At 38.0% G+C, this 288,358-nt stretch overlaps 2 protein-coding genes across 2 annotated transcripts; one reads left to right on the top strand and one right to left on the bottom strand.

The window, feature by feature from the left end:
- Positions 1–55,733: 55,733 nt before the first annotated feature.
- KCTD16 (potassium channel tetramerization domain containing 16) lies at positions 55,734–244,569 on the bottom strand. Its single transcript, XM_026696114.2, has 3 exons — positions 244,005–244,569; positions 242,615–243,754; positions 55,734–58,835 (listed from the first exon to the last, which is right to left on the bottom strand). The coding sequence occupies exons 2-3, from the start codon at positions 243,444–243,446 to the stop codon at positions 58,384–58,386; spliced, it is 1,284 nt and encodes a 427-aa protein (XP_026551899.1). The 5' UTR covers positions 243,447–243,754; positions 244,005–244,569; the 3' UTR covers positions 55,734–58,383.
- Positions 244,570–256,711: 12,142 nt separating this feature from the next.
- YIPF5 (Yip1 domain family member 5) lies at positions 256,712–263,867 on the top strand. Its single transcript, XM_026696417.2, has 6 exons — positions 256,712–256,794; positions 258,023–258,138; positions 259,302–259,474; positions 260,098–260,243; positions 261,600–261,781; positions 262,863–263,867. Exons 2-6 carry the CDS (start codon positions 258,029–258,031, stop codon positions 263,023–263,025), a joined length of 774 nt encoding a protein of 257 aa, XP_026552202.1. The 5' UTR covers positions 256,712–256,794; positions 258,023–258,028; the 3' UTR covers positions 263,026–263,867.
- Positions 263,868–288,358: the final 24,491 nt, after the last annotated feature.

Raw genomic sequence — 288,358 nt, 5'->3', positions numbered from 1 at the left:
TTTAAGACTTGTGGACTTCAACTCCCAGAATTTCTGAGCTAACATGACTGGAGAAGGAATTCTGGAAGTTAAAGTCCACATGTCTTAAAGCTGTCAAGTTTGAAGACCTCTGATCTAAAACATATTCAGGTCTTTAATCCTTTATGATAGGCAACTTCTAAACTCCCAGATTATCAGGTTCTTTTTATTGAAGTGATCTAGAGTGACCATTTCCTGTTAGACCTAGTGGGATGGGAAGAAACAACCAGGGAGAAATGATCCAACAAATAGCCTAGCCCCATGCCACGGAGGGCTTTATAGATGACAACCAAAACCTGGAGGTCCATCTGGAAGTACACTAGAATCTCTCAGTGCAGCTCTTAGAACAGAGATGTAACATGGAAATACTAAAGTAAGCTCATAACTGACAGGGCTGCTGTATTCTGAGCCAGTGGCAGCTTCCAGATGTTCATCAAGGACAGGCCCATGGAGACCATGCAGAAATCCATTTAGGAAGTGACTAAAGCATGATGACTGTAAGTAGTGCATCAGAGTCCAGCAAGGGGTTAAACTGGTGCACAAAATGTAGTCCCCTGCTCTGAAAAGCCTTTTTGCTTTCAGATCAAAAGTATCATACAGCTGCTTTAAGCGATATATCTCAAAATCATCAAGTGGCACAATTGAAAGCAAATAACAACTCTGGGAGGGAGATTTTCTGTGTGTAAATGGTGTCACATCAGAAAGCGAGAAAGCACAGTTTTTCTTACAACTACAACTAGTACCAGTACCAAAACCTAGGGAAGGGATGGTTATCAAAACTTAAGTTGCAACTTCTCCTTCTAATCAAGTTCTGTTCCTGATATGAAAACAGCCATTTAATTTTCTTGGCAATATATAAACATCATTTGACAGTGCCTTTGGGGAAAATCTGTCAGCTTCCCAGTTCATAGAAATCTACGCTTTTGTTGTTGTAGTGGTGGTTGTAGTTGTTGTGGTTGATTAGCTTATTTTTAACTTCCACATTTTAAAAAATGCGTGTATTTTTATAATACATTGAATATAATACAAGTTTGGTATATTTCCCCAGAAAACAAGAAGACATGAAACACATATGAAGCCAAGCATTATGGCTCAAAACAACAACCAGAATCAGACCTCCTTAATGAATTATGACACCACAGTCTTAAGAAATAAGGAACTTCATCTAAAAATTAGCTGCAGTTAGTTCGAAACTAATCAGATTTATCAGCTATGAGTAAAACAAACTTCTTTCATTTTAATTGTTCCTGACCATGGTTCCTTTTAGTAGTAGTCCTCATGAACAGCCATTTATTTAGTGACTAATTGAAAAAAGTGACACATACCTGTAACTTTTGATCAACTGAGCATCTTCTTGGTCACATGATTCAAAATTTGGGCACTTGGTGGCCACCCCAAAGAGGAGGACTCAGCTGGACTAAGATTTGTGCAGGAGTGAAGAAAGAGGTGGATAACATCTGAGCCGGGACACTTGGGCGAAACAACTAACCAAAAGTACCCTGGGATTAAGGTAACATTGAACTTTTAAGAAAAGAAAAGTGAGCGGCGGAAATACAAAGGGACAGGAAAAAAATAAGAAAATAATTTTGACAGCTAAGTGGGGCTTCGAACTGGGAAAGGAAGAAGCCGGAACTAAAGACTTAATTAAATTGGACTAAAATATTTTGGGAATAAAAAGGCATAAAATAAAGCTGGATTTAAGATTGTCAAAAAATAATAATAAAATTTACAAATTGGAGACTGGATTGTGCTGGAATATTGAGGTTCGAAAAACCCTAAATAATAAAATAGGGGGGAAAAGTGAGAACTTTGTATAACGGAGAGTGCCATCTTCTGACAAATAACTTAAACAAAAGGGAAATCATCCTGTTTCTGTATGAATTTATGTTGATATAATGTTAAAGAAATATTGAAACAAAGTAAGAATTTTAGAAAGTGAAAGCGGAACCAGAATAAAAAAAGAAGCAAGGAAAGACTGCCTGTGGGATTGATTGATGTTTTAGGTATAGACCCTGGGTTGGAACAATTGAGAACTTTAGAAAACTTGAAGAAGAAAGAAGGAAAGTAAAAGTGTTTTTTCTGGACTTCAATGATTATAAAATATAAGAGTGTGTAATGATGATATTTCTTTGGGAATTAAGAATGGAACTTAAAAATATGAGAGAATCACTACAGGAAAGAGGTGAATCACTTTCCTCTGTGTTAGAAGAAATGGAAAGGGTGATTGAAGAACAAGAAGAAAGAACTTCAGAGGAGGAGGAGTCGACTCAAGGAGAAGCCATTTTAAATAGACAATTAACATAAAGAACACTACAAAGATGAGGGGAAAGAAGGAAGGCTAAAAAGTTGACATTTAAGAAAATAATTAAAAAGGGGAATACCTGTGAAATCAGGAGAGGTAGAAAGGCACAGCAGAAAAGGGAAAAGGAAGAGATCAAGAAAGAGAGGGATACAAAAAGGAATGAGAAAAGATATGGGAAAAAGTGGGGGAGGAGAGGCAGTAAGAAACAGGTGCAGGAAATAAAGAAACACGGAAATAGTAAATGATGAAAAGAAATGGTTTTTTCAGAGATAATGGTTGATGTTACAAGGGGTAACAAGAATATATTTGCAATTAAAAAGTACTTAGAAAATAGGGTAATATAGATTATTAATGGAGGGATACATACTGATAACTCTTATTAGATGAATATACATTTTTATTTTTATCTTTAAAAGAAAAGTTAAGGTCTATTGAAGAAATTGTAATAATTGAAATGAAAGTGAAGATGTTTAAAAATGAGGTCAATATCAGTGACCAGGAATTAAATAGTCAATCTTTCCCTTTTATTTTTTTTGAAATTAGAAATAAAATTAGGGGGAGGGGGAAATATAATGCGGAATCCAAATGAAAAGATGTAATGATTATTATTGTAACTACTTAAAAATAAAGGTTCATTGGGAATTAAGATGAGGGAATAAAGGTATATTTTAATCACTGAGATGTCACACTCAAAGCAGTAAAAGGGGGGAAACCTATGCTTGTTTCTTTTTCTTTTGTGTTAAAACTTGTATTAATCTAGAATTTATAGAAAGAATGTGTGATGGAAAGAAAATATGACAGATTAAAGAACTATTTAAATTAATAAGCTAATACGGACTATTAAAAGGAAGGAGAGACATTGGTAACATTTTTTTAAATTAGGCAAACATATATTGTTTTTTGTTTTTTAAAAATATCAAAGGTTTATATTTGAAATAATTGAAATGAAACAAAAGGATGTTTGGATTGAGATTAATCTAAGAGACTAGGATTAAATTGCTTGTTTCTCTCCTTACTGAAAGTTTGGAATGGAAAAAGTAATAATAGAATTAAGTATGCATATATGAATGTATAACTATTGTCATAATTGTATGTAAAAGTGATGACCCGGAAATATGTTGTCCACTAAAAAGAGCTTTTTGTTTTTATGTGAAAAACTGAATAAAATTTGTTTTTTAAAAAAAATTGGGCACTTGGCAACTGGAATGTGTACACCTAGATAGTTTCAACATCCTGGGTTCTTGTGCTCAAGGTACTTTGTCACTTGTATACTTACGATTTATACTGACTGTTTCCTAGTATGATTTGATTGCTTATTGTACCCTATGACTATCATTAAGTGTTGTACCTTATGATTCTTGACTCCTGACAAATGTATCTTTTCTTTTATGTACACTGAGAGTATATGCACCAAGACAAATTCCTTGTGTGTGCAACCACACTTGGCCAATAAAGTATTCTAATTCTAATTCTCACCATCTGAAATCTTTCCAGCAGCCCCTGATAAACAAAGTCAACAGCGGAAACCAGATTTGCTTAATGACTGCATGATTCATCTATCAACTGTAGTGATTTGCTTAACAACCATGGGAAAAAAAAGTTGTAAAATTGAGCATGACTCACTTAATTATGCCTTGTTTAGCCGTGGGAGTTCAGGTCCCAATTGTGCTCATCAATGGAAGACTTCTTGTACTTACACTTGGACTCGCTTCTGAGTGGACTCTTATTCCACAAAGTCTAAACTGAAAGAAGATTAACAGCATTTCAAAATACTCTGCTAGGAAAGAAAGATATAATTCATTAGGTTCCCCTCCCCCCAAGGTTGCCATGGTTTGTGCAACACCATCTGGCTTAATAAATGACATCCCTAGACAGTAGGCATTTTGCTAGAAGGGCATATCTGGCTCTCACTACCCAGTAGATGGCCTACTTCTTATTGAGAAATTTCCTGGAGTTAAGGCATGTGTCTTGAAAAGGAGAAAAGGTGAAATTAAAGCACAATTTGCAACCATATTGGCTATTGCTAAGAGAACCGGGGAAGGCAGGACATTTTTAAGGAAATAATTCAGTTCCATTGCTTGGTGATCCTTGCTAGTTTTCACTCCCTAACAAGAAAAACTATGCCAAAAAAAGAGAAGATAAGCTTTTTCTATTTTTTTGTTCCCTGAGTAGGGTGATTGCTGAATATCTTATCTCCCATGTCCTAACTCATTCTTCCCCAAGGTACTGCATGCTAGGAATTCTGGGAGTTGTAGTTGACACATCTGAACCTTACCAGGTTCTAAACTCTTGTGTGTCATTTTCCCCCGTCTGGTAGCTACTCACAATGTCATTGCAGCTGAAATTAATATAGAAATCTTATAATTTATTTTATATATAAACTATAGCATAACATTTCATTGCCAGTGTTTTATCAAATCCATTTTTTAAAAAATCCAGACACTTAACTGTTTGATTTATAAAAGTTGTGCCCTGTGCTAAATTTAATGCATAGGGTAGCTTTGTTTATATATTATTCAATATGTATATGCGAGAGAGATAACATGCTAAATGTATCTGAAAGAAATACCATGTTTCACTCAACAATTCATCTTCAAAATAGGAAGATTGACTTACAGCTGCAGAAGTGTAGTAAGGGTGGGAGTGATTATTTTTCCTGTCTAATCTTCTTCTCTTTTTTGTAGGAGGAATCATCATAAATTCAGCAGTAAAGATGGTATGTATATATTGATTAAGTGTTTATATATGTGTATGCATTTAGATAGATTAATATTGGTTACATTTCAGTTCCAGATACTATAACTGTGTATATTGAAGAAAACTAAAGATGAAAAATTGTTGCTCTCTCCATGCTGGTACCTTTCCATGTTACTGTCTTTTCCATATGTACAAATCTATTCCAAGAGCAAAGAGTCATGTATAGCACCAAAACAGGAGCCAGGACAATTCCTAATTAATCATATCCTCTGTTCTCAGAACTGGCAGCATGCATTTATTTACCAGTGCTCTGATTTCATAGAGAGGCGTAAATTCCTGCAGGGAAACAAATCATCTAAATAAATGATGAATAAATGATATCACTCTCAACTGCTTCCTATTGAAATACTTCTTTCCTGGAAGGAGTTTCCAAAGGAAAGGTGAAAGGTGGATGGGCTGGTTTGTCAAGGAACCAATCAGTGGGCTTTAAAGGGAATTAAGACTGGAGTAAAACTGTAAGTACAAGGTGTGAGAAGCAAAAAGGGACTAATAATAGAAACATCCATAGCACTTAGACTTATATACTGCTTCATAGTGCTTTACGGCCCTCTCCAAGCAGTTACAGAGTCAACAATCTGGGTCCTCTTTTTACTGATCTCAGAAAGATGGAAGGCTGAGTCAACCTTGAGCCAGTGAGAATCAAATTGCTGACAGTAGGCAGAATTAGTCTGCAATACTGCATTCTAACCACTGCGCCACCATGGATCATAAACTTCTGCTAGAAGATGGTGATACTATAGTGCAGGGGTCTCCAACCTTGGCAACTTTAAGACTTGTGAACTTCAACTCCCAGAATTCCTCAGCCAGCAAAGCCACTTTGGGAGTTGAAGTCCACAAGTCTTAAAGTTGCCAAGGTTGGAGACCTCTGTTATAGTGCAATATATGCAATGTGCATCTGCATGGTCATGATGTAAATGACATTATTTTCATCATTTGCAGAATGATATCATTAAGTGTGCTGCTTCATTATCCTCTCACATAATGCAAGTGACTCTTTTTTGAACATTGACATGAGATGGGCAAAGTATGTACGCTGAGGCTTGGTTGAACAAATCAATAGTGATTATCCCACTTGGTATACTAGTGCATTTATAGTAGGCTACTGCAAATCTCTGGTTGACCACTAGAGGGCATAAAAAACATTCTGAAAATCTCTTTGCTACCATCTAACAATTGCTAGAATTTTTGCAGCCCAGATATGGCAGCTCCAATGTAAAAGGAGACCCAGCACATAAACTCTTTTTGTCAATAGCCAGAAGAAATTGCAACATCCATTTTAGGATGTTGTATTCCAGTCTACATTTTAGATGGAGCAAAGTGGACAGATTCTACTCTTGCCCCAAATATCTGCATACAGTAGAAGCAAAGCTTCTCTGTATTTACTAGATAATTTCTATATATAATATCATCCTTCCAGAAAGAAAGATCCATAATAGAAGGAAATTATGAAGAGGCAATGCTAAGTGTAGAAATGCACCATTGTAAGCTTCTCTGCCTAATATTATTAAGGATGTGTGGGGTATCACTAAAATAATTCAGACAACAGCCTCATAGATGTGACTTATGTATAACTTTGAAATACATCCAAAATCCTCCTTCATGGAATAATATAAATAGATAGTTTACACACCTTGCTTTGCCCTAAATTGTCAATATAAATCCTAATCCTGAGCCCTAGCTAGGTAGCAACACATGACTGCGGCTTATTTTGCAAAACTCATGGTTAATGCTTGGATTGGAGGAAACCAGAAAAACTCACAACAAATAGAAAGATCTCAAGTATCCATTATTACCAAATTTGCCTATCTCATCCTTGTATTTGAAGTGTTATATAGTTATATGAATAGTTTGCATGGCTTGGAGCAAGACAATAGAGAAAAGATTGCCTCACCATCCCATAATATAACATTCCAGAGTTATACAGTGAACTAAACAACATTTAGCTTCAGAATGCAATGCAAAAATGTACTTTTGTACACACACACACACACACACACACACACACCCCCTTGCGGATTAATTAATATAAGAACTAGGATTATAGAAAGAAAACAGATTAAAAAGAGATTAGACAAATTCTACCCTTTACTGCATCTGATCCCCTAGTTCAAATAGCCCTTGTAGCAAGATGCAAAAGAGCTTGAAAGACAGAGATTGAGTGGATGTCATAATAATAAGATGACCACAAGATCTGGCAAGGACTAACAGCAAGAAAGTTGAAAGAGAGAGAAGGGCTAATTCTGGCTGCATTAGACCAGAGTTGAAAAGACAATACCAGAATCATACACCACCTTTGCAAAGAAGCTAAAGAAACAATGGATCATCCAATTGACTGTTGCAAAAGATGGCACCAACTGATTACAAAGAAAGTAGCAATAATGGTACATTGGTGTATTTGCCAGAAATATGGTACCATTTTCCTGTAAGGAAGAACTGGTAGGATCATAAAATCGATAAAGTAATGGAAAATGAAGAAGCTAAAGTACTCTGTATTTTTAGAATTCAAGCACTTAACACCACAGACTTAACAATTTAGTTTTAAGAAAGATAGAAATATCTAGATAGGGAATACTATTATCTGGAGACAATAGAATACAAGAGAAAGAACTGGAGAAAATTACAGAATACAAAGACTTGAATAAGAACTAGAACAACTATAGTAAAAGAAAGCAGATGTAGTAACAATAGTAATAGATGTCTTGGGTGCAATTCAAAACAACCAAAGCACCACCTGAACATCATTGGCATTGACAAATTCACCAGTCAATTGCAAAAGGCAGCTTTACACGGAATGGCTTATATCCTGCAACAATACTGCTAACACCATCAAATACCAACACCTGCCTATCTCAGATCCTTGGGAAGAACTCGATAGGTAGGCAAAAATACCAAATCCAGTCCGTATATCTGGCTGACTTTGCAACGAATCATAATAGCAATAGCACATTATATATAGCTTCATAATGCTTTACAGCCATCTCTAAGCAGTTTACAGAGTCAGCATATTGCCCCAACAATTTTATCCACCTTGAGTCAACCTTGAGCTTGGTGGATTTGAACTTCCAAATTACAGGCAACCAACAGTCAGCAGAAGTAGCCTGCTGTTCTGCACTCTAACCACTGCACCACTGAGGCTAACAACAACAAGAAGTAATAGTCAGGTTAGTCTAGTTGACAGTTTGGTAAATTTCCATATGGGGATTGGGACAGATTACAGATCACGTAGTGGAATTTATTTTCAGTGTGTAAAATGGCAATTGTTGGCCCTGTCTGATATATAGCTGATTCATCTCTTAAGAATCAGGACCAATAAACAAGAACATAAAATAAATAAATAAAATCCCTTTTAGCTTAAATGAGCACAAAGCTATATAATCAATTATCTGTTTTATTGTATATGCTGTGAACAAAGTCAATAAATTGAAAATACCACGGTAACAAGTTTGCTTAGTTCAATTTTTCTCATCCACTTAAGTAGGTTCAGCTCAATAAAGATACAGTTACATACCATTTGGAACACTGCAGCAAATTTCACAAGAATCCTTAGCAATAAACAAGGGATAATTTCCTTTCACTGCCTTCCACAAAAATTGTGCATGTACCATTCAGGACTGGCATTTTTGGGAGCCCTGCTGAATAAAAAAATCGCATTCTGATAAACATTTCAGAAACTGGCATTGAAAAGATTTGTACTCTGAAGGTCCTGCAAACTGTTATCAAGGGAACAGCATAAATCCTACATTTGTCAGATTAATATGGAAAAACTAACACAACAGATAGTAATTCCATAAATCATATTGTACTTCTCTGAATTGGAAAAAGAGCTATACCCAAGAAAAATTAGAAGGGCTTTACTGTACAGTAAAGGACTACAGAGTACAATTTATTGTATTTAGATTATTGTGAATGTTCTATCTATATAATAGATTGTTGTGAATGTTCTAAATCAGAAATAGCATGCACAGTTTAACATCACACAATGGATATTTCAGATGTTGCCTCAAGTGACAATCCAACACCAAGCTTTGAAAACCACTACCAGTAGTCCTTGACTTACAAGAGTTTGTTTAGTGACCATTAAAAACCAGAGCAGAAAAAATGTTGCATTTTTCACATTTAGGACTGTTACAGTATCCCCATGGTCAAGTGATCAAAATTTGGGTGCTTGAACATATTCTCAGGTTTATGACCGTTGCTGTATCCACCTTTTGCGGCCTCTTGACAAGCAAAGTCAGATTCACTTAACAGCCCTGTTACTAACTTAACAATTTCAATGGTTCACTTAACAACTGTGGCAAGAAAGGTCTCACTGAGCAGCACTCATTTAGAAATTTGGACTCCCTTGTGGTAGTAAATCAAGGACCACCTGTAGTAATTTTAATAAAATAAATGTGCTAGAAGCCTATAAATATGGGGAAAACATATGAATTGATAATGCTATCTTTGAAACTTGAAAACTGCTGGAGAAAAATATAGAATTTCTCTGCCTGGCACTACTAGTCTAGATGATGTGGAGCAGGATATGTGAGGTTGTGATAGCACTTCAGTCGCATATGTATCATACAGTTCAGTGGAAGAGAGCATTAGCGCAAGAGCCTTGAGGATTCTGTGGGAATATGTGCAATCATTGCCTCTTACACTTATTCTGCTAAGATATGTTGGATCATCTCAGTGGTGGGATTCAATTTTTTTTACTACCAGTTCTGTGGGTGTAGCTTGGTAGGCATGGCAGGGGAAGGATACTATAAAATCTCCAGTCAGAGATGGTATTTGCTGGTTCTCTGAACTACTCAAAATTTCCGCTACCGGTTCTCCAGAACTGGTCAGAATCTGCTGAATATCACCTCTAGATTATCTGCTGTCAAGCATTGCTTATAGTGACTATTGGTTCCCACATCAGGTACATTTCCAAATGAAGTTGCTATAAAATAATGTCCAATTACATAGTGAAATAAATTATAACAAATTATAACCTATGAATAAAAGGAAGACAAACAAGTAACAGACATAGAAAGTGCGTAAACATTCCTTAATTTTCTACTAAACTAGATCCATTATCCTTAGTTAGGACAGCTATGAAACATGGCAGTAGAGATTATAACCTCTGATAATTCTATCATATCCCAAAGATTCCAGGGAAGAAAAAACTGTTTTATGTTATTTAACCAGTTCTTATTCTTCTATCAGTCTCCAAATGCCAAACAGGAAAATAGGAAGTCCCTGAATCAGTGTGTCAGAACTTCCACCTCACGCCGGTACCAGTCTGTCTTGAACAATGGGAAGTGGATGAGAGGGAGGGGAAGTGCTTAGGAATGGGAAGTGAAAGTTAGACAAATGATGGTACCTCTCCAAATCAGTGTTTCAAGGTCACCTCATGATGAGAAGAACGCAGCTGTGAGCCAGCCTACAATCAGAGTGGCCATTTCAAAAACATTTCCTTGGAGATTGATTGGATGATGGGGGAGCAGCAATGGGAAGAGCCTCAGGAGAAAATTTTCCCTTCGGGATTTTGGCACATGAATTTCAGTTCTGGTTTTGCTTGACTTGACTTCTAATATTTTTTGCAACAAATGGAGCTAAGGATCATTTTTACTTAGAAGTGCAAGCTGAGGCAGGGCTCACACTGTACATAGTAAACAAATAAATTTACAGTAAGTTCCCAATGTCAAAGAGAAAAACGACTATTTTTTAACTTCTCCATCTATAACATGAATGACTTAGCAACAATTATTTTAAGTAACTAACCAAATACTGTATATGCAGTTTATTTTACATTTGTCTTGTCCAATGAAGAGCAAGGCTCATAGCTGCTGAGCCTTGCTCTTCATATTACCATTCTCCATCTACCATCTACACCAATACAAATTGTTGCCACCAGCTGCTCTTCTAAGAAGCATAAGTCTACCTAAAATTGTGGGAGCATATGCTCATTTGGGGGACAGTGAGATTTCACAACACTGATGCAGCTCAATTCTCAGTGCCAAAAGTACTGAAAAATTGATTTGTTGCCAAAGCAGTTTGAAAGGAAGTGCAGTAGAACCTCTGGTCATGAACGCTTCTGAACATGATCAAATCGGGTGACGACCAAAAATTTCAGAAAACTTTTGCATCTAGTCGCAAACAAATATTCGGGTGGTGATCAAACACAGCCACGGCAATTTGCTCTTCCATGCCAATTTTCCCTTCCACGGCATATTTTTTTTTTATGTGCATGTGCATTCAGTCTCACTTCTGGTCACAACCAAATCGGGTTGCGACCAAAGTCATGGAATGGATTACGGTCATGACCGAGGTTCTACTGTGTAAGGAAAGAGAATTTAATTGTCCTGGAAGAGCAGCCCTTTTCCTTCCTTTCTACTCTTATTCCTTAGAAAATCCAGTACAAATTCCAGGAGGCAGTGTTACTGTGTTAGATGAACCATTGTACTAATCTATTTTAATATGTTTTTGGCAAACTCCAAGCAAGAAAGGAACGCTAAGGTCCAAAGGGGTTGTTTAACGCTACTCTTGCTCCATATGTGATGTTAATGGACTGGGGCCATGCCATACAAGCAGAAATTTACTTAAGATAAATCTGAACTTGTTCTTAGGAATATTGAAAAGCCAGATTTTTTTCCTGGGTTGCTCCAGGGAGCTAATGGAGACTGCATAAAAAGAAAGATCAATTTAAAACTTACATCAAAACTTTATTGTTGTGGTCCAAGGCTGGTACTACATATAAAATTAAGACTAAGCTGCAACAGGGCAAGAATAGTGCAGAATGCACTAGAGGCATAAGCACTATGTGTAAACCCTGTAAAACTATGCAAAACAGAACAATGACATAACCAACTTAAAAACAAGTTAAGAACATGAAATCTTGAGGCATAAATTAGCTGAATTTAGGTGTCAATCTAGGGAAGGGATAATTAATAAAATATATTTTGGTTTTTGGAACCAGATTTCTTTATTGGTTAGCATAGATCAAATTCCATCTTTCAAATGGAATTTCAGAAACTCTCTAAAACTGAATATTAAAAGTAAAATAAAGTCCCTAGTATAACTATGCCAATCAAGCAGAATAGATTTCTGTCAACTAATATATAACTGACTGGCTAGCAGATATTCAACACTAATGTTAACTTCCACTTGCTAAGGCTTGATCAAATGGTTGTTATGCCTCTATATTTAATGTGTTAAATATAGTCAAATTTATGAAATATCATTAATTCTGTGTATGTCTGTATGCCTGATTCAACAGAGTACTGCACCGTAACAGATTATGTGAGAAAAATAATAACACCTGAACAATTACATAAAATTGAGTGTATATAAGTGGCAGGAATGTACATTATATTTACAGTATTTCTATATGTTACTAAGATCCAATAAATTTCTACATGGTCATTTGTGCAGATGGGGGCTGCTATAAAAAATTCAAAACTTTTTTAAAAAAACCAAAAATTGCTTATTTTACTTATGACAACCCTCAAATAGAGTAGAATATCCCACAACAAATGAATTATTTTTCTATAAAACTTATTCACATGTCAACTTTTATTCTCCCCCCTATGCTTTTTGTACCTAAAATAAAGAGCAAAACCCAGTATAGATTCTTAAAACACTTTTTAATTCAGATCACAAAGCTCTTCAAAGTAACATTTTGGAGCCCATTTAAAGCAAGCTTTGGTTACAGCCATTGTTACAGGCAAACATTTCTAAGTCACAGCTAAAACTAATTGTTGTGACAAATTCTGGCTTCCAGTACATCTGGAAGCGTGTAGCATCCTGTAAGCGCACATTGTGTTTAGGTTTTACTCAATATAGAATCCAATTGACCCCTTGTCATTGGGGGTGTCCTTTATCACAGCATCAGAAAGTGAGCAGAATAACAATACTAGCTATTAGAATGCATACCAGGCTGATTGCACTGATGTAGTAGTTCAATTTTTTGCTCCGACAAAGTTGTTTTACAAGCTGGGCATTCCTGATAACAAGAGTCAATTAAGGCATCCAATTCTTTGATGTAGACAAACTAAGCAACGACATGGAAGATAATGTGTTGAGATTAAAAGCATCATAGGCAAAATAAAAGAGAATTTCCTCTTTTTATTTTATATTTAAACTCAGTTGCTCCATATATTAATGTTACTATTATAGCAAGCAAATTGTTTGTTAACAAGCTAGTCACTTTCCTAAATGAACACATTTCCCTGGCTAAATATTCCTATGCTATTTATTATATATTCCACTTTGTATCCCATTATAATACTTGCATTTGCATTCAATACAACAAATGGTTTTCTATTTTGCAGGTGTGGAAATGAAGATAGTTAGGTCCTTCTATTATTTTTATATTTAAACAATAACTGTTAGAAATTCTGCACAGGAATTTCTACAAGAATAAAGACTGCTAAATGTTCCAAGCCATTCAAAGATTGTGAGGGATTTAGCTGTCTAAGTTCTATAATTTGGAATAATTTTTGGAACTTGTAACTGCAGTTGCTTCCCCTATTCCATGATGTTTTAAACTGGCTTGGAATTATACCTTGAATTCTTATGTGTAGAAATAAGTCCTACTAAACCAAGATATACTTTTCATTGTATTTTCAGCTCAGGATTCCAGAACTGTAGGCTATATTTTTTAATATGTTAGGTTTCTAGGGTTTATTTAAGGATAAACCCTAAGGTGCTGCCTGCTGGATGCTATTCACAAAATTAGGAAATGTTTGACTTGGTGTTTAGCTCTGAGAAGGGAACTTAGGTACAAACAGTCACTTTCTGTAAGCCACACTGATTTTTCAATGAAAGGTCTGCTTTCCAGTTTGATCTGCCATGAAGGATAGAATAGTCGTCTTAGTGGATGCAGGATTGAAGGAAAAATTCATTTGGTGTGACCTATTTTTGAATTTACCCAGTTTGTGCTTTATATGCTGGAATGAGTTTGTGTATTTAAATTCTTGAAAAAATATTAGGCATGATTCACAAGACAAATGCGAATATTCAGAAAAGATGTAGAAAGAAATGCACTAGGGAAATGGATGCAGGAAATGAAGTGTTTCTGGGAAAATTGGCAATAAATGAGTCCTTAGGAAGACTGGTTACAAAAGTGTAAATATAAAAGAAATGTTTATTCCAAAATATTGATCAATTTCCAGAGACAATCTAATCTGATATAGATCAGATTTGAGACAGGACTGGAGACTACTGTAAGTAGTCTTTCATAGACAGTAACAACATATTTAGGTCTCACACATAACACTGTGGAAAGCTATGAAAAAATTACCTGGATTATTCATAAAAATGAACAATCTTTCTTTTTATCTACAAACAAATCCATAAAACAAGTTTGTCTCACTTGGTAACCCAATTACAATATCCTAGAAATAATAGATGAGTGATGAAATACAATTTGCTTCCTTGTTTTATGCTGTGCTCATGCTGGATTGTGTATTCCACAATGGAATATATGTGAGTCTGCAAAGAATAGGGCCCAGGTGTCAAACTCGCCATGTCACGTTGCTGTCACATGACATTTTGTGACATTTTTCTCTTTGCAGAGCTGAGGTGGCATTGGACTGCACGTGACACAACTGGCCCACCAGTTAGGGTTGACACCCCTGGAATAGGGTTTGAGTCATGCCTTACAGGGGATACAGAGTGAGATTCATTTCAAGCTATTCAACTACATATTGGCAAAAAAAATCAGAAAATAAAATACAGGCTGAATAGTCAAGACCTTGTTGATGATCCAGACTCTGTCAAGGACCTTGGAGTACTCATCTCAAATGACCTAAGTGCTAGAGCCCATTTTAACTACATAGCCAAAAAGGCATTAAGAGTTGTTAACCTAATCTTACGTAGCTTTTTCTCTGGTAATATTACACTACTAACTAGAGCATATAAAACATTTGCTAGACCAATACTCGAATACAGCTCATCAGTCTGGAACCCACATTATGTATCTAATATTAACACAGTTGAGAAAGTCCAGAAATATTTCACAAGAAGAGTTCTCCACTCCTCTACTCATTGCAGAATACCTTATGCCACCAGACTTGAAATTCTAGACCTAGAAAACCTAGAACTATGCCGCCTTCGGTCCGATCTAAGTATAGTATATAAAATCATACGTTGCAATGTCCTACCTATCCATGAATACTTCAGCTTCAACCATAACAATACAAGAGCAAACAATAGATACAAATTCGAGGTTAATCGCACCAAACTTGATTGCAGGAAATACGACTTCAGCAACAGAGTGGTCAATGTCTGGAATACTCTACCTGACTCTGTGGTTTCTTCCCCAAACCCCAAAAGCTTTAACCTTAGACTGTCTACTATTAACCTCACCCCTTTCCTAAGAGGTCTGTAGGGGGTGTGCATAAGCGCACCAACGTGCCTACCATCCCTGTCCTATTGTTTCTTTTATTTTTCTTATATGTATCCATGTATTCATAACTATATTTTTACTTATACCTATTACCTTGTAAGCAATTGACAAATCAAATCAAATAAATAAATAAAATAAATAAACATATTTCTTTCTATCCCTTGACAAGTTTGGATGTATAAGGCTAGTGATTAAATGGGATACTTTTGGTATGCGTGAAATATTCCTGCTAGTCATATCTTTAAGTAATATACCCAAGTGGATTGTGACATTTTCTGTGAAGTGTATCATAGGTTAATTTATATCAATACCATTTGATTCATAGAGTGGATAAGATGCCATTTCTGTGAGACTGTTAAGAAAATAATGCTGTCCTTAGCTCTAGATTCATTCATTCAATCATTCATTCATTCATTCATTCATTCATTCATTCATCCATTCTTCATCACCTCCTTAAACCATAGTGTTAAGTTTGAGCAATGAGAGGCTGAACCAGAGCATGAGTGCAACAGTACTTTATTTTACAAATAAAGGGCTGACCGTGCTTACCAAGCCTGGAACTGGCTCGCAGCAATCAGCAGCCAGTTGGACCCCGCAGCCTGCTTTTATAGCTGGCTGCTGGGGAGAACTGACCAATGGGAATGGGGGAATAACGCCCACACAAAGTGAGTGGACCTGAGTGAGAACTCCTTGAGTCCTCAGGACATAACACCCCTTCCCCCAGATGCGAACACGCATAGTCCTTGAGGTAGATGGGGGTTTGTGTTGGCGCCCGGAGGCGGCGCAACTCGGGAACATTGTCTGACTGTTCGGTATCAGTCTGTGACGGTTGAGCTGGCATAGTGTCGCCAACACTCTCTCTGGACTGGGCATCCTCGGAAACCACCGGGTTGGTTTCTGAGTCAAACTCTCGTGGGTTGGATCCGGTTGATCAACTCTCTGGGCGCTGTTGTCCGAGTTTGGGCTGACCGGAGCGACCGCTGGCGCAGACTGGTCACTGGGTGCGGTGTGGCTGTGTGGCGGATGGGGCGGTTCCCCTTCGACTGGAGACTCTGGATTCTTGTTTTGCGAGGTTGCTGAGGCGCCTTCTGAGTTGGTCTATGTGTCTCCTCCAGACGCGACCATCCTCCAGCCTGACTCTATATGATCTCGGCCCGGTGACGCGATGACTTCGCCCGGAATCCAAAGTGGGTCCCCAGCGAAATTCCTTGCGAATATCGGCTCCTGTAACATAAAATGTCTAACCCCGAAGTGGAGCGAGGGGAGAGTCAGGGCAGTATTGTGGGTGCAGTCTATCTAATACAGTCCTCAGGCGCCGGCCCATCAGAAGTTCCGCTGGGGACTTATTGGTGACTGCACAGGGGTTGAGTGCTGGCTCATCAGGAACCGTGAGAGTTTGTGGTGCCAGTCATCTCTGCCAAACCTAGCGAGGGCCTCTTTGGTGGTCCTGACGGCCCTTTCAGCCAACCCATTACTCGCAGGGTGAAATGGGGCTGTGAAAATGTGGCGAATGCCTAGGTTGGCTGCAAAACGGCTGAATTCTACTGATGCGAACTGTGGGCCATTATCGGAGACCAAGGAGTCGGGTAGTCCATGGGTAACGAACAGGCGCGTTAACACGTTGGTGATTGCTAGTGTGGTGGTCGTGGATAGCTGCGCCACGTCTATCCACTTGGAATAAGCGTCCACGACCACTAGGAACATCTTTCCATGCACGGGGCCGGCCAGATCGATATGGATTCTAGACCAAGGGCGCGCTGGCGCTCTCCCACCTGGTAGGGGTGGCGATGGGAGGAGCAGGACGGGATTCCTGGCAAATGCTGCAGGAACTTACCCAATTGACAATGTCCTCGTCTAGACCTGGCCACCACACGTAGCTGCGTGCCAACGCCTTCATTCTCACAATGCCGGGTGTCCTCGTGCAACGCCTCCAGGACTCGGGTGCAGCGAGGTCGGAATGATCACTCGAGTGCCCCACAGTAGACAACCCTGCAAACTGGACAGCTCCTGCATGCGAGTCTTAAAGGGTGCGAATTTGTTATCAACATTGCCTCCCGGCCACCCCCTCCTCACCCAGTCGAGCACCTGGGCGGCGTTTGGTCTGCTTGGTTTTGGCGGCGATGTCAAGGGCGGTGATGGGCAGGTCCAACTGGGTGATTTCAAAAATGGCATTGACAGGAGCTGGGTCTTCAGCCGAGCGGGTAAGGGGCAGCGACTGAGCGCGTCAGCGTGGGATAGAGTTTTGCCCGGGCGGTGGATAAGTTTGTATGAGTAGGCCGCTAGGAAAAGCGTCCACCTTGTCATCCGAGGGAGAGGACTTGAGGTGTCTGTTTGTCGCCGGCCAGTAGGCCCAGGAGGGGCTTATGGTCGGTGACCAGTTCAAGAAGTGGCCAAAAAGGAATTAGTGAAACTTTTTCACGGCTGCAACAGCTGCTAGGGCTTCCTTGTCTATTTGGCTGTAATTTCGCTCCGTGGCCGAGAGCGTCCTGGAGAAAAGGCGATGGGGCCTCGGCGCCATTGGCGAGTCGGTGACTAAGGACCGCCCCAATTCCAAAGGGGATGCGTCTGCTGCCAGTACTAAAGGAAGGTTGGGGTCGAATTGGATGAGCACTGCCTCTGACGTAAGTAGTGATTTGACGGCGTTAAACGCCTGGTCTTCTTTGTGCCCCAGTGCCACGGTGACTTTTTGTCTAGTAATCTGTGTAGGGGTTCGGCTACTGAGGCTTTATGGGGCAAAAAGGATGCATAAAAGTTTAGGAGTCCCAAGAAAGCTTGTAGCTCCGTTTTGGAGGTCGGTGTGGGAGCTTCGTGGATCGCCCTGACCTTGGACTCCAGGGGTGAATGCCTGAGGCGTCAATTTTATAACCCAGAAAGTCCACCTGTCTAGTGGCAATGGCGCATTTTTCTTTTTTTAACTTGAGGCCATGCTGTCTGAACCTCTCTAACACTGCTCGCACTCTCTGGAAGAGTTGGGGTCTGTCCCTGGCCGAGACCAAGATGTCGTCAAGTAGGGTACTACACCAGGGAGGCCCTGTAAAATCCGCTCCATGAGGATTGAAAAATACCCGGGCAACACTTACGCCAAATTGGAGACGCTTGCATCGGAAGGCACCCCTGTGAGTGACGATGGTCTGAAGTTCGCTGTTTGGTTATCAACAGGAACTGTTGATATGCTTGAGACATGTCCAATTTAGCAAAAATACTGCCCGGTTCGAATGTGTGCAATAAGTGCTGAATGACGGGCACGGGTGGCGCTAACTTGTAAATATTTATTGATTGTTGTCTTGTAGTCCGAGCAAATTCTCAGGCTACCATCTTTTTGAGGGTGTGACAATGGGCGTCTCCCACTTGGCGAAATCTGTTGGCTCAATGACCCCTTGTTTTAGTAGTTTATCCAATTCAGCGTCTAGTTTTGGTCGAATAGCAAATGGAACTCTACGTGGTTTTAATCTGATTGGGACTGCCTGGGGTCAATGGTGAACGAGATGGGGTTCCATTATAACACCCCAGCTCCTCGCTGAACACATCTGCGTAGTCAGCGAATAAGAGTCAGTGTCTGAGGTTGAGACAGCATGGACTCCTGTTAACCCTAGGCCGAGGTGGGGAAACCAATCGAGCCCCAATAAGGTGGGTAGATTGCCGTTAACTACCACTAGAGGTAGGTGGCCTTTAAAAGCTCTAAAACTGACAAAGAACTTGCCTCTGCCGATCACGGGAATGGCCTTCCCCTGGTAGTCCTTCAGACCGAACTGGCATCTCTGAAGCCGGGTAGTAGATAGGCTGGGGTGGAGTCTCTTGAGGTGTTCCACGAGATTATTGAGGCGCTGACCCTGTGTCAACCTCCATGTGGCACGGTTTACCTTCTAGGGAAACGGAGAGAGAAATTTTACTAACAGAGTGGCAAGTACGCCTGGCAAGGCGGTGCGTGCGACAGTTTAATACTTGCCTCTGTGGTCCCGAGTGCGAGGATGGGGTCTTTGTGCAGCGCTTTGGGGGCTTGGCAGACTCTGCGCAATGTGCCCCCTCTTATGGCAGTTGTTGCAAGCGGCTCCTTTAAACTTGCAGGTGGCCCTTTGATGTGATCCCCACAGGCTAGGCACAGGGTGATGTGCTTGGGTGGACCGGTGTATTCTTGTTTGGCCCCTACCTGCGACCGTCTGTCATTGGTGAGGCGATGGACATCGTTCCCATCGTTGTGGCCTTCCCTCCGCTTCCACCTCTTCGGAATGGACTGGGAACGCTGCTAGCTTGGCGCTTGGGCCCTGAATTTCGGTGGCTGAGTTTGTTGCTAGCTCGGCTGCTAGGGCCTCCTCTACCGCTTGCGCGAGGTTGAGGTCTTTTTAGCTAGCAGTCGCCTCTGTAGGTTGAGATCCTTGACCCCACAAACCAATTGATCGAGGAGCATGTCCTCCAGGTATGTTCCAAACCCGCAGTGCAGGGCTGCTGTTCTGAGGGCGGCCATATATTGGTTGATGGTCTCCTTACTTGATTGCTTCCTCATTCGAACGTGAACCTCCTGGCGATTTGTGAAGGCCTGGGAGCGTAGTGGTTTGTGAGGATCTCAAGCAACTCGGACCACGGGCGTTTTTAATTCTCTCGGCGCCACGAGTGCTGCAGCGGTATCGTAAACGGTGGCTCCGCAGTAGATTAGGAAATAGGATTTTTCCGATGCTCTCCCGCATCCGACAGGCCGACCGCATCGATGTAATGATTGAAACGGTTCTTATACGATTCCCACTTCTCTTCGTCTGGTTTAAACGCGGGAATACTGGATTGGAACCCATGGTGCTGGAACGGCTGGGCTACCTGCGGAGAAATCTCTCTGGGACTACGAACGCTCGTGAGTTACTAGTGATATCAGCTCTGGAGAGGTTTTTGCTACCTCTCTTTCTCTCTCTCTGGGTTACCACGTTGGCTGCTAGCCGTTGGAGATGTCTTGATTCGCGCCAAAAAGTGGGCGTTAGTGACTCTCTACAGCGCTGTGCTGTGATTCCTACTGGCTCGAAATTCAAATGACACCCGTTTGAATTTCGCGCCAAATGCAGAGCGGCTGCGGCTCGCAGCGCTTCACTTTCCCCGTAGCGAGGCTAACAAGCGGCTACAGAGCGCTTCTAACTATTTGACTCAGACCGCTTTCTCTGGCTGCGGATCTGCGTTGCTCTTTTGATCGCTCGTTTCGTTAGCTGACCGCTCTCTCTGGCTGCGGATCAGCGTTTCCCTTGTTGCCAGCCGATCGCTCTCTCTGGGCTGTAGATCGGTGGCTAGTGACTCAGCGGTTGCAAGGTGCTTCTGGTAGCCATCCCACCTTCGTCGCCAGTGTTAAGTTTGAGCAATGAGAGGCTGAACCAGAGCATGAGTGCAACAGTACTTTATTTTACAAATAAAGGGCTGACCGTGCTTACCAAGCCTGGAACTGGCTCGCAGCAATCAGCAGCCAGTTGGACCCCGCAGCCTGCTTTTATAGCTGGCTGCTGGGGAGAACTGACCAATGGGAATGGGGGAATAACGCCCACACAAAGTGAGTGGACCTGAGTGAGAACTCCTTGAGTCCTCAGGACATAACACATAGTAATCTACAAACCACTATTAGCACTCTCCTGTTTTCAGATATTCTGTGTTTTTACATCTTTATATGAATCATTAAATGACTATGAGTATTCTTCTTTATACTGCTACTCTATTGCAAGGGCGTAGCACAAAAGTTCTTGCTGAGAATTGTAGGCATTATTTTACAATGCAGAATGATCTATTGTAGTATATACAGAGCATCTAGCTTGCTCCATCTCTGATGGCAGAAAGCATAACCTTTCATTGGTTGTGTTAAATTTGCCACCCTTATATATCAGTTTAGACAAGTCTGGTTACTGTATACATCTGATAACATGACTTGCAGATCACAAAAACTTTTAATAACATTTATTAGTCAGTAAAGGAGCCAGCAGACTTCCTGATTTTTGTCTCCATAGATCAACAAGACTTTTTTCCTATAATCATTTATACCTGCTCATTAGTTTAAGGAGCCTCTTTTTCTGGTGATAATTTGTAGCTCCTATAATAAATGTTGCCAACAGTTTTAGTATCCACTACAGCATTAGTTGTTGACAAATTCTTTAAAAAGAGATTTACTATTATTGCCCACTGATTTCCCTTCTGGTTCTTTTGTGATGGGAAATTATTCGGTACATCGGTCGCATAGATCACATGGAAACATGCTTTAGGGATATAAACAGGAAATAGATCTCCAAGGAAAGAGTAGGTGTCCCCGAGTTGAGATCAAGGCACTTCAAGATTTCTAACTAAATGTACCAATTTATCAGCTCTGACAAAAATTAAATAGTTAGTAGGCTTAAATTAGAAATATGAAAAACCTCTCAGTAGGAGGCATGGAAACTATTTTTAAATTGCATAAATGTTTCTGTGTAAGTCACTAGGAGTTGAGCTTAACTTGCTTATTATTATTACTTTTTTGATGGATCTGAAAAAATGCTCAGACCAGGCTTGCAGCCTGTTCCCATTAGTTATATTTTTATTCAAAATTACAGTCTGCACAACAGATCCACGGTAATTCCACTGTATCTTTTTGGAAGCAAAAAATAAATCAAATCGCTTTCAGCAATCTATCAATCAGAATGACCTTGAAATGACTTATATTCAGACAGCTCATCATAGCTTCCTGAGGAGCAATTTCTCAGCAAGATAAAATTAGCTTCATACGGATGAAAAACAAACAAACCAAAAGGTGTTGTTGCTTTTTGTTGTTGTAGAATTATTACTTGAGTCAAAATTGACTGCAATGGATTAATTTGAAAACCAGCATTAATATAAGAAATATGATGGCTGACATAGCTTCACATTAAGAAAACTTTTTAAAGAATGTTTACATGAACCTTTAGACAATGCACATTAACTCTGTATCATGTAATTTCAAGTTAAGAATGTGCTAGACTAAACAAGTTTAGAATTCCTGAAAAAAACATTAGATAGACTCATGAAGAACAAGGTTCTTGGTGACTGTTTGCTATATCTATAATATGCCAGAATCATAAGCAAAATACATAAGTTGTGCTAAATCATAAGCAAAATATATAAGCTGTGATGAAACAAGAGTAAGGTATTTTCATACTGTACTTCATGTCAGGTGCAAGCAACCAGATCCACATATGTTGAGTTCAAGCTAACTATTTTGTGTGCTGCCTATAATACAGGGATCTCTTAAGACTGCTTGCCTTCCCTTAAGAAGAGATAAATAAGGTTCTATAGAGCTTGGGGGAGGGGTGTCAGTTCCAGATCTCTTGAGGCTGTGCAATGATTCAAGATTAATGTATAGCTTGACTCCTCCTCCTCCTCCTCCTCTTGCCTGACTGAGCATTCCTCATCATCTAGGAATTTCCATGATCATTCGGTCACTATGCATGTCTTATTATGGATCACACCAAACAACTGCACTAAATCTCCTGATTCCCTTAGGACCTTTTGGCAATAAAGATTGTTTGATAATATACAAATAATGGAAATCCCAAGGAAAAAAAATTAAGGCTTAATTATGGGCCTGAATCTGTTCAGATCACATTGAGAGCAAGGAAGAGGGACAGAATATTTGTTAGATTTTGCTATTGAAATTAGACCAAAGAGCAAACTCAATCAGATACACACCTGTCTAAGTACACATTCAGTCACATTGGTTCAATTCATTGAATAACTTTATTGAGTTTGTCTAGTCAATTCAAAGACATGAAGTGAAGAAGTCTTTTTCAAAGCAATTCAAATTAGAATATTGTGCAGGTCTTTTAATAGGTCACTAATTTTCATTTAAGATAAATATGCAGTATATAAAGGGAGGTACCTAGAAGAAAATACATATTAGGACAGTTACAAAAATTCCACAGAAAAGTTGCTGCTAGAATTGCAGAAAATTGACATAAAATCTGGAAGATAACAAATTTGAGAGTGAGGAAGCATTAAAAGAAATTACAGAAAAATATACAAAATAGTTGATTTTGAATATGTACCAAAATGTTTCCCAGTGTTTTCCTCCCAATATATTAATAGTATCAATTCTAGAATTTTCAAGCCAGACACCTTGAGTGATGTGAACCTGGGAAGATCACAGTCAGATCTTCTTGAGTGGCCTTCAACATATCAAAAGTTAGTCGGATTATCTCCATGATTTTCCAAAAGTTCAGTATTATTATTCTTGTCTTCAACAATATTTCACTTCTCCAGAGAAGGTTTCAATGACATGTTTATTTAACTTGGACATAGCTCTGCTAAGATTATGGAATCTCCATAGCATGTTTAAATAGTTTTATGATATGAGATAGTGCTTCTAGTTGGAAGAGAATATTGTTGTTCTTTTTAAGGAAAAGCAATTGAGAAAGTATAAAAACAGCATAATCTATTTGTGCCAATTTGCTTCCAAGAAATGCTTATGTTTATATATTAGTGGATGATATCAAAGAGAGTATTGTAACGTATGTAATGATAGCCTTTTCATATCATTTTTGTTTTCAGTACTGCATATCTTTATTATTCATATCAATCTGTCTTTTAAATCATCTTTCTCAGACTTCCAAGTTTAAATTTTCTTCATTATCATTATCGAACTAGATGAATAATTGGCACATCTGTTCATGAAGTGGTATATTATCTGTTTTGATGAGATTTGAGATGAAAAGTAGGGAGATCTTAAATACAGAGAAGACAAAGGCACACAGTTTTAAATACAATCACAAATTCACAAGTGACTTTGCTAACTTGTGATTTTTCATAGCACAGCATGGAATAATTATTAACCAATAATTTGAGCTCAACTACATAAAAGACAACTGTGCTGCAAAATCTCAGAGAAATCAATGGGCAACTGATGAAATAGAATAAATTGCATTTATCATGTAATCAATGTGAAATATATTCAAAAGTAGCATATAAAATATGGGGATTTTTCCTCACTGATTCTTCTTTTTTTTTTCTTCCCACCATATTCTCACAACTGCAGGGTCTGCTTTTCAGATCATTGAACACCACTTTGCATGGTCAGCTGCATCTCCAGGATGCAGGCCCACAGCTTGCATATCTTTGGTGATGCTGTTTTGCCATCTGTGTTTTGGGCATCTGTGAGGTTGCTGGCCATTGACTTCTAGTTGGTAGGCAGTCTTGGCAACAGCAGAAGATGCTGCTCTCAGGACATGCCCATACCAGCAGAGCCGGCCTTCTCTCATCTTCTCTATAATTGGTGCCGCACCCAAATGTTGAATGGTGTCATTTGTGATGTGGTCAAGAAGGGAGATGCCTAATATCCAACAGAGCATTTGCATTTCCATGGAATGGAGATAGTTTTTGGTCCCTGTTGCTGCTGCCCAGCATTCAGTGCCATACAGGGTGGATGGTTGTTTTGTCTTGTTTTCCACTGATGAAAAATTATTAACCACTGCACTTTCATTTGTCATGGGTGTTGGCTGTTATTTAACAAAGTAGTAAAATAAAGGTGACTCTACCTTAAATAAGTTCCCTAAGAAAATGGCTTTTTCAGACAAGTTCTCCATATCTACACTGATATTGCTATGGAGAACTGAACTGAACAAACAAGCTTTGCCATCAGACTTGGATAAGGATTAGGCATAGCCTTTCTTTACTAAAACAAGTGTTTCCTCTCCCTAAGCCTTTTATGTAGGGAGCACTTTACAAATGCTCCTGCTACTGTATAAACTTTATGAAATTTAGAAACTTTGGAATTTTTCTTTCTGCTTTGCAGCTGTTCCGATCTTCTGAACAGCATTCAACAGTCAAAGTGACAGGTTCTGCAGAGTTAAGGTTTAAAGGTTGAAGAAAATACACCCTTCACCTCCCTGTTTTTGAAGTTAAATTCCTATGAAGGATATCGTTACATAGCTAGAATTACAGGGCAATCCTACATGTGTTTAAATAAATGGCACTTCATTGAATGTATCTAGGACTACAGCTTTTATTCATTCATTTATTGACTCCCTCCATATGCTAAACAGTAATCTAACTCTTTATCCCAACCAGATTGAATTAATAAAATACACCATTTAGACAGAGCTTTCCACTTCATCATCCGATGGATCTGGAAGAAATTAATAAAGCTCTCTGCTCGAATTACAGCTTTCTCCTTAAATAGGGATGATAATACAAAGCAAGATTAGCTACGTCAAGCCCACTAACCAGCCTTTTGCAAATCAAGAACTCTAATATGATTCGCAGTTTGTATGTTGGGATATTGCACATGTGGGAGAGCCTCATGGTTGCCATAGTGACTATGACATTCTCAAGCAAAATCTGATGAGTGTTCTTATCTGAGATGCTCAGCCGTGCTTTGCTAAATGATCAGGAAGTCTTGTAATAGAATAGGAGTAGCAAAACAACTGAATGTCCTAAATACTATGACAGTGACAGCTACAGAGAAGATGTCATTGTACCAGAAAGTCTGACTGTCAATCAGGTTAAAGGTCGAATGTGTACCATTCAACTGCCCTGTCTGGCAAGGTAAATAAATGGGCTTTAGAAAAGTGCAATATATATAGAAGAGGAGGAGAAGGAAGAGGGAGGAAGATGACCTGTAATGTCTATATCATATATCTATTTCTATATCTCTCCTATATCTCTATATATCTATATCTCCCTATATCTATATTTCTATATTTCTCCTTTTCGTATCTCCTTTCCTTCACCATTGAAAAGTAGGTTTAAAACCAGGGCATAAAATCCAATAGAAGATATAAAATCATATGCAATCCTATGCATTGGTCTTTGATACTAATTGTGCTGATAATTTTATATTTCTCCTAATTTTCCACCCATAAAAGCCTAAAATCATAGATATAATGGAAAGTACACCCATTTCTGATTCCCAACATTTGAGAGTTTTATAAGAAAAAAATCTCTTCTGCTGCACCACTTCCTGAAATGTTCGTACAACATGCAATGTTCTAAGATCACTTGGCATTGCAGAAAGTATTTGTGAAAAATAAGGTTTTTGTAAAAGAGTGTATCATTTTTATTATGTGTAAAAAAAAGAATATTGAAGACCTCTTGGCCTCCTTTTAAAAATCATTAATGAATGCAACCCTTTTGGCTCTGTGACAGCTTTTCCTTAACCAAAGTACTATTATTTACACTTCATGATGGTAGAGTTCCACCTACATTCAAATTGAGACTTCAGATTTATTTTTTACTTCTAACATAGAGATTGTTTGGAAACATTTGACTCAAAATGTGCCCAAGCCGCTTAGCTTTACCCACTTCCCTTGTTTTGATGTTGGGAGTTTAATTTGATCTCCTCATCCTCTCAGCTCATATTTTTACTAGGCAATTGGAGCATCTGTCCTAGGATGGTGGAAGGAGACATGCCTCCCTGCCCAAATTTTGCATGCTACAGATTTTCCAAGATGGATGGCTTTTGACATACTTTGTGGGCAATCCTAAAGATGCCCAAGTCTGGAAGGAGCCCTGACCTGAGGTAGGTTGATGCCATTTAAACTGCTTCATTCAGGTGATTTGAGTGGCCTCTTCACTTTGGAAAAGCAAACTGCATCAATCTCACAATCTGAACTGCATCACTGCAGCAAAATGACTTTGATTCTCACTGAGCTAATTTACACATTTTGAACCAATTTTACAGGATACCTTCGTGGGTAAAAATATAAATATTTCCTTGAAATAGTACCATAAAGTGGTGCTATCTAACATCTAATCAGAAGATATTCAAAACCATCACACTTGCCAGCAATTCAATTGCATGTACAAAATCTTTACAGAGGTTAAAGTAAAAAAAGTCAACCTTCTGATTTAATTGCAGCTGAATTTGCAAGAACCAGGAATGAAAAAAAAAAATTGTAGCCAGCAACTAAGATTAAAAGAAAAAAAACTCAGATGATAAAGCTGCTCTTCCTGAAATCATGACTGTCAGAGTTGATTACATAGAGAGAGGCAGTTTCTAGGATACAGAGACACTCAGTTATGCAAAGTGAGTCCTATTTGTAGTACGGATATTCTTAGCCATTCAATCTTCACAAATATATCTCCATATTGTATATTTTCCTCTTCTGTAGTTGTAGAATAAAGACAAAAATGAAAATTGATTATGAAGTTAGAAAGTCCATACAGAGAGTGGTAAGGACAGGCGAGAAGATTATAGGAAGCTTGACTTCCTGTTATTCAGGATACTGCTGAGTGCTACGTGCTTATAGCTCAAAGCATTGTTAGTGACCTACATAGGATCTCTTTCTTTTGCTCCCCTCTAGGAGGAGGTTTGATGTATTTCTAGCAGGACTACTAGATTCTGTAACAGCTTTGATCCCTATGCCATCCATCTGGTAAACTCGTAAGATTTGTAAATAATTTTGTATTTATTTATTCTGTCATGCTTATGTTATGAAAGTGGTGACCCTTTGAGAGCTGTAGGCAACAAAATTTCTTTTTAACGTATGCCAGTTAGTGTACATTCAAAGTGACAATAAAGTTATTTCTAAGTCTAATAGTTTCAAATTGTTTCTGTAAATATAAGAGGAAAAAAAATCACATTTGTGAATAAAAACATGGAAAATGTACTGTGATAAAAGACTGGAAAGTTCAAGTTTCAGGTGTGATCTATTATTGCCAAGCAATATTATTATTAGGGTTTTCAATTTATTTCTCCCTTTTAAATTACAGACAGATATGTCTTCATTCCATACCTCATCTATTTTCTATCTCTATTCTATTTATACATCTGTAAATTTTCTGTCCTTTTGTTGATTAACAAAAGTCCAGTAAAAAGTAACAAAAATATCTAACAACGTAAGTATATAATCTCCCTTTACATTTAGTTTAAATCCCTGTCATCTCTCTCTTAGCAATTAAACATTATAAAATAATATTGACAAAATCACCATCAACCAACTGCAAAAGGCAGTTTTACTTGGAACTGCTTACATCCTGAGACAATACTTTTAATACCATCAAACAATATCTGCTTATCAGATGGATTCAATGGGTGGATAAAAAGGCCAAATCTGGTATAAACATCTGGCTGAATGGTGCAACCATTCATAATAGTAATAATAACATTGAAAACTATTAAAGCTACTATAAATAAAAAAATCTTATTTTTATATCCAAAAATGATATTATAAATATTTCAAAAAAATATTACAATCCATAGAACATTTTCAAAACAGAAATTATCCAATCCAGGCAACCATTAAACATTACCAAAGATAGCACCTCATTATTTAATCACAGTCAAATAAACTAGTTATGTAGTTTTTTTTCCTTCTGCCTCCTAGCCACCCATAAATCCTATAGATAAGAATCTAACTCCCATTTTTTTAAAAAAATCTCTTTGCCTTTTCTCTTGAAGTTCTTATCATCTTTTTCCAAGCCCATTTGTTCTTTCCATGAAGTAGCTCCAATAAATTTAAACTATTTTAATTTTAAAGGGTAGCCCACAATGCTCTTTGGGTACAGTATTTGTATACTTTATTAGTTTTTAAAATGATCATCCAATTCTACTTGTTGATCCAATATTTCCATCTGTGTCTTTTTAAAGTCCATCTTAGAGTCCATTTTGGTTATCTTCAGAGAAGTTGCTCATCTTCAGTAACATTTATTTCCAGTAAAGAGTTAAAAAGCTTTCTTTTAAATAGATTGAAGGGAAGCTTACTCATTCATTTGCAGACTTATAATTCTGAACCTTTTTCAATCTTAAAGAGGCAGGAAAATGTAAATTCTGAAGTTGCTAAAAATATTTATTTTATTTTATTTTGATTTGTCAATCGCTTCCAAGATAATAGGTATAAGTATAAACATAGTTATGGATACATATGAGAAAAATAAAAAGAAATAATAGGACAGGGATGGTAGGCATGTTGGTGCACTTATGCACACCCCCTACAGACCTCTTAGGAAAGGGGTGAGGTCAATAGTAGACAGTCTAAGGTTAAAGTTTTTGGGGTTTGGGGAAGAAACCTTTTGGGGTTTGGGGAAGAAAATATAGGTTTGGTTAAGCCTTGAGTCCATGCAGTCATTTATAGCTCAGACCACAATGAATCCATGACCCCTAGCTGATCGCAAGAAGCTGCAAAAATGACAGTGTCTGCTGTTTACAAAAATCAGCTGTCTGAAGTAAATATGGGCCTTTTCCAGAACTCCTTTTCTTCCAAAGAGAATTTCAGCACTCTGAATCTCACATGCAGGTGGCTTTTGGACTGAAATGTCACTGAAATCCATGCAGAGTACAGAAAATGTGAGCAATAGCTTGTCTCGCCTCACTGGAAGTCTGAATGAAAATCATTTTCTTAATCCATTTTAATCCGGCTTCAAGTCTGGTTTTTCTACAGAAATGCCCTGTGGGATGGAATTTCCTAAAAGACAAAGAAACATGGGAATACAACCTTCCTTATTTATTTATTTTTATTCTTTCACTTTTGACACCATACATTATATTCTAGATAAACTCTGTGGGCTGGAAAGTTGGAGGTACAGAATTATATTATAGTGATTCTGCTCTTTCTAAATGGTTGGTTTCAGAAGATAATGCTGGGGAATTATTGATTTTCCCCAGAGCACTTGTATTGTGGAGCTCTTCAAAACTCTAATTTAGCCCTTATACTTTTGACTATCTACATGAAACTAATGCAAGAAATTTTATGAAGATAAAGCATGTCATAGGCATCTGCTGAGGTGAGGAGTGCAATGTGTGCATGTATATGCCTTCAAGTCAGTGTTGACTCCAGGAGAGGGCCAGGAATAATCCCAGCAAAATTCTTGGCAAGATTTTTCAGGTTTTTCCATTGCCTTCTTCCTAGGGCTGAGAAAGAGTAGGTGGCCCAAGTACATCCATATATGGCTTTCATGTCTAATGCAGAACTAGAACTCACTATCTCCCGGATTCTAGCCAGATTCTTCAACTGCTACAACAAAACGGAAGAGTGCAGAGAGGCGTTCATGCATTATAATGCTGTCCAATATGCATGTTGTGGTTTATCAACTGATTAGTCAGAGGAAATGGGGAGAAGGTTGCCTGGGTTACCATCAGGGCCTGCGGAAGGTTCTGAGGAGCAGGACTCAGAGCCAGGTGCAGAGCAGGGCCCAGCTACTCAGGTGGAAAGATAACTGTTTGGGGGGCCTGAGCTGAGGAAGGGGGCCTATCCCAGATACGCGTATGTGCAGAAAAGTGCAGAAAGGAGAGCAACGTAGGGTTGAGGGTCAGCTATCCATTAAAAGGAGATGTTAATAATCCCCTAGATGGCTGAGATCTAAGGAGGAGGTGTGGTTGTTGGAGACAACCGTTCATGCTCCAGAAGAATTCCCTCCAGTGGATTACTCCTTGTCACTATCCAGGTTTGTGTTGGGATTGAAGTGCTAATTGAAGCTTTCTGTGGGGAACTCGGAGACTGCTATGGCTTGCGAATCGCATAAGGATGTGTGACCTGGAGCTTTGTCAGTGACTGCTGTGCATTCCTGCTTTTCTAAATAAAAAGGGCTTTCTCCTCACGAGTAGTCTGTTGACTGGGCTCATGAAGGCTGGGTCAGAACAATTCAGGTGGAAATAGGGAGATCAGATCTGTGTCCTGTCAGACCACATTTTGTCTTTTTTTCATCACTGCACTTTGTAATGGGTACTTTCATAGGTGACTCTCAGTCCTGTTCTTCCTTTTCATGAAACTACAGATTTGTTAATTTTGACTCTGTGCCAGTACTGGGCTAATTTTCAATAAAGTAGTCTAATGAGGGGGAAAAGGATTCTTGTCACTCATTTTCTTCCCTTGTGCTGCACAATATGCTTCTTTCCACACTGGTCTGATGCTCCCATAAGCCCTGAAATGCTGAAAAGAGGCAACCATTAAATAAAAAAACAGTTCATTTATGTATTTAATGTCTATACTGCCCATCTTATCTAAGTAGTATTGCTCCCTCAAGTATTGCTCCCCCTCAACATCTGACATCCACAACTAGGAACAACTAGGACTGATTCACTGTAAACCTGAGATTCCTGGTCCTGTGAGTGTTCTTGGCTGCAAATAAGTCAGGCCTTGCACAGAATCAATGCACCCCTGTCCAGCTGTGCTTTAGGAACCCTCCAAATTTGGGGTTTTCCTTCCTGCTACTATTTCAAATTCTATTTGTCACTGCATATTCTCAAAAATGCAATAAAGACAAATATAAAAATGTAAAGAAACTATTCCACACAAAGAAAGTAAGCCTCTTAAATTGCTGGGCAAATTTACTAAACAAAAACACCAAAATATTGGAGAAAAAAAGGTTGTCCTAGAAATCCCCCCCACTCCCCAGAATTGGAACTTACCTGTATCTATTCCTTCTAAGTTCACTCAAAAGTTTGATAGTGGTTTTTTTGTTGTTGTTTGGGTCTGAAATAAAGCAAATGATCTATATGATAATGTTTTGTTCTATCTTTTGAGCAAAGCATGAAAAGAGCAATTGAGGCCACCCATTTCATAGGTCGTACATTAAGACTCCATGGAAATGTGTCTGCTTTCACATTGCTAAAATCAAGCAAATCCATTATTGATATGGTATGATGTTAGTAGAATTTTGTTAGTAAAGCTTCAGAACATTTTAATAAAAAATTGAGAGGCCTAAAGGCAACTTTTGCAAAGTAGTATAAAACAATATTAATTTTTCTGCAAATACATATACCTTTTGGCCTGAGAGAAAATATGAAGGCACAGCTTTAATCATGCTAAATCTCATTTCGAAAATCAATCCCAAATCAAGGAATCTGATTTATGATTTCTTCAAAACAAACAAAAGAAAGCAGCAGATCATTTATTCCTTTGAAAGTTTGGTTTATTTTCCAACAATGCAAAATGGCAGTTGTTATACACATATGTGGAGATAGTTGGCACCAGTTTTTAAAGTATTCATACAATTCTAGGGGGGGATTGCTTTTTTAATAACTTGAAAAGAAGATGCACTTGAATGGATTTTTTGTTTGTGTGTTGGTTTCTTTTAAAATTCTAAGAATTATTTTGATTACAAATATGATAGATTATGCATAATAGCTTTTACATTAAATCAGTGTTTATCACACTTGGCAAGTTCAAGATACGTGGAATTCTACCCCCAGAATTTCCGAGCCAGCATGCTTCAATTTTGAGAGTTAAACTATACATATTTTAAAGTTGAAAGTTTGAAAAAAAATGCTGCATTAACTAATTCATTTACATTTTCTTACCTCCATTACAAGGAGGTATTATTACAAGGAGGTGCTTTGTATGTCCTCCCAATGTTCAAAGCCCTTCTTTTAAGAATGTGTACAGTCCTTCCATCCAGAGGCCCCTATCTACCAGAGGAACAACTATTATGGTTAAATTGATATGCCCAAATAATTCATAAAGAACATTTGTTTGTTTGTTTGTTTATAAAAATTATATGGTCCCCCAATTTACTCACAGTAAGTCTGGGTGACTTGCAGAAATTAAACCCCAATAAAAACCCAGTAACTCCCACTCTCCTGGCAACAACCATCAAACCAACTCTTGGTGGGCTCCATATCACCCTGGGGTCCCCAGGCCCACTGACAAAACATGTCTTCTGGGCACCAATCTTATTTACAGAAGGATGAGGGAGGGAGTCACCTATGAGAAGGCCCTCCTTGTAGGTGGCACTAGATGAATCTCTTTAAGAGAAGGACACACTCTCTGTCCCCATTTTGGTGGGTCGGGGTGCCTGGGAAAAGATGGTCCTGCAACAGGGGAGATACAGTGCAATGGAGAGGGTTATATGATTGTTTTATAATTTCAGCTTACCTTTCTTCATTCCCCATTTGTAAAATAAAAGAACAAATGCAAAAAGGAGAGAAATCTAACAATTAATGTTGGTATTTTCATTTCTTTTTCCAATCAACATGCACCTCTCTTAAACAAAATCTAAATGTGTGGCAGCTTCATTGATCTTTCTGTTTTGGGGTTTTGCTGATGGGGACAATTACCCTCTGTTATTTTTCTCAATGGTTAAGCTGATTGACCAGTGGAAAAAATAAAGGAGTCTCAGCAGCTGCATACAAGGTCCAGTGTCCCATATTGATGGCCCATCTGTTGAGCTATATATAGATTGCTGATCAGAGAGTAAGAAAGCAACAGCTGCTGGTGAATAGCTTTGAGTTTATGAGGGAAAGAGAAAGTTCATATACAAGAAAACATTCCAGTGCAAGCTGCCAGCCACTTGTCTGATTTGGATGTGTATATTTTAAAAAGGCAGGTTTAAATATGGCTCCTATTAGCATTGTTATGATCGCCATGGCTAAATTTTCATGTTCTGAATGTTTGTAGTCTTTGAATAAAGAAAGATTCTAGATATTATGAATGATTTTTGCTGAATTACTATGCTGGGAGTTAAACCCCTCTGGGAGATAGGAGGTGGCATTCAGCCATACAATTAGTTTTATCTAGTTCAGACTTATCTCCTCCCTTTTCCTTCCTTCCTTCCTTCCTTCCTTCCTTCCTTCCTTCCTTCCTTCCTTCCTTCCTTCCTTCCCCCTTCCTTCCTTCCCCCCTTCCTTCCTTCCTTCCTTCCTTCCTTCCTCCCTCCCTCCCACCCTGCCTCCCTCCCTTCCTTCTTGCCTTCCTGACTTTCAGCTTTCCTTCTTTCCTTCCAACCTGCCCACCTGCCTGCCTTCCCATAAGGATGTTCTCTGTTACTGAGCCAAATTCATTGTGGTGTATTCATTTTGAAATGCACACTTAACTGAAGATGCCATAATGCAAGTAATAATGCAATAAGAAATGCAATGACATGGTAAAAACATAATCAACAAGAGAATTCAAGATGCTATTTATGTCAATTGATCTAAATCTAGCATGGGAGCTCCCAGTTCTGCTCTTATTTTGAAACCAACACTCATTCTCTTTGCCATGCTGGTTTTGCAATATCCATTACAATTCATCCTGAATTGAACTGAACCAGAAAATTCCAATGAGAAGAACAGGGATTGTTTTAAAAGTGAAACGTATATTCATATCTAGTGTGCTCAGAACTGTTTAATATTTAAGTTTCTATAAAGCTATATTTTATATGTAGTCCTTTATTATTAGCAGGCCTTCCCAGGGGCTACATAATATAGAAAACATGTTTCTGAGGTGAAAAGGAAAATTCATGAATAGAGAAAGTGGTCTATCATTTGAGATCTCCTTATTGTAGCAGCTGAAATTTCTCTTTTTATCACTTTTCTGTCAATTGAGAAAAACAGGATGTTGGATCAAGGGAAGACTTGGTCACAGGGTCCAGAAAAGCCCCTTTCAATTTCCTTATGTTTCCAGACAAGGCCTAGAAAATAAATCACATCTCTCTACTGGACATTTACACTACATTTTATATCCTGATTGCATGGATTTTATCTTTCCTTGATTCACTCTTTTCTGGTCCTCTTAGAGTCACTTTTTCTAGAAGATCCAAAGAAACGTAAGATCCATTCCTCAAAGGCAGGAAACTTCTGAAAAAGGAAGGTTAGGGTTAAGTTGTTAATTACCAAAGCCTGTCATTTTGCATTCTTTCCAATAATACATTCATTTGCCATCTAAATTGTATAACCCAGATGAACACTTAGAGAATTAATATTTTCAATTACTGTAATGATTCTTTGATGGTGCCATTTTTTACAAACTTATCTTGAAGCCTAGTTGTCATACTGATGAAGTTAAATTAAACTATATTTTATTTGATCCAATGAATTTTAAAGATGTTATCAGTACCCAACAATACGCAAGTAAGATTATATACTTATATGGTTTGGCACATTGCTTCAATGTGTTTGATCCTTCACCATTTATGCAGCTAATGGAAACTTTTGACTGATTGCAACTAGCTTTAGAATTTTCATTTTTATATGCCGAACCATTTTTTCCAATCTTTTTATCTCTAGAAGTGTGAAGATTGCAACTACAGAAAAACATCAGGAATATGCTGTATTGGGAGGAAGTTGTGTTAAGAAGAAACACTTCTGAACATGGAAATTACATATAACTGTACTACTTGTATCTCTGTATCATAAATATTTCTGGAAACGTGGAGATTTTATTCTCTTAGATTGACCATTGAAAACAAATTTCATAAATTGTTCTTGGAACATGAATTTCTGTATAATCTATGAGAAGCTGAGGCAATCCCACTTTCAAGTATTGTAAATGCTCAGTCCTTCTTGAACCAATGTCATCTTTTCTTTTTATACAAACACATACTTACACACATACTGTAATGTAGGTATGGGACTAACAATGGGAATATTTGAAAGACTAAGAATAATTGTATGCAACTGTATTTCCTTTTCACAAACGCACGCACACACACACACATATGTAAATGAATGTTGTTTTGTAAATAATTTTTCCAAATGTGAACTTAACTTTGGAGTGAATATGCATATATGTGTGTATATTTATATATACATGTCTACAAATAAACCTTGGGAAGTTTACTAAAAGTTATACACAAAATTATTTCCAGGTGGAAAAAATATCCAATCTGTCCACCATTCTTTGGTGACAACCGTAAATCAAGACATCAATGAAATCCAAGAGTTAACTGTGTGCAAAAAGTTACTTGCATGACATCATGGTAACCTTGGATCCTTTTTGGCCTATGGTTACATTTACACTTACTTGCTAAACTGAGTTGTGCTATTTCAAATAGAACAATGTCCCATCATCCAAAAAGATTTAAAATGGAAATTTGGAAGAACATTTTATTATGTATTTTTCACCCACATAAGTTTTCTTGCTTTAGTCATTGCCATCTCTTTGATGGTTCAGTAGTTCTATTATGAAACATATGACATTTACAATGAAGAAGCTTGTTTTCACTTCGTCAGCAAACCAGAAAGTAATGGAAATACTTGCGCTAAATTTAAATATGTGTAAATTGTCACCTTTTTGCCTACTATATCTTGATATTTCACATATATATTTTAATGATCAGCCAGCTAGATACCCATGGTTTTAGCTGTGCCTGATAAAATTACCAAAAACTTTTCTTTGAATCTGCTGTGGATGAGTAATAGTTGGAAATGACACAATACTCTTCATGGACTTTAGTGCCCTGCTATCATGCAAATTATAAAAAGAGGTAGATCATCCAGAACAAATTCTGAAGATATTTCTAAAGGAAATCAGCTCATCCCAGTGGGGCAGAACTTACTTCAATGTAAAAAAAAAGTATGTAGGATTTCACTATCAACTTTTTTGTACTTGATTTTGAAAAAGAACATGTGTTAATAGAATGCATAATGTGACTTCTTGAATTATGGCAGTTTTAAGCAAATATAGATCTGGTTTTTTTAATGGATATTATATCCCTTTGTTTTCCATAGTTTTCAACTGAATAAATATAGAAGTTACATTTAAAATGTGAAAACTTTGGGGACTTTATTTGCTTGATAGCATTTTATTACTTCTTCCTCTCTCTTATCTGTAAGCCACAACTTTTGTTCTTCACTAGCAACAGAGAGCAAAGAAAGGAGCAAAAGTGTTTATATTCTTCTACTCAGAAGTTTCCATCTCCATATAATAGATGTTCAGATAACTCTTCATTATCAAGGACAGGCAACTATGATATCTTATAACAGAGTTCTATCATTCTGACAATGAGTTAAACAAGTGGTTGGTATGTTTATTAATAGCTCCAGAATGCAATTCATGTGTCTATGAAGAAGAGTCTGTTTATCCATTTATTCACTTAGGAGAAAATATGAATGACTCAAAAGAATACTTAAAAGAAATCAAGTTTATTGTAGAGCATTTATTTACATCTGGGCAGAGGTAAGCTCTCAAACCTCTAAGCATAATCTTTGAAAAATCTTTCAGGACCAGTTCCTTGCCTAACCTATGGTCACAAGCCACAGTCATCCCCATCTTCAAAAAGGGAGACCCTTGCCTAGTTGAAAATTACAGACCAATCTCCTTATGCTGCGTCACCTGTAAAGTCATGGAATCAATTATTAACCAATCCATCATCCTCCACTTAGAGACAAACAACCTACTCTCCAATAAACAATTTGGTTTCAGAAAAAAACTATCCTGTAATCTGCAACTCTTACACTGCAAAAACATATGGACTACACAACTTGATCAGGGCAAAACAATAGATGCAATCTACATAGACTTCTGTAAAGCCTTTGATTTAGTGGTACATGACAAACTACTCCTAAAAATAAAATCCTATGGTATCTCTGGACAACTGCATAACTGGATAGAAGCATTCCTGTCAAACAGACAACAAATGGTCAAAATTGGGAGCGTCCTATCAAATTCTGTACCTGTCAATAGTGGTGTCCCCAAGGCAGTGTTCTAGGACCAACTCTCTTCATACTCTACATAAATGACCTCTGTGATCATATTAAGAGCAACTGTGTTCTTTTCGCTGATGATGTAAAGCTGTTCAATACCACAGACAATACTGCTACCCTTCAGAAAGATCTTGACTGTGTATCAGAATGGTCAAACAAATGGCAACTTCAAATCTCAACAAATAAATGCTCTGTCTTACATATTGGCAAAAAAAAAATCCGAAAATAAAATACAAGCTGAATAGTCAAGATCTTGTTGATGATCCAAGCTCTGTAAAGGACCTTGGAATACTCACCTCTAATGATCTAAGTGCTAGAGCCCACTGCAACTACATAGCCAAAAAGGCATTAAGAGTTGTTAACCTAATCTTACGTAGCTTTTTCTCTGGTAATATCACACTACTAACTAGAGCATACAAAACATTTGCTAGACCAATACTCGAATACAGCTCATCAGTCTGGAACCCACAGTACGTATCTGATATTAAAACTGTTGAGAAAGTCCAGAAATATTTCACAAGAAGAGTTCTCCACTCCTCTACTCATTGCAGAATACCTTATGCCACCAGACTTGAAATTCTAGAACTAGAAAACCTTGAATTACGCCGTCTTCGGTCTGATTTAAGCATGGTATATAAAATCATACATTGCAATGTCCTACCTGTCAATGAATACTTCAGCTTCAACCATAACAACACAAGAGCACACAACAGATACAAACTCAAGGTTAACCGCACCAAGCTTGATTGCAGGAAATACGACTTCAGCAACAGAGTGGTCAATGTCTGGAATACTCTACCCGACTCTATAGTTTCTTCGCCAAACCCCAAAAACTTTAACCTTAGACTGTCTACTATTGACCTCACCCCTTTCCTAAGAGGTCTGTAGGGGGCGTGCATAAGCGCACCAACGTGCCTATCGTCCCTGTCCTATTGTTTCTTTTATTTTTATTTTATTTTTCTTATATGTACCCATTTCATGTATTCATAACTATGTATACACTTATACTTATTATCTTGTAAACAATTGACAAATAAATAAAATAAAATAAATAAATAAAATAAGCTAGATATTCCATATTTTTTTGTAAGGCAACCTGGAATTGGACACCGAAACACCAATTCAGAAACATGCTATGATTTAATATCAGCCTGTCTTTTCTTTGGCAAGATTGACAGAATATGGAAGTGGCTGCTAAGAGTGACCCAGCAGTACATCTATGGACATTGAATATGTTACATTCTGTCAAATTGCTGGTTCTGTGCAGATTATCATTATAAAGGTTTCTGTTTTGCTTTAGAACTGAGGGTGGAAATGGTGTGGAGAGCAGAAGAAGGCTGAGAATTGCTTCTGCTGGCATGGAGATTTACAGGTCTGATCTTGTGTTGGAAAATAGCATGTGTCAGCTTCCATGTAACTAATGCAAATGACATGCTGGAAGAGGAAGTGCAACCTTCGATTTTGCTAAATATTGCTACAAGGCAGCACAACATAACAGTTTATGTTAGCAACAGCAATAGACTTAGACTTATATACCACTTCACAGTGCTTTACATCCCTCTCTAGGCAATTTACAGAGTCAGCATATTGCCCCCAACTGTTTAGCTCCTCATTTTACCAACTCAGAAGGATGGAAGGCTGAGTCAACCTTGCGCCAGTCAGCATCAAACTGCTGGCAGTGACCAGTATTAGCCTGTAATACTGCATTCTAACCACTGCACCACCATGGCTATTCAGCTATAGCTAGGGAAGGTATGGAGCTGCAAGGTCTTCAAGACACTCGCAACATCTATTACATTTATAAAACCTCTATGGGTTGGGATCTGGATAATTTTTGAGCACTTGTTCCAACTAGAATCTGCCTGCGCAATACATGTAAAAACAGACTGCCTAATGGCCTTGAGGGGGAGGAATGCCCTGTTTATTGCGATGTCCAATTGCAGGAATCAAGGTTTCTTTGTGGACAATCCCTTTCAATGCAGCAGACTGGCTCTCAACACAAGATGATATGATAGTCTTATTTCATTCAGAGGAGTTAGAGGCTGAGGGTCCAGATCTAACAGGTTATTGGCTCTAGAATTCAGTGAACAAGCAGATTTCTGAGGCTGTCTCAGCTGGCAATCAACAAGAGAAGATGTAGGGGCAGAAGGAGTTAGCTAGCAAACATCCTGGTCCTGAATGACCACCCACCCTGAAGAAATGTTGGGAGCTCCAGATGACTGAACAGAAGAGATCTATTTGGCTTCTTGAGAAGCAAGGGTGCAAAAATGCCTGTTTGGGTTATATTGGAGCCACTGCCTATAGCCAAAGCCTCTTGTTAGGAAGAACCACTGACCTCAGATTTATTAGTTTGCGTTCTTGGCTCTACAGTCTGGACTGGCTAATTAATTTCCTTGCTAATTGAATTTCTAGGCTGTCACAGATTATGCCTATGCCTCTGAACCCTTCTTCATTTTGAATTGAACTTGCTAATCATGCAGCTCTCAGACAAGATCTTGCTCTCCTGTGTACATTTTGTAGCTTTTGCACACCTTCACACATACTAAAACTGTGTGCAGTGGTGGGATTTAATTTTTTTACTACTGGTTCTGTGGGCATGGCTTGGTAGGCATGGCAGGGGAAGGATACTGGAAAAGCTCAATTCCCTCCCCACTCCTGGGGGAAGGTTACTGCAAAATCTCATTCCCTCCCCACCCATTCTCCTGTGCAGGGCGACAAACGAAGACCCAGCTGATTAGCTGGGACTCAGGAGGCAGAGAATAGATGGAGGTGGGGCCAGTCAAAGGTGGTATTTGCCAGTTCTCTGAACTACTCAAAATTTCCTCTACCAGTTCTCCAGAACTGGCCAGAACCTGCTGAATACCACCTCTGTCTGAGTGTCTTATATGTAACTTCTTACTACTACCTGTAAACTAATTGATTTCTGTGTATGTGCAATCATGTTATTGAATTAATGCAGCCAATCCGGATAAATCTGTCCCATATTAAGTACCCTGTGAAGTAAACCATGGCTAATCTGCAGAAACCTGAAAGAGATTGCTAGTTTCAGAGAAATATTGAGTTCTTATATGAACTTAATTTAGTGTTTTATAACTTAATAATACTCCTAAAAGTGTTCATCTAACCAGCTCATTATATTATTTGAATTGTTCAGATCTCTAGAGAAAAACAGAATAAGTCAAATAAGGTCAAATTATGAGCACAATGGAAACTATTCAAATATTTTCCTTCTTTTCACATGAAATCCACATTTTTGTGCCCAAATAGCTCCTTGGCTGTTTCAATAGTTTGTACAGACATTACATTTTGCTTTGTTTTTTTTATTTTTGTCTTCTTTTATGGAAAATTGTTTGGAAGCTGTAGATACATACCTAAAACTGATTTGGCTTCTGTTGCAGTGGGGCAGTGAGGGACCAGGTTTACTAGGCTTTGAGTCATAAATTGTGGTTCCTGGATAAATTTGATTCTCTACTCCTGCGATTGTTGGCATGATTATGTCTGAAATGTTATTGGGTAGTGATATTTTAAACTCAGTTGGTATTAATGCCATCCATCCAAGGTCTAGCACTTTGCCATTGTCCAGCACTTCAGCAGTTCTCTTCTGTCCCCTCTATTTATCCTGGAGCTGCCATATCCAAGTTCACGTGATGCTGCTCCAATGGCACATTTAAAAATTTTCTGTTGCTTCCAGGACACATCTGCTTCAAACAGAAAATTTGATGAATGGGGAAAAAATCAATTCCTCTGGTATTTGGCCCTAAGACATTCTTGTATCTTTCTTCCTTCATGATGTGAGGATACAAGATATTTCATATAGTGTCCTAAGATTACATGTCTTTAGCATTGCTGGAGACCTTTTGAAAGTCTCTCAACCCTCTGCTTCCTCAGCATGGCCCAATATCTCCTTTAAACAGAATAAACTTTAAACTTGTCCATTCTAAAGGCTCAATATGATGTCTACGTGCAGGTGTACCTACCTTCACTGTCTGTGATATTGTTTGGGGATGGGGGGAGGCAGGTATTGGTCAGCTGGCTTTTAATCAACATGATTACTTTGTTTGGTTTGATAGAAGCTAATAGTACTACGGGCACTAGCGAGATAGAAATTACTGCAGTTAATTCTTTGAGCCACAGGAGTATAAAAGATCATGAAGAATACATATGCAGTCAGCGAAGGGATGAAGAACAGCCAAATGGCCAAATAATTCTTGGCATTATAGATATAGGTTTGTTAGTGGCCAGGGATTCCCTTCACATTTGAGAGGACTGAGAATCAAAATAATAAGGGTTGATAAGTTCAGCTACAAATGTCCAAGGAAAGAATCCTAAATCCGTGCAATAAATTGCCCATATCTATCTGCCAACCTCACTGCAATTTCAATTATGATGAATCACAGGTGATTTTTGCTCAATCCATTGGTTTTGTTTTATCTTCCTTGTATAAGTTTCGCTGTCCAATGACTGAACAACCTACTTAAGATGTGGCCAGAGTGTAAGGTTGTTTTTTTTTAATGTCTGGTTGTTACATTAGTTTATCTTTTAGATATCTCTATGAAAATCCTCAATTGCATTTGTGAGTGGACAACCATATAAATTGAATGAATGAATTATTGCCATCTTCATTCCTTTTAGAACATTAATTTTCATATGCATTTACCTAATGTATGCAATGATCCAAATAAATTTCTCTAATATAACGGATTTTGCACTGTTCCCCTCTGGGGATTGATGCACAGATTTTCCCCCAATATATAAATAATTTCTAAATTGGCAAAAATGAGTCATCAAATTTGGAAAACTATGAATATATAGTTGTACTTTAATTCCTTTATAGGTCCAGGAAGTAAAAACAATATAAATATCTCGTAAATGTAACTCAATTATTTCAGTTTTTTCTAGCTGTGAAATCACAATTAAAGAATAAAAAAAATGTATAACAGCTGGTAGATCCATAGATAAATCTTAAATTGAAAGCCGTAGGCAATGAAGGCCAAACAAACTCATATTTTCATAAGACAAATTTCAAACATTGTTTTATATCCTGAAACTGATTTAATAAATATATTGTAGTAATATAGATTTGAATCTTGTTTTATTGCCTAACAGGCTGTCCCTAATTAATTTATATTTATGGATTGTTCCATTCTTATTTCTATCTAAATCTACTTTCAGAAGAGTATTGATTGGAACTGAGTTTGTTCGTAGTGTGTCACTTTTATTTCCCATTTTCTGTTCATATTTTGATTTTTTTTTAAATGAAGACAGGTTTTTTTTTACCTAACAATAGATGGTAACCTTTCTTTATTAAGTCATCATTTCTCTTTCTTCCAAGAAAAAAAATATATTTTAATTTCGTAGCTTTAAGTTATTGAAAGGCTGTATTGAGCTTTTGGTAACATGGACATTTTAATTGAATAAAATAAACAGTAATCATTTGAAAGGTAGATATCTACTGAAAAGGTTTAAATGAGTCCTAGTGAATTATATCAGATATTAAAGTAACTTTAGTATGTGTGAAGCAAGTAACTTACTCCATATATTTTCATTTCATATTACAGTACTGGTCCCTTGTTGTTCCTTGTGGCATTCAATTCTAATCCACCTAATAGCCTGAATTTTGTGTCAAGTTGAATTTAAAATTATGATCACATTCCTCAGAATGCTTTTTCTTTTTTAGCCTTGATTCACATTCTTTTGGCAATAACATTCTTCCCCTTGGAAATAACAAAGGGGAATGTAGTTCATCTTTTTTATATGATTTTTGGCAATAACATTTTTTTGGTAATAAATAACAGTGTTCAGTATTCAAACTACAGCCTGCAGAAACAATGCAATGCAAAGGACTTTCTACCTTAAAAAATTCACCGAGCTTTCCTTTTCAGCACTGCAAACCTGCCTGCAGGAGTTGTGAATTTCAGTCTACTGTAGCAATATGCATTTCAGAAAAGCTAAGCACTAAATTGAAATCACAACGTCCTGTGAAAATGAAAGTGTTTGCAGTTGAAGTGCTCTCTAACAGTGTGCATAGGCTACACAGTACAAATGAAATGAAGGGGTCAATTTGATAGATCGACAATATGATCGATCTCTTCTGACATGCCAAAGTGAAGTTTATCACTACCAACTTGGTTAAAAAAAATCATTAGATTTAGCAAGAGGATTTAGTTTGGGTTTGACCGCTGGAAGCCCTTCCAACTCTATCCCATTTTCATCAAGTAAATAAGCATTGCTGTCATGTTTGAATATATTCTTAGCAATCTAACTTCAAGATGTTTGTATAATATATACAGTGGAGGTTTAGTTAGCAGGGTAAGAAATCTATGTAAAAATAGAAAGCTAGTGCAGTGTGATATAGTAATTAAGGCCCTGGACATTCATTACTCTCCACTCAGTTGTAAACACAATCAAATTACCCAAGAATTATCTATTGATTTGCTTCTCTAAAATCTTTCCAGGAAAGCCATTCATATTCAACATAGTTTGGAACTAGAATAGTCTACTGTTCATCTCATTAGAAGTCCTTTTGCATCCACCCTTAACATATGACCACAGTGAAAAGAAACAGAAAGCATTTTAGTTCTACAAATCTATTTCCTCTTCTTTATTTTGTGATGAGTGGAAGTATAGTCATCTAACTCAATCTTCAAAAAGAATAATCAGATTCTATCTATTGCTTGACGCAATGAGATTTCCTTTTTTCTATATAGTCTTTTGATTTTCTTTGCAGAAAGTCATAGTCTTGTTTTACTGGCCTACAAAGGCCAAGAAAACCACCAAGAGATCTATCTCATTTTAGTTTCCTTATCATAACCTTTTTTCTAGTAATCTTGGAAAACAAGTCCAACTTTAATGTTGAAAAACAGCAATAATGAAGCTGTAGGAGAATTGTCCAAGAAACAATAAAGAATGTCTTGATTTATAGCAGACATCTGAATAATCCCCTTGTATTATCCGCCTTACCCTATTCCTACTCTGTTTAATTCACTTTTCCTTCTGAACTAAATATGAGTTTGATAACATTTCATTTACTCTCTAATACAGTTCAACTTTCAATGTGTCCATTAAATATCACTCTTACATCTCCTTTTCCCATCAATGTGTTCCTATGAGGCTGATCTTTTCCAACTCTTTTACTTTAGGACAAATACAGTATATCCTGGTCTAACTTACTTGCTACCTAAATAATCTGAACAATCTATTATAGTAATAAACAGTGTGTTATTTACTCTAAACCTTCCATTGAGCACCATAGCTCTTTATCAGAGATCCTCAATTACTACTATGTCTCCTCCTTTACTCACATATACCAATACACATGTGTATCCCGAACATTGACTTTGGGGATTTACATATGAACTGGTATATGTGAGTAAAAAAAAAGAGACATAGTAATAGTTAGATATGAGATATAAATGGAATTATGTTCATTTGAGAGAGATTCCATTTGCACAACTTATATCTATGTGGCCACAATCAGAGCATAGCCTTTCAACTAAAATAAATGGTTGGTTGTTCAGCTGTGTTCAAAACCATTCGGTGGTAGTTGCCTATGTGAACATGTCCATCAGATCCTTCTCTGAGAACAGAGCTCTGATGCAATACATCACTGAGATGTCCTTTCAGAAGATACATGAGATGATCTTTGTTCCAGTAATGAAATATATGGCAAGTTGCAACTTGTAGTTCTCTAGTTTCATAATATTGTTGCTGTCATTAAAGTACCATAGCAGCAATAGTGTCTCTTTTTAATAGCTCACTGGTGGCTTTTTTTTCCATATTGAGTGATTCAAAAGAGAAAATAGCATTTCTCCCTCACTGGTGGAAGAACATTTTACATCAGTATGTGGTTATAACTAGGAAATTTATCAAGTTAATGGTCTAGTACATTATATATTCTACTTCCTTTGTGGAACTTTTTTGCTCAAGATTTTGTCAGTGACAAGGAAATACAAAAGTCAAAAGCCACATTCTTTTTTTTTTTACTTAATACAATTTAAAATAAAAACAATGACTGTTACATTTGTCAGAGTCATAGCAGTTTTTTATGTATATTTTCTATTCACACACTGCAGAATATTGCCAAGTAACCTCACCGGGGAGACTGACAACATGTAAGTACATGCATTCATGTAAGATCATATTGAATGAAGTCTATACTGCATTAAAACATTCATTTTTAAACACCTTCCAGTATAATCGATCCATTTTAAAACTTTTCTTCTTCTTCCCCCCCCCCCCCCAATGTTGGTGTTTTGAGTTCATTCAACTTTTTTCTTTAAATCCACAAGTACACAAAAAATAACCTGTAAACAGTTTTGACATGACACTTATATACAAAGTGAACCACGTAAGAAAAAAAGTTAGAGGTAATTCAGTGGGTATCACTTGATACAGAGCAAAGTGCAACAGATCTACTCAGCCCATCAAATCCATGAATTGAAGTGCTCACAGGAGGTTGGGGAGAGGGGAAAATTCATAACATGAGCAAGGCCCCGTATAGATCACAATATCACAGAAGTCACAAAATAAACATCAATTCCTGTGTCCACTGTGAAAATATTGCACTGTATATGCATTTTTGTATTTGTGTATAAATACCTACGTAGGAAATATCAGTCACTAGTATATGATTAGAGAGCATTCTGAATTTTTTTTTTTAATGAAAAGATTCATATTCTTTTTTTCTTTACCATGTGAAACGCTTTCACAACTTACCCCAAAATCTACTACTTTGGATGAACTGTATCAGTAGAAATGCCAATTGGATGTATGAGGAAAATTGAACATTGAAAATAACAATTCTAAAGATCCATTCCTTCTTGTACTGTAAGTTAACACTTACTCTGCTCTTTACAATTCATTCTAAATTTTTATACAGATCTAATACAGACAATCCAAATTTCCATCCTTTCAGTGGCCCATAATTAGCACAACCTGATGACACTTGCTCTTTTTTGTTTGTTTGCTTTTTAAAAAAATTATGATATCTATCATCCCTTATCTGATTTTATGAGAATTTGAAATAAATTGAGATGTGTTTACCCCAAAAGTGATTGTATATATGATTGAAAACATCCAGAAAACTTCGTTACTGGAATGTTAAGCTGTGAGAGATTGCTTATGCTATCAGTCTGATACCATGAAATATCTCTGGTTTAAATCCAAGTGAATACAGTAGGAGTTAACCCTAATTAGAGATTCTTAAGATTGGACTATGAAGGACACATCTGCATTTCATAATTTAACCAATAGTCATCAAAGTCTACATTATGATAATAAACTGTCAGCATACTTATAGAGTTTATCTTGCTGATAAAGTAGAAAATGCCATGTACAAAAATTAAAAGTTCAAAATTGATTTCAACAGCACCATCATAATTCATGCTAAATTTAGGAAGATTCATTTCCATCTAAAATGAAACCTCACTTTTAACAAATTTCACTTGGTATTTCTCAGCTATCAGTTTGACTTCCCTCAAAATTCTTCATATTCTTTTCCTGAACAGTAGCACTCATTTTATTGTGAATTATAATTGCTTTGAACTCAAGTGGCAATTGTACTCTCACATTTATCAGTCTTTCCTATAGCATAAAGGGTTTCTTCACCAGCCTAGTTTCTTGTTAGAATGACAAGAGCTATAGAGAAGAAATGAGAGTTATTTGTAGATCGTATGACAATTTGTACAAGTAATCTATGGCTTCTGAATAGTCTAATTCAGTGTTGCTCAATGTTGGCAACTTTAAGATGTATGGACTTCAGTTCCCAGAATTCCTCAGCCAGCATGGAGAATAGTCAATGTTCTAACCTGGTCTATGCCTTCACTGATTTAATCCTTCAATGTAGTAAAAACTTGGAGTAGTTCAGTTAGGATTCTTTGAATTGGTCTGAATCTGCCACAAAACTTCATTTTAAGTAGCACTTCATAATAACCCTACAAATAAATATTCTAGTGGTAGCTTCACAAAATAGAGCTGCATATTCATGACTGACAATGGGAACTATTAAGAAAGAGTTAAAAATAGAAAGAAAAAGAGACATTTGAAAGAGAGAAAGAAAAAGAGAGGCATTGGAAAGAATAGAGATCACCATCACACTGGGCTTGTATTTCCTCTTATTTTTCTTGCTTTCTTAACCAAATTGTTTAATTCAGTGAAAAAAGCATACAGCAATTTAGCCTGGCTTTACTGAATTTCACCATCACATTCAAAACTGTTCTCTGATACTTTTAATAAAAATAAAATATAACAAACTCTTAAATAATGTCTCTTATTCAGAAGGATGAACGTATAACAGCTGGGTGTAAAAAATTACATGCTGCTTACCAGCCTTCTCTTAGTAATGTTGAATAAAATCTTGATGAATGCTGAGAAGCCTGCTAGATTACAGTTTACCAGAGAAGATTGACAGCAGTAGATCCAGCTTCTACTTTCTTTCCTGAATTAGATGTTTGAAAAAGATGTATCAGAATGCTAAGCTGGTAGTTGGATTGTACTAGCATAAATCTGAGCCTGCAGTTTTCCAGATCACAAGTTTGTACAATTCTCCTAAACTCAACCTTCTCTCTTAGGTAGCCTTTCTCTAATATTGGCAATGTGCAAAGGAACCAGTTACAATTTTTTTTTATCACAAAATAAAGAACTGACTTATGTTCTTGTTGGCAGATTTTTTTTATCACAGAATAAACAACTGACTTATGCAATGAATTCTTGTTATTTTGTTTGTCAAAACAAATTGATAATACCTGTCATGGAAAGCATCTCCAGAAGATGGCTGTTTTAATCCAACATAATTGGCTGCCTGAACACACACATGTACATCAAGAGTCAGTTGGCATAGAAGTAATAGAAAATCAATCAATCAAAATGTGATGCAGAAATTGGCAAGAATTTTGTGTTGTGTACAAAACAAAATGTTGAATATTTATGAATTGAATAAAAAAAATGTAGGAATGTATAACTGATCAATCTTTGTATCTTAGCTCTTAATTTATACATTTTATTTTATTTCATTTTATTATGTTATTTCCTGTGTAAATAAATAAATATGAATGAGGATTTCTCTCTCTCTCTCTCTCTCTCTCTGTCTCTCTCTCTCTCTCTTTCTCTCTCTCTCTTCTTCTCAAAAGTCCTTTAACTTTAATACTATAATGCAATAAATAAATTGATAGCTAAGTACAGCGCTTTCTGTGGAATCTGTACAGGCAGATGCCTATTTCATTTATTTGTCAGTTTAGAAGTGAGAGGTCATAGAGCTGGGATTTCAGCAGACAAATGAAAGCAAGTGCAGTAGAAAGCAAACCTAATCAGATTTTCCTATTACTTATCAAAGTGCAGCAGTACATTTTTCCAGTGTAGAGATTTATAACAATATTCTTTTTAATCATGATTTACAAATACACATTTGCTTTTTGAAAACTAAACAAGGAAAGATCCATTTGGAAATTGAAATAATTTTTTAAAAGTTGTTATTTTTACTCCTCCGGATCCAAGTGAGCATTATGTGGAAAATAACAACAACATAACCTTAAAAAAAAAGAAAGAAAACTGATTTCTTTCTATCATACCAAAAATCAAATGGACTCCTTTCTAACTACTTTATCACTTGGACATACGTTTTACTAAGATGGCATCTTCATTTACTTCACCCAGAATGTAGCTGAAGCTTAAGCAGAACTATTTAAAATTACAGGAGGAAAAATAGATCAATCTTTTAATATGCTTTCCTAACATTAAATTGGGAGATTGGGGATAAGCTAAAACAGCACTGTTCATGGTCTGATGATATAAGACAGCCTCTCCCAAGCTGGATCACTCATGGCCTTTGGTAGGCAAGTTTAACAATTCTGGGAAGTGTATTCTCAATGCATACGGAAAGCACTAAGTTAGAAAAGGTTGACATAAGGCAAGCACTGGCATTTTCAACTATGTCCAAAGTTCCTAGCAACCTACAAAAACTAGATATTTCTTTGGATATGGTTATCAGGTATATTAAATTATAGATTATACTGAAAAACATATGAGCATCTTTCCACTTGCAGAAAAGGGCTTTCTCTTGTTCTTTTCTCTCTTGTGATTTCATTATCGCTTTTCCTCTGTAGGACTGGCATTTTATATTGTGAGTAAGAAGTCACAAATCTGGAACTGATTTGAGAGCTAGAGGGAGAAGATGGGTGACACTATATGTGTAGTTGCTTTATAACAATTATTATTGCAAAGTGCTGTTATTGCTTGGTTTTTCCACAGCTTGAGAACTAATGGAAGGTTCCAGAGAAGCAGTCCCAAAACAAAATTTGGGCTATCAATTACATCCTGTCTGCTTCATCATAATCCTATGATTATCATAAAGCTATAGTGACCTTCCTAAACTGAATGATTTTCCATTTCCAACAGTCTAATAATTCATGCTGTCTTATATTTATGGGAATTTAAGCTCTACATATCTGGGGAGCATCAGGGTCAGGAAGACCAAGTTACAATATAGGAAAGGATCTGATTATTACATTATTATTATAACTACTTATTATGTAATATATATAAACATATGCATATTATAGCCAATCATTTGATTGAAGATGTTCAATTAGCATGGGTTTTATATACATTTTATCAAGTCATCTATGGAGATTTCATTTCAACCCAATTATTTATTTCCACACAGGTTTTTTTGCCTGTAAGGGTTTACCTGTCTTTTTGCTCCAATGAATAAATATTACATTAATGAACCTTATCTGAAGAAATTCCAATAGAGCTCAAAGAAAGCATGAAGTTCTGTTTGCATGAGCTATATTTTCCCTATATAGATTGCATAATGCTGAATATGCAAACATACAACATACATCCTGTATACATAAGTCCCATGTTAAAATGAGAAAACTATTAGCTTAGTTTATAGCTGATTGAAAACTTAAACCAATTTCACAATTATAAATCAGTCATATGAACCATAAATAAAATTACCATGTGGAATGTGCACATTTCCAAATGTTACAGTGCACTTCATCTATTAAATATTATATTAAATAAATTTTGGATAAAATGAATATATTCATTAAAATAATGTTCAGACCTCCATTTTATCAGGGATAATTGTTTGCATAATCTGTGAATTTTAGGTAAACTGCAAACAAAACGCATGTTTGGAGAAACGAACAACAATATTTAAATCTGTTACAGCACATTTTTTTAAAAAAATAATATTTTCAAATTTGATAAATAGGGCTTTAGAGTTTTGCAGAAGTGAGGATCTATGAAATGCTGAAACTCTCACCCATCCCTAACACACACATTTGAACTTATACATTAAACTTTAATGTATACGTTTAAACTTTAAGATCATTTGGTACAGGACAATAACTATTTCATCTAAAGTTGGGGGAAAAGACCCCATAAATCAAGTCAGTCACAATCTATTTCATGGAGCTTCTTTTTTTTCCTATGGATATGAATAACTTTACTATCTTGTGTAAATGAAACCCAGTTCTGCTCAACTACAGGAAAAAAAAAAGACTCAGTTCTTGCTGGATAATATATCATAACACAATATCCTGTAAGCTTGTCTGGTTTTTTTTTTTAAACTATAAGAAGAATTTTGCTCTAGGTGAGATTTCAGTGTTTCAGCCATAACAAGGTTCAGAAAAAGAGAAATAGTCTGTGCCTCATTGACAATCCAATATATGAAGTGTAAAATAAATCCCTTCGGAAGCGTTGCTGAGTGTAATAACCACACATTCATTTTTCTATATAATTTGCTATTAAGATAAATTAATGCTAAAATGTTTTCTTCGAGGCATGCAACGGAGAGAACTGGGACCAGATAATTCTAAAAATGACTGATTCTTGTCAAGAACTTTTCATAATAGATTGGGCTAATTTCTTAGTTTCTGTTATTCTTCAATGTCTACTGCTGAGGAGAACCACAGTTTCTTCAAAATGGGAGGATTAAAGAGAGCCCTGCTCTCTTTAATAATCAAAAATCACCTTATATACACTTCTTATTCCAGTTTAGAACCTGGTTCAGATCTGTTTAATATAATATTTGCCAAAAATTAGAAAGAAGGAGGGCAACAACAAGAAAAAACTGTGTTCAACCTCAGGTGAAATGGGAACTGGCTCAGAATTTTATTAGAAGTCAGCATAATCCAGTAAATGCAGTAAATTAACCATATGGACAAAAATTCAAAGTTGAATAAGATGTTCATCAAAGATGTGGGAAATTATGGTTCAGTGCAGTCAGCCAGATGTTGAGGTTGGATTTGGCATTTTTGTCTACCTATTGAGTCCTTTCCAAAGACCCGGAGTAGGCAAATGGTATTACAGATATCATCACAGTATGTAAACTGTGCCAATAAAGTTGCCTTCTTGCAATTGACCGATGGTAATTTTGTCAAAGCCAATGGAATTCAAGTGGTGCTCCAAATGTTTTGGGATTACACACAAGGCACATATCACTATTAATATATATTTGCTTTATTTTGCCACAGTCATTTTCTACTTCTATTTGTGGGTCTTTGTATTTTGTAATTTTATTCAGTTCTTTCTTTTCTATTCTTCTCTCTCCAGGCACTGCCATGTGCACTATCTAGACTTTTTTCTGTTTCTTATCAACAGTTGTTAAGTCTGGGTATCAGGTATTTGTATGCTCAAATTCTAAAGTCCCACTTGAATTCTTGCTTGCAGGCAAATTATATTTCTTGCAGATCTTCCAATGAATAATTGTTGCTACGTTGCCTTGCTGTTTGTTTGTAGTCCATTAATAATGGGATGATTTGCAGAAACTAACTAGGTGGTCTACTGTTCCTACAGCATTTTTGCTCTCTGTTGTTGTCTTCTCAGTTCTTGTAGGCATTTGTTCTTGAGGTGCAGCCAGAATAGGCTCCTCTAAGAGCAATTTTCCTGCTCTTAGCCATTACTGTTATCTCCTTGGCCTACCAGCTTTTTAATATACTGGCATGTAATACTTTTCCTTGCCATGTCTCTTTTTCATTCTTCATTTGGTCTTTTTTTAGGGCAATTTGGTCTTTCCAGTACTCAGTAAGCCTTCGTAGTGTACTAACTTCATTGTACCATATGACTATTATTAAGTGTTCTACCTTATGATTCTTGATGAACATATTTTTTCTTTTATGTACACTGAGAGCATATGCACCAAGACGAATTCCTTATGTGTCCAATCACACTTGGCCAATAAAGAATTCTATTCTATTCTATTCTATTCAATACGATTCGATTCAATTCACGTTGGTGCATCTTCTTCACTTTTCTTCAGATATTTTCCAATGCACTCTTTCTACTTTTTCAATTGTCTGGTGCACTTGCAACATTCCATACCCACCTATTTTCCTTAGCAAGTAGAGTCAGAATAACAGAATAACAGAGTTGGAAGGGACCTTGGAGGTCTTCTAGTCTAACCCCCTACTCAAGCAGGAGAACCTATGGTTGTCCAATCTCTTCTTAAAAACCTCCAGTAATGAAGCACCCACAACTTCTGAAGTCAAACTGTTCCGCTGGTTGATTGTTCTCACCGTTAGGAAGTTTCTCTTTAGGTTCGTTCTCTCATTGATTAATTTCTATCCATTGGAAACTATTCTGTCAACATTGCTGCATGTCTGAAGGGCATGATTCATTGTCATTATTTTTCTGGTCTTTGTATTCAGGACTTTTAGTTGTGTTTGACTCCAATCCTCTAGTCCAGCTCTGTATCTAATGGTTAAAATTGCCCAGCTGTTAATTGCCTCAATGATAGTTCTTTCGTGGAGTTTGGGCTTTAAGAACTGATTCTCTCTAATGACCTATTATTATTATTGTTATTGTTGTTTGTATAGAGGGCAGTGACAGTAGGAGTGTAGCAGACTTGCGCTTTACGGAGACTGCTCTTTTAGAAAAATGCTTTAGACCAGGTGAATCTAAGTGTGCCTAAATGCCTGTGGATAGGTCCAAACCCCATAGCAGTCAATTAGATTTATTCCATTATAAGACTTGTTTATAGACTTCATTAGAAATGGGTTCCTGTGGGTTTGAGCATTGATCATTAAGACAAGGGCACAGTTTGCTACTTTGACCTTATATCCCAGCAGCCAAGATTAATTAGAGGGGGAAATCCAATACTGCCCCTCCCCAGTCCAAACTTCTTAATGACCTCTTAAGCTCAAATATTAATGAGACAAATATGAAACGTGACTATGTAGATGTCAAATCTCAGTTTGTTACTAAAAGTTTTGGGCACTTGTTCATGGCTACTGTTTTGGGACAATTCAACTGCCCTCTTTCCATTTGCAAACTAACCTTTTATTGATTTCTTTGCATAGCTTTCAGGACTTCCATATGCTTATTTTTAAGCAATTTATTTCTTATTCTTGCTTGCTGTTTATGTTGGTATTGATTTTGTGAGCCACTTTGAGTCCACAATGGGAGATGTGGATGTGGAATATAAGCTTTTGAAAACATAGCATTTCATTTATCTATTTCACTTATTTCCCCATCCCAAATAGTAAATACCAATACTAATGGTTTTAGTTTTCTGATTGCTCCCATTTCCAGTTTAAATTTTAATAACTTTATATTTTAAATGTATTTTTTTTAGTTTTATAACCTGATGAGTTTACAAGGAAATGTGTGTGTGTGTGCACAGATTGCACATCTGAATTTTTCCTGTATTGTTATACAATGATTGCATTCTTTCTTCTCTGATAATACATAAACTGCATTCTTTAAAAATGACCTTAAAAGGTATGTTATGATGCATTTTTTTCCTATCATATTGATATCAAGACAAACTTTCTTGGCATGCCTTTTATTCTAATGTTACTCTATTAGTCATGGCCAATAAATGCTAACATTAGTTTAGCTTAACTCCTTCCTTTATTGGGCAGGGTCATATAATAGAATCTCCCAATGATGCAGACCCCTGCAAGTTGCAGATAAGCATGTAAAGACCTTCAACCAAAATAACACCAACAAAAACAATAAAAACAATAATGAGAACATCATTTCAACAATGGTGAGTGATCCAATGTAGATAGTATAATTCACTATTGAAGAAATAGCAGTATTGTAGAACTACAGTCCTCAATAGCCCTCCAGGATAGCTAACAACAGAGAATGCTGACAGCCTTAAATCAGCAACATCCAAGATCAGCAATGTGGCCATCTTTGGATAATAGTATTAGATTATGAGACCCAGATTCAAATCTCCCTTTGCGTGGCCTTCTTCTCCTAGCTTACCAAAGGATATAGGGAGATGGAAGAATCATGAATGTTACAAATGATAGGAAATATAGTCTTTACTATAATATTTAGATGTAACTTGTTGGTATTGAATCGTGGTAAGATTTTTCCACTTTGAAACCTTTGTATGTCTGTGTATGCATTCACATGAGTGCATCTCCCAGTAGTGCAAGAGAAGTTGAGAAGGCTCACAGGAAAAGCTGTTTAATTCAGCTGTTCTTAACAGCACTGTCTTTTAGAACTTTACCTGGACAAACATATCCACTGAATTCAATTGGATTTAGTTTCCAGTGGTTTGCCACGGTTAATGTATCAACTATAGGAATATAGCTGTATTCTATATACAGAAAAGCGACTATAGTTGAGTGAAAGGCAGGTATGATCTAGCTAATTATCCTTTCAGACTGTCTCATAATCTTCCCTTCATCAATAATTTACCTGCCAAACTGTGGAAGAAAAATTGTACTTACAGAGCCAGAAGACATGGCTTAAGCCCTGCTCAAAATAATTTATAAACCTATATAGTTTAAATTAGCATTGTAGACATTCCATAGAAAAAAAAATTATATGATGAAAGATATTGTCCAAAGTATAGATGATAATATACCTTAGAGCAGGGGCGTCCAACCTTGGCAACTTTAAGACTTGTGGACTTCAACTCCCAGAATTCCTCAGCCAGCAAAGCTGGCTGAGGAATTCTGGGAGTTGAAGTCCACAAGTCTTAAAGTTGCCAAGGTTGGACGCCCCTGCCTTAGAGCTTCCAGACAGATTTGAGAGGGGTGTGTGGATTCCAGAATGCCTGGACTTAATTTAATTCATGTATCCCCCTGTTAATTAAATCAATATAAATTCAATGTCTCTGGTATGAATATATAACTTTTTTAACATGTTGTTAAAAATGTTGCTAATGCTAAATATTGCTTAATATGAGTGCTTCCACAAAATTACAAGAAATGAGAGGGAGTGAGGGGGAGGAGGAGGGAGAGAGGGAGAGGAAGGGACTTAATTTATGACAGAGCTCAAGACGGGGTTTCCCCAAAATGTGGAAAGTAATTCCCGCTAGCTATGAAACTCACTGGTTTATCTCAGAATAGGATATTATCATATTCTTACCTCATAGTATCAGCTTTTTTAAAAACAAATGTGAGATAAAATAGCTAATAACAACAATTACCAGAACAAACTGATCTTAAAAGTAAATCTATTCAATTCCATGGGACGATTTAAATTTGATTGATTTCACTGGTGTAAGCAGAGAATGACTTCATATGTATCTTATCCTATCAGTATTATTATTCAAAACTGTATTTATGTCATAAAATTATTGATGAGCAGACAAAATAACAGTTATTTGTAGCCATACGATACCCTTTATATTTCCGTGAAGAAATTTCTACTTTATCTGGTACTTAGATGAGAGTCAGCTGTGTAATATTTGAGCTTTCAACCCTGTTCTCACAGGGGAGTTCCTTCCTAAAATCACACCCACTTCCACAAAAGAAATATGATTAGTATCTTTGTCTCCTTCGTTAAATGCTCTGGATGCAGAAGATGCTCATTAATGAACTTTGTCTCCTTCAAGGGAATTTCTAGAGTGCCAAGCAGGCTGTTTCCATTAGCTGAGTGCATGTGGACTCTTTTCAATTTTTAATTTCATCTTCAGATGCAGGCAGCCAGAGTGCTATGTTGCCTGTCACTGAGACAATCAATTTCCTGCAAACCACAATGCAAAATGCATCTTGTAATGTTAGGCATGTGATTTCTTCTAATGGCATCTGTTTTGAAGGGAACTGAGAGCCCGCATTTCCCAGTTTAGGGTTTTGTTTTTGTTTTTTTACTGCAAGGCCTGACAAATTTATACAAATCAAAACTTAGTTGTTCGATTCTTGCTCCAGAAAGAGAAGGAAAAGAATCCACGTCCTCCTATTCAGTAATCTGCCTTCTTTTTCATTTTTTTTAAAAAAATCACCTTTATATATATAATATATGAGAAGCCTATGTTGAAAGGAAAACATAGCTAGCCAAAAGAGCCTACAATTTATAGGAATGCTAGCCACTGAAACACGCCAATAAAATACAATCATTGGGCACAAGGGGTACCACTCTTTTATCTTTACCTGATATGCCAATGGGTAGGAGGTAAAAGATCTCCTGCTTAATTTCTGTATGCATATTCACTTTCTATTACAAACAGGACAGGGACTAGCAAAAACCAGTTGGCAATTCAGAAAACACATAGATCACATCTGTATATATTTAGAATTCCCACTAATTTCTTTTCAGCCATTGCCCCCCCCCCGCCAATGAATCCCAACCGAGTTTTAAATTTCTCTGAATTTTTCAATTTTGATCTGAGCTTGTAGAAAAACAGCTAAAGGAAAAACAGGGAAAAACTCATTATGATTGCACAGAAATATTCAATTTCTGCATGCAGGTTTCAACTGAGTGCAGAGGCATCCAGCAGAAGCCATAGGTGGTCCCTTTAAACTTTAATGATAATTTTGAATGTGAGAAAAAGGGAAATTAGTAAATACTTGAGGAAGGGAACACCATATTAACTCTACATGATTTTACTTAACTATAAAGAAATCCAATTTGGTCTGGTTCTCCCCATTCCTATTCCAAAGGACCAAAGGCTGAGCATGACTTTCAACAAGGAAACATAATTGTGATCACCTGCCTGCAGCTGGATTGCACCTGTGCTTTTTCAGATGTTTTTAAGCTGACAGACGCCTATGGCCAGAGATGTTCATGGTATGCAGACAAAGCAAATTCAGATGTATCCCCAGGTAGCAACAACAGAGTGCTCTCATACATACAAAAATTAAAATATCCAAAAGAACAATTCAGCCATCAAAAAAGAACAGACCAAGATAAATTGGCCGCCAAAGGATTGTAGTCAATATTTTTCAGAGAAAGCACAGTTAAAAGGTAAAAACAGTGTCAGAGAGACAGACAAGTATACATAGCCTCTCCTAGTGTAAACTGGAACGACAATTTCTTAATTTCAGAATTCTTGGCCTCTGCCTATCCTGGCCATGGATAAATAATGTTTTTAAAAGATTTCAGGAATGCATGCAGCTTAAAAAATCATCACCTGCCAGGATTCTGCCTTGTTTTACCTCTCTAATAGATTGGTGCTGCCATAAATCATAGTGTAAATGATCTTTAGCATTTGATTTCAATGTGCAGGTGGCACTGCAAGCATTTGATGTATGTTAACAGCCTAACAAATGAATGCATTGTTATTCCTCTTATCTCATTTACATGGAGCTAGAATTGCTTTGGTGAAATAGGCAAATTAGGCAGGACATAGCAATGGGTTCTTTATGTGTGAATTAAGTTATTATTATTCTTTCTCCTCATCCTATTTCTAAAGATGCACAGGTGATTTTCCTTGGTGAAACCCCATTCCTATAGATGATATTTTCGTAAAAGTTCAGATTGCCAGGGATGTTTTCGTTCTGGAAACCTGTCTGGGATTTTGATTTTGAGAAAATCCTGGATGCATTTTTCTAATTCTTCCTCAATTGAGAGCTTTTCTTTCGCTGCTTTTTTTTTGCTAGAGTTGGATTCTCTAGAGCCAGAAGTTAGAGTTCGGAGCAGGTCACTTTTCCTCCGGATTTCAGACTGCTGAAGGAGCTGCACAGGACCTTTCTTGATTGGTCGATCCAGAGTCTGTATATTGGATTGGCGAGTGACTGGGCCACAGATGACAGTCTCTTGAGGGGAGCTGGCTTCTGATTGGCTGTCACAGCTAGAGGTGGAGAGTTCATTGCAGGATGTCCCACTTTCGCCTTCTTTATCACCTTTGCCATTTTTGCAACAGCAGTCACAGTGTGAGGATGACCATCGTGATGGTTCACCTGGGAGGACAAACAAAGGGAACTTAGACTTGCCAAGAAACAGCCATAAAATGCAGCTTTTCTTCTTTTTTTTAAACCAATTAACACATTTGGATTATATAGAATTGAGTTCACCTAGGATTTTAGAAGCAAGATAAATATAAGCAGTGAAAGAAATAGTTGGCAATGAAAGTTCAGAAGTGTTGGAAACAGGAATAAAGAATTATCTGGAGGGCTAGAGAAATTGGTTCATTCATCTTATTCTGGAATACGGCAGATGGCTTTCAAGTTTTACAAAAGTTTGTATCAGATTAGTACAGAAAGTCAGAAACTTTGGACAATAAGCAACCAAAGGACTTTTTTTTCACTGATATCATTTCACTTCATACTAATATTTTCACTAGTAATATTTATTAATGCCTATAGTGGTATGTCAGATTTAAGATAAAGACTGCAATTCTACAAGGGAAGTTCTTAGTGTTTTACAAGAACTATGTATGCAAGTATTACATACAAGTTCCATTTCACTCAACAGAGCTTGCACATAGATAATCATGCACACAACTGTAGTCAGAAGCCCTAAACAGAACTGTGAGGTTTTGTTAGCAACGTTAAAAGCAAAGTATAAATAAAAACATTCATTTCCTGCAATTTCTATGGATTACCAGCATAACTATATTTCCTTCTGAAAGAAACATTAAATTAATTGTGGATTTAAATATCATCTATCATTAAACAACATTTTCATTTCCCAACATGTAAGGGTCATAAACATCACACAGATTAAGCCAAAATTAATTCCAGTTGTTGAATATTGAGGACAATTAGGGCACAGGGTTGATAAATGAAAATTGAGGAAGGTGAGATCACTTTGCATACAAAGGCCATTTCAATCGTTCTGTTAGATTCAGTGTGATTTACACAAGCAAGCAAACAAACAATCCAGAATCAGATATTGTTGGGAAAGTGCACCTTTAACTACTAAAAAGTAGAAAATGGGTTCAATCCACTCCCTAGTATCAGTTTTTATTTTTTTATATGTAAGATTTTTTACACGGAGGAGGAATATGCTGGGGCTCTATTTAGTAAAGGAACAAATATGCTTCTCATCTTTTGGTGTTACAGTTGTATCCTTTGTTGCATGCAGCCACTGAAAGTGTTGTCTCAGTTTCTAGAGGCCATTTTTTTTTTATCAAAATGCAATACACACACACATGTGCACATACATACAGATGTATATAATTTTACCTAGCCTTTCCATCCATTGGACATTTTTAAACAGTTGAGAAATAAAATAAAATAAAACATAAGCAATTAAAAAGGCATATCATTAGTTGTACAAGTTGTACAACTGATCATTCTGTTTAACCTAAGTAACTAATTTATCCAGTCAGAGCAATACAAAATGTAAGCTTCATTTGTATGGATAAAGAAGGGTGAAATCCATCACCATGGTTGTATTATAGAACCACAAGAACAGCTTTTATACACCCACAGTGTACCCTCCCAAAGGTCCCCCAAGTCTTCACAGCAGATGGTAAGAGTGTATTCAGAGCTTGTAGAAGCAGAAAGTTTGATGATGCAAGTCAAATTTCACTTTTGTGATATCAAATTCAACTTTGGCCTCTTAAATTAAGAGTGTTAAAAACTTGTCAACACTTAACAGTTTATTTCTATCTTTTCTAGCGTAAATGCCCTTCATTCACTGAATTTTATTCCATAGTAAGGGAAGTAACATAGGAGTGTTCTCCTACAGTGAAAACTTTTATTTGGGGGGCGGGGGAATGTAAAAGGCTCAGGAATGTAAAATTTCTACTTGTTGTCTTTGTATATGTTTATATAAAAAGGATGGAGAAATGAAAAAAAGGAACAATAACTGCATCACTGTCTGTGCTCTGGACGCCATGCTGTCTTCCTACTGGTTCCAGTGTCTGCCTTTTGCTTAGCTATAAAGTGGGGTACCTATTGACCCAAAGTTTTATGTGGGCGGTTGCATGGAATTTCCAGGAGATATAGAACACTTTAATCCATTTTAAATCACTGTGCTTCTATGGGCCAACAGTGTGGTCCTGTTACTATTTTTTCACATGCATATATTGTAAATCTAAAGAGGATTTACAATAATTATTTTGAATTATTTAAAAGCACATGGAAAGCCTTGGCATACAATCAATTCTAAGTATCTTGTTCTGCAGAATGAATGAATGATTTCAAGTATCCATATCACTTTTCATATTTTGGAGATATTTTACACTAGAAGCTACTTGCACGTATTAAGTATATACATTATAAAAAAAACAAGTCAGGTTTATTATTATTCTTTGTCTCTTGATCATGCCTATCCCATCTCTTCTCTTAAAAAGCCAACCTTACAGGAGAAAAAGCTGACTTTTTAACTTTCTGTTCATGTATTTATTAAACATGCAAACAAACAATCACTCCCTTCCCACTAATACTTTTTCTGGTTCTCTGTGCCTGTGACACCTGTTAACAAAATATCCATCATTTACAAAAAATAGGTGGAAAACAACTTCTCTTGCTACTCATTTTTTCTTATTTACAATGAAGGAAACTGACAGTCTGTGAATTGCATTGCTAATTTAATTGATATACTTATTTTGAAACTCCTTCACTTTATGGTCTAGAAGAAAAGTCAATACTAGTTAAATTGGATTTTTAATTTTTTTTAAAAAAAATAAATCTTCCACTTGTGGAAGAGATATTACATAGAGAAGCGTAGTTAAAAGTAGACCATAGAAATTTTTGAAAAACATATTTATCAGCCTTATTGATTCACAGATCCTTAGTTCAAAGATGATATTTTTACTTAGTTCCAGCAGGAGAAACCTACCACTATTTAGTTTTTACTTGCAAAAAACGAACTGATTTAGAACATCAGGTAAGATTTGTTTCAGAAAGCAACCAATAAGAAGGACATTATTATTTCAGGAGAAAATAACATTAGAGCTGGATGTGATCAGGTTTTTGACAGATAAAAAGCAGATTTAAAAAAAATATCTGTTCTGGTTCTTGGGAATCTCACACTCCACAAATCTATAATGGGATAGAATGAATTTTATTCATTCTATCAACATTCTATCATTCTATCACAACATAAAGCCAAAGATTTTTAATTTAGCTGCTTCCAAACACACATTACAAGCCTAGAAAGCTTTACAAAAATCATTTCTTTATGAACCAGTTTCTAGAATCAACCTTCCCAGGTAGGCTAAAAATAAAAAAGAGCTGATGTCCAGATCCTGGCTGACCAATTACCTCAAGGAAGCATCAGGAATTTCAGAGGGCTAAGTAGAATTCCTCTGTTTGGTCCTTGGGAAGCAAAGTTGTGAAGTCCTTTAACTGAACTGAACTATACCAGTTGTTAAACTATATTAGAGCAGACACCAGTAGCTGCCCTCTTTTGTGGAACAGCTCCACCTTGGGGTTCCTAGGTTCCTTGTTCCTATGTCCTTGATGCCAGCTTGCATCTTAACCTTGGTTCTTGGACTCCTTGATTAATGGCAGTTTCCTTGGCTACTGCATTTTTCTTGTAGATACATTTATACCTCTAATCCTGTGCTGTTTTGGACTAAAGTCCAACTGACTAGCTCTCCCACAAGACTTACTGCTTTGTAAAGCTTTCTGGAACTTGTGTGCATTTGCACAAACCAGGCATCTGCCAGCCTTGGGCGTGACTGTTTGTTACCAGTACATTTTTGTGAATCAATGTGTACAATGGGATGACCTGAACTGAAGTAAGCTTTGCAAATGAGTTCTCTAGGTTTTTTTTTTTTTTAAAGGAGCCAAACATTCAGACTGCTTTCATCCTGTAGCTTGAAATGGTTTGTTGTTCCATCACTCAGTCCCTTCCAACATTTTGTGACACAATTGACATAATTTTAACTTGATTATGGCCTAAATCCTTCACAACATAAAGCCGAAGAATCATTTCATTCCAATGTGATCAGCCTATCTCATCAGCCTGGCAGAAGGGGCACGCTGCAGATCTCACTCATCAAAGAATTTCAGTCAGTGAGATCTAGAAGGAGCATCTATTCTTCCATGGCCTCTACTCTATGAATATTGCCATGCCTATGGTAAGATCTGCCACCCTTTTGGCCTTCCAAAAGGGCATTAAAACCTGGCTCTGCCAATTAGCCTGGGTTTGCTCAGTAATGGAGGCAGTTGGTGAATTAACTGGAAAGGGGCTACCCTTATACTGATCTTGCCTTTTATTTTCTTGCTTTTGTGTTTCAAAACAATTGCAATAGCACTTAGACTTATCTACTACTTCACAGTGCTTTACAGCCCTCTCTTAGCAGTTTACAGATTCAGCGTATTGGCCTAAACAATCTGGGTCCTCATTTGACTGACCTTGGAAAGATGAAGGGCTGAGTCAACCTTGAGCCAGTCAAGATCGAACTCCTGAACTGCTGGAAATCGGTAGTTAGCAGAATTAGCCTGCAATGCTGCATTCTAACCACTGCACCACCATGGCTCTTTCATGCTTTTAAATATTTTTTACATTTATGATATTTAATTGGAAGTCACCCAGAGTTGCTTTTCAAAGTGAGATGGCAACATGTATTTGTTTGCTTGTTTGTTTGTTTGTTTAGCTATCAAATTTTGAAACAGCTCATTTCCCTCACAGAGGATGAACAATTTAATTAATAAATAATAGATAGATAGATAATCTTTTAACAGAGTAACAAAAATAATGTTAATCTGATAAAAAATTATCTGTTAATATCTGTTTCTTTGTGTAATTGTAAATACATGCTTATGTCATCTGGGAATAGTATCTTGCTACATTGCTTTTTGCAAACCTTTTTTAAAATGGCGTCCAGCTTTTTTAAGCATCACTGTCTTGCCATGCCTCTATTGGTCTTTCAGTGAGACGTCTGATTCTATTTCACCTAGTATCAAATGATTACCTTCTGATTCTGTTGAACGCAGGGTCTGATTTTGTTCCCAATGATTGTAGCTGTGGTGCAGATAACCATCCTCCCTCCCGGCACTTCACTAACTGCTGATTGGCAGTTCTGGGAAATCATTAGTGCACTTGGAAGTTACTTTCAGCAGAAGAAAAAGAGGCGCTATCCAGCTGATTGGGAGGATGCCAGAGAGCACCATCTCACTGGAGAAAGAGAGCTTTCTCAGCGAGGCAGTGCAAATTCCCCAAAGCCTCCAATTAGCTCTCAGGGATGTGAGATGAAAGTGGACTTCCTTAGGAGGAGGCTATTTCCCAATGGTGAAGAAGCCCAGCAGAAGCAAGGCTGGGAGTGTGTCACACTCTTCCAATGTTTTGAGAAAGGGAGCCATGCAAACCTTGTAACAGGGAATGCTGTCAATAAAGAAAGCCAATGATATGAAGCCAAAGCCTCACAAAACCTGATTGTGCAAATAGTTTATTCTGGCATTTATTTCATTGTTCAGTTTCATTCAATTTCTTTTTGGTGGGATAAGCATAATGGTGAAACAGTCTTTTCCTCTTTCTTTCACTATAAAATATTTTAGCTGCATATCATAGATTCAATGATGCAACATATGATTTCTATGTATGTAGTTGCATTGCTTTCTTTATCTTATTAGATTCCCACATGCTAAATTCCATATCTTTTTTAGTTCTTTTTACTGCGCATTGTCAAACTAGACAATGACAGTCACATGTACAGTAACAGATTTTCCATTCAGAGATTAAATCCTTTTAAGCTCAAAAGTAAACAAAACAATTTGATTAAGATTCTTTTTTGTTTCGGTCAGTGTTGCTGTAGATCTATGAAATTTTCAGATTTCATAAATAATATAAAAAGGGAGCTACACACATCACTGCTTATGTAGGCCAAGTAAGTGATCTATGTATAATCAGAGCATGAACTCCCACATCACCCACAAGTGAGAGGGAAATGATTTCCTACAGCACGACTCTGTGTATGGACTATAGAGCAACAGAGCTATGAACACTTGAAAGGAAGCCTTTGATTTGACTAAGCTTTGATCAAATCACCCCATTGAATCATGAATTGAAAGTGGGGAATAGCAAGTTGAATCAGAGCTTTGCAAATCTGATGGCACTCCAGCTGCTTCTGGATTTGTCACTAACATTACAGGATGCTGGTGAATCACTGAGGGGATTGAAGGTGTGGTCAGATTCTTTGACACAGACATGAATAGCCAGCCAATGCATTTTAGCACCTCATTAAACTGGCTATCAGGGCAATTTTGGGGTGGAAGGCTAACACTGGGTTGTGCTTCATTTATTTTCCCAGCTGTCAAATTCTTTAATAAGGCCAGCTATAAAACTCTAACTTTGATGTCTTTTGTGCTAATGGAATCTTACTTTGCTGAGCTGGTCTTGGAAATAGAACTCAAAAGTGCAACTCAACTCTGAACATGGGCTCAAGGTTTCTGCACAATTGGACAGTTTTCAGTCTCTTGACAATCAATGAATGGGTGCCAAACCAATGCTCATCAGCACTGACCCAAATGTTTACTTTTCCTGTGCCAGCTTATTTCTTTGTGGCTTTGTGTAACTTACTCCACCATTTTTCTTCTGTATAATGAGCCACAAACCCCAACAATACCAGAACCTGCCCTTGATGTGGGGTCATTTCTAGAAGAAGCCAAGCTTTGCCAACCAACCTGAAAAAAAAAACGAAGGAGCAGATGCTGGAAAACTAAAATAAATACCACGCAAATACAAGTCAATCAACTTTATCAGGAGCTGGCTTTTACCAGTGTGTCTTGCTTATTTTGCAGTAAAATCTTCCACTGTGTTCAACAGATTTACTCTCAAGTAAATGGGCATTCTATAATTTCCTGTTTTAATTGATTATAGAATTTTTTGAATTTATATAGCTACACATCTCAACCACTAGGAGTCTCACAATACAAAAAACATAAAAATATAGGCTATTACAGAAACATTACAACATAGGTCCTTGAAATCTACCTTCCAGGCAGAGAATTTAGACTAGGATCCTTCAGCATTGAAAATTCCCTGAAGGACTTTGGACCAGTCGCCTTCAGTTTAACTTACTTCGTAGGATAACTGTTGGGGGAAAATGGAGGAATAATAGAGTTGGAAGGACCTTGGAGATCTTTTAATCCAAACCCCTGCACAAGCAGGAAACCCTACACCATTCCAGACAAATGACTGTCCAGTCTCAGGAAACTAATGCTACATAAACTTCTTGAATCTTTCAAAGAAAGGCAGGATATAAAACTTATTACTGAACTAAACAAACAGGCTCTGATCCACACTGGGATCACTGAACACAGGAAAGGAAAGTTTAATATTTCTCAGTATAGGTGTTTGCCTCTTGTAATGCCTCCATAGTTCCATCAGTTTAAAAGAGAGGAAAGAAATCCAAATGAAAGTTAATGGAGGCTTTTTTCCCTGCAAAACCAAATAGAAAGGCTGTATCAGGAGTGAAAAGGCCGAGAAGAAAAGTTTTAATCCAAACTGAAGGCCCTGTATGGACTGTGTACATTTTGTGAGGCGGTGGTTCATCTTTGATTCTTGCAAAGTGGCTTGATCCTTCAAGTACACAACATAGAAGGTGCAGAAAGGTTGGGAATAGACTTGGAGAGTGAGCGTTTTAATTCCTGATCAACTAGAGATACTCTAACTCCGCAGCCCCCAACTTTTTGGGCACCGGGGACTGGTTCTATGGAGAGAGGGTTTTCTACAAGTCGGAGGGGGTGCAGTTTCACGTACTGCCTGCATCCTATGGATGGGCCTTTGCTTGTTTGCGCGGCCAGGTTTCTGGCCTGCTGCAGACTGGCGCCAGTCCACTGACTGGGGGTTAGGGACCCCTGCTCTAAATGTTTGCTCAGTATATAGCTGCCAAAGTTAAGCGAAGCCACCTCCATGCATAGTCCTCCTTGCATCTTCAAAGTCACATTGAAAACCATTCTAAGCAAAAAGCCTCTGTAGGCAGAACAAGAGAGCCACAAGTAACTCATGAGAAGCAAAACAATAATAGAAAAGATAACAAAGTTTTGCAGAACAATGACAATGCAAGCTTTGTGGGGTTTTTTAAATGGATGTAAAATTCTGAAAATCCGCAATGATTTTGAAGAAGCTGCAACTCTCCACACACTTATTTGAGAAGATAGGAGGGAAAATCCACCAAACTCAAAGAATACTTTGAGATAAATTTGCATATTTTCCCCCTTGTTTCTAGATGACTTGAATTTCATGTGAGTGATATTTTTTTCCTTTTCTTACTACTGTTGCCATGTGAAATTCATCACTTATGCCATGACAACCTCATTATAAGATAACTAAGTGAGTTAACTAGGATCACATATTAAGGAAACTTCAAGGAAGGGAATAAAGCAAAAGAAATAATGAATAATAATGTATGAAAAGGGTCAATTTAACTGCAAATCACAGAAACTGGAAGTGCAAACAGTAGTTAAATGAGTAGCACTCTCCCCATTTATCAAAAATCTCCATGATAGAATGCTTCCGTGTTAGTAACATGCTGTCAGGCCTATTTTTAAATAGTATTCATGCTCCCTCCCCTTATTTTGTCAAAGACCTTATTACCATACTGAAAATATAAAAGCAACTATATTCTTTGAAAAAAACTGAACAATAACCTGAAGGGAAATATTTCCACTGTAGGCTTCTTTTCATTACTATGTGCAACAACATGAAAACCAAATCTTGTTTACAAGGTCTTAATTGGCTTATTATTTATTTAAAGCACTTATATCCTATTTTTCACTGGGAAGAGCAGGTTACAGGTTAATAGGAACAAACAAAGTGGCAACCTATAACTTAGGCCAGACTCAGAAACAAATGCCATAGAGGCTGGGACTGCATTTATTATAAAAGCTTTAGCAGGTCTTAATGTGCTTTCCTTCTCCCTCCTTATGAACTAGGGAGAGGTTTTCTCAAACTAGTTTTTTGGATCAGGCTCAAGCTCTGCTTATCTGACTTGATAGTTATTCATCCTTCTGTCCTTGGAGGTCATTTCCTCTGTACTTTACACAAAAGATGCCATTGGACCAGTGATGGGATTCAAAAATGTTTACTACCGGTTCTGTGGGTGTGGCTTGGTGGGCGTGGCAGGGGAAGGATACTGTAAAATCTCCAGTCAGAGGTGGTATTTACCGGTTCTCTGAACTACTCAAAAGTTCTGCTACCAGTTCTCTGGAACTGGTCAGCGCCTCCTAAATACCATTTCTGCATTTGACTTGTGAAATGATTTCCTGGATATTAGAGTCAAGTACATTAGAATTACTATGGGTAAATGTCTATGAAGATTCTTAGTCATCCAGGTCATGGTTGTCCCAAAGGTGCTTATTTCAAGAGACAACTGGACTTTCTAGTTTTTCTTTGAAGACATTTCATTTCTCATGCAAGAAGCTTCTTGGATGAGAAGCAAAACATCTTCAAAGAAAAAACAGAAAGTCCAGTTCCTTCTTGAAAAAAGCACCTTTGGGTTTACTATGGGTAGCTTAAAATAACAGCTGCAGAAGCAGTTTAATACTGGGGTGAGCTGCTAATCCCTGAAGAATACTCTCAAGATGAAGAGATAATCTTTCCATATTCAGTTGTTACTACCAGTCAAGCTAGGAGAAGGCAATAACCTCATGAGCCTTATGCTGATTAGATTTGATGATCAAACAACAGGAATCCCATTGTCCATTAAAATTAATGATCCAGTAAAAAGTGTGGTAAAAACAAATCAAATAACTCTTAGGGCTATATTTAATGGATTTTATGATCTCGTTTTACTAACTTTCATATACTGCCTTCTGTGAAAAGTATCAATTTATCTGAACAGTTCAAGATATTAAATGATACTTTGGATAAACCTGTATGCAAAGTTTAGGTTGGTTTCATGTTTCCCTCAAGATCAATGAAGATGAAAGTGTGTCCATCCATATCCATACCTCAAATAATCAGTCAGATATTTAAATTAGCATATTGTATTGACATTTGACACCCAGTGACCCTGCACCAAAAAGCTGCCATTTGTGCCTTAGCTGTGGTGGTGCAGTGTTTAGAATGCAGTACTGCAGGCTATTTCTGCTGCCTGCAATTTGGCAGATCGAATCTCACCAGACTTCTGAGATTGGTAAAATGAGGACCCAGATTGTTGGGGGCAATTACTCTGTAAACCGCTTAGAGAGGGCTATAAAAGCACTGTGATATAAGTATATAAGTCTAAGTGCTATTGCTATTGCTTAGGGTTGACAATAAGCCGATCAATGGCTGATTCCTAATATTTGGGGACAGAGTTGTGGAAAAGTCCATTGAAGATGAAAAGGTGGGGAGCTGACTCATGAGTAACAACAACTAACATTGGACTTCAAAGTTGTACTCCATCTGAGAATGCAGTGTCTTTGAAATAAAGACATAGAGAAATTTTGCAAGTGCGTTCCTTCCTTAGCCAAGGGCTAAGAAAATTTTTTCCCACACATTGTTGCACCCTACCCCATTCAACCATCATAAGAGACTGCAGAGAGCAATCCTTTTCCTTCATGAATAAATAACTTCCTCACTTTATAACATTCTGTACTGCAAAAGGGGCAGTCAGTTTCATTGGGCAATGAACATCAATTAGCAAATGCACTCTGCCGTTCATGGGCATGGAAAGCTATGCTCTCTTAGGGAAGACCTGCACTTTCTGCATGGCCCATCGCCAGGACAGGCCACTCACTAACTTATGAGGGCAGGTGACACTGTCCTCCTTCCATTCCTAGCACACTGCAAATGCGTCACATTCTTGTGTTTTCTAGCTCCAATTCATACTGCTTTGTTTTAACCCAATCCATCATAAGACCTTCAGAGTTGTTGGTCCCCAACATTTCATTATATTCCAGCAGCAATCCCAGTTACAATGGCTGCACTGCCCGGTACACCTTCTCCCTTCTAGCACACCTATTTCACACTAGGCTGCTCTCTCCTCTCTATATTTTTAAGTAATGTTACAGTTGACCCAGCAAAAAAACTCTTGTCTATGGCCTATCCTGAACCCATAATCACTCAACCGTCACATCACCCATTTTCCCACAGATTGAATAAAATACCTTCCTCTTACTTTTCACTTACCTGCCAACACCTACTTAAAAGATTGCCTTCCTTTACTTTTAAGTTGCAATGCAGACACATTGTTATTTTATTTCCATAAAGCTGAAAAGTTCTTCGTCATGTCAAAACTCCTACAGAGGAACCTTGAAACAAAAGAACAATCTGTGGGGTCCTTGCGGCTCTCTGAGTTTGGTTGCCTTGCACACATTTTGTTACCAAACTAGGCAACACCACCAGTACAATCTGTTCCCTTTGATTTCATTATTTGATTATTGAGCTTTGATTAGTGTAGCATTGTGATGGTTCCACCGGGGGAAGGGAGCAAGTGAATCTTCCTTGGTGTCAAGAGAGATAACGTGGGAAGGGGATGAAGGCATCCATGTATGAAAATATCTGAAAAAGCAAGAGTAAGGCATGGGGACTAGTGAGGAAGAAGCAACCCTTAGAGAGAAAAAGGCATGGGTGAGAAGGTCAAGAAGCCAAAGACCAATCAATAAGGTCTTGGAAGTAGTTGTAGTGTGAGCACCAGATTGCCACCCTCCTAAAAAGGACTAGTTCTGAAGTTGACTTAAGAAACACATGGGAATAGCAAATGAGACAAGTCACTTAAATTGTGGCATGGAATTGCCCTAATTCTCTGTGCATAAAGAGAAAATGACCATTTTTGATGGCCGGTTCCTTTAGAACAGGGGTCTTCAAACTTGACAGCTTTAAGACTTGTGGACTTCAATTCCCAGAATTCCTCCTCCAGTCATGTTAGCTCAGGATTTCTGGGAGTTGAAGTCCACAAGTCTTAAACTTGCCAAGTTTGAAGACTCTTGCTTTAGAAAGAGAGCAGACTAGAAAAGCTGATCTTTCTCTTCATACTATCTCCCTAAGTGCCCCATGATGTGACGCTTCAGGAAGAGTGTTACAATGGGAGAGGATAAAAATGCTAGGAGCTTCATGCAAATTTATAGTCTGATTCCCTAGCTCAAAGTTTTGGTAATTACAGGTAGGGCCTGTACAATTGAGCCCAATATTTCTCTTGCTAAATGAGACAGTTGTTAAGTGAGTTTTGCCCCATTTTATGACCTTTCTGGCTGCAGTTGTTAAATGAATCACTGTACTTGGTAAGTTAGTAACACAGTTGTAAAGTGAATCTGGCTCCCCTCCCTTGACTTTGCTTGTCAGAAGATTGCAAAAGGTGATCATAGGATCCTGGGACACCACAACTGTCATAAATACAAGTCAGCTTCCAAGCATCTAAATTTCAATCACATGACCATGGAGGTCTTACAATGGTCATAAGTGTGAAAAACAGCCATAAGTCACTTTTTTCGGTACCCTTGTAACTTCAAACAGTCAGTAAATGAACTGTTGTAAGTCAAGGACTACCTGTACTGTACTACTTTTCTTTCATGTTGGTAGATTTAAGTCAGGGTGGTCCTTTTGTTGGTGGTAGTAGAAATAAGTATGGGCTTCATCTGGCCTCTAAGTGGTGTACCAGGATCCATACTCCAAAGAATATACGCAACCAGGACCAAGTAATGGATGGAAATAACTACGATTAAGTTTAGTTAGTTTCAATATAATTCATATTTAATTTAATGCAATTTGATATTACTGCTCTCTATGCCTTTCATGATTTTGTCCTTTCGTTACATTAAAAGTAGAGTTTCAGGCTGGACACATCTGACTTAAGTTCATAGCTATCAAACAACTAAGGATTCTTGTAGCTGTTTACTGAAATGATTTTAGTTGCTACTTAACTTCTACGGATGCTCAACTCGATCAAGCCTGCTAAAAGAGACAACAACCCAGCGATAATAGCCAGGGATGGGCTTCAAAGATTTTAGCAAAGGGGTCTCTGCCTGGTTGCTGGGTGGGCATGGCCATGGTGGGCGTGGCCTGGTTGACCTCCTGCACCACGGGATGGGGTGTTTTTGCCCTCCCGGGGCTTCAGAGGTTCTCTGGAAGCCAGAAACAGGACCATTTCCAGCCTCCCTGAACTTCCGGGAGGCCCATTTTTCACCCTCCCCAAGCCTCTGAATCCAAAACAGGCCACGTGGGGACGCCTGGGAGGGGAGGGGTGGGTGGGATCAGCCAGGAGTGGGATGTAGAGGTTCTCAGAACTGCACAGAATTTTAGCTAGGGTCCCTCCTGAACCCCTCCAAACCCCCCAGAAGCCCACCCCTGACAATAGCTTAGTGACAAATGGCAAAGCAATTTAGATGTTGTCCTATAAAAACTAAGGAAGAGGATTTCCTTGATGAAGATATGAAGATACCATTCCCTAAACCAAAGAGATTAAAATGTTTTTTTTTAAAGTTCAGAGCAATGAAATAACCCAAGGAAGCAACTTAGGCAGGCACCTCCCTAATTCAGTAGACTATAAGAAAGAGATGCAATACAGACTTGTAACATTCTGTTATTATAGACACTTTAAAAACAAGTACTTTTAGCCTTCCTGCAGAGCTGGTTTCTTGGTCCATCCAGTGGGGCTGACATTTTCCCTCAGAGATTTCCCATCTATTTTTCTGTTTAGCTTTTTCAAATATATAACCATCCATCCATCCATCCTACCCTGGAAAGTGATGGTAGCACAATTTTCAGAAGTCTCAGCTAGCAAGACCAGTAATGAGTTGCTGGAAATTGTAGCTTAGTCACTTGGGAAAAGTTATACCCTCCACCCCCTGCTGTAAAACATGAGCAGTAAAAGCTTAACAGCAGCTGAAATAGTTCACCAACATATTTTTCTACCACAATAATCACTGTAGTATGAGTGCTGTATTTATTCTGGCTTTATACATGACCAAGTTGCCAGTAGAAAAAATATCAACTCAGAACAATGGCAAACAAACCACAAGTGTTCATATTTTTTTCCCTCTGGAAAAAGGCACCTCTCTAGGGTGAGATGGGTGTCTATATAAATGAAAAAGGCAGGCAGGCAGGCAACACTTTTCAGACACACTCTGATAAAAATATTCAAAGTACTAATAAGCAGGGATTTTACCTATATAAATCAAGGTCCCAATTATTTCAGCAGCTGAAATAATCCATTTGTTAAGTTTATTACATTTACATTTATAGATTTCAGTATGGTTGTATACAAGTCATCTATTAGTCTCAGGATGACCTTGTTTTTTCATCTCACTTTCATCTTTAAGTGCTGCCCATCCTGAGCAGTAAATATACCCTTCTTATTTTTTGTGCAACGTTGTATTTTCCTTTCCCTTTTAATGTTCCACTTTGCAGTTCAGAATTGCTATGCTGGTGGAGTGGAAAGACACACAAGTTCTCTGAAAGAAAAAAAAAATTGCAGATGTCCTCAAATGAACTCTATTTTGTTAGAAAATGCAGACTTCTTTTTCTCTCATGAGGAGAATAAGACCATTTTGTGGTTCGCTGAGTATATGGCATGAACATTTGTTGTTGCCACTGGAGTGAGTTACAAATGTTTATCACTACAGTCAGAGCTGGAGGGTTCGAGATAAAAAGTGCCATCCAGAATAGCCATTTGTTAAAAGCCATAGAAAGTCGACATTTTGCAAATCAGCTCATAAGACAAGGTGTAGGCATCATAGTAGGGAAATTCTTCCTCACTTATCAAATCTCTTGATACCTGCCATTCCTCACAGGTCTATTACTAGATTTGTGATATAAAGCACAAAATTCAGGTCAACCATTTCATCTTGCTAGCATAATGGCAGAGAAAATAAGGCAATTGCCAATTGATATATGGAGACCATCCTGCCTAAGGGTATCTTGGCTGCTGAAAATGTGTTTCTGAGTCTTCAACAATGCCTTGGAAATGTATTGGGACTGGCAAGGCTGTATAATTGCTTAAATACTAGAATCTCCAGTTGGATGACACGCAGGAATGACTAGGTCAGAACCAGCCTATATCTGTATTTCTAAAGGTAGTTTGTGAAAGAACAATGGGTGGACATGAATGGAAAATAATAGGTTTAAAAGGTTTATTCTGCCTTCACCCACCCCAAAAAGGGGTGTTTTGAATAAACAAAAAAATTATCCAGATAAAGTGGAGGAATTTGGGATTTTCTAGTTCTATAATTAGACTGAGATTTTAAAAAGAAAAAGAGAAAGAGCATGTGAGTGTCTAGAGAATAAGCTGTAAATTTAGAACAATATGTGCATACAAATGTTTACTGATTGTATATTACTGATATGAAACCCACATATTTTTAATTTGCTATTTTCATGCTTCTGATGCCTCAGTGAATTTCTAATTAGGCACTCTTAATCCCCTCATAATTGTCTAGTGTGGAAAAAGAAAAAAAACAGTCATTAATATTTCTCTCATATTAGTCAATAGGAGGAGGCACATTAGTCACTTCAGAGAGACCTCTGAATCACAGTAGTCCCAATTCAAATTGAAGTGAGTTTGTTCTTTCAAAACAACAGCCTGAATTTTATTCAGTACTCAGATCAGTATTCAGTACTCATATCTACAGGTATATCTTTTGGCCACTTATAAAGGGATGTAGGATAATGGCAAATTGGAAAAGCGTTTAAACTCAAAATACAGAATTTTGTCCTGTATATAAGATGTTGTTATAGAGTGAGGAATATGAATCTAAAAATTAATATATTAAACTCAATATAATGGTAATGGGCAGAGAAAATAGAGTATATGAGTGCAGGTAATAAATAAATGATGACAAATTAGGGCAAGTAGATGACATTGTGTATGTTGATACAATACTTATTTTAAATGGGAAAATGGGAGGCAGAAAATTTAACGTCTTGCAACAGTTGTAGAAAAATAATGGGAAGCATGTGATTTGTTATGGGGAATGAATTTTTGCCTAAGTAAGCTAAATATGCCTTCCTATTTTGCTTTAAATATAAAAATGAGTGGTCCCTAGGACAGAAATGTGTTAAAGTGATTTGCTAATGAAAATGGAGAATAAATGAAGACTGATTAGAAAAGGAACTATATGAAGGAAGAATGAATAGATTAGAGGAAGCAGAAATCATTGTTGGATGGAGTTGATGGGTTCCTTAAAACAAGCGCAAAAGAAACTGAGAATGGATCTGGCAGAAACAAACATGGTTTGCAATGACAAACAATTATGGAAAATATGGTGATGTTGAGGGACAACATGGTGGCTCAGTGTGCTTGACTTGTCAGCTAGAAAGTTGACAGCTCAAGTTAATGACAGGGTGAGTTCCCATCCTTGCCAATCTAGCAGTTCAAAGGCATGCAAATGAAAGTAAATAAATATGTACCACTTCAGTGGGGAAGGTAAGAGTGCTCCATGATGTCACGCTGGCCACACGACCACAGAAATGTCTTCAGACAGGACTGGCTCAATGGCTTTGAAAGGGAGATGAGCACCACTCCCTTTAGTCGGCTATGACTAGCAGAGTAAAATCTACTGCCTGACCTTTACCCTTACAGTGATGTTGAAGCAAACTGGATTTATTTAATTTCCTCTCCCCACCCCCCACCCTCATCTCCTGCTTTAATTTCTTTTGCTTATTGTTCCTTAGGTTTTTTTTTTTCTTAGCTTTTATCCTGAAAAGAAATACTGTGATGTGTGTGTGTGTTTGAAAATTCCCACATGATTTTATTTATATCCCATCATTAAATGCCAACAGGGACACCTGTTGCAATTGTGAAATAGTTGTATTAAACCAAACATTGCAGTTTGGTTACCTCATGCAACTAACTCCTCTTCCAGTAGAAAATAAAATGTACCATAATGGCCCTTGGAACTAATCTAAGTAAAATGATGATCTGAAATAGCCAAAGCACTAATTGTGCCCATTTTGTACAAGATAAATTATTAGGTCTCATAGAGAATTTATAAGAAAATAAGGAAGAAAATTAAAGCTCTTCAATACTGCCCTCATAAGGCCTGTACAGCTTTTATTCTCTTTGTTTTCATCTGATTAAAGATCCATTGTTATTTTAAATTATGCAGGAACTTCTGCCCCCACAGCTTTGAGATATTATTTGAGTGTCAAGATTTTCCCACAAAAGTTTTATGCAGCAAGAACTAGTTTATTCTAAATACGTTGCACTAATTTCCGCACATTCACTTGCTTTTTTAAGAGTAAATATTTTTCAGAATAATCAACAACTTAAGTTCCCTGCAGTGTTGATTCTTTTCCATGAAAGAGCAAGTAAAAGAAATGAAGAAAATGAATAAAGAGAAACATCCATGTTGCATCTGAGTAAAGGCAAGCATGGTATAGATTAAGACTCATATTGCACATATTGATTTTAACCCCAATCAGAATACAATATGGAGTTTAAGATTTGGTGATATTTTCATCTGGTTTTGGGTATTAAAAATTCCAATTTCTGAAATAAAAGAAAGAATTGAAATTTTTGCCTCCAGCTCATTTTACAATCTCACTATATCACTGCTATATGCCTGTCCCTGTAAAAAGTCTAAGGAAAAAAAAGATATATACCTCAAATATACACATATAGAAAGAAATTGCTTTTATTTGCTATACATAATAAATCAGAGTAACCAGTGTGGATTAATGAATCCAAAGTATGAAAGTATGCCATTATTTTTCTATTTTACTATTAAGTCTCAAAGGATAAATGATAAATGATAGCATCTTTCATATAAGCAGATAGCTCTGCTTGGGAACATCCTACCATTAAAATTTGACTCAAAGAGAGAGAGAACTCCTATCAATGCCTTAGTTTATAATGAGAAAATGTTCAAATGACATATTAGACCACCCATAAATTAGGTTCTACTCTATGGTATGTCCAAAACAGTTCTTCAAATTTGCATTGCAATACACAGGCCATAATTAAGGTCTTCTCAGCAATACTTAGGCAACACTTTGCTTCTTTAGTTAAGAAGCAGAGATATTCTGTACTTTACCATGTTATTAGAGTTAGTACAATATTTCAATGGTAAGGATGCACTCTAGGGCAGGGGTGTCAAACTTGCATTGTCATGTTACATATCACAATTTTTCCCTCCTTTGCTAAACTGGGTGTGGGCATGGCCAGCCATGTGACACATCTCGCCTGTGGCCCATGAGTTTGACAGCCCTGCTCTAGGGTAATTTTCCCTGAGGTTTTCTACAATTTCTTGAGAAACATTTGGTTATTTCCATATTTTCTTACTTGTGAAGATTTTTTTTAAAATACGAAGGAGACTTTTCTTTGAGATAGGGCAGGAAAGACATTAGAAATTAACTTCTTCAGCATATTTTTCCCTGATGGGAACATGGGATTATAATTTCCATTATGGACATTTCCACCAGCTTTGTCTCTTTTTCCAGCTTCGTGTTAAAACACCAGTCATTGATGGAAACCACCATGGGCTGAGAAAGAAATGGCTTTCAAATTTAACATATTGTAGGACTAACAATAGGCAAGGTGGACTATCCATGATTGTAGCCTCCTCCAGTGTACTGTTTTCTGATGTTCTAGCAGAAGATGTTTAATTCTCTCCTCCTTTATCTTTCCCACATTCTACTCCCTCTCACAAACTGTGTGACGTAAATAAGAAATACTACATAAGAAGGCTAAACTTCAAGTGCAAAATCTCAGTGCCTTGTTTAGCCTCAAAATCTGATGCTGTACTGTCAAAGTGGCAATTCACGTGAGCTTTGCCATATTATTATCATGCTGATGTTCGTGTGAATCCAATTTTCAGAACAAAGGACTTCCAGGACTAAATCATATTTCAGTCTCAAGGGGCTTAGTTTATTTTCAGGCAGAAAACAGCATGCCACATGTTTAATATAGAAACTGCACTTTTTGTTTTCTCATTATGAAGAGGCACAGAGAACTGTCTTCTAAAAGAGAGTAGAATGCACTATACCTTAAAATAAAAAATAAATAGCAACCTGTTCTCTGTGTAAACTCTACAAAGAGAATCCGAAATTCTGTCAGAATCTGAGGATTTGTTCTCATGGCCCATGAATGTCAGGGGAGACATAATTAAAAAGTGAATTAATTGTCTAAATAGAAAATAGAAAATGGGCATGTTGAATGAGCAGATGAAGAAGACATGTACTAGAATGACTGCATCATAGGAAGTTTTTATACCCTATTTAAACTTTTGAAAGGGTTTTCTTGGGAGAAGTAATGCCCCTTTACAATCATCTACATGAATTTTGCCTATATTTGTCATGAGACACTATGATTTTTAGAAACACATTTTATTAATATAGGTCAGTGAACAATTTAAAAGTTTAAGGAAAAATATGAATTTCTGAAAAATGTCTTCATGTATTACGGTATTTTAGGTTTCACTTTGTTGTACACCCCCAGATGCCATAGATTTGAGTGGTTACACTCAGAGCCATAAAACTGGAGTGCCTAACAAATGTAGTAGATATGCTTAACCTTTTTGCTTTGTTGTGTTGTAAAACAGTGGTTCTCAACCTGTGGTCTGTTTATCCCTGGGGAGGAGGGTGCAATGTCATCACAGGAGGTCTGTGAAGGCCTGAAGAAATGTTATGCTCTAAATCTTGAGTTAAGTCTTGGTGTCCATGGGTCAAAGCCACAAATGGTATTTAAAGAGGGTCCGTGGTGAAGAAAAGGTTGAGAACCACTGGTGTAGAATTTTAGGAAGGAAAATGCAGCAGAGCACTTACACTGATTCAAGGGACCTGGCTGAAAGAGTCACAAAGATTCCCACAAAGTCACAAAGATTCCCAACTTTGTGACTCTTTCACAATGAACCCTACTCATTCATTATGATACTAAATACCAGAGCTACCTCACTCTAGATTTAAGAAAAGGATTTACAGAACTTAGTGTCGAACTGCCTATACTTTTTAATCAGATGCATTAATAGCTGGTTTAAGTTTCACTTTGTCCCTCTCAAAGCTAAACCGCTTCTTCCATCTATCTTCCACCATATCTGCATTCTGCTACATGCATTGCAGAGGTGATATTCAGCAGGTTCTGACCAGTTCTGGAGAACTGGTAGCGGAACTTTTGAGTAGTTCAGAGAACTGGCAAATACCACCTCTGACTGGAGATTTTACAGTATCCTTCCCCTGTCACGCCCACCAAGCCACGCCCACAGAACCGGTAGTAAAAAAAAACAATGAATCTCACCACTGATGCATTGGTCCTCCAGTGTATTTCCTCTTTGATGAATCTTCTCCCAGACCTCATTCTCAAACATTTTAAAGACTTCCTTTCTCTCAGGAAGCCATAGGCCAGCAGTCTCCAATCTTTCTGGCAACAGGGACTGGTTTCATGGAAAACATTTTTTCTACATATCAGGTAGAGGAGGAGTACCATGCACAACTTAGATTCTGTGCATGTGTAGATGAAGCTTCACTCACTTGCCTACTGCTTGCATGGCCCAGTTCGTAATAGGCCACAGACTGGGACCGATCTGTGGCCCAGGTGCTGGGGACCCCTAGGCTTTTAGCAGTAGAGAAATCCACTTTAGGAGTACAAGGAGTCATCGTTCTCTTCATCAGCTGGCCATGTTTGTTACAACATTCTAGTCAGTCAAGTTATAGTAGCCTTTCAGCTCTCTGCTAATACTTCCATTACTAAGCTGCTTATCTGAGAATATCTTCTGTTGTTAACAATGTCACTTTGGGTGTTTAAGTCTCCTTCCTTTCTTCCTGCCCCTTCCTTCTCCTTTTAGTGAGATTCCAATATCTTTCCCCAGGTATTTAGAAGCAACACAGAGCTCACAAGGCTTCTTTGTGCATCTGCATGAATGCAGGGATATGTGAAGAGCCAGCAAGAATCTAGGATGGAGAGTAGTCTCATCATGGAGAGTGTTGGCTACTGATGAATGCTCTCCCTGAGTCCAGAGCCCGATTAGTGACAGTTTTATCTTTGTGGTTGAAAGCTATTAACTTTCACTGTGCTGGAACGGAGAAAACAATTTCACACATTAACAGAGCTAGATTGCCCACTGATGATGTTAGCAAAGCAAACCATAAATCAAGACATAAACATTTGTCCCAATTTTCAGAGTCCTTAAAATTCAGGGCCAACCACTGCATGAATGAAACAGTGTATTAGTTGCATTGGGGGCAGAAAGTATTTAAAACAGAAGCTACACTTAGATGGCAGCCTTCATTAATTCTGGACCAGCCTCTCTAAAACTTATGGAACTAAACCATGATAAAAACCTTGTTAAAAGATTGCATAACAAGTATTAAAAATTGTGCAATGAAACAAGGGGACAACGTATCTATTTTAGACATGGATTTACATCCATGGGTTTTGTCAAATATAGTTTCAAATGTTACTAAGTCAGCCTTTAGAGGTTTGTTAAAGAAGCAGGTAACTTTCTGGAAATAGACTCTACCTGTGAAAACAAATTTGACAGGTTGTTGCAACAGAGGGCAATTTGGGGTAGTCATCTATGACCAGAGCACCTGTGATTATTAAGGAAAAGTTATTTGTAGATTTCAGGAAAGTTGCCCTTCTAATTAATAAGATTACAAGCTTAACTTGATCTTTAAACTGATGTGATAAGAACGTATTAGGGTTTTTTTGTAGATGTAAAAACTCATATTGTGAAATTCGTGCATCTATGAGTCAGCCACTCTTTGTTCAGAGATAAAACAACACAAACTTTTTTCATTGAACCATACAGCCTCATGGGTACTGCTGCTGTCATCGTAGCTGTTATTTTAAAGCTTGTTAGCGCAGTTCTTTTTGGATTTCTGAGATACATATTTCCTCTATGTTCTGTATTACATTTCCATAAGCATTAAGAACCAAATAAATATTTATGAAGCATTAAATTTCCATCCATATAAATAAAAAGCTCATTGCACGTTATTGCTCTTATTCCCTCTCTTGCAAGACAATCACACATGTACCCTGAGAAGAAATATGTATATATTAACCCCAAACCTTCAAAGGGTAGAAAATCATTTCACTTGCAGTATACACATTAAAAACCCTCAAAGATCACCTGATGCTCTTGATTGCAAAAATAGAAAAAGTATTTCCATTTAGAAATAGAAGTACACATTCTGTATTTCCTATTCATGCCTGAGTGATTTGTCAATTAGGTTGCTGTTGGAGGTGTGTGCACGTTAGATGTTACATCTCAGACAGTGTCAATTGGGTAGTGTAAGAATACAATCTGACAGCTTTGTACACACATTAATGTCACAGAACTTTTTCTGTTCATTTGTATGCCTAGAAATGTTGGAAGAAGCCTTTAAATGAATCAGTCCATTGATCCATCTAGTCCAGTTTTACTAAATCTGTCTGGCAACAATTTTTCAACCTTCCAGATGATGCCATTTGGGAAATTCTGCACAGAAACTTAAGTGCTCCACCACTCTACTGTTTATTTTATGGTGAGGTGCTAAGCAGCGGATTTTCAGATAGCCCACCCTAAAACGCACAATTTAGAACAGACAAAATCTTTGAATTAGCCCTAGATCAAGCTGGCTATATGGAATTTATGGAACACATTCTTTTGGTATAGATTTTGGCCATTTAACCTTAACAAAATATCTTTAGTCAACAATTTAGTTTCCAGGATAAGTGCAAACTCAAAGAAGAAGTGCTAGCATCTTAATGAATACTATGAATTCAGTTGTTAAAAAAAAAAAAAAACCTTGAAGAAGAATGGAGAATTAAGTCAATTCATGAGATTTTTCCTTACTTTCTCTACTAGTGAGAATAAAACCTTACAGCCATAATCCTCTTTTTTCTTTGTCACCATTTTTTTCTGGACTTCAATAATGGCTCCTGCTACTGCATAAGAATCATACATTGTATTAACATGTAGTTATCATGGGTTAAACATAGCTTATTATAAGGACCTAGCCAATTGTGGCTTAAGTAGCAAAATATGGATAAACAGCGTAGTTACAAAACCATATCTGGTTTCAGATCAGCATGATTCAGAATTCTAAATATTGTATATTTGAGCAATATAGCTAAGTGGGTATATTTCAATTGGACTGTCAACTAGAATTATGTTTCTAAACCTCAGGAATTTTACAATGGGTGGGCTTCAATATGCTGGCTGGTAGAGTTCTTGGAGTTGAACTCCATCCATCTTGAAGCTAATGAAGTTGATAAACATTAAGCTAGAATATGAAACTGTGTACAGTAGGAATAGCCAGTGACAAAAATGGATGTGGGAAGGAATCCTATTGGATCTTTTGAGTATGGAATCCTTCTGAAGCATCTGCGAGTACAAGATTGGAGACAATGTATTTCTGTCATCCTCCTCCTTTATGTTTTTATTTATATTAAACTTTTAAAAGGTACTAAAGTGGCTAAGGCACCAGACTGGAAACCAGGCAATTTTGTAGTTCTAGTTCCATCCTAGACATGAAACCTGGCTGGGTCATTTGGGACAATTACTCTCTCTCAACCTAATCTATCTCACAGAAGTCTTGTGAAGAAAATAGGAGGAGGGAGGAGCATTAGGTTTGCTTGCCACCTTGAGTTAGTTATAAAAAAAAACAATCAAGGTGAGATAAAATCTAAAAACAAAAATCACCTTTCACAATTTTGTTTTAAGAAGCTTTTGTGTTGCCCCCCACCCCCCATCTCCCCCCAGGAAGCTTTTTATAATAAACCTGCCAATCTTTAGGGAGGCAGAGCAAGAAAAGTGCACAATATTCTAAATACAAATATACCAAGCATCTTATGACAGCAAGGTTTTATTTTCTGTTGGGTAGCTTGATGTCTTTATATGTAAAACATTATATATAATGTAACATTTGGGAAAATGTTAAATGCATTTTCATTTTCAAGTCTATTCTGTTTTGGCATGACATATTATATTGTTTAGCAGTTGATAGGTCCCAGAGTTGCTGAAGACATAATTAAAAAGAAATAGGAGATTTTGCAAAATGTAAGAGTTGTTTTTCTCCTGTATGAGGAGCTCTGCCAAAAAAAGAGCAAGGCACATCACCAAAAGAGGACAAAAGGACAAACTGATTCATATTTATAGCTACAGATATCTATAAATATTTTTTCCGAAAGGAAGAGAGGAACTACGATCAAGTTACATTCTCTTGTTATGTGTGTATGTGAAATATAGATGGGCATCTATTGTGGGTTTTTTTTTTACATCTGGATTTTAATAGAACACAACTGTGAATAAAGGACGGTCCTCTGCAAATGGTATCCCTCTTTCTCTATCTAGGAAGGCCATTTTCAGAGAGTATGATAAAATGATTGTATTCTTAGCAAAATCTTTATCAGGATTAAGCAGTATCAGGTCTCCATCCATTTGGAAGCTATGCTGGCATTACAGGAAGCCTTACGGCCAATTTTTCCAACTTTTTTTAAAAATTGTTGAGGAGGATTAAGGATAGCAATAGGAGCACTTGTCCTTTCTGAGGACTTCATTTAACAAAGCATCCAAACACAGATGCTACCAAGTGTCAGAAGACCAAAATGGTCAAATTTCATCAGTATTATTTGGAACCATGGGGGTAGATTTTTTTGGGGGGAGGGGAGATATTAAAATTTAGCTTCCTAAAATCATCACACTTCATTTCTCTTATTTTTACAAAGAAATAAATATCCATAGGCTTCTAACTATTAAAAAAATAGTAGACACAACATACCTTAGGATCATGGGTTTCCTTTCCTGTTCCATATCCATAATCAGAGCAAAAATCCATTCAATAGTGAAGTATAATAAATCATAAATAAAGTGGCTAAATGTTCACTTCATATCACTGAAAGTCAGCCAGAAAGCCAAAGATAAAAAAAATAATCTACATAAGCACTGTAAGTACCTTCAAATTTGCATTTGCTGGATTTTCTGCCAGTGTTGTATTTTTATAGGAATCTGCTACGTATCTTCAAATCTCCAGATTGGAAGAGAAAAGAGTGCTTTTGGAGTGCCAGCAGCCAAGTACCACCTGACATTAACCTTTAAACTAAATATGTCTTTTGCCAAGACCATTCTGAAGTTGTAAAAAGCAGCTGTAGCGAAAGATGCAGCTGCTTTAAGCAGTTGAGCAGCAGTCTTGAGCATTCTGAAGTATCTTTTCCCCTTAAATCCAAAGGATTGCATAGCTTAGATCTTTTTTTATTCTCGCTTGAATTTAATACGGAACATGTCTAATACATATGCACATGCTACTCTGCCTTTCTCCTAGATTCCCATAACCTGCTACAGATCCCATTAGTCAAGGAATTTTGGCTGGTGGAGTCCAGCAGAAGAGTCTTTTCTGCCATGGTTCCTGCTCTTTGGAACATTATGTCCCCAGAGTGGCCCACCCTTCTTAGCTTCCATAAGGATTTGAAGACCTTCTGCCAGTTAGCCTGGGACCCCATGGGAAATGACTTACGGATTAAGAGGAAGACCCTACCGCTTCCCATGTGCATTCTACTCCATTCCCCCCATCTTTTAGCAATAGCACTTAGACATATATATCGCTTCATCATGCTTTACAGCCCTCTCTAAGCAGTTTACAGCATATTGCCCCCAACAATCCGTATCCCCATTTTACTGACCTCGGAAGGGTGGAAGGATGAGTCAACCTTGAGCTGGTGAGGATTGAACTCCTGGCTGTGGGCAGAATTAGCTTGCATTCTAACCACTGTGCCACTCGGCTTTTATGTGGAAATTATTGCTACTATGATTATTTATTGCTTCAATGTTTTATTATCTTTTAATGTTTGTTGGAAGACAAACAAACAAACAAATAAAATCAACTTTAGTAGGGGAGGGGGTTTCTAAAATAAGTCACCTTCTTTCAGGTTTGAAAGCTGAAAGAGTAAGGCATTTAATAGGATGAGAGATTCATATAGTAAATAAAAAATGGATTGCCATTAGGCCTGAAGGTAAGGTAATGCCAGTTCGGTGGCAATTTGATTTAGATCACTCATGTATACACAATGCTTCAAACAGCCTCTTATATCCACACCTGAATTAAACAGCATATGATTGATGATAGAAGAAGAACTAATTGGTGGTTTAATAAATATACTCTAACTTGATAATATAGCCAGATATATCAGCAGAAAATGCCCCTCTCTAAGAAAAATTATTAAGATAAAACACAGGCACAATGACAAATGCCAAGGAAGTAATTGGCTATAGCATCAGCACTAGCAGTAAATGGGCAGAGTGTAGATTTATTTGCTTCCCAGTATAGGAAGCTCTAAGTAAAATCTAGAAGACAAATGAAACCAAGAGAGAAAGGACAGGCTCTTTTCAATCCTTAAAGGCTGATGGTACAATTGTATTCTTGTATATTTCAGACCTTTTATTGGAGTTCATCTCCCAAGTACGTACAGCCTTCTCTAACTCCACCACATTTTCCTCATTCCATACCAAAGGACAAACTCTGTTAGTAGTTTCATGTAGATGTGAAAAGGAGAGGACAGAAGGCCTTTGCAATGATCCCACTATACAATTTTCTCAAACCAATGACTGGAACCACCTACCAGTACATAAACTAATAGAGGTGGAAGGGACTTAGGAGGCCTTCTAGTCCCACCTCCTGCTCAAGCAGGAGGCCTTATAACATTTCAAACAAATGGCTATCCAGTCTTTTTTTGAAAGCCCCCAGTGATGGAGCCCTCACAACTTCTGAAGGCAATCTATTCCATTGGTGGATTCCTCTCACCATTTGGAAATTTCTCCTCAGTTCTAGATTGCTTCTCTCCTTGGTTAGTTCCCCCTTGGTTAGTTCCCCCTAATAGGGAATCCTTGGTGCTCTCTGAGCTTAGAGTCCAGAACACCAAGAATCCCCCATTTTCACCCTGAGCTACAAATATTCTCCTCTATCAGTGACAATTACTAAACTGAACCAATGCAAAATAGTGCTGTCAAATCCCCACCTTTATGGGTTACCATGATTGATGGTACTGAATAGTACAGAGATGTCTAAAAGGATCTAAATAGCTACCAGCTTCCAAATAGAAACATCCAGGGATCTTTAAGGTATACCAAACCAGGAAACAAGGACTACTGGAGTAGACTTAATGTTTTAACAGCGGGATAATAAGGGAAGCTTATTGTCAGAATTTGTCTTTGCCCTTGCTTATAACTACAGAATCAAGGTGGGGTTCTTTTGAGTCTCTTTGTCATATTCCCTCCTTTCCCAGGGCTGAGATGTAATTTACTACCTGTTATCTGCTAACATGTCTTATATACAGGGATGTGATCTGTCTGGTATAACTACTGGTTCTGTTGCTCTGCGTCGTGTGCTCATGTGCTCGCACTTGTCTTGACAGCTGAGCAGCGCTGCGTGCAAGTGCGCAGCAGTTGGAAAAGCCCTTTTTTCCTGCTTTTTCAACCGCAGCTGTGTCGCACAAAGCAGCTGCGGTTGAAAACGCAGGAAATAAAGGTCAGATAAGAGCCTGGGAGGGTGAGTGGGCAAAAACAGCAGCAGACATAGAACCGGTTCTATGTATGCTCTCTGTTTGCTGCTTTTCATAGCAACCAGTTCTACAGAAGTGGACAGAATTGGTAGAATCCCACCCCTGTTGTATATCTTTCCCAACTTTATTATTATTTCACCAAAGGGGCAATGTAGTTTCTATTCCATGCATAGTCTTGAAAGGGACTAGCCAATCTTCTTTATCTAGTGCATTTCACAACTAATGTCCTACCATTGTCTCCACAATCTCACCCAGAAGCAGCAGGTTAAAAATGAGGTAGTAGCTGGCCAATATTTTTGGATTCAGGAAAAGTATCTTCAGAGGGGGCCCCTCACCTTTCCTTTCAGGAAGCCATTATTTCCCCCCCATCTCCAAATATTGCCAACTGTCTTGATTGCACTCACTCATAGCAGTCCAAAGGAAACAGCTGAGGTGTGGGTCCAAACCATGTGTGGTAGAAATCATGTGTGGTCTATCCACTTTCTTAGATCTACAAGCAAAAAGCAAATGGAATTGCCCAGATCACTTCTTCAGATCCTACCCATGCTGAATCCATTAAATAAATTTGAATATCATTGGTAAAATACTATGAAAATAATTAATAGTAGCCTGTAAGTCTTGTCAGACTTTCCCAGGAAAGTTTGCATAACTTCAAATAGAGCATTAGGTAATGTTCTATCAATGAAATAAAAGTGAAAAATATTTATGCTTTCTACTCATCAGAGTAGGCTTGAATATGAGTCAGATTCACATTCAATGAATCACTTCATTTCTATCATTTCATTTTCCAGACATCCTCAGGATAAAGGTCAGTTATGGCAAATTGAAACAGTGTTCTGGTTGCTTCATATTCCAAAATTTGGTCAGGCTGTCAGAGTAATAATCTGACGAATTTCCTGGGAAAATCCCTAGGATTTGCCAAAATTCATGCAGATCTGTACGATAAAGGGCAGATTATTTTAATTGGCCTTACCTCAATATATCTCTATACAAGACGACTCATCTGTATCAGGAAATGATGCAATCACAACAAAAGATTAATAACAATGTGCTTTTTCTTTTGATCACAAGCTCTAACCTCCAGGAGGAAAAAATATAATGTAAAATTTCTCATCACTCAGATATTATCTGGAACAAGGCTATGGAGGCCATGGGCTTCTTTGTCCCATCTCACTCTAGGCTATAGAGATTAAAATCCCCAACTTCAGGAGTTGGTGGGATTCCATCATTGGCCTCGCAATGAAATCCAGGAGGTCAGGAAGGGCAAAGCAAGATCTTCAATATAACTTTCAAATACAAATACTCACATCCTGTCCCCTATGGAACAAATCCCCTAGACTCACCTGAGACACTTCATGGGATTATCACCCCCCTGCCTCCCCAGATTTAGTTATGATTGCTGAGACTTAAAACCAAAGACAGAAATTAACAGAAAGGGACATGTCCCTATCATTATTCAGATAGATTTTTTTCAACACTATTTATTAAAAAAAATCAATATATGAAAAGAGTGTAATTTCCTTAGGTCTTCCTGATGCATGCTTTTCCATCTGTAACTTCAGTTACTAAGTACGGACTGTGGGAACTTCCATATATGCTCAGCTTTTTTTTTCAAAAATTTTATTGATTTTTAAAAAACAAACATAAACAAACAAAACACAAAACATGAAAACATAAAACATCTTTTTTTTGAAAGCAGCTTGATCGCAGGTTACATCTCTTCGTACAGACACAAGTTCAAGTTCATGCTCATTTTTATATACCATTCCATATCTTATTACCATTCTACATTTTCTATATAGCTTCTCCCCTTTTTTAACTCTCTTAATTCTATTTTATTTATTTCATCTCAATTTAAATCATTATACTGATATCCTTTGTCTGTCCTGTTTCAGCTGTCTATTATCTTTTCTCATTAAAACAAAATTTCTCCTGTAATCACTGATTGGAGTATGGCGCCTTTATATCTTTCCCCTAAATTTATAACACTTAATATAATACATAACTTTCATTCGGATTCTGCTTAGTACATTCTAAAGCTACACACTATATTTTAAGAAAAGAAGTAATTATAAATGTATAATATAATTAAAACAACAATCCATACCAGTTCAACTCTATCGTTAAAATTAATATTCATTTAAATCTTAAACATTTTACACATTACTTTTCAAATAGGTATCGTGCTTCTATGGGAACACTTATAAATTTTGCATAGTTACTTCCCTCCCATTTCACTTATATTTTAAAACATTGTGTAATTAAAATGTTCCCATTCCTTCCTAATTCAATTCTCTCATTTATTTCATTTTATTTATTTTGTTCAAAAAAGTTTCACTAAATTACACTGAGTATTTTATCCCTTTTTAAATCATTGTTCCAATTTTCTAACATTTCTAATACAAGTATAACAATACAATTTTATGTACCTTTGCAGAGTCTCATTTTCAGTTATATTTTTACCCATTATCTCTGAATAAATCCTGTTTCTTTACATCTTGGTCCAAATCTTTGTAGCTTCTCTTCCCTTCCTCCCTCCCTTGTTTCTTCACTCTACCTTTTTTACCCCCTTGTCTCTCCGCCTCCATTTCCTTCTTCTGTGTTCCCCTTTTCTGTTGCTTTCAAAAAAATATATCCACTTTTCACCTTATTTTTCCCTTTTTTGGTTGTTTTTTAGGTCTTAAGTTCTCCATTCTCTTTCCCCCCTTTCCCCTTTCTTCCCCAGATAAAGTTACTTGTTCATTAAACTTGTTACTTGTTGCACAGTCTTTTCTTGTAGTTTCTCACAGGTACAGATCGCTATTTCTAAGAAATGAAAAATGGAGCCAAAAGAGCTCTTCCCTTCTTGTTCCTCTTCTTTATATTTTTTAAATTCCATTTTCAGTTCATCCACAAGTGATGCCATTGTAAAAAAAAATTAAACAACCACCCAATTGTTTTTAATCATTCAAATATAATTTCCAGAAGTCCCAAAATCACCAAACAATCCAAACACATACAAGCTGTTTCATTTAACACTTTCTTCTTTTTTTCATTTTCTCTTCCTGGGGTTACTATTTAGTTACAAAGTTCCAGTTAAAATGTATCTTTTAGAAGTCTTATTACAATTTAACTTTAGATTCTTTTAAATTACAAGCAGCCTCCTCCAGCCAAATCTTGCTCTTATTCTTTTCCTCTCCCTTCCCACTTACAGCAAAAAGAAGTTTTTTAAGTGTTCAGAAATCTTTATTGTCCCCTTGGCATTTAATCCAGTTTAATTACCTGTTGGTGCCAAAGTGGATTTTTCCGATTTCTCATTCATCTGCTGTCAATGTAAGGAAGGAGAGTGAGAAAAAAAAAAACTTTCCCTTTTCACTTTCATTCACTGCTTCCGAATCTTCTTTGGGAGCTATGTATCTTTTATAAGATTTAAATTCCAGGGTACCTCAGTTGTTGCTTCTTATCTTGGTCAGCCAAAACTTTCACTTCTTAGCTTCCTCCTGCACTTTTTTTTCCAGCTGAGTGCTTCTGTGAGGCGGCCATTTCTGACTGCCACTCTTACTGCCTTCGGGAAAGGGAGTTTAGCCAGCTGGGGAGGAAAGATGCAGCTTCCCTCGACCCTGCTGGGATCTCCCCCCTCTTCGCACACCTCTACAGGGTGGCTTAGCCCCAAAGCCAAGTGTCTTGGGACGCTCCAGCGGCGAGCCCAGGCAGAAACCGCACACGATCACGGATTCCTGCCTGCCGCCGAAGCCCTACAAACCGGAACTCCATATATGCTCAGCTTTATTGTATTCCCATGATATTATTTTCCCTGGACAGCTGAGCCAATTGGAAAAGATGACTTTAATGTGCGACTTCCATTTTATGTCTATGTATTTGACATTATGTTTCCCAAATGAAACTCAATCTTTTTTCTTCCTTCCAAAAAAAAAAAAAAACAGTTTTCATCTTTCAACTCTCTCCTTAAAATTACCTTTTCTTTCCTCCATCTCATATTATTGATTTTCTTAGGGGTTGCCTGTACAGTCTCATTTCCATAGAAGTCTGTCACTCAAAATGCCATCAGATATCAATGGAGACTCCTCAACCTGCCACTTTCTTTCTGCCACTGATTCTGTCTGATTAGCACTCTAGCCTACGATTTCTTTGTCCTACCTTTTTTTCCATCAGTGTTCAACAATTCTTGAGAGAAACTCTGGGATATATCATCACCCAGCTCTTTTTTTCAACTACTACAAACTTCTCTTTATTTTCCTCTCATCTTTCGATAACTTCTTTTGGCAGGAAAATGTTAGAGGCAGTTTGAACTTTGCACAAATTAAGGTATTCTCTAGCCTGAGGAAGAGATTTCAATTTTTATTTAGGTACGAAGAATATAAATGTCAAAAGACACAGGTTAAATTATGCACTATCTTGAAAAGTAAAAGTATGTATTATATACATATGTGCATTTTGATTACATATGGATATATGCGCACTTACGCCCACAAACATGAACATACACAAGTTTGAGGTGACATGAGATTAAATCCATATCTTTATTCATCAATTTTGAAAATATCTACTTCTGGTTAATGAGTAGATGAAAAGAGTTCAATAGAATATACCATTTCAGGCATCATCTTTATTCATATTTATAATTCCAGGCACCGTTACTGTAAATTATAACTGCAATTTGGAAAGGAACAATTGGGATTTTATTCCCGAAATTGCACTTATAGTACAATCCTTTTCTATTAGAGCAGCATTTGGTTAATTCTGAAGCAGCACATCACTTCTTTGGCTTTACTTATAGAGCATTCAATACTTACTACAACTACTGTTCTTGCAAATAAAGAAATGACTCTGTGCTTTTCTGGGCATTTAAAAACGGCCCCACTGGAACTTTATGGCTTTTTAAAATCAAACTATAGGCTTTTTCCTATAAATAATTATGTTTCACACTTCTTATGAAGATAACATTACTCTAGGAGTCTTAGTCTATAAAATGTCTCATAGTTCAAGGCTGCTATATGGTTAAACATCCACTTTTCATTTATATAGCATGTGTTGCAGTAAAATTAAAGACAGCCTCATTTCAAGCTCAGCACCTTTTTCTGACAACAGTGTGGAGACAGTTTTCCCATGCCTTTTGGAGAAAAAATGCAACTCAATTTCCCACTTCCCAATGTAGCCCACAACTCTTGGATTTATTGGTGGTCTCCTTTTCAAGTGCAAACTCACTCTAAATTACAAAATAGTGTTAATGACAAAGAAGTAAATTTTAATTGGACATCAGAAAAAAAAATTTAAGAGCAGACATATCAAACAATGGCCTGAGGAAATGGTAAATTCTCCACAGAAGTAGTTTAAACAGTGATTGGATGGCCATCTATCAGAGAGACAGGTCTAAAGCAGTAGTCCTGTATTATGATTACTACTACTTCCTGTAGTAGTCACTAATAGATTTAATAGAGATATATAATCTAAGGATATATAAACTAATAGAGATATAATCTAAGGTGCTGAGTTTAATCTAAAACACTCTGTCACATTGCCATCACATGACATTTCGCAATGTTTTTCCCATTCATGGAGTTGGGGTGGGCTTGTGCCGCCAGTTTGACACCCCCGATCTAAAAGATCTATAAGTTTTAACCTTATAAGCCACGAAGCATCTCTGAGTTGTGATAGAGTAAAATGCAGAAATTTGCAGTGGATTAGAAAGGCAGAAAATAAATAAATAAATAAATTGACATCTCTTTCCAACACTTACATTCTATCATTCTGAGTCTACTGAAAATAATAATTAATTTAAATTTATTTCATATACATTTCTCTATCCCACTAAGCTTTACCCATTTGAATTAGCCAGTTGTAGCAAATATCTCTTGGCTGCTAGAGGAGAAATTAGCTGCAGTTGGCAGATCTGAGAAGACAGGTGTGTCCTTGATCTTCCACAGTAATATGATGTATGTTGCTGTTTACAAAGGAGATGAATTATCCCTTGCACATCTGGAGCATGCTATAGTTTCAATAGAGAAACTAAATAAAACAGATTTTGGTAATAAAAGTCTTCTAAAAATAAATATAAGGAAAAAATCATGATTTGTTTTTCCAGAAGACTGGTATAAAGTTAAATATTTCCCTAACTTCATATAAAGCAGTGATAAATCTATAGTCTGTTTTAGAACTTTTCATAATAATGTGAGAGCAGTATATACAATGCAACCAAGTGAAGATCACACGTTCTCCTTGGCCCGTCATCAGGAATTTCCTGGGTGGAAGAATGGATGGCTTCCTCCTTTTCCTTCGCCCTCTCCCAACCCATTAAAAATGAAGTCCACACTTGTGTTTTCAATTTAAAATGGCTTCTATTTTACCTGAATTGTTTCATGCCCCTCAGATCAGATTGTCTCCAGTGTTTCATTTCATTCTAATAGCATTCTAAGCTTTTATTGGTTGTGGTATTTGATTAAGGGACTGGAGACTAAAAACATATGAAGAACTGTTGCAGGAATTGGGTATGGCCAGTCTAGAGAAAAGAAGGACTAGGGGTGACATAATAGTGGTATAGCTGCCACAAAAAAAGATAGGTTAACTTATTTTTCCAAAGCACCAGAAGGCAAGACAAGAAACAACGGATGGAAACTAATCAAGGAGAGAAGCAAACTAGAATTAAGAAGAAACTTCTAACAATGAAGACAATTAATCAGTGGAACAGCTTGCCTTCAGAAATTGTGGGTCCTTCATCACTGGAGATTTTTAAGAAAAGACTGGACAGCCACCTATCTGAAATGGTATACAGTCTCTTGGTTGAGTAGGGGTTGGACTAGAAGACCTCCAAGGTCCCTTCCAGCTCTATTCTGATTTATTGATATGTTCTCTCTCCTCTGGTACAAACATTTTATCCTAGGCCATTTCTGTTCTCTATAATTTTAAATAGCTTTTAGTTCATTGGGCAAGGACCCACGAAGTCAATGAACTTTCCTCAACCCTAGATGCTCATTATCTATTCAACATCTCACATCTTCTACTGGGCAGTCTTTCAAGATCTAATTAGTCTGGGTAAAGCAAGCTTCTTTTTGTTTTTGACCTCTTTCCATAGTACTGCAAAGGTTCCGTTCCTTTCTCATTATGTTTAAAACATCTTTCAGTCATAAGGTAAGGACACTGTTTCTTTGCCATGCAAGGTTCCCATGGAACTGTAGAGGAAGGTAGGAACCGAACAACGGCCTGGTTTTTTTTTTTCTGTTATTTTGATTACTGTGGCATCAGAGTTCCAGGAAGGGGAAAGAAGAAAAAGAAAAGGTCTGCATTAGTATCAGAGAAGATAATATAGGAAGGAAGCGTGAAGGCATCCATGTGTGCAGCACAAACATCTGGGAAAGCAAAGGAAAGATATAGAAGATTAGCGAAGAATGACAAAGGTCTTAGAAGGAAAGCATAGCTTTTGCTAAACTGGTCCACACAGAAGCCAAACAGGGAGTCATGCCTTCTCTTCATGGATTGGAAGCCGAGGTGGTATTCAGCAGGTTCTGACAATTCTGGAGAACCAATCGCGGAAATTTTGAGTACTTCAGAGAACCAGCAAATACCACCTCTGACTGGAGATTTTATAGTATCCTTTCCCTGCCACGCCCACCAAGCCACGCCCACAGAACCAGTAGTAAAAAAAATTAAATCCCACCACTGATTGGAAGGTTAAGAAATGGGGGAAAGACCAATCAGTTCTGGAGTTAGCAGTAAATTAGACTCAACATCTGCCTTTCCCCATTACCAATCCATTGCATTTTGGACTGGAATTTCTGACAGGGATTTAAAAACCATTGGAAGCAGGCCAGGAGGAAAGCAGCTTAGACTGCAAGGCAAAAATAAAATAAGTTCCTACTCTGAAGTTGCTGGAGCATAGATGGGACATTGAGCTTATTGTTTCAATTGTGTATTATGTCTGTTGTAGAGCAAATAATTTTCCATTTCCTGCCCCCTCACAAGCCATTCTACACTTCACAACTGTATCTAATAATAAAAGGAAATATGGCTTGATACTCTCCAGTGGTGGGATTCAAAAATTTTTACTACCGGTTCTGTGGGCATGGCTTGGTGGGCGTGGCATGGCTTGGTGGGTGTGACTTGGTGGGCATGGCAGGGGAAGGTTACTGCAAACTCCCCACCCCACCCCACTAAACCTGCTTTCCAGGTCCGTTCTCCTGTGCATGGCAACCAAAGAAGACCCAGCCAATCTGCTGGGACTTGGGAGGAGGTAGAGAATAGATGGGGGTGAGGCCAGTCAGAAGTGGTACTCCAAACTACTCAAAATTTCCACTACTGGTTCTCCAAACTACTCAAAATTTCCACTACCAGTTCTCCAAACTACTCAAAATTTCCGCTAACGGTTCTCCAGAAGTGGTCAGAACCTGCTGAATACCACCTCTGATACTCTCTTGTAGAAAAAGATGTATACTGTTCTCGACGTACGACCACATCTGAGCCCAAAATTTCTGTTACTAAGTGAGACATTTGTTAAGTGAGCTTTGCCCCCCTTTTACAATGTTCCTTGCCACAATTGTTCACTGCAGTTGTTAAAGTAGTAACTCAGTTGTTAAGTAAATCTGGCTTCCCCATTGACTTTGCTTGACAGAAGATTTTATGATGGTTGAAGTATCCCGGGGTCATGGCAAAAAAGGATCCCATGGCCCTGGGACACTGCAACCATCATAAATATATGTCAGTTGTCAAGTGTTTGAATTTTACACGGCCACAGAGATGCTGCAATGGCTGTGAAAAATGACCCAAAGTCACTTTTTTTCAGTGCTGTTGTAACTTCAAACAAGTCATTACATAAACTGTTGTAAGTCGAGGACTACATGCATTTTCAAACTGATAAATGCAATACAATGGAACGGCAGTACTAGCATCAGGCTATGCAACTGTTTATTTCATTGCCTTTGCCATACTGCATGCAATATGAGGAAAAAAATCACTCTAAAAACCCACAATAATAATGATAGCCTCATAAATAGTATCAATTACATACAACTCTTGTAACATCTTGACTGAACCACAGTTCATTTGAGCCATTGGTGTCTCTCATTTTCCAATCTCAAATGCTCCTTGAAAGAGCCAAGGGCTTAATAAGTTGCCAAATGTCAAGTTCCTAACCTCTTGACCAGGAACTAGAAGCATTAGAGAATTAAAATCAAAGAGGTTGTTAATGATAAAAGTGATAAGAGACTGCCAAAGATCAAGAAAGAGAAGAAAGCATACCGGATGTCAGAACAAGTCATTGCTAAAAAGAAAAGGCAAAGGCAAAAAAAAAGGACAAATATCTAAGAAAGAAGTTCAACAAAGAATTTCAGAGGAATGCTAGAAGGGACAAGAACAATGTTATTACAATAACAACCTGTAAAAAAACATGGAAGAAAAACAAGGGAGGTCTTCTAAAAGATCTCTCATATCAGAAGGAGATTCCAACCTTAAAATTGTATGCCAAAGGATGTCAATAAATCGACTTAAACATTCTATATAATAAAGATGTCAACATCCAAGATAGTTTGGAAGATATTCCCTGTTTGTAACAATCTTTAGTACTAGAAGATAGAGTAGCATTCTGGTCATTAAAAAACCAGAAAGCTACAGGAATTCATGGACTACCTGTAGATTTATGGCAAGCAGCGGAATAAAAATAAGAAAATGTTCTAACCAAGCTATACCAGCAAATCTGGAGAACCATACAATGACCGACAGAGTAAAAGAGTTCGACCTACATACAAATATGAAAATATGAGCCTTAAGAGAATGTGCACACTATAATATAGTAACCTAAATTTTACATGCCTCAAAATTAATGCTGACAGTCATCCAGTGCACTTTCCTCCATGGAAAGTGAAATGCCAGATGTTCAAGCTGCCTTTCGAAAAGACTGAGAAATATGAAACATTATTGCTGAAGCATGCTGAATAATTGAGGAAGCCAAAGAATACCAAAAAGAAATCAGCATATGTTTCATTGATTATAGAAAGGCCTTCAATTATGTTGATCATGTCAAGCTTATAGAATGTCCTTTAAAAAGTGGGAATTCTGGAACATTTCACTATATAGAGGTCAAGAAATCACAAATGGACAAAACGTGGAGAAACAGACTAGCAGTAGAGTGGGAGAGGGTTCACATGCTCCCCTTAATCATTGAGCCTATGTGTGGAATATATATTAAGGGAAGCTAGATTGAAAGAAGGTGATTTTCATATTAGAGGAAAAAACATCAATAACCTTTCCTGTGCTGATAACAGTACTCTGATAGCTGAAAATGCAAAGGGACTGCAGGCTCTAGTAATGGAAGTCAACAAGCACAATGAAAAATTTATACTAAGATTAAATATTAAAAAAACAAAAACAAATTAAAGACAACAGATGCAGCAGCCAGCCTTCGAACTTGACAGTAAAGGAATCAACAGTGCCGCAGAGCAGCACTTGGTAGAGCACCCATGAAGTCCTTGGAGAGATATTCAGATGTTGGAATGTGTCTACACCTATAAAGATCAGAATTGTGCAGGCAATGGTTCTTCCTATGATCCTTTATGGAAACAAAATACCTATCAAGAGTGAAACTTTGGCAGCTATGAGCCTCATTGTTTCTACTTGCCATTAGAGGAAGGAGAGGGGGAGAGATGTTGGTTATGAATGAGTTAACTAGGGAAGCAAAACTTCTACAGCTCCACTGAAGCATATGAGAGTTTAGAAACTTTTCAGGGATGTCTTAGGAGGTATGCGACTGAGGCATAACAAAGGCATTTACTTGATCTATGCGGAAGCCTGGGGGATTGGCTGGGAAAGTCATTGTTTAATACTATGAACTAGAGCTTGAGGATCTCAGAGTTAGTTTTACCTTGATATTACAACACCGTGTATTCAATAAACAGTAAGCTTTTCAGAAACGAAATGGTCCTGGACTTTGATTTGGATACTAAAGTTGGATGTTGACAATACCACTCTATGGATGGTGGAAAAAATTCCTTAGAGTGTACTGGATAGCCAAGAAAATAAACAAAGGGGTCATTGAACAAATCAAATCAACTCAGAATTCTCACTTAAGGCACAAATGACCAGGTTGATTTGTGTGAAAATCTAGCTGTCTGAAAAAGGCTCTAATGCTAGAAAAGGTGAAAGGAAAAAAGGAAAAGAATGACCAGCAGTAAGGTGGATGATTTAATTACAATGGTAAAGGGTGCATAGATGGAAAACTAAGGTAAAACAACAGATCTTTCTGGAGAAATTCTATGTGGTCACTAAGAGTCAAACTGACCTGAATGCACATAATCATTCAATCAAAATATCAGGCCCGAGGAAGCCTGCCTTATATCTGGAGCTAGAGAATTTCATAGGAGAGAAATCCCCATAGAAAATGCCCCTCCTGTTAGGATACATCTTGTGCAAGAAAGCCTAGTGAGGACAGATTCTAGTTGAAGTCAGTTGTCTTACAAATACTACAGGAAGCAAGATATGAGAGATATAGCTGATAACCAATGCTTGAATTGCCCCTGGCAACAAATTGGCAACCAAAGCATTTCCTACAATACAGTATTGAAGTTATATACTTGGTACTGCTAGTTAGTAGTTGGCCAGGTAGACTTTATACCAGCTGCAGTTCTGGGTGTTCTTTTTTTTTTTTTGAAACAAATTTTATTGATTTTAACAAGAAACAAACAAGACAAAACATCATTAAACACTAAAAACATAAAACCGCTTTCCATCATAGATCTTTACAAAGCAGGTAACAGTAACACATTATTTTATATCGCATTTTTCTGATTTATCTCATTTCGATGTAGACCCATAAATTCCCTTTAACAGATTTCACATTATTTCTCTTTACTCTTATTCAATAACGTTTCTTTTCTAGTTTATCTGCTATTCAATCATCACACTTATATTTTCCTCTGACTTATTTTTGTTTTTGTTTTTTAAAAAAAACAAATTTTGCTAGCTTTACAAAACATACAAAACATACAGTCAAGGCATATTAACATAAAGAATCTTTCTGGAAGAACCAATAAAATGTGCCAAATGTAATATGTGCATTTACATTATCTGCTCATCTTCATATCCTATCCCAATTTCTCCTTTTCATTCTGTTGTCCAGATTATATTTCTTACTAATCAAAATTTTTGCCTTTAAAAAAAAACAATAGACAAAACATACATAACATAGAACATTAAAAAAAGGGGGGGGCAGTCCCACATACAGCATATTGTCCTAGTCCAACTATGAAGTAACAAGCACAGAGGTAACTGCTACTGGCGCTTCCCACTCCAGGAATTATTACAATTGCTGGAATTGCCATTTTGTCTGATGAGCCTTTAGAAACATGTTTACATTTTTTTTTTTTTTTTGGATTTAGAAATGACAGATTTCACTGATCTTGACAAAAGCATAATATAAGTACTCCTGGTTAGCAGGGTTGTTTCCTTTTAAACTATGATCGTTACTTTTCAAAATACGAATGTTTTGCATATATCAATGCACACAGTACTCTCTTCATTGAATTTCACTGCCTTAATGTTTCTTCACATTCGGGTTTATCTGCCTCGCTTCCTATAACCTCTCCATGGGCTCCCTTTTCCAAATTTATCTGAATATAAAATAAAAGGTAATATGCATATGCATCTCCCTCACTTTTTATTTTTATATGCACCACTGTTTGCAAACATATGTCCCAGAATGCATGTCTTTATTGCACTTTCCCCCTTAATTTTCATAATTAATGAATTAACTAATTATGAGTGCAATACATTTTGCCAAATTGGCATATCGTTTCTTACTGAACTGCATTACAATATTCTCCCAGGCCTTGAACTAGACTCTTGATTGAGCCCTTGAGTCCCTGTAGGATATTTTGTTGAGAGAAGGTAAATAGAAAGAGATCTTCTGAACACCTATTATTAATCTTTTTTTAGGTAAGACAATTAGAGTTATCTGGAGTTGGACTGCTTTTAAATTGTATCATTAAAAAATTAGCTATAGATATAGATTTATAGATAGAGATAGACATGTAGATATAGTTATAGATGAGAGGGGGGGAAGGAGGGAGGGAGGGAGAGGGAGAGATCAATGTGTGAAAATTGTATCCCACTATGAATATTAGATCAATACATGAAAATCACAATAGTGTATGTTAAAATATTACTTTTAAAAAGTTTGCCCTACCCTTAGCCTATACACTTTTTGCTATAAAGACTGCTAGAAGATACCTAGATATATATTAATGACCAAGTTTTGCTGCTGGTGGGATTGTATCATGTTATTTCTCAGTCTAAATTATTAACATGTTTCATCTTCATGTATCATACCTAAGATGTATGTATTGATTAAATATTCTTGTCAAGTAATTATTAGCAAAATATATTGACTTGATATTTTTTAGCACTTCAAATGTTTCAGATCACCCTGAACTTTGCTTACAGTGCAAAAGAAGCATCCCTACTCTTCAATTAAAACATTAGAAAAGCCACTTTTTGCTTCAAGCTCAGGCATGGAAAGACACTGTGAAAATAGAAGACATCAAAGACTTCAGTCTTCAATAGAAGTCTTCAGATCTCAAGCATCAACTAGTATTTTCACTGCCTCAAGTTATTTATAAAGAAACAGTAAAGGCAGGATAAATGGATGGATGGATGAATGAATGAAAAATAAATAAATAAATAAATAAATAAATGTACAAATCAAAGAGAAATATGAACCTACCATTTTGATATTTGCAAATCTTTTAGTGTCAATTCATCCCTCTGTGTCTTCTTGTATGCTTTCTCCCCTTATAGTACAGTGGTACCTTGGTACTTACCATTTATTGATTCCGGGACGATTACCAAAAACTATGAGTAGCAAACAATTTTTGCCCTTAAGAAATAACATACTAAGTCAAAAGTCAGCAAGTTGACAAGTTCCAGCTTATGCACTGAGTACCAGGACAAAGCTTTTGTATCAAAATGAGTTATGTACTAAATTCAATGAGTTTCAAAGCAGTTAAGTACCAAGGTACCACGAGGTAAACATAAATAAACTGGAATAAAAACTCCAGGGCAAGGAGAGTTCATTAAACCATTAGAATGGTTTTTAAAGGGTTAAAATAACAGCACAAGTTTACTTTCTGCGAGGTGTTGTTGTTTTTTCCCCCAGACAGTGCTGCAGCAAAGGAACAAACATATGAACTCACCATTCCTTAGGGAAAAAAAGCAAACAAACAAACAGACTGTTTTTCCCTCAAGGTTTCAGCACTGGGTTTTCTAAAATTTGGAAGCCGTGAGGAGCTTCCAACTCATTTCATGCTTTATTTTGGGGGTTGGGGACAGATAAAAGAGTAAAAGAAAAAAAATGTATTTTCCAAAATAATCGAACGAGGCTTCCCAATCTTTATCCCTTCAAATCATTGCCCATCATCTCCAAACAACATGGCTTACAGATCATGCTGTGTGATGAAGTCTTTAATGCAACAGGGATGGAGAATGTCAGGTGGGAAAGGCTGAGTTAAATGGGATACCAGCCAGGCATCTTCTTCTTTGCTTGACCGAATGGAGGAAGAGAAGAATGTCCTTCCCATTGAAGACAATTCTTTAAAACAATTCTTTAAAAGACAGAATTTCTATTAATTTTCCCTTAAAACAACTCCCTATTTCCACATCATATGAGAGTAGGGGGTTGGACTAGATAACCTCCAAGGTCCCTTCCAACTCTGTTATTCTGTAAGAGTCTCTTGCTTGAGCTGGGGGGTTGGACTAGATGACCTCCGAGATGCCTACCAGCTCTATTATTCTGTAATTCCGAATAACAAAATGTGCATATTTAGGATGCATTCTTGAACATTTCTGCCTGAGAGTTAACCCTACAGTATTTAGAAGGATTTATTTCTAAGAAAGCAACCGTAAATGTAAACCAAATGTTCATTTTTCAAGCATGGGAAAAGGGACGTCACGAGTAAGTTAAATGTTAAGAGTAAAATAATAAATATATTGGCATTTTTTTCCTTTATCACAACCCAAATCAGCAAATCTGAAGATGCTAGGATTTTATTTTATTTTTGTCAGTGAGCTTTGGATAATTAGTCCTATGAGATAGCAATTAAACACAGTGTTGAAAAATGCTTAAAGGTATCATTCATTTACTCATTTTATAAATGTGTTAGATTTATGCCAACTATCCGCTAGAAGCAAAAGGCATACATAACACTTTGTGTCTAAGTTTTCTTCCCAGCAGCTACTCAAGTTGGCCTCAGAGATGCTCAAGGTCACCCTGTGAGTTTCTACAGCTGACAGTGGACTTCAAATTGGGATCTCTCCATCCAAGACCTTAACCATTGTGATCACACTGTGGCTTTAAGACCTGGAGGGAGAAGAATCCAGAGAACCCCTGAAAGGGGGCGGGGTGGGGGGGGAATACTATCACTGAAGGAGATGGCAAGGTTAAAAAAAAGTGAAAAATAAATGAAGAATAAATAAATATTTATTTATTACAATTTTATTCAAACTTTTCTTCTGTAGACCTTAAGGTGCCACGCCTAATGACTTTAAGGTGCCACGCCTTTCTGTACTTATAACAATCTTTTTGAAATTGAATAAACTAATTTAAAAGAAAATCAATCCGGTAGATATGGCAGAGGGAGACCCATTCGTATCAATTGCTGTAGCCTTTAGACTTATATGCCGCTTCATAGTGCTTTACAGCCCTCTCTGAAAGTTTACAGAGTCAGCATATTGCTCCCAACAATCTGGCTCCTCATTTTACTGACCTCAGATGGATGGAACACAGAATCAACCTTGATCCAGTGAGAATCGAATTGCTGGCAATCGGCAGAAATTAGCCTGCAATACTGCATTCTAACCACTGTGCCACCACATTTCATTTAACACTAAAATGAGACCAACCTTGCCTTATTATCAGGGCCACATCTTCATGAGTGGGAGGGGGGAGAAATTTTTTAAATAGAGTCTTCCCAGGCACACAAAGGAGAGAACGTCCTTTAGGGTAGTGCTACACTGTGTGCACCACAATATAAGCCCAGGTACTGTGAGTTCTAGTTCTGCCTTAGGCACAAAGCCAGCTGGATGATCTTGAGCCAGTCCCATTCTCTCCTAGTCCTAGAAAGATGGCAAAGGTAAACCACTTCCAAAAAAGGCTGCCAAGAAAACTTCAGTGGGCAGTTGCAAGAAGTCAGTGTTGACATACATGCACAATTTTCCTCCTCTCACTGCTGTACCCATGCCCATAACCAAATAGCTGATCTGCATATGGGCAGCAGCATCCTATTTCCAGATCTGCCACCAATCTGGTTCCTCTGGCACAGAGATGGTATTCAGCAGGTTCTTACCAGTTCTGAAAAGCTGGTAAGTGGAAATTTTGAGTAGTTCAGAGAACCGTCAAATAACCCCCTCTGACTGGCCCCACCCACATCTATTCTCTGCCTCCTGGGTCTCAGCTGATCGGCTGGATCTTCTTTTGATGCCCTGCACAGGAGAACGAAGCTGGAAAGCAGGTTAGTGGGGTGGGGAGGGAATGGGGATTTTGCAGTATCTTTCTCCTGGAGTGGGCTGGGAATAGAGATTTTGCAGTATCTTTCCACTGCTATGCCCACCAAGCCAAGCCCACCAAGCAACACCACAAACATCAAGCCACGCCCACAGAACCAGTAGTAAACATTTTTGAATCCTACCACTGCTCTGGCAGTACCCTTTTATTGCTTGCAACACACACACACACACACACACACACACACACACACACACACTCCATTGCATTGATATTAATCACTTCTACAGTTTATGGACTAAACTGGGACATTAACAATTACAGATCTTTAAAAAAATGTCCTATTGGCTTCATTGGATTTAAGATGAAAATTGATTCATCAAAATATTATATTTTGAGCCTTCTAAACATCCCTAAGAATGTACTTGAAAGGATGGAATCAGATTTTCTTTGTTGGTGATATAAAAATTACCAAATTTCAAGATATTTTACAACTACCATTTACTTAGAAATTGTGAAATATTATTTGATATTTTATGGATATGCCATATGTATAATTTGTAAACTCTTCTTATCATTTCATTTTTTATCTGGTTGTTTTTTATTTGTATGTTTTTCTTTTTTTTCAATTTTTCTGGTCTTTTTTTGTAATGTGTTGAAATAAATAAGTAAGCAACCATAAATAAATAAAATCAACCCAGATGCAGCCAGGTTTAATAGGGATTATCATAAATTATTCTGAAAACCTAATATAACAATGATGCTAATTATTTTTCAACAGATTCATTCCAATCTGCATGATTCTTAATCACAAAGAATTAAGAAATTAATACAAAGGGGCTATGGACACTTCTACTTATTTGTGTGCTGATAAAATATTTGAAAAAATCCAAAGATTTTAAAATTCTATTTAGATAGGATAATATCCACAGGGTTTCCTAAACAGTGTACAAGTTTAACTGATTTCTAAAATATATTGGGTAGGATGCAAAAGAAAAAAAATGTTCTGTTAACATATTTGTACTCTTACTTTTGCTATTTAGTCACCTGCAAAATAATCTACACCCAAACAATGCTATCTTGAGAAAACAGCAAATAAAAACATTAGAACAATGATCCAAAATCACAGTGAGTCAGCAACCCACCTCATTTCCAAAATGTGTCAACAGGAGCGTTCTTGCTCCCAAATAACACATAAAATTATAACACCATGATTTTGCCTTTTTGTGAATTCAGTTCACACCAGCCTCCATAAATGAAACATCCAGATGGTGACTCCCGTACACATCTATTCAGTGTCTCGTGCTGAAAAATATAATCAGAGCTACAAGAAATGTCCTAGGGGAGAACATATACCTGCCTCTCTTTCCACCTGTTTGTTTATCACTTGCTTCCTGGATCAGTGTATATGTGTGGGATGTGCATATGTGTGTATGTGTATGGAGATATCTGGGTATTCCACTAACTCACTCCAGAGAACCTCTTAGGTGATTTATTGTAAAAAAAAAAAAAAAGCAACAGGTATTATTCAACACAAAGCATAATAACAAACAGGTTAAAGGGAGATGTAGATTCAAAGACATGTACACACACACACACACACACACACACACACACACACACTGTTAGATAGTGGGTTGATTGGAGAGACAGAGGCAGGTCTGCAACAACAACAAGCAATAACCCAGCAACAGTCTGTCTGACAGCTCGCCCTTTTATAGGGAGCTGTCAGATGGCTCAGCCAATGAGAACAAACTATTTTCCCGCCTTGGTGGTGGACCTGAGTGAAGCCTTCATTCCTGGCTTCACTCCTTCACTTGAATATGCAATACACACACACACATACACACAGAAAGAGTGAGAGAGATCTTTAAAACAAATAGTCATGTGGATGACATGTGTTTTACTACAACCTATTTTGAGACTCCCTGAATCTTATCATATAATCTTGCCTAGTCTAATTTCAACTTACACTTACTGATATCCTAAATGTACCTTTAAAAACACCAAATACAAGTAGTACTCGACTACAGGTAGTACTCGACTTATCACGGTTTATTTGGTGACCGTTCAAAGTTACGATGACACTGAAAAAAGTGACTTATGACTTTCATGCTTACAGCCCTTTCTGCACTCCCCTGATCACGTGATCAAAATTCAGATGCTTAGCAACTGGCTCACATTTATTGTCAGGATTCCAACGGTTACTCCAATTAAATCATGAGCCTCGAGCCACACTCCCAAAACTAAAAAAGATTTATTTGAAGGTAACGTTCTACATCCGGCATTTACCTGGGCACAGCCAACTCTGAGATATCTAATTCACTGTCACCCTTGATCCTGCTTTCCCCCCACCACCCACCCCTCTGGGTGCATCATCCAATGAAAAACGTCCATAGCCAAGAGTCATCAATCATTCTCTCCAATTAGATTTTTGCATGGCAGAAGCTTCAGTCATTTAATCAGTTTTTGAAGAAAATATGAATGGAATGTATTTTTGATTCCACACTGCCGTTTGTTCCCCCCCCTTCTTTCTGTTGTCAACTATAAAACGTGCGTACAAAATGTTTTATGAGTTGACATTTATGATGATTGCGGTGTCCCAGAGTCATGTGATCACCTTTTGCAACCTCTGGCAAGCAAAGTATAACGGGGAAGGCTGATTCACACAACAACCGTGTTAGTAACATAACTGCAGTGATTCACTTAACAATGGTGGCTAGAAAGTTCATAAAATATGGGCAAAACTCACTTAACAAATGTCTCACTTAGCAACACAAATTTTGGGCTTCGTTGTGGTCATATGTCGAGGACTGCTTGCACAAATACACCACAGCTGTGATTGAGGTGAGTGACAGGCAGAGATATAAAAGAAAGGAATGCCATTTTTGCCAAACATCTCCACTTGACGACACAAAAGGAAGGGAGTGGGAAAGACAATATCCAACTCTTGCTATGGTCTCTGCTGTTTTGAACCGTTGTGCCAAGGCATGGTGGAATATGTTCAAAGCAGCATCAATGCTAAAAGGTTAGTAGGGGAACAATGTACGTAATCCTCAACTTACAGCCATTCATTTAGTGGCCGGTTGAAGGTTCAACCCCACAGAAAAAAAGTCACTTATGACCGGTTCTTGTACTTGCAATCTCCCCACAGTCAAGTGATCAAAATTTGGATGCTTGGTACCCAGCATAGATTTGCAAGAATTGCAGCATCCCACATGTGCATCATTGATAAACTTCCAGGTGACTTCCAACAAGGAAAATCAATGGGGGAGGGGAAGCTGGAATCACTTAATGGCTGCATGATTCACTTAACAACTGCAGTGATTCGCTTAACCACCGTGGCAAAATGGGGTCATAAAATCAAGCATGATTCACTTAACAATGACCTTGCTTGGCAACAAAAAATGGATGTTGTGAAAAGCCGAAGCCTAATCTATCATTGCTTCTTATGTTCGTATCCTTCTCCTAATTCAGGGATCGGCAAAGGTTCTTACTGGTGTTCCCAGAACTCTGCAAGCCTTCTCAATAATGAAATAAAATGAAATTGCTTAAGATGTTGGCATCTTGTAAAAAGCACATGACGTTTTCCAAATACCATAAGAGGCTGCGATTTGATGGTTTTAAACTATGCGGCCAGAAAAAAATACCTATATGTCATTCAAAGTATGAAAGAATTGGATCCATATTTTCTGCTTGGCTACTATTACTCTATGCTCAGCCAGGCTCTTTATTCCTTTGTTGTTTTTCTTCCCAATTGATGGGCAAATAATCTTGAGGGGTGGGAAAGGATAATTCCATCAAATGTTCCAAATCCCCTTTGGAAAGCATCAAAGAACAAGTAAATGCTGGGGCTCTGCAAAGCTTTGATTCAAACTGATGCTTTAAACTAAATCAGATACCTTTGGATCTCAATAGATGGTTGCATATACACCATTTATCAAATTAAATCAACAAGCTGAACCCAATCAGTCTGAATTGGCAAGCTAAATTGAACTGATTTGGCTCATCTGACTGAATCAAGACTTGTTGCATTGAATCAATCCTTGCAATTGAGATTTGGAGGACATGTGGCAGAGGTCTGTGAGATTCTTGAAAATTCACTTTGGTTCTGCAGATGTACCAAGCTGAAATTCTTTTGTCATCAAATCTTGGCAGCAAGCATTCTACCAGTGCAGAGAAAGGTTTAATCTCTGCTTACCTTCTGATCATAGCAATCTGGCACTCAGACTTCTTTTTTTACTTACTTTAGCATTTTACATCTCGTCACTTGAAAATCTTACAATGCTCACGATAAGTCTTCAGATTTCAAAGCTGTAGTTGAGAGCAAAGTGACTCATACTGTGTGCATATCAACCTGCCATCATGCCAAATAGCATCCTAAACAATATACAGTTTGGGAGTATTCCCATTTAGAACTCTTCATTCCTTTTCGATGCAGATAATTTGCATAACATTAGCAGGTCAAGCAACACTAAAATGAAATAGATAATTCAACAGTAGCATGCCTGCCATTATCATGATACATGAGTGACAGAAAAGAGACACTCTGTAAGTAGTTGGAAGTTCCATCTGGCCAGGAATGGCTGTAATCAGTGGCACAATGAAAGGACAGAAAGTTGCAGGTCAGACCGAAAATAAGTTTCCCTTGTTCCGCATCTGCAAGAAAGGGCATCTGCCAATCATTCCTTCTAGAGGCAGGCTTGCCCAAATTTCCAACCACAAGCAAAGCCATGTTTTTGTAAGTTTTTTTTAACATCAACATCAAAATGAATCAGCCTGTTATGCAGTTTTAAACAAATGTGAGGATGAGAAGCAAGCTGTTGCAAATTGGTTCTTCAGAATATTAATATGAAATGAAATGCAGCAAACTCCAGCAAAATAAAGATGTGCACTCACTCCATGCTAGCACTGTCTGTTTGTTTAAACCATTATGAGATGGCTACCCCACTCATTCCTACAGTTCTGAGTGGCTAATGACACACAGCAGAACAATAATATGCAATGCACAAGAGCCCACTAAAAATAACATTTTTTTGTATTCAAACCACACTGGTCAGGCTCCCACCCCCAATGCCCGAGGAAAGAGTCAGGTTTTTAAGGTCTTCCTCAAGACTAATAGGATTGTGCCATTTGGGTCTTGTGGACAATGCTGTTCCAGAGGGCACATGCCACTACAGAAAAGTATGCAAAAGGTTGCATACTTACTTTTAAGCCTTGACCTATTTCTTAATAAACATAGATAGGGCCAGCTGGAAGATTTAAATATAGATAATCCTATTTTGCCTTGCTTTACTTTGTTACATTTAGTCCATTTTTCTTCTCTTCTGACTTCCTTTTTCCCAGAGGTCTCCTGCTCCGCTTCAGTTTAAATTAGAAAGCCTTTAGAAAGTGAGAGCACTATATTAGAGAGAGAATTGTACAGAAGAGACCCTAGAATGAAGAAGGCATTCATGTAGCAAGTCTCCCTTGGGACATGTTTTGAGGGAGCTAAGTCAAAGAAATAGTGGATCATCTGATGAGATGAGCATGCAAACTATCAAATCCAAGCCCTTCAGAACTATGAACTCTCTTTTCATCAGCATGACAAAGCAAGTTGTTTTAATTTTCATACCAAAGATAACTACAGCGGAGAAAAAAGAAGCAGTCCAATTACAGAGATACTGAAAAGACCACAGAGGCATATAGTTTAGTGTTGGGTTTCATAGGATTCCTATGAGAGAAATGTTCTTTCAACTTACTAGTCATGTCACAAAAGAAAGAATTATTCAGACTGACTACATTTCCTGAGTCTTTTGAAGCACAATGACATATAAGTATTTGTAAAACAATAAACGATAAAATATTACTTTTCTTGGATCGCCATTTTATTGGAAAAGTTGAAGCTGGTTTGAATCCCTTTATTTGCACATATACATATATGCAATGAGCACCTATTTACTCATGTAATTATTTGTAATAAATGAATAGCAAGAAGATTCCATAATCTGACAAATAGTCCTGAAAACAAACTGTAGCTCGGTCATCAATATCCTTTTCCATGATGGATTCTTCCAACTGAAATTCCATAATTTCAGGCTGGTTCTGCCGACACAGGAGTGCTTTTTCTTCAGCTGATCTGCATGTCTGGATGATCAAATATCACAGCTAAATGCTCTTATTCGTTCAGAGTACTTTCTTTGAAATACGAAGTTTCTGCAAGCCCTCTATTCATATCTTCAGTCATAAGCTATCACTTTTAAAATGACAGAATGGCAACAAGTGCAATGATGCACATTCAAGCATGTATCAACAGCCTCATCTTATAAAGGGCATTTGATGAAAAGCCATTTCTTTATCCAGGGAGCTTTTCCGGCTTAGGATCATCTCCGTTCTGTTGTTCAGATTCTTTCCTTGTATTGTCCCAAGTAGCTTTGTTGCTCTGAAAGAAACTATATACTTTGAACCACTAGATGTCACCAATGTTCACCAATCTACAGAATTGGTATAACAAAATGGGTCAGCTGAATTTGCGTTGCTAAGCTTTACTCTTTTCATCAAACAATCGTGGTGATTAAATCAAATAAGGGTTTGTTTGCTTTTACCAACTTACCACTCTCGATGTATAATATTTTTAATAATAAGTATCTAAGCAAATCTACCTACATCACTTTCCCAGACATTGCTTTCTCTAAGGAGCTTCAGAAATATATTTGGTTAACGTATGTTCTCACTTTGGGCTTTGCATTGTGAAATAAGATAAATAAGATAGAAGTATCTAGAAACACTTCTCAAATTCCTCATTAATCTAGTCTATGTTTCTTTGAGGGCATAAGCGCAGTTAACTTGGAAAGCAGGGCATGCATAAGCGTACCAGCGTGCCTACCGTCCCTGTCCTATTGTTTATTTTATTTTTCTTATATGTATCCATGTATTCATAACTATGTTTTTACTTATATCTTGTAAGCAATTGACAAACCAAATAAAAAATAAAATAAAACAAAACAACACCTGGGAAGAAGATGTTGCTAGCAATTTGATGTGCAATGAACCTAGATCACATTTTTAACAGGATCAAACAAGTGCTAATAATTATGCTTTTTAGTCTGCTGAAGTCTTGGTGTTTATATTTCAATCGATCATAATGTTTGTGCTGCCATGCATTAAATGTATAACTACATCTGTATCCTTGAACTTTAGGGAATAGACATGTTATTTTTAAAGACAACAGAGGATTTGCTTGAGGCTTTCTGAAGTTCTTTAGGATTCTAACAGTTAATAGAGGCTCTCCCATCTCATCTTAATATTACATCCGGGCCATGGTAGGTATGTATATAGCTTAAAAGAGATACTGTGGAGAACATTTCATGCCTTTTTTTTTTTTTTTGTAGTCTTCCAGAGTAGATCTTTATCTGTGCCTTTTCTTTTTCCTTTTTTTCAGAAAAAAATATATGGACCCACTTCCAAACAAGAGCATATTGCTGCAGCCACTCTTTATTTTTATTTTGTAAGAATAGGCCAGAGGCATTGTTCGAAATACATATAATGCTGGTAGTTGGCACTTTCCTTTGTAGGGGTTTTTTTTGGGTTTTTTTGGCTGTCAAGTCAGTGTTGACTCCAGGCAACTGCCTGCACTAGTCCCTGCTGATTTTTTTGGCAAGATTTTGGAAATGCCTTGCCAGTGCCTTTTTCTTATGACTTACAGAGAGAATGACTGGCCCAAGGTCATGTAGCTGGCTCCATGCCTAAGATGGAACTAGAACTCACAGTCCTCTAGTTTCTAGACTGGTGCCCTAATCACAACACTAAATTGGTTCTCTGGGAGCATATACCAACTTTTTATTTAAAAACAAAGCAAAGTAAGGAAGATTCCTTCTCTTTCTGAAGCTCCCATGTACAACAAATCTGCTCCAGACAATTTGGTAGGTTTTGTTTTTGTTTTGAGAATAGATTAGGAAGTTAAGAAGTTGTATGGAGGACTACAACAAGAAAGAAAAGAAGGAATGTGAAATTGGGGAAATATGTACTGTATAAGATAGGATTTGACTCAATGATGTTTTATTCAGACATTGTAAGGATGTGCTGATCTGCCGCACACAGTAGAACTTCTTTCTGATTCAACACATGGGATCCCACTACAAGTTTTCATCTTTTCTTCAAAGACAATCTGATATTTTCATATCTGAATCAGTAGTTAGCAAAGTAAGATGTGTGGTTACCAAACAGCTTAATTTTATTCCTAAGAGATGGTTATAGGAACATAGAAAGGTGCATTATGGTTAAGGCAAACTATTGGCCCATTAAGTCATGTACATAAATTTTAGACAGAAGATTGTCTAGCCCTACTTGGAAATGTCAATTTTGACTCCAAGTTCTCCTACATGAAAAGCCATATACTCCAAAACACAGAAACCTAGAAAGTTAAGTAAAATGTGCACAAAATATACTGATTCCATTTAGTAGGTGTGCCCTTTATGAAAACAGCATAGAAAGCGGAGCCACTTGAAAACTTCTCATGTTTAAAAAACCAGGAATGTGGTTTTAATAATGTTTTTGTTCAAAGACAATATAGGTGACACATTCTTTATTGACCTGTTTCCTTGCTCCAGAGGAAAACTACCTGACTTATCAGTACTGCCAAACTCACTGATTGGGTTAATGATGCAATTCTCTAAGGAATGCTGGTTACAACAACTTTATACAGCATGTATTGAAGTAACTGTAACTCTACAACCATTATGAAAGCTGCAACCAGCACAGATGAGAGAGTGCTTTAAAAAAGGGGTCAAGATAGTGGCTGGGATTGTACAACAAAGCCACACCCCTTTTAGCTGTGTGCATTAATGAGCATGATTTTGATCCTGATTGTTTCACCCTAACTATCCCAATAACCAGTTAGAAAGCTATTCAGACCTTTTATTAAAGTCAGTCTTATTTTCATATCCTTTTTGTTTCACTTTATTGTTCTTAATCATTTTGATTTTTCACAAAACCTTATCTACACACCATGAACATGCTAGATCATCATCATCATCTTTTGACGGCCCCATAATCCCTTGCTGGGTAGAGTCTGGGCAACTGAATGGAGCTAGCAGAGTATTTTAATGGCCGGATGCCTTTTCTGTCACTGATGCAGAATTTTGTTCAGCAGATGTATTCTCAGTGTGCCCAGAGAGAGAAATATCTGCCTTTACCTAGGATCAAACTCACTGCCTCTTGATTGTGAGGCGAGAGCTCTACCTCTAGGCCACCCCACCACTCCACCAGGAACATATTAGATGTGGTAGAATATATTGTTCAAGAAGTCCCAATACTGGCTGCTGACCAATAATTAGGATCTTTGAAAAGGAAGTTTTATAAAACTGTCCTTAAGTGTTTCTGAAGAAGACATGGAATAGCTAACCTCAACGATGCAAAAGAACAAGGAAAAAAAAAAGCTGGACTTTGGCTGAATTGAAAATGTTGAAAATCCTAAACTGGCTTTTAATTTTTTAAAGTCAATGTTCTCAAAATACTAACTTGGAACTGCAAATAGAAAATCGCAAATTTTGTTCAGAACTTCCAAGACCTTTTCTCTGATAGGAAGGGGTGGGATTCTACCTGTTCAGACCAGTTCGATAGAACCAGTTGTTACAATTCTGCGCAGTTCAGAGAACCAGCAAATTGCACCACTGGCTGGCCCCTCTCCTCCCCTCCCCACCCAGTCACTCCTTACCTGGCATACATGCCATCAAACTTGCCTGCATTTGGTAAGTTGCTATTTTTCCTTCTCCCGCCACCCCCTTGACCATCAGCTGTTTTGCTGTGCCAGGAGAATGAGATTAGCTAGAAAGCAGGAAATCCTTGGATTTCTTGATTTCTAGCTAATCTAAAAGCAGAGCTGAACCTTCCTTAGGACTGGAGCTAAAGGAGTCATGTAAAAGGGAAGGCTTTGGTTTTATTAGCCATGATGTCTGCAGCTGGTCCAATGAAAAACTGTACAAAAAAAGATGGTTTGCATCCATCAAAGAAAGGGACTGAGTTACTTGGCATTAAATTCACAGATTTCCTGGATAAACATTTAAACTGAACAACGGGGACAGAGAATCAATGGATTCAGAACATTTCTATCCCCAGCAACCTAAAACTAATAAGGATGGCAGTGCATGCAAAATAGATGTTTGTGCAGGTAAGATTACCAACCTTGATGCCAACCAAAACCAAGCATTTAATAGTGAGTGCCATACCATGTGCACTAATCAAACAGGTGGCAAGAAAGTAGGGGCAGGCAGGCACAACACAGGTTATGGAGACAGTAAACACAGTGTCAGACATAAAGATCTCAAGTGCCTATATACAAATGTACAAAGTCTGGGGAACAAACAGGGTGAACTCGAACTACGAATACATGAAGGTAAATATGATATAGTTGGAATAACAGAAACTTGGTGGGATGAAACCCATGACTGGAACATACTGGTAGAAGGATACAAACTATTCAAAAAAAAAAAAAAAAACCAGACCCCATAAAAGAGGAGGTGGAGTTGCACTCTATGTAAAGGACCACTATATTGCTACAGAAATGCATGAAACCAAAGATGAAAACCTCCTCGAATGCATACGGGTCAATATAAAAGTAGAAAAGAATGACATGGCCATAGGTGTATATTATAGGCCACCCAATCAAGCAGAAAAAATAGATGTCCTTTTTGCCAGCCAACTAACAAACATATGCAGAAAACAAACAACAATAGTAATGGGAGACTTCAATTCTCCTGATATCAATTGGAAAACTAATTCTGCACCAAGTGAGAAATCAAATAAGTTCCTAACCAACCTAGCTGACAACTTTGTTGTCCAAAAGGTAGAGGGTGAAACTAGAGGGACAGCCATACTGGGCTTAATTCTTACAAACAGAGAAGAAGTGATAGAGGGAGTTCAAATTGCAGGAACCTTGGGTGAGAGTGACCGTGTCATACTAGAATTCAACATAACACAAACACAAGCAACAAAACATAATGACACCAGAGTCTTGGATTTTAAAAGAGCTGATTTCAATAAACTCAGAGAGAACTTGGGAAAGATTCCATGGATGAAAATCCTAAAGGGGAAAATAACTCAAGAATCTTGGGAAACTCTAAAAAGTATGATCATAGAAGCCCAGACCAGCACAATACCACTGAGAAAGAAAAACAAGAAATCCAAGAAGAAACTTTGTGCATGGCTGCACAAAGATCTCTCTGGCAAGTTGAAAGAAAAAAAGGACAAGTACAAAAAATGGAAAGAAGGACATACAACTAAGGAAGAATATCAGCAGATAGCCAGAATCTGCAAAGACGAAGTCAGGATAGCAAAGGCTCAGAACGAACAAAGACTTGCAACAAAAGTCAAAGATAATAAAAAAAGTTTCTTCCAACATATAAATAACAAGAAAAAAATCAAGGAAACAGTTGGTCCACTAAAGAGAGAAGATGGCAAGGAAGTAACAGACAACAGAGAGAAAGCAGAACTGCTTAACTTATTCTTTGCATCCGTCTTCATGCAAAAAGAAACTATAGCTCAACCCATCAAAAATATAACTCTAAAAGACAGACCAGAAATAAAAGTTAAAATAACTTAAAAAATAGTAAGATAACACCTGTGTGATCTTGATGAAAACTAATTGCCGGGGCCTGATGGATTACATCCCAAAGTTTTAAAGGAGCTGGCAGAGGTAATCTCAGAACCACTGCACCATATCTTTCAATAATCCTGGAGCACCAGCGAACTACCAGAGGACTGGAAAAGAGCTGATGTGGTTCCCATCTTCAAAAAAGGAAAAAAAATAAACTAAGTTATAGTTAGTTGTAAGTTGTCCTAAGTTGTATTAACAGAGGGATACAATCAAGATCAAGGGAAGTACTAATACCACTCTTTAAAGCCTTAGTAAGACCACACCTACAGTACTGCATCCAGTTTTGTTCACCACATTATAAAAAAGATGTTGAGACTCTAGAAAAAGTACAGAGAAGAGCAACCAGGATGATTAGGGGACTGGAGGCTAAAACATACAACAAACGGTTGCAGGAACTGGGCTTGGCTAGTCTAGTGAAGAGAAGGACCAGGGAAAACTTGATAGCAGTCTTCCAATATTTGAGGGGCTGCCAGAGGGAGGAAGGGGTCAAGCTATTTTCTAAAGCGCCTATAGGCCAGAGAAGGAATAATGGATGGAAACTGAACAAGGAGACATTTAACCTGGAAATAAGGAGAAACTTTCTAACAGTGAGAACAATCAACCAATGGAACAGCTTGCTCTCAGAAATTGTGGGAGCGTCATCACTTGAGACTTTCAAGAAGAGATTAGACTGCCGTTTGTCAGAAATAGTGTAGCTTGGGCGGGGGGTTGGACTAGATGACCTACAAGGTCCCTTCCAACTCTGATTATCTGTTTGATCTGTTTGATTTTTCAGTGTAAACTCAGGTAGCAGATTGCAGAATGGTAGATCTCTGAGTGAATCTGTGATTCTGTGAGCAACTCAGTCTGCCTTCCTGTTTTGCCTGTTTTGGGGTAAAAGTTGCTTTTTAAAAAATAAAAAAAAATTCAATATTTACATAAATATTTATAATATTTACATACAAGCCATGCCCAAATTGGGCCATGCCCACAGAACTGGTTGTTAAGAAATTTGAATCTCACCCCTGCTGATAGGTTAGTTTCAAACTCATTTTTTAAAAGCAGCAGGGGGGAAAGGAGTGAAAAGGGTTCATTAATAGATGTTTCAGTTTAACGGGGCAAGGTTAGCTTTAAAAATCTAGATATCTCCTTTCTTAAGCCTAGATGAGTGAGATTGAAACATTTCTGGATGCACTTATCAAGTTCTGAACGGTAGGGAAGAAGAAAAGGCAGGTACAAAAGTTCTACAGCTAAATGAATGGAAGGTTGCTACTTGAGTGGAGAAAAGAAAGCAAAACTTTGTTCTCAAGAGAGGATATGCAGCCATAGCAAGCAATTTTGAACATTTCTTTCTTAGCAATTAAGACAGTCCTTGGATGACTCTTTTTTCCCCCTGGACATGGAACTTCATTAGGTTGCTAGGTATTAGAGAACCTGGGAATACCTATTTGCCAAGAAGCAATGCTTACTTTCTCCATTTATTAAAAAGAAATCTAAAAATAAATTTTAAGAAGCTCGCTAATTTGACTGTGCTATTCTGTATGCTTATATTTGTGGATAGGCAGAGATTTGACAGATTTGATATTTTCATTAATAGCAGTTATATGGAAATGAAAATTTCACCTCTTTGCTAAAGCTAAAATTTGTAAATAAAATAAAAGTTTAATTAATCGTATAAAATCTGTTTAAATAGTATTAAAATTTTCCAGCAACCTAAACTTTACACCTTAATATACTGTAATATAAAATATATAAAACAAACCCCAGCAACCAATGTTTTCTGTCTAATTGTGATTTCTTGAGCCTATGATAATTAAGAATATCACACATTACAACCCTAACCACTTGTTATCTATGAGATCTATAACTGCTTTTGGCCAAATATGTTCACAAAATCTCATCAAACTGTGTTGGCATGGATGAAAGAGAGAAAGTGCGCATTTCTGTCTTCTTTGGATGTAGCCTTCAGCGAAAGTAGATGATATATAAAGAGATTGAGAATGTTATATGTTGATAATATGATTGCACCATCATTTACTGTAGAATACATCAAATGTGCGTGTTAATTCACCACAACATTCCCAAGTGATTCTTCTAATCACAAGCAGCCTTCTATAAATGTTAACTTTAGAGATGACAGGAGTTAAACAGGCTGTTATCATGTGATAACACAATGTCACAATGATGGAGTTACAGTGGGAAAAAGTGATCACAGAAAATATTCTTGGAGGAAATAATGGCTGGCTGTCATTAAGAACATAACAGCTGTCACCAGCTCTACTGGGTAATTGCAGACATGCACAAGATGGGATTTCAAATTAATCTGGGCCGTTCAGATGCGGATCCTCCTAATACTTCAAAATAGCACAAAAGCAAATATCCTTGGATGAGTTGGATGAAGGTCAATTACAGCTTGGAATTTAAGATTATTTCCTTTTCCAAAGCGCTTATAGGGACATCAAATAATGAATATTAACAACACCCAAGCCAAAACTGCATTATCCTGTCCTTCCAATGGCTGAAAGTACCTGGATAGAATTGCATTCTGAGAAATGTTGATCAATCTATAGCACAGGCAAGACTAGAATCAAGGGCTGATCTTGCACCTGAAGGTAAATACTGTGGGATGGGTTTGCTTTTGAGGCTGTATGAAGCTGAATTCAAAAATAGCAACCTGTCAGCAACATTGCCAACAATTCAACCAAGCATAATTATTAGGATTTGTAGAGAATGACCATGATTTCACAGTCCTACGAGACCAATAATTTTGTGGCAAAGAAAGGAATGGAAGTATTGCATAAATGTTGCGTGTCCTCAACACGCACACATTAGTCTTCAGGTAAACTTGATATTTTCCTCCCATTTGATCCAAAGTAATCATGAAAGAGTAGATTAGATGGAGGGGGAAGGGGGAAATTTCCCCCAAAAGTCACTAATATCTGAGACAATATAGTCTTTTCACAAGAAAGCATGTTCTAACATTATTCATTTGAGGCTGTTAAAGGAAAAATGGAATTTTGAACAACCAGACATGTTGTAGGAAATTCAAGCATAACCACAAATGTTTGTGTTCATTTTTAAAGCCATGCATGACTTCAGATTGAAAGGTACGAACGATCTGTTGGTTCCATGTCCAACCTACATGTCCATTAATACACATCTTTTACTGTTCCCTCTGGTGGTTTTCAGCTTCCCTGCAGTCTTTTCCACATTCTGTTAGATCTTCAGAGGAGATATTGCCTCCACAAGTTGTAAATGCTCCAACACTGGAACTTTTAAAGAAGAGATTGCACAACTATTTCTCTGAAATGGTATAGGGTTTTCTACTTAAGCATAGGGTTGAACTTGAAGACCTCCAAGGTTCCTTCCAACTCTGTTTATTCTATTCTATTCTATTCTATTCTATTCTATTCTATTCTATTCTATTCTATTCTATTCTATTCTATAGTGTGAAGAAAATATTACAAGTAGATCTCAACTTACAATCACAGTTGAGCTCAAAATTTATGTTGCTATGTGGTGTGGTTAGCTGACAGCAGGTGCAGACAGCTGAGGAAAGCGAGGACTCAGATGATGGGCCAGGACCATTAGGGAGTGGGCTGCTGCCTTCAGAGATTGTGGGGGCTGGCAACAGTCATGAGGAGGTTCCCAAGGAGCCTGTGGAAAGTGTGCATGTGTGCAGGATTGCTTGCAGGAAAGAGCAGCTGCAACAGCATGGGCAACTCGGGAGTACGGCTGCAAGGTAATGGTCCCTCCTTGAAGAAGATAAAAGGCAGCTGTGAAGCAAATGTTCTTTGCAGGAAGCGAAGACATTTTGAAACTCAGCCTCATGGACATTACAGTATCTTAAATTGGTATTTGAAGACTCTTGTGTTGTGAAATATTTCTTATCTGTGATTCTTGGCAGTCTCGTACAGTTTTGGCAAGGTTTGTGGATATCAAAGTTAGTTAGTTTGCAGCAGCCTTTTAACCTGGGATTCGTAAGACTCATTCAAAAGTTTCTGTTCCCTTTGGTTATTGTTTGTCTTATTGGAAAAGGGTTTGGGTCAGAACATTATGTGAGAAATTTGTAAAGTGAGTCTTACCTATTTTATGACTTTTCTTGCCACACTTGTTAAGTGAATCCCTGCAGTTGTTAATTTAGTAACACTAAAGTTGTTAAGTGAATCTGATTTCCCTACTGACTTTGCTTGTGAGAAGGTTGCAGAAGGTGATCACACCGCATACTGCAGCTGTCATAAATGTGAATCAGTTGTCAAGCATCCAAATGTAAATCATGTGCCCAGGGGGATTCTGCAATGGTCATAAGTGTGAGAATGTCCATAAGTAACTTTTTTCAATGCCTTTGTAACTTCAAACAGTCAGTAAGCGAACTGTTGTAACTGTATACTACCTGTATAGTGCAGGTTCAAATATGAACAAAAACGTTGAGTCTTCCCTAATGCTAAAATTAAAGTATCAATTCAGAGCTATTTGGGTGATTTATTTATTGATTTGATTTGATTTGATTTGATTTGATTTGTCAATTGCTTACAAGGTAACAGGTATAAGTATAAACACGAATAAGAATACAGGAAATAGGTATGAATAAATGGGGACAATAGGACAGGGATGGTAGGCATAATTGTTCACTTATGTATGTCCCTTATAGACGTCTTAGGAATGGGGTGAGGTCAATAGTGGATAGTTTAATGTTAAAGGAGTTGGGAGGCTGGAGGATGTAACAACAGAGTCAGGTAGTGCATTCCAGGCATTGACCACTCTGTTGCTGAAGTCGTACTTTCTGCAATCAAGTTTGGAGTGGTTTACATTGAGTTTGTATCTGTTGTGTGCTCTTGTATTGTTGAGGTTGAAGCTGAAGTAGTCATCGACTGGTAGGACATTGATTCTTGAGCATGATTTTTTAAAACTATTTCTTAACCTATCTTTGAATAAAAATCTAGATGTGTGGTCATTAGGAGCTGAAAAAGATTTGATGGCATACATCAATCAATTTTTTAATATATCCTATTGCTTATATTGCTTATATTACTATCAGATTTCTATCCCGACTCGATATAGTGCACATACTGATTGTTACACTCTATTTTCTCCACCTGAAGGAAGATGTCCTGAGACAGAAAATGACTGGCCCAAAATCACCCCAAGAAATACTTGAGTTATGCCATCACCTGGATTCAAATGGGAGCAGGCAAATTGGAAGGCTCATGTCCTGGCACATCATACCAATCACCACTTGCTTAAACCAAATTACAATCTTCCTTTCTTCTTGGATTCTACACAGCCCTAATAGGAACCACCTCCATGAGAGAGGTCAAAAATGCACAAGTCATTGCCTTTTCTGACCGTTTCTCCACGGCAATGAAGCCCCCATATCAAGTGTGGGCTTTGCCAATGCTAAAGATGCATGCTTTATCCCAATACCACCAGCCTTGAAGAATTGTTTCCAGTTCTAGAAGATTCAACAGGCATCAATTTTACAGGAAGGTCAAAGTGCATAAGCTGGACCTCTTAGATAATACCCATCAAAGAACCAATACTTTATGTCAGGTCTTCAAATTTCTGGAAGAAAATTTAGTAGCCATGCAGGAGATCAGTCTCTTCACGCCAAATATTTAATTAATCAAATGAAATTCCATTTCATGGATGCTTGCATTGCTGCTATGATAAGTGTTAAACCGATGACCAATACATTATCCAATGCTGCCTAAGACAAAGCAATCATTTGTCTCCATCAGAGTCAAGCATATTGAGTAGCTAAGAATGATTTCTGCACAGGCTTGTAACATATGATGCATTGCACTTTCCCCACACAACCCAAAGGATTTATGGCCACAGGATCCATTCTTTATCCAATAAGCCAGAAAAGTTTGGATTTCATCCAATATGACAGAATAACAGAGTTGGAAGGGACCTTGGAGGTCTTCTAGTCCAACCCCCTGCTCAAGCACGAGACCCTATACCACTTCGGACAAATGGTTGTGCAATCCCTTCTTTAAAAAAACCCTCTAATGTTGGAACACCCACAACTTCTGAAGGCAATTAGTTCCACTGATTAACTGTCATCACTGAAATAACATCACTGAAATGTATCACTGAAATATTGTGTCTTAAAACACAAACTCTTCACTGTGCTTTTTTTATTTGCGTTCTATTTCAAATATTGAGGCAAAAGACTCCTATTTATTGAAAGTTGGCTGAGGAATGCTTCACAAAGGAATGCTTCTATCTTCCTCTATTTAAAAAAAGAGAAACAGATTTCTAACATGCATGAATCTAAAATTTTTAAAAAGTTGCATTTGATTCCTATTTAAATTACTGGCATTAAATTAAGAACTTCTTGGCAGTCCTTCCTCATTGATTTGATAGGATCTACTTTCAATTAACATAGTGTAAACTGAGGTCCATGTCTTGGTCTCATCTTTTCTATACACTGTAGGTAATATATTTTGGGGTGGGTGGGTTCATATACACTTGTAATTCATTTGAATATCACTGCTTAAAATAGTTGCTGTGACCTTAGCCCAGAAACAGTAGAATTAATATGCATGCAATTATTTACTTCTAATCCATAAGGTTGTTGAAATTGTTAAATTAATCTGTCAAAACATTTTGAGCAGTTCTACACTGCTATATAAATGCTGAAAATTTGTAACGCTAGAAATACAATTTTATGATTGTGTGTATAATCATTTTTGTTGTTTGATTTTTATTTGATGTATGCTGTCTGGAGTGGCGGACTAGGCACTTTCAGTAGCTATATATTTTTTTCTAAATAAATACTCTTCCAAATGAATAATTATTCAAAAATCCATGAAAATATGTAATAATGATCAGTTCATTATTCCAGATCAATTCTAAGGCATTTAGTCAATCAGCATAAATTCAACCAATAGTTTCCTGCATGTAAAATTGAGGAGCAGATCCTTTTTATGGAAAATAGGTTAGTAGACTAATACATTAACTGCTTGTGTAAAGCTCTGCATATACTTCACACATTTCATGGATGGCCAACAAGAATGCCCATTCTTCATTCTGCTTGGATTAAGAGAGATCAGCCATCACCACCCATAAAATCTGAGAGGAAAAGAGATTACATTGGTATAGCAAAATCCATTTGTACATGTGGGTTATAGGTAATCCTCAATTTATGAGCAAAATTGGGGCTAGAATTTTGGTTGATACACAAGTCATCATCTGACTAAACCCAATTTTATGACAATTTTTAGCATGTTCTTTAACTGTACCACTGTGGTTGTTAAGTGAATAATATGGTCACTAAGTGAATCACAAGTTTGTTAAACAAATATGGCTTCCCCATTGTCTTTGTCTTCAGAAGCCATCTGGGAAGGTCAATTATCATGATCACCTGATCACAGAGGAAGTGCAATGGTAATAAGTTCACTTTTTTCAGTGTTATCATAACTTTAAACTATAGTCAAACCAATATTCATAAATCAAGGATTACCTGTGCCAGCAATGTCAAAGGCTTTGACATTGGCTTTGAGAGTTGTTTGAACTGACTAGTAAAAGGCTAAGTAATTAAAGACATATAGGTAGTCCTTGACTTACAACAGTTTGTCTAGTGACCATTCAAAGTTACAACTGAAAAATGTAAATTACGACCCTTTTTCACAGTTACAACCTTGGCAGAATCCCCATAATCAATATTCAGATGCTGGGTAACTGGCTCATACTTATGACAGTGGTTGTGTCCCAAGATCACATGATCCACTTTTGCAACCTTCTCCCAAGCAAATGGAAAAGCTAGATGGGGAAACCAGATTCACTTAACAACTGAGTTACTAACTTATCAACTGCAGTGATTCACTTAACAACTGTGGCAAGAAAGTTTGTAAAATGGGGCAAAACACAGCAACTGGCAGTTCAAACTGCCCCTTTATTTCTCCAAATTTCCCCAAATGCTCCCACGTTTCTGGCAAGTCTCAGAACAAAGTGATGACAAATACCCACACACAATCTCAAGCAGCCTCTTGCTGCAAATAGTCCAGCCCAATGCTGTGAACACCATGGCTGCACAGCAATAAATCCAGCAGGGCAAAGTGAAGAGTCCAGGAAGCAAGGGAACACAGCAAGTAATCCAGAAATCTAGAAAGAATGCAAGGAATCCAGGAAAGTTCAAACGTTGGCACTCAACACTCCAGGAATTCAGTGTTTGTTCCCAACAAATGCCCCTCCCCACAGCATCTCCTTAGTCCCCAGGTGTGCCTTGTGAAGGAGGGGACGTTCTCCTACCAAGTAGCTGATTCAGTCTGCACTGTTCTCGCCTTCTCTCCACTCTCTGTGCTCATGGATCAGGAGGGGGTGGTCCTTGCTCATTGCCTGAGCTCTGTCTCTCATTTTCATGGCTTAGCCTCTCTTGATCATCCTGCCCCTGTTCCTCCCTGCCTACAAGCCATCTTAATCCTGAAAGGTCTTGGCTGACTGGCTCTGCTCTTCTCCATTTTCCCAAGCCAACGATGCTGCTCCCTTTACATAGCCTGTTACTGTGAAGGTGTGTGCTACATTTGCTTTTCTACACTAAGAGTCTAGATAGGGTGAGGGCTTGAAAACACCAGGATGTGGCTCAATGGCTCAGAATCAAGATCACGTGAAGTGATAGTACCACGTTAGAATGCCTTGGTAAGACCACACTTGGAATACTGCATCCTGTTCTGGTCACCATGATTTTGTGGGTGCTCCAGTACTGGAGGATTTTAAGAAGAGATTGGACAACCGTGTGTTTGAAATCCTGCCTGAGCAAAGGGGTTGGACTAGAACACATCCAAGGTCCCTTCCAGCTCTGTTATTTTATTATTCAGTTGCCATCAGCAGCTACAACACTAGCTTGTGAGTAAAATTCTGAGTGAATGTATGAATGCACAAGGGCAGAGGAGGGCACGCAGCTTTTCTGCCTGGCTGCAGAGTATCCAAAGCACAGGCAACAATCCAAACTTCATCCCCTCAGATTCTAACTAATAAAATCATTTTTATTTTTTATGTGGTGATTTTTACCCATATGCATCACTGCATACTTTCCCACAAATGTTTGAAAAGTACCACATGTTGGTCCCAAATTGGCCCCTTTATACTATCTGGCTCAATAATATATTGTGATAGACATTCTGGAAAATATTCTATTAAAAGCTGAATATCCTGGAGGGTTTTCAGTGCTTGACATCGTCTTATTTGTGTTGGCTGATTTCTAATTGTGCTATTTTCTTTTATGCTTTTATGTATGATGGGTAACATGATATTGATTGCTAAATTAAATTACATTATTATGTTAGGGGGCTGGTATTGTTTGTTCTTTCTGTGGATATTGTAATATTGTACTGTTGATCTTTAAAATTGTAAGTCTGTATGGAATTGATACCATATAAAAAGCAAATAATCTTTGAACTTGTAATCCTTTCCCAGTAGCTCAATTTAGGTATTTTTCTTCAGCTACAAACTCCCAGATTAAACCTTAAATAAAGATTAATGTAATCCCATAAATATTAGTCGAGGGATAGTCTGTATCCTATCCTGTATCCTGAAAACTGACCTCAGTTATTGCAACCAAGTCATTATCCCTAACCTGCTATTTGTCCTTTTCTATTTCATCTTCCTCAACTAATCAATATTACAGATAAAGAATCCTTTGCCATATATTTGGTTTTCACTGGGTTTCTTTTACCAGGCGAGAACGGATTAACCACTTGAGGCTATATATTGGCGTCTTATGTCACCTTCTCTTTCTACCAAAAGAGCCTAGGTGGTAATTCAACAGAGCAGATGCAACGAACTGCTAATTAGTTTTAGCAAATAACACAAAGACATTTTCTAGGGGGCCGGGAAAGCTCCCTTAGCGCTCTCTCCACACATTTTCATTAAGGATTTGAAAAGTACATTTTTAAAAAGGAGAGTGAGAAAGTAAGTATTTATCTACTTGGGAAAACCCATGACACGATTTATCATTTATTTGATGAAAATGCAACATGGAAACTCTAAAACGGAATTGAAGCAATGGCTATGAGTTCACGCCAATAGTAAAATATTTGACACTGAAGGTTATTGGGACAGCGAACGGTGTTCTCTAATTATAGTAATGCAATAGATTACTATTTGGGCAATCATCCCAGAAGGAATCCTTTTCAATGCTTATATTGAAGATATATCACCACTGAAAGTTTGTTGCTGAGCGCTACCAGTGCAAATGGAAGGACTCCCTTGTGATAAATCTGTTCTGATTGAACAGAGAAGAAATGCTCAAGCCTCTACTACTTTCCCCTTTGATTGCATCTAGTATTTGTTTGTACGTTTGTTGAATTCGTTGGTTAAAATTTTTTGCCACCTAGGCAGCTTACAATAATCAAAAGGAAGAAAAATGAGTGCAAACAGAAGCAAGCTAATAGAAAAATAAAAGAAACAATGACAAAGGAAAACAACAAGAATAAATACATCAACATGGTAACCCTAAAAGATGGGTGGGTGGAGAGCAAAGAGCAAGGGGTGGGGGAAGGGTAGAGTCTGCCATCCATCTAGCAGCCACCTCCAGTATGGAACTCCATTTGGTCCCCAAACCAACTGGCCGAGTCAGGTTCTCAGGCTCTTGCGGAAATGTGATCACATAGCATGTGATTATTCCCACACAATCTTATGTTGCCTTATTCCAACTGTTTGGTACTCGAGGAGCACAGGAGAATGAAAATATGCTGCAGAGGAACCAAATCCTTCAGCCTGAGTGAGAGGGGAGCACTCCAAAAAGTCCTTGGGCTTCAAAGAGATGGGGAGATTTATACAGCTGCTACTTAAATGATGATGATGAACCAAGGCCACCGTGGGTAGCCTTGTGCTTTGACCTAGTTTAGGAGCACTTCTGAAGAGAATTAATGGATATGGATGAAGCAATCATGGAAAAGATCCAGAGCATTTCCAAATCCAAAGGAATCCAAAGCTGCAATCATTGGAACTTAACTTCCCAATGTCCTATATTGGATCCCAGAAACATGTTAATCTGAATCTTGTTCAATATACAATAATATGAAAGGGTGGAAAATCTATGTTCTTTTTCTTTCCTGTTCTGTATCTTTTTGGCAAAATGTCTGAAGAGAGCCTAAAAGGCTACAGCTAATAAATATATGCATAAGTGGTTCCATTTCTTGCAATTGGAGGCCTTTTTTTTCTTTTTGGTTCAGCTAAAGGTCAACATGTATCCTTCTAAATTCAGGATGCATTCACTATACTCTATCTAAAAAACCAGGAATATCATCCAAAAGGAATAAACATTGCTCCACAGGGTTAAGTGGAGACTTTCTGCATATTTAGAGCTCATGTGCCTCTTTGGTATACAAATTATATGCCTGTATAATTCTCTACACAATATATTGATGTACAGATCCAACCTTCTGTCTTTCGCTTCTGCCTCATTCAATATCAATTTTCAGCTTCAGTTTTCTCCTTTTCCTGGATAAGAAGTTGATAGCTTAAAATGTTTCTGGGCATGTATCTAGGATTCAAAGATCACAGCTCCTCACTTAGCTGGCTGTGAGCCTATTAGCTAAGTACAACATTCTGCATTCATCTTGATACAGCAAGATGTAATTTCATGACTGTTACTAGGTTTGCATCAGTTAGCCACTGGTGTTTAAGAGATCAGGTCACTATTCACAGCAGTGGTGGTATTCTACTGCTTCGGCCTGGTTCTGCCAACCCGGTAGCACCAATGAGCAGTGGAAACCAAACCGGTTTTCTCTGCCACTCTGCTGTTGGGCCCACCTGCCCTCCTGGGCTCCTAGTGCCACGCAGCAGCTGCTGAAGCAACAGGGAGAGTGCAGGATTGCAGGAGGTGAATCGGAAAGCCTCTGCACCTGCACAAATGCCTCTGCGCCTGCACAAAGTGCGTATTTGGCATGCATGCTCACTCAAAGTGTGTGCATGTGCGCAAAGCGTGCCCACCAAGCCTCGTCCACCGAACTGGTGGTAAAAATCTTTGAATCCCACCACTGATTCACAGGCTGATTTCTAAGTTATTAGAAATTATTGTTCCTTTATTTATCATCTGTGTCTGGCTGCCTATCTCACAAGACACGATACTGGGCAGCATACAACACTCAGTAAAACAACAACGTAAAAAGCCCTCATTTTTAAAAATGCAAAAAGTGATTAAAAATGAAACAGTATAACAGATTAAAATATACAAACCACATGAAGAGTCTACAAAGATCAACCCCAATGGAGCCATCGAAGAATGTATCTAGTTCCCTAAATGTAATCAGATTATGAGGAAGTGATAATAGGAATAGAGCTAATATGACTTCAGGGAGGAGAAGAATGTTCCATAGAGTAGGTGCCAGAGCCAATAAGGCCTGCCTCCTGGGACCCACCAAATATAGGTCCCTGGCAGATGGTACCTGCAAGATGCCTTCTCTGCCTGATCTCATAGAATGGGCTGATGTAATCAGGGAGACATATTCCTGGTTCCATGCTATGAAGACTGAAACCAGCATCCTTGCATTGGACCTAGTAGCAGACTGAAAGCCAATGTAGTTTGTGAAAAGAGGCATAATATGTGCTCTTGTGGAGCACAAATAATTACCCATGGCTCTGCATTCTGCACCAGCTGAAGCTTTCAGATATTCTTCAAGAGAAGCACCATTATAGTAGTCTAATATGAAAGGATTGAACAAAGCTTTTCAGTTCAGGAAAGAGCACAATTGGTGCACAATATGAGCTGTGCAAAGGCCCTTCTAGCCATGAGTATTACCTGCTCTTCAAACAGGAGTTGTGATCTAGAAAGCCCCAGATTGTATGTCAATTATGTCTGGGGCAGTGCCAATCCATTCAACACTGAAAATGTTTTTATAATTCTAGAACCGGTAGGACCCAAAATCCAAAGCCACTCAATCCTGCCAAGGTTCAATTCAAGTTTGATGCCCCTCTCCTGAAGAATAATGGTATTGCTTAATTCACCAAGGGTAGAGATGGGTATTTTGATGATATGGTTGATTATCATCAACATGTGCCACCCCATGACAGAGGAGCTTATCAGTAGCCTCATGTAGATGTTGAACAGGAGAAGGGAAAGCACCAAACCCTGCAGCACCCCAAATAGGTGGAGCCAAAGGTAGGGCCTTTCCTATCTAATCACCACCAACCAAAATCGATTTTGAAAAAAGGAAAAAAAGCAGCACAGTATTGCGCAGCCTACCTCCAATCCTCTGAACTAATCTAGAATGATACCATAGTCAATGGTATTGAAAGACACCAAGAAGTCAAGAACAGCAAGAATAGATGAACAACCTCTATCCTGCCCAGATGACAAATCATCCAAAAGTGAGACCAATGCTGTTCCCATCCTATACCCGGGTCTGACTCCTGACTGGGAAGGAACCAAATAATCCCACTTCATCCAAGGTCCACTGAAGCTGTTGTGGAATTTCATTCTCAACCACCTTCCTCAAAAATTGGAGGTTAGACACTAGATGAAAATTGTTCAATATGATGGGGGCGCAATAATGGTTTCTTGAGAAGAGCATGAACCAAGACCTTTTTAAGAGATAAAGAAAAAAAACATAGTAAAATAAATTTTTTAAAAAGGGATAAAGAAATCACATTTCCTTTGGCTTTTATTTGTAATATAAGTCCTGAACCAGCTTAAGATATTCAGTTTAATATTATTCATCTTCCAACTTTTGATGCACAGTTTAATACTGTTTTGGCTAGAGGGAGAGGGAGAGATAATCCATTATTTTCCATTATTCTTCTGTAACTTTCAATGGAAGTAGTATAAATCAAGACACTTTCAAACTGAACTGGATCCATCAAGTTTCCTTGTCAATATTATGGAAGTAGTTTGCCACTGCCTTTTTTCTGAGAAATGCACATGCATATATACAAAAGTTACACTTCTCAGTCTAACTTACAGTTTTGCAGTTCCCAAGTAGTCATCTCTTAAATGCTGTTCCAACTTGACTCTGCTTATCTTTTTAAATCAACCAAGATTAGTTAAGTGCTACCACCTGTTGATGCTACATAGCCCAGAATATGCCATTTGACTGAGATTACTGTACTTTCAGGAAAAGTATTGTATAATGAAGAATGGTTTTTATCTCCCTGGTGTGGTTTGAAAGTTGTCTGAGATTTCAGACTTCTAACAAATACTAGAATGTTACTGATATCATCAGTAGGATATGCATACTGGTTTGGTAATTTGAAATGGGAAAATCCCTAGACTAGACAGATGGATAATCATGTTTCTGGAAGCTGATAAGCCCATCATACTGCAAGAATCCAGAGGGGGATACAAATAATGAAATGTTCATCATTAACTTTATATGCATACTTCATCCCTTTTGTATTTGCATCACGACATTGCAGACAAATATGCAATAGGCGCAAATTGCATCATAATGACACAATGTGAATTTTGACATTTTTCACAAGACTACAGTCTGCTGTGGACACTCCTGATCATAGCATCTGCTATTGAAGCTTCCAAAAAAGAAAACTCTAACCTGCGAAATGGGCATTTAAGATGCAGTATGGATTTAAGGCACTAATCTGATTATTGTGAACCTGTCCTTGGGCTCGGAGAAAGTTGTTTGCATTACCTTGAAATATATTATAGATAACCTTCTAAAATATGAAATTACTAAATGTGTTCTCTTTGGAAGCCATGATTTAATCCTAATGATCCAGAGCAGTGTTGGGATTCAAAAAAAATTTGCTACTGGTTCTATGGGTGTGGCTTGGTGGGCATGGCAGGGGAAGGATACTGTAAATCCTCAGTCAGAAGTGGTATTTGCTGGTTCTCTGAACTACTTAAGATTTCCACTATTGCTTCTCTAGAACTGGTCAGAACCTGCTAAATACCACCTCTGATCCAGAGATAGAAGCCCTGGTATAATAGATTGATGCAAGTAACACCAATCAGCATTGATGAAGGACTCCATCTAGAGAACACAATTCCTGTAATTATATCTAGTTGCTTTTGAAGAAAGAAGTCTTCTCTGCAAATAATTATAAAGCAATTTCTTGCTGGTTTTCATTTTACTGGGTTTTTACTCAAGGCATGCCAATTATAGTCGAATTATAAGGCATGGTTTTTTGAGCATTCCAAACTGTTCTAACAAGCAATAAATTATAGAGCTGCTATTACCCCAATTATGTAATCAGACAAGCAGAAATATGCACTGCAAGTTTAATTACATATTAATAAAGGCAATAATACTTGCCATTAAAACGAAAGGGGTAAAAAACTACCAAAGTTTTTCTTCATCATGAGAGCATACTTATGTGCCGAGGTGAAAGCTCTTCTCCTTCTCATTCTTTGGGTTTTGGGGCAGGAAAAATCATCCTGCCTAGGAATTCTTGAAGTTGAAATCCATCGTATTTGAATATCATGAGATTGTGGAAGAATAATCTTTGGGACATGCAACAGCTTTCAGGATCCTCAAAGAAGCTCTGATTGGGCTATGAGAAAATAAATGAGAAAATAAATAATGTTCTATATTCTATGGATAAAAATTGCTTTGCAGCTTTTTTGCATGACATCTATTTTTCATTTCCACAAATCCAGCCAGCTGGGTCTTTCATTCAAGCCTTGCAGGTGCACTCAGACTAAATCAGATTTCTCTCTTATGCACTTTCCCTCCTATTTCTCTATGAAAATTAATTGACTGGCTTCCAAAAGAAGCAATCAAAATGGATTATTAATTTCTGATGCACATTCAAGTAGAATTTCCCTGTAAAGTGTTTAAAAGGTGCTGAGTCAACCTTTTTCTTAGCAAAAGAAAGGCACTGGGAACAATTTTGGAGGAAGGGGCAACATTAAAAGTGACTTAAAGGTACAGGTCAGAATTTCCAGGTTGCATCAGTTTGGTTCAGCTTGCCCAATGAATACTAAATCCTATTGAAATCAGCAAAAGTGATTCTGAGTAACTCAGTCTCCCTACCATTGTAAATAAGTTCCGGACATTTTGATTCTACAAAGAATCAAAACATTTCTAGATAAGAGTTCGTAGGGCATGCAAATATAAACTAATGGGTATCCATAACATACAGAGCTAAGGATCATCCTCAAGATGCCAAACCCTTTTGATATGCCATACCTTAATCCCTTTGCACAAAACACATTGAAATTGGCCAATAAAGGTCTTAGGGTAGGGAGAGACCATGTAAATAAATTCTCCTTCACTGGATAAACAATCCACAATAACTTGCCTTAGTAAGGTGACGGAGCTAGGTCTTCCTTACAAATTCTTGGTGCACCCCTATAGGATTGGTTGAGCCTATTTCATGTATTGCATTATGGCAGTAGAGTTAGTCATTTTGTGTCTCCAAATCAGGAGATTAGAAACCTTTATGTTGTGTTCACTTTTGTTCAGCCTTTGACCTATAGCTGGTTCTGCTTCCCTCTATTCTACCTTATTTCCTAGCTGCCATGGTACACATCTAAATCAGGGCTCTTAGATGATGCCTCCCAGGCAGGGGTGGGATTCAAATTTTCTAACAACCAGTTCTGTGGGCATGGCTTAGTTGGTGGGAGTGGCTTGGTGGTCATGTGACTGGGTGGCCATGCCTTGGTTGTCATGTTATTGGCTGGGCGTGGCCAACTCAATATCACTCACATCGAGGCACACATCTCCTTGCCTGGCCTTTCATGACTGTGGGGATGCTGCAACAGCCGTAAGTGTGAAAAATGGTCATAAGTCACTTTTTTCAGTGCCATTGTAACTTTGAATGGTCACTCCACACAAGCAAAGTACCAGCAAAGGAGGAAAAAATAACTCAATAGAAGTTCCTGAGACAAGAAGTCTAGTCCTGCCAAGAATGTAATAAGGGTTAACGGAGAGGCAGTTTCTGTAAGCAACACCAGAATGTTTCCTTCCTGCCTTCCTTACAGGATTAGGCCAGTAATTTCTTCTAACAACCAGTTCTCCGAACTGCTTAGAATGTTAACAACTGGTTCTAGCGAATAGGTGCAAACTGGTAGAATCCCACCCCTGCTCCCAGGCAGGAATGGGTGAATCTGTCCAGTTTTATTTTATTCATTTTTTAATATTTGATTTCATTTCATTTTTCAAACATGAAGTGTATGCCGTTCCTTTTCTGCCTCAATAAATCAGTTTGAGGATTTCTTTCTCTCTCTTTTTTTAACCATCAGAAAAATTATTAGACCTTTTTGTGTGTACTTCTCTTGTTATGTAAAATAGGTATAATCTTTGCCTCCTCCATTCACATTTTCGTGGGTTTTGTGCACATTTTCTCCAATGTATGTATATTTATACAGACCTTTTGTCCCAGAAACATTTGTATCTATTTGTAAATTAATTGTAAATTGTGCAGAACAATTTACAGTAGGCCGTTGCACAGTCAATCACTCAAAAAGACACAGCCAAATTGATTGGCAATTGGTAGTAAGAATTTTCTAAGGTGTTTGGAAAAATTAAATGAAATCTTGCAGCAGGAGGCCTCTGAGGGCCATATCCTTCTAATCCCCTCCTTTGAATTCCCTTTACAGAAATATTATCACTCTGACACAAAAAGCATATTAGTATGATTTTGAAGTCATTTTTTCACATTTGAAGGAAATGTCTAACCCTGACACATTTTTACTCATATGAAATGAGTAAAAATGCAATTTAGAATGTATAGAGGGAGCCATTTTGTATCAAACTTCTGTCTGGCAACTCATAAAGCACAGTTTAGTCACAGTCTAACAACTAGATAATTTATTATAATCAAGAACAGCCCTTCATATTGTTCATCTGCAAATAGTGGCAAAATGAAAATATGTGGAGCTCTGATTGATGTTACACACCATTATTACATTGTTGCTATGAAACTATTTTTTACGTTGTTTTGTACCAGAAATGTAAACAACTAAACCAGTTTGGTCTATCGGTTAAGGCACCAGGCTAGAAATCAGGAAACCATAAGTTCTACTCCTGCCTTAGGAATGAAAACTGATTGGGTGACTTTGGGCCAGTCGCTCTCTCTCAGCCCAACTCATCTCACTGGTCTGTTGTTATGGGGAAAAATAAGTTTCTTTGTTGTCCTGCCTGCCTTCTGAAAAAACTTTCCACCAGAAATTATGCAACTGCCACCCTGATCATGTTCAGAAAATTATTGGAAACATAATTATTGTCCTAGTCCTTAGGAAAAGGTGGATGCCAAGTTACTACACAACATTTTATTTGTTAATCAGTTGTTTTCTCCCAGACAGCAATGATTTTTGGTTTTGTTATTTGTTATTTTGCTTTTCAACTGCCCAGAATCTTGTATAAACAAACAAACACATTTTCACCATAGACCTGGATGAAAAGACAACAATGTGCATTCAAGCATATAATTAAAATTCTATATACTGTTGGTGACATAATAGAGCCATAAGAATGTTTTCAATGGATCATAATTATGAGGAGTTTTATTATAATGATCTTTTTTTAAAAAAAATCAGTAATGGTCTAGATAAGTACAAGAATTACATTTTTGATGGAAGTTTTTTTTTATCAGTTAATTTATCTATAAATATTCAGCTGCCAGTTATCAAGATGAAAACCAGCATGGTTCCTTATTTGTTTATAGCTTTTGTATTTAAAACTGTTTCAAATTATCTGCAGCACAGTTCTTAAAACAGTATAAATATCAACCATATTATGTTAATTTAAAGTTGTTGTTTTTTATCTGCCTTCCAGGAAGTGAAGTTGATCTATGATTAAGTCCTTCCTCCAATGTGAACTCTGCAAGATCTCTGTGAATTAGGCTAAGTTTCCTTCAGTGAGATTGCCTTTTGGAGTAGGATTCTCCTGATCGCAGTCAATACTGTCACACTCTGTGGCTACTGTATACATAAGATATATTTTGCACTTACGTGTGTCCTGCAAAACAATACAAATCAGATTAAAGCATCTACCTTTGGATCAATATTAGATTCGATGAGTGTTTCTTTCTCCACAAAAATTAACAAGAAGACTCCATTGCTGTTGTTTTTAAATCACTAACTTTGTCCAATTCAAAAAGAGAATAAATAAAAAGGAAATTCCCAATCTGGATATTATAGCAATCTGCTATTATGCAAAGAACTTCAAGACCAAGTAGTCTCAGGTAGCATAAGTAATGACCAGGAACAATATGGATACTGTAGTCCCATATATAGAGTTATCAAGTTGTTTGATACATATTTGGGGAAACTGCATCTTGATTTCAAAAGGAATGATTTTATGTGCTAACAAGCCAAAGGAATGAAGGAAACCTTTTTGGAATTAAACTTATGGAATTTGTTGAGAGAAGTAGAAGTCCAATGTTCTGGAAGCAATTGCCCCAACAAAATGTACTGTATGTATGAAAGGGTCAGGATGAAATCACCCATAGCCTAAAACAATGTCCATCCTGATCATTTACCCTAGCCTAGGGCCATGCTTTATTCCATTTTGGATTGTCAAGCTTCTCCTGGGTCACTCCTTTGATTTGGAAAAAAAAGAAAGAAATTTAAGCTGCACAAAAATGTATCCTGAAGTATGATTGACATGTCTACAACAGCCAGGTGATATCCCCCTCCTCACTTTGTGGTGTCAGATTTTTATACTACATAGTCTAGATATAAACAAATCAATTTGAAAGAGATTAGGATTCCATCCAAAGATGGTCTTGAATTCTTGCCTTAATTATGAGTTGTTATTGCTTAAAAACAGCACTTTAAAAATGCATTTTCTACAGATGTATACTGTGCAGTTCTTTGCTGACTCAGGGAACACTGTAACAACAAAGATACAGCCAAGAATATCCAATTTATTTTTGTAGTTGCTGGCAAAGATAACATCTACATCCAGTAGCAGGAAACATAGCTTCCCATTCCTGCTGCTGAGTGAGACTGACAATGGCGGCAAAACAATGTAAACATTTCTTTGCAATTCAAAGACTGATGAAAAAATTGAAAACTTTCAACAGATGATGGCAAAACAGGAGGAGAGACTCCAAAAAATTGAGGAGAAAGATAAACAAAGAGATGAGACAATTGGAAATATTGTTAGCAAATTAACAATGGTGCAACAAGATATAACTGGGATGTTGAAGTGGGAGATGGATAGGTCAGAATTTTATCTCAGATTTCAAAATATTGAGGAAGAAAAAGGACAGGATTTGGCGGCTGTAATGATAGAAATTCTGGCTGGAGCCTTGGAGATAACAGAGGAAAAGATGATGGACGGAGTAGATGAGATATATCGTGTTTTTACAAGATATGCAATGAGGAATAAGCTACCAAGGGAGATCCATGTCAGATTTACTAAGAAGACTATTAAAACACAAATATTACAAGTCGCAAGAGATAAGGGGCTGAAATATAAAGGTAAAGAGATTATGGTTTTAAAACAAGTCCCCAGAAGAGTGAGAGAGATGAGAAGAGAATATCGATTCTTGACCAAAAAATTATTGGAAAAAGACGTGAATTATAGACGGTTGATCCCAGAAGGATTAATGTTTATATGGCAAGAACAGAGACACAGAATCGACTCAATTGAGAAAGCAGAAATATTCCACAACAAATTTTTTGGAAGAAGAGAAATAGAGACAGAAAAAGAAACCTTTGCAATTGAGCCTCAAGAAGACCAGATGAGATCGGGGAAGGAAGAAGGTGCGGTAGGTGGACAAATGGAGACCAAAGAACAACGTGAAGTAAGATCCACAAGAACTGTTAGACCTAAATATAAAACATAACCATGGAGAAAAAAAATTGATTTCTATGAATATAAATGGATTGAACTCAGCTATTAAAAGAAGAAAAATCTTTCATAAATTAGTTAAAATTTGATATAATTTGCCTACAAGAAGTACATATTAAAAAACAACATCAACGATTATTGGTAAGACCAAAACTGGGGAAAATTTTTACTTCCTTGACTAACTGTAAGAAAAGAGGAGTGGTCCTGTATATTAAAGAAACTATTGTAGCAAAATTGATTTATACTGATGAAGATGGAAGAGTATTAATGGTTGAAATAGTGGATAACAATATAAAAATATTACTTGTTGCAATCTATGCTCCGAACGATAAACAAGAAGAATTTTATAAAAAGTTACATATGAAATTAATTGGACTGGACCATGTCAATATAATTATGATGGGAGATCTTAATGGAATTGTAGATAATAAATTGGACTATACAGCGACAGCATTAAAACAAAATAGAAAGACTCTCCCTAAATCCTTTTTAAAATGGTAGATAAATTAAATTTAAAAGATATATGGAGAGAAAGAAATGGTAAAACGCAGCAATATACTTTTTATTCAAATAGACATTTATCATGGTCCAGAATAGATATGATTTGGACCTCATCAGAACTAATATCTAACATTCAAGAAATAATATAGAAACGGGTATATGGGCAGACCATAACCCTATGACAATTAAATGGAAAGGACAAAGAAGAAGATCTAGATGGACATTAAATAACGCTATCTTAAAGGAAAAAGACTTTACACAATGGATGGACAAAGAATTGGCCTTCTTTTTCATTAAAAATAAAAAAGAAGATACTTCAATGCAGAATGTTTGGGATACAATGAAGGCATATGCGAGAGGATTAATAATGGACTATACAAAGAAAAAAAATATTAGGAAGAGGCAAACTATTAAAGCTTTAGAAGATGATTATAAAAAACTGGAAAAGAATTGCAGAATATGCCACAGAAAAAAGATATTAAATTCAAAATGGATATAATTAAACATAAGATGGGTCAGGCGGAGAAAGAGGAGTTGGCACAAAAAATTAGAAGTGCTAAACAGAACTATTTTGAAGATGCAAATAAACCAGGTAGGTGGCTAGCATACAAATTGAGAAAGGAGAAAGAATCTAGGAGAATAGTACAGTTAATAGATGATAAAGGTCAAATTTGTTATGGTAATAAGGAGAAAAAGATAATTATTCAAGACTTTTATGGACAATTATATAAACAGGAGGATTTTGATGAGGAAAGAATTAAGCTTTATCTACAAAATGCTAACCTACCCAAGATACCTGAAGAGACTGAAAAAATGTTAGAAAGTACCATAACAATGATGGAACTAACGTAAGCACTTAATAGGCAGAATAATGGAAAAGCACCAGGCCCAGATGGGCTCCCGGCAGAATTTTATAAAACATTACAAGAATCGTTGAGCACTCCATTGTTAGAAGTTATGAATGAAGCCATGTTAAATAAGAAAATACCTAAAACATGTTCAGAAGCTTATATCACACTTATTCCAAAAGAAGGGGCTGATCCATCACAAATTAAGAACTATAGACCTATTTCTTTACTGAATGCAGATTACAAAATCTTTGCTTCCATCTTGGCAGAAAGGCTCAAAAGATATCTAAATAACTTTATTCATCCTGACCAGAATGGATTCCTGCCAAGGAGACAAATTAGGGATAATATGAGGGTAATTCTGGACACTTTGGAATATTACGAGGCACACCCTGAAAAACAAATGGCTTTGGTATTTTTAGATGCCCAAAAAGCATTTGATAATGTGAATTGGAGATTCATGTTTTTGTTATTGGAACAGATGGGCTTTGCTAGAAAATTTATTCAAGCAATAGAAGCCATATATGACAAACAAACGGCGAGAGTGATGATAGAGGGAGATTTTACAGATTCTATTAATATAAGAAAAGGCACAAGACAAGGTTGCCCATTATCACCTTTGTTATTTGTATTGACTTTGGAAGTGCTGAATAGAAACATTAGAGAGGATCCAAATATAAAAGGAATGAAAATTAAGAAGGAGGAATTTAAATTGCAAGCCTTTGCGGATGACTTGGTTTTTATTTTGGAAGATCCTCTAGGAACAGCTTTAAAGCTACTGGAAAAGATAGAGATTTATGGTGAGATGGCCGGCTTGAAAATAAACAAATATAAAACAAAGATCTTGACAAAGAATATGTTATTAAAACAAAGAGATGAACTGGCAGATTTATTGAAAATTCAAGTTACGAATAAGGTTAAATATCTGGGGATATATTTGACGTCAAGATGTACTACATTGAAAGAGAATAACTATATCAAACTTAAACAACAGATAGCATCTGATTTGAAAAAATGGGAAAATCTACAATTGTCATTGATAGGTAGAATATCAACAATCAAGATGAATATTTTACCCAGAATTTTATATTTATTCCAAACCATACCAATCAGGCTTGGTAAAGATTACTTTGAAGAATTAAATAAAATTGTGTTGAAGTTCATATGGCAAGGTAAGAAAGCCAGAATAAAATTAAAACTTCTGCAAGATGCTAGAATTAGAGGAGGTTTTGGCCTTCCGAATTGGGAGTTGTATTACCAAGCTGCAAATTTAATGTGGGTTAAGGATTGGATAACATTAAGAAAGACTAGATTGTTGACACTAGAGGGGCATGATTTATTACTGGGATGGCATGCTTTTCTGTGGTATAAGGGAACCAAATCGCAGGACAAGAATTGCAAGAATGTTTAAGAACAAATCTGAAAAATGTTGGAAATGTCATCAGATACCTGGCTCATACTACCATATGTGGTGGACTTGTGAGGACGCTAGAAAATATTGGACTAAAATTCGCATATGGTTGGAAAAAATGACAAAGACACATATAGACTTGAAACCAGTGATTTTTTTATTGGGAATCTTACCTGATATATATAATAAAAATTTGAAGTATTTGATTGTAAATATATTAACAGCGGCTAGGATTGTATTTGCTAAGAACTGGAAGAGTGAGAAAATTCCATCAGAAGAAGAAATTATTAAGAAAATATTGGATTGTGCTGAAATGAGCAAATTGACATTTGAAATCAGAGAACAAGAAGATAAACAATTTTATGAAGTTTGGGATCTTTTTTATCAATGGTTAGATAATAAAACATAATGATAGAATATTCAGATTTAGCATTAAAAAAATTTTTTTTTCTTAATATTATCTTTATAAAACATTATTAAGGTAGATTTGGTATGATCTTATGATTTATTGCAAAATAAATTAAGCAAACTATAGTTATCTCGTTAAAATATGAACTAACAAAATTATAAATGATTTTTTTTTTGGTGATGATATTAGGTTATACAATTATTGATTGATAATATGAGCTATTATGTAATATAATTATACTAGTGACTAGGAAATGGATGCACAAAAAAAAGTGGTAAACCAATCGATGCACTGTATGTAAATTCATGAAGAAGGATCTTTTTATGTTTTTTGTGGTATGTTTATGTTTATTTTGTTATGTATGTTTATGTTTATCTTGTTATTAAAAAATAAAAAAAAATTATTTCAAAAAAAACACATTTCTTTGCAATTCAGACTACATCCTGAATCTGTTTACTCATTTGCAACAAAATCAGGGGTAAGATTCTACCAGTTCGCATCTATTTGCTAGAACCGGCTGTTAACATTCTAAGCAGTTCGGAGAACTGGTTGTTAGAAGAAATTACTGGCCTAATCCTGTAAGAAAGGCAGGAAGGAAACATTCTGGTATAGCTTACAGAAACTGCCTCTCCGTTAACCCTTATTACATTCTTGGCAGGACTAGACTTCTTGTCTCAGGAACTTCTATTGAGTTATCTTTTCCTCCTTTGCTGGTACTTTGCTTGTGTGGAGTGACAAGTCAAAGTTACAATGGCACTGAAAACAATGACTTATGACCATTTTTCACACTTACGACTGTTGCAGCATCCCCACAGTCATGAAAGGCCAGGCGAGGAGATGCGTGCCTTGATGTGAGTGATACTGAGTTGGCCACGCCCAGCCAATAATATGACCACCAAGCCATGTCCACCCAGTGACATGACCACCAAGCCATGCCCACCACCTAAGCCACGCCCACAGAACCAGTTGTTAAAAATTTGAATCCCACCCCTAAACAAGATGAAGAGTATCCAAGATGGATCCATTGCCTAGAAGAACTAGTACATTTTCTCCTGTGCATCTGTCCTTCCTGTTATAACTTGTTTGTGAGATTCATTCGGTCACATTCAAAATTGTGGGATTTGACATCAACCCCCCTGAGATGAGTCATATTTGGATACCAGAATTATTGCTACTAAAACTACTTTTATTGAAGAGTTACAGTAAGAAAAAAATGCAATTCTGAAAGTGCCTCTCCACTCCCTGTCTACATCCAAAAGATTGGGAAGGTCAAATTTGAGATATTTTCTCAAATTACATTTCTGCTTCAGATTCAGATTTCTCTTGTCTGACTATTGTCTTGGCTGCAGCTTTTATTCAAGGTTGTTCTCACAGATATTTACAGAGCACAGCTCATTACAAAGGCTAGGAAAATCCTTCTCCTTTACTGTGCATCTGACTTCAAACTCAAACTTTGAAGTAGTAAAAAGTACATTATGATGCTAATTGCTCCTATTCTTCAGAAATTAACTCTGGCCTGTAAAGCGATACTTATTTAAAGACAGTATATTTATTCTACAGGTAGTCTTGGGTTTACAATGGCAATATGCATTGGAATTTCCATCACTAAGTGAGGTGGTCATAAAGCATGATGTCACAATAGTGGTGGCAATCCTGACAATCCAGGTTGCCATCCTAATCCCAGGACTGCGTCGGTTGTAAAGTGAGGATCATGATATGGAAAGAGGCAGGAGTCTCAGGCAAATAAGCTGGCAGGTGAGGCCTCCACCTGAGAGCTACGGGCAAATGGGCAGGTGTCATGGGCAGGCACTACAGAGTGCAGACTAGTGAGTAAGTGCCACAGGCAAGCATTACAAAGTTCAATTGGGTGGGAATTGCAGATACAGGACCAACTTGTCACTTCCTGCTGACTTCCCCATGGACTTTGTGGAACCCAGCAGGGAAGATCACAAATGGCGGTAATGGATCCTGCAACCTTTGTAATGGCAACCTGGCTTCCAAATGCCTAAATCTGCAATGGGCTCAGGTTTGAAGATGGGTCATAAGGCCTCCTACTTTTGCATCATCATAACTTTGAAAGGTCGCTAAATGAAAAATCATAATCTGAGGACTATCTGTATAAACTCCCTTAGATTTAATCAAGGGCATTGACTACATTTAGCTGGCACTATCATATGTCTAGCAACTTGCTGATTTTCTTCTTCAATCTTCTTTAGATCTTTTTTCCCTCCCATCAAATTAACATGAATCCTCAAATTCGAATCCTACGCTCACATTTAGTGTTTTTCTAAACCCCATTGAAACTTGCAGATTTTCAACAGGCAAAGCTGCTTAAATCTGGCTTGGGCCATCTTCCTTTCCAAAATCCCAACCCTAATGGTTTTACCTGTCCACTCATTGTACTTCCTTTCTTACCTTCACTCAGTGTGAATCCTTTGTCAACTCCTTGTTATTTTCCTAGACTGAATTTATCACCTTCCAAGTATAGTTAGCATATCTGGGGGATCATAAGACAAGAGGTCATAGAGTATTTTAGGCAGCACCTAAATCACAATACCCATTGGTCACCCAATTGGCTTCTTTACGTGTTGCTCTGAATGCATAATGACAGATTGTGAGGTAACGCTGACAATTCCCATCCTCCCTTTAAAAGTTTCATCTTCAGAGAAAGTGGTCAAGTCAGGGGAAGATTCTAAAACCAGTGAATTCATAAGCCTGGGTTTAAGTCATAAGGTATTCTGAACACTTTGGTTCTTATTTGGATTGGAAAGCAAGTTAGATAAAATTGCGTTATGTTATCTTATGGTGATATGGGCAGCTAATAAATTTAAAAAATTAAAATAATTAAAATTAAATTAAAATATTAAAATTAAAATTGAATTCAGATAGCTTTGAGTAATTGGGGGGGAGGGGGGTTGAGAGACTTCTTAACTACTCTGAAAGGACTCTTCCCATGCCAGGAGGGAATATTCTTCCTCTGAAGCATCAGATATGCATGCTTGCCACGTCAATGTGGTGGTTAGGAATGCCTATTTCCATCTGCAAATGATTTGTCAGCTTCATGATAAGAGCTGGTCTGGCTACCATTCTCTCAGCAGTGCTTGTCTCTTATTTTAACTATCACAGTGGCCCCTCTTGAAGGGGATCAGGAAATGGCAGCCAACACAGAATGTCACAGCTAGGCGTCTGTGATACCCATGGTAAATCATGTAAGCTAAGTTGCTTGGCTCCCAATTGTTAACTAACTGCATTATAACATCAACTATGCTAACTATTAATTCAAAATTAATATTAACTTACATAAACATCAGTTAATTACAAGTTAATGTAGTGCTGAGTATTACATGTATAGCTTAAACCCAGAGGTGGTATTCAGCAGGTTCTGACCAGTTCTGGAGAACCGGTAAGTGGAAATTTTGAGTAGTTCAGAGAACTGGCAAATGCTGACTGGAAACTTCTGACTGGAAATTTTACAGTATCCTTCCCCTGCCACGCCCACCAAGCCACACCCACAGAACGGGTAGTAAAAAAAAATGAATCCCTTAAACCCCTTAAACCCCTCCTACTGGAAAAAATGGCTTCTTCCAAATGTAGTTTCCTAGGACCTACACTCTGCAAACAAAGGCTTTTCAAGTTTGCAATCTAGAAAATGATCAAACAGCATTAAGGGGTTTTTTTATGGCCATGACAACCCTCATCAATTCCCTTCCCAAAACATCCATGCAGCCTCTTCTGACACTTCAAGGAGGGGGAAATGACATATTCTTACTCTCATGTTTTTTCAGTGTAGTAGTCACATTTAGCTTCCTGACATATTTTAATTGCCAATGCCCTTTTAAATGATTTTTTTAATTGATTTGGATATGCTTTGGTCATGATGTTTGGCTATGACTTTTAAACAGCTGAAGATATGTTTACATGTCTAACTTGGTTCTTTTTTTTTTTTACTTGAATTTTAATCAGCAGTATCCACATCAGAGGTGGTATTCAGCAGGTGCTGACCAGTTCTGGAGAACTGTGGTGGAAATTTTGAGTAGTTCAGAGAACCGCCAAATACCACCTCTGACTGGAGATTTTACAGTATCCTTTCCCTGCCACGCCCACCATGTCACGTCACAGAACCGGTAGTAAAAAATTTTGAATCCCACCACTGATCCACATGTGTGATATCTGACAGAAACAGAGTTGTGTGTCATGCTCATCCCTTTTGTATGTGCTTCATGATATTATACACTTTTTTAGAAATGGCGTATCATGTTGTTTTTTATTTTATATTATTCTCAGTATAGTATCCAGAGCTGATCTTTACTGTTATTTACTGGTTTTCTAGTTAACCTCTGAAGTTTGACTTCCAGGCTAACACCCCCCGTGTGTGTGTGTGTGTGTGTGTGTGTGTGTGTGTGTACAACATACATACAAACATAGACCACAAAGCAAATATTTTAAATACTCTCTAATACTCTTTCTTCATAGCCTAATAGTAGAGCTATCTTCATTAAAGATAGTAATAGAGTAAACAAGGTTTGTCTCAGCCTCACCATACAGAATGTCAGAGTCAGATCCAAAGAAAACAGGAGCAGATGATAGGAGCAAAAAATCCTGCTTGCCTGATGCGGCTGCCAGTTAGAGAAAATAAAATTGGTCAAGGCAGACAAATTGCCTCACCTGCTATGAGACAGCTTCCCATGTAGCGAGAGGAAAGTGTTCTTTATGCAACTTTGATTTGATTAGCCATCTTGGCTAAGCAAACAGAAAGACAGAATATATATTTCTTGGCCAAATAAATAAAGTGTGATTACTGGAAATGGGATTGAAATGGCTTTGAAACTACTGCAAGGTGTTCAGAAAGCTTGATGTGGAATCTGCATCTATTTCATCTAGCAACAGATTGTTTGCTAATTCACAGAATGTAAGTGCAGATGCTACCCTTGGCCTGCCACCAATTTTGTGTACTCTGTGTTCTGTTGGAAAAGGCTGAGACTCAACACAATTTCTGTCAAAAGAAAAACAGCACTCCCCGTCTTTCTTTCTACTTTTATTTTCCATTTCCCCAGAAAGTGAGAAACTCCATAGCATTGCTAAAAGTTAGTTACACACGAGTTCTCAAATCAAGCCTTGATTATGGCTGTGGGGCCAAAATGCACAACAATAAAATAGGTAGACCTGGAATTATTGAAATAAATACCCCATAATAAAATGTCACAAAGTACATTATTATAATAACTGTACTACAAGTAGCATTGGCAATCACCAACATTCTAAAATGTCAACCTAAAAGTTTAATGTCAACCCTAGGTAGGACCGATACAACAAATGACATTACAAAATCTGGCAACCTGGAAAGATGCGTTGGGGCTTTTAGTCAGACAGAAGCAGAGACAGATACACATGTGTACTCCACCAGATAAGATAAATAAATAAATAAGATAAATATATCTCTTCCATGATTCCCTATAGAGGAACATATGGCTTAGGGATTCTACAAATCCATCTCCACATAGACATAAGTACAGCTGAAAGGGTATTATTATTGCTGTTGTTGTTATTGTTGTTGTAGTGGTGGTTAATCTTTGGTGAGATTCATAGCCTTTGGGGCAACAGCTCGAGTCCTAAGCAAGGACCTAGGAACTGTTAAGGTAGCATTGGAGGTTATAAGCTGTTCCAAGTAGGGTGTTTTTTGGTAGAATCAGGTTATTCAAGTCTGATAAATTCAGAATTTCCAAATAATGAGGTAGCCCTTTAGGTATTGTTTCAAGGGCTCCAATTACAATTGGGATAACACACAATTTCTTTTTCCAAAGTCGCTCAACTTCAATTTGTAAGTCCCAGTACTTATTATTATTGTACACAAAAATGACAGTATACACAACAAACGAGATAACCATGCTGGATTTTGTATCACAAATCACCAGTCAAACACTTCCCAAGTGTTTAGGACTGCGTGATGTATCGGCGGATTATGCGAACAGATCCCAGTAAAGTGGCCTTCTGCAGCTGACCAATGGGGATCTTGTCAGTGCCAATTGTTTTTAAGTGCTTGTCTAAGTCTTTAGGCACAGCACCAGGTGTGCCGAGTATCACTGGAACCACCTGCACTAGTTTATGCCAGAGTCTCTGCAGTACGATTCTCAAGTCCTGGTATCTTTTTCAAGTTGTTTTTTGTCGATTCTGCTGTCACCAGGATGGCAATGTCGATGATCCACACTTTTTTCTTCTCCACAATCATGATATCCAGGGTATTGTGTTCCAAAACTTTGTCAGTCTGTATTCGGAAGAAGTCCCACAGTAGTTTTGCACATCATCATCATTATTATTATTATTATTATTATTATTATTATTATTATTATTATTATTATTATTATTATTATTTCTTCATGCCTGGGGAGCTGAAAAGGGTAGTGCACCCAACCATGACAAAGTGAAAGCATGACAAAATTACAGAATGGCAATGGAAGACAGATAAGATAAGATGAAGTCATGTGCCCATTTGAGAAAAATCCATAAACAGTAGTGTTGGATACTAGGCTTCAACTGGTTTGAAAATCAATATCCCAGATACATTGTTTAAGAGTGTTGAGATAATTCCCCATTAGGAGAATGAGCGCACACAGGGAGACGTAGTGAGAGTGGTGAAGAATAACACACAACCAGCACACAGATACACTGTATAGTAAAATGTAGGTTTTTACTTCCAATAAACGTTTAAGCAAAATCCAACAAACAGTCCAAGTCATTCACAGTTAAAGCAGTCAGTTTTCAGTCCAGGGATAATCTAATAACAAAGTCCAGTATCAAAAACAGTTCAGTAAAAGACTCACATCAAATCCAAGAATAACAATGATCAGCAACAGTCAATAGGGAAATGCAGGAACGGCAACACTCTCAGCAACAACAGAACAGAACAACCCAGGTTTCTGGCTCCATCTTATGGCTGTTTGAGGAACCACACCCAATTACAATTTTAGCATTCCCTTAAAGAGATAGTATTAACATGTCTATCCTGGTTTATATATTTTCCAACCCAACTATTAGGTGACTTACATTCCTAACAAAGATGTCTGGCATTTTTAAACTCTAATGGACAAAGACCTTCCAAAGAAAGCCCAAAATACTGGAATCTGCTATTAGCTTTTGTTAGCCAATTTAAAATGGTATCTGAGGATCAGTGTGGCCACCAAACCCACAGGAGAAAAAAATTCAATTTAATCAGAAATTAAGGCAATAGATTCCAGGCTGTGGCACACACAAAAACCCAACTTGTTTGTAACCATAAAACAGCATTCTCGATACCTCTTGGAACTGGAAGTATTGCTTTTATAAATTTGGGCTGGACACATTTAGTTACACATGAGTATGACTTTACTTTAAAACAAAAACTTAATAATGTCTATAGTGATTTATCCAAGTTATATGATATTTAAATCAAAGAGTTATTTTGACACACAATATCAATTATTATCATTGGCCTATAAAATTTACCACATGGCATAAGACAAGACAAATCTTTTTCTTCTCAGTATTCCCTTAGTCAACATTGTGAACTCTACTCAAATTACTGCAAACTTTTCTGGCAAGCTATGTTAGTCAAGTCAAAATCTGTGCAGCCTGCTATTCATTACAGAATTGAAGTTGCATTTTACCTGTATATGAATTTATATTTGGATCTAGAAAAAGTAGTGGGAGCTTCTGTGCTTTGTAAGTTGGCATTGCCTAGCCAAGCAACTCACAGCTTTTATTCAAATCTTGGAACTGGATAGTTGGCGGAGATTCCAGTGCTGCTTCTGTAGATTTGCTACTTTCTCTATAATTATAAACATGAGCATAAGCCATGCATAACATGTCAAAATCCAATGTTCCATTTACACTTTGGCTTTAAAAAGGTGCAGGTAGCATACTGCACATAGACATCTCACCTGGCCCCTGCCAAGATCCCCACCAGGGTATTAATTTTGTTTTAGATTATACCAATTAATGTAAAAACAATCAAATGGAAATACTGCAAAGAAAAGAAACACCTTCTACCATCTCACTCACATAAAGCCCTTAGAGAAGGGTGTCAAACTCATGTCATCACAGCAGTGTTACATGACATATTGAGACTTTTTCCCCCTTTGCTAAACTGAGTATGGGTGTGGCCAGTGCATGATGCATCCAGACTGTGGGCCATGAGTTTGACAGCCCTGCCTTAGTGTCTTAGACATATAGTTTATATATAATTTAGAGTGCTTTGTTGGAAAATGCTCATCTATTTATGAATAATGAAGAAAATAAAAAGAAAATAGATGCAAAATTTGGGGTGATAGAGAAAAACTGGGTCACTAAAAAGAGAGGAACATACTGTAGTTTTCTGGTAAATAGGTAAATTTAAAATTAAACATACTACTCTGTGGACAGGAATGCACCCCCTCCTAGCCAAATCTATTTTACAAGAGTATCCTCAAAATCTTAGATAAACCCTCTGTTCCCAGTCCTGACTTTATGCTTATTAATTCTGACAGTGACAATTCTGAGATTATTTTGTTTTAAAATTAATGTAATGATGCTATGTTTTTGCTAGAGAGTCTCCTGTGTTCTCTGAAAAAAAGATAATTTGCCATACATCATATATATGTCCACACAATCTCATTCCCATGCGTTTATGCAATAATTTCTATCTCTAACTGAGATTCTTTTGAAGAACAATCTGAAACACCAGAGGCAGCTCCTTCACTTTTCCTGCATTTCATGTAAATTACATTCTCTCAAAGGAGTGCTAAGAAGCTGATTGAAACATCTGTCTGCTGGTGCTGGAACTAGTGGACACCAGACAATTCAACTAAGCAATCTTGGATATTCTGAAGGTGAAGGTTAAATGGTTTCTATCTTAGTCCCAGAGAAATTTGAAAAGTATAAATTTATGAAAGCTTTTGCACCAAGCTCAGAACCATTATGCAGGAAAGATAAGTTTTATATGATTAGCTACACAGAGGGTTTTTTTTTCTAAATTGGTCACTCAGCAGAGAGGCAGCCTTTTCATTTCATGATATATGAATAATTGTGGAATCAGAAAAGACCTTGAAAATCATTGCAGTCAATCATGTTAAATGCAGGATTGAGCTACAGTTCCAGAAATACTTTTCAGGAATGAGAAGCCATTTTTTCCAGAAGTAGCCTGTTTGTTGTTTAATAACTCCTACCTCTAAAAAGCATCTCCTAAATATTTAGCCAAAAATTGCTTGTCAACTCATAAAATATTTCTATGATCTTTTTAGAGTTCTCTGAAATTGGAATGATTCTAATTTTGATTTCTGATGCTTATTAAGAATGGGCCTGCTATATGGCATAGCGTGGCAGTTCTCAAAACTCCTTACAATATCCACACCTTTAAATTGCATACAATCATTTATTTCAAATGTTCTTTATTGAATGAAATATTAATTGTTCTTTCCATCCTGGTCATCTTTTTGCCACATCCCATCATCAATTAAAAACTATTAGAATGGTATATGCAGTCCACTTTCCTTTAGGCTGTCACAGCAGAAATATATAGATGTTACAATAAGTTACATATGTTTTTTTCCCCATAACATTTATATTTTCTTCTATGCCTTTCCAGAGGGTTGAGTTTCAGGACCTGGATAGCTCCTAAAACCATTGCATTGTATATACAGTAGTTATGTAAAGTGCAAAGGTCCGTGAATTGAATTCCGAGTAGAGGGCTTGATCCCCATAGAATGATATCTGGCTATGTACATCTGAAGATTCCTAATAAAGATAAAACTGGTCACATACTGCCTCCTGGTCATCATTGTAACTCTAAACAGGATATATGTTGTGTAAAATATAGAGAAAAGAAGAGTGGCAGAAGTCATGGAAATCTTTTGCATGGGTGTGTGAAATACAGGCAGTGCTCAACTTACAACAGTTCCTTTGTTCAACTGTTCAAAGTTACAATGGTATTGAAAAAATGACTTATGACCATTTTTCACACGTATGACCATTGCAGCATCCCCAAGCTATGTGATTTACATTTGGACCTTGACAACTGGTTCATATTTATGATTGTTGCAGTGTCCTGGGGTCATGCAATCACTTTTTGCAACCTTTTGATGAGTAAAGACAATGGGGAAGTCAGATTCACTTAACAAATGTGTTACTAATTTAACACTTCAGTGATTCACTTAACAAATGTGGCAAGAAAATGGGGAAAAGCTCATGTAACAAATTTCTCACTTAACATTTGGTCTCAATTGTGGTTGTAAATTGAGGACTGCCTGTAATGCAATATTTATTTATATATTTATTTATTTTAAATTTATATGGCTACATATCTACCCATGGAGGGAAGTAAGCAGTGGGGAGCCACAAGGTTCCATCTTAGGCCCAGTACTCTTTAATATCTTCATTAATGACTTAGATGAGGTAATAGAAGGGGAACTTACCAAATTTGCAGATGATACTAAGCTGGCAGGAATAGCTAACACCCAAGAAGATAGGCCCAAGATCCAGATGGATCTTGACAGACTAGAACACTGGGCCGTATCTAACAAAATGAAATTCAATGTAGCGAAAAGTAAAGACCTACACTTAGGCAAGAAAAACCAAAAGTACACATATAGACTGGGTGAAACCAGGCTCAATAGCAGTAACTATGAGAGGGATCTTGGAGTCAGCAGTGTGCAGCAGCCGCCAAAAAAGCTAATGCAATCCTAAGTTGTATTAACAGAGATACACAATCAAGATCAAGGGAAGTACTAATACCACTCTATAAGGCCTTACTAAGACCACACCGAGAGTACTGCATCCAGTTTTGGTCACCACATTATAAAACAGATGTTGAGACTCTAGAAAAAGTGCAGAGAAGAGCAACCAGGATGATTAGGGGACTAATGATTAGGAAGCTAAAACATACAATGAATGGTTGCAGGAACTGGGCTTGGCTAGTCTAGTGAACAGAAGGACCAGGGGAGACATGATAGCAGTCTTCCAATATTTGAGGGGCTGCCACAGAGAGGAAGGGGTCAAGCTATTTTCTAAAGTGCTTGTAGGCCAGAAAAGGAGAAACGGATGAAAACTGAACAAGGAGAGATTTAACCTGGAAATAAAGAGAAATTTTCTGACAGTGAAAACAATCAACCAATGGAACAGCTTGCCTTCAGAAGTTGTGGGAGTGCTGTTGAGGTAATTCCCCATTAGGAGAACGAGTGCACACAGGGAGACGTAGTGAGAGTGGTGAAGAATAACACACAACCAGCACACAGATACACTGTATAGTAAAATGTAGGTTTTTACTTCCAGTAAACAGTTAAGCAAAGTTCAACAAACAGTCCAAGTCATTCACAGTTAAAGCAGTCAGTTTTCAGTCCAGGGATAATCCAAATAACAAAGTCCAGTATCATAAACAGTTTAGTAACAGATTTACATCAAATCCAAGAAGAACTATGATCAGCAACAGTCAATAGGGAAATGCAGGAACGGCAACACTCAGCAACAACAGAACAGAACAACCCAGGTTTCTAGCTCCTTCTTATGGCCGTTTGAGGAACCACACCCAATTACAATTTTAGCATTCCCTTAAAGAGACAGTATTAAACATGTCTATCCTGGTTTATATATTTTCCAACCCAACTGTTAGGTGACTTACATTCCTAATAAGTGCCATCACTTGAGACTTTCAAGAAGAGATTGGATTGCCATTTATCAGAAATGGTGTAGGGTCTCCCACTTGAGTTGGGGATTGGATTAGATGACCTACAAGGTCCCTTCCAACTCTAATTATCTGTTAAATCTCTTTAAGTGTCATGACTCTGGGTGGCTATCAACAGTTAAAACACAGCATAAAAACAATATAACAACAAAATCATAATCAGTGGCTGAGATAAAATTCCAAGCAACCATCAACCTAATATTCCAAGGGTTGTGCCATGCCCAGGGATACAGGCACATCTTCAAGGCTTTATAAAAGGCCAACAGGATGAGAGCTACTCTAACCTAATCTAGTTAATCCAAAAATGTTGGTCATCACCTTTAAAGGCCTTGATGGCATAGTCCAGGGTACCTGAGGAACTGCCTTAACTGATAGGGCTAACTCATTTCACTTATTCCAGTGAAAAGGGCCTACTTTGGATCCCACCAGATCCTGTCAGCCAAAAAATAGTTTGGTTCCATATTCCAGACCAAAAAATCATTTTGAATTTTGATTCTATTTTTCATGATGTTACCTATATTCCATAAACATCCATTCTATGTCAACACTCAAAATATCGTATAAAAATATTAAATAGCCTGGATTCTAGGACTGAGCCTTCCAACACTTCATCTGAGACTCAAGATGAGCAATAACTGGTATGCTTTGTATCTCTGAAGTAATCCAGTTTCTTTTTATGCATCAAACAGATTGTCAGTTTTAATTGCCTGACATGTCTTTTAAATATCTTGCACAGATATCTTTTAGGATGAGGGAAATGGTCCCATAAGTAGAAATGCTCATGCTGAATGCAATACATTTTCCTGGGAGATTTCACTTAGTTCTTCAGTTATTTTGGCCCCATATCAAAAGAAAAGTCAACACTGAAAACTTTGCACTATATAAAAAAATTGCTGAGGTGTGCATATTAAAGTTCTTCCCTTGAAAATTAATTTCATCATATTTCCTAGTTTGAAAAAATCTGCTGTATTTTGCAAATAGGAAATATATGTGGCTATGATTAATCATTGATTTCCTCATACATGAAATTATCTAGATCCAGTAGTGAATTCTGCTTTCAAATAGTTTCCAAAAATGTTACAAAATAAGGCAATATTTCTAAATGAATTTATGTGTATCATTGTTGTAATTGTGACCATCTCTCTTCAGGTTTCCATATTTTTTAAAAGTCTCATTGAAATTAATGAGTCAAGTATCTATAGTAAACATGATTTAATTACATTCTCAGCTTTAGCATTTACTTACATGTGATAGAACTATGGCTATAATTCTGTATTCAGCGGAGAAGAATGAGACCTGAGAATGAGAACAGGATAGGAATGTTTTCCACAGCCTTGAATAAAATCTAGGAGTCTCCACAGTGAAGAAAAGTTCAGAAAAGGAAGTAGAAGATTTTGTTTTTGGAACCTCCATTTTTTGTTTAAATCAGTAAATAAGCCTAGCCAGGAATTTGGATTTTAATTTTTTGTTTTGCTGTGTGGTGCTAAAGTCTCCCATTCTACAGTACCACCCAGGTGCATCTCAAGTTGCTGTTTATTACCTATAAAGCCCTGAATGACATGAAGCCAGGTTATCTGCAGAACAATCTCTCCCTTAGGGTAACTACCCATTCCATCAGATCAGAAAGGGTGGGCACGCTCCAGAAGCAGTCTATTAAACCAATATCATATGGTGGGAGTTGTGAGGCATGTCTTCTCCAGAGGGGTGCCTGTCCTATGGAACAGAGTCTTGTCTGACATCCAGAAGGCCCCTACCTTCCGACCCTTCTAAAGATCCATGAGGACCTGGCTCTTCCTCCGGACAGAGTTTTATTGTAACAGGGAAGATGCCACTTCTTCTGAGAAAGTAACCAGTTGATATCAGGATTTTGTTGACATAATTGTTGCTAGCCTCGTAATCACTCTTGAATAAGTCATGTTTTGTTATGGATGTTTTAGGTTCCATTCTTGCAGTGAGGAAAAGTTGGAAGAGTTGTAAGATTTGATGATGTAAATTCTAATCTTGTCAATTCTAATTCAGAAATGTAATTTGATTGATTCCCTGATTCTCGGAAGGCTGAGTCAATCTCAAGGTAATTCCTGTTACAGGTGGGCAATCTGTGATTCATCTCTTTGGAGACTCACACTCTTCTAAGGGACTTTAACTAGTAGTGAGCCTTAGGGCCATCTGTTTAAGGGTGATCATAGTTTGTTAAGTACCATTATTATTAGATTGTGTTACTGTTATTGTACTGTTTTTCAGCTGTTGTACACTGCCCACAGTCTGCATGGCATGGATGGCCTAAAAATACTGTTAAATAACTAACATAAGCTCTACTAGAGAAATACATTGAAGGAAGATTGCAATCATGCAGGCTAGCCAGGTAACCAGCATTTGCAGACTTGTTTGTGTTTGGTCCCCTCCAGGCAACGGTTATAATTTGGGGTGGATTTTCCTTGGAATGAGAGATGTGCCTTCCTTCTTTACACACTATATTCCCAAACACAACATTAAAGAGAGAGAGAGAGAGAGAGAGAGAGAGAGAGAGAGAGAGAGAGAGAGAGAGAGAACTTTCTACAAGCAGTCCTTGATTTACGATCACAATTGAACCCAAAAATTTCTGTTGACAAGCAAGACTTCACAAGTAAAGTGAATTCTACCCCAACCACAGTTGTTAAGTGAATCACTGTAGTTATTAAGTTAGTCACATGGTTGTTAAGTGAATCTGGCTCCCCCATTGACTTTGCTTGTCAGAAGGTCAAAAAAGGTGACCACATGACCTTGGGATACTGCAACCATCATAAATATGAGTCCGTTGCCAAGCACCTGAATTTTGATCATGTGAGCATGCAGATCTTGATCGTGTGATCATGTGACCATGATTATAAGTGTGAAAAATGGTCATAAGCAGGAGTGGGAATCTACAGGTTTCATCTGGTTCTATAGAACCCCTTGTTAACTTTCTAAGCAGTTCGGAGAACCAGTAGTTAGAAGCAATCTTCTTTTGTTTTTTTCCTACCCTTATTACATTCTTGGCAGACAGCCTAGACTTGCTGTCTCCAGAGCTTGTCAGGCTTGGCTTCCTTAAAGGGGAAGGGTTGTTTTAAGATTTTTACACTGTTGTTGAGAGGAAATACTTCCCTGGATAATCAGCACTTTGAAGAAATAATTGAGTACTGAAGCAAAGCTTTTAGTGACAGGGAACCAAGATGAGTGACATTCAGCAAGGTTTCTTGACTAGCTAGAATAGCTAGCTCATGTTGATATTCAAACATGAGTTTACATACTCTTTCTGAGTTTGGTTTAAAACTGGTTTTTGGTAAAGGTTAATTCTGTGCTTGGTGAAGTTTAATCCTGTCTTTATTTATGGGATAATTTTCCCTATTCGGCTTCAACAAGCAACAGTTACTGTTGTAATTTAATTATTTGTATTGCGTTTGAATTTTTTCTTGCCTCATGGTTTCTTTTTCTATTAGGGGAGGGGGGTCTTCCTTCCCTGCTTTAATACTATCTGGCACTGTCCTTTCGGGGTATACTTCCAAGAGGCAGGATTCAAGCTTGGCACTGATTTTTTTACTACCTTTCTGGGGGGCATGTGACCTTTCCTTAAATCTGGATGATTTCCTTAGGATATCTTGTGAGGTGAGTGAGACCAGCTGGTATTTTTAAGTGGTGCAAATGGATCTAAGGATTGCTTTTCCTGGGTCTGATTTTTCTGGAGAGCTTAAATGACCTCTCTGCTACAGGGTTTCACTTTATGAGCAAGAGTTGGCTGCTTGATAGTTATCACTGCATTTTAAATATTTTCATTCTTCAAGGTGCTCTGATTTGTAACTCTGGCTTGCAGGTATTTTTAATCCAATGATTGGTATTTAGGGCAGCTTTTTGCAAGCAAAGAAGCTTTTTGTATTTTTGTACAGGTAATCCTTGACTTACAACAGTTCATTTAGTCATCATTCAAAGTTACAATGGCACTAAAAAAATTGACTTATGACCATTTTTCACACTTATGATGTTTGCAGCATCCCCACTGTCATGAGAGGCTAGGTGAGGAGAAGTGTTCCTTGACATGAGTAATGTCGAGTTGGCCACACCCACCAGTCTCATGACCACCAAGCCACACCCACCAACTAAGCCACGCCCACAGAACCTGTTGTTTAAAAAACTGAATCCCACCCCTGGTCATAAGTCACTATTTTCAGTACCATTGTATCTTTTATCAATCACTAAATGAATTGTTATAAGTCAAAGACTACCTGTAGTTATTTCATCATTTAGATTGGGTCTTATAGAAATGACAAATTATTGGCTAAAATAATGTGACTAAGTTCTCATATGACATTAAGTTATTGATGAGTGGAAAACTTCCAGTTTGCAAGGCTTCGGCAGCAGGCAGAAATCCGCGATCATGCACGGTTTCTGCCTGGGCACGCTGCTGGAGCGCCCCGAGCCAGCTGGCTTTGGGGCTAAGCCGCCCCGTAGAGGTGGTGAAGAGGGGGGAGATTCCAGCAGGGTCGAGGAAACCGCATCTTTCCTCCTCAGCTGGCTAAACTCCCGAAGGCTTCTTTCCCGAAGGCGGTAAGAGCAGAGGTCAGAAATGGCCACCTCAAAGAAGCACTCATCCAGAAAAGAAAGTGCAGGAGGAAGTTAAAGAAGTGAAAGTTTTGGCTGAGTGGGATAAGAAGCAACAACTAAGGTATCCTGGAATTTAAAATTTAAAAAAGATACATCGCTCCCAAAGAAAATTCAGAAGCAGCGAATTAAAATGAAAAGGGAAAGCTTTTTTTTCACTCTCCTTCCTTACTTTGATAGTGAACAGAGATGAACAAGAAATCTGAAAAACCCGCTTTGGCATCAATAGGTAATTAAACTGGATAATTAAATGTCAAGGGGACAATAAGGATTTCTGAACACTAAAAAAAAAATTTTTTTTGCTGTAAGTGGGAAGGGAGAGGAAAAGAATAAGAGCAGGATTTGGAAGGAGGAGGCTGCCTGGAATTCAAAAGAACCTAAAGTTGAATCTTAACAAGACTTCTAAAAGATATATTTTAACTGGAACTTTGTAACTAAATAGTAACCCCAGGAAGAGAAAGTGAAAAAAAGAAGAAAGTGTTAAAAGAAACAGCTTCTGTGTGTTTGGATTGCTTGGTGACTTTGGGACTTCTGGAAACTATATCTGAATGATTAAAAACACTTGGGTGGTTGTTTAAATTTTTTTTTACAATGGCATCACTTGTGGATGAACTGAAAATGGAATTTAAAAAATACAAAGAAGAGGAACAAGAAGGGAAGGGCTCTCTTGGCTCTGTTTTTCAATTTTTAGAAATGGCGATCTGTACCTACGAGAAACTACAAGAAAAGACTGCGCAACAAGAAGATTGGGACAAAGAAGAAGCCATCCTTAATGAACAAGTAATTTTACTTGGGGAAGAAAGGGGAAAGGGGGGAAAGAGAATGGAGAATTTAAGACCTAAAAAAACAACCAAAAAAGGGGAAAATAAGGTGAAAAGTGGATATAATGTTAGAAAGCAACAGAAAAGGGGAACACAGAAGAGGGAAATGGAGGTGGAGAGACAAGGAGGTAAAAAGGGCAGAGAGAAGAAGCAAGGGAGGAAGGAAGGGAAGAGAAGCTACAAAGGTGTGGAGCAAGATGTAAAGAAATAGGACTTATTCAGAGATAGTGGGTAAAAATTTAACTGAAAAAGTGATTCTGCAAAGGTACATAAGATTGTATTGTTATATTTGTATTAGAAATAATGTTGGAAAATTGGACACAACATTTGATTAAAACGTGGGATAAAATACTCAGTGTAATTCAGTGAGACTTTTGTGAACAAAATAAATGAAATGAAATGAATGAGAGAATTGAACTAGGAAGGAATGGGAACATTTTAATGACACAATGTTTTAAAATATAAGTGAAGTTGGGGGTGGGGGGAAGTAACTATGGAAAGTTTATAAGTGTTCCCATAAAAGCATGATACCTATTTGAAAAGTAATGTGTAAAATGTTTAAGATTTAAATGAAGACTAAAACTTCAGAGACAGAAAAGGCTCTCTTCTACAAGAAGAAATGTGTTAGCAAATATATCCGTTCTACTATTCTCACATGAAGAAATACATGAAGAAAATGATGGAATTAATGATAGAATTGAATTGGTATGGATTGTTGTTTTAATTATATTATATATTTATAATTTTTTTCTTTTTAAAATATAGTGTGTAACTTGTACTAAGCAGAATCCGAATGGAAGTTATGTATTATATTAAGTGTTATAAATTTAGGGGAAAGATATAAAGGCGTCATACTCCAATCAGTGATTACAGGAGAAATTTTGTTTAATGAGAAAAGATAATAGACAGCTGAAACAGGACAGACAAAGAATATAAGTATAATGATCTGCATTGAGATGAAATAAATAAAATAAAATTAAGAAAGTTAAAAGAGGGGAGAAGCTATATAGAAAATGTAGAATGGTAATAAGATATGGAATGGTATATAAAAATGAGCATGAATTTGAATTTGGGTCTGTACGAAGAGATGTAACCCGGGATCAAGCTGCTTTCAAAAAATATGTTTTATGTTTTATGTTTTGTTTGTCTATGTTTGTTTTTAAAAATCAATAAAATTTAAAAAAAAAGTTATTGATGAATGATTAGTTGGATGAGTGCTAAGCTATCAACTATAATATGTGGTTCATTGAATACTGTTTCATCATCTGAACCTCCATCAACATCTTTTGTGGCAGCTACAACACTTCAAGAGTCTTTCCTGCTCTCCACAAAATAAGTGTGGTCTGCTACTGATGTCATGTGGGTTTTTTTGTGGTGGGTTTTTTAAACAAAGGGTTTAAAAAGCTTTTCTCATACCTGCTGCTTTCGATTTGTTATCTAGATTTTTCCTATATAGCTCAAGAATTTCACGATTATTGTATGCCATGGATGAAGAAGTCTCATTCTGATCTTCTTTGTGAAGATCAAAGATCAGTATTTGAAGAGGAGAGAGGAAAGGAGAGGAGAGGAGAGGAGAGGAGAGGAGAGAAGAATAAATAAGTGGCAGGTGCCAGGCAAGACATGGTGCAAATAGTAAAAAATATGTTAAAATTGTTAACATAAAAATATGTTAAAATAAGGCATGAAATGCCTTATTAACAAATTAGAAAAAAAGAGAATTATTAGCCCATAAGAGAATAAAACAGAAACCCAGTTGGCACATAGCCTAAAGAGAGGAAGCTTAGCTTTTTCAAATAAAAGGAGAAAAGGGATTAAACTGCTGTTCCCATATGAGTCTCAAGTATTCTCATTTATAGAATGTTTAATAATGCTTACAAGTGTACTATATGACTATCACCGAGGCAAAGAAGCGGGAGTTATGGCTATCCATGGGAGTCCTAACAGCTGTAAGGCTAAAGGCTGGATGTCTACAACATAAGAAAACAACTCTATGGATTTTTGAAGAAGGGATGAGAGAATTTAAATAAACTTTAATGAGAAAAAAGGCAGAACAAAGAATTTCAGTAAAAAGGGACAAACAGCTCAAGGACAAATATGTTAACACAAAACAAACTCAAGAAGTTTTTGGGGGATGTGTGCTTGCTGAGCTATAGGCAGTTTGCTCCTGGGCTCAATGTAGATGGATAACCCCTATGTGTGACCATGATGAAAAAGTCTTTTTGCTTCTTTTTTATTTTATTTTATTTTATTTGGTTTGTCAATTGCTTACAAGATAATAGGTATAAGTAAAACAGAGTTATGAATACTATAAGAAAAATAAAAGAAAACAATAGGAGAAACAGTAGGCACGTTGGTGCATTTATGCATGCCCCCTACAGACCTCTTAGGAAAGGGGTGAGGTCAATGGTAGAAAGTCTAAGGTTAAAGTTTTTGGGGTTTGGGGAAGAAACCACAGAGTCAGGTAGAGTATTCCAGACATTGACCACTCTGTTGCTGAAGTTGTATTTCCTGCAATCAAGTTTGGTGCTATTAACCTTGAATTTGTATCTATTGTTTGCTCTTGTATTGTTATGGTTGAAGCTAAAGTATTCATTGACAGGTAGGGCATTGCAATGTATGATTTTATATACTATACTTAGATCAGACCGAAGGCGGCGTAGTTCTCGGTCTTCTGGGTCTAGAATTTCAAGTCTGATGGCTTAAGGTATTCTGCAATGAGTAGAGGAGTGGAGAACTCTTCTTGTGAAATATTTCTGGACTTTCTCAACTGTGTTAATATCAGATACATAATGTGGGTTCCAGACTGATGAGCTGTATTCAAGTGTTGGTCTAGCAAATGTTTTGAATGCTCTAGTTAGTAGTATATTACCAGAGAAAAAGCTATGTAAGATTAGGTTAACAACTCTTAATGCCTTTTTGGCTATGTAGTTACAGTGGGCTCTAGCACTTAGATCATTAGAGAGGAATATTTCAAGATCCCTGACAGAGTTTGGATCATCTTTTCTTCTTTTGATTCAATAGCATCTCACGGTTTGAGCCACCTGGTGTCTTTTATAACTTTTATTTTCTACTTTGATTTACCTCATGAAGCTCATCCTTGCCCTGGCCATTTAAAACCTGCATCTGCAGCTTGGTTATCCAGAATTTACTGTCACAGCAGCAAAGCAAGACATATGAAAGACATGAAAAGACTATTCTCCACCATTTTACTTTCCTGTATTAACATTGATGCACTAACCTTATTAACAATATGGATCTAAGAGATACAAATAAGTAAATCAATAACACAACATAAAAAAATGTTTAGCAACTTTCTATGGCAGTGATGTTTTAATCAATCATAAATTTTATTGGCGCTCATGAGACTTTCTGAGAAGAAAATGCAAAATAACTATGATTTTCAGACAATGGCAGCAACAATGTATAAAATGCACATTTTTAAGGAAATGTCTGTCATTAATCACTAACATAACTTTCTGAAGCATCCAGTGGGATGTAATAAATATGGCTGTACTATAGAAAAAATATAGCTACTAGGAGAAAGACATGATTAACTTTTCCCCTAGTAGAAAGTTCTGGGAAAAATGGCATTGCTGTAAAGAACATCTTCATTTTCTTAACAACATCCAAAATATTTTTTTAAGACTTGATATCTATCATGCTATTCCCAGCCTTGATTTACAAATACAGAGCACAGAGCAAAGGTTACAAATTATCTTCATGCCTTATAGTGAATGCTTTCATCTATTTACTCGATAAGGATAAAGTACTTAGCATAGATGGAGCAATGGAAAATCAGTAAATTTTAGCTCTGGATTTTGGAGGCCAAGTCAGTCCATCAGCTCGGTCAATTCTGTAGCAGTCATAGTTAGCAGCTCCTCTTCAGTCCCTGGTATCTTCAAATGGATGGGAAAAATCTCCATCCTTTTGAAGATACCAGGGACTGAAGGGGATTCCCATGGAAAGGTGATGGTTTATTAATGGGATATTGTCTTCCATTTTTTAAAAGCAAAGGTTTGGTTCATATCAGGTATCATCCAACGTGTTTGAGCAAAACTAACAGAATGTTATATTTGAGAGCTGTCATTACTTCTCTGTCTTGTCAACAGAATTCAAACTTCATCACACTCTCAACTCTAACTCTTAGGGCATCTTTCTGTACCAACAGTTCCTCAAGATATGAAGCCAAGATCAATGTTGATATTTGAGTGCCCACAGCTCTGATTTCAGCACTGTTTATTTTTGTTCTGAAAACTGAGCAAGAGAAAAGAACTTTAAGAACTGATAGAAGATGGATTTGTTTGCACTTCTACAGTAAAAGCACCAAATAAGATGCTACTTCTTCTAAAATCACTAAAGAAAAATATATTCTCACTATTATATAAAAGGACCTTACTTTCTAGAATTAAAATAACCTCTGGAGGCTTATCTTCATCAAACTGAATTGAATTTCTCAGTGATTCAAAATTAATTCATCTCAAAGGAAACTGAATTCATTTTGATTCAAAGAATTATGGTAACTTGGTAATTGATGAAAATCAATACTTGGAATCTAATTTGTGGCTAATTGTAAGGTGAGTATCAGCTCTGGAATTCATCGCTGTCACAGAGTTGAAGAATGTGGGGGAGGGTGTGATGTAATTGAATAGTTTTAAAAGGAAAAAAAATAGTTTGAAACTTCAAGGTTATTTAGTATGTCACACTAAGAAATTGCAGCTGAAGAGTAATTGGTTCATGTGATTAATGAGGTGTAGAAAAGTGGGAGGAGGAAGGTTGAATTTTGTGGGAAGGTCTAAGAATGATTTCAGTTCTGAAATTTCACATGTTGCCAGTAGAAGGTTTTAATAAAGTATTATGTTTGTGTGGAGTTACTGTTTTAAACCAGACAATGGCTGGAATCCTGACATTATTTCAGAAGTGTTGTTTTTTTTTCTAATGGGGCTTAAGCTGATACCCCAGAGACTTTTTTCCCAGCGATGGAGAAAGCTCAAGAATCAACCAACATTGAAGGTGGGCAGGATGAGGCTGGGGTGGGTGGGCTCTGGAGCATTAGCTAAATCTGTCAGCCCCGCCCCCCCCTTGGAGGAGATGATGGATGCCTTTAGAATGGCAGAGAAGAGAAAGGATTTGGGAGCCAGGCCAAGACATTCCAGCTCGTGGGGGAGTTGCCAGATGACTTTACACAGACAGCCTGAAGAAAAATCTTTCCCTAGCCCTCTGTACACAGTAAAGGAAGCAAGCTGGAGGGAGGACACCCAATTTGAGTTGGAACTCTCTCAAGATGATGACTTCAAGATTGATTCTGGGAGCCCATTGATAGCAGAATTGCCACAACAATTCCAGCAATTAAAAGTGGCAAGCTTGGTCTCAAAGCCACAGCCTGTCTGCACAAGTTGGAGCCTGACACAACCCATCTTCTATTATCCAAGTATCGTGAGGGATGAGGAGATTACACAGATGCCAGTTGGAGAGGCTCAGCAAGAGGTGCAGACTACCAGAGGTATGTTGCAAACCCCAAGTCTTGCTCCCCACTTTCCAGAAAGAAGGTTACCCTCTACAGAAAGTATCCCTCCAGGGTGGGGATTTTATCCAGGCCAGGGATGAATTCAGTGCCAATGGATGCCAGCACCAACAAAGCCCTGGATTGAAGAGGATCTACCCAGATAGCAGACAGCAGGCACTCCATTTCCAACCAGGCAGGGAAACACCCACCTTCCTCATGGCAACCACAACTGCAAACCCCAATTGGAGCAACCCTGCAGAGACCCCTGTCTCAGAGAGGCACAACCGAGCCAGGCTTTAGGGCCCCTGCCCAGTCTAGATATGCAGCCCATCAGGCTCCTTTCATTCCAGTTCAACCTGCGGGTGCCAGACCCATGCCACCTCCCCAACCACGACCCAGACCAGACCAAATACCATTCAAAGCTGTTTTTGATGGTCTCCATGAGCATTTTAATTACTTCCTCACTCAAATCTGGTCCCATATAGACCAATTTGGAGATCAATATGCGACAGAGCATGATTTGGTTACTGCCATAACAGATGGGATGAATGAAGGGAGGCCCATTTGACTGGGAGGCCCAACTATACAACGAACAAGCCCCAGAATTACAAGATGTCAATGGGTTTATTCTATTATTGAGACTCAGATTTGAAAATCCAGACAGGGAGGCAGAAAATGAAGAGAAGTTAATGGAAATGAAACCCTTATCAGACTTTATTTGGGACTTTAGAAGGGTTGTGAGCCATCTCATGGATTGGCCTGAAAGGATGACTTTACACTACTTTAAGAACACCCTTGACCCCAAAGTAAAGGAGGCCTGTAACTTTAGGGGAATACCAGAGACTCTGTAAGCGTGGTATACCAACGCCCTCAGATTGGACCGCGATATCAACCCACATAGAAAACCCCTTCCTGAAGGCCCACCTAAGAGAACTGTGGCTAGGAGACCACTGACCGAACCCACTGAAACTATGTGTATCCGACCCAACAGAATGATAAAATGTTACCGCTGTGGCCAGGACGGGCATAGAGCAGCTGACTGTCTGGCTCCCACACCTGCACCATGAGCACCACAACCAAAGACTAGTACAGCTGTCAGAGGTCGGAAAAGTCAAGGAAGACCTCTGGACATTAGCCAGTTTGCTAGCACAGCCTGGAAAGTCCCCTCTATGCAGAAGGGAGCAGCAGACTTCCAGACCGACACCACCTCCCTGAAAATCCGACCGATGAAGACGACCCAATGGTGAGCGCACCCATCATACCTTTTACTGTCAAAGTCAAGTTAGTGGTACCTAACACAGGGGAGGCTGTGGCGTTAGAAGCTGTCATTGATACTGGGTGCTCCAGATGCCTTATCGGACTTCCTATCGTTGAGCAATTGGGCATAAAGACTAACCCACTAAGACACCCAATCCGATTTGAACAAGTGGATGGGACATTAATTGGGGGGACCCCCAGCTACCCAAATGATGGAGTTGATCAAGATGGAAATGGGTCCTCATCGCGAACTCATACGCTTTATAGTGGCCCCCAGAATGTCAGAATCAATCATATTGGGACTTGCTTGGCTAGACAAATGGGCCCCTACCATCAAATGGGAGGATGGATTCAGGAAAATCATCATTGGGCTGGGCCCATTGCCCCCCCATTCCCCTCACTAAGAAACCAGCAGCTGACTTGAACCCAAAACCTGAACCAGCATCCACAGCATCCAATCTTCTCCTAGATACCCCCCAAATACCCAACCAATACAAAGACTTGGCTGATGCATTCAATGAAGAGGAGTGTAATGTTTTACATCCACATCGGGCCACTGATTGCACCATAGAATTAGAACCCGATGCAAAACTACCAAAACCAAAGATGTATTCCATGACACTGGTTGAAATGACTGAATTAAGGAAATACATCAACAACAATTTGGACCGAGGTTTTATTGAACCTGCCAAATCGAGGTTAGCTGCCCCCGTGCTGTTCAAGGAGAAGAAAGATGGCGGGCTGATATTATGTGTGGACTTCAGGGGCGTGAACACTGTGTGGGTCAAAAACATGTACCCTCTCCTCCTCATGAAGGACTTATTAAACCAGGGGTCGCCAACCTTTTGGACCTCAGGAACCACCAAACTCATAATTTTAGATCCTAGGGACCACTAACTGGTTATGTGGGCATGGCCTAATTTCTGGGTGTGGCTTGGTGGTCATGTGACTGGCTGCGCATGGCTTGTATGTAAATATTATAAATATTTATATAAATATTGAATTTTTTATTTAAAAAAGAGCAACTTTTACCCAAAAGCAGGCAAAGCAGGCAGATTGAATTGCTCACAGAATCATTCAACGATCTATCTATCTGCCATTGGCTAGCTCAGTCTCTCAAATTTGCTTGCCGTGAGTCTGCACTGAATTTGCTTGCAAGCAAACTTTCAGTCCTAAGGGAGGTTTGGCTGTGCTGAGCCAAAGATCTAAAGACTAGCTAGAAAGCAAGAAAGGCAACCATTTCCTGCTTCCTAGCTAATCTAAACCTCCTGGCACAGCAGGACAGATGATGGTCAGAAAAAGGAGTAATAGCAACTTAGCAGGCAAGTTTATCGAGTAAGGAGTGAGTGGGTGTGGAGGGTTCCAGTGGGCCATGTGGGCAGCGCAGCCTTGTGTTTCTGCACAGCCTGGATTAATTGCTTTGTGGGGGTGCTCTGGGGGTGAGATTTCTCTGCAGCCCACCAAAATTTTCTCATGACCCACCAGTGGGTCATGGCCCACCAGTTGGTGACCGCTGTATTAAACCACCTGTCTAAAAGCAAGGTATTCACCAAGCTAGATCTGAGAGAAGCTTACAACTGGGTCCACATGAAAGAGGAAGATGAGGGGAAAACAGCCTTTAACTGCTCTTTGGATAGTTTCCAATTCAAAGTCATGCCTTTTGGACTTCAGGGGTCCCCTGTAGTATTTATGCAACTCATCAATGAAGTCTTACATCTGCACTTGTACTGAGGAGTCTTCATATACCTGATTGGCATCCTTATATTCAGTGAAACCATCGAAGAACATGTCCAATTGGTCAGACAAATCCTGGAAAAACTTCTAGCCACCAAATTATATGTAAAGCTCTCAAGATGCGAATTCCACAAGGAGTCATTGGATTATTTAGGCTACCAGATATCCAACCGGGGAATTGAGATGGACCCTGGGAAGGTGAAGACCGTGCTGAACTGGTAATCCCTCAAAACCCAAAAACAACTTCAAAGTTTTTTGGGTTTTGCCCATTTCTATAGGCAATTCATTCCTTCTTTTGCAGTGTCCGTTACCCACCAGACCGAAGCCCAGTCAACCACTGGCTTGGACCATGGACTGTCAGAAAGCTTTTGAAACCTTAAAATGCCTCTTTGCTGCTGAGCCCATTCTCCAGCACCCAGACCCAACCAAAACTTTTATAGTCCAAGCTGATGTGAGCAGTGTGGCAGTAGCGGCCATTCTGCTACAAAGAGACTCTCAGAACCGACTGATGCCTTGCGCTGATATGTCCAAAAAGCTAACAGTCACAGAGTGAAGATGGGCAGTCTGGGAGAAAGAAGCATTTGCCGTTCGATGGGCTTTGATGACTTGGAGACATTTCCTAGAAGGGGTGAAGGAGCCATTTGAGGTATGGACTGATCACAAAAACCTCAAGGCCCTAAAGACCCCTCAGAAGCTATCTCCTAAATAAGTCCTCTAGGCTCAATACTTACAAGTGATTCAACTTCAATATGAAATATATCCCCAGAGGGAAAAACATATTGGCAGATGCCCTGTCCAGAAAACCCCAGTTTGACAGTCACCAAGAGGAAATAGTACAAGCCTTAATTTCAGGAGCTCACTCGGCAGACCAAGTAACCACTTGAGGCTAAACCAACCACGAACCCAAATGCCTGGAGGACAAGCTGACCACGGAATTGAAAGAAGACCTATTGACCGATCCCTGGACCATTGAACCGAATTGACAATGAATGAGGGACTGGCTTGGAAAGGGACTAAGCTTTATGTACCTGCAACCCTAAGACTACTGGTACTAAAGTATAGCCATGACTCGCAGTTGGGAGGCCACTTCAGGTTCTTAAAAACCCTACATTTACTCATGAGACAGTTCTAGTGGCCAAAAATGAAACCTGACATCAAGGACTATGTACAAAATTGCTCAATTTGTTCCACGATGAAACACAGAACTGGAAAAAACCCTGGCCTCCTCCAACAAGTTGCTGAACCAACACAGCCATGGGAAGAAATTGCAATGGACTTTATTGTAGAATTACCTGAAAGTGGAGGGAATACAATCATTTGGACTGTCATTGATTTATTCTCTAAGCAGCCCACTTTACAGCCTGTAAAGGACTTCCATCTGCAAAAAAGCTTGCAAAACTGTTTATGAAGCATATCTATAGACAACATGGAGTACCTCATAGAATAATATCAGCCAGGGGGGTACAATTTACCACAAAGTTCTGGAGGGATTTCTTAAAGTCTATTGGTTCCTCCCAAGGATTATCCTCCACATTCCATCTGGCCTGCAACTGAGCAGCAGAATGGGCAAATGCCATGATTGAACAATACATTCAATTTTATGTAAATTATCAATAGGAAAACTGAATTATTACCGTTTGCAGAGGTTGCTTATAATAATGCAGTACATAGCAGCATGGGGCTGACTCCATTCCAAATCAACACTGGAATGGACTTTGTCCCTATGCCAGAATTACCTAAGTAACCTCCCCCATCCATGTCTCTCACAGAATGGATGAACTCATTAAAAAAAGGTTGGGAAAATACAAAAAAAGCTTTGACTGAAGCTGCAAAAGATTATAAAAAGCAAGCAGACAAACATCAACCACCATTTAAAGTGGGAGACAGAATGTATTTGTCAACCAAATATCTAAAATTGAAACTTCCTAGTAAGAAGTTGGGACCAAAATTCTTGGATCCATCCCCAATTTCAAAAATAATCAATCCCGTCATGGTCCAATTAAGGCTTCCTCGACTATTAGAGAAAATTAATTCAGTTTTCCATAGTAGTTTATTAAAACCAGTTGCTACATCAATGATAAGACCAATACCAGTTGCTCCCCCTGAACCGTTAACTGTGTAAGGTGAGACACATTATGAAATTAAAAAAATCCTCAATTCTATGTTACATTGGGGATGATTGCAATATTTGGTCTTATGGAAGAGTTACCCTCTATCAGATGCTAGTTGGGTAAAGAGTTAGGATATACATGCTGATCATTTGGTTACCCAATTCCATGAGGATTTTCCCCTACAAATCGAAGGGGGGTGGGGTGATGCAATTGAATAGTTTAAAGGGGAAAAAAAGTTTAGTTTGAAAGTTCAAGGTTATTTAGTATGTCACACTAAGAAATTGCAGCTGAAGAGTAATTGGTTCACGTGATTAATGAGGTGTAGAAAAGTGGGAGGAGGAAGGTTGAATTTTGGGGGAAGGTCTGAGAATGATTTCATTTCTGAAATTTCACAGTAGAAGGTTTTTAATAAAGTATTCCGAGATTATGTTTGTGTGGAGTTACTGTTTTAAACCGGACAATGGCTGGAACCCTGACAATGAGATTGTGAATAAAGAATTTATCTTTCAATATACATTACTATAATGGCCTACTAGAAAAAAATGTATAGAAGTCAGGAGAAACATCATTAAAGGTTTGAATTGATTGCCTTTTTGAATGTTTATCTCACTTTCCATCCAACAGGATGATTAAGTTGTTTTTCAGCCTCTTCACATGAGGGCTACAAAATCACTTCATATTAGATGAAGAAACATAAGAGAGAAATTGTAAGGAGCACAATCTCTCTTTCCTTGTTCTGAAGGAAGGATTCAGCTAAACAGATTCCAAAACTAGTAGTTAGTCAAGCTAAAACATGAATAATTTTTATTGAAAACACGGTATTTATGTTGCTCAACTAAGCATGGAATTCAACCAAGGTTTATTTTCCTCACCCCAAAAGGAAATAGCACTAAACTGAATAGCAAATGGTACATTAACCCATTTCCCATTATTATAGAAAACTTTAATAATTTTCATTTTTCATACTTTGTTTAAGCAGCTTATGTACAACATTGCATAAAGATTTAATTATAATCAGCTAATGAAACAATTTTGGGTTAATAAACACCCAGAAGGAGTGTATACAGATGCAAGGAGGCACAGTTTTCCATATACATGAAATGCAAAGACAATGCATGTACTCTATATAAAAAAATGAATGCCTTTTAAAATACATTCATAATATTAATTAACTCATATTCAAGCAATTATTAAAAGGCTTCCATTTTTTTTCTAAGCCCAGGGGTTGTTCTTAGAATTATATTATCTGAATGTATTATTTTTCCACTCCTTTCTACACAGATTTTTCTAAGCAGACATCCTTTTAAAAGAACACACTGCTGCAGTTCTTTTTTTTTTAACTATCACAAAGATAGACAAACTTTCACAAAAATGGACAAACTTTCTTGAAGTCAGAACAGTATTACCATTGCTCAATCAGGACAGGGCTTTTCTGATTATATTTTCAAATGTTCATTGCTGAAGAAACCATGCCCACTTATACCTCCACATCCCATTTCTTTTTTGGATAAGCAAGATTGGTAAAGTGCAAAAAAAATGAGCAACACTTTAAAAGTTTAAAGAAAAAGATATGCATTGATCCTCCTCTAAATTGTAAGGAGGACAGAGTGAAGCAGACAGCTGAGACTGACGAAGCTCATTATGCCAGCTACCTGAAAGGTGCAGCTGCACATGCTATGCAGAAAATTCTTCAGAAGAAAATGGAAGAATTAAGAATTACTCTACATGGGCAGTGGGTAGAAAAACTCAAAGTAGACAGGGTGCTGAAATGAAATCCTATGCTATGTATGGCTTAAGGAAATACTTTAATGTTTTAGATTAAGGTTACATTATTCTGTAATTACACTAGAATACCCCCCAAAGGACAGAAAATCATCTTCTTTTAATGACCCCATAATCCCTTGCTGGGTGGAGTCTGTGTAACTAAATGGAGCTGAGAGTTTATTGGCCGAAGGCTCTTCCTGTTGCCAATGCAGAGTTATATTCATCAGATATATTCTCAACATGCCCAGTGAGAGAAAGATCTTCTTCTACCTAGGATCGAACTCACAGCCTCCTGACTGTGAGATGAGAGCTCCACCTTTAGGCCAATGCACCACTCACCCCAAAGGACTGAAAATGATGCAGGAAAGCAATCAAAGAGCTGGAATCATATGTACAAAACAACACATATTTGCTTTACACACACACACACACACACACACACACACACACACACACAAATAGCTGATAGAGGCAAATATTATAGCCTCCTATTCCGATGGCCCCTTCCTAGATGCCATCAAGAAGAATACCAGTAACAATGAGTTTTTAAGAAACTTGTCTGAACGCTCTACTATTATATCCCATAACATGCCTGAGCTATCAGAGATTAAGCAGAGGGAGAATAACAGCTGGTGAAATTTAATCAATTAATTGCTTACAATGCAATCAACATTTGAACTGCTTCATGTACAGAAAGCATTAAGCAAAGGAAGAGCGGTGTGCCTGCCAAAATTACAGTCAAATCTCAGTATCATCTAAATGCCTTGCAGTGACTAATGGAGGGCAGAGTGCAATGCACATGGTTCTGGGGCCACCTTCCACAACACACAGGCAATAACATAGCCTCCTCTTTCAGTCCTGGGGGTCAACCCCTTCCCACCAGTCCTAGTGTGGTGCCACATATAGGCCAAGTAGCATCCATACATTTTTTACAAAACATCTGATGTTTTGCCCACATCAAATGCTTTACTACAACTTCTAGATGTTAAATAAAGGCTTCCACATTTACCTTAAATTATCATATGTAAACAACAAAGGGAGCTAAGTATCTTTATTGCAGAGATGTGAGTGAAAGCCCGAGCTGGCTTTTCTCAGTAGCTTTCTGTAATTGTTTTTTTTTTATAAAAAAACCAGAATACTACAATCCATAGTATACTAATTGCTGGTGTATTTTGAAGGGATCTTCTGTAGAGTGCTGGGCAGGCTGGTCTTTCCTTGAATTTCTTCAAAGTGCAAGTCAGCTAGCTAACAAGACATATCTTATTCCTTAAAAGCAAGCTCCTAATGTCACACAAAAAACTGTGCGATAGATAAGCTGTAAGGAACACAGCAGCAGTCAAGACTGAAATTGATTTATTATTTATTGATTTATTATTTATTTATTTATTTATTTATTTATTTATTTGAATTTGTCAAACAAAAATGAGAACAAGAGTAAAAAAATAAAAATACAATGACAGGGACAATAGGGACATTAGTGCACTTAGGCATGCCCCCTCTACTAACCATTTAAGTATAATGTAAGGTCCACGGAAGTCAATTTGTGACTGAAACTGTGAAAATGTTTAGCTGAAACAACTGAATCAGGTAGAGCATTCTACCTAACAACTCTATTACAGAAATCATATAACTTGATGTAAACTGCATCCTTCTCAGATTGAGACAGGAAGTAATTTCAATCAATAGGAATTATGTATCTTCCAATTCATGCATGACGTGACTGAGAAAGAACAATTATAAGAACACTCATGCATAGGAGCACATATAAGTCCCTGGGAATACAAGTACGCTTGGTTGTAATTCCAGACACAGTGCTCTGAAGTGAAAAAAGGTGTGCTTAAAAAACAAAAGCAAATATCCTGGTACAAATAATAATAAAGTAAGATAATATGAGTGACCACTAACAGAATAATCAATTACTGAAATACCATCAAAAGCAGTAGTACCATGTTCAAGGTATACAGGATATAAATAACTTATCTAGATAAAATGTAATGGCCACTAGGCAAGCAGAGCAAAAAGGAAGACTTAATGAGATTAGGAATAAGGAAAATAAGGTAATTACCCTTTTAACAGAGGATGCCAGTTGTAACTTCCCATTATAGTAAGTGTACATTTTCCTTTCCTAAAATGAATGAAGATTGCTCTGGTAATATATGCATATTTCATATCTCTCAAATCTAAACTCTGAAAGTACACTAATTTACTGAATCTTCCACAAATAAAATGTTCCTTGGTCTGCCACACTTCTCAAGCAATAGCAATGCTTATTATTACTTGTAGGCTTAGATTTGGATTATTGTTTTTTTAATACTAATTATGTACAATTTTTAATAAGGCTGGGTAGCGCCTCAGGGCTGGAGGCAAGAAGGTGCTTCAAAGCATGCAAAATATGCATGAAGCATCTGTCTGTAACTCCTTACAGCAGCTGGGATCACACAGTTGCATTCTTCTGTACTCTAGCAGTTTCCACAGCTCCAGCAATGCATACACACACATACACACATGCAAACACATTTTTCCTTATGAAGTTTTGTTAATATCTTGTGAACCTAACCCTAATCCTGATAATTGTTTGAAAGGGTTTAATCATGATGGAATATTTTAAGCCCTACTCATCTTTCCCCATTCCCCCTTTTCTTGGGTGTGTGTATGCAGTCTTTGCACCAACTCCACATAGACATGAAAAAGCATTCCACAAAACTAGAATGTGTCAGGTTAAACTAATTCTGCACTCAGGTTTTTTTTTTAAGTGGTTGATATTGGTATATATTGGTCGAGTATTATATATGACCTCATACATATGACAATTAACACCATAAATAAATACAGTAATCTATTTTGAGTTACAGTAATCTATTTTGAGTTGCAGTAATGCAAGCATTGAAGCCAGATTGCTGGAAGACGTTATCTTCTAAGTCTATTCTAGCCAGTCCCTACAGAAGCACTGGTTCTGAGCCTTATAATTCAAAAAAGGCAAAGACAAATTGGAATGAGCTCAGAGGTGAGTGTATGGAAACCAAGCTCTATGCCAATGATAAAAGGATCTGGGTTGTTTGGCATGCAGAAGAAATCACTACAGGGAGAGATGAGAGAGCATATAATACCAGTAGCTCTTAAACAGTTTATAGAGTCAGCATGTTGCCCCCAACTATTTTGGTCCTCATTTTACCTACCTTGGAAGGATGGAAAGCTGAATCAACCTTGAGCCTGGTGATAATTGATCTGCCAAATGGCAGGCAGCCAGCAGTCAGCAGAAGTAGCCTGCAGTACCATATTCCTACCACTGCGGCACAATGGCTCAGTATAAAGTAGAGTTATCATTAGATTAGATATAGATTCGATTTTTATCCTGCCTTTATTACTTTATAAGTAACTCAAGGCATCAAACATCCTTCATAATTCTTTCTTCTGTCTATTATCCCCACAGCAGTAACCACAAGGTATGTTGAGCTGAGAGTGACTGACCCAAAGTCATCCAGCTGGCTTTCATGCCTAAGGCAGGACTAGAACTCACCATCACCTGGTTTCTTGGCTAACGCCTTAACCACTACAACAAACGGGCTCTATTATTATCTGTTATTCTCTATCACCCACAGGACAAGAACTTCCTGATTATAGAAAGTTGGTAGTCAATAGCAAAAAAGTTGTCATGTGCAGTGATGAATTATTAGATGAAATTAACTGAATTTATAAGCATTTATCCCATATTATAAACTTGATACATTTTAAAAGGTGCTAGCAGACTCTTCTGCTTGTTGGCTACCATAGACTAAAGGGGCTCTCCTCCAACAATGTTTAACATATGAAACCTGACAATTTTACTAGTGGCACATTTTCATTTCAAAAGCAAAGAGAGTAAGAAAAATTATAATCATATATAAAATTAGTGCAGTAATACTGCCATGCAAATTCAGATGCTAGACTTAACAGGATTAAAACCTTACAAAAGCAAGATTCGGGGATTCTTTTCAGTGTTCGTATGAGGAAATTTCTCTCTGTGGTGCCATTTACCATCTATTAAGATTTACAAAACAGATGCTGGTTCAGGAAATTGGGATGCTCCTTAATAAGAAATAATCTCCATGCTAATTAGCAGCATATGTAATTACTTATACGGAAAGCTTCCGCAAGATGAAAACTTGTAGCAGGGACAGTAAATGATGTGAGAAAGGGTCTGTTTCATTTATCTGTTTAGAATTCCGACATGAAACTGTGTCACACTTTGTTTTTTGGTATATAATTTTTACTAAAACTTTTAAACAAGAAGATAAATGTAACACAAGCTAATGTAAAGTAAGGAAGAAAAAAGTACAAGAAAAAAATTGAAGAAAGGAAAGAAAGAGAAAAAGATATAAAGAAATGGCTTCTTTCTTCACAACAGTTATAAATACAAATATATTTTAATTTAAGTTACATCATATTACTCTTTCTATAATCAAACCTAAGTCACAAATAACAAATTCTTTATTTTTACACAATAAGTCCATAAGAGACTTCCAGAAATGTAATTCCAAAATTCCAAAATTCCAAAAATGTAGATTATATATTTTCTCTAATTAAAGAAGTCAATTTATCCGTTTCAGCAAAATCTGTCAGCTTTTCCTTCATAGTGAGTAGTGTTGAATATTTCCATCTCAGTGAATATATAATACCACCACAGTTATCATATATTGAAATAATCTTCCACCACTTTTTTTCTAACTGTAAAACTACATCATGCATTTCAGCTGCATATTTGATTTTTTTAAAGCATCTCTGAGAAGGATTGACATTTTATATATTAGAATACTGATTGGTTGAAGAAAGATCAACTGCCATAAATTCTGTCTGAATTACCAAGTCTCTTCTGAATCATTCCTTCCCTCTGAAAGCATTCTATCTATTCAAAATAAAAAGATGCCAAAATAATTAACTACATAAGACTTCCACAGTATTGATGGGTCTTCCTTGAGGAATACATGATGTAAATATTACATGTTTTTTTCCTGCCTGTTACTTTGAAAATAAATTGTATAGCTATGGGGCTTTGCGTGGGAACACAAACAAGCTGGTTTAAAGAAATGTATATTGTATGCTGCATTGTTGATCAGTATGCATTAAATATGACTATATTTCCTAGCAGTGGAAATAGTAAAAAAAAAATCTGTGACTTCTATTTTGTATCATTTTCAGAGAAGCAATTTGGAGCTAAGGAGAGTAGTAAGTGCCTGACTGCAAATTGTACAATTATTTAGTCTTAAAAAAAGAAATGAAGAAGTTATGAAAGTTAAAAATGAGAAGCAGATGATTCCCTCACGAATGAAGGCAAATATATGTGTCCCAGGTATGCTGCAGGATCCAATCTGGGTCGGTCACCGGGATCAGAAGTTCAGTCTTCCAAGCTTTCAGACTTTTTCTGGAACCTATCCTCAGGAAACTTTTCTTTAGCAGAGTTCCTCTCGTATAAGATTCCTCATTATGGTTCCATATTTATTTATTTAAAGAATTAATATATCCACTTATCTCCTATAATTGCCGCAATTGACAGAAGCAGCTTCAAACCATATCACCCATCTGCGATGACATAGTAACAGATTGCCTTAAGATGACATCTGGGTTTTGACCCTCAGGCGCAATTTTTAGATTGATTCTCAAGAATGACATGCCATAAATCTCCTGTCTCTTTTCCTAGTTGCTCCCCTACCTGTCACCAGCAAATCAATTATCTCACTACTGAGCTTTGAGCAACTCCCAATCATTCAGGTGCAAGCATCAGCTTTGCACTGAAACATCATGGACACAATGCTATCCAAATCCAAACCCATGGAATATAAAGTTGGATGTCACCAAGTACCACAACCCCTGAAATTTAACAAGATTTTCCAGTGGTTGCTCTTACTATTAAATATGAAAGGAATAAACTCCATCCAATATTGCATAGAAAAGCCGAGGGAAGTGTTCATCTTTATTAACTAGAACTACTCCAACATCAGAGAAATCAGACAAAAAATTGGCCAACCCATGTTCAATAGTATGAATGCCATCAGTGGATCTGACAAATGGCCTTTGCCCACTGACAAAAGGAAATCACTGAGTTCTAATCCCAGACTGATGTTGATTGAAAAATCCAATTTAGTTAGATCTAAGCATCTCAAGAACCATATTTACATTTAACTTCCCTAAAAATGGGGTAGAGGTGGGGCAAACATTTTCTTATGAACTCAAGCATACAGAAGAATCAATATGTGTTTTCTTGCTCAGCAACTTTACACTTGCAATTTCAAACCAGAGAGAGAGCGACTATCCATCCTTAAAGGAGGCATTAATCTCTATCCTCATGAATAGATCAATCACCTGTCAGGTAGACTGAAGCAGCCAAGATCAACCTGAGATACTTCAGAATCCCATCTAGTTCTATTAATCAGTCTTTGTGAAACAGCCCAAAGAAGGTCCAATTCTGCTGTTTTTCAGATAGAAATCTGTAATGAGAACTAGAAGAAAGCAAGTTCTAATCTGACCTTAACAGCAAAGGAGGAGGAAAATTCTCCAAGCACTGAATGGATAGCTCTGTTTGGGTTATTTAACAGATTGAATTTAGTGGACTGTGCAGAACTTTAAAGAATCCTTCTAAACGATTCTTTGTCATGTTTATAAGAAAAGCTTCTTTACCATCACAAGAACCCTAACCTATTGCAAGCAATATGCAATAAGACATGCACAATAAGCATAAGAACAAATAAATCTCCAGAACATTTCAGTCTTTATTGCTTCTATTTCATCTTTCAGAGGTCATCCAACTAGAAGGGTGAATTATGAGACTATTCCTGAGTAAGAAAGTACTTGGGAACCAGTCAGCTATGATGTTATAAGTAGAATACTGGCCAAAAGGCTGGCACCCTTGAAGGCTCATTGAGTAAGGTGAAAATTGCCATATCCAACTTGCTTCTTGTGTGAAGTTAATGGAGGAAGTTTTTCTTAAATCAGACATTGCCGTAGATAATGATTGATCATTGATACAAAGATCCGTCTGCACTCACCCACTAAGAAATTTGTTGACAAACCATGTCTAAATCACCCCAAATACAAGTATTTTTTATATATTCTGAAAGAACTGTAAAGAAAATAGTCTCCCCAAAAAGCATATTACAGATTATAACTGTCAACAGTATTCATATTAAAAGTATCCAGGACCAACAACCTTGCAGACTTTAGACGTAGATCTAATAAAATTCAGAGATAACTGTCAAGGTTCTGACTGACAAACCCAACCAAGCAAGTACTCTTGAGATGATTCAATCTTTTTATGCAAAACTTCATTGAGTACATCATTTTAGCACACAATGAAAGCAAAACCAGCTCTGGCTAATTCTTGGTCAATTGATATAATTAAAGTATAGAATCTTCCCTCCCTCTTGTTAGTGCAGGTCACATTGTCCAATCGAGTGTCACAATATTGTTGTGAGAAAATATCTTGAAAGTCTGGCAAATGCCTGCTAGTATGACCTTGGTTCCCATGGCTTGATTGCTTGATGTTTAAAATCCACATTCCAATTCGCCCTCCCCTGCCCCCCTAGTTTGTTGGCAAGCTGAGAAGCAGTAAAAGTGAAAGCAGACTAAATACACTTTGAAGTTTGACATGAACGATATGTTGAATATAGAAATAGTCAAGTGAGAAATGACATATCATTGTATTGTTCTGGCAGGACACCATGAGCTTCAAAGAATTTTGTACCTGATTTAGAAACCTATCTGCAATGCAAAGTACTCTGTTTCATTGGAGCATCAACTATGTCTTTGAAATAAGATGAACCAATGTTAATGTAATACCGGGGTCTTCAAACTTGACAGCTTTAAGACTTGTGGATTTCAACTCCCAGATTTTCTCCTCCAGTCACGTTAGCTCAGGAATTCTGGGAGTTGAAATCCACAACTCTTAAACTTGCCAAGTTTGAAGATCCTTGATCTAAGAAGTCTCACTGATGACGAGTAGATTCATGATTAAATTATGGACAGTAGTAGTTTTATGACTATTCACTTAACGTTAACTACAATCAAAGAGAGACAGAAAAGTCTTCACAAATTACTGATTGGGCATCATAAACTTCTCAGAGTTTGAAATTGGATATTGCAAGTCTGTAACAAGAAAGCTCATGGTCACTCAGCCACTTGAGGCAGTTCCTATAACTAATGAGTTTGATCAGCAAAGGTGGGGGAGAGATGGATTCAAACTTTGGCCAGCTGCTCAGCCCTGAAACAAGATGGCAATTAAAATGAGCCATAGGGTTCAAATCCTTGAAGGCAATTGTGTTAAACTCCATTAATCAAACAAGGCCAGGGAATCTTACTATAGAAAGACATTCCTGAGACCTTCTTCCCTGTTGAATATAATTGTCTCCCTTTCAACTTGCTTTCTGCTGACTTAAAGCTTCTAGTTCTTCCTGACTCCTCTCCCTGTAGATTGATAATCAGCTTTGGACCCTTGGATTTAGTTCCTTGAGGTTCTCTGGCTCTGATTGTTGCAAATGTCAATTAATGGCTTAGGCTTTATCTCCTTCAGCTACTTCTCTTATTCTTTGCTCCAGATTTTAGACAAGAACTCCATGACAAAATCTCTCACTGCATGTAAGTATTTGCCTTATTAATAGCCTTCAACCTACACATTGAATTATTTTATTAGTTCAGCTAATAAAGCAACTGAAACCAATAGGTACATTCCCCCACCTTTTCACAACTCAGAATGGTATCAGAATGTGGCCAAAGATAGTACAGCAAGACAAAAAAAAAAATCTGCTTCTGCTCTTGTTTGTTTTACCTCCTGGCAAAATGGCTCATTTTTCATCCCATAAATGACAGATTGGTTGCTGATAGCCAAGATGCAACAACTTTAGCCAATTTATATGGTTTGCATCATATCAGGCCTATGCCAATGACTGACATCCACCCTGTCTTTGTGGTGGATCCTTGTTCCTGTAAAAGCATGGCTATTTGAGGTCTCCTTCTTGGGCAGGAGAGCTAGGATGTAGACATTGAATCAGAGAAACAATAGACCAGACAACTCTCACTGTTAGGGTAGTAGTGATGGCAGGAGTAGAGGTTGCAGTAGTCGAAGTAACAATAGCTTAACATTTATAACTTTGCTCAGTAGGAAATAAAATATCATATCAAGAGATTAATAACACTTTAGTTTTGAACCACAGCTCAACAATTGGAATGTATTATATGTTTTAGAACCAGAATTAGAACATCTGTATGAATAAACATACATTTCTGCATAAAGCCTCAATGCTTAAACCAGCTCCACAAAAACCTTTAAAGTAGAAATGTTTTAGCACCTTTTAAATGTTGGCAGTTGATGCCAGAGGACAGGCACGAGATAACATAAAAGCTCTCAAATGTGCTATGACTCAGTGAGCCTGGTGTAAATAACTGGCTCCAGTTAACCTCAGCAACGTGCTATAAACTGATCTTTTTCATAGTTCAGGATTGGCATTACAGGGAGGAAATCAGCGGTGGGATTCAAAAATTTTTACTACTGATATGTGGGCGTGGCTTGGTGGGAGTGGCAGGGGAAGGATACTATAAAATCCCATTCCCTACCCATCCCACTAACCTGCTTTCCAGCTCTGTTCTCCTGTGCAGGGCAACAAAAGGAGACCCAGTCCATCAGCTGGGACTCGGGAGGCAGAGAAGAGATGGGGGCGGGGCCAGTCAGAGGTGGTATTTGCCGGTTCTCCGAACTACTCAAAATTTCTGCTAGCGGTTCTCCAGAACTGGTCAGAACCTGCTGAATATCACTTCTGGATGATGATTTAGACCTAGAACAAGGGCAAAGCGAGGCACTGGTAACCCAATCTTCCCATAAAGGTTTTCTTTTTGATATTTCAGATTTCCAATTCGTAGATGTAATGCCTTCATTTAACAGACCTGTGTTTTGAGGCATGTTGGGAGAAAAAAGCCACTCCTGCGCACTGGGACAGGACAAAAGGCAATGCCATCTGATGAGAAGTAAGACCCTTTTTTGAGAGAGGTCTAACAAGGAGAGACATGACTCAAAGTCTGCACCTTCTGATTTTGTCAAATTAAACCAATAGATAAATGAATATTTAATTCAACAGTAATATTTTTTGCCACCTGTTCCCCAAGTATTTTTAAAATTGGTAACAAGAAAAAGAAAAAGGAGGAGACATTGGAAAGACATAGATGTTTAAAAACATGTGACTGTCTTTGGTATTGCTTCTTTTTTTTTAATATCAGATTTTGTAAATGAAACAAACTGTAATTTATTCCTGACATCTACTATAAGAAAAATGTTAATGACAGCAGATTATTTAACTATTAGTCATTTTCAAAACATACAATAATCCTCTAATAATGTATCAACTGCTGAAGGTAGCATAGCTGAAAGCCAATTCAGTTTTAATTATGCATATGTGATTTTTCCCCCTATCATCTGAAATGTAATCTTTTGCTTCTGCAAAATATAAATCTGCTAAAATTATTCCTATATTTAATGAGCTGCAACAACACAGCAATTTATTTTGCCAGCTGTAATTTTCCCATATGGGATTCAAGCTTACATACTACTTCATTTGAAATAGCCTGTTAAAATGTTTGATTTGAAGACAGAGCAAAAGACAGAGAAGATCAGCCAAATGTCAATTGGAAACCAACACATCTAATTTTTGCATTTGACCTTATGGCCTCATCATGCCATCATCATATAGAAAATCCTTCCTTCCTTCCTCCCTCCCTTCCTCCCTTCATGGCAAAGAAATGTTCTCTGTATATCTAACATTGCTGTCCTAAAATATCAAGATTCTTGGTGGATCCAAAACACTTTAATAAGAATTTGTTCCAAGCTGCTGTAGTTGCAATATCATGATTACCACAGCAAAATGTAGCAATAACACTCTGGCTTGCAGTAGGTGAGGGATCTTTTTATTTGTTTATAAATTATATGAAAATTCCAAATGAGAAGGTACAACATAATTAGTCATGACTGCTACCTTCACTACATCTCCAAGCAAACGAATCCCTGGCTTTTCAGCTGTTTTCTTGAGAGTATACCATTTATTCCAAGCTGGAATGCAAATGTTATGTAGCTGCATTGTTGAATAACTGCAAAAATGATTGAATACATTCAACCAAATGCACTGTGGCTTCTTTTCACACCACTTTTCCAAAATTTTAAGCAGGTGCTTTAATCTCCTAATCTACCTTAATTGCACAATTTCTGACACTTGTCCCCAATCTTGCTTCATAATCATTCTCCCTAGAGTTTAGAAAGTCAAATTAGTGGCTGTTGCTAAGTACTGAGTGATGTTCTTAAAATATGCTACAAAATGCATTTGTCCATAATTATCTAGATCATGATTAAGCAAGTTGATTTTTGTAAACTGAATTGTTTTTAATACATCAATATGGATATTCCTCAAAAGGAATAAGGTAAAATCCACATTTTTTTAAAAAAAAAAAACCCAGCCGTCTAGGAATAATTGAAATTTTCTAGTTGGTGGTGTGCGTGAGAATAAGGAGTTCTGAATTACTAATGAATAAATCAGAAAAAAACAGATAAATGTCTGCATCTAAATTTGCCCTAAACAAAAGCTAGAACTAAGTGCAGTAGAAGAGAATATATGTAGCACATGGATAAACACTTGACTCCTTGGTGCTCTCTGAGCATGGTTGTTTTTGTGAAGAAGTCTTACATATTGGCAAAAAAAATCAGAAAATAAAATACAAGTCAAGATCTTGTTGATGATCCAAACTCTGTCAAGAACCTTGGAATACTCATCTCTAATGATCTAAGTGCTAGAGACCACTGTAAATAGCCAAAAAGGCATTAAGAGTTATTAACCTAATCCTACGTAGCTTTTTCTCTGTAATATCACACTACTAACTAAAGCATACAAAACATTTGCTAGACCAATACTCGAATACAGCTCATCAGTCTGGAACGCACATTACGTATCTGATATTAGCACAGTTGAGAAAGTCCAGAAATATTTCACAAGACGAGAATACCTTATGCCAACAGACTTGAAATTCTAGATCTAGAAAACCTTGAATTACACCATCTTCGGTCTGATCTAAGTATGGTATATAAAATCATACATTGCAATGTCCTACCTGTCAATGAATACTTCAGCTTCAACCATAACAACACAAGAGCACACAATAGATACAAATTCAAGGTTAACCGCACCAAACTTGATTGCAGGAAATACGACTTCAGCAACAGAGTGGTCAATGTCTGGAATACTCTACCTGATTCTGTAGTTTCTTCCCCAAACCCCAAAAACTTTAACCTTAGACTGTCTACTATTGACCTCACCCCTTTCCTAAGAGGTCTCTAGGGGGCATGCATAAGCGCACCAACGTGCCTACCGTTCCTGTCCTATTGTTTCTTTTATTTTTCTTATATGTACCCATTTCATGTATTCATAACTATGTATACACTTATACTTATTATCTTGTAAACAATTGACAAATCAAATAAATAAAAAAATAAATAAAATAAGATGTTTCATTATCCATTTAAGTAACATCTTCTTTGTTGGAAGGGAGTGTAATTTGTTCTTCATTATATACAGTAGCACCTCCTATCAGTGTTGGTGAAGATGATGTTTTCTCCTAGGTAGTTCCTTGACTGGGCTATTGTTTATTGCTTGATTGCTTCTCCGGTCTTAATCTTGATATTAATCTCTGCTTGACAGGAGGTGTTCCAGTCTCTTGGTTTCCTTTTTAGCATTTTTATTGTACTGTTTCGAAATGTATGCAAATGTTGCTTATCTCTATGAGCCTACTAAAGGCTGTTTTGTCTCATTGCCAAGCTTTCAGGAATTTTTGTTTATAACTTGGTCTAATTTTATGACTGTCCTACATAGTGGCTGTTATAATCCTTATACTGTATTGTAAATGACTCCTGCTTTTTCTTGGGCTAGTGGATTTTTTGGTTTATTTTTGCATATTTTTGAGGTCTTTAGTTGGTTTGTGTGCTATGGAGATACCATGTGTTGAGATAGGTGATTTTAGAGATGTTTTGGATGTATGGTAGTATTATCTTTTCATAGTTTGTGTTGGTTATGTTGCAGTAATTGTATGGTTAGACACTTTTTGATAAAGTTCTAAGTGTATTTATTTTGTTGGAAAATGTTATATAGACAGTCTGCTTCCTCGTTCTGATTTCTGGCTTGCTACACTGTGTTTGTGCTCATCTGAATAATGTCCTTGTACACATCCTTTTATGGGAGGTTGGGTTGTTACTTTGGTAGTGGAGCACTTGGTGAATGTGGGTGGTTTTCGATAGACTTTTGTTTGTAATTTGTCCCTATTTTTTCCGCTGATGAGGATATCCAGAAAAACTAGTATGTTACTGTTTTCTCCAACTGTTGTGAATTATATTCCTTTTAAGGTGTTGTTCATAGTTTCATGTCTTCTTTTTTATTAATATCTACATACCACATTCATACTTTTGGTTGTATGTGTAGGAGTGCTATATTTTCTACATATTGCGTTAGGGTCTCTAATGAGTCCTTAAAGTTGTGATCCCATGGGTTTTTTCAAATTTGTTGGCATATTTGTCCATCAAACTGAAAGTAGATAGTGGGACAGAAGTTGATGAGGTCCATGATTCTGGCTATTTTGATCTTAGTGTGTTTAATAAGGTTTGGTATGTTGTACAGTGCCATGGATTCTTTTGCTAGTTCTGGCACAATAAAGAGTGCCATGACTTGGAACAAAATGATAGTCTCAACTTCCTCTATTATAACTAAGTTAGTCAAGATAGTGCGTACTATTTACTGGGGAGACTTGAAAGATTATATATATATATATATATGTATATATGTATATATATTCATATTCATGGGAAGAATGATAAGATATTAATAAGACCTGACAACAAAATATTCAGATAGATTTCAACAAATTTTGAAGAACCTGCATTTCCATTGTCTTGAGGTACCCAGAATTCCCATATGACATGACGTGACATGCTGCGTGGGGATTCTGAGCCAAGTATTTTAGCAAAACTTAAGAAACCAAACTGAGTAAGTCTACATTAATTCACCCATCAGAACAGGGGTGTCAAACTCAAGATGACACATCATAACATCACGTATCACAACTTTTTCCCCATTTGCTAAACCAGGGGTGGGCGTTGCCAGCACGTGATGCATCTGGGCCATGGGCCATGAGTTTGACACCCCTACATTAGACCATGTTTGTCTGCTATCTTGAAAACTTGATGTGATGAAAGTATATGCCATAAAACAAAAGATTATTAGTAAATGTATTACTTGTATGTTCTAATGGTGCTGTCAGAGTAAAGGGGCCACAGATAACAGGATTTTTAAAGTCTTTAATACCCATGAAAAGCCCCTCCCCCTTTCAGTTCCTCTATGCCACCACTATTCTCTGTCTCTTTTTTCTTCCATTGCTCCTCACATATGCAGGAGAAATCCAGAGAAAAGCATCTTCTCTTTTCCCAGTTACAGTTTCACTTGGCATATATAAGGAACTTTGGGGGCAGAGTATTCAGGCAAACTCTCCCCATAGCCAGGAGTTTCATCCTGATGGGCTCAAGGTTGATCCAGCCTTCCAGCCTTCCAAGGTTGGTAAAATGAGGATCCAGATTGTTGGGGTCAATGTGCAAATAATGCTTATATTGTAAACTACCCAGAGAGTGATGTAAAGTACCAGGGGTAGGTATATAAGTCTAAATTCTATTGCTATAGGTATATATAGCCAATTCCAGGGTATAAACATCTTATATACATTTAAATGTTTAGATTATATAAAAATGTTGAGGTGGAGGTTAGGAACATGAAGGTATTTTTCTTTGGGTTCCATGAACATTCCCAAAACAGTTTTACAACTGATTTTAAAAATTTATTGTAATTCCATTTGCCACATTTTCTTTCTTGAACTATATTTTTACCCAGCAAATAATTCTGAAGTATAAAACCAGAAATTATGGCATTATTCATAAAGGTTATCCATGGGTAGAAATGGTGGTTTTTCTCTCAATAATACACATAAAGTAGCTTCATACCTTCAAGATCACTACGTGTATATAATTTCTGTTTTGAAAGGAGCAATTTACACACCTGGTTGCCTGTTCTAAATCATAGTGTGCAGATACACATTGTATTGGGATGCCAATTCAGTTCTAAACTTACTGTAAGAAGTAGCATCTGAAGTTTATGACACTGTTGTTATACAACCTCAACACAGGACATCTTGACTGCATATTACCTTATTGTAGCTAGAAAAAAAGAAATAGAACAACCATTATTACTAGTATCCCTTAGACATTCTCAAATGCTTAATTCAAACAGAAGTTTCCAAATTCTATTGATTTTAGACAAAATCTATTTCCAATTATATTTTTCATCTTTCAGAAATTTGGAAACGACCCAGGGACCACATCAAAAACAGTAACTTGGATAGCGACACCTCTTCATTCACCACATAGGATTTCAAGGATTAAAACTCCCAGTGTCCTCCCCACCCAGATAAACATTTAAAATTCCAAACAGTTTGTAAAGTTAAATGTAAGCTATGAATTGAAACATACATAATTCAAATAAATTCTGCTCCATGTTGAGCTGACAATACTACCTACCGAACGCAGTTAAACCACTTCAAAGAACTAGCACTGCTACTGAAAAGCAGCACTGTGCCTCAGTTTCCCACAGTTCGTAAAAGTAAGAATTGACTGACTGGTTTTCCCAATTCAAGCTAGTAAGCACAGTCCTAAACATGGCTTGTACTATCAAGAGATGTGGTGGCTCAGTGGTTAGAATGCAGTACTGCTGGCTGCCAGCAAATTAACAGGTCGAGTTTCACCAGGCTGAAGGTTGACTCAGCCTTCCATCCTTCTGAGGTGGGTAAAATAAGGACTCAGATTGTTATGGGCAATATGCTGACTCTGTAAACCACTTAGAGAGGGCTGTAAAGCATTGTGAAGCAATATGTAAGTCTAAGTGAAAAATGCTATTGCTATCAAGGGATTAAACACACCAACACACAAGTTCAGAAAGACCCCCCAAGTAATAGAGCAGTGCTTCAGGGGAAGTGCTTTACCATCAACAGGCACTGAAGCAGGCAGAATCTCAGTGAACAAACATTGCTAGACACAGTTCAATTTTAGCTTGCTCTTGTGAATCCAGACTTTTATAATCACCAAACACCAAGACGTTACCAGCCAAACCCAGAATAGATTATGTAAAACTGACTATTATCATGACACTAATGGTACTGCATTTTGAACTGATGGATAATCTCACCCAGGGATTTCATGTAAATACTAAACAGTAGGAGCAACAGAATTGACCACTGTAGCCCCCACAAGAGAGCAACAACTGAGTTTAACCCCTCCCATCATCAACCACTGCAACTGACCTACAATGGTGGAGGAATAAAATCATTATAAAACAGTTATTGAAGTCAGATCAGAAGCATTCTACCATCAATGTTATTAAAAGCCATTGAGAAATCTAACTCAATCAAGACAGGTGCACTATACCCATCCAGACCCTGACAAAGATCATCCATTAGTGTGACCAAAAGTTGACTATATCTGTTATTCTGTGACAGATATAATCAACTTTTGGTCACACTAATGGATGATCTTTGTCAGGATCTGGATGGAGGTAGAGTCCTTGTCTTAGTTCTGTTAGCTTTCTCAATGGCTTTAAAAAAGTGAGAATTGTCATTCTTTATTTTGCTTTTTTGTTTATCCTATTTGACTTTTACCATAAGTAAAAGCTTTACATAAGTGGTCATGGTATATCCCATTTATTCATTGACGAGGAATAAATTAGATGAGACCAAATATAAGGGATGTCTGATTATCTTACATCTTGATATAGTTCAGTTAATCAGTAGAAACCTCTACCCCATCCATCTTTCTTGTTCCAGTCTTGGAAGAGAAGAAAGAATTAATCTGCCAAAGAGACTGAAAAGTTCAACCCATTCAAAAAAGACAAAAAAGAAATTCAGACCATTAAAAAAAATAAGTTGGAGAATGTCAATCAAAATTTCCCTAACAATTCCAAAACTTTCTATAAACAAAATGCTTTAAAGAAAAGTAAACAGGTCAGCATTCTTCAAGTTCATCCTCCACAGAAACAGATTACATGTCAAGAAAAAAAGTAATCAGTCAGTGAATGCTTTAATACCTGAGAAAATGTATGGGAAGAAACTACTTAAAGGACTTGCCTACCATAGACAGAAGTTTTCAAAGTGAAATGAATCAAAGAAATTTGTAGACAGATTCTATTCCTGTCATAAGAGATATATTCAACTTCATGAATAGGGCAAATAAATTAATCATATTGATTCTTTTATCCCTGCAAAGAAATTAAGGGATAATTGTTCTCATTAATGTATGGTTTTTTTTTTCACCTCTTAGCTCATTGAAATTAGCTTTTCTGCAATTGTTAGAAGTGATCCTCATTGGCTTGCAATTTCTTTACTGAAAATCTTTTTGGCTTCCAGTATCCAATATGTTTGGATATATGTTCCAATATATATACTTATTTAGAAAGAAGCTCCATTTTGTTAAGTGACTAACTCCAAATGCTATTTTTCTGGCCATGAATTTAGCTGGATAAGACCACATAGTTTATAGAATCAAAGGCTTGTTCAGAACGTAGATCCTCATAGATATATTTATTTACTGAAATCCAAGGACTCTCCCTGCTGTTAAGAAATAAGGGTGGAAAATTTATTAAATGCAGAAAAAAAACATTATGTCTAAAAATAAGAAATAATATTTCTACATATTTGGGGGGGGGAAGTATAGCTACTTTGATATACTAAATATGATACAAGGATAGGCAGAATATTGCCATAAATATCTCACTTGGGTCTGACTTTTTCTGACACCAGGAAGATCAATTGCATAAAAAAGTTTTTTTTTTAAAGAATCTCATACACATATTGTCAGAAATGGGAAGATCTGTGCTTGTTTTCAATTTCCTAGCGTTTACCTCTTTAAGTTACAGATTCTATGTTAAGAATTACATTCAAGGGCACATAAAAGGCACTTCTTTTCAGAACTCAGAATCTTTGAGTAATAATACTGACTCTGTATACTGATAAAAGGAACAAGGAGATCTAATGTAAAAATTAACTTTTAACCACACTATTCCATGCATCCAGATCACAATACATAAATCACATACTACATGCAAGTGTATGTAGTAGTTTTATAATCTCCTGTTTGCTTTCATTCCAGGTTTCAACCCTGGCTACCTGCCCATAAATGGAAAGTCGTGGGCCAAAGCTTATTAAAGACAGATCCATCTTAGCAGTAAGGGGAAATTTTCTGATAGTAAGAACAATTAATCAGGAATAGCTTGCCTCCTGGAGTTGTAGATGCTCCATCACTGGAAGTTTTCAAAAATAGATTGGACAACCATTTGACTCTGATGGTATAAGATCTCCTGCCTTGAGTAAGGGGTTGGACTACAAGACCGCTGAGATCCCTTCCAGCCCTATGAGTCTATGTTTTATTAATCTGCTCATAGAATAAATTTGAATAGAAGGAATTTGCTCTGTGTCATTCAGCCTTTAGACATCCTTGCACTATGCAGTTGGGACCTGAGGGAGTCACTATGGAAGATAATTAGCCATGCAAGAAGCTGCAAGTCAAAGACAGTGTGATTCATAACTTCCAGTGTAAAGCATGTAAAGGGCTTTTATACACTTGGGTATTTAAAGTCATGGTTTCTATTCCTATCCTTGGGAATTAACAGATATTTGGTGTGGTTAGTAGCTTAAAGGTGAGATGTTGTTGTAAAATTATATAACTATCAAATCTGACAGGGAAACCCCTGGTTCCTGTCTTATCTTTGCAGATAATTTATCCTCATCTTCATTTATTAGCCATGTATACCTAGGTATTTAAGAATTTTAACCAACTTTACCGAAAACCATCATATTCTATAAGAAGTATTCCTATAGAAATTGTATGGTAAATAATACAGACCTACATTAAAATGATCAAAGGGTATATTGAAGACAAATTGATTTTCATGAGGTATATTGGCCATTATCAGAAGTGGTGGTAATAAGAACACAAGAATGAGAAATAAAAATCATTTAATTAGTACAACTAGCCAGATTGATGTGCAGATTCAGTATATGTTGTAGAACATGATTCAAAAGAGTTCAGTACTCTTTATGAAGTTGTTCCAATCATGATTTGAAATGATGTAGCCAGCCTTGGATTATTAGATATATTTTTCCTAACTTTGGCTATTTTTTGCATATTGAAAAAACTGCTTTTTAAAACTAGCTAAGTAATGCCAGTCAGGAATAAAATTTCTTTTAGAACTTTTTATATTCAGTGAATTAAAACAATAGATTGTGTTTATGGCCACGACAGATGAGATGTTAGCTGGTTTTGTTAAAACAATGGGCAGCAGTTGTATGGCACTTTATGAGCTGTGGTGGCGCACTGGTTAGAATGCAGTACTGCAGGCTATTTCTGCTGACTGCCGGCTGCCTGCAGTTTGGCAGTTCGAATCTCACCAGGCTCAAGCTTGACTCAGCCTTCCATCCTTCCAAGGTAAAATGAGGACCCAGATTGTTGGGGGCAATATGCTGACTCTATAAAATCACTTAGAGAGAGCTGTAAAGCACTCTGAAGCAGTATATAAGTCTAAATGCCGTTGCTATTGCTATTAAGAAGAGTAAGCAATGAGGTAAAGTTATTATTCTGTTTAACCAATGCCTTAGACCAGCTCAGAGGAAAGGGAGATTGTCTATATCTCAAACATTTGTGCAGGTGGTCTTTTTTTGCCAGCTATTTTTGGCCCAGCCCATTCATGCAACACATGTGGAAAGAAACTCTGCTTGCACTATTGTACATACAGAGACACTGGCCTTTGGCTATTTATTTTAGGTACAAGGGTTAAGAGGCTTCAAGGTAAGATCCTCTTTCTGTTCCCTTTGTGCCAAATAACTCTTGTAAAGCAAGTACAGGGCAATCCCATTTTTCATAACAAGGATCAGTACATACCACTTTCTAATCAAGCAGCTATCTTATCCAATTGAAAGATTATGCTCAAGAGCTAGACCAGCATACAAGGAAGCATGAGGCTAGACACCCACCGCAGATAACTATAGAATCAGCCAATATTCAAGAATAAACTATCAAACCTACAGCTCACCTAAATTTCACTTGGGTTTCAAAGCAGTCCTACTAGCAATATAGATAGCAAAGGACCATGAATACCCCAAATCCATATGCAGACATTTTCCATAATGCATTGACAAGCTATTCTTTCTGTTGCCAGCTGTTGGATATGAGTATCTCCAGAGAGGAAGCCTTTGTGCAAGCAGCTTCCATGGGTGCTGGAGCTCTGCATGATCTTAGTTCCAGTTTGCAAGAAAGTGCCTGTATATAGAGCTGCAAATATCTGTACTCTGTAAATAGACATTCAGACAGAAAGCTAATTGATGCACAATAATGTAGCTTCCAACAGTCGTGTGAAGGATTGGCTGAATCACCCTAGTCTCAGTTCAACTGACTGCACAAGTCTGTTTTGAGAATCACATTAGATTGCTTACATGAATTACTGTCCTGAGACTCTTAAAAAGAAGATGAGATATCAATGTGACAATAACTGTGAAATAGACCTTGAAGCTCCAGCTAGCTCTAGAGTTATGTGCTCTAATAATTGTTCTTTTAAGCCAAAGACATCAGGAATGCTGCCAATGGCAACACTGTTTTGACCTATCTCTCCTGTTCACTTGTCACCCATGGTGACTAGCACCCTCCCTGGTGCTACTGGTGGAACAGATACTGCCGTACATTACCATCAAAATCCAACATAAATAGTAATATCATTGATATGACACTGCTGCATTCAGCTCCATTATAATACCAGGCAGATCAATGCAACTGGCATGGCTCCACACATCCTTAATTGCCTTCCCACAAAGATAGGAAGCATTTTCTCCCTTTTTTACAAGTATCTGTTTTCTTCCAACAGTGGAAAAGTGCAGGGGCTTCGGGACTTCCAAAATCCTCCAAAGGTTTTGGAAACTTTTGCCTCCAAAAGTCAATGCAAATTAAGCATCTGCTTTGCAAAGGATGGCTTTACGATGGAGATTGGTGTGGGATGAAGGATTCTGGCTGTCAAAATTCTCTCTGGATTAAGGAGAGATCTTTGAGATAGCCCTTGTGACTCCTTTTGGCAGCTTCTCGTGAGTAAACTACAGGAATCACCATTTTGTGGTTTGCATGTGGGTTGAGCAGCTGGGAGTCAAGGAAGGAGCCATCTTTGCTCACAATCATTAACATAGTCTTTTGAAGGACGTTAAGGAAGATGAACCTCAGTCATGAATCACTTTGGATTTGTGAGGGTTTTTTCTGTTTTAAAAAGATTAAAACTCTTTGTAACAAGAAGTTACATTGTGTTCACTAGGTAAGTTGATTTCTCCATAGAGAAAGAATTTTTAAATACAATTTAAAAAGCTTTTGAAAAATGATATTTTGGGGATTAAACAGCAAAAGGCTTGCTTAGAAATATGTTCAGCAATAGATTAAAGGCATGTATATAGAAAAGACTAGAAAAAACTGCACTTTCAGTCTCGTCATTACTTTCAAACTTTATCTTTTTACCTTCCACAGGTCATAGCATCAACTTCAATGGCACCAAAACCCTAGCCACTATAGAAAACCCCAGCTACAGAATTATCAGAGAAGCCATAGAGATTGAAAAAAGACCTGAAAGCATAAATAGAAGAGATGACTCCACCAGACTGTCAATTATCTGGAAGCCTGCACTCTCAAACAAAAAAATCTCCACACCACAAGCCAGGCAAACACCTGGGCACAAACAGATCCCCCCTGATACCTCCAGCTCAAACACACCCCAACCAGGCACCCAGATGAAACCTAGCTTCCTAACAAATAATAGCCATCCGTTTACTTGGAGCCAAGCCACACTAAAAGCCTCCAATACAGGAAACACAATGTTGCCAGCCAATCAAGACAAAAAAAGCTACAAAACAGACAGAAGATATTAGAAACACTAATCAAGCAGAACACAGCAAACTCTAAGACCAATAAACACAGACCAAGACTCCCAACCAATCAGGATGAAGAAAAAAACATTCTGGCACAGCAGTAGGCTAGCCCCAAATTTAAAACTGAAACCACTGTAAAAGTCTGACTCACAGACGAACACAATACAGAAGCCTGATGATGGCAGATGAGATTCTGCCAAAACGTTGCTACAACTTTAAAAGCTGTAATGATGTGGGAAAATACCCGAACAAAGCTGAATACCATACATGTATGTACCCGCGAAAACTTAAGAATGTATATATATGTGTGTGTGTGTGTGTGTGTGTGTGTGTGTGTATATACACACACACACACACACACACGTTCTCTTCTCTGCTGCCCCAAATAGTTAGGGCATCTAAGGGAAGGTAAAAAGATAGCGTTTGAAAGTAATGATGAGACTGAAAGTGCATTTTTTTCTAGCTCTTATAGTGAAACCATCACAGCTGAGGTCTGTAGGAAATAAAAGTTCTTATAAAGTGGGAATCTAGCTCTTAAACTGCCAAGAAACTCAAATTAAACATAATCTCAGCTAGATGATTTGGGGAATGGAGATCTCACTATTCTGTAGCCAGTTTAATCAATGACTGAATAATAACTCAGAGAACCTGGGAATAGCTTGCAAATGATTGCATTTTTCACTTTTAGAGTGTCTGTTAAATTATCCTTCTTGTATCCTAATATTCTCCTTCTCACTATTAGTTAAAAAATTCCAATATTCAGGTCAAATCCCTCTGCATAAAAACTTTGTTGCAGAGAGGCGCTGATGTCTGAGGGGAAACTGTTATCAGTTCTCCTTAAGAAGAACATCTTTTTAATTAACTGAAAGATTCATAGTCTTCTGGCCAGATAATTCAAGGGCAGTGGCTCTCAGTATTAAGTTCTATTTCTAAGAGTTAGACAACAAGTTGGAATTCAAATGGGCTTTCTAAACCCTATATTATAAAAGTTTAATATCCTGAATTTTCTACATTATATCTTTTGACATTTCAACTTTGCAGATATTGCTAATCTTTTCAGTTACAAGCATGGCAATTAGCTCCAGCATAGGATAATACAATGGTAAACTTTATGGTATAAATGTCATATATTGGTAGGGTTTGTCTGGAGATTCGTATTACCAGGATATAAACCAAGTAGCAATAATGAGAGAGAAAAGTCATCAGAACATCAACTTTGCTGCCTAAGATTAGCTTTGTCTAGCAACAAGCTGCATTAGGTAGTCTACATGAAATACGCATCTTATAGTTGATGATTATCTGGAGTCTTCATATTTACCAATTTTCTTTGTTGTCAAATAGTCATCAAGACCAACTGATTTTTATAAGAAGCGTTTCTGCTATCATCTCAGAACTGCTTTCCCCATCCTAGAATGACCAAAATGGGAGAAAAAGACTTTCATCTTTCAAGAAAACCATCAGAGAAATTGAAAGGGATAATAATATTTGCCAGCAAACAACAGGCTGTGGAGCATTTCAGATTGTGCCAGAAGCAAACCATTTGCCAACTTCCATTTTTACCAATACAATTTTTTTACACATAAAAATACATTTTCATTACCAACTCACCTAACAGAATAACAGAGTTGAAAGGGACCTTGTAGATAATCTAGTCCAACTCCCTGCTCAAGCAGGACATCCTGTATAATTTCTGACAAGTGATTGTCCAATCTCTTCTTGAAAGCCTCCAGTGATGAAGCACCCACATCTTCTGAGGGCAATAATTCACTGCCCTCAGAAGTTGTGGGTGCTTCATCACTAATAATAATATTTGCCAGGAAACAACAAATTGTGGAACATCTTAAGAGCAAGGATGATTAGGGGACTGGAGACTAAAACATATGAAGAACAGTTACAGGAACTGGGCATGGCTAGTCTAGTGAAGAGAAGGACCAGGGAAGACATGATAGCAGCCTTCCAATATTTGAGGGACTGCCACAGAGAAAAAGGGGTCAAGCTATTTTCTAAAGCAGCGGTCGCCAACCTTTTGGACCTCAGGGACCACCAAACTCATAATTTTAAATCCCAGGGACCACTAACTGGTTCTGTGGGTGGGGCCTAATTTGTGGGTGTGGCTTGGTGGTCATGTGACTGACTGGGCATGGCTTGTATGTAAATATAAATATTTATATAAATATTGATTTTTTTATAAAAAAGAGCAACTTTTACCCAAAATCAGGCAAAGCAGGCAGGCAGATTGAGTTGCTCACAGAACCACAGATTCATTCAGAGATCTATCTATCTGCCATCGGCTAGCTCTGTCTGTCACATAAAATTTGCTTGCAAGCAAACTCATAAAATTTGCTAGCAAGCAAACTCACAAAATTAACTCACAACACACCATGTATGTAAATATTGATTTTTTTTTATTTAAAAAGAGTAACTTTTACCCAAAATCAGGCAAAGCAGGCAGGCAGATTGAGTTGCTCACAGAATCATTCAGTGATCAATCTATCTGCCATCAGCTAGCTCAGTCTGTCACATAAAATTTGTTTGCTGTGAGTCTGCACTGAATAATAGAACCTTCAGTCCTAAGGGAGGTTTGGCTGTGCTTAACAACAGAGCCAAAGATCTAAAGACTAGCTAGAAAGCAAGAAATCCAACCATTTCCTGCTTCCTAGCTAATCTAAATCTCCCGGCTCAGCAGAACAGCTGATTGTTGGAAAAAGGAAAAATAGCAATTTAGCAAGCAAGTTTGCCAGATAAGGATTGAGTGGGAGGGGAGGGTTCCTGCAGGCCATGTGGGCAGCACAGCCTTGTGTTTCTGTGCAGCCTGGATTAATTGCTTTGGGGGGGTGCTTTGCAGCCCACCCGAATTTTCTCATGGCCCACCAGTGGGCCACGGCCCACCAGTTGGCAACCACTGTTCTAAAAGCACCTGAAGGCCAAACAAAGAATAATGGATGGAAACTGAACAAGGAAAGATTTAACCTGGAAATAAGGAGAAACTTTCTGACAGTGAGAACAATCAACCAATGTTGTGGAAGTTGTGGAAGCATCATCACTTGAGACTTTCAAGAAGAGATTGGACTGCCATTTGTCAGAAATGGTGTAGTCTTTCCCGCTTGGGCGGGGGGGATGGACTAGATAACCTATAAGGTCCCTTCCAACTCTGATTATCTGTTAAAATGTGCTCAGTAGCAAACCATTTGCCAACTTCCATGTTTATTAATACAGACCTTTTAGCATATAAGAATACATTTTTAATTATCAGTTCACTTCCTATTTAGTGACCAGGGAACGCATGCAGGACACTTGCTAAACTGTTTCTCACAAGTTGTTTCAAGTTGTTTGCTGATTTTCTGGAAAATAGAATGCTTCTCTATTTTAATTTTCAATATGTGGCTTGCTTTTTAATACCAAATCTACATTTCAGGAATTTGCATATAAATACATTGTCAGGGAACTTATATAAATCTTTGCTAAAACCACCAATCTGCATTTAATGTACACTTTAACAATTTCTTGAGAACATGTTCTAATAGAAAGTATCATCAAAGTATCATCAGAGGAATGTTCATATTTTGAAGAAAAATTAGAATTCTTGATCCTGGAGGAAAATATGGCAAACAAAATTAAGTTTTCTCAGATGCCAGACCTTTTATGGATTGCATTGGAAAACACAAATACTGAGGAGAAGAATGCATCATACATAAGTTTTTATGTCACTCATCCCAAGGATTCAGAATAATAACAATACTTTGCGGAAAAATCCAATAAAATAGAAGTAATTTGTATCTTAAAGTTAAAATTAAAAATATGTTTATTCTAGTGGTTTAAGCACCAGGCTAGAAAGCAAGAAACAGTGAGTTTTAGTCCTGAATTAGCCATGAAAGACAGCTGGGTGACCTTGGTCCAGTCACTCTCTCAGCCCAACTCACCTCACAGGTTTGTTGTTGCGAAGAAAATATGAAGAGAAAGGCATTCTGTGAATACCATAAACTAGGAGTCTACATTTTATGGGTCCCAAGAAACATGTCTTCTCTGCTGAAGTGCACACCTTATGGGGCTTCCTTTCCCCCTGAAATTACAAGAACTCCTTCCCTTTTGTCATTTCACAAGGCCCACAAAATTTGGTTATGTTATCAGGCATGGGACTCTCTGGGCACCAGAAATTTGCCTAGATGACACCCTTGTTGAGGTGGCCATTTCTATCCTCTTTTTGCCTAGGGATTTACATATTTGTTTTCTTACACCAGGGGTGTCAAACTCTAATTCATTGAGGGCCTCATCAGGGTTGTGTTTGACCATGAAGACTGGGGTGGGTGTGGCTGGAGTGGGCATGGCCAACTTTACACCACTCATATTGTGGGTGCCTGTGGTGGCCAAACACTCTGCCAGTGAAAACAGGCTCCTGAGCTCCGTTTCGGCCACGACGGCCTCCTGCAGCTCTCTGTTGCCAAAAATAGAGCTTGGGTAGCCCACATGTCAGTGGTGGGATTCAAATTTTTGTATTACCGATTCTGTGGATGTGGCTTGGTGGGCATGGCAGGGAAAGGGTATTGTAAAATCTCCAGTCAGAGGTGGTATTTGCTAGTTCTCTGAACTACTCAAAATTTCCGCTACTGATTCTCCAGAACTGGTTAGAACCTGCTGAATACCACCTCTGCCACATGTGCCCCCCTGGATTCCATTTTCGCTGGCACCGCAGGGCGGTCCTTTGCTGTTTCCTGGGCAGCAACATGGGCCACATCTAAGCACCCCACGGGCCAGATTCAACCCCCAGCCCTTGAGTTTGACACTCCTGTCTTACACTATTTCTTAAAGTAGATTTCTATATTTCTTATATCTGTTGCTTTTATGTTAGTGATTTTTATCTAGATGTTGTTTGTTGATGTTTGATAAAGTGGGCAACTACCGTATATAGATTTGATGAATAAATCAATAAAATACTTATCCTGCTTTATCCTTAACTTCAAATTGAGTTAATTCAAAATTCAAAATATGATCTTTAACTTTTCCAAAAAATACCCTGTCTCTGAAAGTTAACAAATATCTTAACTGTAAAATAGTCATCAAGGATATATCTTTGTACACTCTTCTTATAAAAATTACATCCAAGATTATATAGGATCAGGGTTAGTTTGTCTCAATGTTGTGCAAATAAATAACTTTATTGTATTATTTCTGTGGTGGTAAAAGAAAAAGTTGGGCACCTCAAGCAGCATGAAGTCAGAATCATCTTTTTGAAGTTGCTTGATCATCTAAAAAATGGTAAACAGTTAACATTCAAATTTATATACCACTGGACCCACTGCCAACTAATTACTATTGAAAATGGATTCCAAATAGTGATACTTCCCATTCATTTCTGTGACTATAATTGAGAGGGATGACAAAAAGGGGAGAATTTGTAGACCAGTTGAATCATACTGGCCTGAAAAAGGGACAATGTCATTGCTTTCTTCAAAGGTCTATTAGGATGAAGTAAAATTATTTCCTATGGCTTCATAGAGTAGGACCCAAGTCAAGAGTTTCAAAGAGAACAGCAGTCAACCTTGATGCTGCAAAATGTTTGGTCATGGAATTGATGGCTAAAGCTAAAGGAGCGATCTTCAGCCTAATTCAGAGGAAGAGGAAGCCAATTTTTCAGGGCCAATAAGCACCCCAAAATCCAGTTTAAAAAAAAAGATTTCCATCAGAGGAAATTATATATTTGCAACAAGTTACCATAGTGGTGTGGTCAGCCACAAAGTAGCCACTTACCAAAAGCAAGCTGGTAAGATGGTTCCTTGTATGGACACACAGGATGCTCCAAACCATTCTAGGTTATTTTTATCTTTTTTAAGCACCCTTTCAAACAAAGCACTAGACTGTAGCCATCCATCATTTTTATTTCTTGGGAATGTGTTATGTGCAGCTCAGAGGCATGCTTGAAAAATAAAGAAGACAAATGTTCTTTGTTTTGCAACTTGCCAGCTTCCCATTTTATCTTTGGATTGGTCAAAAAGCGTGGAAAGTGCCAAGAGAAATGTCTACAGTTATACAGACATTCAAAGGCCCAGTGTTCTATCACCTCCACCTGCCCCTCTTTTTTAAAATTGCCTTCATGACAGTGATTTTCTCATAAATGATTCTATATTACATGTATATGTAAGGCTAAATTATATTTTGGATAGTATTCATAAAACCTCTCAATATTTTGGTAGAACCTTTAAAATTTCTAATAAAATGAGGGACAGCATTCTTAGCTCAGTCTCAGCAGGCACACCAGAAAATAAACTGCTTAAAACTTTCTCTCATTCTCAGTTTCCTTGATTCAACTACCACTGATACAGAGGTGGTATTCAGCAGGTTCTGACCAGTTCTGGAGAACCAGTAGTGGAAATTTTGAGTAGTTCGGAGAACCGGCAAATCCCACCTCTGACTGGAGATTTTACAGTATCCTTCTCCTGCCATGCCCACCAAGGCACACCCACAGAACTGGTAGTAAAAAAAAAATTGAATCCCACCACTGCTCTGAATATTTGTCACTTCTCTTTCCAAATAATTGTCCAGCTAATTATTTTTTTCCTTTAGTTATATATTTACTCATTAAATATATATGATTACCCCTCTCAAATGCATGTTCCGTGATGATATAGCAAATCATCCACAATTGAAGCAAGCTTGCCCACATTACTAGACCCTAGACTTGATGGAAAAAATCAAATCTTCACTGCCTTGTGAAAAACATTGGCAGTAGATTCAGCAGTGGCATTTAAATTTGGTAAAAGAAAGCTTGAAGAGAAGTGATTAAATGTCATCTGTTCTTCAAACTACTGCTTGCACTACATTCAGAGTTTCTTCCAGCTGGTTTTCCTTTTATTTTACTTTTTTTCTGAATAAATGTGATCTGATAACACATTTTTTTTTTGCATAATGTACCCTTTGGTCAATTAATTAAAGAGTACATTATCTGAATAAGAAAAAAGGAAAGGGAAAGGCTTCAGTTATTCTGAGAGAGCAATGCAGCTGCCCAGTAGATGTAGCACATACAGTAGATGTCTAAAAATCACTATCCACATTCTCTTCCTTTTGAGGCAACACAAAACTTTAGTATCCCACTCTTATTGGCCACTAATGACAATTCCACACACTCCTTAAATAAAGTAAAACATAATTTCTCTTTGTTATTAGCTAGACTTCCCATTTGCAGCTGGTTTTGCAAGGAAATGCAAAAGTTGTGGTTACAACTCATCTAAAATTTTGTTCCATGAGGATTCAGATTAGAGGGGGAAAGTAATATGAAATGATTGTGGTGCACTCCAGGACAGCTGCTTAGGATCTTTGAATTTTTTGTGCAAAGGGTTTGGTAAAAAAGCTTATCTGCAAAATATAACTTACCATGTCCATTACAGTAGAATAGTGCATAATAATTTCTTTTTCCTAGTTAACCTATTTCTCCACAACCTCTAAAGAACATCAGATGCATTGGAATTTAAGACTATGCTGGATTAGATAGATTAAAATAAGGGCATTAGAACACACCACTTTGTTCATAAAAAGCAGGGGTGTCAAACTCAAGGCCCGTGGGCTGGATCTGGCCCATGGGGTGGTTAGATCTGGCTGTGTGGCCAGCATGGAAACAGCAGACAGGCCCATGGGTCCTCTGCCAGCAAAAATGCAACCTGAGCTATGTTTTCAGGAGGCCATCACAGCTGAAAATGGCGTTCAGGAGCCCGTTTTCTCAGCCAGAGCACTTGGACCACCACAGGCACTCCCGACATGAGTGACATCGAGCTGGCCATACTCACCCCGGTCATGCTCACTCTGGCCCACCGAGGTGTGAAATACAACCCTGATGTGGCCCTCAATGGAATCGAGTTTGACACCGTGATGTAGTGTTACCTTACATAAAACTCTTCTAAGTCCTTGGTGCTCTCTGAGCTTAGTTGTTCATTTGCTGACATTTCATTATTCAACTGGATAACATCATCAGTGCTAATGAGTGTAGGGCTTGCCCTCTGTTTACATACAGTAGCTTTACATAGGGAACAAACCTCACTCTAACACTGATGATGTTACCTAATCAGGTAATGAAATGTCTACAAAGAACAAAACTCAGAGAGCACCAAGGATTCAACCCTGAGCCAGAAATATTCTCTTTTATTGGAACTCAAACTCTTCTTCAGCTGGCATTCTCCAGCTGTATCAGACCATTGTGCCCAACAAAAAGAGTTATGCTAGGTCAGGATTATAAGAAATGGAGGCTGTGAAGCTATATAAACTTATTGATCTACAATTATAAGGTGACCAACTTTTTTACAATGAGAAGGAGGACACAAATAAATTGAAGATAAAAAACAAAGCCACTTGCGTGCGGCACACTCTCTCAAAACAATTTTCCTGTGTGGAGCGCATGAGTCTCAAAATCGTGTCTTGCCGCACTGTATTGAGCCTTGACGAATTGTCATATCAAATACAAATACATCATATTTGTACACAACGGATCGGATCGGCCTCGATCAAATACGGAGATTTACAGATTAGTCTTCAAATATCAAAAAGGAGGACATGTAGGAGGACACTTTTTGAGAGAAGACAGAACTTACAAAAGGAGGACTGTCCTCCCTAAAGGAGGACGGTTGGTCACCTTAACAATTAAAAATTGTGAAAGGATTTGGATAATAATTGCGTTGAAATGCAGCTGTTCCCTTCTTTCTGTCAGCAGATTACTCAGTCCATTAATGAATCCATGGAGTTAATCTTTATTTTCCCTCCACAATAAGCTTGTCCCTGAGCACCAGAATGCCCGGAGAGAAGCCAAAATTGTGTATTATGTTTGGTTGACTGCTGTAACTCTAACAAATCATGCAGCAACATCAAAGCTCATAAAGTTTTTTTTCCCCAAGTCTTGCTAAGAAGTAAAACAAAAATGAAATTTATCTTCCTCTCCATCCCAGCCATCAGATTTTGACTGCAACTTTTTAAACAAAGAGACAGAAGTATATCTCATAATATTTTAGAAGCAGAAGAGTGGCTGACATGTCTGTGGTTCTTTTTGTAACCGATAGGGTGCTTATATACCTTGCATTATTGACAATAGTCCTCTTTTGAATTGAGCAAGTTTTAAATTAAGCAAGTAAAAAAAAGGAATTACATAAAATTGGCAGTTCCCTTTTAACAGGCTGATCGCAATAGGAAGAGGGAGGGATATCTGGTCACAATGTCTGCATCCCATTTCAGTTCCAGCAGTGGCTCCCAAGTTTTCATTTTACATATAAATTAGCTATATAAATTAGCATACATAAATTTCAGGCAAATTGATATTCCCTTCTGTCTTGGTTTTGTGGTATGTTTAGAATTCTTTTTCGCTCTTTTTCTTTTTTGATCATCGGGCAAGATACTGTTTAAATGAAGTTTGATCATTAGAAGCAATCATTTGTCTAATTATTCTTGTAAAATACAGGATTTACTTTCCTTGAAATGAAATGTCTTATGTTATGTAGGCTGTGAAAGGCAGATAAAAATATAGTTTTATAAAATGGAAACGAAAAAAGGGAAAGAGAGAGAGAGAGAGAGAGACTATCAAAAGCACGGCTGTCATTGGAATGAGATCAATTCTTGGAGACTTTAAGAAGTTACTTGAAAGACAATGCCAGTGGGATATATAGCACAGAATGAATGTTTACCAGACAAATGTGAGACAAAGCTGAAACATTTATCAAAAATAAATGATGAGAGGAAACTAAGGTGCTTATTTTTAGAAAACAAGTCCTTCCTCAACAATGTTCCTTTTCTTTCAGATTATTTCATTTCTGTCAGCTGATTGGTGTGTTTAATTTACAGCTAATTCTACTGTGGACTATATAATTCTAGAATAAACTCCTCCCATATTCTCAAATGGGTTGGCTGGGTATAATTTGAATTGTACATTCAATAGATTCTGATGCATCTGGTCAAAATGGGTAATTGAAATGATGAGAAACATGGATATCAAGACACATACATAAACCTTTTTTATTTATAAAATCCTTCATCAGAAATTGATCAGCTAGGTTTATATATTTTCAGGTAATCAGCTGAGTTTCTTTTTCTTTCTTTTTGCCCTAGAAACCTGGTGATGGGAGTACAAATTTCAGCTAGAGGTTTTTGGTGTGATTTGCACACAATGAATATATAATCAGCAATTAAATAACGCAAATACAAAATTATTTTCGGCAAACCACAGTTCTCTGGAATTTTTATCATACATGTTTGATATGACATTGAATATATTACATTATAAGATCTCCCTTGGCAAGCCAACCTCCAGCAGATTATTTCAAACAGTCTTTATGTCTCTACTTGTTTGTTCTGAAAGGTAGCTAAAGCAATATATTTGGAGTATTATTACTTATTATTTTGCCTAAATGAACTAAATTATTAAACATAAGAGTTACAGGTGAAATTCAAAAAATTAGAAAATCCTGCAAAAGTTCATTTATTTCAGTAATGCACCTGAAAAGGTGAAACTACTGTATGAGATAGACTCATTACATGCAAAGCAAGATAGTTCAAGCTGTGATTTGTCATAATTGTAACAATTAGGGATTACAGCTCATGAAAAACCCCAAATCCACAATCTCAGAAAATTAGAATATTACATGCAATCAATAAAACAAGGATTGTACATAGAACAATATCAGACCTCTGAAAAGTATAAGTGTTATGTCCTGAGGACTCAAGGAGTTCTCACTCAGGTCCACTCACTTTGTGTGGGCGATATTCCCCCATTCCCATTGGTTGGTTCTCCCCAGCAGCCAGCTATAAAAGCAGGCTGCGGGGTCCAACTGGTTGCTGATTGCTGCGAGCCAGTTCCAGGCGTGGCAAGCACGGTCAGCCCTTTATTTGTTAAATAAAGTACTGTTGCACTCATGCTCTGGTCAGCCTCTCATTGCTCAAACTTAACACTGGCGACGAGGATGGGATGGCTACCAGATGCACCTTGCAACCGCTGAGTCACTAGCCTCCGATCTACAGCCCAGAGAGAGCGATCGGCTGGCGATAAGGGAAACGCTGATCCGCAGCCAGAGAGAGCGGTCAGCTAACAAAACGAGCGATCAAAAAGAGCAAACGCAGATCCGCAGCCAGAGAAAGCGGTCTGAGTCAAAAGTTAGAAGCGTCTGTAGCCGCTTGTTAGCCCTTCTGGGGAAAGTGAAGCGCTGCGAGCCGCAGCCGCTCTGCATTTGGCGCGAAATTCAAACGGGTGTCATTTGAATTTCGAACCAGTAGGAATCACAGCACAGCGCTGTAGAGAGTCACTAACGCCCACTTTTTTTGGCGCGAATCTAGACACCTCCAACGGCTAGCAGCCAACGTGGTAACCCAGAGAGAGAAAGAGAGGTTAGCAAAAAACCTCTCCAGAGCTGATATCACTGGTAACTCACGAGCGCTCGTAGTCCCAGAGAGATTTTTTCCGCAGGTAGCCCAGCCGTTTCCAGCACCATGAGTTCCAACCCAGTATTCCCAGCGTTTAAACCAGACGAAGAGAAGTGGGAGTCGTATAAGAACCGTTTCAATCATTACATCGATGCGGTCGGCCTGGCGGATGCGGGAGAGCATCGGAAAAAATCCTATTTCCTAATCTACTGCGGAGCCACCGTTTACGATACCGCCGCAGCACTCGTAGCGCCGAGAGAATTAAAAAACGTTCCGTGGTCCGAGTTGCTTGAGATCCTCACTAACCACTACGCTCCCAGGCCTTCACAAATCGCCAGGAGGTTCACGCCCGTATGAGGAAGCAATCAAGTAAGGAGACCATCAATCAATATATGGCCGCCTCAGAACAGCAGCCCTGCACTGCGGGTTTGGAACATACCTGGAGGACATGCTCCTCGATCAATTAGTTTGTGGGGTCAAGGATCTCAACCTACAGAGGCGACTGCTAGCTAAAAAAGACCTCAACCTTGCGCAGGCGGTAGAGGAGGCCCTAGCAGCCGAGCTAGCAACGAACTCAGCCACCAAATTCAGGGCCCAAGTGCCAAGCTAGCATCGCTCCCAGTCCATTCCGAAGAGGTGGAAGCGGAGGAAGCCCACAGCGATGAGAACGATGTCCATCGCCTCACCAATGACAGACGGTCGCAGGTAGGGGCCAAACAAGAATACACCGGTCCACCCAAGCACATCACGCTGTGCCTAGCCTGTGGGGGATCACATCAAAGGGCCACCTGCAAGTTTAAAGGAGCCGTTTGCAACAACTGCCATAAGAGGGGGCACATTGCGAGAGTCTGCCAAGCCCCCCAAAGCGCTGCACACAGACCCCCATCCTCGCACTCGGGACCACAGAGGCAAGTATTAAACTGTCGCACGCACCGCCTTGCCAGACGTACTGGCCACACTGTTAGTAAAATTTCTCTCTCCGTTTCCCTAGAAGGTAAACCGTGCCACATGGAGGTTGACACAGGGTCAGCGCTCTCAATAATCTCGTGGAACACCCTCAAGAGACTCCACCCCAGCCTATCTACTACCCGGCTTCAGAGATGCCAGTTCGGTCTGAAGGACTACCAGGGAAGGCCATTCCCGTGATCGGCAGAGGCAAGTTCTTTGTCAGTTTTAGAGCTTTTAAAGGCCACCTACCTCTAGTGGTAGTTAACGGCAATCTACCCACCTTATTGGGGCTCGATTGGTTTCCCCACCTCGGCCTAGGGTTAACAGGAGTCCATGCTGTCTCAACCTCAGACACTGACTCCTTATTCGCTGACTACGCAGATGTGTTCAGCGAGGAGCTGGGGTGTTATAATGGAACCCCATCTCGTTCACCGTTGACCCCCAGGCAGTTCCAATTAGATTAAAACCACGTAGAGTTCCATTTGCTATTCGACCAAAACTAGACGCTGAATTGGATAAACTACTAAAACAAGGGGTCATTGAGCCAACAGATTTCGCCAAGTGGGAGACGCCCATTGTCACACCCTCAAAAAGATGGTAGCCTGAGAATTTGCTCGGACTACAAGACAACAATCAATAAATATTTACAAGTTAGCACCTACCCTGTGCCCGTCATTCAGCACTTATTGCACACATTCGAACCGGGCAATATTTTTGCTAAATTGGACATGTCTCAAGCATATCAACAGTTCCCTGTTGATAACCAAACAGCGGAACTTCAGACCATCGTCACTCACGGGGTGCCTTCCGATGCAAGCGTCTCCAATTTGGCGTAAGTGTTGCCCCGGGTATTTTTCAGTCCCTCATGGAGCGGATTTTACAGGGCCTCCCTGGTGTAGTACCCTACTTGACGACATCTTGGTCTTGGCCAGGGACAGACCCCAACTCTTCCAGAGAGTGCGAGCAGTGTTAGAGAGGTTCAGACAGCATGGCCTCAAGTTAAAAAAAAAAAAAAATGCGCCATTGCCACTAGACAGGTGGACTTTCTGGGTTATAAAATTGACGCCTCTGGCATTCACCCCCTGGAGTCCAAGGTTAGGGCGATCCACGAAGCTCCCACACCGACCTCCAAAACGGAGCTACAAGCTTTCTTGGGGCTCCTAAACTTTTATGCATCCTTCTTGCCCCATAAAGCCTCAGTAGCCGAACCCCTACACAGATTACTAGACAAAAAGTCGCCGTGGCACTGGGGGCACAAAGAAGACCAGGCGTTTAACGCCGTCAAATCACTACTTACGTCAGAGGCAGTGCTCATCCAATTCGACCCCAACCTTCCTTTAGTACTGGCAGCAGACGCATCCCCTTTTGGAATTGGGGCGGTCCTTAGTCACCGACTCGCCAATGGCACCGAGGCCCCCATCGCTTTTTTTCTCCAGGACGCTCTCGGCCACGGAGCGAAATTACAGCCAAATAGACAAGGAAGCCCTAGCAGCTGTTGCAGCCGTGAAAAAGTTTCACGAATTCCTTTTGGCCACTTCTTGAACTGGTCACCGACCATAAGCCCCTCCTGGGCCTACTGGCCGGCGACAAACAGACACCTCAAGTCCTCTCCCCTCGTATGACAAGGTGGACACTTTTCCTAGCGGCCTACTCATACAAACTTATCCACCGCCCGGGCAAAACTCTATCCCACGCTGACGCGCTCAGTCGCTGCCCCTTACCCGCTCCGGCTGAAGACCCAGCTCCTGTCAATGCCATTTTTGAAATCACTCAGTTGGACCTGCCCATCACTGCCCTTGACATCGCCACCAAAACCAAGGCAGACCAAACGCTCGCCCAGGTGCTCGACTGGGTGAGGAGGGGGTGGCCGGGAGGCAACGTTGATAACAAATTCGCACCCTTTAAGACTCGCATGCAGGAGCTGTCCAGTTTGCAGGGTTGTCTACTGTGGGGCACTCGAGTGGTCATTCCGACCTCGCTGCGTACCCGAGTCCTGGAAGCGTTGCACGAGGGACACCCCGGCATTGTGAGAATGAAGGCGTTGGCACGCAGCTACGTGTGGTGGCCGGGTCTAGACGAGGACATTGTCAATTGGGTAAGTTCCTGCAGCATTTGCCAGGAATCCCGTCCTGCTCCCCCATCGCCACCCCTACCAGATGGGAGAGCGCCAGCGCCCCTTGGTCTAGAATCCATATCGATCTGGCCGGCCCCGTGCATGGAAAGATGTTCCTAGTGGTCGTGGACGCTTATTCCAAATGGATAGACGTGGCACAGCTATCCACGACCACCACACTAGCAATCACCAACGTGTTAACGCGCCTGTTCGTTACACATGGACTACCCGACTCCTTGGTCTCCGATAATGGCCCACAGTTCGCATCAGTAGAATTCAGCCGTTTTGCAGCCAACCTAGGCATTCGCCACATTTTCACAGCCCCATTTCACCCTGCGAGTAATGGGTTGGCTGAAAGGGCCGTCAGGACCACCAAAGAGGCCCTCGCTAGGTTTGGCAGAGATGACTGGCACCACAAACTCTCACGGTTCCTGATGAGCCAGCACTCAACCCCTGTGCAGTCACCAATAAGTCCCCAGTGGAACTTCTGATGGGCCGGCGCCTGAGGACTGTATTAGATAGACTGCACCCACAATACTGCCCTGACTCTCCCTCGCTTCCACTTCGGGGTTAGACATTTTATGTTACAGGAGCCGGTATTCGCAAGGAATTTCGCTGGGGACCCACTTTGGATTCCGGGCGAGGTCATCGCCGTCACCGGGCCGAGATCGTATAGAGTCAGGCTGGAGGATGGTCGCGTCTGGAGGAGACACATAGACCAACTCAGAAGGCGCCTCAGCAACCTCGCAAACAAGAATCCAGAGTCTCCAGTCGAAGGGGAACCGTCTCATCCGCCGCCCAGCCACACCGCACCCAGCGACCAGTCTGTGCCAGCGGTCGTTCTGGTCAGCCCAAACTCGGACAGCAGCGCCCAGAGAGTTGACCAACCTGATCCAACCCACGAGAGCTCGACCCCAGAAACCAACCCGGTGGTTTCCGAGGATGCCCAGTCCAGAGAGAGTGTTGGTGACACTATGCCAGCTCAACCGTCACAGACTGATACCGAACAGACAGACAATGTTCCCGAGTTGCGCCGCTCCGGGCGCCAACACAAACCCCCCGTCTACCTCAAGGACTATGCGTGTTCGCATCTGGGGGGAAGGGGTGTTATGTCCTGAGGACTCAAGGAGTTCTCACTCAGGTCCACTCACTTTGTGTGGGCGATATTCCCCCATTCCCATTGGTTGGTTCTCCCCAGCAGCCAGCTATAAAAGCAGGCTGCGGGGTCCAACTGGTTGCTGATTGCTGCGAGCCAGTTCCAGGCGTGGCAAGCACGGTCAGCCCTTTATTTGTTAAATAAAGTACTGTTGCACTCATGCTCTGGTCAGCCTCTCATTGCTCAAACTTAACAATAAGCATGCATATGTACTCAATACTTGGTTTGGGTCCCTTTTGCAGCAATTACTGCCTCACTGTGACATGGCATGGAAGCTATCAGCCTGTGGCACTGCTGAGGTGTTATGGAAGACCAGGGTGCTTCAATAGCGGCCTTCAGCTCTTCTGCATTGTTCAGTCTCATGTCTCTCATCTTTCTCTTGGCAATGCCCCATAGATTCTCTATGGAGTTCATGCGAGTTTGCTGGCCAATCAAGCTCAGTAATCCCACGGTCATTGTACCAGGTTTTGGTGCTTTTGGCAGTGTGAGCAGGTGCCAAGACCTGCTGGAAAATGAAGTCAGCATCCCACAAAGCTCATCTGCGGAAGGAAGAATGAAGTGCTCCAAAATCTCATGGTAGAGGGCTGCATTGACCCTGGACTTAATGAAGCACAGTGGATCAACACCAGCAGATGACATGGCTTCCCAAATCAACACAGACTGTGGAAACTTCACACTGGACTTCAAGCATCTTGCAGTGTGTGCCTCTCCATTCTTCCTCGACTCTGGGTCCTTGATTTCCAAATGAGATGCAAAGTTGCTCTCATCAGAAAAGAGGACTTTGGACCACTGAGCAACAGACCAGGTCTGTTTTTCTTTAGCCCAAGTAAGACACTTATGACTGTTTGTTGTTCGGAGCGGCTTGACAAGAGGAATACAACATTTGAAGCCCATGTCCAGGATCCGTCTGTGTGTGGTGGTTCTTGATGCACTGACTCCAGCCTCAGTCCACTCCTTGTGAAAGTCCCCAACACTTTTGAATGGCCTTTTCCTGACAATCCTCTGCAGGATGCAGTCATCCCTGCTGCTTGTGCACCTTTTTCTTCCACACTTTCCCCTTCCACATAACTTTCTATTAATGTGCTTTGATACAGCATTTTGGGAACATCCAACTTCTTTTGCAATTACCTTTTGAGGCTTTCCCTCCTCTTATGGAGGGTGTCAGTGATGGTTTTCTGCACAACTGTCAGGTCAGCAGTCTTTCCCATGATTGTGATTCCTACTGAACCAGACTGAGAGACCATTTAAAGTCTCAGAAACCCTTTGCAGGTGTTATGGCTTAATTAGCTGATTAGAGTGGACACTTTGGGCCTAGAATATTGAACCTTTTCACAATATTCTAATTTTCTGAGATTGTGGATTTGGGGTTTTCATGAACTGTAAGCCATAATCATCGCAATTATGACAAATCATGGCTTGAACTATCTTGCTTTGCATGTAATGAGTCTATCTCATATATTAAGTTCACCTTTTAAGTTGCATTACTGAAATAAATGAACTTTTGCACGATATTCTAATTTTTCGAGTTTCACCAGTATTTCTCTAGCTGGTATTGCCTCCAAACCCTCTGTTAAAAAATTAGAGTTTTGTAATTTTCCCTTTCTTTGTGAAAAAGCCTGCCTCATATATCCGGCATATGCTTGCATTGTATCATTTCAAATTAAAATTTACTCAAAATGGATAAACATAAATGATACCTATGGAAAACACATCCCTGTTATTCACCTTCTTTTTTTTTTTATCCTGAAGCACATCTGATCAGGAAAAGAAGCCATTTAGACCCAATATAGAGACCAGGCCATAAAAGGCTCAAGTAGCTCTCCCTCTGTTTGAGACAATCATGTTTCTTTAGATGGTTATGTTTTATTTACTTTCACTTCTTTGACTATATTTTATATGGCATTGTCTGAAATAATAATTTCAATTCTTTAAGATACTCTGTAAGTCATTCCAAAGGTGCTTTTTCAAGAGGCAACTGGACTTTCTTATTTTTCTTTGAAGACATTTCGCTTCTCATCCAAGAAGCTTCTTCAGCTGAATACCTACATTTATGTAGCTATGATAGACTGTATGTTTTCTGTACAGAATTAGATGTGACACAAAAAAATTCAAAATGATGCTTAAGCTATCCACTATGCCAATGCTAGAATGAAATAACCCACGCAAATCACCAGTAGAAATATAAAATGCTAGTTGTATGAAAATGTTTACCTGGGTAATGTTTTAATTTTTAGCACATTTCCAAAATCAATCCTGGAGCTTAAATCTAAGTGACTTGCATTCAGATGTTAAAAATTGGTCTGCTGCTGAACTCAAAGACATGGTGCTTCTTGTGTGATCTCAGCAAACAGAATGCCAAGCTCTTATTTAACTGGTAATATTTTGTAGAAATTATGTTGAAGAAGATTTGCAGTTTCTTAACTCAATGCACAACATGCTTGTTTTATGTTTGGGAAAAACCTGATTCTAACAAACAGAATATTTCAAAAGAATGAAGTACTATATAATCCCACTGCAAATTAGTTTTAAAATACGTTTAAAATATGTCTGGCATCTGCCCCAGTTATTCTACTATTTATAATCTAATTTTAAATCACATTTGAAAAATAAATTCATAATCTCCGTTATCACCGTATATCTGTTAGCTATAGTTCCACCATAGAAATAAAATATTATTAGTCCTCTGATGAAATTCCCCTTGTTATTGTTTGTTGAATAATACCTTAGAAATAATTCTACTGTAAATTAACAAATCTTATATGGAGTTGAGATTTATTCTGGACATCCCTTTTCAAGGAAGAAAAATAAGCTGGAAAAAACTCAGGGAGAAGTCCCGTGGATGAGAGGCCAAAATATATATATGGCAAATTTTGAAAGAAAAATATCTGAAACAGAGAAGAGATCAAATAAATAAATGTCAATAGGTAGGAAGCAATAGTTCAAAATAACTCTTTTAACACAGCAGAGTTTGAAGCCAATATTTACAGTTGTTTTTTGGATCTTGAATCATTAAGGAATCAATGTTCAAATTCAGAGGCATTTATAGTAACTGTGAGAGGGATCTTGGAGTCTTAGTGGACAACCAGCTAAATATGAGCCAGCAGTGTGCATCAGCAGCCAAAAAAGCTAATGCAATCCTAAATTGTATTAACAGAGGGATACAATCAAGATCAAGGGAAGTACTAATACCACTCTATAAAGCCTTAGTAAGACCACACCTAGAGTACTGCATCCAATTTTGGTCACCACATTATAAAAAAGATGTTGAGACTCTAGAAAAAGTACAGAGAAGAGCAACCAGGATGATTAGGGGACTGGAGGCTAAAACATACAAGGAACTGGGCTTGGCTAGTCTAGTTAAGAGACCAGGGGAGACATGATAGAGGTCTTCCAATATTTGAGGGGCTGCCACAGGGAGGAAGGGGTCAAGCTATTTCCTAAAGTGCCTGTAGGTCAGACAAGGAATAATGGATGGAAACTGAACAAGGAGAGATTTAACCTGGAAATAAGGAGAAACTTTCTGACAGTGAGAACAATCAACTAATGAACAGCTTGCCCTCGGAAGTTGTGGGAGCACCATCACTTGAGACTTTCAAGAAGAGATTGGACTGCCATTTGTCAGAAATGGTGTAGGGTCTCCCGCTTGGGCAGGGAGTTGGACTAAATGACCTACAAAGTCCCTTCCAACTCTGATTATCTGTTATGAGCTTTCTATGGTTGGTAGATTTCTAATTACAGTTAAGGGATGCGGTGGCACAGTGGCCTAATTACGCTGGAACTGTCAGCCAGAAATGTTTTGCATTCCACTGGTTTGAGCCTAGCTCCACGAGATGGAGTGAGCTCACGCTGCTTGCTCCCTGGCTCCCGCTCACCCAGCAATTTGAAAGCAACCAATAAAATGGTTATCACTTTGGTGGGAAAACTTAGCTGCATTCATGTATGATGAGAGCAGAAGCCAGTGCTGGACCTGTTTGGACTTAAGGCAATGCAACACAAGGTGAGGTGAGACTGGCAGAGGAGCCTGGAAGAGCCAGCAACCCAAATGCCACTAGTCAGCTGCCATAAGCTAGCATGCCCTCTGTGGTGCACCAAGGATAAACATACAAGTGCTGAACAGAATGAACTAGCAATTTAGATTGCCAGGACTGCATTCTGTCTAGCATTTGTAGATTTCCCTGACATTGTATGGCTTGCTTATTTGTTTGTTTGTTTGTTTGTTTGTTTGTTTAGAGGCCGCTTACAGAATATAAAACCAAAATAAATAATAAATAAATAAATAATACTGTTTGCCGATGCAACCAATAGGACTAATTTATCAATATGTGCCTGCATGCTTGATCAATGCCAATCAGCAATATTAATCTCCTCTGTTCAGATAATGGAACCAGAGAATCAAATAACCAATATTTGGTATTTTGTTGCAGTTAAATAATGAAGTAAATAACGACTGTTTTCAATTTAAGTTATCTTGGCTGACTAAGAGAGCCAGTTTGACATAGTAATCAAGGTACTGGGTAACTGGGAAACTGTGAGTTCTTGTTCTCCTTTAGGTATGAGTAGATTGCTCAGTCACTATGTTAAGGAGATGGGTGATCTCTAGATTTGGTAGATAGGTAGATGACCAATAAATCAATAGTCAGAGAGATGACTTTGGGCATATCACTCTCTCAGCCCACATCACAAGGTTGTTTCATGGGAAAAATAGAGGCAGTGACATTATCCAACCTTCAAGTTGTATAAAATAAAGGCAGACTATAAAATTTAACAATAAAAAACATAAAATACAACAAAATATTTACTACAATATTTTTATATGATACATGTAATGAGATGAGCTAACCCATATGAATGGGCTCATTAGTAAATGTCATGATTTAGTACTATATGAAAATAAAATATTGTAAATTTTCCAATAAGCCCAGGTCAAAATAAATCCCAACTTGACGTTATGAGTGAACAAAACTGTTGTTTTTACCAATAATGAAGTTTTATTTTCTCAGTAAAGGCAAGAAAGATATATATGTATAATTAGGATTGCCAATGAAAGTTTGGGAGTGACAGATCTTGGTAAAAAGATCAAAGGAAATACTCATGTATGAAAATAGTGAGTTATATTAAAATCAATATCAAGACCATTTCCCATTTTATTTCTCTCCAAATTTTGTGTAACTTTTTAACACTTACTATAGTTGCACATTTAGCTGAAAGAAATTCTCCAATGACTAATTAAGGTCATTTTTTTAAATAAAAAAAACCTTCACATTTTATAGGCTTTCTGCTGAATTAATGGAAGGAAGCGATTAAAAAAGGCAAGGTAATGTGAAATGCCTCAAGTCAGATGAACTCTAATTTAACAAGTGAATAATGAGGAAATTTAAAAGTCACACTGAAATGTTTTAGACACTGACCTGCTGGGAAAAGCAACAGCTGAAATGCAGGAATACTTTCCCCCAGGAATTCACATTTGTCAGCCGTACAGGGAAGTCTCCAGAGAACTTCCACAAGCTTCTGATTCTACTACTGGCCATGTGATTTATTTTATAGAAGATCCCAGGTGAAAAACAAAACAAAATAATAAAAATGTTGATATTGAAAAAGCAAAGCAGCACCATTTGTAGCACAAGCTTTCAAACTGAGTGTCAGGTCCATGATGAGCTTAGCCACAAAAGGTATTATATTGCTTATATTGATGCCAGTATAGCCCAACATAATTCATTGTGAGAGCAAGGCAGTTATCAAAAGCAATGGAGATCAGGCCTATAATTTGCTAGGATATCTGCCAAATGCCACCCCCGTTAAAATAAATTGAGGTGGCATATGAGCAGAAACCCTGCACTATGCAGCTCTCATTCAACTAATCAAGGCCTGTGCAACTTGTGGAACCATTCCATTGAATAACACTGACAATAAAACACATTTACATTTACTACACGTTGTTGGAAGTTCAGTTGCTAACATAAGAGCAACCCCAAATACCTGCTATTTCATTTGGGTGTTATTTTCTCAATCTTCTCAGCAATATTTCCCTCAGCTGCCAACTTTTAAGTGTCACTTTTCTGCAGTGGGGAATGTGAGATGAGATGAGAACACCATGGAAGAGCTCATCCAAGAAACCAAGCCACTTCATTAGAGTAGTAGACCTTTTGTGAAGTGGTTGTCTTTCAAACAGATCAGCATAAAAAGCATTTAGAACAAGGGCCTGAGTTTATGTCTTCCTCTTCCCTCCTGATTTTGGGTAAACAGCAGCAAATCTCATTGACCTGGCAGTCTCTTCAACTAAAGAATACTAAAAATGCAATGGAACATTAATGCCACATCTGAAGTGATATTCGAGACAGGGTCAATTATAGACTTATTAAAAATGAATTGCTCTCATATAAAGTTTGTTGAGGGGATTTGGCGGGGGGGAGCACCCATTTTATGAGTCCACAACTGACTGCATTCTTTTTCCATTACAGCTTCTCTGGTAAGCAGAAAATGCTTCCTTATACTGAGTATAAATAACGAGTGAACATGGGGGAAATTAAACTATGTTTATATTTGCTTTTTAATAATTTAACTAATCATAGTTTCTTATATATTGGAAACTGTAACTGTGATGAAAATACTGTCAGAGATCTCTAACCCTGAATTCTGAATTACCTTTTACTTTTAGACAACAAAATAGAAGAGTGACTTTCAATTTTTAGTGTTTAGGTTCCTCTTTAATTGTACATGAAATTCACAACCTCAAAACATATACATGCCTGCACATGTGCCTATACATACTGATACACATATGATGGGCCATCTGCTAAAATAAAGCCAGGTCATGGCACACACTTCAAAGTAAATCAGGAAGCCTGAAATTGTGGAGTCTGTCTGGCAAGAATAAAGAATGCTTATCCACAGGAGATATGCATGTGTAAATCTTGTAACAATCCTGGCTAATTGGAAACCTGATTAAAGTAACACGAGTTAGCCAACTTGCAGATCTCAGCTAACAGTTAGGGATAGAGACGGCCTGCAGCAAATTAAATGTGTATTAGATAACTCCTAGGGCATTCATTAGCTAAGATTTGGAATCAGTTAGAGACCAACAGAACAAATTGTAGAATTATTACTAAAATACTTATTAGATGATATTTCTTATTATCAGGCTTTGTCCCACCTTCTCCTTTAGTGAAAAATGTATAAAATTTATTTAATCCTTTGTTCTTGGCTCTTGGCATTTTGACCAGGAGCCCTTTTCCTTGGAGTACTCCAATAAAAAGCAATCAGAAAGCCTGCACCTCATGTCTGGCATCTATCATTGGCTTTGGCACCAGGCTCAGACAACACAGCCTTCAGGGATGTCTGTAGAATGACTTCCTTTACAATTACGTGGGTTATTGCAGAGGTAAAATCTGTAGCATCCCAGCTATGACATACATTCCTCCACCTTTAATTGGGTCACAATTGAGAAGATTTGCACAGATGGCATTTGCCATGCAGAGAAAAATGCAGAGGAAAACCAAATCAGTTATTTTTTCCCCTATTGCATGATTATTGCCAGTACAGAAATGCCAGTTTGATTCACATTTACCTTCTTACCACCACCACCCCTTTTTTTAAAGGAAACTTGAAGTCCACATATCTTAACATCACCGAAGTTCAGAAACACTGCATTTGGCCCTGTGTGAGTAATTGTAACTCTCCAGCCAATGGTGTAGAAACTATGTGAAGAAAATAGAGCCTGCCAGTGTACTCCTATTGGTGCTGCTGAAGTCTAGGGCCCAAAAGAAACTGTTTTTATTTCAGAGAGGAATTTTTTTTAACTGGGGAATAAGCAGAGGTTTTTTTAGCAGCAGTGTAATCCATTTCAATCTACTTTAGGCATCTTTTAAAATGGCAGTAAGTCCCCGTCCCCCCCGCTTGGGTCTAAGATTTAAGACAGGCTAACAATCAAACTCCAATCAATATATGACATATTAAAGTTTGAATGGGAGGTGAGTCTTGAAGCGATGCATAGATGAAGCTGCAGCCATCACTTCCAACTGTAGGTTCCAACTGATTGCATCTCCTACAGAACTGAGAAATAAATCACTCTGGTGCCAGAAGCCCTTTATGTTAACATTTTACCATTGGATTATTACTGGACATACCCGGTTTAGTATTTATAGAAGGGTTTTCATCACTGCCTATTGATTCCTTGCCTTCCAAAGGAACAGGCAATTAAAATACAAGGTTTTCTTCACACAACAAAGCCTGAATAATTTAACACAAGTTTTCATATGTAAAAGAACAAAAAGAAAAATCAACAGGAAAAAAAAAATCTGGTTTATCAGTTTAGAATATTGCAGAAGACGATTTTAACTAAAACTGTGTTATTTTTCCTAGTTAATAAACTGGTATCATTTTTGTTCTTCTCTTCAGCAAAACTTGGTAGGTACTATCTATTAGCTTCCTTGGGATTGACAGTTTGACTCCCCTGTTTATAGCTGTAAGGGGTATTTGCAGTGGTGGGATTCAAATGTTTTTACTACCGGTTCTGTGGGTGTGGCTTGGGCCTGGCAGGGGAAGGATACTGTAAAATCTCCAGTCAGAGGTGATATTTGCCAGTTCTCCAAACTACTCAAAATTTCCACTACTGGTTCTCCAGAACTGGTCAGAACCTGCTGAATACCACCTCTGGGTATTTGCCATTGTCTTCCTTTAGGAGTCTTTTTCTTTTACTGCTTCGTCCTTTACATTTTCCTGATTGGTCCTTTGGTTCTTTCCTTTGGTCTCCTGATTGGTTCTTTCCATTCTCCTGATATCTCTTTCATTCAAACATGAACCATATCTGATGATTAGTTTTTTGTTTAAATCCGCCAAAGTCAAGATGAGCCTGATCATCTTTGTTGTGTCTATAGAACTGGCTGGAGTCCCCAACCAGGTCCGCCGTTCGAGCGGGAGCGCCGACCGCTCCCATTGGCTGATGCTGTTTGACAGCTGGCTATAAAAGGAGCTGTCAAATGGCATCAGCTGTTGCCGCCAGCTGATCTGCCAAGTTAGCCTGGCAGACGCGGCAACCCTTTATTCACCCGAATAAAACCTTTAAAACGAACGCTCTGTCTCAGCCTCGTATCTCCGCCGCTCCACAACAATCTTGTAGTGAAGGAAAAGCACATTACTGACCTAACTTTGACATATGTCAGATGGGCATACTTACTCTTAAATAATTACCAACCAAATCTCTCTCGGAAACTTTACAAGGAAATTGGTATGTGGCAGCTGCTTTTGTTTGGTGTAAAGTAAGAAGGAGGTAAACTTTTAAGTCCCTATGGTATTTTCACAAAAGCGTTGCTGGTTCATTTTATAGATGTCCTCAATTCAATCTACTGCCAAACATAAAAGATTATACATATTTGCACCTCACTTTAGAAGCTACACACCACTGTCATGTTCCTAAGAGGCAATAAAATTGACCCAGAAGGTGAAATTTATTATTATAGTATAATGAAAATAAAATGGTTTCCTGACAACTTTGATAAGTTAACAAGTGGGACCCTGTGATTTTCCAGAAGAATGAAGAATCTTAAAACAGCTTATTTTGTAAAAGGTGGCAAAGGAAATATAGAGAACAGCAGCTTCAAAAGTAGCAACCAGCAGAGCAATTAACCTGTAAAGATAACACAGTATGTGGTACAGAATGCAATTAGTTTCTCTTATCTGTTTATACAAACACAGACTTATTGTACTGGTTGCCTCACATAAGGCTGACTCTCCTGATTGTAGCTGTGTAGGAGCATTTTACCATTGTCTTCTCTTAGGAGTCTACCTTTTATTTCTCACAGAATATGGTGTGTTGTCTCACATAATAAGGATGATTATTATCTCACATAATGATTGTCTCACATAATAAGGACCAGGACTTTTATTTGAGAAAACAAACTATTGATGATGAGAGGTTGAATTATTAACATCACATTGTTTGGGAGTTTTTAATTTATGATGTAGGACCCATGAGAGTTATTCTACAACCTCATCCAGCCATATATCAAGACCTGCCCCTTTTTATTTCATCAGGCAACAGCAGAGGAAAAGAACCAATTACATTGAGGTTGCTATCTTGATTCCGGTAGTCATTTTCAGAATTAGAAATGGTAGACACTTATGTCAGGTTTGGAAAGATCAAGAAAGACGAGATTTACATTCATCTAAAGTCCCATCAGGTTACTTCACTCAGGATGGAGGAAGAGAAAATACAGCATTTTGTGGAGATTTTAATCCAACATGATTTTTAAATCTTCCCCTCTGAAAGCAATAGGGAGAATTTAACGATGCTCAAGTCAGACTAGTATGAATATGGCATGGGGGGGAGTGAGAAAATTTCATGGATCTTAGTAGGTTCTAATTTGCCCTCCTTATACTCTGTCTCCAAAATCTTCAGGACTTGAAGCAAAGAGGAAGCATCACAACTAGAAATAGCCTCACAACAGCACTCTCTAAGTAGTTTACAGTGTCAGCATGTTACCTCTAATAATCTGGATCCTCCTTTTACCAACTTCAGAAAATGATGGAAGGAGGCAACCTTGAGCTGGTCAGAATCAAACTCCTAGCAGTGAGTTAGCTGCAGTACTGCATTCTAACCACCATGGGTCAAAGATCATTTTCATTTTGCTGACCTTTAAGAACTGAGTTATTGAGACAGCCCATTTTCACCCCATTCTATTCTAATTAGCATGGACTTTTTCAAATAGCTGCCAGAGAATACTAGTTTTCCTTTTCTTTTCTCATCCCATTTTTCTTTTGTGTCACATCTATTGCTTTCATTACTCATACTTTAAATGCAATTGAAGCCTTTCTGGCTCAATGGGCTTTTAATAAATGCATATCTTGAAATAATAATTGTAGTCTGTGATCTTACACACGGGATTGTCTGCTGCTGAAATCATAAGAAGCATTTTGATAATAGATTGGGTTCCCCAAAATGTTGAAGGCAGGCATATAAATTTAAAAAGCCCTTGATGGCCCAGCGTAAGTTTGAAAGGCAAAGAATTCTCAAACGATTCTTTGCAAATGTTAAAGGTGGTTAGAAAGCAAAAAAAAGGAAAGTAGAAGGTAAATGTACCACTTGGTCACTTTGAAGCATTTCAAAACAATGGAAATTTCCCTCTGGGACATGTGCTTTCTAAGCCTTTGCCTTCTTCTCCCTAGATGTTGCTGCAGCTGCTTCTATTCTGTCTCCCTCTTGATTTCATATTACACAGCTTTGTGTCACCCCATTTTTGCCCACCTGGTCCCTCCTGCTTTGTTTTACACTGCCTGTCACTGTAAAAGGAATTTTATTTCCAGTCATGGTTCTTTTCAATCTCATATCTCATTAGTTGGAAGCACTGAGGGCATCAAATGGAAAGAAGAGATGAATGAACCTTTCACTTCCTGCAGCCGGATGGAAACGATTGATAGAAAACTCTATCTATGAAAAATGAGCAAGTATTGACGAGGTGTTCTGGCCCATTATAAATCCACTTTAGGGTGAAATAATCAACCAGGTTCTACAACAGTCAGTAAACCCTTTGCTTCTATATATATCTTTTGGCTGGAACATTTTCTTTAGCTAGAACATAAACCTTATAAAGAAATAACAAAATGTACAAAGCATCCCTAATAGGAGCACTGGTAGGTTTTAAGATTCCTAGTCATCTGCAATCTAATCTCAAAACTCTTTAGAGCCAACTAGGCAAGCCATAATATAATTAAAATAAAGCACAAGCATTCCTGTATGGTCTTTCTTTGCTGTCACATATCAGTGCATGCGTGATGGTGATGTGAAACTCAAAGGATGAAGCAAAAATGAGATCTAATGTCCTCTTTCTAATAATAAAGCTAGTCAACTCATCATATTTTATAATGCCCCCAAATGTGCTCTGGAGGGTCTCCTAAGCTCTTTGGAGTAGAAGGGAAGAGAGAAGAAAATATTGATGGGATGGGCAAAAATCCATCTGCATAAGGTCAGGCTTCATTCATATTTTTCGTTATGTTATTGACATCAATAAGATTATTTTGGAATTAAGATGATCTAGCTCAGGGATGTCAAACTCACGTCATCACGGTGGCAGCACGTGACGTATTGGGACTTTTTCCCCCTTTGCTAAACCAGGTGGGAGCGTGGGAGCACGTGATGCATCCAGCCCGTGGGCCAGATGTTTGACAGCGCTAGTCTAGCTAATACATGGAAAAGAAAAAAATACCAAGGGATAAAAGATCAACATAATATTCTGAGTTCAACCATTTGAAACTCAGCAGCTTTCTTTGCTTTCTTTTGCTTTCTTCTAACAGAAAATGAAATTATCTGTTCCTCGTCCATTCTAAGCACATATTGGATTCTGAGTATCACATTTTGGAGATACTTTAATTTGGATTCCTACACTGAGATTGGATTCACCAGCCTAAATGGACCCCTTCAACTCTATGATTGTTTAAGTTGTGCTGGAATCCTATATCTTTTCAGCACTCTGTTCAAAGAGCCCAGAACAGGCAGAAGTACAAGATCATAGGTCCCAACTTGCTTACATAACATTAAACTGTATCCTCTCTGAATTTGTCTCCTTGTTTCTAAAGGCTAAATTAAATCACTGCCTAGGGAATTACAGTTCTCTTAATAGCTACTGAGCTGTACTACAAAATTATCAGCAATACCGCAAAGTATATTAAATATGTCTCAAGATTTGTTAGGAAAAGCCACATTCCACTAATTTGGGGATGTTTATTTATTTGGCTTAAATAAATAGTTGATTCTGCTGTGCATATACTGTAGTTTCCTCTGGGGCTTATAGAGAGCCACTTTATAGACTTTCTTTTTTTTTTTAATGTGAAACCAACCTTTTGAAAGGATATTTTTTTATTTCACAGAACTATGCATTTGGTTTCTGTTAATATTCATTCTATATTAAAAGAAAACATTTGATATTTCATAGCTATTTAATACATTGGTTCAGAAACATATTTTTAGAATTTCAAACATCCAGTGGAAATTTGTGGCACACTGAATTAGGTATATAATTTGTTATTCCCTCCAGGTAAGCTAACAACTAGAAAGAGTTTACAGAGAAAGTGAGAGTGAGATTTATATGTGTGTGCATGTTCATACACACAAACAGTATTTATAATGCCCCATTTTTCTTTTTAGGATCTGAAAACATCAATAGTACTGTACAAATGTATACAAGTGTTGAGTTGTGTGCTCTTGGATAAAAAAATACCCACCAGAATAATTTATCCAAAGAACAAATGTTAATCAGCTAATCACATTAAATACAGAATAACAATTGGTTTGTTTCCAAATAACAAAAGAACAGAATTGGAAGGGACCTTGGAGGTCTTCTAGTCCAACCCCTCCTGCTCAAGCAAGAGACCCTATACCATGCCAGACAAATGGTTGTCCAATGTCTTCTTTAAAAACCCCAGTGTTGTAGATATGATAGGAATAAAGGAATTGCCTATTGGCTTCAGCAAAAGAGCCAAGATAAAAGTTCTAATAGTTAAGGCACCAGGCTGGAAACCAGACTTCTGGTCCCTCCAGAGGCATGAAAACCTGTTGAGTGACTTTGGACTTGATTGAGTTGGGTGGCTATAGGAATTGAATACACAATACATGATAGATAAATAACCAAAAATATCTTTTAAAAAATAGGACATCTATTTCAATTCTCTGAAGCTAAATGAATGCATTAGCTAAAGGGTGAGAGCTTCTTTTTTTCCAAAATATCTCCATGAGTCTACAGATATTAAATATAAAATCAATGTTTTTAATAAAAATACAGATGTAGAGTTACCAAAAGAAGAGAACAAAACGACAGCATCTTATGCACAACAGGAAGAGGCATCAGAGTCTCTCTACAGTTAGAAGCATTGTAATATATTTTTTGATTTTGCTAACCTGACTGAAGAATGTAAAAAAGATGTCAAATGTAGACAAACATGAATAACAGTAGATCTCCACGTGCCAGGCACTTCTGAATCGAAGTAAGATTCCTCCCCTAACTCTGAGAGCTCTGCAGCTCCTTTCCAACCAATGATAATAGCAGCCTAGAGACACTAGAGTCTACTCTATAACTAGTTGGAATGGCTGTCCTTTGAACTCTGTTCTCCACCCAGAGTTACCTTGAGGCAAGATGGACAGCCAATACATTTTATAAACAAACAAACAAACAAACAAACAAGACATTCTAGCCTAGCTCAAAATATCATGGTCTTGGAATAACTATTATTCTGATATATTTGTCCCTGCAACATTTCTTTTGATTTGAATTCCCCAAAGTGCTTCAGCATGCATAGGAATGTGCATGTAACATCCATTAGTTAAGCCTTAAAGCAGCTGCATCTTTTTCCAGGATTATGTTGCATAGCACCTACACTGTTCCTGGACACTGATGTGAACCCTGGAAAAGGCATGACTGCTTTAAAGAAGCAAAAACAGGTAATAAAACTCACACCCTATGTGCTTAGAAGAATCTTTGGGGAATCAAATTCAAAGCATTGCCTATATCTGCATTTCCGGTGTTGATTCTATACAATGCTTCCCTATTGCCGTTATTTTCATCAATTACAGTGTTATGGCTCTGTTAAAAATCATCTTCTGACAACCATTACAGTTTGAATAGGTATTCAGAAGCTGTGACTCAGAAACTGCTGAAACAGTCAGAAACACTAATTACCAATTGTGTCGAATGCATTTCTTACAAAGCTGAAGGTTTTAAAATCTGAGAAAGTAGCAAATTCCGATTAGCATTTAAAGAGAATCTTCAAAAGGGCATTTAGAAATATTAATTATTCAACTGGCCTTAACAGCCCATTAGCAGTGCAGATTCTTATCAAAGGAAATTTAAAGAACTTGGTTTTTAACCCAATGAATACTGTAGTACCGATCGACTGCTTGAAGTTGTATGACCCAAGGAAGAAATCAGATATTAATAGAAGATTTTTAAAAAATTAGTGAAGAGAAGCTCATGTTAAATTGATGTGCTACAAATTTATGATCCTTTAAGGTTGCTAGGCTTAGGTAGTGGGGACTGAGAGCCGTCTTTTGTAAAAGTACCCGTGAACTAAAAAATACTTCTTTGGTCTTTTTAATTGTCAGCAGAAAGGGAGGGGGAAAAGCAGTGCATTCCTTAAATGCTTGAGATAATCACTGTGGCAACCGAAGCTTCTGGCACACAAAATTATTACTAGAGAGCATGATTGATGACTCTTGGCTATGGATGTGTCTCACTGGAAAATATACATCCAGGGGGTGGGGGGAAGAGCAGGTTCAAGAGTGAAATGAATGATGTGTCAAAGTCAGCTGCAACTGGGAAACACGGACATGTCAACTCCTCATAAATCAATCTTTTTTACTATGAGAGATGCAGCTAGAGACTTATGATTTGAATGGGGGTGCATGTCGAAGTCCTGACAGTGCCAGGATATTACCTCCACATGGGAACCCAGGTTTCCTTATACACTCCAGATCTCTCATGAAACAAATTATACTACATACTACATCCAAGTGGATGGACTCAGTTACAGTAGCAACGGGAACACCATTGGAAGACCCGAAAAACCAAGTTCGGGACTGATCATCATGGAGAAAATCTCTCTATGCAGTCACTAAGAGTCAACACCAATTTGATGACAAATAATCAATCAATCAGTTGTATCTTCAGACCATATACTCTGATTTACTATTTAATTCTGAATGAATGAAATTTATTCTGCTGCATAAAAGTTAGGTTTGACAAGTTGTTGGTAGGCGAAGGCGGCCTTTCAATGCTTGTGTGTGATCTTGGAGAAGCTCATGTGGCATCCACTGTGGCAACATTTAAACAGAAATATTTAAACAGAACAAAATGATTAGGGGGCTGGGGGATAAAACATACGAAGAATGGTTGTAGGAATTGGGTATGTCTAGTTTGGTGAAAAGAAGGACTAGGAGTGACATGATAGTTTCAATACCTGAAGAGCTGCCAGAAAGAAGAGGGGTGAGGTTTCAACCTATTTTCCAAAGCACCAGAAAACAATGTATGAAAATTAAGCAAAGAGAGAAGCAACCTACCATTAAAGAGAAATTTCCTAACAGTGAGAACAATTAACCAGTAAAACGCCTTCAGAAGTTGTGGGTGCTTCATCACTGGAAGTTTTTAAGAAGAGACTGGACAACCATTGGTCTAGAATGGTATAGGGTCTCCTGCTTAGCAGGGCATTAGACTAGAAGACCTCCAAGGTCCCTTCCAACTCTGTTGTTCTGCTGAATATTTTCCCACGCAAATACCTACACAAATAAGCCAATAAATATTGCTAGGAATTAAGTGGATCAATTTCTTGTTTTGGGTTTATGAGTTCTGTATGTCAGTCCCCTTAAAATGTGCAGTAGCTACAATTAAGAGCTATACCAAGTGGAAATTCTTAATGAGGAATGGTGCGTATTCTCTGTGCTGGGGATTACAGGACTCCAATTTAATTAAGCTTAAATAAATGAAGCTGACTGTAAGGTTCTGAGCTTTCTCATTATATGTGTGCTGAATGTTTATACTATAAGCTAGCACTTGGCAGTATCACTTGAAATTTAATTTGTCACATTTTGAATGATGCTTTTTTAAAAAAAAGTCTGTAAAGAACAGAGTTGTATATGAATACACATAACAGAACACTGCTAGAACTTTTGTCTCCCTGCCACCGCAGTTCAAACTAAATCAACTGCAGATCATTATTCTATTACTGCTGGAAGTTATTCCTGTTACTTTCTACAGTTTTACTTGGATACTTGAGCACAAATGATTCAGGAACATAAGGGTGTCTATTACTACCCTTCTGCTGCAAGTAGTAAAAGAGAATATCTTTTTGAAAAGCCAAATCCTTCATTCTCCCTTTGTGTTGTAAAATAATGTAGGATAGCAATTATTTTTTCTTGCAGTTGTGGAAGAAAAGCATGAGCTGAAATAGCTATATGGCCAATACGGAAAGAAAGCACTTTGCTCAAGACCTTACACAGTGAAGTAGCTTACCCTTACTAACTTACTGATGCTGAGAAGAGTATCAGACCTGAATTCTCCAAAGCTCCTTTTTATATCTTATTTTATATCTGTGATCTGGGCAAGCTCTTGAGAAGAAAGGATGCCATGCACTAGAGCTATGCAAAAGATTTCAAACTCAAAACAGCGGCTTCAAGTTCAAAACAATAGTCCCAACTGGTAGAAAGGCACAGAGAAATCCTTGGGCCTGAAATGAGACATTGGATTTTAAAACAATTTGAAATTTGTGCACCGCAATTCTCATTTTATGTTTGCTCTGATCTCCAGCTGAAGACCACCTCCCTATAAAGGATGAGTTCATTTCGTTTTTATTCCATGGTCAAAAGAAATGTATCAGAAAAAGCCTTCTTAATATCTGTCTTTCCAGCATTTGGCTTTTTTTCCTCAGTTGCAGCACCCTGAAAAAATTTCAGAAGGCCTGCCAGGAATTTTTTCTTGACAATAAAGTATGTGGGTTTTTTCCCAGAGGATTGAAATATATTACACCTTGAGAACTATACTACTTCAAATGACACAGACGGGGTCTCCACTGCAGTTACCACTGCAGGGGGTTCAAACAGTCCAGTGACACAAATGGACGGAAATTGAACAATAAATTGTGGAAGGTTCAAGTCAGGGGAAGAGGTGAAAAAAGTGTGTGTGTGTGTGTGTGTGTCTGTGTTTGTGTAAATTATATATATAGAGAGAGGAGCCATATGATAAAATCTGCTGGATTGAACAAAGTACCATCTTAGTCCAAAATTTTGTTTCTCATGTGTCTCTGAGTACTCAAAAACAGGAAATGGAAATATATTCAGTTTTCTCATTTGCAATTGGTGTTTAGAAGCATAAAGCCTTACTATCGAGGGTAATGGTAGACTGAATGATTAACAATTCTTGATACTCTCTATCAATATTACCCAATTTAAAACCCATATTGACCATCACTGTCGAATGGCAATAAATTCCATTAATTGGTGGTTTATTTATTTAGTTTTATAGGCCACTTTAGTGGCAAAATACATGAAACATTATAAACTCTGATGTAGCATAAAGATTAAAATAACAAATGCCAATACACTACAAAAGCAATATTAATATTAACTGTTTTAATATTTTTTTCTAGATTTGTCCATTTCACTAGAGTGGAGTGGCCAATAAATGTAAACAATAAATAAATATTTCATAAAGTTGTGATAATCTTCAGCTCCATCACACCAAAAAATATAGTATCATTCTCTATAGCATAACAATCATATACCACAATGAAGGAACCTAACAATAATATCTCTGGAAACTTTATGAAATATTTATTTATTGTTTACATTTATTGGCCACTCCACTCTAGTGAAATGGACAAATCTAGAAAAAAATATTAAAACAGTTAATATTAATCCAAACCAACAGCCTAGACTACAATGATCTAATAAACAAAATCAACAATAATCAAATAAATATAAGCAATAAAACAGTAACAAAAATTAGCTATATCTTAGCAGCTGTTTAAAACATGGACATGATCTAATTTTTGAGTAGAATACTTTTTTCAAAGGAGAAAGTCAGTAACAGAAGATACCCAGCCCTGTAGACTCTGCTAACATATGGTGCTCAAAGAGTTCTCTGATTACTTATATCTGTCTGGATGCCCAAGACCACAAAGAAAATTTAGTGCAAGGGTCATTTTAGGCATGAAGAGAGGTAGATGACTTTAAGTTAGTCACCCATAGCCTAGGAAGAAACAGTGGCAAAACACTTTCCAAGAAATCTTTATGTACCTGTGCAGGTAGTAGCCAGGAGTCAAGAATGATTTTGAAGACACCTGCCCAAAAATATGCAATGTAATATTCCGTTACTATAACTTTACAATAAAAATAGTATTAGCTTATGTGTCTTTTATTTCCAGGTTTGGTCTAACTTGGAGGGCTGATATCAGTCTTGCAAGCCTGAATGTGGTTTGTTCCCCTTCCCCCCATTTATCTCCATGAAAACTTTAGAAGTCATATCTGAGATGCTTTATCCCATTACATTTTTACTCTGAACTCAAATTTCTTTTAGGTGACTGTTGTCTTGGTTGCAACTCTTCTTTCTGTTTCTCAGAGTTATTCCTTCTGCTTACTATAGATTACCGCTGCTTTCTGAACTCATGTCGACTTACTGGAACTAAACCGGAGTTTGTTGTTCCTGTTCTAAACTCTCACAGTCTCCAGACACACTGGGATTATGTATTGTCCTTTTATCGGTGGTAAATCTTCCTCCAAACTGTTGCTTTGATGATTCCTTGTCCCAGTACTTTGGCTGAGGGATAAAACAATCCCCTGCCCCGTTTTTCCTTGTCCCATGTAATTTTTATATGGACAAAAATCAGAAAATCATATACTGTCAGTCTTTTGACAACAGGTTTCAAAGAAAAGGAATACATTACAAGTGTCATGGATTGGCAAGGACCACAGTAATGACTGTAACCATCAACTAATTTATACCTAACCTGCTTGAAGTAAAAATAACAAGAACATAAGTTCAGCGCCTGGGTTAACTACATCTCCTAAGTGTTTAGTTAAATCCTAACACCATCTGTTCAGCTGAGATTTCCATGCAGTACCCAATATGTCAAATCACAATTATGTTACTAAGGACAGCAGCCTCCTCATTTGCAAAATAACTTGCTACACTGTTTGAATGAAATGAGAAGCCAAGGGTGGCTAACTTGGAGCACAACAGTTTGGTGAGCTTATGGCCTATATAGAGGCAGAATAAACATGGCACAGAGTTCTAATGGAACCTAAAGTATCTGTCACCTTCACTGGGAACATGAAAAACAGTCAACTGTTAAGCAAGATATGAAAACAATCTAACAAAAATAAAGGACTCTTTTGTTGAATTTATTATAATTATGTTCCTGCCAAATGTGCACATAACTGGTGGAAGGTGAGCAAGGAACATTTTTTATCTTCCAAAGGAGAATAGTGTCTTGCTTCTTTCAATAACATTGGTATGGAGGAAGAGGCCCTCTTTTTAAGCAGAGTAATACAGCACCACAAAGAGAATATATGAGGTATAAGGAAAGAGCAACAAACTGTGTGTTATTTCATTAGATACTACTTTATTTTTACTACCTGAGACAGAAAGAGGTGTTTGTGAGATTTTCTGCTTCATTGGAGAAAGATAACTTTAGTCACAATGCTCTTTAACATGGGCAAGGAGGAAGGGGGAAAAAAATCCTGTTTGACCGCAATCAGGAAAATGTGCTGGAGATAGACCTTCTCATACACCCCAGTGACAAGAAACAAGGCCAGAAGCGAGTTTGATTGGCAAGTACAAAGTTTCATCTGTGCACTGTGTCAGACAGATCATAAGCTACAAGACCTCTGCTCCCTCAAAAAGGAAGGAAGATCAAAACAGGCAGCACAAGAGGAAAGAGCAAAGATCAACTTACACTGTTAAGAAGTCAGGGCAAAGAAAGTAGAAAGGTTGGAAGAGGATACAGGTAGAATACCAGATTTCTACCTTCTTTTTCTCTTATAACTTGGAACAATATTTTAAACATATTTTAAAACAGTTTGCCCTATATCTCTGTCTCTCTGTCTCTCAACATTAGATAGATAGATAGATAGATAGATAGATAGATAGATAGATAGATAGATAGATAGATAGATAGATAGATAGATAGATAGACAGACACAGCAAAATATTTTTAAATATTTTACAAAGCTGTTCCAAGCTTTCTTTTCACTAATAATCAATAGATAGATAGATGAGAGATAGATGAGAGAGAGAAAGACACACACACACACACACACACACACACACACAGAGAGAGAGAGAGAGAGAGAGAGAAGAAACAGAGAGACAGAAACAGAGATAGAAGGCAAAATATTTTTAAAATGCTATTCCAAGTTTCCTTTTTACTAATAATCATTATTTTTGCTCTAATTATTTTTAATTACATTTAATGGATAGCATAAAGTACCCATAGGTACCATAGAATCACCTGCCAGGCTAGCATTATTGCACAAAAGCCTAGTTATTGGAACTCCTGTCACAATCCCTTTGTCAATCATATAAAACAATTTATGTAATCACTATTTGATTAAACCCATTTATGACCTTCTACTATTTTTCAGTGACTATCATCATTGAGAGAAGTGCTGAGACTTCTCTGTTTCAACTGAGATTCTCAGTTGTCCAGGTATTAGTTTTCCCACATGTACTGTTTTTCAAGAAGCAACTGGACTTTCTTGTTTTTCTTTGAAGACATTTCTCTTCTCATCCAGAAAGCTTCTTCAGCTCTAACTGGATAGTGGGGAATGGAAGGATTTATATTCCTTGCAGACAGCTGGTCATTTGCATTCTTTTAGAGAGTTGTTGAGGCCACTTGGAGATTTATTTGTATCCTCAAAGTCACTTTAGTAGTGCAAATGGGTGTAGAACCTTCTTGGAACTGATCTTAACTTCACTTCCATAGTATTGCAAACAGTGGTGTTTTGGGGGGGCAGTTCATATATGCTTTTATTTGTTTATGTCAATAAAATAAAAAATTTACCTCAGTACATATGTAAATAGCAACCAGGTTAAAGAAAATGTTCCCAACCCTAAATCCTAACTCAAGGGAGACCAGATAATTTGCTTCCTCCAAGGTTCTCTGGAAAAGCCAGGAACTACCTTCTCAACCTCCTTCCCAAAATGGTAATTGATGGTTTCCAATCTTCCATGGCCCACCCTAAAGTATTCTCAAACAAATCAGTGAAGCTCTGAGTTGAGGCTTTAGTTCAATTAATTTTATATATAAGCAAGCAGAATTCCACATGATTTGTTTGGCATCAACCAGAAACCAAGGCCCTCTTATTATAGTGCTACTTTTTGAAATACCCACCCCCAAAATAATAACTGCATTGACTTCATTAGTGTTAAAATGCTAAAAGAGTTCTATTCACTTCATATTCAATTTTTCCAACACATTAAATGTGCCACTGATTACTTTAGCTATAAAGTAATAACATTTATAGTACTTAACACTGTATTTAATGTGCATTTGACATTCTAAATGATTAAACAAACAGGAATACACACTTTTTTAAAGCTTTTAAGCCAGTTTATCTAGTGGTTAAGGCAACAGATTAGAAACCAGGAAAATATAAGTTCTAATATTCCCACAGACATGAAAGCTGGCTGGGTGTCTTTGGGCAATCTCTTTCTCTCAGCCCAACTCACTCCACGGAGTTGTTGTCATGGGGAAAAAAGAGGAGAAAGGAGTATTAGATATGTTCATTACCTTGGGTTATTAAAAAAAATACAGGCAGGATAAAAAATATAAATTATTTTCTCTCAGATATTGCTAACAATATTTTCCCAGAAAAAAAAGAGAATTGTTTTATCGTCTAAAAGAATTCTGAAAATGATACTTGTTGGAATTTTAAAAAGGAGGGATTTGGGGTTGATTCAGGGGGGGAGACATTTCTGTGAATTGTCTTCCCCAGACATAGATGCAATTTTTCCTTTCATTTATAACTCTTCAAATCCAATTGCTTCTTCTTTTTCCTCCTTTACCCTTTTGGTCAAAAAACAAAGCACCATTTACTTTTTAATCGTTGGCACTAGAAGCCCTTCATTGGAAAATACAAAAGTACTTTCAGTAATACTTAGCACTGATACATTAGTAACTTTAGCCCTTTAGTAACAGTGCTAAGTTATTTTATATTCCTCATTTATTTGCAATTGGAAAAGCAATCATTGCATAAAGTAATAATACAGACAAGCCTCCATTTTTACTTTCGTTTTTACCAGAGCAGCAAGTGGAGAGAGGAAGAAGAGATAAATTCAAGCATGTATACTTCTTATTTGTAGCTATGTAATGAAATGCTCTTCAGACCTACTCAGAAATAATTTCCATCCTGTTCAGTGGGGCTAATTTCCAAGTAAGCATGCATATTTTACAATTTGGCTTTCCAGTGCAAAATATTTGTGATAAATCCAATCAAATAGAATTACTCAGTTTTCCTCTACTGGGCACCACTCAGATATGACACACCTTTGCTGCCATAACTCCCCATTTGACATAGCCAATCAGGGACAAAAAAAATTATTTGAAGTCAGATTGAAGTCCCTGAAGTTGAGGCCTACCACACATGGAATGACTGTCAAGGTAAAATGTCCCATAAAGCATCAATATAAGCTTCCCCAACCCAGACCTTCCAGAGTTTCCATAATCATTGAATATTCTGGGCATTGTAATTCCACAGATTTGGAAAACCACCCAAGTCCTGAAAGCATTAATGGTTACCAGACCTCCAGCCAAAGGAGATGTCCTCCATTTTGTCCTCATGCCCCCATCTGGCTGACGTAGCCTTATAATGAAATATTGTCCAGCTTTCTGAGCATCTCTTTAAAAAATAATTGACCGTTTTCACAACTGCCTTTCAAATGTCTTGTGGCCTTGTAGATTGACCTCTTCTTTCTTTCCTTTGTCCATCAGCAGACTCAACAGCCTAGATTTATGTTAATTTCAGCAATCGGCTTCAATCCCAGTTCCTTCCAATTTATGCGCAATATAGTCTGTAGTTCATATGCCCCTTCATGTGTTTCTATGGTGAAATTGGAAAAGCACATCATCATTGATTCTACATTATCACTGGCATATGTTCTTGAAAATAAAGATTTGTTGGAAAAATATTGCAATTGAAAAACCAGTCTTTTTGATGCTGGAAAAAGTAATTCAATGCACTTGTAGGCCTGGGTACAATTTCTGCTATAATCTTTGTCGCAGATGCTAAGAATGTTACAAAGTTAGTATGTCTTCTTTTTTTGCCACATTGCCTTCCTTTCCAACAGTTCGTATCATCCTTTGCCTATTTACATATCTAGTAACCCTATATGCATCACTTAATGATACATTTATCAGTCAATAAGATATAGTTTTCTTATGGTCATTATTTACTTTTCAATGACTGAACATCATAAAGGAAAAAGGCTTTTTCACAGGCACATACAACTTGATGTATTTGCTGCTATGATAAACTCAACCCTCTTTACGATTGCATTCATAGCATCATGCAGCTTCAAAAACTAAGGAAGTTTATTTTGTGGCTCTAGAGAGTATAAGTGGATCCAGCCCTTGAGCCTGGAGGGTTAATCAATTAGCAAGTGTTTAGTTTAAGGAAGGACTAAAGTACCCTGAGAAGAGAAATCAGTGAGACTGGGACAAATGTGTGTATTTGTATATGGGGGAGAGAAAGAACAAGTGAGTGAGAGAGAGAATATATATGTATAGGATATACATTTTTTTCTGTTTTAACGACCCTGTCCTCCTTTGTATCAGGGTGGAGTTGGGGCACAACTAAACAGAGCTTGAACGTTTACTGGCTGGATGCCCTTCCTGACATCTACACGGAGTTCACAGTAGACAATAACTAATTGTACCCAGAGAAAGAAATATCTGCTGCTACCTAGGATCAAACTCAGCCTCCTGATTGTGAAGTGAGATCTCCACCTCTAGGCCACCATTCTGCTCTGTATAGGCTATACAATATATTGTAGGATTTATATAATATTTTGTATTTGCTAAGTGGCCATTCTAAACTTAACTCTCCTTTAAGTGCTGTACAGTCCAAAAATTAATTTGTAAGTGAACATTCCCTGTGTCTGTCTGTTAGATCCCACCAAGTTATTTGCTATCCCCTTCTTACAATTATTGCTTTTAAAGTCAAAGAAGTATCATGTAGTGTTTTCTCTTCAGGAGTGGGAAAAATTCAACTACCCACTACCACCTGAAGCTCACAGCTTCAGACTGTTACAAAAACCTTTCAGGTACCTGGAGGGAACTGAAGTACAGTCATGACATCTGTAAAGAAGATATCTAACCAGCAAGCCTACAAAACTGATGCCTCCTATCACCAACTTTAAACATGCTATACAAGTTGATTTTAAATAAACTGTATGTACTCACTTTTACTTTTATATGATTAAAAAAAGACCACAAGAAACTGCCAGAGTTAATCAATAAGCATCTGAAACGCTATTGCTTTGCAGGGTTATCAAATTCAACAGAAGTGGGAAAGGTGGAAGAATGAAAGGGTTAGCAAGTTTTGTGAGTTAGATACCTGCACTGACATTGAGATGCAAGTGCCAAAGGTTGGTACTTGTGTTGCAAAGTCCCAATTAATTTCATCTTCGAGTGTGAGCACATCACTTTGTTTTATATCAAATGCCTAAGAAAATATATAATGTTAAATTGGGATCCATTTGGGCATGGATGGAATTTGTCATTTTCTCTTGCTATAATATTTACAGTACATGTCATATATCTGAAAGGATTTTTAAGTCTTCATAAAATTTTCTATATAGTTTTGTATAGTTGTCTAAGTGAATATGTATTGTGTCTTTTGTTTTTAATTAGGGAACAGCAGCATAGCATTTGGAGAATGTTAAAACAAATGATTGTAAAGTGATTCACATGTAAGTCAAAGAAATATAAATAACTGGGTTGCATGAAACTATTAAATCAAATCTAACTTGCCTTCCAGTTTATTTAGTTCCTTCTTCATTAAAATACCTTTTCCCTTTATTGATATTCTCCCTGACCCAGCACTAGGCTCCAATGAATTCTCTTGAATATGGCTGTGGATACCCCACTCACCTAGCAGCATGACTGATTCCCTTCCTATGATACATGTCAATGGCTCAGTAGAGAAACCATCCTCCCTCTCTATTCTGTAATACTCAAACACCACCTAAAATATTGCCTGGAGTTCCAGGCACTGTGTGAGAGGAAGGACATTGATAGACTGGTGTGTCTGTCCAGTGGAAAGCAACTAAGATGATAAGGGACCTGGAAGGAGAGAAAAAAATTATGAGGAATAATTGGAAGTGTTGTGGAAGTTCATTGTGGAGAAAAGAAAATTACAGAATAGAATAGAATAACAGAGTTGGAAGGGACCTTGGAGGTCTTCTAGTCCAACCTCCTGCCTAGGCAGGAAACCCTACATCACTTCAGACAAATGGTTATCCAATCTCTTTTTTAAACTTCCAGTGTTGGAGCATTCACAACTTCTGGAGGCAAGATGTTCCACTGATTAATTGTTCTAATTGTCAGGAAATTTCTCCTTAATTCTAAATTGCTTAGTTCTAAGTTACAGAGAGATGACAACTACCTCCCAGTTATTTAGGCTATTGTGTAGAAAATGGACAGAATTGTTCCCAGTTGTTCCAGGAGATAGGGCAAGAAACAATGGACTTAAAATATGAGGAAGTTAATTTCAATAGGATATCAGGGAAAATTCCTAACACTAAGAGCTGTTCAGAGAGTGGGAGACAATGCTCTTCTTCACTGGATGTGTGAATTGGATTGGATAACCCTGTGTCCAGGATGCTGCATTAGTCGATTCCTGCACTAGGTAGGAGTTAGATAATCTCCAAAATCCATTAGAATCCTTATATTTGATGACTGAATAATTCCAGCAGCAGTTCTGCTACCAATCAAGATGGTGTCTATCATGAGGAAGAATCCACTCAAGTTAACATCATAGCCAATGACTCATGCTGTAAAATGACCTGCAAAATGACAGAGTAGTCCTCCCTCTTATTTTCTTTACAGAGAGCAAGAAATACATAGGACCCCCTGTGTTGCAAGTTAATATAAAAGAACTTGACAAGTATTTGTTCATTTGCAGCTTTCTTGATTTTTTTTAAAAAAAAACATTAAAATGACTCACTGAAATGTGGCATCACAGAATCCAGTGTTATTGTCTCCTGCTAGAATCACAGTCTGTTCAATTTGACAGACATGTGACTATTTTCTTCTTGGCTGCCAATCAAGTAATCTTATTCTTACAATGAAAATACTTCATGACATGCCTGTTGTTGTGGAATGAAACTATCTCTCTCTCTCTCTCTCTCTCTCTCTTTCTCTATCTCATCTATCTACATACACCCACACATACATAACTAATTTTAAGAGTAGTTTTCAACCATTATTTCTAGAATTGTAATGTCAATTATGGCATTATTTCAAGTTAAGCTCAACCTATTGTAATTGTCAAAAGAAATCCAGGCTTCAAATCAGTGCAAAAACAATTAAAAAGTATAATGCAATATATGCTGCTAAGCCATGTGTGAAATTGTTTTGTTTTTAAATGAAAGCATAGTAAAAATGACAGAGGCATCTGGCTAAAGCTTATATAGTCTGAAACTTTCCTAAATGCTTTTTTCTTTCTGATCAACTTTTTCTCTCATAAGTCACCACTTCACAATGTATTATTTAGCAAAAGTTGGGGGAGGAGTTCTTGTTTTAGGGGAGGTGAGAGGCCTACAGAGATACATCATGTGACAATAAGGCTAAACATACAAATGCTAGACTTGCCAAGAAAATCTGCTTGTGATCATTAATCTTCAGGATTTTAGTGGATCAAGTTCTGCAGTATATGGAAACCTTGCAGTTGAAGAGAACATATCGTGACCCAGTATTATTTATTGCCCTCCCCAATTATAATCATATATCTCATTTTAATTTATCAGAGCCTTTTCAGAGAAAGACACTCAATAAGCTTTAGAAGAAGTTGAAACTTGGTTAATATTCACCAGATTATCCATCACACCATCATAACGTTCTGCTTAGTCATGAAATCAAAAAGCTATAGAATCTATTCCTATAGATATGCCATGTGATCCAGTTGTATGGATAGAGAAAAATCATAAATTTGGGGAAAACTTTTTTATTCAAACCACAAGCTCTTCTTTCTGTCATACCACTTACTTCTCTTTCTGGAACAGATCCTTTAGATCCTTGTGGCGGGCTATGAATTTCCATATGTCCCATGTCTACCATATAATAGGAGGATTGAATTGTATGCCAATCCTTCTTTCTCCCATTCCCTTCAATCCAGGACGTGCAATATATTCTACATGTATTGAATCAGAGGTGGTACTCATCAGGTTCTGGAGAACTGGTAGCAGAAATTTTGAGTAGTTTGGAGAACCCACAAATACCACCTCTGACTGGCCCCGCCCCCATCTATTCTTTGCCTCCTGAGTCCCAGTTGATTGGCTGGGTCTTCTTTTGTTGCCCTGCACAGGAGAATAGAGCTGGAAAGCAGGTTAGTGGGGTGAGGAGGGAATGGGATTTTGCAGTAACCTTTCCCTGGAGTGGGGTGGGAATGGAGATTTTGTAGTATCCTTCCCCTGCCACACCACCGAACCATGCCCACCAAGCCATGTCATGCCCACAAAGCCATGCCCACAGAAATGGTAGTAAAAACTTTGAATCCCACCACTATAGTGAAGACCCATTCTCAACAATATCTGTGTGGGATATCTTTTCCAGTAAATATATGATAATTTAGGATATTTTTTCACAAACAATTCCAGTGCAGAAAACTACCAATGCTTAATTTCAATTGACTTGGGGAACCTAAGTTGCAAAACTCCAAGGAAGTTATATAAATGTTCTTATTTAATGTTTCTTTTGAACCTTGAATGTTGCACTTGAATTAAGATCATCTCATCTTCCATTTAGGGAAATTCTATCCTGTATCAAGGGACGGTGTTTTGGTTCCATCAATTCTCATCCTGTGCACAATCTGTCTTGCACTCTGGAACTGCATAAATCCAACAGCATTTGAACTTCCTTCCTCCCACACTTCCTCTCGTACACTGTGAGTACTTTGGAACTCTGGCTCTCATGAGAAATCATTACATTTTAGAACAATCAGCAGTTTGTGTCATCTACTGCACAGCGCAATAACTTCAAAATGTGCTTTGCTTTTAGATAATAACTGGACCTATTAAAAAGGCAGTTGGAGATCTCAAGATGCTTCTAACTAAAAATGTAGCTGCACTCTCCATATTAAAGAAGTCCACTTAAGAGACAATCAAAAATCTTCAGAGTGGTCTCATGTCCCAACTCTCTCCAATTTTGGCTACCATATCCTAATTAATTACTAACATATGTTATAATAATTAGCCTCAGTGTTTTTATCTTTTAATTTGGAGGATAGGCAGCAAATGGTTATTTTTCAGGTGGAGTCAAGCATGAATTTGAGGCTGGATTTTTAGGATGAGTTTGGAGAAGGGTTGCTTGTTTTATTTTTATTTTAGGGACTATACTATGATGGGAAACAGTCACTTCAATTTTCAGAGGAGGATTGTTAAAGTGCCATAAAAGTAGACAAGGCCTGCTGGATGCCCACCTCTTGTCTAAAGCAAGCATAAAGCTACTCCAAACACAAATTGTTCCAGGAGCACCTTCCCACAGGCACACAATGCCCCGTTCCTTATGGCATAAGAGATTCTGCATGGTTCCTTCTTCATTGTACAGCAGTGTCAAGGCTGCTTTTAGCATATCTAGAAAATAATATCCATGTCTGTATATTTGGATACAGAGTTCATAAGTAATCTGCAATCAAATGCTGTGGTGATGTATTAAAGAAAAAAAAGCAACTCTGTACGGCAGTCTCAACTTACAAAATAAGATGACTCACTCTAAATTTTGTTTTACACTTTTGAATCGTCATGAGATAAATAAATGATGGAGTACATAAATCCCAATGGTCAATATAGGCAATTTCAAATTCTGCCAAGCCGAGAGTGCATAGGTAATGAATCATTCACCCATATCTCACATAAAACTGCATATTATGGAGATCACAGGGGCTGAATTACATTGCAATCCTCTCTGAATACGTGGGTTGGAGAATGTTTGACAAGTAGGTTATATTCTTTTCTGAAGAACATAATCTCTTCTTTTTCTGTTTTTCATTTTTGCAACAGAACTGCACTACGTAAGCATGCCTATGGAAAGCAACGTAGGTCGCTATTACTATGAAGTTATTAAAGAAAATACCAAAAAGTTTCTGGAATGTACTGTAGATAGGATTTCATATTCCTTATAAAACTTGATTTCACAGAAAATTTGAATTAGTGGAACTTCATTCTTTAACTAAGTTGTATACAAATTTTGGTAAAATATATGTGAAAATGCTTTTCTGCCATTATTCATAAGACCGTTTTTTTAGTTTGTGAAAGTTGTAAAATCTGACCTCCTAGATATCTGAACCTGCATATCCATCTGAATATATCAGTAAGAATAAAATGTGTTTAATGGATTCAAAGCTCTGTTATCTTGTGCGTTTTTGCTACTGTTTAGCCATACCTTTGTAAGATTGTTCTTGTGTGTTCATGGAATATGTTTGTCTAGGCATGTACACACATAGTACTTTCCGAGCTGTTTGATAAGGTGATGAACTGACTTGCAGTCTCCAAAAAGCAAACAACAATCAAATGCCACAATGAAAATACAGGGCCAGGTGGCTAAGTCATTTCTTTTAAAGATTATGATTTTATGCTGACATTCCAGCCATGCTGAGAGAGGGCTCTAAAAGGCAAATCGGTCTTCACAAGCATTTGGGATGGTGGCTCATGTGTTCATCATGTTATGATTCTCCTTAAGCAGAGAATGTATTTTCACTGAAACCTCTGCACCTTTAATGAGTATATACCATAACTATTTCTTCATATTCACAGCAGATTTGAGCAGCAGAATGAACAAGCTAAATACGCTTTGTTGAAATGTAAGGTGAAAAATGGGGCCATCTCCTTAGGGGTTGAATAACGAATCAAAGTAGCTAGTCATTTTAAGGCTCAGAAAGCCTGTTAATTAATTTACATCTCACAGCCATGGATGTCCTAGAGTTTTGTTTTTTTAAACCAGTTATACAGAATCTTCATATATATGGTCATGATGCCAAGATAAGCCTAAAACTATGGTCTTTTTTTTAAAAAAGGAGCTTCTGTAGACTTCAAAAAGTATTTATAGGAATTATAGATAAATTTATGTGCAAGTTTGTCTGGACTCATTAGGTGAGTGACAGAGTATGAATGTGAAGAACAGAAAAAACAAATCCATTTATTCCTGCATTCCCTTTCTCACAATGGCTAACCACCTGCTTCCTAAATGACTTCATGCATTTTTGGACTTGTCTTTGAAACTAGCATTCATACCTTTGCCACCTCTAATCATTGGCAGCCTTATTTTTCATGATTTTACCTTAATGTAGAATAAGATAAAGAAAGGGAACTCATTTTTGGTCTGGAGCACAGGTCTTGATTTACAAGTCTGCTTCACCCATTTCCCATATTAATTTGCATTTTTAATACTATGGAGATGTTCCTCAGATCCTTGTAAAGCTCTTGCCAACACACCTTTTGGACTCCACTTTTTCCAACTCAGAACTATAAGAGTTGCCCAAGTCATTTAACTATTCCACAATAGTTTTAGCTAAGCATCATTTCAAGACATTGTTGGAAATCAAAATCAAAGTTAGTCAGTGCTGCTCAGGCTGTTGGTGTAGCCTTCTACCTGCACCAGGAAGAATAGAACAGTAAAAGTAATTGATAGGGAGAGACTTCCATACAGATCTTTTCCAGAATGCATTCACATTTAGAACTGGCAATATCCTCATTCACATCATCAACTAACCTGCATCTTCACGATGCCACAATTTTGTATATCAAGAACAGATTTTAGAGATATTGTAGAGAACCAATACAAGTGGCATGTTGAACACTAAAAAGGGGGAAAGAGGCAAAATGCACTTCTTCTCATGAACAAGGAGCAGCAGAAAAGGGAAAAGAAGGAAAATGAAGAGCAAAGTGAGAGGAGGAGAGGAGAATTAATAGGGAATCTACTCAATCACTGAACCAGTGATTCATTCAACAGGAAGCACAAAACGCTTGTACAAAGAGACTGTAATCCACAAGTCTGTTCAACACACATACACAGTCACAATCTTTTGCCAGCCTAGTTTAAAACTGGAGCACAGCACAGCTGCCTGAACATGCAGAATGAATTTGGTTTTGCTTCCCAGCATCTACTTTATCTTCATTCACCCAGCAAAGCAGAAATAGTTCTGCTGTGCTGGCTGCCTTTAGTGGCATCTGCAAGTACAAGCAAAAGCAAGTCCCCCATAGGAATTGGGGGGGCATTTGCCTGTCTCCTCCATGAAGAGAAACAGGATATCTCTCTCTCTCCCTTTTGTGCTGCTCCCTAGACATCTGCACAGTCACCTAATCAATAGCTTTTCTTTAATCCATCTGAATATTGGGAATGCAGGATGCAATATTTCCACCTTCAAAGAAACAAAAGAATCACAAAAGAAGTATTTTATATAATAAAATGGTTTCTCTCTTCTCCTTTGAAAAGTGAGAAATCTTTCAGTCAGATGTTTATCCTCCTTGTGCATCTGGATAGGAGGTTCCTAAATTGATCGGAAAGAATGTCTTTGCTAACTAGTTGCTTTAGAAATACCTCCCACTGTTTCGGGCCATTAACCTAAACTCAACAGCTTGATGAATTAATGCTTATAGAGGCACAGTTGGCAGCTCTAATTAAATAATTATGGATATGCAGCTGTAAAGAAGCTGGAATGTGCCATTAGAAAACCAGCTGTCAGTTTTATTGGTCCTCAGAATTTTTGAAATTTGATGTTAAGGGGCTTTCACCATTCGATACATTTTCAAAATAAAATCCCAGGATGCCCAAGAGGGGATTCAAAAAATATTCATACCAAAGATACATCTCAGCAAAAATCAAATATTACGCAGCAGCATGTATGATGTGTCCAGGTATGATTGCTTGAGTAAATGTGCGTTGCATTTGTACCTGAGCCTGATTAGGTTGCATGGAAACCATCCCCTCCCCCAGCTCCCGCTGCCGCTTCCACCTGCTATTGCCACCCCTGTCAGCCCATGGAGCCAGAAAGAGATACATCATTAATATATAAAATGGACAACATGAATCTGTCTTATGTTTAAGAAGTATGAAGTACTAAGATAATACTTAAACCAGAATGTCAATGTTCAATCCACCCTGAAAATTGGAATGGCCTCATCCTCATATTAAGGTAATATACAAATAATAGTGTATAGTGTATCCACAATTGGTCAATAAATAAAGCATAAGAGCGTTTAGCTCCCCAGTCCTGAAAAACATCAAATTCATTTGGAATTGGAATGCTGAGTCAGCAAACCTTTACACCATAAACAGAATTATTGGTACACAGAAACTGATACCGAGGCTTAGAATTTTATAGTGCTTCTCAACAAATAAATGAGCAGCAGCCTTTTATATACCTCTCTGATCTATAAGGATGAGCAGCCTACAGCATTTTTATGACCATCAAATCCCATTCCAATTACTAATTTACTGACTGATTGATAAATGTGATATATGGGGCACTCAGCTCAGAGAAACTCTGACTGGCATATGAGATATAAAAAGAATCTGAAACAATAGAAATAAGGGAAATGGATAACTAGGCAAATAACACATTAATAAAATTGTCACAGCAGCACAGGTTGCCTGGCACCTGGAGAATAGCTAAGTCTTCCAAAACAGCAGGGCTGGGACAACTCAAACCTTTGGAAGGATAGAATTCCAGAGGGGAGATCATACAGAGTAAAAGTATGCCACTAAAGTTGATGCAGATTTAAGGATGAGACCTGGAGAATATCCATTTTGTTGGATCTTATTGGATGGGCAGAATGAATGGAAGACTGGTGGTCCCTCAATAAATAGGGCCTATGCCAAAAAGGATTTTATAGATCACAGTTGCACTTGGCAGCTGACTAGGAAGCAATTGTCCATATGGATAACAGCTCTGCTCATACTACTCTTCTGGATCAGCTGCAGCTTCCAAATGGCATCCCAACCTTGCACATTGTAATAGTCCACGTAAAAGTTGATAAAGATGTGACTGACCATTGGATTGTATTCCCAGTCCAGGAAAGGATGCAACTGTCACACCAAATGTATTTCAACAGTTCCCACCCCACCCCAGCAAAGCAGTCACCTGCTCTTTAAGTAGGTGTATTCCATACTAGTTGTATCCGAAAGGGCACCACCCCATTTAGAATTAAAAATAGTAAAGGTTTCATACAGAGAACACAAAACATAAAGTGACTTGGTTTTTCCAGGGTGGAGTTTAAGTCTGCTTCTGTCCATCCAGATCCAAACAAATAGCACTTGGTCATCCCAAGGAACAGGATATTAGGAGCATATTGATGATACAAACATCAAGTCTTATGACATCCACATCTGAGGGGCCTCAGTTGCAACCATTCCTGCCAGTCAACACCAACATCAACTAGAACCAGATGTGGGGGGAAAAAGAAGAAACCCAAAACCATGCCTCCCACTCGTGTTCTCCACATTCTGTCCAGAAGGATACCATGATCAATAGTTTCAAAAGTTGCTGAAAGATAAAGGAGAACCAGAACAACTGCACCACCACTATATCCCAGTTCTCATAGAAGTCATCAATAAACATGATCAATGCTGATTCTGTACTATGAACCCAGTCTGAGACCTAATTGAAAAGTTTCCCAACAATTATGATTGCTTTAAAATGTTATAAAATATTCCTTGAAAGATTGAGTGCTTAGAGAATTAGGCTGGGGTTAGGGAAACCCAGATTTACCATGGAACCCTCTGGACTACTAAAACTTAGTCCCTATGTCTCAACCAACCTTAAATTAGATATTATCATTGTACAAATAAATTGTGAGGGCCTCACATATATGCTACATTAAGAGCTGTAGAGAAAAGAAGGATATAGGAGTAAGGAAAAAGAAAAATGAAGAAAAGTCTTAAATCCAAGTATGACTACATCCTTGCACTGATAACTTGGAAGGAGATAGATCAGTCAGAGAAAGCCCATCCATTCATGACACCAAGTGACAAGTTGCAACACTAGCACCATCAATCATCAATGATGGTGTGAATTATAGTACCAAACATCCCAAAGTACATGCCTCTACAAGGTTTGTTTGTGTGTGAGAGCAGTGTAAAAATTGATCAAAATAATTATTTGTTCTACAAGTCACATATTTCAAAGAATGGGGCAACAGAAGAACCACTTTTAACATTTAAACAAAAAGGTCATTATGAAATCTATTAGTTAGTAAATCTTACTTATATAAGCATTGTTCTTCATCTCAGAGAAGCTTTTGCTTTATACAAAAACAAAAATATAAATAACATCATCTCTAGAAATATGCCTGGGTGATATGCTGCAAAGGAAACTCATAATACTTCCTTTAAGAAAGTTACATACAAATGAAGTGCTACTATCTACTCTCAGCCATTAGACTTTAGGATCATAAGCAGCTGTCTCTTAGTTGATGTACTATGATTGGAAGAAGCGGTCTTTCAGATGTTTGGGTTCTGAACCATTTTAGGATTTGGTGTCAATATTTGAAACTCACATGCAACTAATATACTGTAGCTATGGATGCCACAACTGAAAAGGCCATCCCTTGTGCCCACTACAATACAATATGTACTTCTCATAACATACTTAACAGCCTCGTTGCTAACACCACCATCACTACCTACCAACTTATTATCCATGTAAATACTATACTGTGAAAGGTATGAGTTCCTAACTGTTAAAACCCCTGTACATCATCAAAACCTTGAAATCTTTTTTTAAAACAATGTTACTGATTTTTAGTGTTGCTTTACCAGTTTAGCATCAAAGTGTTCTAGTCAGAAAAGTGTTCCATGTAAGGCCTCCTGTTGCAACTTTGCAATCATCTTTTAGGACCCATTGCATACAGATCCCTTGATGTATTGTGAGTAATCTGAATGGAAAATTATCAAAATATGGGTCATTAGGGACACTCCTGTTCAGGATTCAGGGAGATCAGAGCTGTTAAATCTGTAGGAGCTGACCAAATGGACTTTAGGGGCACTGATGCTATTCTGAATGACAGAGATGAATCCAATGGTGCATTAAAGCTAGGGGACTTTTTTGTTGTTGTTTCTGAGTAACAGGAGTATACATCATCCAGAGTCATAGACCTATGCAAATCACGAGCCAGCAGTGCAGTCTATTTCCATTTAATAGGATTTCAACCTTTGTTAATTGGCATTGAGACATTGTTCCGACCCCAATATTTCATCTTTTGAATCTGACAGTAAGATTTAGAGTCATCATTGTACTTCAAGGCCCCTGATGATCAGTGTTTTCATATAGATTTTTTAAAAACTCAATATTTAAAAAAAAAATCAGAAAAACAAAATACTAAATTTTAAACAATAATCCAAAAAGAAAATAAGAATCTAATAACAACATGAATACCACTGACTTTAACTACGATATTGGCAATCTCTAATATTCTCTTATTTTCCCGATATAGGTTCAAAGAAGAAATCCAACTCTTATAAAACAAGCAAAATCACCAATAATCAACCATGCACAATCATATATAGCTAACATTCTGTTTTTGTTCTTGTATAATCATATATAGCTAACATTGTTTTTTTGTCTATTACTTTCAAAAATAGGATGGAAGTGTTTTAAATAAATTAACATTAAAGCACATTAAGTATTTGAATATAAAACATGCCATAAAAGTTTCCTAACATAAGCATCCCTGTAAATTACATTTCCAATTAAGTCACTAATTCAAGTATTAGCATTTATTACTGAACCATAATAAGAACAACATTGCAATTTCTGCATTACTTTTCAAAACTGCTATAAGCACTCATTTAAATGCAGAGTAACATGGAAAAGCAATTCAATTTCATATTGGTGTTCACCGAAACTGAAAATCTATTTTGATGAGGATCAAATCTATGCAAATGCTTGTATATATACAGTAGTGGAATCCAACTATATTGTTGTCAGAAAAAAATACCAGATTGTTCAGAAATAGCAAAATCAGATACTAAAACTGAGGAGACTCCTTAAAAAGTCAGCAAAGTAGCCATGATCCTTATGTCAGAATTGTTATTGGAATGTCATTCTTCAGCAACCAGTTACTATTTTAAAATATGTATTTTTAAGAAAAGGGATCCTGTTGGAAAAGGGATGGAATGAGTAGATTTTACTTCCTTCCTCTGCATGAAAGCAAGTTAAATTGTTAGCAGGTGATTTTGCTGACTGTGCTTGATTATTCCAAACACCCAAATTAAATCACATTTGAAAATTTGCTGTAATTAAATCAGCAGTCCCTTTTTGTGAGCCCTGATTGTACTAAGCGAATGCTCAGATAACACATCAGACAATCCAATTAATAGTTAACATAAAAGAGATAGTAGCATCTCTGTATTTTTCTTTGAATGTGCGTTGCACATAAGGAGGATCCAGAAATTCTGGCAGTCTGTGCTGCCACCTAGCCAAGACGTACCCTCGAATTTACAGTCAATCTGTGCTGAAAAGACTTGTTCTAAACTTATCCCCCTTGGACCCTGTTTTCCTAGAATAAAATTAAAATTAAAATCACAGACGGTGAGTCTTGTACGGACTAGAAAGGGGGCCCTCAAAAGAAACAGACTTCAAGCAAACTGAACCAATATCAGACATCATTTGTACTTACGATAAAAGACATATTCTGTGTAGCTGGACCACACTTTATCATCACTGTACTGATTGACAAAAGAAGCCGTCACAGAGGAATTGCAGGCTACCATGTGGAATCCACATTCTGACAACATATCAAAAGCCCGTTCCAGGTGCCTGAACTTCAGGTAGAACCTAGAAGTGTATCTATCAGGAGCTCGGTCTGGGTCTCTGCTTTCATTCAAACTTTCTCCAAAAACTTCTTTGACTAGAGCAATCCTGCCACAAACCAAAATCCTTGGGACTCTTCTGAATTTGGCATCTGCTTGGGTCTCCCTGCCCATGGGGCATGAACCTCTGTAGCCAATGGTAATGAAGCCCCACTTTCTATCCGAGGCCATGAGAGATGAAGGGGCGCATATTCTTGTGTCACTGCTTTGGGAAACCTCCTCATAGTCACTATGGCAATAATCATCAGGGCTTTGCTTGATCTCATCGGGCGTCAGAAGTTTGACCAAATCTGGGAGCTGAAAGTACTCGGCTTCCCTCTTGAGCCTTCCTCGCTCTGGAAAATGGTCGGGCAGGACCACCTGCTTGTCCCTGAGATAGTCCAGGATGTAACGGAATAAGAAGCCATCTCGATCAATGAAAATCCTTCCTTTGGAATCTTTGGCCAGGTCATTGGCTGTCTCCTTTTTGGAGGTGAACATTTTCCAAAGCAGGGAGTGAGGAAGGCCTGTTAACGTGGAGAGGCGAGTGAAGTAAACCTGGCCCCCCACATTCAGTTCTATCACCTCTGGGAAGGGATGTGCAGCAGTTGCTTGTTCTCTAGGAGGGAGGTAAGTTCTGCAGTTTCCACTCAAAGCCATGGTACTTTCAAACCAACCAACCAAAAGTTATGGCAGAGCTCCCACTGACACCCAAGGTTGCAACAAGGCGCCGAGATCCGTTCCCCCAAGGATCTCCTAACATTTAAGGAGCCTGGGATCTGTGGGATGGTAGGGAGGGAAAAATGGAAAGGAAGATGTGGAACTGTTTTTTTCCCCCACTTTTTCTAGAAAGGATGATCATAAAAACTGGTGGATGAAGAAAGCTCAGGTCACAAGATGCAATCAAATAATCTTCCACTAAAGCCCAAAACAGTATGATCAACCCACGATCCCTGTTATTCACAAGCCTGTTGAATAAGAAGAAAAATAGAAAATCATTATCCCCCTAGGCATGGAGAAAAAGATTGAAAGAATAAAAAGCATTTGAGTTACGAAAGCTCCACAAGTCGCCCCTTTAAAGGTAACATTTGCTTACTGCATCTTTTTTTTTTGTTGTTCCCTTTGGATTTCTTTGCCTGTCAGAAAAGGCATTAACTGATCCCTGCACATTTCATGTTGCCCACGGTTCTCGTGTGAAGGAGATAAGGCTCTCCTTACCTTTGTTACGCTGCTGCATGCAGTTCTTCTGAGAAGAAGCAACAACATTTTCGAAGCAGCTCCAGAAGCAACATCGTGGTTGTGGTAGGTTGAAACTAGAGAAGCAGCAAATCCAAACAGGAAAAGGCTCAGAGAAGATAAGCTGAGTCCATTTGGCAAGATCCAGGAAGAAGTTAAGAGTTAAACCCACACATGCAAAAGTTAACCAGGCATAGGCACTGAAGAGAAATAGAGCCGTGTAGCAAGGAACGAGGCAGAACAGGCAAAAACAACATAAATCCCAAGTCAGGATCCTTCAGGAGGGGAGAGAATTTGGTTTTGATGACTTGCAGAAAGCCCAGGTGCTGAGAACACCCCAGGCATCTTTCAGGGGCACCATCCCAGAGCAGTCCCTTTCTCCATCACTCTCCACAGAGAGCCTCTCGTGTCCTCAGCTAGGCTGAGAGTACAAAACTGCAGCAGGTTTGAAAGGCTGCCCAGGGAAGCTGCTCCTGGTGGTTTCACTACCTAAGCTGCTGCTCTGGTTGCTGAGCTGGGTGGTTCCACAGTTCCCAGTGCAGTTCAGATGCTGTTGTTTCAGCAGTGCAGGGAAGAAACCATCCAGGGAAATTGCTATTACATCATCTTAAAGGAATATGGCTTTGAGAAAGCAGACCTGTAGTGGGTGGGACTCATTCGCTCGGCTCTCCCTTCTTCGTCTTTTTTTTTTAAAAAAAGAAACGGCTGCAGAAAGAGAAGCACAGCAGCAGGAGATTGCCTCAGACAGCTCTCTCTCAACCGACAATGATTCCCCAGGAAAGCTTACACTGCTCGACTTGATGGATGAAAAACCTCCAAACTCCACATCTTGTCTCTGGCAGCAGCAGCAGCAGCAGTCGCTGGCTGTGGTCATTCATTTAACTTTTGTCCTTGTCCTAAACCCAGACTTTGTTTGAATAACTTGCTAAACGCTGCCTATCAAACAAGTTTGTTGTTGTTCTTAAGAGCAATGCAGAATATACTGAGCTGAGGTGAGGATGGGTTTTGTTTTACAGAAACACCCACACATACATACACCCACATACACACTGGGGAGAGCGGGGAGAGGGAATGCTAGCCTTTACGGTTAGAGTCAACCTTGTGATCTGTCAAAGCAATGTAGGATGAGAAAAAAAGACCAGAGAGTTAAAAAAAAAAAAAAGTCATTTTATTGTGAAGTCAAAGAAAGGAGCCAAATTATGCCTTTGAAGTAAAATATCCCCGTTCATGTTTACTGAGAAGAAACTTATACACAGCACAATTTAATCCAGGACTACAGTAAACCCCACTGAATTCAGGGAGGCTTACTCCCAGAAAAAAAGCATTGAGGACTGAGTAATATAGAAACAATTAATTAGTGCTACTACTCAACCCAGACTTTTCACTCAAGGCACAAATAACCAGGTTCAAATTATCCGATTTCAGACACATTATGCGAAAACCTAGCTGTCTGGAGAAAACTCTGGAAAAGATGAAAGGCAAGAGACAGAGGACCAGGTTGGGGCCTTGGTGGCATATAATCAATCAGGGCAACTTAACAGATGGAGAAAAAAAATCCAGCAATAACAATAATCCGCAGCATGTCACATTATGCCCTGTTCCAGGATAGCATCACCCATACATGCATTATAGGTGATAAAGTTGAAAGGATTAAATGAAGCTGCTGGTTAATAGTTTCATGGGCTCCGTTACAGGAATAATCAGGATTAACTAAAACAGTTTCTCCCACTCCGCCCCCATCACAAGCACTCTTGATAAGCTATGACTGCTATCCTCATGATCTCCACACAATTGGGCTGGGCATAAGGGAAAAGCTGAGCTAAGGCTTCCTTAGGAGTCTGTCATTTTAAACTCTTTGTTGCACAATGTCAAGTGCAATCATATTTAATTGCTGCTCAGAGGACTTTTTTTATAGGCACTGCAGAAGGGAGGGGGAGGCAGGGAACTAGCAATAGTTCCAATTCAATGTATTTTGAACTTCCATCTTGGAATTCAGGGGATGTTGGCTCAGATTTTACGTTTGCGCTGTTTTAATAGAATCCTTGGAATATTTAAATAGACGCCCTACTGAATGTAGATAATAATTTAGCTATTTGTATTTATTTCGTTTGTTAGCTAGACTGCCATAGACCAAACAATATACTTTTCATTTCGATAAATGTATAAAATAATAAACTTAGGTCTCATTTAATTCAGGTTCTATTTTAGCTTAAATGGCTGTGGGCTGGATAATTGTGCTCCAATAAATAAAAAGGTAAATAAACCAAGTTGTTAGGCAGTCTTCTTTTGCATGTGTATAGTACCACCTAATGGCTTATAAAAGTATTGCATTGATTTAAAAGTTTTCTTTCACAGTGTTACAAAATACAACTGCAATAATATATTAATTTAGTCTGTTGGATTGTGAATATATAATGGACAAAATAGATACTCAAATCAGCTTTTTATGTGAGGGAGAATACCAAACAGACTTAAATCTTGGTGTTCTGTTCACAAATTTTCTTAGAAAAAAATGCAAATTTTTCTGAGAAAATTGCTAAAGACTGATTTGCAAAAATATATTTTAGGGATCTTGTTAACTGCAAACAAGTTTACAACTCATTATTTTAAAATGAGCTAACTGAATTTTTGAAGAAATAGTCAAAGTGGCATACAATACAAAAGCATTGCTCTTAAAAAGAGAATAGTCAGAGATTCAATACAGACTAAATGCGGAAACAAAACTTCTTTAAAAACAGAAGCAAGGAACAGTAAATATATGCTTTTTAAATGTGTTTTTAATGTAAACAGTTAGAAATTATAAAACTGTTTATTTGTCATTTAAAATTCCCTGATATAGGGAATACAAGGGTAAAAATCTTTAGATTAATTTATTCTAATTCAAGTAGGTGCATGAATAGAAAAAAATGTACATACTGTATTTCCATGTATGTATTCCTAGTTTGATGCTGAAATAATGAGGCTAGAATGAAAATCAGATAACTGGTATCCAGGAGTAGGCTTCAAAAAATTTAGCAACTGGTTCTCTGCCCAGTTTGCTGGGTGGGTGTGGCCATGGTGGGCATGACCTATTTAGCCTCCTGCACCACAGCAGGGCGTGGGGGGCATTTTTGCCCTCCCTGGGTTCTGCAGGCTTTCCTCGAGCCTCCAGGAGGGTGAAAATGGCCTCCCCGAGCTCCAGAGGCCTGTTTCTGGCCTTCCCAAACTTCCAGGAGGCCCATTTTTCACCCTCCCCAAGCCTTCACACAGGCACTGCACTTACCTGGGATCCAAAACGAGCTGCATGGAGACTCCTGGGAGGGGTGGCGCAAGGTGGGTGGGGCCACCCAGTCATTGCAACTATCGGTTCGGCGAACCAGATATAAAATTAACATTCGGTTCACCCAAATCAGTGCGAACCAGTAGTAGCCCACCCCTGATGGTATCTGCGAACCAGTAGTAGCCCCCGATGGTATCTGTGACAAGATCTAATCTTTTTCCAATTGATATAGCTCCGCATTGAATCAGCAACTCCCAGAACTCCAGATTTGTTAAGGATTCCTGGAATTGTTTTTCCAATATATTTGGAGATCAGCGGGTTTGAAGGCCCATGTTGACATCTATTCTCGATCATGGAGCTCATTGGGTGGTCATTCACTTCAACCTGTGTCACGGAATTATTATTTTTGGAAGAAAATTAAGAGAACACTAAGAGAGGGAATGAATCAAGATCATGTAAAGTGTTAGTATTGTTTTACAATATCTTGGTAAGGCCACATTTGGATAATGTATCCAGTTTGGGCACTACAATATAAAAAGATGTTGAGGTTCTGGAAAGAGTGCAGAGGCTAAAACATCAAAATATTGCAGGAACTCGGTATTTGTAGTCTAACGAAAAAAAGAACTAGGGGTGACATGATAGTAGTTTTCCAAGGGGCTGCCACAAAGAAGACAATAGGTTGACCTATTCTCCAAAGTATCTGAAGGCAGGACAAGAAGCAATGGATGGAAACTAACCCAGGAGAGATCCAACCTAGAAATAAAGTGAAATTGCCTGGCATAGCAATCAATCACTGGACCAGCTTGCCTTCAGAAGTTGTGGGTGCTCCATCACTAGATGATTTTAAGAAGAGATTGGACAGCCATATGTTTGAAATGGTATAGGGTCTTCTAACTTGATCAGGGGGTTGGATTTGAAGACTTTCAAGGTCCCTTCGAACTCTATTATTCTAGTCCACTCTAGTCTAGTCTACTCATCCTCTAATGACCAGTCACTTAACTAAACCACAGCTATTTACAAGTCATTTTCAGAATTCAGCCCTTGGTCACATAATCACACTTGGCAGCCAGCTCACTGTTACAGCCATTGACAACATCCTGCAGTGACATGGCCTTGATTTACATTTTTTTTTTTGTTAGTTTCCAGTTTTTACTTCCAGTTTCCAGCAAAAAAAATGACCTTTGGGGGCATATTCACTTAACGACCCTAGTTAAAAGAGTTGTAACATTGAAGATGGTCATGTAACATCCTGATATATGACTGCAATGACTTACGACCATAATTCCAAGCTCCATTATGGTTGTAAGTCCAAGACTACCTGTATGCTGTTGACTTGGTGTGCATATACTGTATAAGAATAAGCAATTCTTTTCCAGTGTCTTCTGATTCTTTTCTTGTAAATCCCTCTTATAATCATCCTCCATTCTTTTGGCAATCAAAACCTTGGAAACACACATTTACCAATAGAGTCCCTTATCTGTCCTTCATAAAATTAGGAAGAATAGGCTTCCGATTTGATGGACCAAAGCTTTTTAGAGCTCTAGAAGTAATAACTCTAAATGATTCTAATAAATAATAATCAGCAATGGCCTGAACAGGCAATGAAAATTAATAGGGAGCCACAAACCCTGAACAAGCATGATTTATCTAAGGCATTTATAGTCTTGCTTGTTTAGTGCATAAATCAGCTTACAAATTAGCATATATTAGGAATGTTTTTAAAAACACTATCTTTTGAATTGGACATTCCAGAGAACTCTAAAACATTCATTCACTCTCTAGACTAATCCATGTGTGTTTGGAACATACATACAATACATACATACATATATTTATATCAAAATTATATGCTACCCATCTCGTTATTCAAAGTCATGCCTATACATTGCTATGAGAGCCAATTGCTATCTGTCAACTGTCCAACTAGTGCAAGAAAACAGGAGCTCTCAAGAGCTTTGAATTCCCCAAAGTAAAACTTTATTGGATACACCATTTTGGTACTGAAAAATCAAAAACCAGCTCTGGTTTTTCCTTACAAATACTTGTTTAGTTAAACAATAGCTTCCTTTTCTCTCCCTACCCCGGGTGATCACATTGTTCAATTATGAGATGTCCTTTTTTTATGGGAACAGGTCATCTCTTTCTCAGGCACCTGCAGTGGTGACCTTGATGGTTGCCAGGCTTTCACAATCCATGCACACATTCTCAGCATTCTATTTCACCCTTCTCTCCCCACAGTTCATTGGCAAGTTGAAAAGCATTAAGGTTTGAAAGAAGCAAAATGGTTCAATCTTAACATTGTCGTAGTTAATGCATCAGATAGTACCATATGTTCTGGTCCTGCCTTAGGTACCACACCAACCGCATCATTCTCTCTCAGCCCCAGAAAAAAATCAATGGCAAGCCTTTTCTGAAATTCTTGCCAAGAAATCTGAATGGACTTGTACAGGCATTGGTTGGCTCAGAGTCATGAATTTCTCAAAGGTACACAAACAGAAAAGTATAGTCTCTGCGTCCATCATAAACTACATAGCAGAATGAAGATTAACTTAATCTTCAAAATCCTATTGAAAGCAGTTTTATGTAGTGTAAGCAAAGAACTATAATTTGGTGGTAGAATATCTATTTTACATGCTGGATGTTCACATCAGAGTATCTAGATTGGATTGGACAAATTCCAATCTGAAACTCAGGAGAGCAGCTGTTATGTCTTATTGATAGGTCCAACTATAAAATACAACACTTTATTTTATTTATTACATTTCTAAGATTCCAAACCAACCAGAAATAGCTAATGGTGTCCTAGGGGTGATCTAACCTGAAACAGATGTGTTTCATCCAGATGAAATCAAATGTAGCAGAAAGCTGTGGTTTCTCATTAACTCTAAACCATGTAATAAAAAAAAATACAGTACATGCTGCTTTGTTGCAATGGATTTTAATGAAAAGCTGAATGAAAGTGCATCTGTTACAAACTTTGGCTTCAAAGTGATTCTAGATCATTTTCCAGTTGTAAAACATCAGAATATAAGAGGGATTGGACACCTGCCCCATCTAGTCCAGCAGTTTGTTTTCAGAGTGTCCATCCAATGGCACAAGAAAGTCTCCCATTGGATAGATGTCCCAGGCGCTCATACTACCAACAAGGCTAATAACCATTGATCCCCATGTCTTCCATGAATTGGTCCAACCTTATTTTGAATACAGCTATGCTGATTGTCAGCACCAGATCTCTAACTAGTGAATTCCAAGTTTAATTACACATTGTATGAAAAAAAAAAAGTTTTTATCTGTCCTGATTCTTTCAAGATTCAATTTCATTGGGTAACCCTTGGTTCCAGGATTTTGTATGCATTATCAACATCATGCACAATTTTGCCCATTCTAATCCTCTCATTCATTCTGACAGAGCTTTAGAAATAGAGAACTCAGACCATCTAACATGAACAAGTTTGGATGTACATGGATAAAGTGATATGACTTATAAGAGGTGATAAATGTTCTTAGATGTTGAAGTGCATATAAATAGAAAATCCTAAGAATTGTCAAGAAATCAGAGGTCAAACAACAACTTTATAATTGTATCCATAATGGTTTTGAAATCATTTGTATTCAACAAAAAATAGAAATCAAAATGTAAGTCCAGTAACAGAGTGGGAAATGAGAAAGTTTTATCTTCATATGGCAATTTTAATTCATACTAAGAAAATCTAGTGTCTCCATTTAATAAGTTTACTCAGTATTTTATCATTCTGTTTAATAACAAATATACTGTATTTATTATTCACATTGGAGTTACATTCATTTTATCAACATTTATTCTTCTCCATAAACTCATCAGGCTTGTTAACCATAAATTTAAATCACTATTGATTCAAGGTAAACCATTTGAAATGTTTATCTTTGCAAAATGGAAAATTCAAGGAGTTCAAATATGTAACGCTTCATTTTTTAACAAACAGATCCCATAGTATGAATATTAACCATTCCAATTATGTAAATGGTAACCAGATAATAGACCAAAATCATGTGCTACAGTTATGCTGTACATTTGATTTAAAATGTAATTATCAATGAGCCATGAAACATCATCAGCATAATACAACAATTTGTGTTCCACTCTGACCATCTTAGTAACCAGAATATCTTTGTATTGTTTAATGAAACAGGACAATGATTCCAAAGTCAAATTGAATATAAAGAGAAAGTAGGCATTGTTTTACAAGTTCCATGCAACGTCCTGTTCATCAAATGAATAATGCCATTTGTGACAAGCCTAGAATAGAATAACAGAGTTGAAAGGGACCTTGGAGGTCTTCTAGTCTAACCCCCTGCCTAGGCAGGAAACCCTACACTAGGAAGTCTAGTAATGGGTTAAAATATTATTCTTACAAAGAACAATATTTAGCAACATTAGCCCTAAAAATTTAAGCTGAACCATATCAATGGCCTTCTCAGCATCCAATGAAATAGTTATCACAAAATCTAATTTATCTTTGGACACCAAATATGTTCATTAATAATCTTACATTATCCAAGCCTGATGCTCTTTCTTAAGACTGCATAACATAAACTATTTAAGTTAATATTGCAGACTGATATCTTCAGTGCAAAATCACTGTAACAATTTTAGCATCAACATTTAACTAAGAACCCTTTGTAGGATCAGTATTACATGGCTTCATGCAGGTGTCTTTGTAAACCTCCCTACTTTGCCATTCTGAAGGTAAATATTCAGTATACAGGACACACTTTACAGGGAAAAAAGAGTTACACAGCAATAACACCATATGATAAGAAAGTAAATTAACTGGGAAGGGTTGGAACTTTTGCTAGGCCATCTTGAAAAAAGAAATCAAGACAATAAAAGATAAACAAATGTTCTTTTGAATAACTTTCAGGTAAAAAAAAATATTTTTCTTCACATTATGACCAAAGAGAAAAAGAAAAAGCATAACTTCACATGTATAATCAGACAGCCAGGAATTACCTAGAGCCCTGTCCAGTAAATTTTGTATGATAGTATCTCCATAGTAATTTCCAATTGCTTTTTATGAACAGTATTTCCACTCCATGGTCAGTCACAATAGAAGGTGTGAGTTGCAGAGAAATTATTGTAGGTGACCTGATCTAAAGCATTCTCAGAACCACTAACAGTTTGAACCGAAGTAAATAACAGTGATGAAACAGTACCAGTGTTACAAGTTATTTTCAAAGCAGGTTAATAACTACACACGCTGAATGAAATGTCTCGGGATTAAAGCTTAGCAACAGGAAAGGATAGCATAATGGAGTGCCAGTGTCTAAGAAGCAGTGGAAAAACAAGTGTCTGAGATGGAATTAGCTGAGGGCAATTCTCTATCAAGGGCCAGCTCCACTTATTTATTTAAATGTAACATGAATTCCCATTCAGGGGAGAAATCTTGAGAAGCGTACAGTGAAACAGACTTCAAATGGCCGACAGTTGTAGTACCAATGACTCACAAAAATCTTTTTTTTTTTTTTTTGCACATGAAATCTCACTGGCTAACTGGCAAATCAGCTACTCAACTTACCTAAATGTAAATAATAAATAAACAATTATATATATATAATCTGAAAAAAGTTCATAAGGATTAAAAGAATTAAGAAAGAACCTTGTGATAGCAACATCCAGTCTTGGTATGCCCTCCTAAGACAAATGAGGATAGTTTTATTCTTATTTTGCTTTGTAAAAAACATTGGGGTTTAAATGAAGTTGTTATTAAACCTTAGTGACATTCACAATTCAGGGAGGGAATAGTTTTTGATACTATGTTTCTTGGATGTATGGTAAGAAGCATTTTATTGGATCTGTAGGTAGAAGGAAAGGTTTATAAAAGATATAAATGGCTTCTAACAATATAACTGTTTGTTATCTCACCAGCTGATCATCTGTGGTACAGTAAACATATAAAGAAGCTGAAAGCAGTTCCCAAGAGATCTGTTTCTTTTAGTATAAAATATTAAAATATATGCCAAGTTGACTTTTCCAATAAAATATAGACAGACTTTGATTTACAATACAGTTTAAAGAGAAGGTAGCAGCAATTTCATTGTCATTTGATGATTCCTCCAAATGGATTTTTTATGTCATAAAAAATTCCAAGAAGACTCAATATTTTCATGTTGCAAGAGAATTACCTATGTCTAAGATAAGAATTTTGCATCATGGAGAATGGTTTTTATTTGAAATGATATAAATATATAGAATTTGTGAAATAGTGTCATTGTTCTTGAATGCCAAAATCACTTGAGCGTAAGATGATATGATTACTCCTTTGAAGCATCCTGGAACTTGTGTCTATTTTTCCATAAAAGCGGTGCTTGATTCATTGCCAGGGATAAAATTCATTGTTCAATATTTCATTTTTTTAATTCCTTAAAAACAGGTGTAGAACATAAAACATTTTTGAGACACATATTTAAATATGTTCTCATCCACATCTAATTATTTGCTGGGATCTGAATAGCAATAAAAAAAGTAGAAAACAGATGTTTGGAAATGGTTCAACATCTTTAAGTGATTACTGCTCAATCCATGGGTGACTCATGAATAACTTTTAGAAATGACTTATTATAAATCTAGAAATGTCTGATACAAGAGATGATCTCAGTCCCAGTAGAAAAATGAAATCTAAAAATTACATTCTAATTAAAAAGGCATAAAGTCAAGAGCTTAAATTGACTATAAACTATATTTGATAAATTACTAATTCAAATAGAACAATATCTTGATTATTGACTGTACACTCAAGATATATGACAAATATACAGTATGGCACACCTGTATACTTCTTATTCATCCCCATTGTGATAGCTGTCTGAGATTAATAGTAATCTAAGAATCGCAAACAGAGGATTATTTCTGATCAACTGCTGTTTGAAGTTTGTCCTTACTGATAAATATTGATCTGTTACAATTATATCCTATCTTGTGCACAGCACTCAAGGCATTTATAGTGTTCTCTCTCCCCCACCCTCCCCTTCCCCAAGTCTATAAGATCAATTGTGCTTACAGAGAATGACTGGTACCACCTAAACTTCTGCAGCTGAGGGCAGATTAGTATCTGGTTCTTCCCTGTTCTGGTTTAACATCCTAACCACTACCCTATACTGGGTCCTTAGATAGGTGAGATGGGGCAATAATAAGGACTGGAGGGGAAGAGGGACCTGGGAGTAAAGGCAGAATCACCTAAAGAAGTTTGCAGATACATCAGGGACTCTTTGAGGAAAAAAATATTAGTCAATGGACCATCATTTCCCTATGCATGTCCTAGATTTTAGTTGGCAATCTTTGAATAATGTGCTGGGCAACTCTTCTCCTTTCCTTTCTTCCTTCCTAGATCAGCTTCAGGCCATTTAGGGAAACTTGGGAATAAAGGAGGGGTTGGGAATAGCTGTTTCCCAAGGAATGTAGACAAATTAAGATTTCTGTTATTCAGTCTTAGACTATCCATCACTACCACAGACAGACAGAGAAGCTCTTTTAAACAGAAGTGGGCTGCACATACTGTAACAACCAGTTTGCCGAAAATGTGAGCGCATGCGTGCATCCCCTTCATCAAGATCTTCATCAAGAGATTATTTTTAGTTATAGTTAAATGCAATAATAATAATAATTATTGACATAGTGAAGGATAAAAGACTGTTATGATTTTGTATGATACATAAAACATGCAAATTTTGAATCCAAAATTTATCTTCTGACCGACAGTGGAAGATTGAAAAATGTATTAAAAACTGAGCAAAGTAGATTACTCATGGGATATTCTACATTATGAATCATAAAGGGAACATTAAAAATGCCCACTATAATTTGTTACTCCAGAAAATTCTACAAGCTCAAGTTCCATATATTATCTAGTAACACGTGCCCCTGAAGTTCTTAAATAACCATTCCAATTATTTCTGATAATCTGCTAGAATAGGGGTTAGGATTCAGTAACTAGAAGGAATTCCCTGCTCTGCCTTATAGAAATTTTATGTAAAGTCTTGGAACTCTCATAAACTCATAAATAAAAGATAAAACCTGTCCACTGCTATGCAAATATTGTTGAAGTGTGATTCTACATCCAGTCAGCCTTATAAGGTTTCTGTTTCCTTGATTGCCCTTTTGACCCACTGTTCTTCTTACTGTTTGCTTTTCTAACCTCCATAAATTGTACCTATAACCAGAACTGATACTAGCAGAATGAAAATCCAGCTCATTTGATTTTTGTTTGCTTCCTTATAATTTCTTTCTACATGCAGAAAGCTCATTTTAGTCTATATTTCTAGTAATAAATATAAAGCACTGAAAGCATCAGCTTTTATTTGAATATCTTATCAGAAGCAATATTATAAACTCAACTAAGTGATAATCCCAAAGTAACAAGACGTGCGAAGTGGAAAACCAATGAGTCTTTACAATGAGCCATAGACTGGAGATTTTCACTTTTGAGGGCTATTGGGCACATTTGGAAATTTTGAGTACATATTGTGGGCACTCACACAAATTGTCCTTAAAACATTTTCTTATTCATACTACATCAGCCATGGGAGGTATTCCCAGTGTTGTCAGCTCCAGTAATTTCCCTTTCTGCATGATCTAAGCTAACCTTCAGTCTATTCAAGGCAGGTGGATCTATTTTCAAAGCATTGGACATTGTCAAAATTAAGGATGAGGCTGGAGGCTGCCAACTTGCTTTATAGCATGCCAACTTCCCGTCTGCCTGGCAAGTGCCATCTATTAACACTTTGCAGTATCAGTTTGGAAATTTAACACAGAAAGAGAGCAACAGGCACAATTATACAGGAGATAAAAATTATACCACAGCCTAAAACTATCAGATATAAAGTTGCAAAAATCAGGGTTTTCTTTTTCTTCTTCTTCCTTTTACCATTTCAGATTTTTTTTTGGGGGTGGAATCAGGGAGATCACTACAGATCAACAAAAGCTTTTCTACATATTTGACTGCCCTTCAGATCACAGCTTATAGCTACCAAAGCTATACCAAAGCTATACAAAATATTTGTATGAAATAATATTTATATTTGTATAAAATAATTTTGTATATACATGTTTATATTTATATAAAAGAATATCCACTTTCCCCCTTAACATATTCGGATAATATATACAAGCTGAGGTTATATTTATATTTATATAATATATATTTATATTTATATATATATATTATATATATTTATATAAGCGGATCTACAAGGAAGGACAGGGCTCCAGGGAAGAAGCTGAAACCCTAACTAGGCATGTTGAACTAGTTCCGCCCGCTCGTGTTTGATATCCCCATCCCCATTGGAAAGCTTGACCATGGAGATGTGGGGGGAGAGAGAGAGAGAGTGGCTTCCGCTAGGAAACGTCTGTTGCGTTTTGCCACTTCGCTTCCGCAACCCGGAAGTAGTTCCTCTTGGGTCTCTGACACGTCGCTTCCCCGAGAGCGGGATAAAGCGGGGAGGAAGAAGGGGTCGCTCCCGACGGCGCGAGGAGGGCAGGTGAGGGGGAGTCGTTGCCTCGCCGGGAAAGGTGGCTTCCGAGGACGGGGAGCTTCGGGAGAGGGGAGTTTGTCAAGAGAGCTGACGCTCCTTCAGAGAAACGTATATCAGGCGGAGAGAGAGAGCATCTTCCTTCGCTTCTTTTCGCCTTTGTGTTTTGTTTTTTTTCCTGGCTGCAAGGACGGGATTTCGGAGTGCGTGTCTGAAATGCCCTAATATTGCTAGTGGTCTCTCGAGACCCAACGTTGTTTTTTTTCCCCTGTTCTCCGGATCCCGTGTTTCTCATCATCACCGGGTCCTTTGACGTCCCGAAGCTCTAATAGCAATACCACTTAGACTTATATACCGCTTTATAGTGCTTTACAGCCCTCTCTAAATGGTTTTAGAGAGTCAATATATTGCCCCCAACAATCTGGGTCCTCATTTTACCCACCTTGGAAGAAAGGATGGAAGGCTGAGTCAACCTTGAGCCTGGTGGGATTCGAACTGCCAAATTGCGTGGCACCAACACTTAACAGATGATAGAATACATTGAAAAATATATAGATCTTAATATAATAATGTAGGTTACGTTGGAGTTGGTACAAGTGGTCCTCCACTTACCACAGTTCGTTGAATGACCATCCAAACTTAAAACATCACTGGAAAAAAGTGACTTATGAACATATTCCACACTTCAACAACCGTTACAGCATCCCCCTAGAAATATGATCAAAATTCAGGTGCTTGGCAACAAACTCCTATTTATGACCTTTGCAGTGTCCCAGGGTCATTTGATCCCCTTTTGTGACTTTCTGACAAGCAAAGTCAGTGGGGAATCCAGATTCATTAACAACCGTGTTACTAATTTTACAAGTGTAGTGATTCCACTTAACAACTTTGGCAAAAAAGGTAGTAAAATGGGGGAAAACTAACTTAAATGTCTCACTTAGCAACCAAAATTTTGGGCTCAGTTGTGGTAAGTTGAGAACTACTTGTACTTTTCTTAGGCAATTTGAGGAAAATCAGATGCTATATTATAAAATGTTGTGGTCCTTTTTCTCTTTTTAGCTAAAACTGGATGCACAGCAGTGCAAGTATCTTAAGTAATTTAGTGTTTGACTGAACACATTTTTTCCAAAATATTGTGTAATTTACTCTTGGTGTTTGATAGATGAAGATATTCCTAGAAAGGCCATGCTTTGAGTGATTGTTTTTAAAAATAGTAACAGAAATATTTATTTTACAGATAGCAATGTCTGGATTTGATAATTTAAATACAGATTTCTATCAGACAAGTTACAGTATTGATGATCAAGCACAACAATATGGAGGAGATGCTGGAGGAGGAGCAGCATATAGCAAGTAATTTGACTTTTTTAATTGTTTCAAATAGCCAATATTTTATTGTCTGATATTTTTATTTGGCTGGAATGTTCGATTTTATTTAATTTCTGACAATCATGCCACTTTTATATCTAAAGGGTTTTATTTATTTAGATCACATTTCTCAAAATAACTTCAATCTACTGGAAACAAGAAACTCCTAAGATAAATCCATAATGCAGATCAGAAGAATTTCAGAAAATGGCTGAATGTAAAAATTTAGTCAGACAGCAGCATTCACTGATGTTCAACCAAGATTACTTATAACCTGTTGGACTTGGTTAGGCTAATACTAGTCGGATGTTATGTTAATACATATTGAATTATTCTTTTATACAGCAAGTATGAACTGCTACAGAACTTCTTAATATGTGGCACACTTACCAAATAGTGTACCTATCATTAGTTTATTGATTCAAATATTTGAATCTGAAGTTGCATGGGTTAATCATTCTTCAGTATAAAATTTGTCTTTAAACATACATCATTGGTTATTTGCAAGAAAGTTTTCTGAAAATACTGACATTGAAAACTCCTCTTCCTTAAGTTTGGCAATGTCCCTATATGTCACAATAGATACATGGTGACCTATATGTCATAAAACCTGAAGTATATGCTAGTATCAGTTATTTTATATGGCAGTAGATGGGAAAGCAAAGTAATCATTATCTTGGAAGAAGGACTATATTATAATATTTGAGTTTTACTTGGTAATAATTTGACAAAGATGTTGGGTAAGTTGGAAAGTTATAACAAATTTAAAGTGAGAAATTGTATTTTTTCATATTAGAAAGTAAGGTAAAATAAATGCATGTAATTTTAATCAGAATTATCCTGTAAATAATTTTGATATGTTGCGATCATTGATGTTTTCTTTATGTAAATAATGTTTATATAAATATATTCCATTAATTTTCTTGTGGTGAAGAGGGCGGCAAACAAATTTAATAAAAAGGTTTCTTCAGGAACTATGTAGAATATTTACAGTTTGTGTCAATGTGATAATCAGTGTACAATGATGACTTTTTTTATGGAATAGGTACTTTGGGGCTTAGCTAATATTGTAGTTCCTTAAACTTGCATCTGTGACAAAGAAAGATTCTGTTTTCATATGATAAACATTTAAGTTCTCTTTTCTGCAGGCAGTACAGTGGCTATGAATATTCTCAACAAGGTGGATATGTCCCTCCAGAGATGATGCAACCTCAGCAGCCATACACTGGTCAAATTCTTCATCCAGCACCAGCATACCCCGCATCTTCATCACAATCTTTCTATGGAAGCAATTTTGAGGATGAACCTCCGTTACTAGAAGGTTTGATTTTTATTCCTTGCAGAATTTCCATGTCAGCCAAAATACATGAGTACAAAGGAGTAATCATAGCTGATGATGAAGTTTGTGTGCATGTATGTATGTTAATGTAAAGAGCAATTTTTAATATTTAATTTTGCTTCATTCTTGGCATTTAATTTCACTTCATTTCTTTAGCTAGCATGATCCTTTAAGAGAACTAAATAAAGCAACAAAAAAACTCCATAAGAAATTGAGATAGGGTGACTTTTTACAAATTAAGATGATTAATGCAGCTAGTAATATACTTGGTCTCTTACATTTGGTGATCTAAGAGGATCTCCAATTTAATACAGAAATGTGGATCCACTTCAATTATCCAAGGCTCCTGCAAAGCCCTGAAGATCTCTCTTGTTTCAGAAGGAATGGGGCAGAGTGGGTTAGGAGCATTTTTTCTGATACACTTTTTATGTTTGTGTAATTGGTTTAGTAGCGTTTCCTGATCTGGGTGGTTGATCATTTTCTGTTGTAAATTATTGTTATTTGAATGTTCTGCATTTTATAATCCACGTGGATGCAACTATAATTGAGAAGGACTCTTAAATTTGATTAATCCATTAAATCTGTGTTCTTAATTTGATCTACAGAACTAGGAATAAATTTTGACCATATCTGGCAGAAGACTCTAACAGTACTGCATCCATTAAAAGCTGCAGATGGCAACATTATGAATGAAACTGATCTGGCAGGACCTATGGTCTTCTGCCTAGCCTTTGGAGCCACTTTATTGTTGGTAAGATTTCATTACTATAGATATAGTCCTGTCAGTTTGAAAGTTACAAATTTAAAGCAAACAAAAATCAGGACTCAGTCATTTAAATATCAGTAATTTATAATGATACACAGGGATGAATATAATTTCTATTGAAGAATGTGAATTACAGTCTTATGGTCATTATTTGGAGCCTTGTTCCTGATTCACAAAGTGAGAAAGACAAGAACTGTTGCTGGATATTCCCATTTACTACACTCAGACTAATTTAAAATAGGGTCCCCAGTCTGTAGCCCGGTGATATATAAATTCTCATAAAAATATATATTTTTCAAAATGCTGTAGGAAATTACAGTTTCCTCTTCCCTTCCCTCATCATTCCTTATCACCCATCCCCTCCCACTTGTGACTGTATGATTGTAACTTTGTTGCTTGTATGATTTATATTGACTGTTTCCTAGTATGATTTGATTGCTTATTGTACCCTATGACTATCATTAAATGTTATACCTTATGATACTTGATGAATGTATCTTTTCTTTTATGTATAGTGAAAGTATCTGCACCAAGACAAATTCCTTGTGTGCCCAACCACACTTGGCCAATAAAGAATTCTTTTCTATTCCTTCTTTTTTAAGTGATTCAGTGTTTTTATATAGACTTAGGCATTAATGATACATCACTGGGATTACTTTTATGAACAATGCTCCTTAAAAATACTTAAGTGGTGCTTCATCTGTTGCTTTAAAAAGCTAGCTTGTAGGGATGCATAGCTATTCAAAGACGAGAGGAAGCTTTGGAGCAGATGGGGCATACTTACTGCATCTATCGGCACTTAATTAAGGCACACCTCATTAAAAAAGCATTCAAGAGACGGCAACAGGGTTTACTAACTTTTTTGTACTTTATTGTGGTTCTCTATTATTTTCCTGAAATCATGGTGGCCACTGTGAGCAAACACAGGAAATGGCACAGTGTTATTAAGGAGGTGCTGACAAATTCAGCAAGCACACCCAGGCACCTGCCAAAATACCTCTTCTACTCCGGATCCAAATAGCTGTACTGGTTCATTAGATATATATTTGTATTGCTGGTATTTCTATCTAAACTTGATTGAATTATATAAAGCAGTGGATTGGTGACATTAATTTTATGTGAGAAACCTATTTTTTAACTAATGTAAAAAAGTTTGAAACATGAATGTGCAATAATATGAAGATAATCTTATTTCTAAGGTTTCAAAAATCTTCATTGTTACTGAAAAAGTATCTGGTACTCACTTAATTTTATTTTACATGCTTCGTTTGTCTCTGCAAAATCTCTTCCTAAAATATATCCAAAATGTTAATATATTTTTCCCTCTCTCTTTTTTTTTAGGCTGGAAAAATTCAGTTTGGCTATGTATATGGAATTAGTGCAATAGGGTGTCTAGGAATGTTCTGTCTCCTGAATCTAATGAGTATGACAGGTGTCTCATTCGGTTGTGTTGCAAGTGTCTTAGGATATTGTCTTCTTCCTATGATCATACTTTCAAGCTTTGCAGCTGTATTTTCCTTACAGTAAGTGATAGCAAAGACCATTACAATGCCATTTAATAATACCATATATTATTGTTCACCATAAAAAATGTACTCAAATGAATGTGAATTTATGTAGAATTTTAAAAAAGCTTTACTAGGTATAATTTCAAACTGAATTTGATTTCTGTGTTTTTTTTTTTAATTTATAGAGTGCTTATATTTTTGGTCCTATTTGCCTGGAAAGGAACACTTTTTCATCAAATAATAATATTGGAAAAAATATTTGAATTTTTACTCTTTTTTGCAATCTGTTATCTCGCTTATAAAGAAAACATTTTAAAACATATTTTGAAATTCTACCTCTCAATCCAAATAACAAAATGAAGCCAGTGAAAAAGTATGTGATACTGTAGCACTTTCAAAATGCAAGTGCCACAGACATTTTAGTTTAAAACTATGGAATAGTAGTTCTCAGCACAATATTTTGTGTTGGATCTTTTAGTCAGAAGTGGGCAGTCTGGTCCTGCAGATGTGTCCTTTCCCATTAACAAGGTTTCCTATCCCCTCTCATTTTCTTGTTTTCAAAATAATTTTAATCATAAGTAAATAAGAAACTGGAATGCTGTGGTACAAAGTACAATACAAGCTTCTATCATTATTTTTTTCTTTGCAACAATTCCCTAACATTTTACATTAGTCAGGGAAAATTATTTAGAGTGACTTTCTAAAATGGGTGAATTTCTGAAGCTTATTAAAAGGAAACTCTGTCTGATTTCACCAAATTCAGAACAAGATCATACTTATGCAATTTAACACTCTAAAGTGTTACATAAAGCTGAACAACATTCAGGTATATATACATTTCCTCATGTATACTGAGATCTATGTAAGTACTAGTTCTGTGGCAAAAAAATTATATTAACAATCTCTAGGTGGAGGCGTTTGAACATTTGAATTAGGAATGTTAACAACAGTTTTGGCCAGAAAATAATGTAGTGCTTAAAACCTGTATAATTGGATAACACACTTGGAATGTATCCAGTGTAAAACTGTTCTGATATATATAAAGTTATGTGATAGTATCAGCGCTTGATTCCTTTCCTGTTATTGTTGTTTTCAGAGGCATGATGGGAATTATTCTTGCTGCTGGAATTATTGGATGGTGTAGTTTTTCGGCCTCCAAGCTCTTCATTTCAGCCTTAGCAATGGAAAGACAACAACTTCTAGTAGCATATCCCTGTGCTTTATTATATGGAGTCTTCGCCCTCATTTCTGTGTTTTGAGCTGACTGTCTTAATTACTGGACTTAAATGAGCCGAACTGAAAGCTTTTACTTGGGATGCTTAAACTGGGACCAGAAATCAACTGTTGGGCTGCTGTCTTTAAAGATTAATATTTGAATTATTGTCTGGAGCAACAATAACAAAGTGTTCTTTTTGTGTTTCTTTTTATAGGACTCTTAAATACATTTTTACATTGACCTATAAAGGCTTCAGCTTTCAAACAAGCTAATTATGCTGTTTAAAATGTAAAACTCTTCAGTCCTATAACCTGCAAAACATTATTTTTTGAAAATTTTTGTAGTTCAGAAATTTTTATTGACAAAAGAAAGTGAAATCATTAACATGTTTTCCCACAGTAATATACAGCAACAAATTTAAATGACAAACATTTCCCATTTTATCAACTTAGCAAAGTAAGAACATTTCTTACAATAACATTTAATCTGAAAGCAAACACAAAATGGATCCCATATATAATTTTTCAGCTTTTTTATTATCCTCCAGTTCTTTTTCTTTACAATCTAAACATCTGTCCAGGCTCAAAGTTATTGTGTTTATTTCATTTTATATATACAGTACTTTGTAAATAGTTCTGTCATCTTATATACCTGTGGGAGAGTGCTTTTTATGCTAAACTTGAGAATTCCAGTAGTTCACCTAAAGATTGTTTTAGAAAATAGCTTTGACAAGTATCAGTATTGCAGTCTAGTATAGAACACACAGATTAAATTTTCTCAAAATGTTCTTACAACATTTTTCCTTTTAGTAATTTCCTTTACTGTAATATTGTCCACTACAAAATTGCTTAGGTATTTATTTGAATAAAAATTTATTCCCACTGAGCCAACATTGTTTAAATTATGATGTAGTACAATCCATCTTAAATTTAAGCAGCTGTAACAACTGCAGTATCATGGTCATCAAGAAATATTGTGTTTGGATTCCAGCCATAATGACAAAAACAAGATTTAATTGACATGGAAACCTTGTACACCATTAAAAAATGTGACAATGACTTATTTTAATGTTAGGGAATAACAAAGTGAAATGGCTAACATATGTTCTTTGCAAGCTTATTACAAGAGTAGATTTTTTAAAGTATCTCATTGAGCAATGCTGGTGAACAAATACAGCTTTCTTTGGTTCTTCCAACCGCCCCCATCCCCACCCCTGAGCTACTGCAGAGCTCTTCATACGCTGTTTTCACACATGAGTTGTTGACTTACCTATTAAATGCTTATAAGAAATTCAGACTTCTTTACACAGTCAGATTTCTGATATTTGTATTATAAACTACATTCCAGATTTTGGCATTTCCCCCCCTATGATATTTAATTCATATGATTTCACATGCAAATGAACTATCCTGCTGCCCCAATGGTTGGACCTTTCGTACCATGAGAAACAGCTTTGTTGGGCTTTGCTATATAAAAGCAATGTTGGCAAATAATGTGGTTTGTCTTTATTATTGCCTCTACATACTTAGAATTCATTTATAGCAGAACAACAGGATAGAGATATTTGTTATAGTGGTTAAGGCATCATGCTAGAAACCAGGAGACTTAATTTTAGTCCTACCTTAGGCACGAAAGCAAACTTGATGACTGTGGCCCAGTTATTCTCTGATCAGCTCGCCTCACAGGGTGGTTGTGGGGAAAATAGAAGTGTTAGGTATGTTCACTTGAACATTGGGTTGGACTAGAAGATGCCCCCTTCCCAAGATCCCTTCTGATTCTGTTAATCTGTTAAATAAAATGAACTCACACAGAGAATGAGGTTCTGCAACAATTATATAAAATCTACCCTCAATGTTGTGATAGGCTTTTGAACCAGTACTTTTCATGAATGGCCTTGGGACTCTTAAAAATGTAAGATGTTTCAAAAAATAACAGTGTTGCTTGAATTTAATAGTGCATTTTTTAAAATGGCAAAAGTTTTAGATTTAAATGGCATGCCTACTGAATCTTCTAGGATAATTCTATTTTGTATCATGTTGCTTTTGAAAAAAAAATGTAGCAGTGAGGACCTTAAAATCAGACAAATGGGATTCTAGCAAAAACTATATAGCGTATCTCCAAGATTGAATACTTTATAATTTTCAGTTCAATAGGCAATGCAATTATTTTTTAAAAGGAGGATTCCGATGGGATTTAAAATAATAGATGGATTAGCATAATTTGTCTGGGCAAATTAGTATGAAGCATTAGATTTCATATCAAAGCATATTGAAGTGCCTGCTTTTCTGAAGGAATTAGCACTGCTTCTGCAGAGAGAACTCTGGGTATTATTTTAGAGTTTTCAGATGTCAAGCATGCCAATAAGGTCAAGCAGGTAAAATGGACTTAATTTAGATTCATTTCTTTATGAAAGCTCAATAAAACTTTCCAAATGTAGCAATCACTCAATAAATGAAATGGTCTTAATAATGGGTGATTGGTTAGAGGTCAGGGGAAAAAATAATGAGTGGTTCTCATTACAAAACAAAACTAAAGACTATGATCTTTTTTCTTCAGGAATCCAAGTTTTCAGATTGACGCATATGTTTTTTAACTTACAAATTTGTGCAAAGCTGTGAAGGTGGGCTGTGCCCCTTGAAGCTGGTACATAAAATAGCCCCACCTCTGAATGGGAAGTGAATCAACCATACTTGTTTCAAAAACCAAAGTCACCCAACTTGAAGAAGCTTCACTAAGGACTGGAAGAGAAGGCTGAAAAGTCAAAAGCAGGCTGTGGGGTAATGTGAATTGCTTGGTTGAAGGGACGTATTCTTTGTCACTTTGCATAGATAATGCAGAATTAGGGATGAACAGATAAGTGACGAGAAGCTGCACTGTGAAGCTGTAGGAGATAAAAACAGGGTTGTAGGGAGAGAAGCTGGAAAATTGATCTGAGAAAAATAGGCAATTTATTCCTTATTATTTTGACTAATTTCTGAGGGACGGAAGCATCAAGACATCTGAAAAGACAACAAAGGCAAAATTTCTACAAGCCATATCTTCTCTACCTTCTTTGGGTATTGCACAGATATTGCACAGATAGGATGGGCATGTAGTATTTATCACCAATGACACCATCCATCAAAAGCTATGTAACTGCTGTGCAATATCCTGCCTTCTCCATCACACTTTATCTCTGAAAGCACCCCACCAAGAATATCACTCTTGAAATTATGGTGTTCTTATGGAGTCTTCTAGGAATGTACTGAGATTCAGAGTTTCAATTACAATCTTAATAAAACAAGAGTACAAAACACAGGTTTGCTCATAACTGGGGGAAATTCATAGGAACATGAGAAGCAAGCAAAATGCTGGTTGGAGTTTGAGGGCTGAGACTACAGTGAGTAATTTAATTCAATGTTTTGATTCAAACTTCAACAGAAACAAAATTCAACTCAACCCCTTTTGAAGTCAACAAAAAAAAGCCTATTATGATGCCATAAGCAATTATAGCAATTCCATGTGTCCTTAAGAACACAGGATCCCATTTCTGGAATATCAGTTGCGTTAGATCTCAGTCCTGAGGCTTTATAAGTGCTAGTTATTCATATCCATTGAAATGCATTGTATGTATACCTTACTTATCAAAATTATTCTGAAATGATTCTCCTCCCAATTTACAGGACATGAGCATCGGGCTACTTTGGAAACATTAATTTTCATCTTTGTGTTTCCCAAGAGGTGAAGTTTTTCTTTTTCTTTTCATTGGCATTTGGCTACAAACCTACCAACTAAGCTGGAATTTAGTAGGAATTAATTTTGAATAGGTATGTATAGGATGATATTTTTGATCTAAATATAATTGCAGAGTATTTTAAAATAATACATTGCATTCTGATGATTGTGATATATCTGCCCCAAAGTACAAAGTTATTCACTCTGTTTTAATGAAGAACATTATCTGCTCAGGGATCACAGTGTTCTGTGTTTGTGCAACTAAATTACAGTGATTACTTTTTCAAATAAGAACTAATCATATTCCAAACTGTTCTAATAGATATGAAAGCTCAAATTCTTTCCTGAGCACATCTGCTTCTCATCCTAAAATATTGTGCTATTATGAGATATATTAATCAGCTCAACTTTACCTTAACTTTGGACTTTTTAACAAATGAATTAAAGAATAATTTTGTGGCTAACTTGCATAATGGCTAATTTAAAGACCCTTATTTAGGATATATACACTGCTCAAAAAAATAAAGGGAACACAAAAATAAGACATCCTAGATCTGAATGAATGAAATATTCTTATTAAATACTTTGTTTATTACATAGTTGAATGTGCTGACAACAAAATCACACAAAAATTATCAATGGAAATCAAATTTAGCAACCCATGGAGATCTGGATTTGGAGTTACACTCAAAATTAAAGTGGAAAAAACCACTACGGGCTGATCCAACTTTGATGTAATGTCCTTAAAACAAGTCAACATGAGGCTCAGTAGCGTGTGTGGCCTCCAGTAGTGTGTGTGGCTGCCTGTATGACCTCCCTACAATGCCTGGGCATGCTCCTCATGAGGTGGCAGATGGTCTCCTGAGGGATCTCCTCCCACACCTGGACCCCCCCAACTCCTGGACAATCTGTGGTGCAATGTGGCATTGGTGGATGGAGCAAGACATGATGTCCCAGATGTGCTCAATTGGATTCAAGTCTGGGGAACGGGTGGGCCAGTCCATAGCATCAATGCCTTCGTCTTGCAGGAACTGCTGACACACTCCAGCCACATGAGGTCTAGCATTGTCGTGCATTAGGAGGAACCCAGGGCCAACCACACCAGCATATGGTCTCACAAGGGGTCTATGGATCTCATCTCGGTACCTAATGGCAGTCAGGCTACCTCTGGTGAGCACATGGAGAGCTGTGCGGCCCCCTAAAGAGTTGTCACCTCACACCATTACTGACCCACTGCCAAACCGGTCATGCTGGAGGATGTTGCAGGCAGGAGAACATTCTCCACAGTGTCTCCAGACCCTGTCACGTCTGTCACATGTGCTCAGTGTGAACCTGCTTTCATCTGTGAAGAGCACAGGGTGCCAGTGGCAAATTTGCCAATCTTGGTGTTCTCTGGCAAATGCCAAATGTCCTGCACAGTGTTGGGCTGTAAGCAAAACCCCCACCTGTGGACGTCAGGCCCTCATACCACCCTCATGGAGTCTGTTTCTGAACCATTTGAGCAGCCACATGCACATTTGTGGCCCGCTGGAGGTCATTTTGCAGGGCTCTGGCAGTGCTCCTCCTATCCCTCCTTGCACAAAGGCGGAGGTAGCGGTACTGATGCTGGGTTGTTGCCCTCCTACAGCCTCCTCCACGTCTCCTGATGTACTGGCCTATCTCCTGGTAACACCTCCATGCTCTGGACACTATGCTGACAGACACAGAAAACCTTCTTGCCACAGCTCGCATTGATGTACCATCCTGGATGAGCTGCACTACCTGACAGCACCTCCAGAATTCAAAAGTGACCAAACCATCAGCCACAAAGCATAGGAACTGAGAAGTGGTCTGTGGTCACCACCTGCAGAACCACTCCTTAATTGGGGATGTCTTGCTACCTGCCTATGCTTTCCACCTGTTATCTATTCTATTTGCACAACAGCATGTGAAATTGATTGTCAATCAGTGTTGCTACCTAAGTGGACAGTTTGATTTCATAGAAGTGTGATTGAATTGGAGTTACATTGTGTTAAGTGTTCCCTTTATTTTTTTGAGCAAATATATATATATATATATATATATATATATATATATATATATATATATATATATATATATATATGGATCTTTGGTTGTTCGGGTTTTCTCCCGCGTAAGATTCAAGTATCTAGGCAACGTTGCCTAGATACTTGAATCTTACGCGGGAGAAACCCAACAACCAAAGATCCACATACAAATACCCGTGAGAACCTCAGAAAACATATATATATATATATATATATATATATATATATATATATATATATATATATATATATATATTATTAACTTTTTTAACTGGGTACTTATATGTATGGCATTCAGCTTTGTTCGGTATTTTCCCACGTCATTGTAGTTGTGCTTTTAAAGTTGTAGCAGCGTTTCAGCAGAATCTCATCTGCCATCATCAGGCTTCTGTATTGTGACACAATACGGAAGCCTGATGATGGCAGATGAGATTCTGCTGAAACGTTGCTACAACTTTAAAAGCACAACTATAATGACATGGGAAAATACCCGAACAAAGCTGAATTCCATATATATGTATGTATGTATGTATGTATGTCTGTCTAGGTGTGTTCAGGTCTTTTCCCGTGTAAGATTAAGAGTATCTTGGAGACGTTTCGGCGAGGTACCACTCACCATCCTCAGGCTGGTGCTTTCGGCTTTGTGCCAGTGCAAGCAGTAGGTGACTGGAGCTGCCATCTCTCTATAAATACTGGGGGGGGGGCTGGTGTGCTGGGCTGGTTGGCTGCGCTGCTGCCTCTTGATTGGTTGATGGAGTTGATGTTGGTATAATGGGCTGTGTGATGGCCTTGTGAGTTTTGTTGTGGAGATATCCTGGATCATTTGTCTAACCAAACAAGTCCCAGTATGATTGATTCTGACATCTTGGGGCCACTATGAAGCCTATGAGTTCATGATGGGGCCCTAATTCCATCTTGATCAATTCTGTCAGGTGTGTGGCTGAGTCCCTCCCAATTAAGGTTCCATCCACTTGCTCAAATCTGATTGGGCGTTTTAGCAGGTTAGTCTTTATGCTCAATTGTTCAATGATGGGGAATCTGATAAGACATCTAGAACACCCAGTATCAATGATAACTTCTAACTCCCCGTCCTCCCCCCTGTTTGGTACCACTAACTTGACCTTAACTGTAAAAGGTATGATGGGATCACTCACCATTAGGTCATCTTCACAGGTCGGATTCTCAGGGATGTGGTGTTGGTCTGGTGGTCTGTTGCTCCCATCTGCGCAGAGGGGGCTTTCCCATCTGTGTTTGGTGAACCCACCCCTGGTTGGAGGTCTTCCTTGATTCTTCCGACCTCTAACAGTTTTATTAGGCTTCAACTGTGGGCTTGTGGTACAGTCTGCTGCCCTATGACTGGCTTGGCCACATTGATAACATTTCAGCACCGTGGTAGGTGTTTTGGCTGGTCTGGTTGGCGGTCTCCTCGCCACAATTCTCTTAGTCAGGGGTTGCCGGAAAGGGGCTTCCTGTGTGGGTTGATACTGCAATCTAAGTTGAGCGATGCAACATACCAGGATTGTAAGGTCTCTAGGATTCCCCTAATTTCACAGGCCTTCTTTACTTCTGGATCAATGGCTTTTTAAAAATAGTGTAAAGTCACTCTTTCAGGCCAATTCATAAGGTGGCTTGTGACCCTTCTAAAGTCCCAAATGAATTCTGACAAGGGTCACTTGCCTTGCCTCATTTCCATTAACTTTTCTTCATTCTCTACTACCCTGTCTGGATTTTCAAAACTGAGTCTTAATAATTGAATAAATCTGGAAGAAGGCAGAGCCTCCTCACTGACAGACTGTAGATCATGACTCTCTGTGGCTATGGTCCATGCTCTTTTGTTGGAGAGCCCCAATTATTACAATTAGGGGCTGAAGCTGCCTTGGAGGGGCAGTGGAGTAAGGGGAAGCCACAAACCAGGTTGAGGTGAGCCACATCTCCCCCCCTGGGCTTGGTCTTTTTCCACCCGAAGACAACTGCAGTGGTGGTTTAAAATGGCCACCCCAAAGAGGAGGACTCAGCTGGATTAAGATTTGTGCAGGAGGGAAGAAAGAGGTGGATAACATCTGAACTGGGACAACTGGGCAATACAACTAAACAAAAGTACCCCGGGATTAAGGTAACGTGGAATTTTTAAGAAAAGAAAAGTGAGCAGCAAAATTACAAAGGGACAGGGGGGGAAAAAGAAAATATTTTTGACAGCTAAGCAGGGCTTCAAACCAGGAAAGGAAGAAGCTGGAACTAAAGATTTAACTAAATTGGACTAAAATATTCTGGGAATAAACAGGCATAAGATAAAGCTGGATTTAAGATTGTCAAAAAATAATAATAATACAGTTTACAAATTGGAGACTGGACTGTGCTGGAATATTGAGGTTCGAAAAACCCTACATAGGGGGAAAAGGTGAAGACTTTGTATAATGGAGAGTGCCACCTTTTGACAAAAACTTGAGCTCAAACAAAAGGGAAAGCATCCTGTTTCTGAATGAACTTGTGTGGATATTAAAGAAATATTGAAACAAAGTAAGAATCTTAGAAAGTGAAAGCAGAACCAGAATAAAGAAAAAAGCAAGGAAAGACTGACTGTGGGATTGAATGATGCTTTTAGTATAGACCCACGGCTGGAATACTGAGAACTTTAGAAAATTGAAAGAAGAAAGAAGGAAAGTAAAAGTGGTGTGGGGTTTTTTTTGGTGGACTTTAACGATCATAAAATATAAGAGTGTGTAATGATGATATCTCTTCGGGAATTAAAAATGGAACTTAAAAATATGAGAGAATTACTACAAGAAAGAGGCAAATCACTTTGCTCTGTGTTAGAAAAAATGGAAATGGTGATTGAAGAACAAGAAGAAAGAGCTTCAGAGGAAGAGGAGTAGATTCAAGGAGAAAACATTTTAAATAGACAATTAACACAAAGAACACCACAAAGAAGTGGGGAAAGAAGTAAGGTTAAAGAGTAGAAATTTAAGAAGGCAATCAAAGGGGGAATACCTGTGAAGTCAGGAAAGGCAGAAAGACTCAGCAGAAGAGGGGAAAGGAAGATATTAAGAAAGACAGGGATATAAACTGGAATGAGAAAAGATATGGGGAAAAGAGGGGGAAATAAAGAAATAGTAAATGTTGAAAAGAAATTGTTTTTTCAGAGATAATGGTTGATGAATTAAAAAGGGGATTCTGCAGGGTGACAAGGGGTAATAAGAATATTTCTGCAATTAAAAATATTTAGAAAATAGGGTAATATAGATAATGATAACTCTTATTAAAAATCAAGGGGGGGGGAATATGCTGCAGAATCCAAATGAAAAGATGTAATGATTATTATTGTAACTTCTTAAAAATAATGGTTTATTGGGAATCAAGACGAGGGAATAAAGGTATATTTTAATCATTGAGGTGTCACACTCAAAACAGTAAAAGCGGGGAAACCTATACTTGTTTTTTTTTTTTAGTGTTAAAATTTGTATTAATCTAGAATTTATAAAAAGAATGTGTAATGGAAAGGGAATATGACAGACTAAAGAACCAACTAAATTAATAAATTAATATAGATTATTAAAAGCAAGGAGAGACATTAGTAACAACTTATTATTATTATTATTAGGCAAACACATATTGTTTATCTTTATTTGTAAAATAAATATTAAAAGATTATATTTGAAATAATTGAAATGAAACAAAAAGATGTTTCGACTGAGATTAATGAAAGAGGCAAGAATTAATGTGTTTGTTTCTCTCCTTACTGAAAATTTGGAATGGAAAAGATAATAATAGAATTAAGCATGCATATATGAATGTATAATTGCTGTCCTATTTGTATGTAAAGGCGATGACCCGGAAATATGTTGTCCACTAAAAAGAGATTTTTGTTTTTAATGTGAAAAACTAAATAAAATTTGTTAAAAAAATAATAATTGAATAAATCTTTTTAAATCATATAATTCGGGGGCTTGTTCATTGTGTAGTTAAGCATCCCCTTCATTCATCCCATTTGTTATGGCCATAACCAAATCGCGCTTTGTGGCATATTGATCTCCAAATTGTTCTATATGGGATTGAATTTGAGTGACGAAGTAATTGAAATGTTCATGGCAGCCATCGAATATGGCCTCAAAGGGTATTTGGTCCAGCCTGGGTCATGGTTGCAGAGGTGCAACATGCCAGGCCCCTGCAGGTTGTATTTGAATGGAAGAAGAGGCCGGGTGGTGTACGTAGGCTGGGTAGGCCCCCTGTATCCTGGCTGGGTGGTGGCTCTCTGGAATAGGGGTCCCTGTGGCCTTGCTGCCAGTTGGGGCTGTGATTGTGGTTGCCAGGAGGAAGATGGGTGTGGCCTGGTTCCCTGGTCGGATGGAGGGGATGTGGCTGCTGTCTGGGCAACCCCCCTTCAGACCAGGGTTGTGTTGGTGCTGGCTGCCATTGGCATTGAATCCATCCCTGGCCTGGATAAAATCCCACCCTGGAGGGATACTCTGTGCAGGGGGCAAAATTCCTTCTGGAAAATGAGGGGATTGCCTCTGTGGCTGCAACATACCTCTGTTAGTTAATGCTTCTTTCAGGCTTTCTCCAAGTGGCACCTGTATAGTCTCCTCATTCCTCATAATACTTGGGTAAGTAAATATGGGTGGTCTCAAGCTTCCACCTGTCCAAACAGAATGGGAGACCAAACCTGTCACCTTTAAATTCTGGAACTATTGATGTAAATCTGCTTTTGATGGACTTCTAGGAATAATCTGGGGGTTGTTTTCTTGAGAAAAATCCGACCCCAATTGTTTCTCTTCCCTCCAATTTGACAGAATAGCCATATGCCTGGGGCTAGAGAAAGATTTCTCTTCAGATAGCTGGGTTACATCTTTTTCTCCTATTGCCATCCTGAAAGCATCCATCATCTCCTCCAAACAAGGGCTGGCAGGTTCAATTAATGCTCTGGAGGGAGGGCCCCCACACACTCCCCCCCTGCACATCTCCAACTTCAGCTGATTGTTGATCTCTCTCCATTTCTGGGAAAAGAACTTCAGGGTATCAGCCAACCCTTTCAAAAAATAAATAGTCACTTTGGGAAATAAATGTAAGGCATCCAGAAAAGATCCATGATATCAATCACTCCGAGACATTTTCTCTCCAATTGACTTATTAAAAACAGATCTGGCATGTCAAAGGTAATTTCCCAAAGTGAAAATTTTTCGCACGTTACACAGAATTCACCTTCTCTTCTCCCTTCTCTCCTCCCACTTCTACATTTCATAAATCACGAGAACCAATTAACTGCCACTGGAATTTCCTAATATGCCATACAGAATAACCTTGAACTTTTCAACTCCTCCAACTCTCTTTAAAAAAAATGTGGCAGCTGAATTTCAAAGCTGACATATCCATTTAATTATGCCATCCGGCCTATAGTTTTTTGGCTTACTAATCAGAATGTCATGGAGTCTTTTGATGAATGTTTTGTTAAAATCAATTCTGTCTCTACCATTTCCACAAAGTACTAATGAAGCAAATGGCGTAAACATTAAATTAATATGATAAGATTTGTTTTTCTTTCACAAATCTGTCTTGATTTTTAATAATCTCTGCATTATTAGATCTGTGAACTCTTAGTATTCACAGATCTGCTCTAGAATCTTAGCAGTATTCAATGTCAAACGGACTGGTTGGGGATCCCCCTTCTTTCCCCACTCTTAGAAGATAACATTTGTTTCTCTGGCACTTCATCTCTTCTCTGGGATTTCTCAAAGATAATAAGCAGAAGTTCAGCCAGACTGTTTTCTGAGATGATCTGGCCATGGAGATTTGTAGATATTCTTGTATCTGCATCAAACACAAAGTGAAAGTTTCAACCAGGGCTTCACAAAGCAGTAACATCTATCTTCTTTTCAGAAAAAAAGTGAAATAAAATAGGAGCTGAATTTCTCCCCTTTTGCTATTTTAACTGAACACACAATATACTGATTCTTATTTTCTTTTCTTTGTTTGAACCTATCTGAAGAAGTCTTCTCTTTGCTCTTAGCATCTTTCTTTATTATTCACAAATTATTGATTTGATATATTTGATGCCACCCTGGTCATATATCATATAGCTAAAAATAGCTGATGCTTTCATGTTTTATCTCCACCCTCTGAAGGAGAAGACTATCACCCAGACATCCTTTGTAGATGTTGTCTTCTCACAGATGTTAGGGTTTTTAACTCCCATTCTCTTATACTTCTTTAATGCAAAACAATGCAATTTGTGTTTTAAAAACATCATCTACTTTTCTTCTTGGCTGGTTGGAAAGTAATATACATTAGCAGCATTGCTGCTTTATTCCACCCTCCATTAATTTTAACCAGAATGTTCTCATTAAGACCACCAAGTTCATTCCTTTGGATTTCTGTACAGATGTTAGTATTTTTTAACAAACAATGCAACTCTTTCTCTTCCTTTTCTATTGCTTCTCTTCCCTTTGAACAAATTGTATCATTCAATTTCTGTATTCCAATCATGAAAATCATCCTACCAAGTCTCAATTATTGTCTACAATTATTTTCATGATTGGAAGTTTTAGATTATTGTTTGCTTTCATGTAATAAAAAATCAAGGTCATCTTGATTACTTCCCATATGCTTCAGTTTAGTACCGAGACAACAAAGGACCTGATTGTTATGAGTCAACCTTCTTCCCGATCTTTCAATGAGTAATTTAATAGAATCCTGTTTGCTTACTCTTTCACTTATACTTGAAGCATTTATACTTATCTGAAATTCCTACTTCTGAATTTTCACATTCAACCCTGAAATATTTAATTTAGAGCCTTTCTGGTCAAGTGTAAAATTTTCCCCATACCATTAACTCTATTAATGAATCTAGACTTTCCCTGCGGTAGTCTTAATTCCATTTCATGTTTTTTTCTATGGATCAAGAAGGATGATGACTATATCACCTGAGCCTCAAGGTTCTTCAGCTTCTTTCCTTGATCACCAGAGACCAAACTGAGACATTTCTAGCACCATCATTTATCCCCAAATATGGAAGCCAAAAGCCAACCTCTGCAGGCTTTGTAAGTCTTGACAGCTGTTTCATAAAATCCCTGATCTATGCCCCTGTATTGGAAAGCAACGGTTTCACATGAGAGGAGGGCTCAAGCAGGAAATTAACCTGGACTCACTGAATAAATACAAGAAGGCAAGGTCTAAATGCCTTTGGACCTTATTTAGTCTTTCCCAGACAAAAGATGCCAGTCTGGGAAAATTCCTATATTATTGGTAGTAGCTATTTTGAACTCTACACACATGGGCCTAGTTGTTTGCACCTAGACACCTTGAGAGATAGCACACTTCACAAGTGAATGGGTCCAATCTGACAAATTCATTTCTAATCCTTATAAAAGAACGTTTATATTTCCTATAATTCTTCTCGTTGAAGTCTAACAATACACCTTTTCTCAGTCCCCACTTTGGAAGGATGCCTGATGGGGAGTATTCGATGGATTAATCCCACAGCAGACTATCTGTTTCAGGGTTGAAGCTTCCTGTGGGAAATTTCAGGTGAGGTTTGTTAATTTGTGGTTAGACTTACTAGGGAAGTTGGAGGAAAGGATGTACAGTTATATATTCAAAAAGCTGGACAATATTTGATTTTAAGGCTATCCTTGCCAGACAGAGGACATGGCAACCTTTTGCCAGATGTCTAGTAAGTCTACTAAATTTCAGAAACCAAATAGTTTATTGTTCATTTAGCACAGAGCTAAAGCTGATGTAAAAATCCACAAATGTCAATCACTATAAAACAGTAATGGCTCCTCATACACAAATTCCCCCACAGCTATTTTTATTAATATTAATGTTCCAGTTTTAAGGCTTTATTGCTCCTGATGGGCCTACCATGTCAGCAAACATCATCTATTTCTGTTAAAAAATGAAACCTAACATTATAGGAAGTTATCAACTAAACCTCCAAATCCTTTTTTTAAAAAATTTTCATGGCAGTTGGCAGGTTTCACCTGCTCAGCAAGTTCTAACGTGCTCACAAAAAGGGTGTTTTTAGATTTTTCATGATATAGAGGAAGAAGACATGAACTTTCTGGCTTAGGAACCTTACTTCAAAATCAGCCAGCACTAGAAGTCAACAACTTCCAACACTGTCTGAATTAAATCATTCCTTAACAACCAAACTGAAGATTTGAATTGAATCTTTTTTTGTTCTATGATCTTGAGGAATGAAATCAATTCCCTAGACCAGAGGGATCACATTCAAGGCCCGGGGGGCGTATTTGGCCTGCAGAGTGCTTAGATCTGGCCTGCGGGGCCACCCTGGAAACATCAAAGACCAGCCTGTGGTGTATGTGCCAACTGAAAACAGAGCTCACGAGGGCTGCATGTACCCTCCCCCCAGCTCTGTTTTCACTGACAGAGGGTTTCAGGAGGCCATCACATTTGAAAATGGAGTTTGGGAGCCCATTTTCACTGGTAGAGTGCTCGGGCCACCCCAGTGCCCCCCCAACACAAGTTGACCACACCCACCCTGATCACATCCACCCCAGTTCCCTGAAGTAAAACACAATCCTGATGTGACACTCAATGAAATCAAGTTTGACACCCCTGCTGTAAACATTTTACTTTCCATGGCATGATGATCAACAACAAGATTAAGCATGGAGTTCTATTCCATTCCTTTCCTCTTTGTGACTTCTGGACCTAAAGATTCAATAGAGGCTCTCATAAAACAATAAAAAGAGTTTTTTTTCCCCATGAACTTTCTATTCTCCCACCAATCCTTGGCACTACGTTCAGTTCTTTTCCATAAGATACTTTGGCGTGTAGAAATGAGGAACATTCTCTAAGAGTTGTTGAAGATCACTTCGTGTCACTACCGGCTTGTCTATTCTGAGGGGTCTGAATCAATACACCCTAACAAAAGAAAATTCTGTTTCTCTTCTCCTTTCCAAAATCTGGTACAGATCAACCATTGTTCCATTTATTCTTCTAATTCCATGTGAAGGTATGAAAAGCTTATGTATAAACCTGAAAGAATAAGTATCTACTCTATGCAAAAGAAAGCTTACAGCAATCCATTTCAATTGCTATATGCTAGTTCTCCACTGGGTGGACCTACAGCATATCTAATTGAATTTGCGTTACAATTTATTCATTCACAAATGAAACCCCAAACTAACACAGCTGATACTAGAAAAAGATTTATGTTCTTTTTCCATCCAAAATTCATCAAGAGGAATCAGTAACGGACCTAAATTCACAGCTTCAGCAATCCAGGCCACTGTTTCCTGCAAAACGCAAGGGAGTTATTTTAATCATGGTCTTTCAAATTAGTACAGATACGATGACAAGCCTGAGTGAATTGGGTAACCCTGGTGATGGGCAAAACAATCAATGCTGCTTCATGGTATGTGTGTCTTTAATGTTTCAGTTTTACAGTGTAAGCCAATCTTCCTACCTCTTAAAAATAATTTCAATACTACTGTATTTTTAAAAAAATCTCCTCCAAACTTCCTCCATTCAAGATTCTTTTCTCATATGATTTGATTTCAAGAAATATTGGTTTCTATTTAGACATGACTAGATAAATATATTTTTATTTATTTTCTTTCCTTTTTCCTAAGATATCCCCAAATTCACAAAGAGCTAGAAAGAACAGTAATATCTTCTATCCATCCTATATAATCTCTCACTGTACTACTGTGGTCCATACACATCAACAATTACATTCAACTTATTTCCTATATTACTGTACTAAAAGAGAGAGCGGGCTAAAAGAATTACCATTGCATAGTCCTTTGAAAATATGCTGAATTTCAAATCCTACAGCTCCTGATAGAAGTTAATGGAAAAGTTGTTTGAGTGTTAGTTCAAATTAGTGAAGGTTATATTGACATGCCAACTCCTGCAAAAGTACTTTTTTTTAAAACTGCCTTTTTTGACATCACAGGGAGGATATTTGTGAAGGAAGACAGAAAATTAAGTTCTTTTCAGAACATCTTCTGTGTTGGGGAATTACTCATTTGATTGATGGACTGATGAGCAGTGAGATTTGCCAAGAAAATATAATAAAACCCTCATGCCTTGGAAAAATCCATAGACTGGCATTTGAAGAAGACAAAATATATTTTTCTTAGAATAGAATAGAGCTGGAAGGGACTTTGGAGGTCTTCTAGTCCAGCCCTCTGCTCAAGCAGGAGAACCTATAGAGTCTCAGACAAGTGACTATCCAGTCTCTTCTTAAAAACCTCCAGTGATGGAGTGCCCACAATTTTTGAAGGCAAACTTCCACTGGTTAATTGTCCTTACTTTTAGGAAGTTTCTCCTTAGTTCCAGATTGCTTCTCTCTTTGATCAGTTTCCAACCATTATTTCTTGTTCTACCCTCTGGTGCGTTGAAGAATAATTTGACCCCTTCTTCTTTGTGGCAGCCCCTCAAATGCTGGAATACTGTTATCATGTCACCCCCTAATTCTTCTTTTCTTTCGACTAGTCAGACTCAAAATCTGCAGTTGTTCTTCATATGGTTTAGTCTCCAGGTCTTTGATCATCTTAATTGCCCTTCTCTGAACTTTTTCCAAAGTCTCAACATCTTTTTGTAGTATGGTGTTCAAAATTGGTTGCAGTAAAAGGTAGTCTTACTAGGGTTTTGTAAAGCGACACTAATATTTCACATGAGCTTGATTCTATGCCTGTTTATGCAACCCAGGATTGTATTAGCTTTTTTGACTACTGCTGCACATTGCTGGCTCATATTCAAATGATCATCCACTAGGACTTCAAATCCTTCTCACAGTTACTGTTTTTGAGCCAGGTCTCACCTAATCTGTACTTATACCTTTGATTTTTCCTGCCTAAATGTAAAGCTTTGCTTTTCTCCACATTAAAATTCATTTTGTTGGATAAGGCTCATTGTTCAAGTTGTAAATATCTTTTTGGAGCCTGAGTTTGCCTTCTGGGGTGTTGGCTATTCCTGTCAGTTTTAGTATCATCTGCAAATTTGAGGAGTTCCCCTTCTATTCCTTCATCTAAGCCATTTATAAAGATATTGAAGAGTACTGGGCTTAAGACAGAGCCTTGTGATACCTCTCTGCTTACTTCTTTCCATGTGGGTGTAATAACATTTAAGACTACTTGTTAAGTATGGTTTGTCAGCCAGATACAAATCCATCTGGTGATGATATCTATTCCAATTTTTTCTAGCTTACCAAGAAGGAAATTGTGGTCTATTTTGTCAAATGCCTTCTAATTATTGGTCTATGTCCATGATGGTGAACCTATGGCATGCGTGCCACAGGTGGCATGCAGAGCCATTTGTGTGGGCACGTGAGCCCCAGCCAAACTTACCTGCACTGCACATGTGCGTGCCTCCCGGCTGATTTTCGGCCTGTTTGAGGCCTTTTTCGGCCTCCTCCAGGCTCGCAGGGAGCCTCTGCAGCCTTTGGAGGCCGAAAAACAGGCCTGTTTTGTCACTTCCAGTATTTCAGGGAGTACCGGAATTGATGGAACTGACCCATTTTTTGGCCTCTAAAGGCAGCAGAGGCTTCCCTTGAGCCTCTGGAAGGCTGAAAAAGGTCTCAAATGGACCAAAAATCAGCTGGGAGGCACACACATGCACAGTGAGGTAAGGGGGTGGCGGGGGGAATCACACGTGCATGCGCAGGGGGCGGGGAGGGCACACACATTGCCTTCTGGGTGGTGGCATGCGAACGTGCAATTTTTGGCACAGGAACCCCAAAAGGTTAGCCACCACTGGTCTATGTGAATCAGACTTACTCTGTCAATTTTTGTAATTCAAGATTTGAAGTACAAAACAATTCAATTTGTTGTTCAGATTAGAAAAAATGTTTGTCTGTTACAGTGATGGAAAATCTTCTGAGCTCAGCATGTCAAAAATTTGAAAATTGCCTCACTTGACTGTGGGTGTGTTACCAACTCCCCAAGGAAAAAAGAAGCAATGCTTTACATATTATTTTTTCTTTAAGTACAGACAAATTAAGACAGCTCTGTGTCACACGAGGCCTTAATTCTTGAAACGGCTTTGGAGAATGCTCCTCTGCAGCCTTTGCACCCTCTGAAAACCATACAAAATTATACCCTGCTCTTATGTGATCCCCAGAAAGTTCAGAGACCTTATTGATTGCTTTGCCTTGCCTTGCCTTGCCTTGCCTTGCCTTGCCTTGCCTTGCCTTGCCTTGCCTTGCCTTGCCTTGCCTTGCCTTGCCTTGCCTTGCCTTGCCTTGCCTTGCTTTGCTTTGCTTTGATTGTAGCCCATTTCTCCCTGAGCTGCCCATTCTTCAGAGGCCTTCACAGTTTCTGAAAATTGGGCAACAATGGGGTGCACTTTTAAAGTACAGTCGTCAGGTATTGATGAACGTTGACTTGTCACACAAAAGGTCATGGCTGATCAGCTCTAACATGTGTGTCATAGGTTTGTCATCACTGGTCTATTAGCTACACCAAATATCTAAGTATCTATCTATCATCTATCTATCTATCTATCTATCTATCTATCTATCTATCTATCTATCTATCTATCTATCTATCTATCTACACATATACATATATTTTAGAGGGTTTTGCCACAATGCAACATTCTCCTGTGTACCTCTTTTAAGGCAAATGAGAAAGCTGCTTCTCCCACTGATAAAAGGAATGTCGGTTCTCAAAAGCATGTTAACTTCTTTGCAACAGAGTAAAGGTTCAGCACACTCCAGAACCACTTGAGACCTGATAACTCTGGTTAAATGAGGAGGCCATTTATTTAAAAGCATAGACCCGGTAAATGGGGATCCCCTGTTCTGCTGCAGCGAAGGAGGAGGGACTCACTGCTCCACTCAAGAACAAGAAGAAGCAGTTTAACAGCCAACCTCTGGTGAAATGCTTTTTTTTTTTAAAGGAAAAGGGTGGAAATCCCAGGAATAGATTTGGTAAGCTATATTATGTGTTTACAACACTCCCTGCCATAAACTCTGAATTGGTTATGTGACCTTTTCAGCTTGCTGATATTTAGCAGTAGAAGAAAGGCAGGCTGACACAATAAGATCTATAAGAAGCTGGCACATTACACACACATACACACCCATTTCACTTAATCCAAATTGTGAATATTTGGATCAGGGCCTCAAATTTTGTCTGGCATATACTCATTTGTTGTGAAGAAGTATAAATCTGCCCCAACTATGTAGAATTTAAAAGTATGAGATCACCTATAGTAAGAATGAATTATACTGGGCTGGTTTGCTTTGAGTGCCCTGTTATAGCCAGCTGAATTCCTATTATGTTGTTAGAATTATTAAAGAAATAAAATATCCCACTAGATTAAAAGAAAGGAAGAATTAAATTAAGGCACCTGGTTGCAACATTCAAGAAGCTAAAAGCTGGAAAAAGTGAAGAAAGCAGAAAGCAATTTTTAACTGACCCAGTATTTTTCAACTTTAAGATATATAAGACTTCAATTCCCAGAATTCCCCCAACCATGATCTCCTACCCATGAAACTCTCCTATTCACACTGGCAGAATACCAGATGTTGAAGTCCATCCTTCTTAAAATTGCTGAGGTTGAGAAACACTGAGCGAGCCTTATTAAGGCCCATGACCCTAAACATAAACCCATTAGCAAATGACTATTCTTTTCTTGTAGCTAATGGCACATTTTTAGCCTGATCTCTACTTCCTACCATTTGGGAAAAGTTGTTAGGTTTGTAGTTAAATGTCTATAGAGATTCTCGAGTAATCCAGGTCATGGTAGTTGTTATGTCCGTGGAACTCTAGGAGTTCCCACTCAGGTCCGTTCACATTGCGGGGGCGGTTTTCCCCCTCGCTCATTGGTTGGTTCTCCCCAGCAGCCAGCTATAAAAGCAGGCTGCGGGGTCCAACCCGTTGCTGATCGCTGCGAGCCAGTTCCAGGCTTGGCAAGCACGGTCAGTCCTTTATTGTTATAATAAAGTATTTGTTGCACTCATGCTCTGGTTCAGCCTCTCATTACCCAAACTTAACACTGGCGACGAAGGTGGGATGGCTACCAGAAGCACAATGCAACCGCTGAGTCACTAGCCGCCGATCCGCAGCCAGAGAGAACGATCGGCCGGCGATAAGAGCAACGCTGATCCGCAGCCAGAGAGAGCGGTCAGCAAGCAACGAGAGCGAACGCTGATCCGCCGCCAGAGAAAGCGGTCAGCCAGCAACGAAAGTGAGAAGCGTCTGTAGCCGCTTGTTAGCCCAGCTACAGGAAAAGTGAAGCGCTGCGAGCCGCAGCCGCTCGTTTCTTTAGGCGCGAAATTCAAACGGCTGTCATTTGAATTTCAAACCTAAAAAGTACAGCGCGGTGCTGTAAGTCAAGTCACTGACGCCCACGCAGGCGCGAATTTCAAAACGCTGCCAACGGCTGGCAGCCTAACCTCGTGTTTAGCCCAGAGAGAGAGAGAGGATTGTGAAAAGCCTCTCCAGAGCTGAAATCACTTGCCTGTCACAGGCACTAGAAGCCTTTTGCTGCTGCCCCAGAGAGATTTTGTCCACAGATTGTACAACTGATTCCTCACAATGAATTCCAATCCAGTCTTCCCAGCGTTCAAACCGGATGAGGAGAAGTGGGAATCATACAAGAACCGCTTTAACCATTACATCGACGCAATTGGGCTGGCTGATGCAGGGGAGCACCGGAAAAAATCATATTTCCTGATCTACTGTGGAGCCATCGTCTTTGACACTGCCACAGCACTCGTGGCTCCACGTGAGTTAAAAAACGTTCCATGGTCTGAACTGTTAGAAATCCTTACTAACCACTATTCTCCCAGACCTTCACAGATTGCCAGGCGATTCACCTTCCGTATGAGGAAGCAATCAGACAAAGAGACCATCAACCAGTACATGGCCGCCCTCAGGACCGCAGCACTCCATTGTGGATTTGGAACCTACCTGGAGGACATGCTCCTCGATCAACTAGTCTGCGGGGTCAAGGATCTCCACCTCCAAAGGCGCCTACTAGCTAAGAAGGACCTCAACCTCGCACAAGCCGTCGAGGAGGCCCTGGCAGCAGAACTGGCAGCACACTCAGCCACCGAAATCCATGGTCCAACTTCCAAGCTAACGTCAGTTCCAGTCCACTCCGAGGAGGTAGTAGTAGAGGAAACCCCTAGTGATGAAACTGACATCCACCGCCTCACCAACGCCAGGCATCCGCAGGTAGGAGCCAAGCAAGAAAACACCAGTCCACCCAAGCACATCACCCTGTGCCTATCCTGTGGTGGATCTCATCCGAGGGCCGCCTGCAAATTCAAAGGAGCCACCTGCAACATCTGCCACAAAAGAGGGCACATCGCGAGAGTCTGTCAAGCCTCTCATAACTCGGCGCAAAGGCACCCTTCCTTCTCACATTCTGGACCTCAGAGGCAAGTATTGAACTGTTGCACTCACCCCCATGCCAAGCACACTTGCCATACCATTAGTAAAATCTCTCTCTCCGTTTTGTTAGAAGGTAAACCATGTCGCATGGAGGTTGACACAGGGTCAGCGCTCTCAATTATCTCGTGGAGCACCCTCAAGAGGCTACAGCCCAGTCTATCAACAAGCCGGCTCCAGAAGTGCCAGTTTAGCCTGAAGGACTACCAGGGGAAGGTCATTCCTGTAATCGGCAGAGGCAAGTTCCTTGTCAATTTTAGAGCTTTCAAAGGTCATCTACCTCTAGTGGTAGTTAACGGCAATCTCCCTACATTATTGGGGCTCAATTGGTTTCCCCATCTCGGCCTAGGGCTAACAGGAGTCCATGCTGTCTCAACCTCTGACACTGACTCCTTATTCGCTGATTACTCAGATGTATTCAGCGATGAGCTGGGGTGTTATAACGGTACCCCTATCTCATTCTCAGTCGACCCCAGGCAGTCCCAATCAGGCTAAAACCGCGTAGAGTCCCATTCGCTATTCGGCCAAAACTAGATGCAGAATTGGATAAACTATTAAAACAAGGGGTCATTGAGCCAACAGATTTCGCCAAATGGGAGACGCCCATTGTCACACCCCTCAAAAAAGACGGTAGCCTGAGAATTTGCTCGGACTACAAGACCACAATTAATAAGTTTTTACAAGTGAGCGCTTACCCAGTGCCCGTCATTCAGCATTTATTACACACTTTTGAACCTGGCAGCATTTTTGCCAAATTGGACATGTCTCAAGCGTATCAGCAGTTCCCTGTTGACAACCAAACAGCGGAACTCCAGACCATTGTCACTCACAGGGGTGCTTTCCGGTGCAAGTGTCTCCAATTTGGCGTAAGTGTTGCCCCAGGCATTTTTCAATCCCTCATGGAGCGGATTTTGCAGGGCCTCCCTGGTGTAGTACCCTACTTCGACGACATCTTAGTCTCGGCCAGGGACAGACCCCAACTCTTCCAGAGAGTTCGAGCAGTATTAGAGAGGTTCAGACAGCATGGCCTCAAATTAAAAAAAGAAAAATGTGCCATTGCCACTAGACAGGTGGACTTTCTGGGTTATAAAATTGACGCCTCAGGCATTCACCCCCTGGAGTCCAAGGTTAAGGCAATTCACGAGGCACCCACTCCAACCTCCAAAACTGAACTGCAGGCCTTCTTGGGGCTATTGAACTTTTACGCGTCCTTCCTGCCCCATAAAGCATCAGTGGCAGAACCCCTGCACAGACTGTTGGATAAAAAATCGCCTTGGCACTGGGGTCACAAAGAAGACTCCGCTTTGCACCGTCAAATCACTACTCACGTCAGAGGCGGTCCTTATTCAGTTCGACCCCAACCTTCCATTAGTGCTAGCAGCAGACGCATCCCCTTTTGGAATTGGGGCAGTATTAAGCCACAGGCTCCCCAATGGCTCCGAGGCTCCCATCGCTTTTTTCTCCAGGACGCTCTCTGCAACAGAGCGCAATTATAGCCAGATCGATAAGGAAGCTCTAGCAGCTGTTGCAGCAGTGAAGAAATTTCACGAATTCCTCTTTGGCCACTTTTTCGAGCTGGTCACGGATCATAAGCCTCTCCTGGGTCTACTAGCTGGAGACAAACAGACCCCTCAAGTCCTCTCTCCTAGAATGACGAGATGGACCCTTTTCCTAGTGGCATACTCGTATAGACTCATACACCGCCCAGGTAAAACATTGTCCCACGCAGACGCTCTCAGCCACTGCCCCTTGCCGGCTCAAGCTGAAGACCCTGCTCCTGTCCACGCTATCTTTGAGGTCACCCAATTGGACCTCCCCATCACTGCCCTTGACATTGCTGCCAAAACCAAGGCAGACAAAACAATCGCCCAGGTACTGGACTGGGTGAGGAGGGGGTGGCCGGGCAGTGATGTTGAAAACAAATTTACACCTTTCAAGACCCGCCTGCACGAATTATCCAGTTTGCAGGGCTGTCTGCTGTGGGGCACTCGAGTGGTCATCCCAACCTCACTGCGTACCCGAGTTCTGGAGGCGTTACACGAGGGGCACCCTGGCATCGTCAGAATGAAGGCATTAGCACGCAGCTACGTATGGTGGCCGGGCCTCGACGAGGACATCATCAGATGGGTAAGCTCCTGCAATCCCTGCCAGGAATCCCGTCCAGCTCCTCCTATTGCCACCCCTACTAAGTGGGAAAGCGCCAGCGCTCCGTGGTCCAGAATTCACATCGACCTAGCCGGCCCATTGCATGGGAAAATGTTCCTAATGGTCGTGGACTCCTACTCTAAATGGATTGATGTGGCACAACTATCCACGACCACCACACTAGCAATTACCAAGGTATTAACTCGCCTGTTTGTAACACACGGGCTGCCGGACTCCATTGTTTCCGACAATGGCCCACAGTTCGCATCAGCCGAGTTCAGCCGTTTCGCTGCCAACCTGGGCATCCGCCACATCTTCACGGCCCCATTTCATCCTGCCAGTAACGGATTGGCTGAAAGAGCCGTTAGGACCACTAAAGAAGCCCTAGCTAGGTTCAGCAAGGATGACTGGCACCACAAACTCTCGCGTTTCCTGATGAGCCAGCACTCAACTCCGTGCTCAGTCACCAATAAGTCCCCAGCTGAGCTCCTGATGGCCAGGCGCCTGAGGACTGTATTGGACAGACTTCACCCACATTACTGCCCCGACTCTCCCCTCGCTTCCACATCGGGGGTTAGACATTTTATCTTACAGGAACCCGTATTCGCGAGGAACTTCGCTGGAGACCCTCTGTGGATCCCGGGCGAGATCGTGGCCATCACCGGACCCATGTCATATCGAGTCAGAGTGGAGGACGGCCGAATATGGAGAAGGCACCTGGACCAGCTGCGAAGGCGTCACAGCACCCTCGTCAGCGGTGACCCAGAATTACAAGCCGGAGCAAGGCCTCAGCATCAACCCCACATCAGCATCAATCCCAGTGACCTGCTTACACCAGCAGCCGTTCCAGGGAATCCGGACACGGACAGCGACGTCCAGATGGCTGACCAGTCCGAACCAGTCAACGGGAGCACGTCCCCAGTGACCAGCCCTACGAGTCCCGAGCCAACCCGAACCGAGGGACGCGTTAGTGACACTCTACCGATTCTGCCTTCCCCTACAGACTCTGAACTGACAGACAACCCACCAGAGCTGCGCCGTTCCGGGCGCCAGCATAAACCTCCTGCCTACCTCAAAGACTATGCATGTTCGCATCTGGGGGGAAGGGGTGTTATGTCCGTGGAACTCTAGGAGTTCCCACTCAGGTCCGTTCACATTGCGGGGGCGGTTTTCCCCCTCGCTCATTGGTTGGTTCTCCCTAGCAGCCAGCTAAAAAAGCAGGCTGCGGGGTCCAACCCGTTGCTGATCGCTGCGAGCCAGTTCCAGGCTTGGCAAGCACGGTCAGTCCTTTATTGTTATAATAAAGTATTTGTTGCACTCATGCTCTGGTTCAGCCTCTCATTACCCAAACTTAACAGTAGTCCCAAAGGTGCTTTTTTTCAAGAGGCAGATGGACTTTCTTGTTATTCTTCGAAGATGTTTTGTTTCTCATCCAAGAAGCTTCTTCAGCTCCGCTCCGGAAGCTTCTTGGATGAGAAGCGAAATGCCTTCAAAGAATAACAAGAAAGTCCAGTTGCCTCTTGAAAAAAGCAACTTTGGGATTGTTGTTAGGTTATGTGTCTGTCTATTCACTCAATGGAGATTAAAAACTGTCCTAGGCCAATGTCACAAATTCAGAAGTGTCAGCTATCGAACCAGTACAGCAGGTGGCTTTGTGTGTTTCCTCAGAAGCACCAGGCATGTCTCTTTCAAGCTGAAAGACCCAAAAAGATGTCCAATGAGAAATTTCAGTGTGATGTAAACTAAACACAAAGGGCTGCAGCTTGCTGACTATATTCTTTCTAAAATGGATTAAATTCCAGATCAGATTTCTTGACAGGTGGGCAAGGTTTTGTGAAGCAGACAGCCTGGCACAAAAAATGAATAACCCTACTCTCAGAGTTGAGAGGCTGTCCCAATGAGCAGACAGGCAGCAGATGCAGGTACAGAAAGTGTCATTCTCTGAGTTGAGAATCTGTGTCAGGCAGGCAGCAAACAGGGCCAGTGGATTTGGCAGAAATGAGAGGTTGTCACCAAAAGAGAAAATACCAAGTTAGCAGATTTGGCAAATCACACCAACACAGCAGGAAGGCTGATAATAGAAGCAGGCAGTGGTGCAGCAGGA

This window comes from Pseudonaja textilis, chromosome 2, assembly GCF_049901715.1.
Source record: "Pseudonaja textilis isolate UNSWEBS1 chromosome 2, rPseTex1.2, whole genome shotgun sequence".
Lineage (NCBI taxonomy): Eukaryota > Metazoa > Chordata > Lepidosauria > Squamata > Elapidae > Pseudonaja > Pseudonaja textilis.
This window is presented reverse-complemented; position numbering and strand designations above follow the sequence as displayed.

Bases quoted from the DNA above. Each gene is read 5' to 3' on its own strand.
- KCTD16 (XM_026696114.2), bottom strand. From the start codon at position 243,446: ATGGCTTTGAGTGGAAACTGCAGAACTTACCTCCCTCCTAGAGAACAA. The intron at 58,836-242,614 runs GTAAGTACAAAT...TTGTCCTCCCAG, and splicing joins CACAGAATATGTCTTTTATC to GTGAACCATCACGATGGTCA.
- YIPF5 (XM_026696417.2), top strand. From the start codon at position 258,029: ATGTCTGGATTTGATAATTTAAATACAGATTTCTATCAGACAAGTTAC. The intron at 258,139-259,301 runs GTAATTTGACTT...TCTTTTCTGCAG, and splicing joins GGAGGAGCAGCATATAGCAA to GCAGTACAGTGGCTATGAAT. The intron at 259,475-260,097 runs GTTTGATTTTTA...TTTGATCTACAG, and splicing joins TGAACCTCCGTTACTAGAAG to AACTAGGAATAAATTTTGAC.